The sequence below is a fragment of the Tiliqua scincoides genome, chromosome 3 (assembly GCF_035046505.1).
Source record: "Tiliqua scincoides isolate rTilSci1 chromosome 3, rTilSci1.hap2, whole genome shotgun sequence".
Lineage (NCBI taxonomy): Eukaryota > Metazoa > Chordata > Lepidosauria > Squamata > Scincidae > Tiliqua > Tiliqua scincoides.
The window spans coordinates 82,591,717-82,880,074 of NC_089823.1; the positions used below are offsets into that span (position 1 = coordinate 82,591,717).

General features: G+C 42.4%; 1 protein-coding gene, 1 long non-coding RNA gene and 3 pseudogenes across 2 annotated transcripts; 4 read left to right on the forward strand and 1 right to left on the reverse strand.

Moving 5' to 3' along the window:
• Nucleotides 1-4,567: 4,567 nt before the first annotated feature.
• On the reverse strand, nucleotides 4,568-26,576 carry LOC136645999 (uncharacterized). The gene is made up of 2 exons (XR_010794187.1): nucleotides 26,482-26,576; nucleotides 4,568-5,139 (listed from the first exon to the last, which is right to left on the reverse strand). It is a non-coding gene; the product is annotated as an uncharacterized lncRNA (long non-coding RNA).
• Nucleotides 24,747-24,863, forward strand: LOC136647192 (5S ribosomal RNA; annotated as a pseudogene).
• Nucleotides 26,577-60,846: 34,270 nt separating the features above from the next.
• Nucleotides 60,847-197,899, forward strand: ANOS1 (anosmin 1). Its single transcript, XM_066622002.1, has 14 exons — nucleotides 60,847-61,140; nucleotides 83,892-83,939; nucleotides 141,232-141,294; nucleotides 149,113-149,335; nucleotides 152,127-152,311; nucleotides 153,461-153,590; nucleotides 165,809-166,014; nucleotides 169,219-169,366; nucleotides 173,018-173,173; nucleotides 187,393-187,490; nucleotides 189,046-189,217; nucleotides 190,996-191,216; nucleotides 191,351-191,489; nucleotides 192,751-197,899. The coding sequence occupies exons 1-14, from the start codon at nucleotides 60,919-60,921 to the stop codon at nucleotides 192,807-192,809; spliced, it is 2,070 nt and encodes a 689-aa protein (XP_066478099.1). The 5' UTR covers nucleotides 60,847-60,918; the 3' UTR covers nucleotides 192,810-197,899.
• On the forward strand, nucleotides 87,746-87,863 carry LOC136646776 (5S ribosomal RNA; annotated as a pseudogene).
• LOC136646687 (5S ribosomal RNA) lies at nucleotides 154,293-154,409 on the forward strand (annotated as a pseudogene).
• Nucleotides 197,900-288,358: the final 90,459 nt, after the last annotated feature.

Consider the following 288,358-nt stretch of genomic DNA (forward strand, 5'->3'; position numbering starts at 1 on the left):
TGGGCATCAGAAGGCCTCCTGGAGGGTTCCATAAGATGCTTCTGATTTTCAGCATAAACTGGAAGGGCCTCCTGAGGCATGGGGAGGCTGCATATAGCCTTCCCGCAACTCAGAACACCACCTCCACATGACCAGAAGACCTTTCCAGTTGTGTCCAGGAGGTCCTTGAGACCCTTCCTGCAGATTTATCTGCAGAAATCAGTATCTGCAGGTGTACTGATTGAAGGTGAACAGATCCCCTGCAGATACCAAGGGCCCACTGTACAGTATATGATTTATTTCACTGACAATACACTTGATTATGGAATACATAAAGTACCATAGTCTTTAACAATGGTGATCAGAAGTAAGTAACCTCTAGTTCTTGCTACCACATGAACTGAACATTCTGGACCCAAAGCTGAAGCTCTACTCTTAAATGCATGGACAGAGATCATATCAGATATATTAGCACTAGTAAATCTGGCGCCCAGAGGGCAGAAGATCAAAACATAAGTTAAGAAGAAAAGACGCTGGTCAAAGCCCATGGGTACATGTGGGTCAGAGCTCTAGGTAGACTGGAAAGTAGGAGATATTTTTCAGGAATCATGAAGGGTACAACATAGGCAAAAAGCTCAGAAGTTCAGAGAAGGGTGACTCTAGGACAAGTCCTTAATTAACTAAGGACCATTTTATATATTAGCCTTTTAGCTGTAAGCCAGGAAGCCCAATCCTATTCTATGCTGGAATGGGCAGGCCAGCTGAGGTGGATCCCATGCAACTCGGAGTAAGGTGGTTTATTTTTCCTTACCCAGTGTCGCACAGCAACTACCACAATGGGGCTACTTGGATGTGCACCAGTAAAATCACTGATAAACTGGTGTAACCCTGGGCTAGGAGGGGGGTTAGGATCTGACCTAAGTGCCAGAGGCCAGTCCCATCCACCCTCATGGGCCCAGTTCACTGACCAGCCGTCCCCCCATCCCAAAATGCCTGTTCTATCCTCTCCCCCACCCTCCCCAATGCCCCACACTGGCCAGCCTTGACCGGTACAACCTTACCTGGTGTTGGTAGCACGGGGACTGGATTTGGCCTCTGTGGGCCACCGTGTGTCCTTGCACCAGCCCCCAAAACTTCCAAGTAGTTGCAGATGTACCTTATGACATGTTTGTGACAGTCCTGGGCTGGCGCAAGGAACTTGCACTGGCTCAAAGAGCGCTCTGGATTGTGCTCTTAGATGATTTGAGTACCCCTAAACATGCAAAGTGTGAAGGTAGACACATACTCTGTCAGAGAGCTGTGACTGAAAACAAGCTCCCTGTTGAATGTACACTTACTGGCAAATTTGGGTTTTGCATCTGTCTAATGTGTGAAATGGCACTGAAGCAAAAACAGCATGACCAGCAAACTGGTATTCCACTATTGAATGTCTTGCTGCACTAGCAAAGGAAGCCAGTGAAAGAGAGAACTCCTTTTGTATTTATTTCAATCACCTATTTAGATCTCCATTCCAGAAATTCCCCCAGCTTAGTTCCAGCATGCCTTAGAAGTCAAACGTAGCCCTGATTCTTTCAAAGGTCATTTGTTTGCTCAATGGAAGATTAAAACAAAAATAAATCCCTTCAGTAGGCAAAGGACATGCTTATGTAAGGTAATCCAACAGGCCCAGAGTCAATTGCATTCCCTTGGACAGGATCCATACTTTGAATACCAAACACTGGACATGGCCCACTGCCCAGGAGTGGAACTTGTGCCAGTTCCTAGGCAGGACATTGATAGTCATAGAGTGTTATTTTTAAGGTTAGTCCGCCACAGCATATTAAAGTTTCAAAGGATCAAAGATACGTGTTGTGTGATGGAATAATCTATTCTCCTGTTGCACTTGGGCCCCCACCACATGGGACTGTGGACTTTAAACTTGTTCTCAGTCTCTGGTAAAATAAAGATATGGTGAATCTACACCACTGTTTAAAAGGAGGGCATTGGCATATATCGGGCCTCAGATATTGGATTTTAGAAACTTCTCAACAATTAGGGTGAAGGGGTCAAAATAGATGTGACAAAGAAGATCCCAACTTAAAAACAAAAGCAAACAACTTTAAAACAGCCAGTGAAGGGGGGGGGGTGCTCTAATTTTCATCAGAGCACCAGCACTAGGGAAGATCCCTTAAATCTTTCCACTGCCCTGATTTCTCAATCCAAGCTACACTCTTTTCTTATTCCTGAAGTTTTTTTTTGGTGAAGAAAAATGCAGGTAGAAGAGCCTAAGAAGAGTCCAACTGGATTAGGACAAAGACACATCTAGTCCAATCTAGACACATCACACCCTGTTTTGACAGTGGCCCACTAGTCACCTCTGGGTTGCCCATAAGCAGGAGATGAAGGCATTCCCTCCACTCCACCCAGCATAATTCTCCTGCAACTAGTTGAAATCATCATACAGACATCTTACTTGTATCTTTTTAACAGGGGTAAAATAAGATTCAAGAGTAAAAATGAATATAATCACAACCACAGGTGTCTGCCTTAAAGCTGATTAACAAGCCAGCCCGTCTGACTACAGAATCTTCCCTGCCACATCTGTTTTGGCCCTAAACCCGAACACATGGATGTGCAATTTGCAAATGCACCACCGAGAAAATGGGATGCAAACAATACAATTGAGGTATGACTCAGCTTTGGGGCTGCTCCTTTCATTTGATACATCTATCATACCACTTCCTTTTCCTTGACAAGCTAAAATTAGCTTTCATGGACTATTCACCAGTTTAGTCTTTTGAGACTGAAGGTTGCCAATACAATACCAATACAATACATTCCACTGAATAGTGATTGCATTCTATGGCAGAACAAAGTCAGGTATAAGTATACCGTGGATGCTCTATGCAACCATGGGATTCATAATGCTATTAGAATGTTGTCAAAGCTATAACCCTCTCGCTTCCAAATTATTTAGAATGCAAACTACTAAACAGTCTGTGGAAGAGACTCCTACTGAAATAGAATTTGTCTCTGTGCTTAACATATTTTTTCAAATTAATCTGTCATTCACAGCTCAGTCCTATCCCCCACCATCCTACACCATGCAGCTGTTCCAGCAGAGCATGCACTGCATCCTATGGTGGGAGGTGACCAGACAGCCTATAAGAAGTCATTATTTTTTACTGCCTAGTGACTGCATAGTTACCAATGGGTCTCATGGACATATGCCAGTTGTTTTGCTAGTATAATTCCAAGGAGCCTCAAGGGTCTGGGCCAGGAAAGGACAGGAGGATCCACCCCTTCCCATCCTTGAACCACCCCCTGGTTCGGCCTACTCCCCACCCTGATCCTCCTCTGAACCATCCATGAACCAAGATGAGAAAGGGAGACACTGCTGAGCTGTTGGGAGAGTCCAATTATCACAAGAGCTTCCTTTCAGTAGTGATGCTTTTACAAAGATGTCACTTTGCAGAGGACCTCTCAGCTGCTGAGTGATGCCTTGGCAAAAGTGGTGCTGCTGAAAAGGTGATCCCCATGATAATTGGGGCTCGTCCTCTTAGGTCATCAGAGAAGGCCTTTTTACAAGTGTCGCCGCCTAGGGAGGTACGGGGGGCACTGGCAAGAAATAGGGCCTTCTCAGTAGTGGCACCAACATTATGAAATTCCCTTCCCCTTGACTTAAGAACTGCTCCCTCTTTTGAAACTTTTCTGCGAGGCCTGAAGACTCTTCTGTTTAGACAAGCCTTCTGAGTTCCTTTCCTTTTTAATATCTTTTAAATATATTGTTAACATCTTTTAATATCTTTTTTAACATCTGGTTACAGGCCTGATCCTTTTCTAATTTGCTGCTCTATGCTCTTTTACCTGACTACTTTTTTATCTGACTACTGTTTTTATGATATGTTTTTATCTGTTTTTAAATTATGTTTTTTAATTTGTTTTAACCTTGTTTGTAAGCCACCTTGAGTCCCTTCGGGGTGAAAGATGGGGTAAAAATAGTTAATAATAATAATAATAATAATAATAGGACTGTCTCATATCTTGAAAATATCAAGATTTGTATATTTGCTCTTCTGTCATTTGCAACTGAGTTTCTAACTGAGAAAAGATGTTTTTTTCTGGTCATCACCTACTTAATGACATCACTTCCTACTTAATGACATCACTCCCATCCCTCAGCAGGTGCCATGAATGCAGTTCAGCTTGCTGTATGAAATCATGCCATGTCATGCTAACAGGGTGCATGCTGCAGCCTATGGTAGCTGGGCAGCCTTGGAGACCTCCTCAAGGTAATGAAACATTGGCACTGAAAAGTTGGATAGGATTGGGCTGTCAGTCTATTTCCTGTACCTTCAAGCATTTTGTTTCCTGTTGCAGTGGTGGACTTCATTATTTATTTTAGTCTTAAAATAATGCACAACTTCAGCTGTTCACCCATATCTACTCCATTATAGTTGATGCAGTTTGCTGAGGGAAAAAGTTGAGTAGCAATTGTGAGGTTGCCAGAGTGTGAGATTAGAAAATAAAAATACTTCAATAATGAATGAGGAAGCTCTGGAACAATGGAAGAAAGACGGCATGGACAGATATGAGACTTTGGACCACATCAATCAGAAAAAGCTTTTCATATTGGTGTGAAACATATATACATTCATAATAATGTCATGTCCTCCACCCCTGAGCACACTGGCAATCCTGCTCCCTGTGCTCCCAGGGCCAGTTACTCAGGGTTCTGCCCCTGCCAAGTGCCATCCACACCCTGTTTGGGGGCCTTTGGAGAGCGGGGAAGGCTGTACGCTTTTAGAAGTCTCAGTTACTCCTGGTTTTTGACTGAAAACCAGAAGTAGTGATTTTCAGTCTTCCAGAGGCTTCAGAAAGCCTTTGGAGGATCAGGGGTGGTGGTATGTGGCCTCTTGGCTCTCCTAAGTTCTCCTGATGGGGGAGGGGGCAGAAGGGTGCAAGGAAGGTGGCACCGCCCCCTGAGGCATGGTGCTCTGGGACATTTGCCCCACTTCCCCCCTAGGAGTGCCACTGCCAGAGCACAAGCTCCTGGACAGAGATGGTGCTGATTTTTGCTCCAGGGCTAATCCAGTCTGAAATTCCAAAGGCAGTTGCAGCTGAGCGATCTCCAGGCTTAGGTCCATCTGGCAGAAACATCTGGAAAGTTCTAGATATGGTCTGGAAAGAAAATTGAAGACAAAGCCTAGTGAATTGGAAGTTCAGTCTAAAAGTTATTCCTAGACTATGCTAGAACTTGCCTAGAAAGAATAGAAGCCTTCCATGTTAATGATGTCAACAGAGTCAATGCCCATTGTTTCAGTGGTGCTGTTGATCGCATTGAAGGCCTCCTCGTATAGCATGAGGACAACCATAGTAGGCTGCCCTAGATTGCATTGTGCATGTCCAGAGGCTCTTCAGGGACTTTTGGAACCCAAACTGGATGGCAGGATCCTGAATGACTATTGTAACCCTCCATGGAGGTTTGCTGACTCCTAATGAGTTTATTCCAGGATCTACCAAGACTTTTTCACATGGAACCCAGCAGTTCTACTTACGCCTATTGCTGAATGAATATGAGTATTAAACTATGTGACTAACTGCCAAATTGGATGTACCCTTCAGCACTGAGGCTTTGAGTAACAAAATCCAATGGATTTTAGTTTCGAAATCACAAGAGCCAAGTTGTTCAGGAAATAAAACAGGTGTCCAATCCCTGATCTGCTTTAGAGCTCTGCAAAGAATGTGTCTGTAGAAATGAGATTATTTCTTACCACTATCCCACCAGCTAGCCAGCACAGTAAGCAACATTATTTGTACATGGCTGCAAAATGAGAATCCTGGAGCAGCTTTGTTGCTACATTTAGTTTTGCTGACTTGCTGTTAATCAGTTCCAAATCCATAAATATGACCCAAGTACAGAGAAGTCAGTTCCTTCAGGATGTATTTCAAGGACCAAAGCAGCACAGGGACTCTTTTTTTAGGTCAAAGAAAAGCACCTATTCAAAGCACAATTAACAACATGCTATTCTTATGCACAAAATGAAACCATACACCTTTTCAATTCCAGCAGTCAATATCCGGATCTTAACTGATACATTAGGAATTGGACCTAATTCTCAAAAATAACCCCCTATTGTCTGTTCTAAAATTAGGGTTATTGCCACAGAAATATGAATACATCAGGGTGTGAATTTTGATCATCATTCTGATTAATACTGCATTCAGTTCACATCCCTTTCATGCATGTCTAAGCTCTTCTGAACCCATATTTGATCTTTTTTTTACTTATTTGAAGTCAACAAAAGAGGTTTCTACACCCAGTTATTGTGAGCCAATTCGTAGCTCTAATATTACCTGAATTCCTGCTGAATTCAGTGCATGTTAAAGCTAGTCACATGGTTATTTCATAGCCTGGTGGTCATAGGAAAAAGTTTGCCCGTGCTGGTGTCCGTTCAGCCCAGCTTCAACTTTCAGCATGCCGCTGTCAACCCATATTTGAATTAATTGTGACAGCACGTTGAAAGTCAGGTCTAGTCTGTGCCAGCACATCACATAACTAGCATGGACCAATGTACAGTGGGCCTTCCTTATTCGCTGTTCAGCACTTGCAAATTCACGCAGTGTGGATCCCAAGCCCATGCTGAATGGCCTCAGGAGACCTTCCAAACGTGACAAGAAATGCCTTCCATTTGCATCCAGGAAGTCTTCTGAGGAGCAGGGAGGTTGCTTCAGGACCCCCACCCCACACCTCAGAAGACCTCCTGAAGGCTTCTGAAAGGCACTGCCAGTATCTACAGGAAGTTGCTCCCCTCCCCCCCAGCAGTTTAATTATCCAGATTTTGGTATCCATGATAACATAAATTTGCTATGTTTTCAGACTCTTTAAGATTGAAATTATTGTTAAGTAGTCCTTGCAAAGAGTTTGTTGTGGATGTAGCCAAATTCTGCTTCTATGTGGTTTTAAACTCTAGTTTTAAGATTTTAGATAAATAGGTGTTTGGCTTATGTGCTGATCAACCTAATAAACTTGAATCTAAGACTGGTATCCATGAGGGGTTCCTGAAACGGATTCCTGCAGACACCAAGGGCCCACTGTTGATACCAACATTGGTTATGATGTGTTGAGCGTGAAATGGACATATCAAGTTTGTTTATTTATAACTTTTTTATCCCACCTTTCCCCCACTGGCATGAATGCTCATGGGAGCTAATATAAAATGTACATAATAGAACAATAAAATTACCCATAAAACAACCAATCAAGGAGCAGTAGGCAATATTAAAACAATATATAAATATTAAAAAAAAGAGCAGGGTATCAATAATATGGTGCAACAAAAGCTGCAATAAGAAGAATCAAATACAAAGGACCTTAAAACAATACAAAGCACTAACAGCAGCGAAAGTGTAAAAAATATTAACAAGGATCACAGGGCCCAATCCTATCATGGGCCAGTGCTGGTGCACCCTCCATGTAGGGACTGTTGATGCTAGGCCCAGTTCCAGACAGACACCACCCAGAGCATGGTAAGAGCTCCAGGTGGCAGTGAAGGTCTTGGGTGGAGAAAAGTGTTACAGGATGGGGGAAGAGTGGGGGAGGAACCAGGGCAGGAGGGGGTGGGACCGACAGATCCTTGCTCTGCCGGATCCAATCCTCTGTGTTGGGCCATAATGCCAAACATGGAGGTTCTCAAGTCTGTGCCAGCAAAATAGCTGGTGCAGACTTGAGAAGCCCCATTGCACGGCTTGGGGCTTTCCCCAGATGGAGATGGGGATGAAAGTCCACTTCCCTCAAGGAGACCGCCGGTGTTGTTGGATGCAGCGGTAGCCATTTTGGCACCATTGCCGGGGCACTGATGAGGATAGGATTGGGTTTCCTGACAAGAATAATGGGGGGGGGGGGAGAGATAAAGGAAATGAACATGCACAGCAGATATCATCTTGCCAAAGCAAAGCACTTTCCAATCTGATGGTTTTCTGTGGGTGATTTATTCCTTAAAATCCATGGAGTTTGACAGTGCATGATAAGATTGTGCCCACAGTGAACTCATAGCCTTCACTTTTGTGCTTCCAGAGAAAAGAGAGCAAAGGAAAATGACAGGACCGAAAGCATACCGTTTGTTGTTGAGGGGAAAAAGAGAAAAGACATGTGTGACTCATATTCTCAATGGCGTCAACCATCTTTTCATACACATTGAGAGACACATTAGCACTGACTCAAAGCAGTTGTCATCTTTAAACCCTCATCCTGCTCTTTGAATGCACAGCAGTGGCATGCCTTTTGCAACGCCGGACTGGGACTTATGGTAGCAGATCTCAAGAACCGCCACTCTCAGCCCCAGATTGGATTGGGCTGCTCAAGATTTGTTGTTGCATACTTTGTGTGTGAACTGATATTAATATACATAAATTATAGGTAGTTGTGTAGATCCATTAGGAAAATAATTGCAGTGCCAAGATCTGTTCATGCGTATATTAAGACCAACCAAAATGTCTCAAAAGAATGAGCACTACTGCCTGGTAGCTTAAATGGTCCTAATAAAGATATTTCTCTGCTTTGATATTAATATAGTTATTGATGTAGCACAATAGATATTACTGGATTTTAAATTTTCATAAATCACTCTGAGTACATTTTTAGGAAAGCAGTATAGTAAGCTATGAATGAAAAGTATTGTTCTGATCTAAATCCCGATGTCGTGTATGTGGTCTATTCCCAAGCCTTATAAAATGAAATCTTACTCATCTTGCACTGATCAGCAAATAACAAATCGTTAGCTCAAGAAAGGAAAAGCAAAAGCCTGCTTGTGGAAAACATTTTCATAGTACTATTATGTTTATCTGTATGTGTTCAACACTGGTCAATTCATTACACAGAGCTGCACATACTATATTTCCATAACTGTCACCTCCAAGCTCCTCTTAAATTTCATCCAGCTGTTAGCAATATTCCTTGTTTCCTCCAGAAAACAATGACTGTTCTATAGTACATCTGTATAATGGATAAATGGTGGGAAGGAATCAAACCTTCATCTCGCAAATTATGCCCAGATTGGGCAAATTGTGTGTTGGTGAAGGCAAGGTGCGCCAATCCTATTGAAATTCTCCCATTGATGCAGTAGGGCCAGCACAACTTGTGCTGTATCCTGTGGGGGAATTTTGCAATCTGGAGGTCTCCCCAAAGTAAGGGAATATTTGTCTCTATGCCCCGGGAAAACCCCAGCTGCGGCAATGGGTCTTCCCAGACCTGTGCCCGCTAAATTGCCAGCGCAAGTCTGAGTGGATCTGGTCTGGGAAGGGGGATAAGATAGGCATGTTCCGCTGCCACTGATCCCATACCCTCCTGGGTCCAATTTATCTACCCTTGTACCGTGTCCCCTCATTTGTGGAGGATCTTTTCTCATTCTCCTCTTGGCTCACAGAATAGAAGAGGAAGATGATAGCAGCAGTGATTACAAAGATAGTGGTAGTGGTGAGAGTAGCCCTTTTCCTGATTTGCTGCCGCATTGCTGCCCCTTTCCTTCCCTGATATGGCACTTCCCTGATACAGCAGTTTCCTCCTCTTGACTCTGCTATGCTGTTCTGAAATAGCACAGTGGACCAGGATGCAACAAGGAAGCCGGGAGAGGTGGAAGTGGGACAATGTTTCTCCTGACTTTGTGGTTCCATCCCACTCTGCTGCTGTTTTTCAAACCATAAAGCAGCTGGCCAGAGGGTACAGACAAGGGTTCCAATCAGGTCGGTAATTTTCTATGGAGGTAGGTGGTGTTTGTAAGTTTCAATGTAAGTAAGTGTAAAGTCATGCACATTGGGGCAAAAAATCAAAACTTTACATATAGGCTGATGGGTTCTGAGCTGTCTGTGACAGATCAGGAGAGAGATCTTGGGGTGGTGGTGGACAGGTCGATGAAAGTGTCGACCCAATGTGCGGCGGCAGTGAAGAAGGCCAATTCTATGCTTGGGATCATTAGAAAAGATACTGAGAACAAAACAGCTAATATTATAATGCCGTTGTACAAATCGATGGTAAGGCCTCACCTGGAGTATTGCATCTAGTTCTGGTAGCCACACCTCAAAAAGGATATAGTGGAAATGGAAAAGGTGCAAAAGAGGGCAACTAAGATGATTGCTGGGCTAGGGCACCTTCCTTATGAGGAAAGGCTCATTTCTCATTTCCTCATTTCCTCATTTCAGATTTCCTCATTTCCTCGTTTGGGCCTCTTCAACCTAGAATAGAGATGCCTGAGGGGGGACATGATTGAGACATACAAAATTATGCATGGGAAGGATAAAGTGGATAGAGAGATGCTCTTTACACTCTCACATAACACCAGAACCAGGTGACATCCACTAAAATTGAGTGTTAGGAGAGTTAGGGCAGATAAAAGAAAATATTTCTTTACTCAGCGTGTGGTTGGTCTGTGGAACTCCTTGCCACAGGATGTGGTGACGGCATCTGGCCTGGATGCCTTTAAAAGGGGATTGGACAAGTTTCTGGAGGGAAAATCCATTACGGGGTACAAGCCATGATGTGTATGTGCAACTTCCTGATTTTAGAAATGGGCTATGTCAGAATGCCAGATGCAAGGGAGGGCACCAGGAGGAGGTCTCTTTTTATCTGGTGTGCTCCCTGGGGCATTTGGTGGGCTGCTGTGAGATACAGGAAGCTGGACTAGATGGGCCTATGGCCTGATCCAGTGGGGCTGTTCTTATGTTCTTATGTTGTAGGATACCACCTGAGCCTGTCTGCTGCTTGAGGCAGTCTTCCTCACCACTAGCTGGGCCCAGCCTGCCCCTTCCTGCCCCTTCCTCTACCATCATGTGGAGACCAGCATGTATTATTCCAGCCATAGGCAAAGCCATTACATGGGGGCTCTTTCAACATCAGGGCTGTTTCAAATAGCTTCTACATGATAAATATAAAATGTAGATGGACCTAAATTTGCTGACTGGAAACGAACCATCCCATATCTCTTTGAGACACAATTAAAACAGGAACATTTGCAAAGATGGCTTTTTGTGTGCTCCTGTCATACAAATTCTCTACAGATTAGGGATTTTCATTTTGTCTAGTAGTTGCCTTGCTCACCCCCCTTGATATCTAATACAGTGCATTACAGTGCCATCTAGTGCAAGAAGAGGCACTATTAAATAAAGGAGAAATGGAGACTGTAGAAACTATTTGATATTGAAGTATACAATATGATGCAATATCATCTCTTGGCTAAAGGAGCCTACCTTTAACTGACAGCTATTATCATTCACTTCTGCGACTCATCTTTGTACAACTCATTGCTGAGAAGATGCAAATACTGTATTGTATTCTGCTTTTGAAGGGAGAAGCATTTGGCAGTAGCATTTATGTAATCTTCATTGAAAACTGTCCAAGAGATACAACATTATTTATACTGCTACAGCTATGATCTTGTCAATTATCATCCAGAGTGCAAAATATGCTTGCTTGCTGACGTGATCTACAGGAGTGAAACACATTGTGAAGTTGAGTTTTAAAAAAAGAGGTTGAGAAAGGGTTTAATTGATGCAAACTTTTCTCATTCTTCAAAACCATTTCTGGTAGTTCTCATCTTAGCATCTTAAAAACACAGCACAGGAAGTATGTATCAAGAAGGACATCCCAATTTTGTTTAAAAGCATATGAGATCTGGCTATTGTAAGGCAAGATGGGTATAGAGCCTAGACGTTGGCGGCTAGCACAGGCCTTCCTGTTATCTGCTTCAGTTTTTCAACTGGTTAAATTAGGAATGAACTGGGACAAGATAGTTTGCTGCCCCCTCTCAAAGGGATTCAAGCAGATGGCTACCTTGAGAAGGGATGGATAAAGCTTGCCACTTATATTTTAACTTCCTTGCCAAAGTAAACAAAATCTGACATGATTTCTCTATAAAACTTTCTCTGTCCTATTTACTTGAGGTGTTCCATGTTCTTGGTATTCTCTTTAGAATGATGGCAGGTGAGCCTCTGTGAAATATCAGATATTCCTGACACTGGGTCTGTGTAACTATGAAAAGGGGGCAGGGTGCTTGACCCTGTTTTTTATAATCTGTGAGTGTTAACCAGGCTTTACGAGTGATGTTAGATACTTGGGGTCACCTGAGCTGCTTGAATTTCCTACTCCTGGGCATCGGGTGTACTTTATGGTTCAATGAACAACCTCAAAGGCAGGATGTTTTTGCTACTGGTCAGTTGAGGAAGAAGATGATCATCAACAAAGGAACAATGGCTATGACATCTGCATGACTCAGCAGCCCCCTCAATGCTGAATCATTGCAAAAACTTGGGGGCATTAGGAAGGTTCAAAATAAGTGAAAAATAAGCAAAATATAGGGGAATTATGTGAATTTTCACTGCAGATATTGTATACATCTAACATTCAGATATCCATATTGTGAAGAATTCAGTTGCTGCCAACTGACTGTTACATTGCATCTTTGGTTTTATTAGACAATGATTCCTAAAGGTTAGACTGCTATTTATAGGGCTTTTTGTACCAGCAGGAGACCCTATTCACATATTAAAACTGTCCCTGGGTACATCTGTGTACCTGGGTACAATCATTGTTGGTCAGTGCCACATACAGTTATATGGATTGTTGATATATATTAGACTAAACCAGGTACAGTCATTTACATGGAAACATGTAGCCAGGCACACTGTTTTTTAACAGGTACACTATACCTGGGTACACATATTCTGGCCCTCGGTAGAGCATAGCCCTCTGTTTTGGGCTTAATGTGTTAAATATATATTTTACACAGTATCAGATAGGTCAAATAAAAGCCCTAAAAATTACAACATCAGTTTCTATATGGTTTTAGTATCATATCATTCAGCACCAGATGGCGCTATTATGTCAAGCCAGTTCCTAAATTGTTTCTGGATTGTCAATGAATTCTTTCCTGGGTTCCTCTTGTGGTGTTTTTAGATACAGCAGTGCCTATAAACAGAGTTGCCTGACACATGAATGTGAAAAAATGGCTGTTCTCACATGAACACCACAGTAAGTTAGCACCTGCTTTGTAAACGACTGGTCACCTGTGATCTACACTGTTATTTCAATTCAACTTCTTTTATACGGCAGAGTTGTGCTAAGTCAAATGTAAAACGAGACCCTGACATCATGTCAGCTTGTGTTCCAGCCAGTGGCGCTAACCACAGGCTGGGAGTTCTTTTTTGGATTCAGAGGAAGAAATATACTCAGTCCAGCATCAGGATGCAAAAAGAAACTTTATTTCTTCTAAGACAAAAGCATACAGAACAAGTAAAATTTACAGTGTTTCAGGTGGGCTTGCAGAGCAACGCAGTGGCATGCTGGTGTTTAAAGCCAAATCTGGGGAGCGAGCTAAATTAATTGCTAGATTATATAAGGGTTATATAAGTATACTGAAGTATATAAGTATGAAGTAGTTACTGAAGTAACTGTTTACTCTAGCTGATTTATTGGGAAATTGGTTTCAATTTAGCAAGAAATAGAATAACTAACAGCTATGGGTGGATCCAAGGTGGGGCCATGTGTGTGTGGTCCCCCAAACTGTCGTAGCAGTGAGAAAGGGCACCCTCTGAAATGGGGAGTGAAGTTGGGCGCCAGGGGAACAGCCAAGAGAAGTCAGTGGTGAGATTGTGCCCAGCTGACGCACTGGCTAGCTTGAGGTCTAGTGACCTTATCACTCCCCAGTATGGGTAGGCCCAGGCCCCAGAGCCCTATGTGTGCGTAGTCCAGGCACGGCCAGGAGCCCAGGTCTTACCTGCCTGGAAGAGGTGGCTCCAGAAGACAGTCGAAATGGGAGCCCAGGTCTACTCAGCAGATAGATTTAGGCTCCAGAGTCCTGGCCCTGTGAAGTACAACTTCCATTTGGAGCCCAGGCTGACCATGCAGGAAGATCTAGGCCTGGCATTTCAGGTGGGAGCCCATGTCTACCTAGATTGTAGGTCTCGGTTCCAGAGTGCTGGCTCTGCAAAGCACTACTTCCACCTGGAGCCCAGGTCTACCAGCCTGGTTGAGCTGGGCTCTGGAGACTTTCTGGGCCCATGCAGTCCAAGTCATGCAGCTGGAAGGGGCAGGGCTCATAAAGATTATATTAATTGTTAAATATTATTATTGTTTGGGATTTTATTTATTTATTTATTTAATATACATTTCAATTCCAAATTTAGTTTAACTCATTATTATTTTTTCTTGTTGTAGTTAAAAGTCATTTCAGTTAAGGTAGTGCTCATGCCCCTCCCCCCAAACACAAATACTGAATCCGCCCCTGTTGACAGGAAAGTGATATATGTATGACTATTACCCAAGTTCTCATCATTAAAAGACATTTCATCAAACAGGTGCAGCAGATAATTGGCTGAGGTGGTACAGCAAGACATGATTCCATCATAATGGGAGAAGGGTTATCAATCTGGTGCAGCTATGTTAATACACATGAAGAGTAAACAAAGCCCAGAGCTTTGGAGTAGACATGCATCTTAACGCTCCATTCTCACAACACTGGGCAGGTGCAGCTGCTGAGGTCCTTGATTTGAGTTCAGCTTCTCATGCTTCTCAAGGGAACAGCTTAGTAGGAAAATAGATAGTTCCCAGGGGCTGGAAGACACACAGGAGATGGCTGACAGGCAGGGAAGTTGATTGCTGGGCCTTACAATGGGCTGTTACACCTTGTTATACTATGAAGAGATAAACTACTAGAAAATGTAGAACATTCAGGAAGACGAGATACATTCACCGAAGAAGCTCACTGGTTGACCTTGGGCCAATCACTACTTCTTAGCCTAACATACCTCACAGGGTCTTCATGAGGCTAAAACAAGATCAGGTGAACCATGTCTGTTGCCCTTATCTCCTAGGAAGGGCAGGATATTGTCTTTAAAAAATAAGGTGCATTTATTTATACAATATAGTTACTAGTGATTGCAAATGCCCTTCAGCTCAGTTCAGAATGGTTCGGTATTTATTATAAGCTTTCTCACCAAGGCTTCAGAAAAAATGCCAAGCTAGGTTAATGAGTATCGATGTGTAAATTAGACCACTAAAGGTGTTTCTCGGAATTAAAGTCAAGTCTTTGTATGAAACAGAAGTATTCTGATAGCTTTCAAGATGGTGACAGACTTTTTTCCACTGGTCTTCCCCCCCCCCCCACTAATGCTGCTTTGCAAAGATAATTGAGGGAAATGTGCTTGATTGTCATCAACAAGCAATAAAATGTGATAAATATGTTATACGGAATTGCAAATGTTAGAATTAATAAGCTGAAATGTTGATGAATAACTGTTTGCATACTTGACATATAATAATTGCTTCATTTGTCATGGCAATCTGGAAAACTGAAGTAGTGAGCACTTAGAATGAATTTTCCTATCTCTATAAATTGTAATTCATTCCACATCCAGAAAATTAAGGATGGATTTCTATTCAATCAACCACAGGCCATAACGTATAGCACCAGCCCCACTCCTACTCTGGAATGTTCAGAATAAGAGCCTAATCCAATTATTTCTGCTATTAGAACTGGAAAATGGCATGCAGATATTCACAAGATAATCAGTCACCATGATAACTACAGTTCTACTCTCTTCACCAGTCTGTACCTTCTCGTTTGGCAGTCTCATGCCCTTATCCTATCTCCCACCAACCTACATGATCCAGTGGCCCCAAAAGAGCAAGCACTACATTTGACATAAGTAAAAATATTAACTTTTTACATTTACTTTCTATAAGCTGCCTGGCCACCAATGGGTCTCCATAAACACTCTGTTTAGCTGGCATCTAAGGACCTCAGGGGCATGTCGGGCTGAGAAAAGTGGGTAGTATCCAAGTGTGCATGAGTGCCACTGAGATCCACCCCAAACTGTCTTCATCCCCTTCCTACCCTGCTCCCTGAGCCGATCCTCCCTTGCAGGGCCTAGGAGAGGGGTAAAGGGGGTAATTTGAACCCAGGCCCAGGGTCAAAAAGGGGGCCCAGGAGCCAAAGGAGGGGCCCAGAAATTTCCTGCGATCTTACATTTTCCTATCTACTCAGACTTGTTGCCCGCATGGGATGCTGGGGACACTACCAAGAGCATGCAGCTGCAGTTATGGCAAGCCATATATGATGGGCAGAGGAATACATACATGACACTCCTTAACACAGTGTCAGATCTGGTAGTAAACTGACCTGCTACAGTAGCTCTTTGGCTTGTGGATCTGCTTACCGTGGAGGAGTCTATAGGAGCTCAGGGACACAGCTGTGGGGCTACAGCTGCTGCAGAAGTATGTTTTGGTGCAATCAGGACACTTTCCATTTTAGGGTGAGCCTGAATATGATGATGCTCATTTTCTGCATGATTTTCTATATTTAAAAGATTTTAGACAGATTTACGAGTGTGTTTGCTTTTCTGTATTACTGTATCTCACTGCTGATGCCACAAGGGTGGGTAGACCTGGGCCCCAAAGACTTTTCCAGCTGTCTCAACCCTCCCCCACCCTGTTTTAACCCTCTCTGCCCCCATTCTGTCGCCTGTCACCACCCTCTCCCATTCTGTTTCATCCCTCCCCCTCTGCAAAGGGGCCCCAAAGAAACTTTGTACCCCCTGATAAAATTCCTCTCAGAGGCCCTGCTCCCTTGACCTTCCCATCACCGGCTCAGTCCAGTTCCCCAGGGCGGCTACATTCTGTATCAACAGTTCGCAGAAAATCTGCAAACTAATGAAGTGTGACTCAGCATGTTTACCAAAAATTAACTCAATAATGGAGGAACATACTATGTAGTGCAGGGGTGCTCAAACTTTCAACTTTAGGGATGCTGGACCTTTAGCAAGTGTATAGAAGCGAGAATTGCAGCAGGTGCAACTTGTCATCCGACAAGCTGCACCTGCTGAAATTCTCTGTTCTATACACTTGTTAAAGGTCCAGTATCCCTAAAGTTGAAAGTTTGAGCACCCCTGATGTAGTGGGTGTTTGGAGGAGAGAGGTGCCAGATTTTCTATTAGATAACTCAGTTTCTGGGCTTTGCATTGCTCTTTGGCCCTCCCTTTATGGGTCATGTGGTGTAAGAAGAAGAAATTATTTTCAACATTTACAGGTTTCTCTTTTATTGTGTCTCTCTCGTTCATTCCAGGTTAATTAACTTGTCCTTTTGCTGATTATATTATATAAAAGTTTTAAAAATATATTACTCTAATTTGTTATACTATCAACTCTGATGAGATGATAATCAGTTTCTTTTAACGATTCTGTCCCCATCCAGTCTTTCACATACTTTCCACTCACTGATATTAAGCTACAATTATCTCTATTCTGATCTGATTATGGCTTCTTGACATCTACAATATTATTGCTGTGTTATTTTGTGCTTTCAAGACTATGTTTTACTACATATAATAAAACCACCAGCAGCATAATGCCATATGGCTGCACCTGCACTACTGTGTATGGTTCTGGTTGTCCCATTTCAAACAGAGTATCATAGAGCTGGATGAGATGCAGAAAACCGAATGTCTTTCTTTTTTTATATCATATTAGAAGTCTGGGCCACCCAGTGAAATTCATGTATGATAGGTCGAAAGAACATTCTTTTATCATACACCTAGAGCCAAAACCTATGTGTGACTACTCAGAAGTAGGCCCGATTATAGTAAATGGAGCTTATTCCCAGGTAAGTGTGGCTAGGATTGCAGCCTTAAATATGGAAATAGTTGCCACAGAATGTGATGCCGACTGGCTTAGATGCTGCTAAATTTAACCTACTGGCTTAGATTTAACGGCATCTAAGCCAGCAGGCATCACTATATTTTCTTGTTCTTTTAACAATAGAGGGTAGCCCTATTAATTAGATTGAATTCTGTGTTCAGAAACTGTGCCTCTGAATGTCAGTTCCTGCAGGGTGTTACAGCACAAGAGGGCCATTACTTTCATGCCTTGCTGATGGACTTTCCAGAAGCATCTGGCTGTCGCAGTTGCTGGATGCTGACCCAGATGGGCTTTTGATTTCTTGTGTTCTTAACATTTATTTGTAGGCCAAGAGTTCTTAAACTTTGTTATGGAAAGGCCCTCTGCTCCACAAGAAAGAAACAAATGATAATTATAAATTAACAGCTCAGTCCTATCCGGGATCAGGGTGTTGTGCACAGCCATTTATGACAGTAGAACAGAGTTCTGCTGTTGTAAAACGGCTGCTGACAGAGCTGCTGCACTCCACTGGTGGCCATTTTGAGAGAGGTGCTGCAAGAGGAGGCAGTGCTACCCATCCATTGGTGGACCTCCCTGGATCCATCAGGGCAGGGATGACAGCAGAAAGGTTGGGGAAGGATTTCAAGGAATGGGGAAGGGAAGCTGCAGGAAGAGGGTAGATCCAGCTACAGTTAGATCACTAATTGCAATCTGATCACTAATCTCATCAATAACTGTTTTCCAACTCTAAAATTGCTGATTTAATTTTGGAAACATTCAGGTAAAATGTACCCCATGCTCCTGCCAGTATGCTACACAATCCGTTTCAAACCACCAATATTCACTATTTTTATTCTAGTCCAGCTGAAATGTCTGCGTGATTTCCTCTTTGCCGACGATGCAGCTGTCACTACCCACTCTGCCAAAGATCTCCAGCAGCTCATGGATCGTTTTAGCAAGGCCTGCCAAGATTTTGGACTGACAATCAGCCTGAAGAAAACACAGGTCATGGTTCAGGATGTGGACTCACCTCCCTGCATTACAATCTCTGAGCATGAACTGGAGGTTGTCCATGACTTTGTGTACCTTGGCTCAACGATCTCCGACACTCATTCTCTCGATACCGAGCTAAACAAGCGCATCGGTAAAGCAGCTACCATGTTTTCCAGACTCACAAAGAGAGTTTGGTCCAACAAGAAGCTGACGGAACATACCAAGATCCAGGTCTACAGAGCTTGCGTCCTGAGTACACTTCTGTACTGCAGCGAGTCATGGACTCTTCGCTCACAACAGGAGAGGAAACTGAGCGCTTTCCACATGCGCTGCCTCCGACGCATCCTCGGTATCACCTGCAGGACAAAGTTCCAAACAACACAGTCCTGGAACGTGCTGGAATCCCTAGCATGTATTCACTGCTGAAACAGAGACGCCTGCGTTGGCTTGGTCATGTCGTGAGAATGGATGATGGCCGGATCCCAAAGGATCTCCTCTATGGAGAACTCGTGCAAGGAAAGCGCCCTACAGGTAGACCACAGCTGCGATACAAGGACATCTGCAAGAGGGATCTGAAGGCCTTAGGGATGGACCTCAACAAGTGGGAAACCCTGGCCTCTGAGCGGCCCGCTTGGAGGCAGGCTGTGCAGCATGGCCTTTCCCAGTTTGAAGAGACACTTTGCCAACAGTCTGAGGCTAAGAGGCAAAGAAGGAAGGCCCATAGCCAGGGAGACAGACCAGGGACAGACTGCACTTGCTCCCGGTGTGGAAGGGATTGTCACTCCCGGATTGGCCTTTTCAGCCACACTAGACGCTGTGCCAGAACCACCTTTCAGAGCGCGATACCATAGTCTTTCGAGACTGAAGGTTGCCAATACAATATTCTAGTTGCAATATTTATCCAACAATATGACAGGAGTTATTTAGAGTAACACAAAACAAAACAGGTGGCTTTGAGATGGGATAAAGAATATGGAAAGACTGTTTGAAAAATAGTATTTCACGCATTCATGGACAAAGGTTCTAAATAAGAAGTGGGGGATTTGAACTCGATAGAGAAAACATGATCCAGCTGATTGATGTGGGCTGCTATTGCTAATTATAAAAGACTTGTTTTTGGATGAATTATGAAGCAAGCTGGAAGAGAAAGATAGCCACTGCAAGATGCCCTTGTCATATACTCGGGCTTTTACAAGCTCGGAACTCTTTGGCAATCTACTGGCAAAACTGGATATGGCACCAGGTGATGGATATGCCACCTGGCAAGGCAGTGATTTGATTTCCTTGGATTCCCTCTTGGACTTTCAGGACATTAAAAGGCAGTCTACATTCATAATTCCCATCCTGATTTTGTCACTCTTTTCCAATTTTGTTGCTCTTTTCCTATCATTTCTTAAACTGATTACTTTCACTCTTTCTTTTAAGTGGTTTTCTTGTTTTTCTTCCTATCATCCACATATCAGGTGGCAGGTGAGGAAGAACTGCCCCGTCATTGTCTGTGGAAAAGCACTGTAGCTGCCCCACCTGCTTACACCTGAGGAGGATCTCATAAGAACATAAGAAGAGCCCTGCTGGTTCAGGCCCAGGGCCCATCTAGTCCAGCTTCCTGTATCTCACAGTGGCCCACCAGATGCCTCAGGGAGCACACACAAGACAAGATACTTGCATCTTGCTGCCATCTCCCTTCATCTAGCATTCTATTTACACTCATACCCCCCAGCAAAGACACCAGAGGTGTAAGGAGAGTCTCCTCAGGTGTTAGCGGGCAGGGCAACTGCAGAGCTTTTCCATGGAATACAATGGGGTGGTTCTGCCTCACCTGCCACACCCACACCACACGTCCCTGTCACATATATCCAGTCATATCTGCCAAATTCTTCTTCTGTAAATTATTTGCTAATCTTCCCATTTGTACTTTAATCAAATAAACTGTCAGAACCACTGCCTCAGAAGACAATCTCACCAGAATGTTGTCATCTTTGACATCCAAGAACATATGCTTTTAAGCTACATGAGAAGTGAATACACTGTTTAATAGGACACTAACAGCATAGTTCTAAGCATCTCTACTCTGAAGTAAGTCCCATTCTGTTCAATGGGGTTTACTCCCACGGAAGTGTTGATAAGATTGCCGTCTCAAAAGGACAATTTTTTTTTGCAGTTCCTCTGGTGAAATGATATTCAGCAGTAAAGCATTCCAATTTTCATATCTCAGTACTAGAAATATAGAAGATAACAATTATGGAAGAATTCAGCAAGGAGCAATAAAGTTAATGAGATGCCCACTGACTTAAAAAGCAAAGATAAGCAGCTGTTAATTTAGAGTATTTGGTGAAGCAAAAAAAGCAAGGTTAAAATGTTTTCCTACAATTATTTCAGAAGAACAAATGGAACAGATGTAATTACATCTCATTTACTTGTAAATTAAGGTGATCTTGCACATGAAGATTATATAGATATATAGATTTATGGTGGTGCGTGGGTGAAGGGAAAGACAAAAGGCAAGAACAGTATTTTGGCATTTCAAAGCTTCTTACATTTACATACTTCAATTTTAAAAAGAATTGTCCAAAAGAATTCAAACTTGATGAGTACCTTGGCAGAATTGTTGTCAGTGGAATGTGCTTGATGTCAAAGAACAAAGTCATACAGAGCTATACAGAGCTAATCACCGAGGTATACAACTAGTGTTTACTGGAAGCCCTGGGAAGCTTGGGCCAAACCAACAGTGAGCATGTCAAAGCTGTGAGGATTCCCAGTGCTGGATTCCTGAGTTTAGTTGCTGATGACTCTGGGATGCTTTAGCCGGGAGCTGGCTTTTGGATTCAGCACCTGAAACTAGAGCTTGAACTACAGCAGGCAGAAAGTAGTACTATGGCCAGAAAGCCAGGTTCTTAGTGCACAGTACTAGTGAAATGGTTCTGAGTTGAAACCACTGGTGGAGGTTGTGGGTAAACTGTGGGGGAGAATTTCTGTCTCTTCTAGAAATGGAGATGGTGGTAGAAGTAGGGAATGTTTCATTCAGCATCAAGCAAGCCGCACCACTGGCTGCCCTCACTAATATTAATAGCTTGAGCCTGCACCAGGGGCAATGAACCAATCAGCAATTTTACACTTGTATAAAACTGACCAAGACCCAAACAACATTAAGAGCACAATCCTGAGTGCTCCCTGGACTGGTGCAAATCCTTTGCACCGCCCCCCCCAGTACTATCGCAAATGTGCCTTAAGCATGTCTACATGCGACTTGTGAGTCAGCTGGGCCAGCTCAAGGACCCATGCTGGCCGACAGACGCCAGATTCAACCTCCATGCCCATAGGAAGAGGTGGGTTTGTGATCTCCCTATGCCGTCACAGAGTTTGGGAAGGATGGGGGGGGGCCGAACGGGGACATCCCAGGGCAGAGAGAGGTTGGGTGGTCCAGTGAGTGAACTAGCCCAGGAGGTGGAGCAATACCAGGACCCTGTCACTTAGGCCAGGTTCTAACCCCCCTCCCAGCAAGCCCAGCCTTACAACAGGCTTACACCGATTTTGGTGGCACAGATCCAAGTAGTCCCATTGGGGCAGCTGCCGCATGATACAGAGTAAGGGGAATTAAGTCCCCTTACTCCCAGTTGCATGGCAGCCAGCCCCAGCTCTGCACTGGATATGGGTCAGGCCAGCTGGCCTGCCTGTTCCTGCATGGGTTAGGATCGGGCTGCCAATGTTAACCATAGGTTGGTGTCATTAAGGAGAGTCTTTGAGTGAAATAGATTGGTCACAACCACTTCAGCTTTGTGTAATTATTAATTTGTGTGGTTTAATTTCATCTATTGTTGTGTTTGGTTTTGGCTTCACTGTGTGTGTCTGGTTTGGTCCATAGTCTTGGTTCCTGAATAATTTAATATTATATTATTATTGAGCAACAATGTACTTGCTATGTGAGGCTTCTGGGTCTAGGTAAGAGGAGGGGCTCCTCTCTTTTCGCACACAGAACTTTGCTGGTCTCAGAGTTGTCCTCCTCCATTGACCTGGGAAGGATCCTGTAGACCTCATTGGCAGATTTTTTCTGTGGTCCCAGCACTCGTGTGGGGGAGGGTTAGACAGCATCTGTTTCCTTCTCCTCTCCACAGGACAGCCTCCTTGGGTTACTGTCCATCCCAGTGGCTATAGCGACAGAGGCCTTAGCTTTGCATCCTGTCACTACACCCTAATCACTGTCACTATCTGAAGCTTGTATACCACTGGCATATCAAGGTGGGTCAAGGGGAACAAGTGCCCCCAAGCAGCATACCTACGGTGGCTGGGTTGCCATCCATGGCCCTGTCACCCTTCCCCTCCCTTTTAAGCAACAGATGCCAGTGGCGCTTCTTTTTTTAAAGGGGTATTCAGAGTGACCATCTGCCTCTCAAATTGGCTGCCCTTTCAGGGCCCAATCCTATCCAATTTTCCAATGCTGGTGCAGTTGTGCCTGTAGGGTGTGAGCTGCATCCTGTGGTGGAAGGGCAGTCACTGAGGCCTCCTTAAGGTATGGGAACATGTGCTTCCTTACCAAGGAGCTGCATTGTGGCTACACTGGAGCTATAAAGTTGGATAGGATTGGGCCCTTATTTTGTTGTGTTTTTTTTAAGTGACAGAAGTTCCGTTTGCCATGGGCTCTGCAAATCTGCATCAGAACACCTCTGCTCTCAGACAGATTTTTGATTATGGCATGTTGTTTATTTTATTTTCTGTCTCGGTTTGATGTTTTAATGACATTTTTACTAAGTTGTCTTTAATGCCTTTGGGAGAAGGCAGCATTCACATATTTAAAGGAAAAGGCCTAATGGAGTAGAACCAGACTTTAATGTACTTCAGGTCTTCCTGCATTTATCTGAAGTTATTTTGGAAAGACATTTCAAAAAGTTATCCCCAAGTAAGAATATGCTTAACTGCTATAGTGAACAGTGAGATAAATCCAGACAATACTTTTGCCACTTACAAACCTAATCCTTCAAAGCAAGGGAGCAAAATTTGTTGGTTGCTTAATATGAGTTGAAAGAGAAAGGTTTGATCTGTCCTGTTCCAGTTCTAATCTGTAGAGACTTGTATCTAAGTCCTGAGATTTGGCGCAGAGTGAATGAGTTTCTGCTTGTGAAAAGTAAAAGTGGATTTTATTGAGTGGAAGAAAAGTTCTATAATGGAGAAATCTCTCTAGATGTGGAGGCAATCTTGGTTGCCAAAGATTGGATGTCATGTCATTCCCAAAAGCTTTTCTAGCATATCAGTTAATAGCTGTTAACTTTTCACTTCTAATGTCAACTGAATAGAATTAGGAATGCATTTTAGCTAGTAAAGATTACACTGCATGTCAAATCTAGTTCCAATCACTGTACCCTTTAATCTGCATAGCCATATGGCACCACAGTTCAAAGTCCACCAAAGCTGAGCTTCCACTTGGCATTCCCAGAAGTCCAGTGATCAAGTGTGACATCATCACCATGCATCTAGAAATGCCAAGGAGTTGCTGCGCAGCAAGCAAAGGTGTCCTCGCAGTGCATAGGCATACACACCCTTAGGGGAATATTGGTTCCAATTGCCCCTTCCGTTGGATTAAGTGCCACTGATAAGTTGTTAACCAGCTCAACTAATTGTTGTGTATTGATTCAGTCTTGTATTGAATGCTTTCGTCCCATAAAGGTTGTTCATATTGACCTCAGGTTTCACTGCCATTAGTTAAGCTTGGACCAGTTTTAGAGGCAGGGCCAGGCCAATTCTCCCAGTGGTGGAGGTAGCACTTCAAATGTCACCCCCTTTCCTAGTGGTACACAAGCTGACAACCCATGACTCCTGCTCCTGCTCTCTGGATTCCGAAAGAAGGGAGCACCTGGAGGCCTATATACTCCTATAGCAGCCATTTGAAGGTAGTCAGCAGTAGCCACAGTGGTGTTAGTGGAAGATACTGTATGGGGTTGATGCTCCACAATGTTATCTACCTTCATGTATGCATTGTACAGAAATGGTCAAACATGCAGAGAGAATATTTGGACAAATGTCTTTCCCGTGCCATTAAGGAAACACAACTGAATGCTAGGTTCAGGGCCAGGTATGCATGTGCTGTGAGCACACACAATCTTCATCACATGGGGTGGTTCAGAACTGAAGTATTATTTTTCCCTGCAACTGTTTCCCTGCACATGCCCAATCTCGTCTGATCTTGGAAGCTAAGCAGGGTGAGGCCTGTTTAGTACTTGGATGGGAGACCGCCTGGGAATACTGGGTGCTGTAGGCTTATACCATAGTCTTTCGAGACTGAAGGTTGCCAACCACCAAAATATTATTCTGACTGGCACTGAATGGAGCTTTCTAGCAAATGGAAAGATCAGAAAACTGCCCAGGTCAGTGGAACATCAAAAGGTAATATCTGAACAATTTGTCTTCAAAATGTACCCGAAAGAAATCCTCTTTTGAATAGCTGTAGACCTAGCACTGGGCAAATGGGGCAGATGCAATCAGAAGTAGTACTTCCAGTTTTCCAGAAGTACTGTTTAAGACAGCGGGCAAGCCTCAGAAAGCTTCCCCAGTTGGTGCCGGAGTCTTGTGAGGCTTCATTTTATTGGTAGCATGGGAGGGCAGTGTGGTGCGAGGGGGGTGGCCTTTCGGACCTTTGCCCAGGGGTGCCTTGAGGGCAAGTCTGTTACTGCCTTTGAAATCACATAAAGAAAGCATTCCTGGTTTTGGCAAACAATTAGGACATAGAACTTCCATGAGCAAGCACAGTGTCAGGACTTTCTGTTGTAGTTTTGCTGGTGCTTCTTGTAAGCATTCTGATGTCCCTCACCTCGTTACTTATCAAAGAGAGATCATTGCAGCATGTGTTATTGCAAGTGCCTTCCTTTCTGTGTGTCTCTTGCTATTTGCTATTAGAAGAATGGAAACACTGCCACCTGGTGTCTGTGCTGACATTGCACAATAGAGTCCAGTTTTTTGTGAAGTGCTATACATCATCATCATCATCCTTTATGTGGGCAGCAATGGAACTTTGCGTAAGGTGCTTGAATGTGTTTATATTATTCATTACAATAATGTCTTATGATTATCATACCATTACTGTATACATTACTTTATGGAATAGCTTAAACAAAAGCACTGGTCTCTTCTCTTCTTCCTGAGCTTATAATGTAAATTAAAAATCAGCGTAAGGAAAGGCAAGCAAAGTAAGCCTCACATAATCCCCTGTTTTTGAAAAAGTATGTGCACTTACAATAATTGTCCTTTACAATGAACATAAGAACATAAGAACAGCCCCACTGGATCAGGCCATAGGCCCATCTAGTCCAGCTTCCTGTTATCTCACAGCGGCCCACCAAATGCCCCAGGAAGCACACCAGATAACAAGAGACCTCATCCTGGTGCCCTCCCTTGCATCTGGCATTCTGACATAACCCATTTCATGCCTTCACTTTGCAGAAGTGCTAATGGCCATGTATGCATTTAGCATAATAACTATGTATAGAATAATTTCCGTGGCAAGTGTATCAAAATGTAATATTTATAAGACAGAAGCACTGAAACCACTTTCCCCCCTTTCTTTCATATTGCTACTAGAATTTTGGTAACAATTTGATGCCTCTTAATAGCATTCCTTTAGTTTATTTTCAGTTTAAATTCCTTTTATGTGTCTCATCCAGTAAACTGGCCTATTGGTTTTAATGGGGTTAAGCGTGCATAATTCTATACTGCAAAACTTTTAGGACTTCTCTTGGCACTATAAAATGCTGCCTGGTTTGGATTATGTAAGTTCACATTTCTGCACCAGTTATAAATATTTATAGAAGGCAAGCTATGCTTGACATTTTGCCATGACCATAACCATTAATATGTCCCTTTCTCATGGAAAAATAGATTACCTCAATCCAAAAATGATTTGTCGAATCTTAAACCTTGGATATGCCGTCTGCTCTCTGAATGATTTTCTGGTTGGAAACAGCTTCCACTTCTTGCCAGTTTGGCCTGCATTAGGAGCAACAGTCAGGAATTAGTTTTGTATGCAAATCAACCGGGAAGATCTGATAGCCAACAGCCAGAAATTCCATGGAGTGTTCTGGCTCTTGAAGGTGTCAGCTTCAGTTCAGAGAAAATTTTGCACACTTCAGAATATAAATGTTTTCCATCCCCAATCAACTTATTTCTGTCATGAGCTGTGCAAAGGGTGAGGCTCTGATTGATGTGGTCAAGCCATAGCATGGGTAGGAAGCTCTCTGACACTCCTGCATAAAAACAGGGTAAGTCTGTGAGCCTGACTATGATTCTGTATATTGGAACTATACAAGGAAGTGCATGCGTGAATAAGCATACACCTCACACACAATAGTTTGGCCTAGAGATTCACTAAATAAGAGATGACTATTGCATTTGTCAAACCTCAGCAAAAGTCAGGCTCCAGGGAATGGGATTCTAAGGCATGAAATTGCTGCCTATCACTTCAGTGGGAAATTAGTAGATGTTACATCAAAGCTAGTCATGGGTTGACTTTCACATAAGCAAGAAGGAATCATAGAAACCAGAGACAGATATGTAGACAATAATAGACATGGGTGAAGATCCAGTGTGAAGATATACAATCAAGATGACCAGAAGCAGGTACACATTCAACTCCAGACAGCAAACATGGGTCAGAGGGGGTCTGAGATAGGTATGTGGTTAAATCCAGTCAGGGTTCAAGATTCTGGGCAGTAATCCAGGGAAGGAAGCAGGAGTTTAGGCAGTGTCCTTACCCCAGTTGCTCAGAATGAGGAGCGAGCTCTGTGGCTGGAATTTCCTACTTCCTGATGGACCGGAATTAGCTTTTAGAGTCAGCCAGTGTTTCAACTTAGATAGCATCCTCAAAGTTCACTACTTAATCTAAATCTGCAGTGGAAGCAGAACACGAGCAGAGTGCAGGAGTTGGTGCCAGAACCTGGTTGACCTCACCTGGGCTCCTTATGGCACTTGATCTATGGCACACTTACCAAAACTTTGAACTGCTCTAATTTGTGGACAACTTAGGGCCCAATCCTATCCAATTTTCCAGTGCCAGTGTAGCCATGCCAATGGGGCATGCACTTTATCCTGTGGTGGATGGGGAGTCACTGGGGCCTTCTCAAGGTTTGGGAACATTTTTTCCCTTACTAAGGGACTGCCTTGTGGTTTCACCAGAGCTGGAAAGTTGGATAGGATTGGGCCCTTAATAAAGCTGGACATGGCAAGAGGCTCTGGGACAAACAAGAGCCTGATTATAAACATCATACAATCAAAAATAAGAACCACATCAAGTTACAGATAGCTGTACAGCTTAGATAATGCCATGATCACTTGTCCTAGGTCTGAACTTATTCTGATTTTGTTTTATTTAACAGTCTTAAAATAGAAAATTGTAAAGAATGACTGAGCTGGGCCACCATGGAAAATGGGAAAGAACCTGAATCGACTGACTGATGTGTGTGATGTGATGTGAGAAGTTTGTGAAGCAACATCATTTTAATGATCAAGCTCTCATGTGTGGTTATTTTGCTTATATTGTAGAAGTGCTTCAAAATGGCTTGCAATTGGGATAAAAGTGGTGTCATTATGCAAAATGTAGCAAAGTGAATTGCATTTCTTGACAGCATGGTGGTAGATAAGAAGCGCTCTTGAAGATAAAATGCACACATCAGGTGTTTGTTGTAGCATTCTTGATAAGTGAAGTTTCCTCTTGGGCTATAAATAAAGCACTCGAGAAGCTAGATATGTTACACGCATGACTATCAACTAAAGAGAGCATTTTTCGTTTATTAATAATTGTTCAACCAATTAAAATATTTGTTCATTAAATTTAGATTTGCATATGGCCAAAACCTTGACAGAGGTTGCTTTTTGTAAACAGGGACCCAACCCTAACATGTGGAACTAGCATTCCGGCAGTGGGATGCACTTTCCACCATTGTGCACAGTGATCTAGAAGTGCATGTAACCACCAGAGGTGACATAGAGGCCCCGCACATAGTGGCAAGGCACAGAAAGCCCACCAACAGAGGTGAGCTGGCATGGTGGGTGGAATGGGGGGAGGGTATAAAGGGGTTTAACAGGGCATAATGACAAACTCCATCTCTCTCCTTAGACTTGCGCCCATTAAAGAGCTGGAGCAGGTTCGAGGATACCCATTGGAGATTAGGAGGCTTACAGGGAGCTAAGGGAAAATATTTTCCTTTGCCTCTTCCAAGTCTTCCGATCTGCTCTCCCCCCCATAGCAAGCAGCGCAACTTCTTTTGATTCTACTGCTTACTATGGAAGTGAAAACCAAAGGATTGAACTGTGAGTTACTTCCAATTTAAGACACAAAAGTGGCTATGTTGTTAGAAGAAAAGACCATATCTGATATTTTCATTGCCTCTCTTTATTACATTAGCACACATGACCCCAAACAGTCTCAAAGTATATCTTTAAGGCATCAAAACTGGAAGTGGCCTTGGCAGTGGAAAGTGTTTCTGATGGCAGTTATACTGTACAAGCTGCAGTCTAGCATGCAATTAGGGCTGTATCCATCCCAGCCCTTCCTGGCACACCTCCCTTATTCTTTGAATAATTACTCTTTGAATAATGAATCTGGTGAGCTGTTTCATCTGAAACCTCCTTCATTCATTCATGGGAGGGAGATTTGGACAACCCCTCTGTTACAAGAAAAGGAATGATATGCTAGGAGAGAAAGTGGGATGTGCTCATAAGAACAGCCCCACTGGATCTGGCCTCATGCAGCTCCTTCATTACTTAGGATGTACTGGCTCAGATGAAATTGTTCAAACTAGGCCCATATCTCCACGATTACATAAGAGTCAGGCTTTGTCCCATATTGTTACACTTTAGATACAATCCTTGGCATATTTAGGCCCTATTCAGATGTTACAGAAAGAATGTGTGGTAGGGCAATGAGATCATGCCAGCATACTGCCAGCATACTGGCATACTGATTCATACAGCATCATGCCAGCATCATGCCAGCATACTCCCCCAGTTGAACTGCTGACCCATTTCCCCCCCCCCCCCACACACTTCTGCTTTGTACAGGGAGAGTGTTTATCACTTTAGATAAGTTCGTTCCACAGGGAGGGTAGGGGTTTCAAGCACCTGCTGGCATGGCTTGTTGGTGAGCTCTCACTCACTGCCAATACATGGATCACATCCATGCTGTCCAATACCTGAACAGGTCATTACTTGTTAGTCAGTTCCATTGAAATCAGTGACTTTCTTCAAAGTAGAGGCAGAGAGGAATGGGATACATAAAGCTAAGGCTTATCCTAAACACAGGAGAGCATTGCTCCCTCGCTGGGACTAAACCTCACTGAACACAATGGGACTTCTGAGTAGATGCACCTAGGATTATGCTGTGAAAAGTCTATTCACAACATGGAATGGGACAGGAATTACAAGTGATTAGATTTATGTGAAGACAGCATACATCCCAAGTCTTGCAGGAGTGGTTGGAACACACATATTCTGTTCTGAAAACCAATGCCTTGGAATGCAGCCAGTGAATGTTCAGGTCACATCCACTATACATTAAAATGCATGTCTTTCTTCAGCTTTCAGGTGGATCTTTGCAAAACCCATGTGGGACTTTCCACACTGATATAATGTTCCTTGCGTATTCCCCCATGAGTATCCCTCCTTGGAGAAAATAAAAGTCAGACAGAACTGTCTTGAAGTGAGAGATGGGAACCAGAACTACTACTTCAATGTCACCTTTAGTCATAGGCTAAAAAGGCTGCCGCTGCCAGCCTAGTTTCAGCCTCTATACATGAAATAGTGCTCATAACTCCCTCTGAGGCCTTTAAAAAGAAAACTGTTGCCAGAATTTGACATTTACATTTTTACATAAGGTCACCTTTCCCCCTGGGCTGAGAATTGTTATGGCATAGATCTTCCTGTTAAAGGAACCCAGTGCTCGAAAGGACTAGTGAGGAAATGGGATGCCTGCTTGCTTACAAACTGCTAACATAAGCCTTTGAAAGAGACTAGCTGAGTAACCATGCTGAGTGTTCTTCAATTGTTCATGGGGGGAAAATGGAAAAGAACTTGAAAATGATCTTGAACTTATAGAAAGCAACCAAATAGTGGCATAGCTAGAGGGGGTGCAAAGCACTAAGTTTTGCAGGGATCTTTACCATGGTGTGCAACAGTCCTTCCCCTTTGGAGTCATTCTGGGGTGGGGGAGGGAAGCAGCCCAACCCAGAATGGCTCCAAGGGGAGCGGCCGCTTGCACACCGCAGTGGGGCTCCCTGCAAAACTTAGTGCTTTGCACCCCCTACTGCAACCAGGACCTCTGAAAGGAATTTTATCAGGGGGTACAAAGTTTCTTTGGGTCCCTTTGCAAAGGGGGAGGGGTGAAACAGAGCGGGGGAGGGTGGTGATGGGCAAGCTGAATAGGGGCAGGGAGGGGCAAAATGGTGGGGGGGAGGGTAGAGGCAGCTAGAAATGTCTTTGGAGCCCAGGTCTACCAACCCATGTAGCATCAGTAGTGTGCCCAGCATCCCCAGTCATGGTAGTGTCCCCAGTCTGAGTAGATAGGAAAACATAACATCCCAGGAAATTTCTGGGCGCCATCCTTTGCCTCCTGGGCCCCCCTTTGAATCCTGGCCCCGGGTACAAATTATCCCCTTTACCCCCCTCTCTTAGGCCCTGACTGCAACCAAGGAAGTTATTCTTTTTTTATTCAAAGGACTTTGAATTCCCAGTTTCTTATGCCAGATTTTGATGAGATGATAATAATTGTCACGATGCTGATAAAACACTACATAACTTTTATTTTCCCCACAAACTTTGGTTTCCCAGTATAATAAAGATCGATAGCAAACCACAGTGTGTGTATTGCAAGGAAGGCTAAAAACCAATTAAATAAATTTTTGTTGATTAAACATATGCCTAAATTTACATACCTGTAAAACTAGCAATTTGGTGCACAATAAATAACTTTCAGATATTGATGGACAAGTGAGATGCTTGCAATTTAATCAAGAAAAAACACATTATTAGAAGAAATGTTCATCTTTAATTCTTTTTCTTTCATTCCAATCACAGTAACATAGCAGGTTCTAAAATATTTGCTCAAATAAACAGGGGCAGCCTCAACAATTAAAATTGTTCCTACTTATTGATCAGCTAGAGCTGTGAAGCTCAGTCTTCTGCAAATTTATTCAAGAAACTTGTCCACTGTTGTGAATAGCAAACTATGGCTCCAATTCTATATCTAGGTGTAAGTCTTATTGACTGCTATGGGAATTACTTTGAATAAACACACAGAGGATTGCTCAGTTAACTAATATACTGACTAAAGTGATTAAAGGTTACAGGCTTTCTTTGGGTGATCATTGTCTTATACTGTATAATAATTAATTCCATTCATGGCATGTTGACATGATCTTGCAGTGTGACCATGTTAATGTAGCAATGCAATTGGAACATTGGCCATGTCAAGATCTTCTCCCTGTGGACAGAGGGGACAGGATTACAAGTGTGGCAGGATGGAGGCATGACTCTTAACATGCTCTTGTTAATGCTGTTAATCATGGACAGTGTTCATACACACAATTTTCCTGAATAGGACTTCAGTCCTTAAAATTGAAATGGTTTCCCTATTCCTCTTACATGGCCTTCTTATCCAGAGGCCTCCTGAGCTTGGCTCTAAGAGGTGGGCCAAGCAGCTGTTTAGTCTGTCATGTGACTGATTTTCCAGTTGACATTGAGATGAGTAAGCTCTGCAATATGTCTCACCACAGGCAAGAAAACCAATCTGACTGTATAACTGATTAATCAAATGCTCCTTGGCATCACAGCCACTTGAGCATTGAACAGGCTGCACAGCTAGAATTCATCTTTGATGCTGTGAATCAGTCTTCATGTGAAGACATTCAGCATGAGATCAGAACCATTACATTTTCAGCAAGCGTTCAATCTAGGGTGTCAAAAAGGGGGAGATGGTTGAGCTGAGGCTGAAACAACAAAATCATCTGTGAATTCTTATTTGCCCATTCTTACTCTTTGAATTCTATCTCTGAATACTGTTGTCCAGAAAGTCTGGATTTTTTTTTAAATTATCAGGAATCAGCCTGGGAAAATATCACTTTATCCATTTTATATTCATCACTCATTGATAACATTTGCTGTCACAGCACAAGCACATGATGCTCAGTTACAATGTGCACACACAAGAAATTAAAAAAAAACACATCTACAATAAACACAGCAGCATTTATCTTCTTTGACCTCACCCCTTTTTAAATGAAAGTCATCTGATGTAACTTTTTGTGAGAAAGGGAATGTAGTTCTATATTCATTAAGGCTGCAATCCTAACCACAATTTCCTGAGAGTAAGCCCCACTGAACAAAATAGCACTTACTTCTGAGTAGACCTGGTTAGGATTGTGCCCTAAATACTTATGCATTGTTTTGTTTGTCTTTTAACAGAAAGTTCAAGAATTTAATCTCTCTTATGTTATATTGGTTTTTCTTTTTCCACATCAAAACACAGTGATGCAGCTGCAGCTTGCAAAATGCATGCAAGATAATGTTTAAAACAGGCCAACCATCCTTGCCTAATCTCCCTTTCAGTCACATGTGCCACTTCTGTCAAGAACTTTGACCTTGGTTTGACTCTGCTTCAACCTTCCTTTCCACTTGCAGTAACCCAACCCATCCATCTTCCTGCTGTCATCTTTAAAAAATTTCCAACAAAAAAATGTTGACTGCACAGCTTTCCTACACAAACTGGTGTGCTTTGTTGCCATCCAGTTTAACCATTGCAGCTCACTTCTTTCTCTGAGCTCTGAAACATGGTAAGTCTATTTGTGCAAAGCTGCAGAATTATGTGTAATGTGAGAACTTTGTCAAAAATAATGAAAGCCAAATGGATCAAAAAACGTATTTTTGGTCACACAGAATCTTCATTGCATTGCTGAAAGGGCACTTGCAGAACGTTGAATTTTGCCATATCAGCTTATGAATGTTCTGTTATCAGACCATTGGTCTAGCTTGCTTAGCTCAGCATTAATTGACTAGTAGTCACTCGCCAGGGTTTCAGACAAGAGTTTTCAAAGCCCTTTCTGGAGACTGGTTGGTTGAAATCCTTGCCTCAGGTAGCAGGCTAGGCCAGGCAACAAGTTGGTGGTTGCTGTCTTGTACCGTGTGTCTGCCCATCACCTCCCTTGGTCTGCTATCTGAAGTGATATCCACTGCTTGAGAAGAGCCCCGCTGGATCAGAACAAAGGCCATTAAGGCTAGCTCATGAGTAAGGCAGAGGCAACTTACAATAATAATAATAATAATAATAATAATAATAATAATAATAATAATGGTATTTCTATACCGACTCTCTTGGTCCTCAGATTTCTCCTCGGACTTTATTCAAGGCGGTTTACATAGGCAGGCTAATTAAATCCCTGTAGGGATTTTTACAATTTGAAAGAAGGTTCTATCTTTCAAGAAACCACAACATTCAGATGTTTCTTTCTGATCTGGTCGCAACATTCTGGCCTCCATCCTCCCATGCTCAGAGCAGATGGAATAACTCAGCTCAGCTTGTCAGCTGCTTCAAGGTCGCATGCTGCCGGTGGCCTTGAACTGGCGACCTGCGGATGTTATCTTCAGGCAAACGGAGGCGCTACCCTCTAGACCAGACCTCCTGCCCAAGCTGCACAATCCAAGCTGGTGAGCAGTAACTAGGAATAGCGGCTGCCAATTCTAGCCCAGCTGCAGTCCAGTAGACTGCAGAACCATCTCTTTCTCTTTGCCAAAACCCCTTCAGTAATTTGCAAGTTTCAGCTTGTAATCCTAACTGCAGATGTACAGAGTTATATCAGCCACATAGTTAATTTGACTAATGATCATGAGCAACCGCTGATAGAAATATCTAATTTATAGGTTTCCAGAAATTGGCTTCTAATGAGGATGAGGAATTTCACCAACAAAAAACATGAGTCATGTTATGCATCTGCTACTATGTCTTTTGGTTAAATGCCACAGGTCTTGCTGGCTCCGAGAGGTATGGAACAAACTGCATGCTCAAACACAACTTGGACTCAGCCAACAGTGTGATCACTGGGACAATCAATATATCTTAACACTTGGGGGGAATAAACAAAGAATTCTCAGGTTGCATATTAAATCATAGATGTCTTATTAAGGATAAAATTTACACAGTGGCGTAATGTAGTGAAGAATCCTGTTTAGCAACCCTGAGGCGCCTTTATTCCGATATCCTAGTTTGTTTTAAAGATGTTGTCATAGTGCTGTATATTTTGGGGTTTTCTGTGTTTTCTGTATATTTTGGGGTTTTCTCCCAGTAAAAGATGCTATAGTAACTGCTTCCAATACAGAAGTACAGTTTAGCACAACTTTAACGTCAGCACATGTACTCTTCCCCTGATCTAAAATATAGGCTATATTTCTTAGAGAATCATAGCTGTAGAGTTAGAAATTGCCGAAAGGCCATCCAGCCCAGCCTCCTGCCAAAGAACCACATCACCAAACCTTACCTCCGCCCAAAATACATACATCATCTACCCAGTCTAGGTGTGCCAGGGAGCAAATGCATTTTTGCTGATGCTTCTATGCAAAACCATCATAAAGTGAACTATTTTAATTCGTAAAAGATATTTACAGCCCTATGCTTGTCCCTGCCATAGTGTGAAGCCACGCCAAAATGGGCTGTGTTGCATGCTATGGTGGTCGTGATAGTGGGGCTGATAGATAGCCACTTCCTGTAGTGGCTAAGACACACTCTCCAGAAAAGTCACATTTGCGACAGTTGCAAATTGGGTTATGCTGATGGAGCATGCACCCTTAGAATTGGGCCATGAATCTCATAGGTTGCGAGGTATGTGCTCCTTGCTAGACCTGGGGAAACAGGCCTGGAGACACCATTTGAGAGACATCAAAGGGCTTTTTGAGGTTTCTGGGTCACTCAGGGTCAAGTTCTGTTATTCAGTTTGGAAGAACCAGAGGGGTCTGTTCTGGGTGTCTGAGGAATGTCACAACATATAAGCTAAAAATGTGTAATTACACTAAAAACAAGCTTCCTGTTTTGAACATTTTCAGCTCATTAGTAAGACAGAACTGCATATTCATATAAACATTAATGAGGAGCAGAAACATAAGGAAGGTGGGCTGGAATTTTAAAGCATAGCTTTTAAATTCATTTTTATGATAAACTTTGTTATTGTGTAGAATTGCATAGGTGACATCTGGCTAGATCAGAACATTCTGAAATTATGCAATATCATTTCAAACATTTGAGTTCCTGCTGAGGTCACAATCCTGAAATAGCTTATCTGGTGTAATACCATTAATTTTAATAGCTCTTATATAGATTCTGTTAAAGGTCAGAAAAGTTTATTTACGAAAATGTACACTTCCTGAGTTTCCTGCAAGAGGTATGAAATGAATTTGAAATGTCATGAATTATGTGTGACATTGTTTTTCATTTGGTAGCATATTGGCTTTTTTGTATTTGATTTCACTTTTTCCACACCTGAGACTTTAAGTATGATGTTAGTGGCCATGCTCTGAGAGACATATAACATGCACACATTGGGGATTTGAACATGTGAACAGGACCTTGGCAGAAAGGCTAATGACACACCTCAATGGATTGGCATTTAAGAAGAATTAGAGAGAGAGAAATATACCTGTATTGTGGTATGCCTTACACAACACAATACCATTTACTGGGCAGATAAAAAAGAAAGGGGGAATTAGAAAATATGCAGTGTGGTTCACACACCCAGAGCTAAGCCCTAAATGATAGTGGTTGCTTGGCAGAGCAAGAAAAAGGGGATATCCTGGGAAGGAGGATAGATGTGTAAATGGGTAGCAAAGAGAGGGAATAGGACATTTATGACGAGACACTGGCATTGAGGGAAATTAGGGAGAGAACCCAGCAGGGAAACAGGCTCCAGGGTTTGTGTGTCATCAGGGTAAGGATCAGGGTAATCTGGTTTAGATCTCTGGGTTTAAAGGATCAATTTCAAACACGTGGCAGTGATAAGAGATTTTGATAAGCAGAAGGAGCTAGGCAGTAGTCTTACAGCCCAACTCTATAGGCTGCGCACGATGCTGGAACTCGTGTTCTGGCAGCACACCATGCTTTACAATGTCATGAAATGCTATGTGCTGTTACGTGCTGCTGGGCTGCTGCTGCAAATGGCAAGGGGTGAGCTGTACTTGGCAGTGACCGCTGGAGTTCTGCTGGCCCCAGTAAGATACTGGGGTAGGCATGCTAGAAATGGGGAGGGGGTAGGCAGAGGGAGTTTCAGGGCGTATCAGGATGGCAGGCTGGTCTAGGGGAGTCTCAGAGCAGATGAGGGGGTAGGCAGAGACAGATTAGGGGAGGGATTGGATGCTGGTGGCACTATGGCAGGATCTTATTTCCATCCCTTTACCTGATCTATTCCCTTTTTTTCTCAGAGCTGGGGAAAGATCTGAGAGGACCCTTAGGACATTCGGGACTTACCTCAAGGAGGTTTTCTGATTGCCATCCCACTGTTGGATGCAGCGTGGGGCTTCATGGCACTGCTACATTAGCGCCAATGGGTAGGGGTAAGACTTTTGGACCCAATCCTATCCAACTTTCCAGCACTTGGTGTAGCTGCAATGCAGCCCCAAGATAAGGGAACAAATGTTCCCATACCTTAAGAAGGCCTCTGTGACTGCCTCCCCACCACAGGATGCAGTGCATGTCCCATTGGCACAGCTGCACCGGCACTGGAAAACTGGATAGGATTGGGCCCTCAGGCATTAGCCAGTTTCAGGGATGGAAGCAAGGCAAGGGAGCAAAGACTGCTTCTCCAGGGAAGGTTTCTTGGAAGGCAGCTCTGCGGGGGGGGGGGGGCTGAGCTGTGGTTTTTGTGCTCAGAGGGAAGAAGGCATGGGAGAGGGGAGAAAAAACAGAAACCTGAAAAGGAAACCAAGCAGTCTAATACTTGCTGTTCTGGGTGCCGACTGGTACATGGAGAGAGGGGAACAGAGTTTAGGGATCCTTGTTTGCTTATATTCCCGTCCCTGTTACAGTACAAACTTATGTGCATATAAGAGGCAGCTTTGCCACAACTTCCCATATTAGATGACAGCAATTGACACTTGGATGTATGAGAGATTTGTGAGATCTGAAATCACTTCAGGTTTCATGGCTGTGGTGAGACTTATTTCACCACATGTCTGCAATGAATCAAGGATCTCTATACTTACCCTGTGCCTCCCCCAATCTCTCTGTGTGAATGCCACCAAGTTGGTCATCGTGACAGTTGCCCGAATTTATCCAAAGTTACAAAACATCCTTTCATTAGCGCAGTATGTAATGCAACTCCAAGACTGCAACCCTGAATGTCAGTGGGGTTACTTAAGGGTAAAATTGGATTGTCATCCCCTAAAAATGTTTCACCTGTCATGCCGCCAACGTTAATTCTTGCTCATGTTCACATTTGCACCAGGAATTTCTCTAAGCAAATTACACCACTGTGGTATTTGTGATGCTAAGGTGGTTTCAACCTGTCTGGAGCTGTCAGAATCTGAGCCAAAGAAAGCAATGACACAGGGAACAAAGTGCTTATTGAGAAGGTGTAATTTTCATGGCGGCACTTCTTCTGAAAAACACACACATTAATTGGACACTGCAAAGCTAGACCAAATTAGACCAAGCAGCTGTGTTTTGGTTTGAAGACAGGTGTGCATATAGAACTATATTCTCCCACGCAGCCTCACCACTTGTGAACAGGCAAAACACTGAAAATAATTTATAAACGCACATCCGTTGGTGAGCGTCTCTTGTGCTGTTCTTTCCCCAGTTCTTGATTCCAAAGCAAAGTCTTTCTCGGGAAATAAATCATTGGATAGCAAAGCAAACTGGGTCCTGTCTACATAATTTGTGACGCAGTCAGGAGGTTGCTGAGGCTGGCATTATCGCAAGTCTGCAAATATTTCCTGGACCTCTGATTTTCCCTAGGCGGTTGACTGAATTAAAAAGATGTTAAGAATTGTATGATTAGGAGAGTGCAAAACTGCTTACTCCAGACAAAGCCATCTGCACTGGTGGCACAATGGTACCAACAACAAAACCAGAATGATAAATATATTGTAACAAATAGTTGTGGTGAGCTAGCACTCCATCAGACCCCAAGAGGGGCAGTTGTCAACTGGCTCTCATCTTTCATTCATCAGCATGACAAAGGCATGCAACAGGACCCTAGAGAGGCTCAGAGTAAGCTTGCTAACACCAACAAACCTGGTGGTAATGATCTCACAAGGAAACTCTAGTGGGATAGGGAAGACAATTCACTGACTGTTTCATAGCCAAGGGATGAAAGCAACTTTGGGAAGAGAACTCAGACAGGAGAATGTGGTCTGGAGGCTGAGCTGTGGCCTGAAAAAGCTAAGCAGGATCAGTTGCTTGGATGGGACACTGAGGCCGTTGGCATGTCTGTGGGGAGGAGTGGAATGTGGAGTCAGCTGGCTGAAAGACAGATAGCACCTTACCCCCGAGCTTGGTCTGAGGTCTGAAGCTTGGTTTGCAGCTGCCTGCAAGAGCTTGGAAGTGCAAGAGCCAGCAGCCAGGATGACAACTGCACTATGGAAGTTCTGTGAGATTGTCTCTTGCAATAATACTTATTTAAAATTGGATTTATGTTCCCTATGCAAACCACCTTGAGTCCATTTAGAAAAGCAGTATATCAATACAGTAATAATAAATAAACTCTGAGGAATGAAGGATGATCTGAGCCCCAAACTTCCTCGTCTTGGTGTTGGTGGTTTTGAACAGGACAACTGGGCTCCTTACAATTCTTACAGCACAATCATATGCATGTCTACTCAGAGGTCCCACTGCATTCAGTGGGGCTTACTCCTAGAAAAGTGTTAGAAGCCTTATGGCCCAACCCTATCCAACTCCCTACATGGTGATGCAGTGGCACTGGCATGGCTTCTGCTGCATTCCATGGAGGAATTTTGGCTGCTGGAGGTCTCCTTGGGGAAAGAAGCCTCTGCTTGAAGATCTCCAGGCATTTCATCATCTGATGTGCTTTATGGCCAAAAAAAAGTTGCTTTTCTTGATAAGTTATACATAAAAAGTGACAATTTACAATTATTTCCCCTGCAGAAGTGTAAGTCTAATGAAAATAAAATTGGCACCTTTAAGCACTTATTTGTTATGACTTTTATTTTATATTATGTGCACATACACATATATGTGTGTGACCATTGGGCAGGGTCCACACTGGTTGAGGGCCCAGTCCTATCCAATTTTCCAGCACTGCTGAAACCACAATTCAGCTCTGAGATAACGGAACAAACATTCCCTTACCTTGAGGAGGCCTCTGTGCCTGCCTCCCCACCACAGGAAGCCATGCATGCCCCATTGGCACAGCAGCACCGGCACTGGAAAATTGGACAGGATTGGGACCTGAGTTGATCCACTGACGCACACAGGAAGGCTCTGGCCTTCCCACTGGTTCTGGTAGCACATGCTGCTGGAGACTGCTTTACAGCTACTTTACAGCAGCCAGCACTAGCACTAGCGGAATGCATGTTCCAACAGTGTGGCAGCCCAATCTCTGTTTGGCAAGTACAGGTCCAGCCTATTTATACATTGATTTTTTTATATATGGATTTGACTCAACACAAATGGCCACTGCAAATGATAGGGAATTTGCTGATCCCTGGAGAAGGGGAAAAATGCACCCCTTTAAAATCCATTTAAAAAACTGAACAGTCCTTTAACAATAGCTTCCTTAATGAGAGGGGAGGGGGCAGCTGGCTGACAATCCATCTCTCTCCAGCAGACCCCTCCCTTCCCCCTAAGCAAGTTGATCACTTTGAAAGAAAGTTGATCACTTTGCATTGGTGAAGGGAGGGGTTGAGTGTAAGCTCTTGGAGGAGGACTGATTGATGGATTGTCTTCTTAATGACTCTTATCTTAGAGTCAAAAGGTCATCAAGGCTATTTTTAAATCACTGGAGCAAAGAAACTTTGTTTTTTAAATTGATTTGCTATAGTGCGTTTTTTGCCATCCACGTGAGTGCTTGGAACTGAACGTACACGAATAATTAGTCTCAACCTGTATTTATTTGATGGTGCAGAGTCTCAATCTATTCATCTATTAACAGAATCTGTTTAGAGTATAATAGACTGATTCTGAAAACATTAGATAGCAACTCTACCTGTGTTTTGTTTTTAACTTTTCAAATATACGGATTGCAATCTTCCAAATCCTTTTAGGTGTGTACAAGGGCTTGTAGTACACGTATGCCACCACTCCATTTTTTTCTTTTTGGCAGACTTCCTTTGTGCTCTGCCAGAGTAATTTGCATAGTGATTCACCTTTCGGAAATGATTCCTATCCCCACTAAAATGCTTATAACTTTGAGTTTGAGATTTGGAGAGAGGTGAAGGAAACAGTCTTGAGTTTGGTGTTTTCTGGAAAACATTGCTAAGAGGTTCTGGACAGCACTGAAGATATCTGGTCGGAACATGTGTTGCTTGGGGACCCATAATTCCTGTCTGCATGATATTTTTTTTCCAGTCTGCTCAACTTTTGCATTTATAAATGTTGCAGATGACAACATAAATCTTTTGCATTTTGTATTCGCAAAGAGACTGATTCTCTAGAGAAGGATACACTGGAACTTTCTCAGAAAAAGCATGAGGCAGAGGAAAAAATGTTATATCCTAGTCAAATCCTCTGTATTATTAGTATTATTTATTTACTTGTATGCTACTTAAAACGAGCAAAGTGCTTTAAAGAGATTTTAAAACAGTCAAGTCCTTGTCTGTTACAAGTTTGGGCTAACAAGTGAGACATAAGAAGAAAGAAGATGGGAAGAATAGATGCATCTTGAATACATACATAAGGCAGCCCCATAATAGAACTATATATTTCATGGCAAACTGGGATTCCCTTAACTGCAGTAAAAATGCTGTAATGAGAAAGCAAAGTTTTTTTTTAATGATATTAGGAAAGCCACCCTTTTTTGTAGATGAGCAATGTCATTTGTAGTTTAATGGAAGAACTTCCTGAATATGATGGGATGGAGCTTGATATACAAAATGGTTCTTCTAGAATTACTTTTAGAATGGAATGGTTGGAGGAAAGTGTACTCAGTTCTCAGCCATTGAAGGGTCTTGACACTAACATAATGGGCATTTGAGGAGGTTTTTGAACTTGGGTAATCTAGGGAGAATTCTCTGAAATTCATTTGTAGAATGGTGGTGCCCTGATAACTGGATCAAGCAACTTCCCCTGTTCTGGCCTTGCAGTCCAGCTTTGGAGTTTTTGACTGACATAGTATTTAAAAAGAAATGATGTGTAAGCTGTATAGAAAAGTGCTTTTTAAAATAAATTCATCAAAACCTCTCAAGAATTTATTGAGTATATATAACTCTACAGTATTCTGCACAGTTGTTCCTATGAGAGTCAACTGAATGGTCTTAACTTGGTAAGACCATTTAATAATATTTATCCTTAGAGAGTATGGCTTTGTGTATACTTGGCTGGTGTATGTCTTGGTCATTACCACGATGAAATATTTTAAATGCTGTAAATTCTCAATTTCAGCTCTTGGAATGATTATCCTGGGAAATGCTGCTCTCCTGTTCCAAGCTCCCTGCCCTCTTCTCCAATATATTCACATATAAGGTATGGATAAAGAATGAATCTTGTCAAAGTACTAAGACACAGCTTGACCTTGAGGAATTGTTATTACTATGCAAGTAAGCAAATCCACATATGTCCCCATATATTATCATAAACTTTATGGAACATGTAATGCCAAGTCCAGATCTGGAATGATGTGTGCTTGTGTGGGATGAAGTGTGCTAGAGGCATAAGCGATACCAAATGATATCCTTTCCTCTGTTAATAATCTTGCATGGGAGTATTTTTCGAGTTTGAATAATAGTGTTAAGTAAAGCTGAATTTACTTTTCAAATTACAAATCATACCTGCATAGTTATGATACACATTCATAAAGTTTATAAGACAATAAACTAACCATAACAATTAGATCCATGTTCCCATTCCCATTCATCCTCCTCCCTCAACTGAGGACCCATTAAAAACCTCCTGTGTATTTAGAATTGACATTTGCTTAGAAGGAGCAACCATGTGGGACTGTGATTTAAAACAAACCATAGTGCAGACATAGTGGGTCTTTAATACTTTATTTTTGTCCCATTTTCCCATTGGAGATTCACTGGTCTAAGCAGCAATGTGCAGCACAATCCTATCTTGTGCTGGAAGAGGCAGGCCGGGAGGCCTGAGCTGTATCCAGCATGAGATAGAGGCCCAAAGTGGCTCAGCCAGAGGCAAGGGGAAACTCTTCCCCTTACACCTGAGTAAGCCACTGCAGCCCCTATGGGTCTCCTCCAACTTGCACTACCTCCGGAGGTGGCATAAGTCTGAGCAGAGTGGAGTGGCTTGTAGCTGCTCCTTGCTGTTCAGGGAACAGGGTTAGGGTCCGGCATAACTGCTGGGTTCCAGAACCACCTCCCACTCCCTGCCCACTCCTGTGACTGCCCTCTGCCTGCCTTCCCTCCGCCCTGGAATGCCTCCTTCCCTGGCCGACACAACCCTTCCCATCAGTGCAGAGACTGGATTCGGCCTCTGTGGACTGATGTGTGTCCCTGCATGGGCCCAGTCGACTATAGAGGAGGGGCAAACGTGCTTTACGGTATATTTGTGACCCTCCTGGGCTGGAGCAAGGGACTTGCACCGGCTCAAGGCGCACTTAGGATTGTACACTTCAGCACAGAAGTGCCATTGTCTACAGAGGCAATAACTTATTTGCAAGATAACTCCATGTTCTAGCTTACTCCACCTAAGTACACAAACTGCACAAATGGAATAAAAAAGAGGTGGGGGAGAGAAATAGAGAGTAAGGGATTAACTGGATTCGCTTCCTGCATTTTACTCTGAAATTTCACTACGGCATCTTGGAACTCTAATGCAATTCTAGAGACTGGATGCACTGTAAGACAAGGTGGACCTTTAATAGGTAATAAGATGGCGTAATAATCGGTAATCAGGAGAATCTTGATAGGGGCAACTTAATAGTGCAAGATGAGAAAAGTTGCAGCAAGAGGGCATTCTCTTTAACATCTAATACAGGCTTCTAAAACTATTTGCCTTTTGCATCTGGTCCCTTAAATTCTACCAATATTTTCTGAAATGCATTGAGACTTGCTCAGTTTCTGCATAAGTTCTTGACTGAATTATTATGCAATTAATAGGAATAAGCATAAGTGAACTCAAAGCAAGTTCCAAGTCAAAGGGCTCAGGACTGAGCTTCCAATCTAATAGCTTGAGCTGCTACTAAGTTGCTTGAGATGTCTGTTATTTGACTTCCAAGGTTACATCTTGGACAACATATTGATATAAGGTTGGCATTTGTTGCAAACATTTCTTGTCAAGGTGTGACTACCTCAAGTGCATTTATGACTGAGTTTATGAAATGCAACACTCCGGTTGCAATTTCTTCAGAGTAACATCTGCTATCTGCACTGTTAATTTCTCCATATCACCAGCATGTGGCGATATTTTCTGGGGAAAAAACCACCAATGACTCTCCTAAAGTTGGTATTCTGGAAGGCTGGCTTCTACCCTGCCCACGGCACATTCTGCTGTAGTTTCCAGCACTGGGAACTAGTCTCCTACCTGGGAATAGCTATTCTATCAGTCTTTGCACTCCAGACTCTGAGTTAGTTTGCTTTGGGTCTGGGTAACTGTTGTTTTTTCAGTGGTAAGCAGAATCTTTTGCACAGATCCAAAATAATCACTGTATATGTAAGAAATATTGCTTTTGGTAGACCAAGTAAGGCTACAATAAGTCCTTGTCCTAGGCTCATACCCTTAAAACACTATTTCATTAAATATGAGTGATTGACAAGCAGGGGATTTTCTAATATTCCAAATAAACTCCAAACAAAACAGTGGCTCATGAGATAGCTGCTATTTGAGATTTTAAAAAAGGATAAATTTGGTTGGCTAATATATCACTAATTTGTGGTTATTAAAAGGTTGAGTGTATTTCTGTGAGAAGTTCAAACAATCCTTCCTCTTAGGAGTACAAAAAAATGCGAAGCCTGTGCATTTGACTTGCTTCCAAATCTGTGTTCTGTTAACTGCATACTTGACTCTCTATCACTGCAAACATGCATACGCACATGGATACCCATAAATGTGCCTTTGTGCTGAACTGGGCACTTCCCTGCCTACCTTGTTTGCAAAATGATTGAACTATGGTGCCCAGAGCTGAATATAAGCATAGTTTCTTTTTTAAACAGAGACATTCCAACATTGCAGGCAACCTGGAACTATTTTTCAGCTCAGGTCAGACATGATGCCAAACCATAGTTAAGGAGGTTTGCCTCTAGAACTAACAGAATATAAGCAAGCTGCCTTATACTGAGTCAGATCAATGATCTATCTAGCTCAGCATTGCCAAAACCGATTGGCAGCTGTTCTCTAGGGTTTCAGACTGGAATTTTTCCCTGCCCTTCCTAGAAGGTCTGACAAGGAATCTAAGTCTGTGCAGGCAAAATAGCTGGTGCAGACTTGAGAAGCCCCATTGTGGGGCTTGGGACCTTCCCCAAGGAGACCTTTGGTGGTTGTTGCAAGGTCTCACGATGCAGCAGTAGTTGCTTTGGCGCCATGGAACCCAGAGGTGGCACTGCCATTAGGATTGGGCTGTTGGATACTTTGTGTTGATTTGGATGTTTAACCTGTCCTTTTCAATGTGTGGAGCAGAAGCCATCAGTTGGCAGGGGGTGGGGGCTGTCACCGACTTGTGCAAGGGAGTGATTCATCTGAGCCACCCATGCAGTTTCAAAACAGGTTAATATAGTGAGAAAACCATGAGTTAAGAGGAAGTTTGGAAAATGTCCTTCATGTGTGCATAAGTGATGAAACAGTAGGAAAATGTGTGCCTCTCTCCATGCATTTACTGGACCAGTTGAGAATATTGACCTACTTGCCCTCTTTGAAGTGCAAATTGTTGTGAGACTTTCAAACTAATCCTATGTCTGAACTGAATCATTGTAGTGGTTCAAATGGTGGACACCACAGCCTGGAAAAGGCTGAATAGGTGACTAATTGTTCTGCCAAATCCCAAACCACTGGGCCTCGTGCCCGCTTAAGGCTAATCAGTCCCCCTTGTGAAACTCAACAGTGCAGCAAGCAAAAGTCAAAGTCCAGTTCCAGTCCACAGATGCCAAGAAAACCAGTCCAATCAATTAGAGTTGCCAAATCAGAGTCCAGAGCCAATAAGCCAAGTTACAGTCCAAGGTCAGGTTCCAGGTAGGTCAGTCAAATCCGTCAGGGTATCCAAGTCCAAAGCCAAAGTCCAGTCACAATCCACAGTCAGATTCCAAATTCAATAAGCCAAGTCAGTCTCGTCTCCTACCTCCAACCTGCACTCCTTCAAAACCCACAAACCCTTTCTGCCTCAGGGCCCTAATGCCTTCCAGCACACGCTGCTGGATGCCCAGGCCTTACCCTTAAAGGGGCCACTGCTGACACCACATCCACCTCCTCGCCAGTTCTTCCGCGATTCCAATACACCAATCTTTTTATACGTGCATTTCCATGGTAAAAGAATCATAGTTTTGCTCCTTCATATAGTTTGCTTCTTCATAGGATTTGCTTCCTCCATCTTCTTCTGTTTCCCAGGGATTAGGGATAGAGCAAGTTTCCTATGGCTCAATCCTATCCCTCACCATTCTACATGATGCAGCCGTGCTGCCATGCTGCATACGATAATGGGGGGGGGGGAGCAACCAACACAGCTCAGGAGAGATACAAATATTTTTACTTACCTCTTTGTAAGTCAAAGACACCTCCTTGCTGTCAATGGGTTTCCTTTTGCCAACACTTTTGCTGGTGTAAATCTGAATAGAGGCAGGGGGTGTGTCTGTGAGGCAGGGGAGTAAGATCTGGCACGCGCTAGTGCCACCGAAATCCACACTCTCCCATCCTCAGAAAGCCACCTGCCTGCCCAACCCCCTGCCTTGCTCTTCCCCTGATCCCCTACCACCCTCAAATTGCCCTGCTACCAAATTGCCCTGCCACCACTGGATGCCAGTGCAGCATCCAGGAGCTACTGGGGCCTGCATAGGGCCTCTGGCTGTTTGAGCTGGTGGCTCCGAAGTGCACAAGAGTTCTGTGGCTTTTGCGATACCACAGCAGCACCTATGGCAGTGGATTGTGCGATCTGCTGTTATAAGTGCCCTATACGATTGTATTGTTATTGTGTTGTATTTCTATATTGATAATAAGACTATTTCACAAATTATATGTCAACAAATACATTTTTTTCAGTGTGCATACCTTTGATGGGAAGTCCTAGAACAACCCAGCTTGCCATAAACATCTTTGCAGAAAATAAGACCTGTAAACATTTTTCCAAATGCATTTGTCACACACGTACATTACACATTATACACCAGTGAAGTGATTAAAAATGGTTAGTGAATTATACTCTATGTATGCCCAGAGGCTGTTTGCTTGTTTAGTATTACTGCTCATTTTCTGGCATAGATCCCGGTCATGGCTCGAATTAAGCCCAGCAAGCAATTTTCATTGGAATAAAGGGATGTGTGTGTACAGCTAAAGATTGACGTATAGATAGCATTCACCATTTCTTACAATTCAGTCCTAAAGACATCACACAGATATATGTTTAATTGCAATCAATAGGACTGATTTCCATGTAAATGTGTTCAAGAGCTGGGTGTTAGCTCTTCTTAGAAGGCAACATTTTATGTGGGAATCGAATTTTACTGGCATTGAACAGCCAGTCTTTTGTGTCTGGACAACTGAGCTCTTACTTAAAAGGAATTCAAAGCAAGACTGATGATCATGGTGACTCTGACCTTTCAGACACAACCAACTTCCACACAATTTAAAATGAGCTCTGTGTCTTTTAAATAGATTAGTATACGAAAAAGACAAAATTCATACATTTTGGTTTTTTTTTTTTAACAAATTAAGTTATTGGTTTTGATAGTGTAAGCACCTTGTAGTAATTATAAAAATGTCACTGGTGGAAAACTTAACTTGTAAAAATGCAATGTTGATATTGGTGGTTAGACTACACTGAATAGTGAAAAGCTGGTTGGTTGGCATGTTTTTCACCAGTTCCTTTATCTTTAATTAATTGATAAAGGAGCTATCATTGGCTGTAAATATACATTTAAGACTTGTGGAATTGGTTTACTGTTCTTCTGTAGCCTTGACTATGCCATGAAGTTAACTGCAGAAATGTTATGTGAATGTGTACAGTGATTTGGATGAGGGGAATGTCCCTTGAAAGTCATATCCTCTTGGTGAAATTTTCCCATTGTAGAGCATTTCTCCATCCTTTGGTTCCATGAGTGTGAGCAGGTCATGTCACAGATACCGGATTGTCCCAACTTACAGCTGCTGGACAGCTAATACAAAAATAACGATATTCATTAATTGAAAACATTAACCCAGAGCAAGTGTGCCCAAACCCCGGCCTGGGGCCACTTGCAGCCCTCGGGGGCTCTCAATCAGGCCCTCTGGGACCCTCCAGTCTCTAATGAGCCTCTGGCCCTCCAGAGACTTGTTGGAGCCCATGCTGGCCCAACGCAACTGCTGTCAGCAAGAGGACAACTGTTTGACTTCTCACCTGAGCTGTGGGACAAGGGCTCCCTCCACTACTTGCTGTTTCACATCTGTGATGCAGCAGTGGCAGCGAAGGAAAGACTGGCCTTGCTTTGTGCAAGGCCTTTTATAGGCCTTGAGCTACTGCAAGAACTTCATTCATTCATATAAGTTCCATCTCTAATATATTCACTTATGTAAATTTATTCAAATTTTAAATTTTAAATTAATTCTTTTTTTCCTGGCCCCTGACACAAAGAGATGATGTGGCCCTTTTACCAAAATGTTTGGACACCCCTGACCCAGAGCAAAAGTTATCACTTCAAATTTTATGGGATGATGATGATTAACAATATTGACAGTTATGTAGGCATAAGATGGGTTCACACAGTTCTTTCGGGCTTCATGTGCTATTCTTTTCTATTACCTTTTGGGCAAGCCATTGTGGCATATATGGTTGGAAGGATAGGGTGTAAAATTCACTAGAAAACATGCTCAGTAAACCTTTTCCTGACAGTCCACCAGAAGACCAGACTACCTCAGTAATGTCTAGTTCACTGGTTCTCAAACTCTCTGGGAGTTTGAGGACCAGGGTAAGTCTTTGCGGGGACAGGGTGGAAAGCAATGATACGATTCCCACGATCTTGCTACTGTGGGGGAAGAGGGGCTTTTAAAAAATTTAACTTACTGCTGCCGGGGTCCAGGGGGTGTGTGGAGAGCCCTGCTGAACCCTCTGCAAGGCTCCCTGTGGCTTGTAGGAAGTTAAAAAAGCAATCACAACCTACTTGCAGGCTGCAATCACAAAACTGGAAGTAGATTGTGATCACTTTTTTTGGTTCTACAAGCTGTGGAGAGAGGGCTCTGCAGGGCTCCCCCACACCCCTGGACCCAGGTAGCAGGTAAGTTAATTTTTTAAAAAGCCCCCTCTTCTCCCACAGCAGCGCAATCCTGGGGCCTTCCCCCTGCCTCCACCCCTTAAAGGGAAAGGGGTAATGGTTCTCTAGCTGGTGAGTCACAACCCACCAGTTTGAGAACCACTGCTCTAGTTATATGATACAGAAGGATGGAAATAAAGTTTGGATTATCTCCGGGCCTGGTTTTATCTTGGAAATTTTTGCACCAGAAGACTGAAGTCTAACAATGCAATTCTATGCAATTTTACTCTGAAGTGGGTCCTATTGAATTTAATAAGACTTATTCACAAATAACAGCGTATGAGATTGCACCATAAAATTTGTTTCTGTTCTTTCAACCTGAGTTCTTACCATTGGGATTGGTAAACAGCAGCCCTTTGAATCTTCATTTGTAAAGCTGATCTTCTCCTTCTGATCTATTGTGGACATACCGATGAACAGTGCAATCTTATGAAGTCTGCTGAGAAATAAGTCCAATTGTGTTTAATGTTGCTTACTTCCAAGTAAGTAAACACCAAGTTGCAGCCAAGTCTCAAAGTTAAAGAGCTCAATCCTGAGCTCTCTAGCACCAGTGGTACACCTAGAGAGCAGGGAGCGCAGGTGCTTGGCCAGCACTAGTTAGCACTGGGCCTCAGTGCTGGGAGGAGGACAACCCACTGGGGCACAGCAGCTGGGGGTAAGTAACACCACTGAGTGGCAGTGCAGCTTTTCAGGGCAGGAGGAGGGTGCAACCAGCCTCCTTCACTGGACTATCCCCTGTGTCAGGCTGCAAAGCCCAATACAGGGCTTCTCTCATCTGCACCAGCAAATTAGCTGGTGCAGATGTGAGTAGCCCCAAGTCCCCTTCCTCTAATGCAGGGGTGCCCAAACCCCGGCCCTGGGGCCACATGTGGCCCTCGAGGCTTCTCAATGCGGCCCTCAGGGAGCCGCCAGTCTCCAATGAACCTCTGGCCCTCCGGAGATTTGTTGGAGCCCACACTGGCCCAACGCTACTGCTCTCAGCGTGTGGGCGACTGTTTGACCTCTCACGTGAGCTGTGGGATGAGGGCTCCCTCCACTGCTTGCTGTTTCACGTCTGTGATGCAGCAGAGGCAGCAAAGGAAAGGCCAGCCTTGCTTTGTGCAAGGCCTTTTGTAGGCCTTGAGCTATTGCAAGACCTTCATTCATTCATATAAGTTCATCTTTAATACATTCATTTATGTAAACTTATGTAAATTTATTCAAATTTTAAATGTAAATCAATTCTTTTTTTTCCCCGGCCCCCGACAGTGTCAGAGAGATGATGTGGCCCTCCAGCCAAAAACTTTGGACACCCCTGCTCTAATGAGACCTTCAGCAGCCTCCCTGGTCCCGCTGGATGCAGCAGTAGCCATTTTCATGCCGCTGCACCTGGTGGTGCCGAGGCGGATAGGATTGGGCTGAAATTCTTATATAAATTCATTCATTCATTCATTGTGTTGGTAATTTCGCTTTGAACAATTCCTTACATCAGAGCATAATAGTAATGTAATCTGGTCTTTGTGAATCCAGTGTTGGAAAGTCAGGCAAAGAAGTGATAGGATTTATCATTTAATTCAGCCTGAAGTCTATTGATGAACATGATATATGAATGTCATGGCACATTATATATAGCATTTGTATTGCACTTATGCAAAGCCCTTTACAAGTATTATGCTCTTGTAATCTTCACAACTCCCTGTAAGGGAAGAATTGTTTTCCCACATTATACTGGGGCTCAGAGGGAATGCTTGCCTAAGGCCACTTTGTGAGAATTCATGACCAAGGCAAGAGATGAAGCCCTGATTCAGAGCTCAGCTCACTAGCAGCTTAAAGTAGCCACTACAAACCAGATCTCATATGTGTGAGGTGGTGGTAGATTTCTAGTACAGGTGGGACCTCGGTATCCACTGATTTGGCATTCACTGATTTGACTCTCCACTAATATTGGGGTCCACCTTTAAATGCCTTGTAACAAGGGAAAAAAGCATCAAAATTCCATTTCTTACATTTGTGCTATTAAACTGCACTGGCTGTAAACTTCTTGGGGTTAAAGATAGCTTTAAAGACCCATTTCTGAGTTTCTTGCACCTTTATTGATGCCCAGAATGCATCAGTGTAGACGCTATACTACCTTTAGCCACGAGATGGGGTGAATAGTGGAATCTAATTGAATCTAATTATTCACCCCATGTAGTGGTTGAATGCGGTATAGCATCTATACCTTGTTACAAAGCATGTAAACAGGGCTTTTCAAACTGGGGTGTCATGATGCCCCAGCCAGAGAGCCCTGGCCACTTTCCCCTTAAGGGGATCAAGTTGCTGCCTTCCCCCTGCCCCCCCCCCTTAAGGGGAAAGTGGCCAGGGCTCTCTGGCTGGGTCGTCACGACAAGGGGTCTGCAGTGACTGGGATGCGCTGAATGACTGCAGTGACTGGGATGACTGGGATGCACAGCAGCACAAGAGTGTGCAGGGCTCCCCGCAGCTTAAAAAGTAAAAGTGCAGTGATCGCGCTCCACTTCCAGTTTTGGAGCGCGATTGCTCCACTTTCACTTTTTAAGACCTGGGGAGCCCTGCAGACACTCGCACAGGGCTTCCCGCAACCTTGACAGGTTGCTGCAGGGACTGAGTGCATCCCAGTCCCTGCAGCCCCCTTAGCGATGCGATCCCCAAGATCCCTCCCCCTGCCCCCGCAAGAACTTACTGTGGTTCAAACTCTCCCTGAGAGTTTGAAAACTGCTGCATTTAAAGATGGACCCTGGTATCCACTGATTTCAGTATCCACTGAGGGTTCCGGAACAGAACCCCAGTGGATACGCAGTTTCCACCTGTATTAACTGAAGAGATGCATGAACTAAGATTTAAAATCAGTACCATTGTATCGATTCAACCCCTAGTGTATTGTAAGATCAGGAAGCCAGTACTGGGACTTGAAAACAACTGTGAATGCCAGTGATGTGTTAAATTCTGCCAGGACCCTGCCAATAACAAGCCCTGGTTACATTGCTAGGGTTGTTTGGTAGTGGCTGAAGGTCTACATCAGAACTAACACCCCATCAGACTACCCCTGAGCCTTCATGGCTGGTAGCAGTACTTGCACTTAACATGTCATCAGGAGGCAATTGGGGAGCACCTTGGGGACCCCAACACCAGGCTTTGCCCTAGGACCTCAGATACTGGTGCCAGTTGTGTTAATTGCTGCAAGATCCATTGAGTTATACTTTGGGTATGTCACAGTGGTGGAACAGTATTTCTGACATCAACCTGAAACCTAAAAATAGACATAATTGAAGGGGATTTGTGTCCCCATAAAACTTTCTGTATGTGAGCTCTCCTGAGAACTAGGCACTTTGGAGAACAGAGAACCTGAAAAAACCCAGCTGATATGCATAAAACTACAGGTGATCCTTTAGATCAAATTAAAATAAACAATAACGATTACGTTAATATGTAAGCTGTACCAATTTGTCTAAACCTATAACACTACCAATCTGAAGCACAATTGTATGGGTTTTTTTTTTTTTTTGTAAATAATTCAGAATGTTTGCTCAGAATCAGGTGCATATGAAATCCACTGGAGGTTCATTCTCAGGTAAGTAAGGAGAAAATTGTAGCCACAACAGAACATTTTCAAGTATACTTACATAGGACTGCGTGCACATTTTTTAATGTCATGATTATCTTCACATTATATGTGCTTAGCTGTAAATGTCACATCCACTGAATACTTTCAACTCCATGGCATTTCCTAAAAAAGGTATAGGGAAGATTAGATCTAATGTTGGATAAATTCCTGCAGCATTCTAGTATGTATGAGTCCCATGCTAACAAATTGCAGAAATTAGCTCAAGGAAAGTGCTAATGGGTATAAGGAAAAATGGGTATAATGGACTGTGTTTAAATAGAGAGAAGTGATACCGTTTGTTAAAAATTATTTTAACTATTTCTTTTAGTTTCCACTAGAAAACCAAAACAAAAAACCTTTACGGGCACACTATTAAGGGCACAATCCTAACCAAGTTTCCAACACAGAAATAAGGGCAATGCAGCTCTAACATAAGGGAACAAATATTCCTTTATCTTGAGGAGGCCTCCATGACTGCCACCCGACTGCGGGATGTAGCACATGTCCCATTGGCACAGCTATGTCAGTGTGGGAAAGTTGATAGGATTGGGACGGAGGTAACTAGGGTCAGCCCAAGACCTGAAGTGAGTGCCAAACACTACTCCTTTGCCTGGCATACACAAGGTGTTGCTCTTCCAGCTGAAGTATGGAGGAGAGAAGATTGGTGGGCTAGAGTGCATCTGTTACTCTAGTTCCACACTCTCCACTTCTCCACATTTCCTCTTCTGCTCTGTCACCCCCTTTCCTTTTTGAATCCAGAGAGCAGTGGTGGAGGCAAGAGGGCAGAAAGAGGTGGGTACCTCCTGCCAGTTCCATCATTTTAGAAGACTGCCTCAGGTAGCCTCATGGACAGGCTGGCCCTGTAATGTAATACCTTATGCGGTGTGATATTGAACATATTTACTTGACAGTGGACCTATTTTTCCCCTGGGGGCTGGGGATAAGAATAGGCCCTCAGTTTGGCTGTACTTGTCGTAAGAGGCGACTAAACAGCCACCGGGTAGATGGGGCTCGTCAGCCTGGGAAGGCAGCTCATCTGAGAGAAGGAAAACTCTGATCCCAAACCTCCACTGCCTTGTAGCTACATCCAGTTACGGAAAAGGCTTCAGGAGTCAACCTCGAGGCAAAATCCGGAGCCGGAGTCCCTGAGGCAGTTCATGGCTGAACACAGTCACGTTCTGGCAACTCCTGCGACGCCGCTGGAACCAACCGTATTGGCCTTTGCCTTTCCATTGGACCATTTCAGCAACGTGGAGAGGGGGGATTTGCTGCATGGGTAAAAGCCTATCCTCCATACCTAATTTACCCAGGCTTCGCACACTGGAGAGGACACTCTGTTCCAGAACCACCATTCAGAGCGTGACATCATAGTCTTCCAAGACTGAAGGATGCCAACAAGATGGACCTATTTGGATGATACTTTATGCCCCAATCCAATCCCACATAATAAGAGAGGTCATGCTGTATTCATTCATGCTGTCTGCATGTCTCAGTTCTCACTTCCTGGGTAACTAACCGACTAGATATCACTTCCTTCATCTTCTAATTAAATAGCACTAGTTCAACAGTACCCTCTCTGAGGGTACCTTGAGGGCACCAGAATGCAGGTCTCTTGTCTTGTGTGCTCCCTGGGGCATTTGGTGGGCCACTGTGAGATACAGGAAGCTGGATTAGATGGGCCTATGGCCTGATCCAGTGGGGCTGTTCTTATTTTCTTTCCTTAAGGCTAAATTCAGGCCCAATCCTATCCAACTTTCCAGCACTGGTGCAGCAGTACCAACAGGGTATGAGCTGCATAGTTTGGTGGGAATCATGGAGGACTCCTCAAGGTAAGGGGATGTTTGTTCCCTTACCTTGGGGCAACACTGTTGCTATGCTGGGGCTGGAAAATTGGATAGGATTGGGCCCTTAGATCTGTCATGAAATATGGTCCAAAGGAGGGAGGGTGTTTTATTAATCAATAGCATACTTGGGGAGAGATCATGAAATGAAGTAAAACCACAGCAGGGGAAGAAGCAGGGCATTAATAATTTGCTCTACCAAGGTTTTGATCCAATTTGTTCCCTCCAGGAGCTATTTTAGTTGTGGGGGGGGGGGGAACTTTCATTGGCTTCCAGTTTTCTCTCTACAAAAATAGTGCATATATGACTGAGATCACAACCACGGTAGGGGCAAAGTATTAAACCCCCCCTTGACACCACCATAGTTTTTTCCCCACATTTTCCAGCCTCCCACACTCTTGATTAATGCAACAGGTGTCATCCCCAACTGGGCCATGTTACATGATTCATACATCTAGTGGGCACTTAGTAGCTTAGTATGGTGTGTCTCAGTATTGGGCCCTGAAGTTTCCGGTTTGAGCTATGGAGTTCCAGATAGCTTATACGAGCTAAATATAAACAAGAAAGTAGTTCTTATGCAAAATCTTAGCAATTTTTATCAGCTCAAGATGTTTGGTATTTTAAGTAGCATTTTTTTTTACCCAAGGGCACTAGATTCAGTGATTTCGAAACTTCATATTTAAACAACACACTGAGGTTTTCTACAAACTTCACCTGCTACATTCAGCATGAAATTGGGATAAGCATATTTACTTGGAAGCAAATTTTGCTACAATCAATAGAGCTTGATAAATATAAATATGTTTGAGATTGGATTGCAAAACTATTTTCTCCACGCTGCTTCTTTTCTTCTTTTTTACAGCCTTACACAAAATAACACTTGTAGCTCAATCCTACCAAACTATGATAGTTGGGCTGCAAGAGTTGTTGCAGTTGCATCATTAGAGCAGGGTTTCCAATCTTTTTCATCTCACAGCACACTGAGAAGGCACTAAAATGGTCAAGGCACACCATCGGTTTCTTGACAATCGACCAGGCACACTGCATTGTGCCTAGTGCAACATATCCCCCAATGGCCTTCTGACCCTTGCCTAAACTCCTCTGCAGACCATTCATGGCACACCAATGTGCCACGGCACAGTGGTTGAAAACTGCTGAATTAGAAACACTAATAAGAACCAATGTAGTATTGTGGTTATACTGTCAGACTAGGAGCAGGAAGACGGAAGCTCAAATCTCCAGTGAGCTATGAAGTTTACTGGGTAGGCCTGTCACTATCTGCTGCCACACCACAGGATGCAGCACACACTCTATTGGCACAGTTGCATCAGTGCTGGAAAGTCAGATAGGATTGGGCCCTAAAAATATTATCTCTGCCAAAAACCATGCTAGAATTTTGCAATGGTTCTAGAAACTTGAAAAATTGGAAAGTTCTTTAGGATGGTGCACAGATAGGTAGTTCTTAAGAACACTGAAACTGTCTACCGAGTCCGAACACCTAGGTCAGTATTATTCACATTCACTGACAGCAGCTCTCCAGGGTTACGGGTAGAGCCTTCATCTGAAGTCTTTTGCATGCAAAGCAAGTGCTGTGATCCAAGGTCTGCACAATCTTCTTTCTTTCACTGTAATGTTGCACCCAAGTCTCATGTTGGTGCTCAGTCTGGCACTGGTCTCAAAGATAACAGATGCCCCCTGTTGCAGCTTTGTTGCAGCTCTTACGGCACATTCTCAGTGTTTCTGAGCTCGTAACAGCAGCTCAAAGGACTGAGGAATGAGATGAACAGTGTGATCCTACGCATGTTTACTGACTACTAAGCCCTACTGAGTTCAGGGGGCCTTACTACCTGGCAGCGCTGGTGCAACTGCAATGCAGCCCCTAGGTGAGGTCACAAATGTTTCTTTCCTTGTAGAGGCCTCCATAACTACCCTCCCACCACAGGATGCAACGCACACCCCATTGGCACGACTATACCAGGGGAAAGTTGGATAGGATTTGGCCCTTAGGCAGTCAGGGGTAAGTCTGAGTAAACATGCACAGGACTGTAATTTTGACTGATTTCGTAGTCACACTTATTTAACTGATGTTGACTGCAATTCCAATCTACCAACAGTCAAACATAGAAAAGTTAAATTTGGACAAAAAATGCTGTTCATATAAATAATTTTTCCTTCTAAGCTTAAGTAACTAAATTTTATATATTTATGACTAGGTGTTACGTATTTTGCATTGATGTATGTGACTCAATTTTTTGTGAGAACACTCTTTTTCTTTACACACACACTCACACACATGCACATAAACACACTTGACCACTCTTATATGCATAAAAATTATTTAAGAGTTTGAGAAAGAGTGTCATGCTTTTGTTCTAAACTATCCCTGTGTTCCTTAAGAATCCATGAATGTTTATATATATATTGAGTGCAGGTGAGTAAAATCTGCCTTAAGCTGCGATTCTAGGCAAACGTACTTGGGATTCAGCCGCACTGAAATCACTTGAACTTCCTTCCATATAAACAAATTCAGGATGAGTTGCACATGTTGAATAAAAAAGTATGTTGTAATACCTTATGTGTGTATGTGTAGGATGTTGCATGTTAGAATGAGCATAGATGTTTTGTGTCTGAGGTTCATGCAGAGAAGGGGCAGGATTTCATATATAGTTTGTATGTTCTATATATGGCTACATGGGCAGGAGGTCTGGCTCAGTTGGTAGAGCTTACGCCTTGTATGCCTAAAGATCTGAGGTTGCCAGTTTGAAACAACCGGAAGTACCCGAGAACTGACGACACACTGATATACTGATGAGCTGACCCTAAGTGGCAGAGAGCAGTTGCCATCAAGTGGAGTGTGGGAAGCGAAGGCCCAGAGAGAGGCCAGACCGGGAAGGAATCCAGCTGGAACGAGGAGTTCTATGAAAGACTACAATTGAAAGACTATTCAATTGTAAAAATCCCTATGGGGGGGGGGGTGTTAGAACAGCCTGCCTATGTAAACCGCCTTGGATTAAAAAGTCTGAGGAGAAATCTGGTGACCAAAGAAAGGCGGTATATAGATACCTGTATAAATAAATAAATAAATATTCAGCCATAAAACAGAACAGTGAAGGCTCTTTGGGGACAAATATACTGATTACATTCTCCTAACCAATGACAAAAGGCTTAGCTTCACTTCCCAATCTCCTTCCATTGCACAATCACAGTAGTCTGCAGATAAATGCTGACTCTGGGAGAGGACTGACAGTAGAGAGATGCAGCATTGGTGGAGGCATAGATCATCATTCCCATGGAGCTTCCTATTGAGCTTCATTCCTATGGAGCTCCCTATGGAGTTTGTCCTCATGATGCTTCTCAAATGCTAGAATAGAGACTATGTATATGTTACACTGGATTAAATGCTACTGGTTCATCCACCCTGAAATTGTAGATAGCCATGTTGGCCCATAAGAAAAAAATCCAAAAATCACAATATAGTCATCATGACCCTCTTAGAACTTTCAAGTTCTTGTGGGAGCTTCATATGTTTAGCCTGGAGAAGAGAAGAATGAAGAGAGGCATGATAGCCAACTTCTAGAACCTGAAGGGAAGAATATATTTTCTGTGGCTCCTGAGGACAGAAGCCATGGATTGAAACATTAGGGTAGTAGATTTAGGTTAGACCAGTGGAAGAATTTCTTAGCTCTTTCACACTGTAACAACCTGGGCTGTCCCTCATTGGAGGTCAAACAAAGGCTGAACAACTTCCTCTCAGGGACGCCGTAGCTCAGTGATTTTCAACCAGTGGGCTGCAGTGTCTGCAGACATGGGAGTTTGGAGCACAGCAGCTGATAATTGTTGGAAAACTCTGTGGAGACAGCTGAGAAAGAGGGACAGATAATTTGTCACTACAGTTGTCCTAGAAACAGTTGCAGAACCCAGAAGAGTCTCCTGGAAGTGACATCACAAGAGACAACAACCATAGAAAAGACTTAAGAGATCAGTGTGCTGAGAGAAGATTATTGAAAATAGCTGCTGAATCGGTTTGTCTGCCCTGAGCAAGGGTTGGAGTAGAAGACCTCCACGGTACCTTCCAACTCAGGGCCATAATATTCATAAGGCTGACTAGGTTGAAGCCTAGGGGTACCGTAGGGGCTAGGGTTCCATCATTTTTTTTTTTTCCTGAGGTAATGTTACCTCCACCCTAGGGCTCCCCTGGTTAAAGGCACTTTGCACTCTGCACTGTAGTAATACATGTACATATATAAGTATACCACACACACTTTAATGCAGGGGTGGGCAAACTTTCAATTTTAGCTGATCCTAGACCTTTAACTGTTGCGTAGGATAGATACTTTCTGCTGTAATAAAGTTGAAAGTTTGCCCACCCCTGCTTTAATGCCATATTGCTTACCAGTTCCTTTTTTTGTCCCTATCTCTATTCCAATATTCAGGTAAGAGTAATAAAACGCAGGGCCTGAAACACCTGAAAGTCTAGGGGCCTGACCATGTGTTAATGAGGTCCTGTTCCAACTCTTAACATTCTGCGATTCTTTGCTAGAACTCTTCTATGGCCTGGAAGTTGGAGAAAACAAGGAGAGGGGAGGAGAAAGGGCATGGTGTCTGTTATCTAGTCTGTCCAAGATGACCAGATGTCCTCTTTTTCAGGACATGTCCTCTTTTTTAGCCTGGAAAAGAACCTCAATGTCCTCCTTTTCCCTGTGAGTAGGCCTCTGTGGCAGTGCATGGCCTTCTTGTAATTAAGAAATTATATGTAGTACTATTACATTTAAAACTATACATAATATAGTGTTTAAATTAGCCATATGAAATCAATACATGAGTGTTTTTAGCTTTCATTTTATCACATCCTACATTTTTCTTGGCTGTCCTCCATTTTGGGGTGCCTTGACCTCTTTTGCGGTTATGACATCTGTTTGCCCCGAGTTTGTCCAGCAACTTCTCTCCAAGGTCTCAGGTAGAGAGATGTTTCCCAACCTCCAACATGAAGAAGCTGGAAGACCAAGAGCCCAATCCTATCCAATTTTCCAGCGCCGGAGCAGCGGTGCCAATGGGGCATGCACTGCATCCTGCGGTGGGGTGGCCGTCACAGAGGCCTCCTCAAGGTAAGGGAATGTTTGTTCTGTTACCTCGGGGCAGCGTTGTGGCTGCAATGGAGTTGGAAAGTTGGCTAGGATTGGACCCTGAGTTAAGGGTCCACCTAACATGAACATAAGAACAGCCCCACTGGATCAGGCCATAGGCCCATCTAGTCCAGCTTCCAGTATCTCACAGTGTCCCCACTAAATGCCCCAGGGAGCACACCTGATATCAAGAGACCTGCATCCTGGTGCCCTCCCTTGCATCTGATATAGCCCATTTCTAAAATCAGAAGGTTGCACATACACATCATGGCTTGTAACCCATAATGGATTTTTCCTCCAGAAACTTGTCCAAACCCATTTTAAAGGCATCCAGGCCAGATGCCATCACCACATCCGGTGGCAAGGAGTTCCACAGACCAACCACACACTGACATGTGACCAACATACCTGTGTGTGTATTGGTGAGACCTTAATAGGAGTGAGTTGTGGTTGGCTGGGTGTTCCCCTCTGAGAGACTCAAGGGGAAGGTTGGGGCTTGCCTGCCTGTGCACCTGCAGGCCTGCACAGTGTCACCTGTGCCTAGCCTTGCATAGGCTTCCAACCTCATAAGGCGGCATTCCAGAGGAGCCCTGGTGGGCAAGCAGCTCTGCCCAACACCAGCCCCCTCTGTGGCGCCCCCTACGGGCACGACCCCTCCTTTCTTTGCGGGGGTGAAGTTTCTGGGTGTCCAGGCAGGTGCTCTGCAAAAGGAGGGGCGGCTCTCTCGCGCGCCACGCGCCCGCACAGAGGTGCGCGCGCGCTCCTAGGGCTCTTGGCCGCCGCCCGCCCCGCGTGCTGCTCTCACGCACCAGGCAAAGTTCTCCAGCCCGCGCGCCTCTCGCCCTCGCTTGCTGTTGCTTCCCACCACCCTCCTTTCCCCTTCCCCGCTTGCACGACCTGCCTGCGGACAGACAGCCCGCCCAGGTCTCCCGCAGCCAATCGTGCAGCCTTCTGTCCCCCTCTCCCCACCTCCTCCTGGGAGTGAGGGGAGGGCTGTGAGCTTGGAGGCGGGGGGGGGGGGGAGAAGAGTTGAATGATTGAACTTTTTCTGGCGGAGTTTGTGCTGAAGCTGCTGCCTCCTTCGCTCGCTCGCCCGCCTGCTGCCTGCCTGCGGAGAGGTGGAGTGTCCCGAGGCGCCCGGGGCTCGCTTTCTCCTGCGCGCACAAAGCCATGGGGTGGAAGGAGCCTGGCGTGCCCTGGACGCTTCTCCTCTGGATTACGGTTTCCTGGGGCTGCTTGCCTCGCATCGCGAGGGCTGGAGAAGCGGCAGCGGCAGCAGCTCGGAGGCAGGACGACTTCTTCTCCGCGGCCAGTGTCTATGGAGCCAGATGCGCCTCCAGGTGCCTCAGCTTGCAGATTACGCGCATCTCCGCCTTCTTCAAGCATTTCCAGGTACGGGGGGGGGCGAGGGACCGCGCACCTTCCCACCTCGGGCTTAGCACCTTGCTCCAGCCACGGTTGCAATGGAGCACGAGGCTGCCTGGGCAGGAGAGTCTTTCAGGAAGTCCTTATCCCTGAATTGGCTCAAGCAAGGCTGCAGTCCCGGTGCGCGCTTACCGGAGAGTAAGAGCCCAACCCTGTGCGCGTCTACTCAGAAGCAACTCCGTTATAGTCAATGGGCTTACTTCTAGGAAAGTGTGGATAGGATTGCAGCCTTAGAGCCCCATCCTATGCATGTCTACTCGGAGGCAAGTCTCACTATAGTCAATAGGGGCTTACTCCCAGGTAAGTGTGGATAGGATTGCAGCCTAAGACTGCAATCCTATCCACACTTTTCTGGGAGTAAGCCCCATTGACTATGACTTACCTCTGAGTAGACATGCCTATGATGGGGCTCTCAGTCCCGTTGAACTTGGCCTGACTTAAGCTGCAATCCTATCCACACTTACCTGGGCGTAAGCCCCATTGTCTATAACAGGGCTTACTTCTGAGTAGACATGCATAGGATTGGGCTCTCCATCCCATTGAACTTGGCCTGACTTAAGCCGCAATCTTATCCACATCCTTACTTGGGAGTAAGTCCCATTCACTATAACAGGACTTACTTCTGAGTAGACATGCATAGGATTGGGCTGTCACTCCCTAGTAAACAACGCGTGTGATTGGGAGAGACTTAAAAGCCACCCAGACCGATCCATCCCATGCTTGTTGGGAAGGAGTCCCATTGAACTCCACTGCGCTTGGTAAACAAGCTCCAGAGCGCTCTGGAAGACAGCAGGTATTCCTGAGAATGAAGTCCCGCTGAAGTCGGTTGAACTTGATCCTGGAAGCCTGGTAGGGTGGTGGTGTCCTAAGGATCTCAAGTGTTCTCGTTTTAACCATATTGATCATGGTGTGGTGACTGATGTATGCACTTTTTAACACTTTCCACCTCTGTGCTGTGGCACACTGGTGTGCCCCAAGTAGTCCACAGGTGTGCCACAGGAATTTGGGGAAGGTCAATTATTAGTAGGGCCAATGGGGGGTGTGAGCCCCCCACTGGCAGCATGGTGTGCATTGTCAGTTGTCAAAAACTTGATGGTGTGCCTTGACAATTTGAGTGCCTTGTTAGTGTGAGATGAAAAAGGTTGCAAATCACTGTTCTAAGTAGTAGTGAGCACAGAGAACAGGGATGTGTACCCAGTTAGTTGAATACTACATATAAAGTCAGGATGGGTGAGGTAGATTTTTTTTTAAACATGCATGCTGTTTTGACTGTCTGAACCAGGAGTGATATTTACTTCAGATCAAGTCATGTGGATTTCAAGTAGATTATTTACCTCTTACATCTGCACAAGACTTTTTCCCACCTCCCTTACTTTTGTCTTTGCTTAAAAGTGATTTTCTTTATTTTTTTTTCCAGTGCATGTATGCTTAGAGTATGTTTCAACCCCACATTGGTAATAGTCAGTACAGAACTGGTGATAATTTTTCATGTATGTATGCAGCTTGGGGTATGAACCTGAGGATATATGCTCAAGGCTGCAATCCTGTTTGTGCTTAACTGGGAGTAAGCCCTATTAAGCACATTGAGACTTTGGACAAAATAAGTATGATTGTGGTGTTGCATGTGATTTTGCAGTACATTCTTGGGTATGCTTAGTCAGAAGTAAATCACTCTGAGTTCAGGATGCCTTACTCTCCCTAACAGCCCAATCCTATCCACACTTTCCTGGGAGTAAGCTCCATTGACGCTAATGGGACTTACTTCTGAGTAGACATGCATAAGATTGGGCTGTCAGTGTGTTTTGGGGTGCACTATTGGTGATCTTAGCACACTTAAGGATTTTATTGCCTCAACATAGTGGTAAATATTGTTATCCTTGAAGGATAATCCTTTCTTGGGCTTCAGACTTTTCCATACTTACCTGGGAGTAAGTCCCATTAATTATAATATGATGTACTTCTAAGTAGACATGCATAGGATTGGACTCTTAGTCATTTGTTTAACATTTATATGAATTCTATTCTACTTTAGTGACTGACAGTAACCAAAGAGAGGTAGTTATTCTGCATTGTCATAAGAAGATGTGATTTTGGGTAAACAGCTTGCTTAGACAGACTTATGACTTGTGGTTTTCTTGTGTGTGTGGCTTGTATTCTACCAGTAATCGTAAGATTACTGAGAAGACAGAGGAGTGTACTAGGGGAGGCTTCTTCCTCTTCCCTCAGCTCTGTCCCAGAGCAAGGATTCCTTGTGGTTTCCCCCCCCCCCCCGGCATTTTACTGTAAGAGAGAGACACCACCCCCAATTCCTGCCAGATTATTTTTTTGAACACCTTCTGTCTGAATGCAGCTCTAGACTCTACAGTTCTATCTTTGTAATTAGACTTGAACAGCTCAGTTTGATTGGCCAAAAAGAATTCAACACGCTGTGTGCCAGATCCTATGGAGAGTTGAAAATGCCCCATTCCATTGAGAACACTGAATTTCAGTGTCCTGGGCTGTCTAATTCAACACAAGATTGGGCTGTACATTTTGAAACAAGGTAGGGGGAGGAGACCATGACCCCCCCCCCCAAGGCAAAGAGGGAAGAACTTGGATCTCCTTTGCTGTTGTCCTATTTACTCTACATTTCTGTCTCCAGCAGATATTTTGATAGCATAGGCTGTGCTTTCTGCCACTGTCAGTGTGCTGGAATGATACTTTCTAAGTATTCATGTGCATATCGTGTTTTCTATTCAGAGGCTTTCTGTGTGTGGACAATGTAAGCAGGAAAGGATATTCTCTCAAGTGTGTTTTGGCTTTGACTCTGTAGTTGCTTATGAAGGCTGATGATCTTACCTGCATGTTTAGAGCATAGGATGTGTGTCTCCTTTCCCCCCCCCCCTTTTTTGTATAGCTTGTCAATGTGCTCATTGAAAATGTAGGAACTGATGATAACCATCTGTATTGAAGTGATAACATCCTGGGATTCTTATCCTGCTTATGTATTTTTTTTTAACAAATCCATGCTTTTCTTTCCACCCCTATTCATACATAAATTAAACATCACATTCTTCTACTAGCTGTTCACAGAAGCTGTGAGCTCTGATGCCACAGTTAGTCTGGATTAGCACAGCCTTTGTGAGTCATGCAAAACTAATGGCACTTTACCACTAGTGCATAATCTGCTATCAAAACATTTTTGTATTCACTTCTGAATAGATTCAGAAACATATTTGATGCATTTTCTGAACCCTGCCCTACAGATGCATCAATATGTTGGTGCTCTGGGGTCCTCTGTTTCTTGCCAGAGGAGAGAATTATTCAGCAATTGGCTGATTCTGGCTCTGCATGGCCAATTTTGTGATAACCAAGATGGGAAGTAAAGGCACCTGTTCAACAAGGGTTTTGTTTGTGTTCTTCCAGAGCTTATAACAAAGTGTTCAATCAGCAGCATAGGGAGCTGCTGGGGGGGGGGGGTGTGCCCTAAGGGTACAGTGCTGTGTCCAGTTACTTAAGCCTTGTTGAACTAAATGAGGCTTGTGTGTCACATGGTATCAGTGTAGTCAAGATATTGATTGCACCTGCCATTATAATATTGACTAGATGATATAGCAGAATCTGGCATGCTGCTGCAGCCTTCTACAATGAATTTGCTGGTTAAATTCAACACGAACATAGTTGTTATATCAATTTTAATCTAAAGACATTTTGTTAACACCGTGGTTTATGAGCTCTGATATAGGACAATAATCCTGCATCATCTTCTGTATTTGAATATATTTGCATAGGCTCACTTCAGTCAAATACTCTTTCAATTTACTTATAATGTACTTGTTCCACTACCCCCAGTGTAATTAGAGGATACAGAGAAGATGGTCATTCCTAGGATCAGTAGACTTGAATGAAGAAGTAGCTAGGGTGTGAATAGGTACTTGGGTTATCAACATTGTCTTTAGCTTCCTTCTGAGCTAAAGAGCTAATGGAGTTTGGCACCTTCAGAATGTGCACTTTATTACATATTGTGTATATGATTTCTTTACATTTTTTCATGGAGTAGTCCAATGTTACATTATTAAAAGGGATAGACAATAGAGTAAAATAAGACTTACAGTTACAATTCCATGTGCAGCTTAGTTGGGGCTGAGATGTTCTCTGAGATGAAGCACACATGAAGTTAAATGTGTTGGTGAACTCACTCTTATCTTTTTAATAGCAGCATGGAGTAAGGGTTGGAACCAGTCTGGATCAAGACTGATGTTTACAGAAGCGGGGTTAACTTTTCCCTTTGCATCATTTTCCTGATGAGACTTGCTCCTCTGATGCTGCTGTTTGCTTCAGGAGGGAAGCTTCTGTTGGCTCAGTGAGTGAGCATGTTGATGAAACTTACTATTGAGCAAATATGCATAAAATCTGGCTGCACCTGTTTGGTTCAAGAACCTGTTAGCAAACTCCTAAAGAATAGTATAAGTACTGTTGGTTCATGCTTCAGCTTCTTTGCATTCTTGGTTTTTCTTACTTGGTTCTTGCTTTGTAATGCAAGGTTACATTGGTGATCTAAAAAAAATTAAGGATTTGACTCTTGAATCGAGTAAATTAAGTGTGTGTTCTCCATGCCTCCATAAAAGTGTTTTTCAATCCCATTTGGAATCCCATTTGGAAGAATAAATTAGATCAGTGTTTCTCACGCGCATAGCACCGGGACCCACTTTTTAGAATGAGAATCTGTCAGGACCCACCCGAAGTTATGTCATGACTAGAAGTGACATCACCAAGCAGGAAAATTTTTAGCAATCTTAGGCTGCACTCCTACCCACACTTACCATGGAGTAAGTCCCATTTACTGTCATTGTTAAAAGAATATACATAGTAGCTTGTTACAGACCTGTACTTTTAACATTTCCCCAAATGCAGTCACATACCATGGTAGCATCAAGTCTAATATATTAAAAATAAAATATTGAAATAAATGGGGACCCACCTGAAGTGGACTCGCAACCCACCTAGTGGGTCCCAACCCACAGTTTGAGAAACACTGCATTAGATGAACTATTGATGGAAATATCCCCCCGTACTTGCATGTGCTGATCCCAGAGTACAGCAGAGCAAGACAAATGAAGGGTCCTATCCTATGGTGTCCAATGCTGGCTCTGCAGCCCCAGTGTCAATGGTGAGTGTTGCAAAGGTGCCGTAAGGCACTTTGCTGCAGGCAAGAGACACCCAGTGCCAGCAGAGAGGTCTGTCCCAGTTGGCGCTGGGTCTCCATGCCAGTGGGACGCTGGCAGAGAGCAGCCAGCAGTAAGTGTCCCTACTATTTGGTGGAGGGGCATTTTGGGGCTGAGGGAGAGCAGGGGGAAGGGGCAAAACTGTGAGGGAGAGGACGTGCTGGAGGGTGGATTGAGCCAGGGGGGCCCAGAAATTGCTGCTGCTGAATCCTATCCCTCCTCCTGAGCCATGGAGCTTGACATAGGTCTCCTTGATTGTGTGCCAGCTCAGGAGTCGGCACGGATCTGAGGAGATCCATTGGGGCTGCTGCAGTTTTACCCTGGGTAAAGGAACCTCGGTTCCCTTAACCTGAGGAGTTATCTGGCGGCTGCTCTACCCTGCGGGATACAGTGGCAGCCATTTTGCGCTGCTGTACCATGTAGCGCCAGAGCAACATAGGATTGGACTACCTACCATATAAAGAGGAAGTTTATAACTTTTTATGTCGTAGGCAATATACCTGTTGAATGCTGTTTTCCTGTCAGTCTAAATAGCATTTGGACTTCAAGAGGTCAGTCTGTTGCAGTGGTTCCCAAACTTTTTTGACTGGCAGCTCCCTTCACCTACTGGGCTATTCACTGTGACTCCCCATTAGGGCTACAATCCTATATATTTGCATAGGTTGGGTAGACTTTTTGTGAGGATTCTGCAGCTTCCCTGGCTGGCAAGATTTCACAGGTTCCTGGGGAGCTCACTGTTTGGGAACCACTAGTCTATTGCATAATAATGTCTTTCTTTAAAAATGCCTAATTCTGCAGACAAGGTGTTCTGTCAGCAGTACTGGTGAATCTGGAGGCAGGATGAAAATGCAGAGCTGTCAGTTGTTTTGAGGATAAAGTGTGGATCAAGTCAGTGGTATGTTTGTATATGCACACACACATACAGTACTTGCATTATATATTGTAATTCATCCTAAGCCTTAGTCATGGGGTGTTTAGCAACCCAGATATATTAAGCAAGGATGCCCTTGATTTTAAATTCCAGAATTGCCTTCTATGAACATATCTTTTCTTCAAGAAATATATCAAAGGCGGGAAATCATTAAACCCAATTAATTATCTTGAAAGGGGATTAGGTTTTTTTTCTTTTTACTGTTGTCAGTTGGTTGTAATTCTTTTTGTTTTACAGTTTCATTGGCTAAAGGAGGCAATTTACACCAGCCAGTTCCTAGTGAAAGGCCTTTTTATGCGTGTGCTTTCTTGGCATGATTTCTTTCTGAAGTAAAAACTGCTGACAGAATGCACATTGCCAAACAATAGTGATTACATTTTAATTAACTGGGGTGAAATAAGCTGCAAATTATTCGGTTAAGACTTAATAACTGGTTTCTTCTTTTTTGCACTGGGTTGCAAATTGTTGACTTTAACCCTGACCTATGAAAGCACAATACAATCTATTAACATTACAGGGGATTAAATACTTTCAAGAACTGATACAACAGTAATGTTCAAAAGCAAAGTGATCTTGTTAATAAATGCTGAACTTTCTGTTCTCTTTTAATTGAAGAAATAGGAGATGGCTATGGTAAACAAACTATGCCCTTTCTATTTGACACACGCAAGAGATGACGAGGTCAAACAGGTGTGTGCAGCGTAGTTCTGCCATGAAAAAGGATCTTTCTTTTCATTGTATTTTCTTTATTGCTACTTTACCATAGCCATTTCAAATAGTCTTCGCAATGTAAATGATGAACGCATTGTATTCCTTTATCTGTCTCCCATTATAAAGGAAACCAAACAGTTGAACAGCAGGAACATTTGCAGTTTTAGTAAGGAATACAAGATATGGCATGTTCTGTCTTGAGACAACTCTTGATTTGTCTGCTCCAGTCTTTGATTTAGACAGAGTATGGAGACTTTGCTTTGATGGCAGTTACTAAGCTTTTCTCAAAGGAAGTAAAGTAGGTTAAATTGTGCTTTTTACTGGACCAGCATCAGTTGGGAATAGTGTACAAGGTTTGGAGTTTTGTAAGAGTGGTTCTTTACACATTGAAACATGCACATTTTTGTTAACATACATGGGTTCAGTGAAAACAACTCTTGGGTTCTGTAATAGTCAACACACAGCTTACCTATCATATTGGTACAATTCTCTTGGGCATTCATATGTAGTGATTGGTTTGGGGAAGGTAATGAGGAAAAGAATGGAGGGGGGGGTCTGAGCATGTTATTTATTTCAAAACTTGTTTATTTCTCCTTTCTCCTCTCCAAAAGGAGGTGCCCAAGGTAGCCTACAAAAAAGATTACAGTATAGTATTAGACTATACTTTAAAAAATTATACTCCAAAAGCTAACATAGTGGTGACAGACCCCATGAAACAAAAACCAACTGAATCATAAAAAAAAAACACCTCTCAGAACACTGTATCAATTCAGAAAGCAAGGTTAAAAGGCATGGTGAAAAACAAATCCAGAAAATAGGCACCACAACAGAAAGTTTTATCTTGTTCCTGCTCACTGTTCTTTCTTGTTTCTCTCTTGTTTATGTGAAATGAATGTCTTATGATGTCAGGAAACCTTATGTCCTCTTTGTGTGACCTCAAGGATTAGGCAGTAATGTATGGGAGGACAGCCCTTCAGGTGCTTAGGTTCTAAGCCATTTAGGGCTTTTTAAGACAATCGCTAACACCTTGAATTGCACTTAGAACCTTACTGTCAGCTGATGCAGTTGGTATAACAGTAGGGCCACCTGATGGAACTGCTCAGTGGTGGTTGCAACATGTGCAGCAGTATTGTGCAGCAGTTGAAAGTTTCCAGACAGTCTTTAAGAGCAGTCCTGTTATAGATACGTATCCTTCGTGTTATAGAATGCTAGAGGAGGAACCCGAGAAGCAGTCACCCAAAATGCTAGAGGAGAGAGACTAAGAGAACACTAACAGGACTACAGCGTTCTCTTAGTCTCTCTCCCATAGCATTCCGGGTGACTGCTTCTTGGGTTCCTCCTTCAGCATTCTGTAACAGGAAGGACTGCAAAGATGAGAAACAACACTAACAGGAAGGCATGCAAACAAAGAAGTCTGCAAAAAAAGACAGATGGGTACAGTAATGACAACAATGGGGGGATTTGAGCACTGTCGATAGAGGACCCATGGATGGATATGGGTGTGTGTACCTGTTTATGCAAAAATCATTGTATACCAAAAGTAATATATTTGTATGGTGTTGCATCTTTATAGCTATGGAAAGATTTTTCCATCTCATGGCACACTGACAAGACATTAAAATGGTCAAGGCACACCACCAGGTTTTTGACAATTGACAAGGCACACCATGCTGCCAGTTTGGACTCACTTCTCCCATTGGCCCTATTAATAAATGACCTTCCCTCAAATTCCTGTGGCACACCTGTGGACCACTGTGTGCCACGGCACAATGGTTGAAAATGGCCGGTCTAAATAAAGGCAGCTTGCTGGTCTTGAAGTCTTGTTTGCTGCATCCTTCTTACCAGAAGTTACAATAATCAGGTGAATAGAATTGGGCACACAGATGTCCATGTGCCCATTACCTATGGATGTCTAGAAACTGAACATACCACCTGGGATCTGGTTATAGAAAGCAGGTTTTTCCTCCTAAATTTTTAACCCCTGATGTTGAAGGTTTAGTTTTATATATACAATAGTACAATTTAGAAAAAAGCTGTGTTTCTGCTTGCATTATGGGATTAATATCACTTCATCACTGAAGCTTCAGCTGTGATGTTGTACTAAACATGTTGTCTGGTTGCAGAATTTGTATTCTCAAGTCTTGTATGAGTGAATTAGACAAAATGAAGCACTTGCACCTGAAGGCTTACGCTGTTTGCTCTTTAGAATATGTGATTCACCTTGCTTTTGGAAGTTTTATTTGGCAGTCTGTATTATAAATGGCATTTAGGATAATGTGTTTCATTTAAATGAAAGGACTATGAAAATAATGTGCTACTTATATATGGATTACTTAGGTGATTAACTAGCACTCTGTAGCACATTTTAAAAGATATTAGGTTTAATATCTGTCTCAGAGGGGGAACCCCAATAAACTTGTTAGACTGCTTGAAAACCAGACTGATTTCCCAGATGTTGAACAGTTATAATTTCCGTGGAGTGAGTGTTGGATTAGTAAGTCTATTCAGGAATGTTATTTGTAGCCCACTCCAATCTATGATGGTTTATTCAATGGAGAGAGTTAATTTATTTCCTTGGAAGTTTTCTGAACTTGGGAGATAACCTATTTCTACCAATGATAGTGACAACATTTTATGGAAGGTGTGCTTCATTGGCAATTTATAGAAGAAATAAGATGCTGTGAAGCAGAAGAAAATGCTACATTTTCTGCACTACTGTGTCTTACAATATGTAAAGCATACTGTGGACAATTTTTTTTTAAGACTGGAGTGCCCTTGAGATACTTCAGTTCTGGAGTTGACTATGATAGACTAAAAGGAAGGTACTTATATGGGGTTCTTCAACCTCTGTTCATTTTTTCTACTTGTTCCCCAAATGTGTTCTGAGACAGGCAAAGGGCCTTAGAGGGGAAGCGATGCGGGGAAAGCTGGCAAAGTGTTTCTTGGCTGGCCTGGAAACTAGTCACTGTGACAAGGGTGATCATTAGAGTTTTATTCTCTGCTGTCTGTCAATCATTCTGACTTCCTATAATATTCCTTCTAGTAGCCACTTGAATGGTGTCCTATGTAATTTAAGCAATGAGATTGAAAAAGTTGTACTTTTATGCTACCTTCTGGACAATTGAAAAAGTGTGTGTGTGTGTGTGTGTGTGTGAGAGAGAGAGAGAGAGAGAGAGAGACTCTGGAGAGCCTCCTGTAGGCTTCAGAATACTGCTAGATGTTTATATTAATCTAGAACAGGGGTGTCCAAACATTTTGGCGGGAGGGCCACATCATCTCTCTAACACTGTGCTGGGGGTCAGGGAAAAAGTTTTAAACGTTAAAAATTAAAATTTTAATTTACATTTAAAATTTACATAAATTTACATAAATGAATATATTAGAGATGGAACATATAGGAATGAATTAAGGTCTCACGATAGTTCAAGGCCTATAAAAGACTTTGTGCAAAGGAAGGCTGCCCTTTCCTTTGCTGCTGCTTCACAGACATGAAACAGCAAGCAGCGGAGGAAGCCCTCGGCCCGCAACTCGCGCAAGAAGTCAAACAGTTGGCCCTTGCACTGAGAATAGTCACATTGGGCCAGTGCAGGCTCGAGCAAATCTCCGGAGGGCCAGAGACTCATTGTAGACTGGGGGCTCCCTGTGGGCCAGATTGGATGTCCCTGAGGGCTGCAGATGGCCCCTGGGCCAGGGTTTGGGCACCCCTGTTCTAGATCCAGGTACCTCATTTCTCCTAAGTATTCTAATTCCCTGTCAGTATTCTGATTCTGTTTATACACTTGTGTTTCAGTTTCCCTTCTACCAGCAAGTTAGCACGAAAAAGCAGACTTTGGAATATGGCAAAATGCTTGTTGGTTAGAATAGACAGCAGAATGCTATCTAATAAATTATATGCTTTGTTTGTGTTAGGCACATATGTTTCAGTACAGAGTTGGTTGTGTAGGTGGAAAGACCTCTTTGGACATAATCCAGACTGGATTTCTACGGAGAGAGCTTGGTTTTCTAAACTTGTTTGCTTAGGGTAGACTTCAGGGAATCTCCAACTGACTAATGTGAACTCCCTTAATTCTTGGCATTGAATACTAAATATGAATCCAGTCTAGTTCCTAAATTGATGCCTTGAAAAGTAGCTCGTTAAAGTTGGAAATCCCAAAGCTCCCTTGGCTCTCGTATGTTTGCTTTTTCATTAATGTGGTGACTTGTGTATAAGATTCAGTGCAAGATTAAACAAAAATGATATAAGATAAAGCTAACTTTAGAAGTTATTAGTGAAGTATTAGACTGGATGGTGGACTGTGATATCCAAATGTGTCCTTGTTGTTCTGTTGAGAAAATTAATGTTTTCTTTGGGCCAAAGCCCTTCCACAAAGCATGCTGGTCAAAACTTTGCTACATCTGCAAAATCCGTTTTTAATATGCTGAGTGAAATTGGGAATTGCACTGTATTGAATTAGAAAATGCACTTTGAATTTTCCCAGATTGGTGAGTGTTTTTCATACTCAGGTTACGGAGGGAATGATTATGGCAGTTTAGGAAAAAGGAAATCACCCCTCTCCTAGAGATATATGAAGATGAAGATATATGAAGAAAAGTGGTGTGCCCCAAGGATCTGTCCTGGGACCGGTGCTTTTCAACCTATTCATAAATGACCTGGAGACAGGGGTGAGCAGTGAGGTGGCAAAGTTTGCAGATGACACCAAACTTTTCCCAGTGGTGAAGACCAGAAGTGATTGTGAGGAGCTCCAGAAGGATCTATCCAAACTGGCAGAATGGGCAGCAAAATGGCAGATGCGTTTCAATGTAAGTAAGTGTGAAGTCCTGCACATTGGGGCAAAAAATCAAAACTTCATATATAGGCTGATGGGTTCTGAGCTGTCTGTGACAGATCAGGAGAGAGATCTTGGGGTGGTGGTGGACAGGTCAATGAAAGTGTTGACCCAATGTGCAGCGGCAGTGAAGAAGGCTAATTCTATGCTTGGGATCATAGAAAAGGTATTGAGAACAAAACGGCTAATATTATAATGCCATTGTGCAAATCGATGGTAAGGGTCACCACATCTCAAAAAGGACATAGTGGAAATGGAAAAGGTGCAAAAGAGAGTGACTAAGATGATTAATAATAATAATAGTAATAAACTTTATTTATATCCCGCCCTTCTCCCTAAAAGGGACCCAGGGCGGCGGGATTACTGGGCTGGGGCACCTTCCTCATGAGGAAAGGCTAAGGCGTTTGGGCCTCTTCAGCCTAGAAAAGAGACGCCTGAGGGGGGACATGATTGAGACATACAAAATTATGCATGGGAAGGATAAAGTGGATAGAGAGATGCTCTTTATACTCTCACATAACATCAGAACTAGGGGACATCCACTAAAACTGAGTGTTGGGAGAGTTAGGGCAGACAAAAGAAAATATTTCTTTACTCAGCGTGTGTTTGGTCTGTGGAATTCTTTGCCACAGAATGTGGTGGTGGTGTCTGGCCTGGATGCCTTTAAAAGGGGATTGGACAAGTTTCTGGAGGAAAAATCCATTACAGGTTACAAGCCATGATGTGTACGTGCAACCTCCTTATTTTAGAAATGGCTATGTCAGAATGTCAGATGCAAGGGAGGGCACCAGGATGCCTCTTGTTATCTGGTGTGCTCCCTGGGGCATTTGGTGGGCCGCTGTGAGATACAGGAAGCTGGACTAGATGGGCCTATGGCCTGATCCAGTTGGGCTGTTCTTGTGTATCATGTCTTAAGATGCATTCTTCTGAATTGGGCCATAACTCAGTCTAGCCCAGTATTGTCTATTGGCTCAGGTTTCAGAATTTGATAGGTCTTCAAGTAGCAAGGCTAGGAAGCTGGGAATGTCAGGGAATTTACCTAGAACTGTGTGCATATTAAGTATATGCTGTAATACCGACTTAGGGCTCTTCCCCTGCATGCATGTATGTGTATGCAAATGAGCAAGCAGATGTACATGACTGAAGGACCTCCCCTTATTGAGGTCATGGTGGATTTTCTAGCAGGTACTGCAGTGCAGTTAACTGTCTATTGTTAACATGTTATATATGATGCAGTTTATTATCTGGAAGAATATTTTTTGATGTACACCGGCTACTTTTCAAGGTAGACTTAACTTAGTAACAAATACAGCTGGGGTCTCCATATTCACAAATTCTGTATCTGTGGACATGACTTAACGCTGGTCCTCTGGACCTGCATTGACCCAGACTTTGCCCAACCTGAGCCCTCCAGAGGCAACCAGAGCTGTGCGCCAGTCAGCACCAGAGGGCTTTCTGAAGCCATCTACCTGCGGCTCTGTGGGCTTCAGAATGGCCAGTTCAGTGAAAAAGAAAGAAAGAGAAATCTTTGTTTTTTGCCCAGCATAAGGTATTCTTTTTTTGGTCAGAATAAGGCATTATGAGACCAGTGAATGTGTGTGGCCTCTGCAGGCTTCAGAAAGCCCTCCAGAGAGCTTAAATGTGCTGAAATAATGAATTTCAATACTTGTGGTTGTTGGTATCCACAGGGGTCCATGAACGGATCCCTGTGGATATTGAGGCCCAACCTTACTTGGGTTACCTGTGGTTAGGGAGGGGAATACGAAGGAACTGTGAAATGACTGTTGGATTCTTCAAACTCTTATTGGAGAATACTTGGATACTAAGAGGTGTAGGAAGGGGCTGGATAGAATTATGTGTTTGGAAATTTGTAGGTACTGGATCCTAACTTCATGTAATATGCACTGAAGGGAGCTTAGGTGACCTATCCTTTTTTTGATCTGTCTACTATAGGACTGTACTACAGGTGTACTACACTATACTGCAGGTGACAGTACTCAGATTCACACCCACCAGAACTAGTTCCATAGGGTAGATTATGCCCAATGTGGCATATTTTTCTTAGTGGGACATGTTACATGACATTGGGGGATGGTGGCTTAGACTTGTCCTTGTTCAGCACATAGGCAAAACTGAACTTGGAATGATTAGGAGGACAGAGGTTTGGCCTGGTCTAATAATTGCTGCTGTCTGTTCTAGATCAGCTCATCTTATTCTTCAGAATTGTGCATCATGTGGAAACATTGACGCCCTGTATTCTAATAAAATAGTTTCTAAACAAATCTGCAACTTTCATGCATTCTGCTGAAAGTAGCAAGCTGAGGCTCAGATATGCTTCTAAATGGTGTATTTTCTTTTCTAGAACAATTGCTTTAAAGCTCTCATAAAGTGAGATGTATCTTTTTGGTATTTAATTTTACCTCAAATATTTCTTTAATCTCATTTCTGGTATTGAATAAAATAGAGCTCTGTGTGGTGGGTCCTGTAAATTAGAGCGGAAATATTCTGAAAACCACATGAAGGCAGTTGTGTCTCTTGCATTTATGAGTTACCTGAATGATCAACACAATCATTTGTTTTTACAGCTTGTATTTAAGGGGTTATGGGGCAATTTTCAGAAAACACTGTCGCTGAAGGAAGAATGAAATAACAGATGGGATGGGCATTGACTGCCACAATTTTAATGAGGTAAAGATGCATATAGTTGGCATGAGCTATTTCAAAAATAAGTTTAATCAGCAAAAATAATTATTGGCAAGCTAATTCTAGGCTGTGACCAATGGACAACTTCTGTCATTATACCATTTTGTACAGCTGATGCAACGCTGGATTTAATGTGTAAGTGATCACTGATACATAGTGAAGAGTATTTGTTCATTGAGAGACGGGTTAAAAACTGCTATTTTTCTGTCAAGCAAGAGGACTCTATTTCATAGTGTCACTCCAGGCATGATAGCCAAAGCTATGTAAACAACTTTACCAGCTGGCAGACATAAAATTTGTATCTTTATTTCCTATATCGGTTCTGCCATGGGCCTACTCCTCTTGGAGAGGGTAAACCTCATTTGTGTCTGGGTTGTGCCACTTCAGAGTGAAGGCATGTGTTCACATGACTGACTGCTTCTCTGTACAAAGACATTCCCTCCCCTTAAGAAATTGGCATGTCTGAGAAAGGTCATGTTACTTTTCTCTGTGGAAGAATTTTTCTTTCTTTCTTTTTTGGAGAAACACTCTAGCATCTGAATCCCACCTGCAGTCTGAAGTGGTACACCCAGTTTAGAAGAGCATGAGGTTCTATTTCAAGGGCCAAAGTTACAGAGTTCCTTGAGAGTCAATGCTAGAATGTTCAACTGTTTTACGTTGTAAGAAGGAAAAACACTGGTTTATAACTGAATCTAGTCCTCAAGATGCATTCTGATGATGCCATATTTCCTATTTCGTTCATATACTGAAGAAGAGTTGTAAGTGCTTGAGACGTAGCAAGATCATTCATCATTTGTCTGCAGAATAAATATTTCTGCTTAGTGCCAACTATTCTTCAGTGCGCTTGGGAATTGGATAGTGTGGCTTCTCCATTTTCAGCGATCAATTTTGTCAAATACTATCAAATCATCACATGCCTGCAAAAAGCATTGATTGTTAGCTTCATGATTTTGCAATTTAAATCTTAGTCCTTGGGCACTGTAATGAAAGAAAACAGATGAGAAAAATGTTTCTCCCTGTTCAAAAGGATTTTCTTCCATACTCCGGAAAATAGATTTTCTGTCATTCTTGGTTATGAAAAGAAAGGTATTGGAGAAGACCTTGAATGAATTTTTAAACCATTGTGTATTACTTAGACTTGCTTATGTACCTCTCATATATGTGTGTGGACTCGTTACAAATACTGTTATTTCACAGTAATCATGCGAGTCAATGGGTGACTGGGCCTTTGACAAAATAATCTTAACGTTCATTAATGGCTCTTCCTGCTGTTCTGAAAAGGAATTCACCTGTAAAAGTTGCAACTGGGACCAGTGGTTTGTGAGGGTGTGGGGAGAGGAGAGAACACGTGCAGGTTAGAATTTTCAATCAATGGAGAGTACTAACTGGCACTTTCTAGTTGGAGTTGGGTGAAACTGGAGCCTCTACTTGACCAGGAAGAGGCTGCAGAGAGCTCAGAAGACTACCTGGAGCCCTCAGAACACAGCGGTTTTGCTGCACTTTAGTATGGGAAGTTGTTTTGGGCTTTTTTCCTTACTTTCTTCATCAGTGTTTCTCAAAATGTGGATTGGGACCCACTAGTGGGTCTCCATCATTTCAAATTGGGTCACAAACCAATTTCAGGTGGGTCCCCATCATTTCAGTAGACTCAATGCAACCATGGTATGTGACTGCATTTGGGGAAATATGACAGACCTGCACTTTTAACAAGCTACTATGTATATTCTTTTAACAGTAATAGTAAATGGGACTTACTCCTGGGTAAGTGGAGGTAGGATTGTAGCCTAGGATTGTTAAAAATGTTCCTGCTTGATGATGTCACTTCCGGTCATGACATCACTTCTGGTGGGTCCTGACAGATTCTCTTTCTAAAAAGTGGTCCTGCTGCTAAATGTGTTAGAACCACAGTTGTACATGTTTTGTAAAGTGGTCCCCTGGTATTCGTGGGAACCACCGATAACTGGATCTGCAGATAACAGGGGGACACTGTACATTCTCTCATCTTGATCATATCCCAAGGTTGCATGGTATAACTATCTTTCCAGAATGCCCTCTCTGTCTCACTAGTCCAATACAAAATTTGCAATGGATAGCTTGCAAATGATGTAGTTGCTGTTTGGCTACATATATAGGACCTGGGGCATTAAACTGTCCTGTGAGTCAGGGCTTCTCAAACTAGGGTGTCATGACGCCCCAGCCTGAGGGCCCTGGCCTCTTCCCCCTTAAGGGGCAGGGGGAGGCAGCGACGTGATCCCCAGGATCATGTTGCTAAGGGGGGGAGTGCAGAGACTGGCATGCACTTACCAGTCCCTGCAGCAGCCTCCCAGGGGTGTGGGGAGCCCTGCGTAACCCTCCGCAGGGCTCCCCAGCCTTCAAAAAGTGAAAGCTGCATGATCGTGCTCCATTTCCAGTTTTGCAGAGGTGGGACACCTCTCCCAAGCTCTCGCAGAGAGTTTGAGAACCACTGTTATGTGTTGGCTTTCTAGCAGGTATCAAGTATAGGAAGTACTATGTCTTAGCTGCGTGGTGCGTATGAATGTTTTGTTTAGTCAAGATGTAACCTGTGTCTGCAATGAAATCTAAATGGATATAGGTTTTGCAAAATGCTACAGTGCACACTGCAATGTTTGATTTTGACAAATCATATAGGTTATTAAATGACAGTCTTTAGAAGTTGCTCTGTTTATATATGTGCAGAATGATACTCCTAGTTAATGGAGTTATAATTTTCTTAAGTTAATTTCACACCATTTTATGAACAGGTGGCGTTGCTAGACATTTGTTTAAAACATTGTGCTTAGCTTTCAGTAGGAGTAGCAGCCCTATCTAGATACTTATTTTGGCATTGTTCTAGCTGACCAATTTAAGTCTAAAGCAGGAGTGCTTAATCTGATTTAGTGAAAAGTAACCACCAAGCTATTTGCTACCAGTCCTGCTTCAGGCCAGATTTTGGTGCAGAAGTGGCCATGGTCACTCTGATAAATGACCTTCACCAAGGATTAAATTGGGGTAATGTGTCCTGCTGAACCTTTCAGTGACTTTCAACACTACTGACCATGATATTCTCCTGGATCAGCTAGCTAAAATGGGGCTTGGGGGCACTGCTCTACGATAGTTCTACTCCTTGTCTGAAAGGTCCCAGGTGATGACGCTGGGAGACATTTGTTTGGCACCCTGGCCCTTACAGTTTGGGGTGCTGCAGGGTTCTAACCTATTCTTCATGCTTTTAACATCTACATGAAACTTTTGGGGGAGATCATCTGGGGATTTGGAGTGGGGTGTCACCAATATGCTGATTATACCCTATATTTCCTTGCCATCCCGCTCTAAGGAAGCTGTGGAATTCCTGGGACGCTGCCTGGATGCGTTTGGGGACTGGATGAAAGCCCATAGGTTGAAATTGAATCTTGAAGAGACAGAGGTCCTTCTGTGTTGGATTAGGACAAAAGGTTATTGCTCTTCTACCCAGGCTGCTTGCAAACCAAGGCACAAAAAAGAAAGTCAGGCCAAAGATTGACTGAAAAAAGGAAGTTTACTTACAATCTGATGAACTCTCACACATACACTTTACGCACATCAAGATTCTTAATATTGAAAGACCAGGAGTCCTAAATAGCTGCCCCTGGATGCATGCAGGTATGATAAACGCAATAGATAAAAACAGAGACTAAGATACACTCTTCTGTACTGCAAAAGTTAGCAAATACGAAGCTATATATACTTAAAGAGGAATCGGCAAAAGACACCTTGTGGCACAATGGCAAGGAACTAAAATGGTCAAGGCACACAATCAGTTTTTTGACAATTGACAAGGCACACGGTGCTGCTAATGGGGGGGGGCTCACATCCTCAATGGTTCTACTCATAAATGATCCAAAGTCCTGTGGCACACCTGGGGACCATTTGCGACACACCAATGTGTCGTGGCACAGTGGTTGGAAATTGCTGTCCTAGACTTGCAGGTCTCACTGAAGAACCAGGTGGCAGCAGTTGCTAGAAGTGCATTCACCCAGCTTTGGCTGGTGCGCCACCTGAGACCATACTTTATTCATTCAGACCTGACCACAGTGATGCATGCTTTAGTAACTTCAAGACTAGACTACCGTAATGTGCACTACCTGGGTCTACCCTCTAAAACAGTTAGGAAGCTGCAATTAGTGCAGGATGCTGCAGCTCGAGTGGTCACAGGGGCTAGATGTTATGACTACTGGACCATTGCTTCAGCATGGACATTGGCTACCCATTTGCTTCCAGTCCCAATTCAAGGTGCTAGTTCTAACATTTAAGGCTCTCCATAATTTGCGTCTAGACTATCTGAAAGACCCCCTCTTTCCATGCATTCCAGCCCACCTTCTTGGGTCATCTGAGGGGGCTCTTCTACAAGTGCCGCATCTGTCCCAAGTGAGAGAGGTGGCAGCTTAGGGGCACGCCTTCTATGTAGTGACGCCACAACTATGGAATTCCTTTCCAGGGGAATTGAAAGCTACTCCTTCTCTCATGGCTTTTCGGCGAGGGCTCAAAACATACCTGTTTTGTCTGGCATTTGGTTGCTGAGTAGATATTGGCCCTCTGTGCCCCTGAAGTACTACTTTGACTTGACTGCCTCTCTGGACTTATTCGTTTCCCAATGGTTCAACAATATGGGTTAGGTCTTGCTTTGTTTTTATGTTTCACTGTTTAATGTTAAAATTTATGTTTTTAATCCTTATTTGTACTTTATTATGGGCATTTGCTTTGGCATCGGAAAGGCGGGATATAAATTTCTCAGATAAATAAAATAAAAAATACTAATCTGCTGTTGCAATCATTGCTCTCTTCTGTCACTCCTTACATGAAGAAAGTTGCGCATGAAAAGTTGCAAAACCTAGTCTGTTTGAATGTTAAAGGAAACAGTAAATTCTTGACTGGCACTGAGACCGCTAAATTACTCCTATTAAGTATGTGTTATTTATGGCATCCTCCTAAACTTTTATTTCTTCTGTTCCTGTCCTTTCGTAAGCATTTGTACAGGTTTTATGTTTCAAATTACTTGTATGTGTGCCTTAATACATTTCTGAATGACTCTGTCAATCGTAAGAACATTACATTTTAAGCTGTGACTGTTTTAATAGCAGGAGATGTTAGGAAGATAACATCTGGGCATGTGTATTTTTGTATATGTTTCTAACATGGCATGTTGTGTTCTGTATAAACATATATAAATTTTTTTGGGGGGGAAGAAGCTGTCACTATAGAACACTTGCTTTATATGAAGGAGGTCTGGGGGTAAATTCCTGACATTTCAGGTAGAGCGATGAAAGATGCCCCCTACCCATCTGAAACAATGAAAAACTACTGCCAGTCAGTGTTGACAATGTACCAATGATCCACTCAGTCTATCAAAGGTCCATTATGCCAGTGGCCAGTCAGTGTAAGTCATTGCCTTGCAACAGGATGTATTTCAAAGTCGTCTGACAAACCTGATTAATATAAATCATGGTAAGCACTGGAAAAGCTTGTGTAATGTGTATTCATGTGAACTGGGGTTCCGTAGACAGTACACAGCACTTGAGCAGCTATAGCACTCTTTCCTTGATAAGATTACAGTTAAAAAAAAACAGAGTGAAAAGAGCAGAGGAAGTAAGTACATTGATGTATGTTTTTATGTGCTCTCCCTGAGCCTAGTGTTTTTTATTGCATACACTGTAGAGGTACAAAGTATAGATTATGAGACTGAATACGCCTGCATGTGTGCATCATTTTTGTTTTAGGTTGTGAGGTCATATACTGTGAGTCATTATACTATGAGCTGTTCCCAAAGTCTAAATGTTAGGAAGTATTTAAATCATGTCACCTTGATCATACTCCTTTTTCTCCAGCCCCTTACCTAAACTTTTTTGCACCCCAGCTGCTCTTAAGGCATTTGAGGCAAATCTCAAGGCATCTCAAGCCCTCTATGGCATTCTGAAATGGTTAAAGGTGCCGCACCATTCCACAGAGCACATACAATCTATTTGCCTGCAGAAAATTCTAGGAGTACTCTGCTGTGTCCCTTACCCTGCTTTGTGCCTGAAAACTGGTCTTGTATGACTAAATATGCAAACTTGGTTAAGATCTGCCAGATTTTGGATGGGCTTCTTCTTTAGCGTAGAGAAAGATGGCCTTCTAATTCAACTTCTATTGGACCGGGTTCTACCCTGCGAGGTTGTAGAATTCTGTGCCAAGACAAAATAGCACAGGCCAACACACGTTTTGCTTCCGTAAACGTTACACCAATTCCTGGGTATATTTGGAGTGCTGATTCCAAAAATGGCATCCGTTTTGCCCTATCATGTCTAGTTTTGGAGACACAGCATAGCCTCTTTAGTGAACGGTTCAAGCAGCTTCCTCATGAGGAAGCCTACACCATGGCTTTCTCATGAGGAAGCTGCTTGAACCATTCACTAATGAGGCTATACTATATCTCTAAAACTAGACGTGATAGGGCAAAATGGATGCCATTTTTGGAATCGGCACCCCAAATTCTTATCAAACCACCATGAAGTTTGGGAAAAACTTTTCTGACCTTCAATTTTGTAGGCCTGTGTAGTTGGGTTTAGATATTGTGGGGCTAGGCATACTAGAGTATGCTGTGGCACTTAGGGTTATTCAATTCCTGGAGTTTGATATCTAAAGATCCTTATCTAATAACTTCAGGAATTGTTTAGCACTTATTTGCTCCCCGCTGTTCTTTCATTTGTCTATCAACTTTCCAGTGACAGCATCTTATTTATACCACCTCTATAAACCACAGTAAAGGAAGGCCTTTATGCAAGCAAGATGCAATGCCATCCCTTCATCCCTGCTGACAGGTCAGTCTAATGGTATACCTAAACCTGAGAGACTCTGCCCCATGGAATGAAGTGTGTGGAAACGCTTGAAGACGTGGTGTTTCTTGCCCTTTACAGCAAGCCCCACACTGGAAGTTCCTTGCTTCGATGCTTGTGAATTTCAGTGTGGTTGGGTTGATGTGGGCATTCTCCATGCCTTCTTATCACTAGAGGAGAGGGAGAAACTTGAATATGAAGCCTCTTTTGTCCTTGCTGTTCTGAGTTCCAGAGAGATGGGTTTCAATTATAACCATGCTGATTGCACTGTGACTGAATAGTCTGGAATTGTTTTTATGTCTGATCTAATTATTTATTACTGTACAATTGCTAAAGTGTGGATTTGTCTTAGGCATGCATGTATTGCTAGGGATGTTGATACTGTTTTTAATGCCTATAAAGGTTCCATACAATACAAACGTTTTTGCACCATGACCCACCTTGTTGTCCATGGTGGGTTGTGATGCAATACTCCCTGTAGAATCATAATGCCTTATTTCCCCTGGAGGCAGCTTCCAGGTTGTGCTGGTTCGGCAATCCACTCCTTGGGCTACTGGCCCCAGAATGCCATGTAGAAGTGACCAGAATTTTTGTCTGCAATCCTAAAGATGATTCCGTTTGCTTCCACAAAGTATTCTGGGGCCTGTGGAGGCCATTGGAGAGGGTTGCCAGCTTGTCACAACCTGCAAGCATCCTCCAAGGTTTTCCCTATAAGGCTTTGTGGGACTACAGAGAGCATCATGTCATGGTTCAGTGCACATGTGTTGTGACCCACAGATTGGGAAATGCTGCCCTAGGGATTATTTATTCAGCAAAGATGATGCTGTTACTGTTTGCCCTGTGACAGGGTAAACTTGATGGTTGTTCCCAGCCAGAGCTGGTAATAGTGATGGAAACACTATGCAAGTATGTGAATGTATGTTTTTGTTACCTTTTGCCACTTTTCCTCTTTGCTGAACTTGAACTGCAGGCTATTTTCCTCATTTTATATTTGGGCAAAGTGCACTTACTATGCTTGATGTGCTCTTGCCAGTTTGAATCTGTCAGGTCTACTAAGTCCCTTTGTGAATGTCTAGCAAAGTGTTTCTCAAACTGTGGGTTGGGATCCACCAGATGGGTCACAAACCAATTTCAGATGTGTCCCCATTCATTTTAATATTTTATTTTTAATATACTTGATGCTACCATGGTATGTAACTGCCTTTGCGGAAGTGTTACAGATCTGTACTTTAACAGGCTACTCTGTATATGCTTTTAACAATGACGGTCAGTGGGACTTACTCTTGCGTACGTGTGGGTAGGATTGCAGCCTAGGATTGTTAAAAATTTTCTTGTCTGATGATGTCTCTTCTGGTCATGACATCACTTCTGGTGGGTCCTGACAGATTCTCATTCTATAAAGTGGGTTTTAGTGCTAAAAGTTTGAGAATCACTGGCAGCAGAAAAGTAGGTAGTTCTTGAAGATATTGCTAATGCATCTAATATTTTTCTCCCCCAGAATAATGGTTCATTGGTCTGGTGCCAGAATCACAAACAATGCTCAAAGGTAAGGTGTTTCTTCATTTTCTTTTTCTGAATCTAAAATAGTTACCAGTAATGTTACTTTGTTACTTAATTATTCTATAAGAGTTTCTAAATATGTTCTTCCAAGCATTCTGGGTGTCACCATTTTGGGGAGGGGGGGTTCTCTTCAACCCAACTCTAAAGAGAAAAAGATCTTTGTCATTCCTCTATTGCCATTGCCTACATATGTGTATATAATTTTCTGTCTCTTAATTTCTTTCATCGCTGTGTATATTTTGGATACAGTTTAAGCCTAAATTGAGCATTTTGTTGATTTCAGTGATAACTCTCTTCTATTTGAAATTGAAAGGGTTTCATAGTGTTTGATTATTTCAGTTTTATGTGAACTGAAAATGTTACTTGATTATATTTATTCTACATTCAAATTTCTCAAGTAAAGAGAAGTAAAATGGTTGATCTTTTTATATGAGTTCCCTAACGTTCCAAGGTTTATCTTGTCTACATATGTGATAATTTAATGTCCTAAAAATTTAATTTTGGGGGAAGAATTTTGCTAGACTTACTTTGCCTGTGTGCATGTGGACTCTTTGACCTCCCAAAGATTAGAGTGTAAGTGAGCTAATACCCTTTTGATTCCACTGGACAAGCGTCTTGCTAAGTTGCCTGGTGAGAAGCAACAATGACTCATCAGCTTTAAAGGGTCAAAGTGGAACTTTAGGGCTTAGTTAGTGACTGCTCTTTTCATTCTAATACAATGCTGAACACATCTATTTGCTGCTTTAGAATTTTACCTGAAAAAAAATGTTAAGCCTATGCTGTAAGGAATTTTTGAGTTCAAGATTCTTTTCTCTGCATCTCTATGATTACATAAGAACATGCATTGTAGCATACTAAGATTATAACTGATTTAAAGTAAATTTTCTAAGAAATTATAAATGAGGCCAAATCTCCAGTGCCTCTTTGATGTAGGGAAAGAGTGAAGAAGTGCATTGTTTTATGAATGACACCTTATGTTAAAAAGGTTCATGTATTACTCTTAATGTAATCTTTTCCTAGGTTATCATTAGATAGCATGTATAGCAATTCATTATATAATAGGGCTCATACCATGACAATTTTATGTATAATTGTGATATCCTTTTTTGGGGATTCAACAACATTTTGTTCCAGTATTCATTTTAGTTTGGGATTGGCTGTTATATTTCTTATGTGATGTCTAGAGGGAAAATATTTTAAGGAATACTTTATAACTTGAATAGCTCCAACTTGAACTGAATGAAACTATAGTGTTGTGAAAGAAAACATCCATAATACATCCTATGCAGTGTTCTCTAGAATAAAGACCAACCCTTTAGCCTAGCACAGGGGTCTCCTAACCCTGACCCGGGGGCCAGATGTGGCCCCTGACAAGCTTCTTTCTGGCCCCTGGCAAGCCTCTGGTCCCCTACAAACCTCTGACCCACTCAACCAAATGTGACCATAGCTGTGGTCCAGTTGCATCTGGAGGGTGTTCTGAGGGCCAGGTAGGCCATGTGCCTCCCCTCAGAATGCGTTCTAAAGGCCTAAAAACATCACTTCCTGGTTTTCCTGAAAAATCAGAAGTCATGTTTTTGGGCCGTCTGAAGGCCTTCAGCTTTCTGAGGCTTTCTAATGTATTTATAAATTTTATATATAAAATTTATTTATTTTTCCGTCCCTCGACACCATGCCAGATGTTTGATGTGGCCCTCTGGCCTAAAAGTTTAGAGACCCCTGGCCTAGCATGCCTGATCTTATGAAAAAAGACCTTGTTGAGCTTCAAAGTCTGCAACAGCTTCATAACTGCTACTCATAACCTATTCATGTCAGCATTAGCTATACAAAAACTTTGGTAAGCTTGACTACAATGAAAACAAATAGTTTAAACAAATAGATTAATTCTGCTGTTTAATACTGTAATGCTCTAAATTCAGACAACAATAGTCTTCATACTGAATTGCTACAGAACTGCTTAACATGAGATTGTTCATAGTACAAATGTTATATCATCCTTAAATCTTTTCAACAAGCTGCAGCGTTGGCATGCTCTTTCATCTGTCCCAATGTTGCCTTCCTTGCCTTCAAGGCTGAAACTGTGCTCTATAAGAGTGTGTAAGAAATTGAGTAAATTCTGAATAGTCCCAGAAAGAAACAAAACATAGGAAAATGGCCTCATTTAGAGCAGAACAGTGACTAAATATAACATCCATTCCAACTTTGTCAAACATTGTGCCAACTGCTATTTCGTTTAGTATTGATTTAACATTTACATCTTACACGTTTGACAATCATTTTGTTGTACCCTGCCCTGAAGGACAGCGCCAGTTGGTAGACAGGGGTGGGTCTGTCCAGTGCCACTGAGACCAAATAAGCAAGATACTTAAAGGTGGAAGGCTATGTAGGCTGTTTATTGTTTCAGCAAGGCATGCCTGTGGCCTCTGGGAGGCTCAGATCAAATCCAGAAGGCACTCTTCAGAGGGGTGGGACACTTTTATACATTTCTGGTTCTTTGTCCTCAGATGTAGACTTCCCATTGGCTGAAATTTCACATCATAGATGGGGCAAACTCCCAATAGGCTATAGTTAACATTAGAGACACCTATTCACCTATTGGATCCGTCAATCCAATTAAAATTGTCAGGTCTTCTTACTAACATCATTAAAAGATGACACAATGTGCTTTGCCTGGTACCATTATCTTATGTGCATGCCTTTCCCCTTCGTTAAAGTAAACATTGAACACCTGTGGGGCCAAACTAAGGTTTCCTGTCTTTTATTAAGTGTCTCTTAAACTTTTTCTAAAATCAAGTAACTTTTAGTCCCCTATGGCCTGCTTCTAATGACTACTGTGTCCCCATATGTGGGTTACAATTTGGAGCAAGACTATCTTGTCCTAGCTTTTGCCTATATATGCCTTTTTCTATTTCAGTTAGAATTCAAACAAAGAGTCTCCAAAAGCAGAAGTTTCTGTGGTACTCTTCCACTTTGTCCCTTTCATCTTTTCGCCCTTTCCTTACTTTCAAAAGGGGAAGAGCCTTGTCTCACTTTGACTTGTTCAAGGATGCTTGCTTATCTAATTAAAATGTGTGCTGTCTTCTAAAGTTCATCTCTTGCAGGTGTCTTGTGGTTAGCTAGCTAGACACTTCGTTAGTTTGCCAAGAAACATTGCCAACTAATAGGACTACCTTGACATTTTAGCAGAGCAGTTAATTCAGCAGAGCAGTTAATTTTAAGCTTTCTCCTAAGTTCATGCTTTTCCTGTCTTCTTCTCCGTTACACTGTATTGATGGTTGCTACAGGTTTGGCTATCTTTTCTTGGGAGGGGGTCTGAGACAGGTAAGCAGGCATCAATTTAGTGAATTAAGGCTACATTCCTATACACATTTTCCTGGGAAATGACTTCTGTCATTGAACTCACTACTTCTGGGGCTTTTGAGTAGACTCATGCAGGATTGCATTATTAGGCTTTTCCGACTCAGATCTTTCATTTTTGATTATCAATAAATGTGTGTAGGATGGTTTCTAACTATATGGAGGTAATAATGGCTGGCAACTGGTGGCCGTTTGAATTGCATCTTCTTCATGGATGACTAGTGAACAGGGTAATTAATAACTACAGAATAACTCTCTTCTGTTGTCTCACAGGATTTGCTTGTTTATACTATACTTACTGTTTTATTGCTATGGATATAAATTTTTTTAAAAATAGTTACAGTAGGGATATAGCAGAGCGCCTTAGGGTGTCGCCGCACACTCACAGGAACACCGTGGGATGTCCTTAGTTGCCTCTCCTACTTGTTCCTTCTGGATGCCACCACCTTAGTACCCTGCACGTGCCCGATTTTGTCTGATCTTGGAAGCTAAGTAGGGTCAGGCCTGGTTAGTACTTGGATGGGAGACCGCCTGGGAATACCAGGTGCTGTAGGCTTATACCATAATCTTTCGAGACTGAAGGTTGCCAACCAGTTCTCGAAAGATCCAAAATGGCAACACCCAAATCTCATGAGAAATTTTGTGACATTTGGGCATCAGCACCTTGGATCTCATGAGATTTCATGAGATCCAAGATGGAAGCACCCATTTTAGCTGGGAAGAAGAGGCTGTGAAGGCACTGTGAGCTAGGTAAGTTTGGGAACCACTGGGTCATAGTGTTGCAGAGTTAACTGATGGTGTGGGGTTACTACTGGGATTATTAAACTGCACAATTGTTTTATCATGTAAACAGGGCTGGCTGGCAGTCAGAGTTGTGAAAAAATGTATAATGGGAAGCCTCCATAGGAGAATGAAAGCCTCAAGTAATCTTATGCCTTGGGGGAAGGCCTAAGACTGAAAGATGTAAAGTAACTCCTTTTGCCTTCTGTCAAGTGACCAGTGAAAACAGCAAAAGCTGGTGGCTGGCACTTTCTGGGAGTGTATGTTCTGAGTGAGAACAGAGAGACTAGGATTTGATCTGTGGGTGATAGAGACTGGCATGGAAATCAAGGAAAGGAGCTAGGACCAAGGTTTCCTTTGGGGTGCAGAGCTGCGTTAACGATCTGCTTGCAGGAGTGTGTGCTGTCTAACTCCATTCAAATGCTCAACTTGTACATTTGTAAGCACAGCAAATATTACAAACGGGCTCTAAGCCTACAGTGTTGTCTGATCCCAAGAAAGCTATACCCAGGTAATGCTGTGTCCTTGGAGTTTGTCACTGCTTGGAAGTCAAATGCAAGCATGCAACCATGGGTTTGACTTCATGCAATGTGAACATATTTGGTGAACTTTTCCAATAACATCTTTAATGTGTGTGCTGGACAGATTAGGTTGAAATGGAATGCAGCAAGCAAACGAAACAGCATCAAATTTGAAATGCTCTTTACTCACCAAAGGACTGTGTTTTCTGCCTAGAGGGAGTATAATCTGCATTTGATAAAGGCACGAAGAGTGGAGATATGATGAATTTACAATGTGAGAATCAGAGAAAGTAAATTGAGGATAGGAAAGTTCAGGGAAAGCTTGAAGAAATTAATATATTATAGATTGTATCCCACCATTCAAATAAAAATTTCCAGGATGGCTTTCACAATATTGGGTGGATATCCTGACTAGCACTTCTGCTGCTGCAAGCTATGTATGCAAATGGCAGATTCCTCTACTCATGGAAAGAGTGTTCTGCTTGAACTACATGCATGAGGTCCTTGCATGAGGGCTCTTCTGTTAAAAGGATACTCCTTTTGTGAACTGAGGAAGCTTGTGTTTATTGAGGAGATCCTGACAGTGGAAGTGGTAGTCAGAATGTCACCCAATAATTATGATGACATAAATACAGAGAGCATGGTTTTTTCGTATTTGTATACCGGTGGAGCCTCGCTATTCATGAGGGTTCTGTTCCTGGAACCCACATTAGTACCAAATTTCGCATGAAACCAAGTCACACGAAATTCGGGGTTCACCAAGCTCCAAACACAACCAGAGCCTTCCTCCGGTCGTGTTTGGAGCTGTTCTGAGGCCTGTGGTGGCTGTGCATAGCCTCCGTGGGCCTTAGAAAGGCACCTGAAAGTCTCGGAGGCCACTTCTCCAGAGACAATTGGAGCTGTGCTCCACCCGCCTCTGGAAGCTCCTCTGAGGCCCGTGAAGACCTCCACAGGTCTCAGCATGTCCTTTGGAGGTCCTAGAGAGGCACTTCCAGTTTTCAGACGAAAACTGGAAGTGCCCTCCCAAGTCCTCCAGAGGCCATTGTGAAGCTTGTGGAGGCTGCACATGGCCTCCAGGGGCCTCAGAAGGGCCTCCGGCTCTGGAGCATAGCTCCATTTGCATCTGAGAGGGCTCAGATGGGTCCAAGTCTGGCTCCACGCAGGTTCTGGGGACCCAGGTTGAGCCAGATTCATGGATAGAAATTCTGCAAATAAAGACGCTTCACCTGTACTGCTTTTTGTCCAAGTACTTCAAGGTGGTATGCATTGCTCCTCCCCACCTTTTATCCTCACAACAATCCTGTGATATAGATTAGATTTTTGGTGACTCAGGGCCAGTTTCATGACTAAGCAAGAATTTGAACCTGGGCCTTTCTGATCCACGCCCAGCACTCTAACCACCACCCTATGCTGCAGTTCTAAGCATGCTTTCTTGGGAGTCATGCCAACTGTTAGTCCCAGACCCAGTTGCAAAAAACTGAATGAAAAATGGGCATTTCCCATGGAAAAGTGCATGTTTAGATTCAAAACCCATGTGGGGTTTTCTTATCTGTGAGACATCCATATATACAGTATTTTGCCATGGAATACCCAAGTGCCTCTTTCAAAACCTTTTCACCTCTTAATCCATGAGTTCTGAGTCTTCCACATGGGTTCTTGGAATTTTGAGTTCTTGGCAGAGTTAATACAGCACCCTAGACTGGCTCTTGACAGAGCCCTTCTTCACTATAGCTCAGTCTTTCTCATAGATTTTGACTGTAAAGGACAACTGTCTGTTATGCTTTGCTTGTGGTGAATAGAAGACGCAGCAGTAAAGGTGGCTTTTGCTTGATCATTTGCTCCAGTGATTCCCAAACTGTGGGTCAGGACATGCTGCATGCCCCTGTGCGAGCCAGTGGTGTGCTTCTGTGAGAGCCAGAAAGGATGAGAAGAAAGTGTCTTTGAGGCATGAGGGAAAGAGGAACTCCTCTCCAGCAAGGGAAATAGCATGGCAGATGCTTGGCTAGGCCCAGAAGTAAATGGCTGTGTGAATCTATCCCTAAAACTCTACTTCAGGCATTAATTTTTGCTCTGTTCCGGTTCTAACCTGCTTTCAGACACTACTTCTGACAAGGTCAATGCTGGGAGACTTCTCTCCTTTCAGTTATCTTGTTGAAGTTACGGATTTGAATTTGAGAGTGTAACTTTATCAGCATCTTATTGTAGATCTTATTGTCTACAGGAGACATAATGGATACCCAGTAGACTTGAGCATGCTGCAGCATTCTTAAATCTGTCCCCCCCCCACACACACACAATTCATCAGTGGCCTTTTAAGAACAGAGGAAGTGATGTACACCTCTGAAGAGAGTCTCATTGTGGTCTGGCCATTTTCATCAGGATTCTGTAGCCTGTGTGGCAGGACAGAAGTGGCCCAGCGCAAGGCAGCAAAGAGATGGTCACATCTTCTACATGAATATTAGGGTAAGCAATCTCATTGCATGTGGTTTAAACCGCATGAACCTTCCTTTAGCTCAATATTAATGGAAGATTTTGTGTGTGTGTGTGCAGGGAGGGTGTGATTCTCTAGTGAGTGTACTAGAAAAGAAAAGGCCTGTGTTTGTTTTTACCTTGAAGTCTGAATTATTAACTGCAGTTGTAAATTTTGAACTTCTGACCTCAGAAAAACTTCCATGATATCAAATGCAGCAGGCTGTGCAGCATGGTCTCTTCCAGTTTGAAGAGACACTTGACCAACAGACTGAGGCAAAGAAGGCGGGCCCATAGCCAGGGAGACAGACCAGGGACAGACTGCACTTGCTCCCAGTGTGGAAGGGATTGTCACTCCCGAATCGGCCTTTTCAGCCACACTAGACGCTGTTCAGAACCACTACTCAGAGCGCGATGCCATAGTCTTTTGAGACTGAAGCTTGCCAACTGACCTGAACAACTGAGCCTTATATATTAACTGAAAAATTTTTGTCTAGTTGTGGTGGTGGTTTTTCTTGAGCTCCTTAGTTATACCTTCATACATAATTCTGCAAATGTGGTTGACAGCAAAAGCTTGTTTTTCTTTGAACATATGTTTTTCTCTTGGCAACCACATTATCCTTCTCAAGGGAGGAGGAGTACATCACAGCGCAATGGGTGAAGGGGAGAGGTGCCTGAAGTCCTCTTTCACTTGATAGCACTAAAATCTGCTCTGATTAGTTTTGGCCTATTGCCATATGAACTACAGAAAGACAGGCAAGCTGCTCAGTAGGTCATAGCCTACTTAGAGTCATACAGGTGCTTCAATAAAATGCTTTTGGGTAGTAAGTGGATAGAGCAAGCAATTGGAGCAAGACAGAACAGATTTAGATCAGGGAGGCCACAGTGCTAAACCTAAGCAAAGCAAAAAGTAAGTGTGGCAGAGAGTTCACACACCAGAGTTTTAATGCCAAGTTTAGTGCAAGTGAAGCTTGCATGTTATTTCCAAATAATACAAGTTAGGTTCCCAGACAAATACAAGTGAAATGAAAAAGTTCAGTTAGTCATATGGTTAGTTGCATGTGTAACAGATATCTTTCAGTGATTTATATTCCTAATAGTAATGAGAAGACTAGGGAGAGGGGGCATCAGAACAAATTGAGGTACCCAAAAGTGAAAGTGCTTTGGAGCATGGGCTGGATAAAATAAATAGGATCTAGCTCTGTTGTGTGAGCTCTCTGCAACATGTAGATATTGGTATGCTACATCTCGGTTTGCAAATTGACTTGCCAGGTATAGCTTTGTGGTGTTTAACTCCAGTTGTTGACTCTTATTACCCTTATAATAAGAGTGACTCTTATTATAATAATGTGACTCTTATAACATCTGTTTGCACCATTTGAAGAGAGTATCCTGGAACATCCTGGGCCACCATTGCTTTCTCTGAAGGCCAGCCATAGCCACATCAACACACTCTCTCTCAATAAGGAAGAGGGTGGACTCACACAATCATTTTAAAAGTCAGACATTTACTATAAAGTGATGAAGTCTGTATCTTTATATGGTTAAATGGTCTCACAAAATTCTTCCACATGACTTTACAACATGAATACTGGGGGAGGGGTTGTGTTAGACAATCGCAGTTTCAGATATAAAGTATGTTATACAATCAAGACTGGAGAGAGAGTAAGAGTGCATATGTGAGATTGATTGATCCATCTTCATTAGTATGTAACAAAAGTTGTGATTGAGTGTTAATGTTTACAGCACATATAAAAGGCAGATAGAATTTTCACACCCTTCTGACATAGGGTTTATGGTTAGATTATCTAGGAATAAAAATCTGGCAGCTGAGACTCAACTCAAAAAAGAGTCATAACAGGGGCATTTTCTGCATTGCTGAGTCACCCCTTCCACCGTGAAGAAAATGGGACTGCTGCCAGGCTGTGTTTGTTTGTGAGTTCACTTTAATGACTCACTTGTTGCCCTGTCCCATCTGTGAACAGGGAAGGAAGGGTTGGGAGAGATGGCAAGAGGACGGGGACAGAAGCTGCAAGAGGGACACACGCAGCAGCTGCAAGGCTTACCAGGACAACCCGATCCTTGGCAGCTCTACTCAGAAGTAGTCCCACTGCAGCCAATCATTCAATGTGGTTTCCTCCACCCAAGTAACAGCCTTGGAGAGGAAAGCGTGATTGCTACAAACCATCTCCCTCCCCACAAACTTCTCTGCCTCCTTTCTCTCCCTCCCTGGGGTTCTGAAACCAGTTGTAAGATAAGAACCCCCTTGGACTCCTCCTGTGTCCAATGATCATCTGTTCATTTCTTCTTATCAGAGACCCGCTCCTCTCTTTCCCCTCCTATTCACTGCAAGAGGAAATCATTAACCCTTCTTGCTTCCTGGCTAGAACTCCCTGCTGCTCACCCGGTCTGAATGCTGACCCTGCAAGGTTTCTCATGCCGCGAAAACAATAAGCAGGCACAGACAGACTTGAGTCTGCACACGTGGGGATGAGTGTAGAGTCAGGGGGTCCCTGACTCGAGGGTTTTTCAGTCTTCCATGCGCACGACTCATGAGACAAGTCACCGAAAATGCGCATTTTGGGGACTCGAGTCCGAGACACTGACTTGAGTTCCCATCCCTGCTATTTACACTGTGCTGCCTAGCCCCTCTTCTACCTGTTCTAGAAATTACTGTCTAGACTGGGAGAAAAAAGTGCCACATGAATCATAACTTCAGTGTGTTTCCCTTCTTTCCCATATGAAACCCTATGCCACGGCCAAAACCTGTAGATTTTGGTGCCGTCATGCAAATATTGTCAGGCAAGGAGAGACCATTCTTGAAAGCCTCCCTCCCACTTATATTGCTAATTCCAACAATTCTAATACTGCCTTGTGTAATCTAGGAAACTAGAGCAAGGCTCTGACTGCAGGCAGATAAACTGCAGGCAGATAAACCAACTGCAGGCAGATAAAGGGTTACAATATTAAGAGTTTATTTAAAATACAAGGGAAGTGGCAATTGGACAATACAAAGAGGAAGGAATAAAACAAGCAGGCTTGGGAAATGATTTGGTGTTAGCAGTGCCCAGGTGTAACTCTTGGCAAAAATACAAGCAGAATGTTACAGTCAAATTTATAAGCAATAATTCCCTAGTTCGTACTTACTTGCTTGAAGAGTCAATCACACCTCTCTCATCCCTAGAGGTGAGTGACAATGTGGCCATAGCAGATGTGATCTCTGAGAAGGCCAAGCTGGAACACATCTGAGGATATTTGTGCTTGACCTTGGGAAACATGGTTGATGATGTTGCTGGTTTGCCTGACTGCATAGTTTGACCACCTGTCCTCTAACCTGGTCAGGTGGACTTCAATGCCCAGTCAGCTGGTGCATGCCAATCCCATCAGACAGCCTTGATGCCACATAGTCACACATGGGGGGATGGGGGGGGAGAGAAACTGGAAGCAAGGAAAGCTCATTCATCACAGGCTATATTTTTCAGTTTGGATCACTCAGCCCTCCACCCCCGAATTCTTGTTTTATATGCAGTTTGGCTTTATCCAATAAGGTGGTAATGTATATAGAAAAATAATCAGTACTTGTTTATGTACCAGCATAGTTTTTTACCAAATTTATATTAAAGGCAAAACTTGAAACTGGGTCTGTTGACTCTGTAGAATATAAGGGAATTGGTATCCTGCCTAATCAGACATTTGAATAAAAATGAGTTAATTCTAAACTTTGTACTAGTCTTTTTCTTCCTCTTTGAATTTACTCCTTTTCCATCTTTTACTCCACCTTATTTCCTCTTCTTATCACGTTCAAAGATCTGCATAGCTGTCATCTTCTCTTAATTATCCTTTGCATGAGATAACATCAGGTTGTCCCCATTCTATCTGCTTCACTAATGCTTCTGGGTGTGGATTCCTACTTACTAGTTTCTAATAAGACATCATGTGCTGTCTCATGGTCTCCAGGTTTCTGTTTATTACACAGTGGATTTCCCAAAGCACCCCTCTCCATCTGTTAGTGTGAGCCTGAAAACCACTGCTACAGCTGTGATTGTGGTGTAGTGAGCTGATTGTATACAAATTGCATGCAGTTATGCTGTTTCTGAGCTTGTCTTGATTTTTTGCCAATGCGACTAACGGGGGGGGGGATAGTTCTGTCAATACTTTAAATTATCCCTCAGAACTTGAGATTATTTTTTTAATTGTACAGTATATTTTGTGTTAGCAGGAGTTTTTCACTCATTCAAGCAACATAAAATGTAAGCTAGTTGCTTAAAGTTGTAGTTTCAGATATTTCCTCTGGTGCTATCAAATCTACGTTGGAGCTGGAGAAGTTTCTGTTGGCTTGAAAACTGAACTATTTTTTTTGTTGGAAAGCATTGTGTTGATAGTTATTATTAGATCATCAGCTTGAATTTCATGTTGATCATATAAAAGGATATATTTTCTGTGAAGGCAACAGGCTATTGCAGGTTTGTGATCCTAATGTGTGAACCAACCAACTGTGGTAAATAGACACTGAGGACATCTTCCTCATGAAATGAAGAATTTGAAATTAATACTGAATTTTTGTGTGAATATTGTTTTGCAGAAAAGTAGAAGCTATTTTGAGGAGCAGTTCAAAATACAGATGATTTTACAGCTTCAGAGTTTCGCAGTTTGAGCACAATTGGAAGCCAAATGACCAGAAGGCATAATTTAGAGCTGCCTATGTAGTGACATTTACAAGGGCTGAAAATAAGTGGGGATTCATCATTATGCACTGTGAATCTCAATCCAGCTTTTTTCCTTTTTGCTTGGTGCTGACAATGCATTGACAGTAGTCATTGATTGATTGACCCAGCAGCGAGGCCAAAAGGCCATTCAGAGTCCTCAGAATACAGAGGATTTTGTGAAAGAAAGGAAAGATAACTAAGGACACAAATGCCGAAGCCAAATAAACATTCTGTCTCAGAAAACGCGTCTGGTTTCCTTATAGATGATCTCGTGCTCCAGAATTCTCTGAGTTGTTCTTCAAGGCTTCCAGCTGTGTTCTTCCAGGGAGAATGCAGGTGGAAAGATGAGTTAATGATCTAAACAATTAGAGATTTGCTGCACCCTTCCATCTGTCAAAGTCCACTGAAATAAATGTGCAGTTTTCATTTGTGCCTGCAGCATCCAGCTCAGCCTGAAATCATGTCATGATTTGCCCTGCCCGTGGTACTGTTATTCTTATGGTAAGTGTTCCATGTTTTCATGCTGGGAAACTTTTATTGAACATATTGATGTGCATTTGAGGGGATTGTTAGCCTGAAGTTGTGGGAACATTCAACTTTTTAAAAAGGAAAAGAAAAGAGAGAGGGGGAAAAAAAAGCCAGCCAGCTTTGCTGGAAAGTAACTCAATCACAGTTGTGATGCAGCTGTGTAAAGCATACAGATACTGTATAGCATTTAAGGAAGATTTGATGTCATAACTTGGTTTTGGGCACAAACAATGCTTATGTACTATCTGTGAGAGACTGGGAAAAGGTATGCGTGAAATCAGGTTTTGCTACAACAAAAAAAGGGTGAAAGGGTGAAAAAAAGAGCAGCTGTCCCTGTGGGTTTTGTTTTAGGAACAGTCTTGAACCTTTGCTGCTTTTAGCTCCCTAGAACAGTGGTCGACAAACTTGCAACCACAATCCGGACTGGAGCTTCCTGTTCCACTACGCCATATGTATTTCCAGTAGATCTGGGCCCTCAAATGCTGTGGGCAGTCGTGTCTGTTTCCTGGTGACTCAGAAGGCTGTGCTACAGGATGTCTGGGCGGATGTGACTACCCAGAATGTTCCAGTGTCTAGATCTACTGGAAATACACAGGGCGGAATGGTAAGTTTTGCTCACAGAGCAGAGGGCTTTCCTCACACACTGGATCCGGCCTCCAGGCCGGGGTTTGCAAAACCCTGCCCTACAAGAACAGGATAAAAATGTAGTAAGTATTCTCATGATCGGGGCTGGCTTTAAGCTAATTGGACCAATTGCTCCCAATTGGGCACAGTGCCTAGCCCCTTGTGCTCGGGTAATTCTTGTATGGAATTTTATATTAAAATGTACTTAGATCATTGGTTCCCAAACTGTGGATCAGGTTTGACTTGTGGGTTGTGCCCTGATTTTTGGATGGAAAGATCGGATAACTAATTGCATCAAGCACTGAGGCTATTCAAAAATCAGATACTGTAGCTGCTAATAACCCTGCAAAGAGCTCAGCTCCTGCAGTTTGCAAGCATATGTAAATATAGGAAGATAAATGTTTGAGAGTCTTTTTTTCCTGGTTATCACTTATAACTAAATGAAATATTTATTTCCTTTTTAAAAAAGTCTGGTAAAGGTAGGTGGGTCCCGGTAGAGTGTTGTTTTAAAAAAGTGGGTCCCGGTGCTACAACGTTTGGGAACTTAGATCCATTTGGTCTTTTAACTGATATGCACTTTTTAAGCACTCATTTTGATTGCTTTCCTTTCTACCATAGAGATGTAACATCTACAATTTTATTTGTATCTCTAAGATTCTACAGACCTTGGCTGTGAACCTAGGGCTCTGCCAAAAAAATGTTCCCAATTGGGACCTCGCAGCTCCTAAGGCCAGCACTACTCTTGATAGCAGTTAATATAAATATGTTCATTAGAACTTAGTTAACCAGAAGCTAATGTTAATGAGTAAATAATGTGAAAATGTAGGTTTCCCTACATGTATATTTCAGTATTTTTTTTGTCTTAAATTTGTAACTGGCAAGTAGGGAAGGGTTAAGGAAGTGACTCATTGAATACTTTTAATCCTCCTAGGTGACTCTTGCATGACTGAAACTGGCTTTATCAGTGGATAGGAAAGTTTACTTTGCAAAAGCCCAGAGGGAATCACTGTTTATCCAGCACCTGTTTGATGCCTAAAGAACTACTTGATGCACACAAGCAGACAAAATAGTTTTGTAGAAGAAGTCAGGGTTGTTCCATTCACATCAGTATGTTCTAGATTGTTCACAGAAGTACATAAATCCATTGAAATAATTGCCCATGAAGAAGTAACTATATGTTACCCCTTCACTTGATTATTTATTTTAGAAGAAATTTTCCATTGATTGATGACTGTGGGCAGAAGAACTGCAAATGCAAAGATACTTGTGAAATGGATTTCTCATCATAATTTCCGTGAAAGTAGAAAGTAGAAATGGATTTTCACCCCTACTTTCCATGACTTTCCCCCCCTTTGTTCCTGAGAGTTGGGTGATCCTTGAGAAACAGATGGTATGAGGTGTTGGGGATGTTGAAGGAGGATAGAGAATTTCTGAATTTGGTGGTTGCATCTTTTGTGAGCAGAGCATGGCTTTTTCATCACGGACAACTAGAAGTTGCTTTGAGTTAAATAAGCAAAACATTCTGGTCCTCTGAAGCCCAACATGGGTGTGTGTGTGTGGGGGGGGGGGTTACAACAGGAAGGGTTGACTGGTGACAATCTCCCCCCTACCCAATTTGTTCCAACCCGAAGTTCTTCCATTTGCAGAACTACTACAGGATACTATCCCATTGTTTTTTCTTGAACACTTGTTAATTCATGATTTTTTGAACCATTTAAAGGGCTGAAACTTATCCAGCATGAGAGAACTTAAAGTTGCCTAAGGTGGAAAAGCAATTTTTTTTTTTCCAGTGGAAAAGAATCTCACAAATTTGGCTCTTCTTTTGCATTGAACACAACTTGGTTGAAGCAGAGATTTTAATCTGCATACAACTCCATTTCTTTGTAGTAAGTGCTATTGAAATCAATGGAGCTTACTTCAATCTTTTTAGAATAAGGGTGTAAATTACATTATAATGTGGCAGTCTACCTGAATTGAGCTAGTTGAACCTAATGCCCTTTGTGCTTGCATTTGACTGTGTATCCTTTGGCAGGGAAAAAGGAGTCATTTATCAGTAAGTAAGATTTATGTTTCATGTTTAATGACACCCTGCATTTATTTACTGATCCACATTTCTGTTGAGATTGTTATGTTTCTGCGTTGGGACATTTTGTGGAGAAAATTACTAGGTTTCTCGTGTCCTTCTCGGCTGCTGAATTATCTGTCCCTTTTGTTGATGAAATCAGCACCTGATTACTTTATTCTCAGTGTGTAACTAAATGGTTGAACTTAGCCAGTCAATGATGAAGTACCTATTGCTCACTACAGCGTTCCTTTTCACAAAGGACACAGATTACTAGCTACTGAATTGTTCTAGTGTGGAGCACCAAGTAATATGAGCTTTATAGAACTTTCATAGGGAAACGTTTGAGGTTAGGTTTTACATCTCCAACTATGTCTTATGTGCTCCTATTCAATAAAAGAAGGAGGGGGAAGTGGTGCACTGAGGCCTTTTTAAAAAGTGCACACAAAGATACTTATTAAGGTTGGCATTTTGAAGCACTAAATGCTTCTTTAACATGGCTTTATCTGCTTCAGTGAACACTGTGTTGAGAATCTAGGATATTCACACTGCAGGCTCTGAGCAAGCCCCTTCCATTCTTTTGAGTAACTTGGGCACAGAAATAATCCTTTCCTAGAACTTTTAGCAAAAACAACTGAACTATGCAGCCTAATCAGCTGTAAATCTTGGCCATCTAGAAGGTAGTTGATTAAGTGGCATCTAACAGTAGTTCAATCAGTGCCGAAGCAGAGTTGATCAAACAAGTTAAGGACAGTGCTTTTGAGACACTTGACAAATTAACAGTCAAGTCTATTTCAAAGTAACAGATTTATTGCTTAAAATGTGAAGATAGTCTCCCCTTGTCTCTAGCCACCACATTCCCTCTAACCTCTGCAAGTATCACTCACATTCTTTCCAGTAAGTGAGAGTGGGAAGATGGTATGAAACTTGGGAACAGAAATGTAAAAGTTCCAGATATTTTGAAACTGGGAAAAACCAGTTTTCTGGGAAAAATAGAAATTTTGGGAAATGTTGCATATTCCAGTCTTTTAGTTTATCACCTCTTTTTGTCCACATGAAGTATCTTTTATGTAGGGCTGTTTTAGTAGACTTGTTGCATATTTTAAAAAGTCAAGATGTTTTATACAGATATTCCAGGTGTTAGAGTTGGTGTTGCAACCTGCTACTTCACCTTTAGCTATGTAAATCTATCTTTCTGCCTGCTGGGAAAACAGAAATAAGAAGAAAAGTTGACAATAGAAACCATCAGCACTGAAGAATGATTTTATTATCTTCTGTTAGAAAACATGGCCAGGATTCAAATATCCAGTTTATTTCTCTATTTGGAATCAGCATCTAAAAGACCAGTAGCTTATGATGATGAGCATTCTTCATTTCATGGGCTTCAGAAAATGTATGGTTTCCAAGAAGTGAAAAACGCTTTTCAGTTCTCTCACTTTTTGTTTTTGTTCTTTGTCTAGGTGCATGCATGTTCAAACATAGGTTTATTTTACCTGATGCAGAAGATGGAAACATCTGAAGCAATTGACAAGCAAAAAGAATTGGTGGCTGCATTTGCACAAAGGCCTTGTCACCATATTGCAGAATATTGCTTGACAGGTTCCTGAATTAGACCAAATACATGAAGATGTTCTGAATTGTCCAGGATTTGAAATTACAAGTCCTAAGATTGTTTCTTGCTTAGTAAGGCAGCCTAATATGGAAGCATTAAAAATGCTATCATCACTTGCATTAGTTCTTTTGAACTTTGGATCTAAAGGATTGTCAGCGGTATGAATCATACACAAGATTTCAAAACACTATTTTAGAAACTATTTCACTCATTCTGAAGAGAATATACTTAATAAGTCTTATGCATCTTTCCCCAAACTTTCAGTTTTTCTATTTCAGGCCACATTTCTGGTTTTTTTTCTCCTTGGCTTTCATGTCTGTGTAGTTTTGATATTTCCACAGTATTTTTTTTTAGTTCAGTGATTCAGTTATATGGGGGAGAGGGGGAGGAACACACCTGAAAGACCAGGAAAGTAAGGGTGTCTTCAGTAAGATTCTGTAAGAATGTAGGGTTGCTTAGTTGAAACCATCTCTGATTTTGCCCTTCTGGTCTGTTGTGTTCAAGTTTAGTTTTGTGAAAAAACTCCAAGAACTGAACAGCAGAGGCAGGCTGCCCTACCTTTATTCTTTCCTTTTCTTTTTTTGCTCTATTCTCTCTCTCCATCCTTCTCCCTCCTTTCATTCATGTCTCCTCTTCTTTCCTACAACTCCTTGTTGTTAAGTCTCTTTGATCATTCTCCATAATTCTCTCTTTCTTCCCTATCAATCAGTGTTTTTTAGTCAGTCTTTGTCTTTTCTTTGCTGTTTCTTGCTTGATCCTCTCCACTCTTTCTTTCTGCATCGCTCCATGCATTTCTGGAACATTATCTTCTCCTCCTCTGCAAGCTGGGAAGACATAATCAATGGACAATTGCCTGTGTAAAATCTGTGCCATCTTCCAAGATAGTAGTTGCATATATATGGGGTGGATATGTCAAGGGCTTTGGCAGGCTATGGCAGGGCTTTGGAGGAAAGTGACTAACAGGTGAACTGCTGCCTCCACCTAACCAACTATTTGCCTTCATGAGCAATATGCTCATTCTAGCTCAGTGATTTTCAATCTTTTTCATGCCACAGTCCCAATAAAGTATAAGAATGGGAACCCACCACCAATCCAACAGCCATGAGCCACATTGATCTGCTTCCTGCTTGAGAAACAGATCATCTGCTCTGCTACCTGCCATTGTTTCTCCCCACACAGCTGGATTGCATGAAGGACTGAGCTCCCCACAGCTTGTTGGAAAAGCTGCATGGGCAGTGGCTCACGGCTTTGCTGCCCTTCCCCTCATTTCTTCTTTGCAGTGGTCTGTTTAAACTTAAAGGGAATGTGCAAGTAAGAAGTGAGGGGGAAAAGTCACTTACCCTACTCCTTCTTTGCCATTCCTTTAAGCAAACCAGCAAGTGTGGTGAACGCTGGAAGCTCTCAGCGTGACCTGCATTTCCTGTTTTATTGATATGATTTCATGAGAAGGAGTTGAGGTAAGTTGCTGCTTTTTATTCTCCGGGGGGGGGGGGGGAACGGGAACATAAGGCAACACTGTATAAAGCAGTGGCATTGGGTCAAACATCCCTGTCGGCTTCTAGCCATGTAAATGATAAATCCTGCTGTTTGTTTTCATCTTGTTCAAGTATTTAGATACAATTTTCTGTGTTTATTCCTTTGACTGAAAAATCTGTATTTTCTAGTTTGTATTATCCAAAAAAGTTAGGTTTATTACTTAAGTAATCTGCAGTGTTTCTCGATTTGTGAGTCGGGACCCACTAGGTGACTCAAGAGCCACTTTCAGATGGGTTCCCATTCGTTTCAATATTTAATATATTAGACTTGATGCTACTAATATATGTAACTGCATTGGGGAAATGTTACAGATCTGTACTTACAACAGGCTACTGTGCATATGTTTTTAGCATCGATAGTCAATGGGACTTGTTCCTGGGTAAGTGTGGGTAGGTTTGCAGCCTAGGATTGTTAAAAATTTTCCTGCTTGATGATGTCACCTCCGGTCATGACATCACTTCTGGTGGGTCCTGACAGATTCTCATTCTAAAAAGTGGATCCCAGTGCTAAATGTGTGAGAACCACTGCTATACATTGTATAGGGCAGCAGGTTTTTTCACAAGGATACTGCAGTTTCCCTGGTTGGTTTCCATGAGTCCTCCCTGGGGAGCCATGGCTCACAGTTTGGAAACCACTATACTTTTATAAAACATTTTGTGGCAGATATGTCAATAATTTAAGTATGCATTGTGTTAAGTACTTTTATTCTACTGTCCAACAATTTCTTTGGGTGAACCCTTGTTCTGGTAATGAGAGAAGAAGATGCATTTTGTTGGGTCCTTCCACACTACATGTAATTTCATAAATTCTTATGACTATCACCATTGTTTCTCCAAACCAGGGGTGTCCAAAGTTTTTGGCAGGAGGGCCACATCATATCTCTGACACTGTGTTGTGGGCTGGGGAAAAATAATTAATTTACATTTAAAATTTGAATAAATTTACATAAATGAATATATTAGAGATGGAGCTAATATGAATAAATGAAGGTCTCGTGATAGCTCAAGGCCTATAAAAGTCCTTGCACAAAGCAAGGCTGGCCCTGCTGCTGCTTCACAGACCCACAGCTCGCAGGAGAGGTCAATTAGTCTATTGCAAGAACTTCATTCATTCATATAAGTTCATCTTTAATATATTCATTTATGTAAATTTATTCAAATTTTAAATGCAAATTAATTCTTTTTTCCCTGGCCCCTGACACAGTGTCAGAGAGATGATGTGGCCCTCCTGCCAAAAACTTTGGACATCCCTGTTCTAGATGTTTAACAGTCCTAACTTGAATACTGCTTTTCACTAATTTACTCAGGGCAGCCATTCAGCTATCCTGTTATTTCCTGGATCCTCTGGATTCCTTTACAAAAAGGTTAGTGCTGGCTGCCTTCCAATCTTCTGATAAGGAGGTTGGTTTTTTAGGAAGAAATTGCATATTTTTGTTATAAGATCAACAATGTCGTATTTGAGTTCAAGTATTTAGCAATGGGACCTGAAGGGAGTTTAATTTTAAATTTGTCAGTTAACAAATCCTACCTAATCCCAGAATTCTGCTGTTTTGTAATTTTAGTAAATTGGGGCAGATTGCCAATCTGCAGTATGATTAGGTGGGTTTAATTCTGGCAGTAAGGTTAGAATAACCAAAAACTAAATCTGACAGACCTCTACTTTTATCCAGGAAGGCATTTTTTATGTTTAAGTTTTACTGAGTTGAGGCTCATTAATAAAAGAATCCAGGTACGGGCCAACATGTTTGATTACTTTATGTATCCCTTGCTTCTTGAAATTATTCATTCCCCGAATAGTTCAATGTCCTAATCTGACTAGCCAGACATTGCTGATCTGAAAAAACCAGTCACTTTCCATTTATCACTTGAAATATTGAGTGTTGGCATCCTTCAGTCTTGGAAGACTAAGGTATTGTGCTCTGAATAGTGGTTCTGGAACAGTGTCCTCTTCAGTGCGCGAAGCCTGGGTAAAGTAGATATGGAGGATAGACTGTTACCCATGCAGTAAATCCCCCCTGTCCACGTCGCTGAAATGGTCCAATGGAAAGGCAGAAGCCAATATGGTTGGTTCCAGCGGCATTGCAGGAGTTGCCAGAACGTGACTGTGTTCAGCCTTGAACTGCCTCAGGGACTCTGGCTCTGGATTTTGCCTCCTGAAGCCTTTTCCATAACTGGATGAAGCCACAAGGGAGTGGAGGTTTGGGATCAGAGTTTTCCTTCTCTCAGATGAGCTGCCTTCCTAGGCTAACGAGTCCCATCTACCTGGTGGCTGTTTAGTCGCCTCATATATATATAATTATGATCGAAATTATAATTGAAATTCTTTCAAATTATAATTGAAATATAATTCTGTAGAAATTTCAAAGTATGTAGTCTCCAATGTAGTTTAGCCTTTTCTTTGCCTTCATATGAGAAAAGCTGTGTGTTTTGGGGGTCAAAGAAGTATAGAAAATGGAGGAACTAATAATAATAATAATAATAATAATAATAATAATAATACAGGTATTTATATACCGCCTTTCTTGGTTGTCAGATTTCTCCTCAGACTTTAATTCAAGGCGGTTTACATAGGCAGGTTATACTAAATCCCAATAGGGATTTTTACAATTGAAGAAGGTTCTGTCTTTCAAGAACCACAACATTTCAGATGGATCTTTTATGATCTGGTATCACATTCTGGCCTCCATTTTCCTCCCACACAGGCTGACAGCGGCCAAAGAGCAGGTGGAATAACTCGGCTAGGCTTGTCAGCTGCTTCAAGGCCTCGCCGTTCACGGTACCGGTGGCCTCGAACTGGCGACCTTCGGATGTTATCTTCAGGCAAACGGAGGCTTTACCCTCTAGACTAGACCTCCTGCGTATCTGCCTATCTACCAGTCTCGGAATCTTTTTCTTTAAGCCATTTCTGCCCAATGTTGCATATACGTAACAGGGATTAAATGTGTACACCTCTGGGCTGGGCAGAAATGGGTTAATGGTTACCTGTGTCCTCTCTTGTCTTCCTTTGTTAGTTTTGCAAGGTCTCATCCAGGCCAAAAAAAAAAATCATTAACTGCCTCCCTCTTAGGACAGGCATCAAGGTGGCCTGCTGGGTTTTGGGTAAGGATCTCCTTCCTGGGGTCACTGTGCATTCTACAAAGGGAGCGACTGCCTCAGCTGTCTTTGATGGAGTGACCTCCCTGTCCAAAATTTGCAAGGTGAACACCTGGGCCTCTCCCAGTTCTTTACCAGACATAATAGAATTGAGCTTTTGGGAGGAGTGTGCTCCAGAGGGTGGTTCCACAATGTAGAATGCTGCGCTGGACCCACCCCTGTTATTTCATAGCTCTGGCATATCCCTTGTGGTGAAGAATGCCCCTCTTCCAGATAAAAAATGGAATTCGTTACCTGTGAATATTCTAGTCTTGGAAGAGAAAGGAAGGCATTCTGCCCACCCCATTCCAGCAAGGTGTCCTCTCAGTGAAGCCACCAATTCTAGAAAGGTGGTAGACAGGGCTACCTGAGACCACTCTTATGTTCCCTTCCTCACAGGAGGTCTGCCTCTCTAAGTACCCTCCCAATATCTGGCTCTTCTATTTCAGTTTGTGTGCTTAACTGTTTTGGCCATTCGCCAGTTATAGTTCCCCTCTTTAGCTGGCCCATCTTGGTTTCTCCAATGAAGTGTCACAATCTGGGAGGTTCTCGATTCCAGCTGTACATATCTAGACTGGGTTGGGATACCCTCCCACAATAGGAGGAGACCTCAAGCAAGTCCAGCCCTGCATCTGTGAATGGGAGGGGCATTCCCATGTGATGAAGAATACCCTCCTTCCTCTTCCAAGAATAGGATATTCACAAATAAGGAATTCCATTTTTTCATTTATTTCAAATGTCAAAAAGAGACAGCATCCAGTCAGTAAAAAAACCCCAAATAAATTGTGTATTGTGGTTTGAACTGACTGGATGCTGTCTCTTTTTGACATTCATAAATATCTATTTCCTTAAGTGTGCCATGACCCAATGGTCAAAAATCCTTTGTGTGCCTTGCTTGTTTGGGTATATATGTAGGCTCATTCCTACATGTTCCTGAGAAGGTGTGGTAACACACAATTCAAAGAATTTCATGAGTTTCTGCTTAATGAATCTCTTGACTGGTTACTCAGTTGTATGCTTCAGTTCATACATGACTCGGGTTCAAGGCAAGTGAGGTCCTAGGCATGGCTACTCAGAAGTAAGTTCCATTGTGTTCTAGGATTTACTCCTAGGAAAATATAGTCTTGCAATTATAGTTTCAATTCTGATCCACATCCACTCCAACCCAGTTATTGGTTTGTATTGTCTACTCCAGAGGAACTCCAGTTATACAAGATGATGGAAAGCCTCTTGTACATGAGAGAAATTACTTAGGCTATTAATTTGTTGTTCCTCATCAATAACTGGTATGTAAACAGAGACTTAAATAGATGTCTGCTGATATCACCAATCTGGTGCCCAAATATGTTCCAAACAACCCCTTCCTCACTTCTTCTGGAACAGAGCCCAAAATGTGCAAAGGTATAGTTTTTGGCAAGTGTCTGACTCTATCCAAGAACCTTTTATTGCAGGAATGAAGAATGACACGTTTTTCAAGAAACAAGAGTCTTGTGACACCTTAAACAAAAAATTCTTGTACCATGTTTCTTAGTTTAAAATCTGCTTCTCAGATACAAGTTTTCTGGTGAGAGGACTGAAACTCTGCCCCACAGTGTTTCTCCTGGGGGATTTGTTTCTTTTCCAACATGTACATTAAAACCAGGTCCTGGAAGCTGCTGGAACATTATGGCTAAGAGACTGAAATGAATCACTGAGTCCTAGTTATCTCTGCCATGGCGGCCACAGTTAAGTTACTCCCTCCCAGCCTCTGTATCTGCAATATGAGGTAGTAGTGACCTACCTTAAGGGTCTCTGTAAGATTTTAAACACAATAAGTGTTTCAAGTATGAAGTATTTGAAACACTCCAAAGCACTGCAGTTGGACCCCGGTATCTGCAGATCCGGCATCCATGGACTTGACTCACTGCAGATGCCAGCGGATACCAGTGTCCAAGTTTAAATGCTTTTAGAAGGTGTGAAAATAGGTTCTACCTTTTCCTGGCCAAACCATACAATTTCCAAGCCTGAGGAGCATTTTTTTAGCAATGAAAGACCCACTTCTGGGTTGTGTGGAGGTTCCTTCTTTCTCCTAGGTTTGCCCCAGAATGCACTGCGATATTTGTAACTTTCATTGTTCGCTCACTAGGTGGCAGATATGGATATGAAGTTCATTAAAAGCTCTTGGTGCAAGAAAATTTAGCTCAGGGTCAGAAGTTGCAGCTAGAAGAGATGCACAAAACACAGACTGCTGCCACTTTACTTGTTGTCTGTCAACAATGTATATTGTGTAGAAGACAGTTGTTTGTTTGACAACAATGCCCATCCATTTGTATCTACATTGGAAGAATAATAGATTCACCAAGTATATCTTGGAGTCCAGCTGGTGTCTCAGTGAGACTTGAATTCTTATTCATTCAATGATGTGTTTGGTCAGCTTTCTATCTGTATGTGGTTTAAGTTTCCTGGTGTTAGGCAAAGGGTATCTGCATGATGATAGCATTGTGTGTCTGGATATTTCAGATTTCTGCTACTCACTTCCTGGAGGAAGTTATTTAATCTCTCTCTCAGAATTGTGAATATAGTATTTTTAAAAGAGACTGTAGCGTGTGAAGTTGGCAGCTAAAATGGGAATTTAATATGGGAGAAAGAAAACAATTATAAACCTGTACAGCATTTTTTTCCCATAGACAAATATCAAATCTAAATATAAGTTCTTATTTCCTGACACATTTGGTCTTTGGCAGCAGCCAAAGCCTAAACATTGAGTTTTAATCTACTCTGCATAAATTCTGTAAGCACTAGTTATAAACTTTTGGATCTGTGGGCATATGTTGCAAGTGGGATGGGATTTGTAATCCAAATTGGCTCATGGAAAATGTGTAAGTTGTTATTTTATTGATCAGCCTTGCTCAGGTATCTGTATGATCATACATACAGTAGTTTGGAAGCAGTTGTGACTCTTAAAATAGATTTTTTATAGAATTCTATGCCTTATGTACCAGATGAATAGTTGCTTTAGAAAGAGTTCTGTCTACGCAATTATGTTTGCCGGTTGTCTAGCATAATCTCTAAGAAATTGAACTCAGAAAGTCCTTCAATCATGAACTCACATTTTGGTCCAGGAAAAGTTAACTCCACTTTTCTCTTCTAACCTCTACTCCTATCTGTAATATGGGAGTAATAATGACCTACTTTTAGGTGGCAGAAATAAGGAAGTGCTGCCTGGAGTCACTTGGGGACTGGATGAGTGTCAACAAGCTGAAATTAAATCTGGACAAAAGTCAGGTTCTGGACTGCCAATATGTCGTGAGTGGTGTTGCACTCCCTTTGCAAAAGAAGGTTTGAGGGCCTGAGGTCCTCTCCTTTGAGTACCACTCCTGATGAAAGCCAGAGTGGTGGCAACAAGGGGTAAAGCCTACTCTGTAGTGGTGCCAATATTATGGAACTTCCTCCCTGAAGCTCTTCCAGCAGGGACTAAAATGTTTCTCTTTTAGTTGGCCTTCCTGCCTTAGTTTTAGTTTTGCTTTGGATGTTACTGTTCTTGCTATTTTAGATGCATTTATTGCAGCAGCAGCAGCTCTATTTTTATATTTATGTTTTTGTAGTATTTGTTTTTATATAATGTTTTATGTCTACTTCTTGTGTTGTTTTGTTTGCCTTTTTATCTTTGTATTTTAATGACTATGACGGGGAAGGGCAGGTTATACGTCTTTTGAATAAGGAATAAAACAAGATCAGAATCCGTAGAAACAGCAGCTGCCTTGTGAGAAGGAAGAAGAGTAAGAAAAGCCAGCAAGGCATCTCAGTCTTCTGTTGCCTCTTTAAGTTTGGACTGTGCTCCTCTCCCCTTGCAGTGGCCACAGAAACACCATCTGCCCTATGAGGAGGGGAGAAAGCGAAAAAGGCATTTTTCTCCTCACCACACCACCACTTTTTCATGTTGTAGTAATTTCCCTTCGTTTTATGTAAATCACTCTAGGAGCCTTGTCATCTGAAGAAGGGGACAGAGATGTTTTAAACATAATGTGAGGTGTTTTGAACATTCTAAAGCGCTATATAAAAACAAGCTGTTGATTATATTTGCATGTTACTCTTCCCTACAAGGAAGGCATTTCTGGATTTGTTTCACTGTATTCACACAGGCCTGTGTGGTAGGTGATTTTAAAAGTAGGCTACACCCCCAGGGCCATCCAGTTTATCAGAGGTCTTGATGTGGGTTCAATGTATCTATGTAACAAAAGCTACACAACTTTAAACAAATAACATGTATGACTAAGATCAGTATTTTAAAGAAACTATTCAGTGTGGCATTTATTACAGAATGAATAGAATCAGAACCTTAGAATGAAATGGTTTATTTCCTGCTGTCTCTTAAGCAAAAGCAAAGTGCACCAGTATGTCATAAGAGAACCCATACGTCTTCATGAATAGCTGTTGTAGGTTGTGTTTTGCTACAAAGAAGTACTTTAAAAAAAATGTTTATTGCTACTTGGTGAATGATGGCAAGTTGTTGGAAAATACAGAGCTGTTGAAAATCTTCATTAGAGACTGTAAAGAAACTCATTGTGTTGCTTGGACACAAGAAGGTTTGTGTGTTTGGGACATCTGTCATGGTAAAGTCAAGATTTTAAAGGTGTAAACTTTCTCTGACCTTCTTGGCCTTATGTTTATCCTGCTGGTTTTAGTTGATCAATAGTTTCCCACTTATGGCCCAATCTTACTGAGGGCTTGTGCTGCCAGCATGTGATGTTGCAAAAGCAGCGTAAACCAAAATGATATTGCGAAAGCATGACGTCGCAAAAGCACAGTATGCTGTGACAGCATAAGATCCAGGTGCATCAGTGGGAAGGCCAGAACCTTCCTGTTGGTGCCGGCTGTTGTTGGGAGGTCCACCAGAGCAGGTAAGTCCTGTGCTGGGGTGGAGGGGACAATGGAACAAGACAATGGTGGGGGTGGGTGGATTATGTCTGGGAGAGGGGTGGGATTGGTGGGGCTAGTTGTGGTCTGCGCCATATCCAAGCCCTCTTCCCAGGCTTGATCCACCTGCACAGATCATTGTAGATTTGCACCAGTGATATCACAGGTGGGGCTTACCCTGCTGGGGCTTAACCTGGGTCAAGGGGACAAATGTCCCCCTACACCAAAGAGACCTCCAGCAGCTGATAATGCCCTGTGTTATGCAGCCCTGCACTGGTGCTGCTGCATTGCTGACCAGAGATTTAGTAGGATTGGGCTGATAAACTTATTTACATTCAATATAACTTTCTAATCAAGAAAAGCAGTGTGTCAGATATATTTAATATCTGGAATAAACCACCTTCTTCATTTACTTTAAAATACCTGAAGGAGAGAGGGAATAAGTGAGAACCTCTTGTTTTACCTCCAAATTGTAATTTTTCCCACGAATAATAAAATGAATGCTGGTGGTCAGTAAGTTAGTTAATTACTTCCACAGAACCTGAGTGCTTCACTAAAGTGAAACATCACCTATGCAAGCAATTACATGAGCTTTCTTGTTTTACTCACTTTGCACATTCTGCATCATATCCTCTTGATCTTGATAACATGACACTGTGACCTAGTTTGATTATGGTTCACATTTGCTGAGAGTGCTGCAAGAACAGTCAACAGAGCCTGGAGGGATTGTCAAGCTGTCAGGGTGTGGTTCCCCCCCCCCCGTGCCTTTTCCAGGCAACATCATGTCATTTTACCTGCCTTGACATCTTTGCCTTCATAGTAAGAAAAGACTTATATGCATTACATTAGGTTTGTATTGTTTGTGACCTAAAAATGCCACTTGCTGTAAACAAAGCAAGTGAAAAAGATACTTTACCGGTGCACCCCCACCCCCAATAAATGCGAAAAAACTGACAGCCAAGGCCAATCAGGATGTCAGCAAAAAATTCCTACCCGGCCCCAACAGTGGCCAGCTAAACTCAGACTGACGTAAAGGGGCTGGAGGGCGGGGTTGCCGCTCGCTCCCGGACTGAGGCTGGGTTGGGCAGCTGCCCGACTCCAGCCTGATTGTGCCGCCTCCAGCAGTAGGAGGGCCAAAGGGGAAACAAGCCCCAGCCTGTCTGCATCAGGCGGGGGTAACAGCTGTTAGCGCTGAAAGCGCTAATGGTCATTTACCGGCATAACCTCCCCCCCCCCAATAAATGCACCAGACTGCGACTTGGATTTAAAACAGGGCCACTTTATTGATAAGTTATGGCAGGGTGACTGGGGTAGTTTTCTAAACTCCTAGTCCTGAGTCGTGCGGGGTTATTAATAGGGGGAAACGAGCCTAGCCATCTACCTCTCCCAAGGTCAAAGGGCGAAACCGTCCGACTTGAGGCTGTCACCAGACCTGTGGCCTAGGACAACCTGTCAGCGTTGCCCAAATGGTTAAAACAGCAGGACTGGTGGCCCGCAGGTCAAGCCTTGTCAGGCGTGCCAGCCCAGTCAAAGGGGCTTGCCAGCCAACCTCTTCAAGCCGGGAAAGCATCATGTGTGCGGTTCTGGCTCACCCCTTGACTTTGCTGTTTTAGATGGACACAGGGGTGTGTCTACCTACCCTGACCCCGCACGCTTCACGCCACAAGGGAGGACAGCCTACTGCTTGTCCTTCCTAACCCCACTCAAAATGAATTGCTTCAAACCCTGCTGTAAATCAGTCAAAAAGATGTCATAGCCCTGTGGGGACAGTTGAACTCCATCGCTGCGGAAAAGGGCAGGGCTAGTCCACACTATATTGGGATGGGGGATGATGGACCTGCCCATGGCTGCAGCAACCCTCCCCAGGTAATCACTGACTTGACACCTAGCCACGTCGACGTGACGGATATTGCGTGCGCCCCTCCAAACCGTCCTGGGGAGAAGGTTAGACCATAGGATCCCAGGGAACCAGTTGCAGATGGTGAGAAAATCCTTATGGGCCTGCGGCCTCAAGGACAGGGTCGTCCTCTGACGGAGGTCATTTTCTTCCAGATGTAAAATGATTACCTGGGGTTGCATATGGGTAGAAACGTATTCGTATATCATGGGCAGGAATTGCCCCTAGCACATGCCTCTTCGGGCCAGCCATGCTACGTTAGTGTGACCAGCCAACCCCAGCTGCAACACGAAGCTGGTGGACATTGCATGCTTCCTGGTCCAAAAAAAGATAGAGTGCCCAATGACTAAAGTCTGAATGAGCTGTGGCCACCGTGGACCTGTCAAGGCAAAAGGAACAGTAAGGGACAGGAAGCGGTGCTTTAGTCAGGTAACTAACAACTCTTAAACATGACCACTTGGTCCAAACATGGCAAAAGCCCAGAGAGCCCCCAAAACTGGGGGTCTGCTTCAGCCTGCATCGCTGGGTGGGAAACTGAACGGCCCAACACCTCCCTAAGGCCACTAGGAAGCCAACTGGATTCCCCTAAACAGAGCCACAAGGTCCAAAGGCAGCTGCCTCAGAGAAACCCCCTTAGGGGGAAGGGGGAGTCCCCGCTAAAAACTGGCCCGAAGGCTACAACAAAATCGGAGGAGACTCCCAACGCTGGAGTGCTCATAGCCCATGAGATGGGTGCATGCCATGCAACTTACCTCAGATAATACTGATAGGCGCCAGAATGCCACCTGCCAATCCTCTGAATGGCAGGAACGGGCAGGCTCAATTGTGCAGCCACCGAGGCGGCACCAATGCAGAATGAGTGGAGCCCATATTCCTTGGGTTGTAACCCCATTTGCTCCAAGGCCCGCTTAAATAACTGTTTAAACTGTTGGAACGTAAGTGGAGTTAGATCCCCATGTCTAAAAAGACACCCAGGACCAGGGGGTGCCATTGCCTGGTATACCCACAAGGCATGAACAGGGCACAGTCGCAGATTAGGAGACCTGTGGAGAAGCATAATGTGGCCCCTACCTAATTGAGCATTCTTGGAGAATCTAAGCCGCAGGTGAACCGAATCGCCCAAGATCTCACAGTCATCCTACTGCATAGTTCTTTCCCCGGGGGACCCCTTTCATTTGTGCCAGAAGCTCACCTGCCCTAAATACCCCAAAGAAAAAGATGAGGGAAACTGTGCGAAATAGGCAAATCTCAAATTGAGAAGAGCACAAAAGGCCAAATTCAATATAGAGCCCATGTAGGAGGGTGACTGTGATGAGCCTGCGCTGGTCAAGCAGCGGAGGGGTGTCTTTTTTAAAACCCTCCAGCATCTTATGAACTCTAAAATCAGCAACTGGGTCCTTAGTTCCCATGGCTTTGGCACTGAAGGAAATGGCAGCTAAGTAGACGGACATGGACTGGATCGATACGTCAGGGTCCGAAGGGCCAACAGGAAACGCATAACCGCCTTGGGCGGGGAGGATGTGGAAAGGGCACGGTCTGCCTCTGTACAGAAGGAGGTGAATTCCCGTATCTTACTGCTATAACTGGCCTGGCTGGAAGGAGCTAGAGATGCCCAACTGGCCCCCTGGGCTGCAATGAACCAAGGTTCCACAACCAGCTGGGCACTGGATCTGGGTCCTGCGCTGCCTCCGGGGCCAACAGCCGAAAATGCTCCCCCTGAAAGCGAGAGAGAGCGTTGGCGATACCATTGTCGAGGCCTGGAACATGCCTGGCTGTGAATATGGCATTAATTGAAAGGCACTGTCTCACGAACACCTGGTCTAGGCGCATGACCCTAGCTAATTTAGATGTCTGTTGATTGATGATGTGCACCACAGCGAGATTATTGCACCAGAATATTATGGTGGAATCTCAAAACATGTCTGCCCATATGAAAACTGCCACAACTATCAGGAATAATTCTAAAAAAGTTAAATCTTTGGTGATACCTGCTAACACCCAGGAAGGTGGCCAGGCAGCAGAACGCCAAAGACCCCTGAAATAAAAGCCGAAACCAAAAACCTTGGTGGCATCCAAATGAATCTGCAGTTCTGCTTTCAGCAATTTCTGGCTTCTCCAAAAGGAGACACCATTGAAATTTAGCATGAAGTCGGACCACATATCTATATTGGCATGCATGGGGGCTGTAACCCGGGCTCTATGGTGTGGCTGCTTTAAGCCACTTGTGGCATTGCACAGGCGCCGGAGAAAGGCCCTGCCTGGGGCAATAACATGGCAGGCAAAGTTTAAATGACCAATTAATTCCTGGAGGTCCCGCAGCGTGATCTTGCGCGCTGCGTGAGCGGCACTTAGCAATTTGTGGAGCTTAACAAGTTCGGCGAGTGGAAGACGGCTCTGCTGCAATACAAAGTCGAGTTCTACCCCCAGAATGGTGAGGCGCGAGGCGGGACCGTCGGTTTTCTTGTGTGCTAAGGGGACACTGAGTTCCCCGCAGAGCTCGACAAAAGTAGCCAAGCCCTCTGAACATATTTTAGTTCCTGCTGGGCCTATAAACAAAGAGTCATCGAGATAGTGGGCAGAGTAAACTGGGCGAGCCCTGACGTGGACCGCCTACTCTAGGAAGGAACAAAAACTTTCAAAGGCGGCACAGGAAACCGAACAGCCCATTGGCAGCGCCCTATCAACATAGTAAGCCCCTTCAAAATAGAAGCCCAACTGGCAGAAATCGTTGGGGTGGATTGGCAGTAGGCGAAAAGCCAATTGGATGTCAGCCTTGGCCATGAGAGCGGAGAGACCGCAATCACGGACCAAAGCTACAGCCTGATTGAAAGAGGTGTATCTGACAGAGCAAAGGTCATGCAGGATCCTGTCATTTACGGACTGGCCTTTGGGGTGTGACAAGGATCCTTAACCGAAATTCAGCTGGGACTTTTTTGGGGATGAGACCCAAAGGGGAAACTTGCAAATTGGGAAGAGGTTGCTCAAAAAACAGGCCAGCCACTTGGCTGGCCTCGACTTCTTTGGCAATCTTTTTCCTCACCATACCACAAACTGAGCGAAGTTTCTTGGCCCAGGAGGGTTGGGAAGGAGGGGTTGCCGGAATCCGAACCCCACTGGAAAAAGCTTCCCAAAGGTATTTGGCCTTCGGCTGGTTGGGATATTGGTTGAGTAACCGGCCGAGGAACGGAAGCCTAATGCGAGTTGGGCCCTTTGGAAGGAGCAGTGGATGGGGCACATAAATTATAAAACCATTGAGCCAGTTCGTCCAATTTTTATTGATTTTCCTATGCTTTACTAGCTCCTGGTCCCTAAGGGGTTCTCCCAGCCTTGGGGCGGGTTCTGGCTCCACCTGTGAAAGGCTGAAGATGTCCACAAATTCTCCTCGCCAAATTCGCTGCTTCACCGATAGAGCTAAGTGGCCGCTCAAAGGTAGAGTGAGGTCCCCATATGAAATTCTGGGACCTTCACTAGGTTCACAAAACTGGGGAGGGTTTGGGGGGGCTGTGAGGCTATCGGTTGGCCCTGGGCAAGAGGAAGTGCTTGACCTGAAGTAATAGGGGCACTAAAAGGCCCACTAGCACTACCGGTAGGCTGGGCTGCTGGTCCAGTGAAACCGAAGGGTCCCGGTGGCCAGGGGTAGCCCAGGCCGCTATATGGCAATGGTGCGTGTGGAGGCCACCATAATCCTCTGAATGGATAACTCATGGCTAGTGAATTGGGGTATTTGGGGATTATGCCCTCTTGACCCCAAACCAGCATAATTGAGTTGTGATCAGGCCCTTCTATCTCACCTGCACACCCCTTGTCCGCTGTGACCTTGTCCTGTGAAGGTTTAAAGAGATCAGCTGCCACTTGGAACCCAGAGGTTCTGACAACTCTCATCTGATAATCTCTTGGCGGCAGGGACGTTGCCTCTTTTATTGGAAAACAGAAATGTGTTAAGCTGGGTACCACGACCCGGGCAGTTAAATTTGCGTTGCAATGTCACTTCATTTTACCTGCATTGACATCTCTGCCTTCATAGTAAGAAAAGACTTAAATGCGTTAAATTAGGTTTGTATTGTTTGTGACCTAAAAATGCCGCTTGCTGTAAATAAAGCAAGTGAAAAAGATACTTTATCAAATCCTCAATCTTGGAATAAACTATGAAGACTAGAGAACTCTTGTTCTTTGTGATGGACAGTTTAGCCATTCTCTTATCACTGAAACAAGGAAAACAAACTCAAATGAATTTTCTGTTTGTTAACTGCTGCTTGCTTATTGAAAGATTCTCATATTGCTAGACAATGGTATTCTTTTTAGCTTGTCTAATTTTGTCCTTATAGGGGTGTTTAAATTTGGATGTCCATCATCTCACCACATCATTTTTAAAAAGATTAATTTCTCATGGATTGAAAGTGAACTGCTATTTCCCCTTGGTTATGGAAGATAAAGCTCATGGTTTATAAACTGAGTAAATGGTTGCAAGCTCTGCTGTTTAGCATGCACTTTAAAAATGTAGTTTTTGTAACAAACTGAGGAGAGGTACCAGCAGTTCCGCATACTCTGATTCACTATGACTTGGGTCTGATGATAAATAACAAAATAAAGCAAAAAAATATATAAAAAGTTTGGAAGTCACAACTTTCCTTTGAGATAAAAGTACATGTAGTAGAACACATCTTCTTTTATCACTGATACGTTATAGCTCTCTTTGTCCTGACATGATTAACAGCCATCCTAGCAAACTGATTAGTGTTTTTCCCCCCCTCCCTTTCTTTTTGAAAGGAAAATGACTGAATGAATTGTGTAATCATACATCTCTGAAGCATCCACTTGACAGGTACATAGAAAAAAGGACGAGCCAGCTTTTACAGCTGATGTGAATGTTACAATGTAAAATGAGTAGGCTAAAGACCCATCTAGTCTAGCATTCTGTTTCCCACATAAAGTCATAAGATGTGCTGGATCAGGTCAGGGACCCATCTAGTCCAGCTTCCTGTATCTCACAGGGGAGATACATGTGTCTCTGGGAGCACACAAGACAGCAAAATATCTGTATCCTAGTGCCACTCTCCTGTATCTGGCATTCAGAGATGGGCTACCTCTATAACCCAGGAGATGCATGCAGTCATCATGACTTGTAACCTGTGATGGAATTTTCCTCCTTAAATTTTTCCAGTCTCCTGTTAAAGAGATCTGAGCCAGGTGCTATCACAATGTCCTGCGGCAAGCAGTTTCACAGACTAATTATGCACTAGGTAAAATTTCCTTTTTGACTGTTTTAATGTTGTCTGTTTTGACTGTTGAGGAGAATACATATCCTGAAGAAGGAATCCTCACTGAGGGGTTGTTTCCTTCTTCTGCAGAATGACTGTCTTGAAAACTTCCTTCCATGGCAGCTCAGGAGCTGTCATCCTGAGCGTTAGAGAATGCTTTTATGTTCCTGAAGTCTTGGTGAGATCCGTCTCTGCTTCTCCAAGGATACCAGGAGAAGCTAGGGCTTCAAGGGAGCGAACCCATTCCCTGAAAGCCTGGACCCCAAGAATGCACCTTCATCTTATGCCCATGAGGCCTTTAGTCATACATGGTTCTGTCTCCACTTTTGGCAGATGTTCATTTAGAATATCTACCAAAGGAAGAATTCAGAATGGTAACTGTGTTATGTTATTCATGCATATCTTCTTAGAAGATTGAATATTCATGGTATTTTAAGAAAACGGATATGTAGTCTCTTATATGTGAGTTAAAGATTTATTGTTGTGGCCTATAAGACTTCTGATGTGTCTTTATTAAAGTGGTATGTGAAAAGTAACACAATAAAAGTTGCTAGGAAAAAACATATAGCTATTTGTAAAGTAATGAGCATTCCCAAGGCTTTTCTTTTTAATTTATTCATTGCAGAGTTAATGATCTTCTAGCTGATCAGTTAAATACTAAGGATCACTCTTTTGGGTTGTTTTATGTTTCATCCAATTGAAAGGAGATAAGCTTCTGAACCCATCCCTCCCAGCAGTTTCAAAGCTCAGTGAAGGTTTTTTAAATGAATAGCTCATATATAGGGTGGAACAAATGCACCATTGGTAGCCAACAGAGATAATAACACTGACCTCTGATCATTCACAAGAATACTCTGTCGTGTAGGTCGACTTCCCACAGTTTTTTAAAACCAAACCTAGATAGACTATTGAATGAGAATAGGGCTGAGATTGTAAGAATTTATATGCACAAATGCAGGCATGAGCTGCAAGATTTGTTCACTTTAGAACAGTTTAAACTACCTGACCCCCTCTTTTTTTTCTTTCTTCTAAAAACAGGAAAATTCTCTGATGTAGAAGTTGGTAGTAAAAATCCATCCATAGTTTGTTGGAATTCTGCATTTGTTCCTACAACAAATCTCCCATTTTTCATAAAACAAATAGGAGGGAGATTTTAAGGTTAACTTCCTGTAACTTTCAAAATGTGAATGTTTTGACCAAAGAAATTGTAAATTAAAAAACAGGTCAAAAATTTTCAAATAAAAATGATATATTTGCATACATGTGCAGGTTATTTTAATTGTGAAGTGTCTGCTGAAACTTTCCTTGGATTGTAAGAGGTGTGAGATAAAATATAATAACCTGCAGCCCCCTTCTTTAGTCATTTGAGTACAAAATGACACCCTATAAAACCTAAAGCCCACTCCTATGCAGGCCTGCTCAGAAGTTCATGCATGGTGGGCAAAAGTCATAGAATTTGCAGAAAAAGATAAACGTATGACTTAAAGAGAAATCAACAAAAACCTTTATGAACAACTGGAAACCAATCACTGATTTTTTTTTTGAGAGAGAGAAATGATTTAAATGAGTTTTGGATTTGAAGATTAGTCATAAGGGGGGACTGTTGGTGATATAACTTTTGAAGGGGGTGGAAATTCAGATCATTAATATTAATGCAGTAAGTAATTAGAATTTTTGGCTTCGCTCTTGCTACACTGTTAGAGATACTCCATGTAGTTTTTGTTCTCTTTTTCTTTTTTGTTTGTTTTTAATGTATTTGTATTATTAATGTTTGTTGTTTTTATTTTTAATACTATTATAAATAAAATAAATATACTGGAAAAAGAAGTATGTGCATGGGGGCCTACTCAGAAGTGTGCAATGGAGCTTACTTCCAGAAAAGTGGGTTCAGGATTGCTGTCTTACACCTGTGTTTCCAGATGACTACCCAAGATTTTACCCTTCCTTTATGTATGCCCTAACAAGATATGAAGAGAGACTTCATTAACCTCAAAATTCCTATGGGATTTATGGTCAGGGATTAGACTACAGTGGTTAATAGCCCATTCCAGATCGGCGCATGCTGGCTCACTGCTGGTGCGCACTGTCGCAAACATTTGGTAACCCATGTTTGATCCAGCACTGGAGATAACCCAGTGCGAGCCTGCGCTGGGCAGGCACTGGTTGGAGCCTGGCAGTCCACTACCAGGCAGTCTACTCTGTGTAAAGTGTTGGGTGCTGAAGACATAAGATGAGGCATGGGGGTGTTCCAGGGTGGGGGGGAGGGCAGGTTAAGGTGTGGCGGGGGAGAGAGCGAGGCGGAAAGGGGCGCAGGCCCTGCTGTCATATCCTGACCCTTCTCCTAGCACAGGAGTCCTGATACAGGTCTCCTTGAATCTGTGCCAGCTCAAGAGTGGGCACAGGTCAAAGGAGACCCATCAGGGCTGCCTGGGATTTGCATGGGGTAAAGGAGTGTAAGCAGGCCCAGCACTGCTTCCTAGCCCCTTTGGATTCAGCAGTAGCCATTTTGGCACCACTGCAGTCCTGGACACTGGGAAGCATAGGATTGGACCCTTAGTTGTTCAGCCAGAGCACTCTGGTATCCAGCTCATAAGGAAGCAGCAGAAAAACTGCATTGGTGATTCATGAATAGGAGCTGAACTTTTAACAACAGAAGAATTTGACATTTTGACCATATGTGATAACACTGTGGTTCCCAGACCAGGCCATGCTTTGTGTATTAAAACATTTGCCACCTGTTGTATTCCTTTTGAGATTTCTCTGCATCAGAGGCATTCTGCATACCATTTTTTGTTACCAGTCCTGAAGACTTGACTGTGCTAGTCATATTTCAAGTAGCTCTTGTCCTTCATGCTGTCTTTCCTACATTTCATCAGCATATTCTTTCGCTTTCTTGTTAACTTGGACACTTCAAACAGCTGGCTTTATCCCATCTTCAAACAGATCAGCTAGAGTTACCTGTTTGACCCATTCAGCTTTCATAGTGTCACTAGGGGCAGGGATGGGTCTTTACCCTTTAAGAAGGAATTTGATTAAAACCAAGTACTTAGTTACATTTTAGGTTGTGATTTAAGTATTTATTCTCCAAGTCCAGGAAAAGTGAGAAAGCTATTTTATGTCTCCTCTCATATTTATCTAAGAGTTCCTTTGTTTTGCTCCTGGCTAATGGAGAAGGACTTCACAGGACTGCCAATGGTACTTTTTCATGTGGTTAAAATATGGAGGAAAGTTTAAATGCCATCTGTGTTAAAATAGAAAGGTGCACATAGCGCATTGTCATTTTTGTGCTGCTGATGGTGTATGTCCTCAGGGCCATTATTGTCCTTAGTGTAAAGAAAAGTCTGAGGTCATGATAGCATGGAGTGTGTTACCAGTTTCTCCTTCTGGTAAAAAAAAGTCTGATTTTTGCCTCTCTGCTTATTATTTTTTTGCCTGTTTTGTACCTCCTTGTTACCTTGCAGGCTCCTGGATCCAAAGAAGCTGCTCAGTCATTCAAATTTAGTTGCAGTGGCAGCCAATTATTTTTGTTTATCATACTTCATCCAATTGCCTGATAAAACAAAAACTTTATCTTTAGCTAGAATATTGGACCACGTAGTCCGCTTGGGAGCAGAAGCTCAAGTGACCCTAAGTATCCAATTCACAAGGTTAAACCTGATTAACGTTATAGGTTACTAAAGCGGGATTGTGTATCACCTTTCAGTGGAGTACCTCGGGGAGGGGGCAAAGGCAGGTGCCTGACCGGGGGATGGCATTGCGCCACCATCTACGCCCCCATAGCCACCCCTGCACCACCCTAGGGCCTTTTGCTCAGAGGCGTTCTGAGGGCTGGGGAAGCAGCGCATTGATTTTGACCCTTCGAAGGCCTTGTGAAGGCCTCGGAGGGCAAAAAAAATCCACTTCTGGTTTCATGGAGGAAACATGTTTTTAGGCCCTTAGAATTACTTCTGAAGGCCAGGGAGGCTTCCCCGGCCCTTAGGATGCCTTCTAAGGGCATTAAAGCATCACTTCCAATTTCCTCCATGAAACCGGAAGTGGGTTTTTTTGGTCCTCTGAGGCCTTCACAAGGCCTTTGGAGGGTCAAGGAATCAGCCTGCCACCCTCCTGAGCCTCTGAAAGCAAGGCAAGAAATGGCAGCCTTCTGAAAGGGGGGCAGCAACTCTGCACAGGGAGTGGCAGCGGCCTGCAGTCTTGACTCCGGGTGCTACCAGGGCCAGGATTGCCACTGTCCCCCTTCACCCATTTGTCTCGTCTCTCATCTAGGCCAGGGGTGTTAAATATGAGTCCCGTGGGCCCAGTATGGCCCCCTGGAAGCAGTTTATCCAGCCCCTGTTATAATTGGGCTCTCCATTGTGTTAATTGGGCTGTCTCGTATCTTGAAAAGATGAACGAGATTTGTACATTTTCTCTTCTGTCATTGGCAACTAATGAGTTTCTATGTGAGAATTACTAAGTGCTTATTCCTGGCCATCATCTGCTTAATCATTCACTTTCTGCTTGATAATGTCACTTCCGGTCCTTAGCAGGCACCATGAATACTAGGCAGTATGATAAGGAACACCAGTTGATGAGCCAGGGGAGACTCTATGGAATAGGTGCATTTTTTTCTCTCTGAGATCATTGACAGAGCTTGTGACTACTGTGTCAATTCCAGATAGTTTATATAGAATCAGTGGATCCTAAAAACTACAGTGACCCTTCTTAAAATTGCTTTTTTCATTTGCTCTTGTACTTCTTACAACTGATGTCATCTATTCTCAACAATTGTAGATTCTTCTTTATGTCAACTAAGCAGGAAACACTTGCTTATTTCTGTTGTTTTTGTGCTTCTTGAACAGCACTAGGTAAAGCCAATTACACTACATTTCCAGTTTTCATCCTTGGTTGTCTACACAAGATTTATAGTTTGGGAATTGGTACATTTTTCCTTCTGCTTTGGGAACTTGTTCTTTCAGCACATTTTATTCACCCATAAAACAACAGGGTCTGCCTAGGAGGAGATAATTCTAATTTCTGTATAAAACCATCAGTCATGCTGAAAAGAGAGCATGTAAACTTGGTCCTTCACTTGGATAAAAATACCTTTCTGTTCTGTGTTCTGAGTCACTCTTTAAAGTTTTTTTCTGTATAGCAATTTTTTTTTTTTTGGACTTCAAGTAAACCTCTTTCATTTGTAGGTGCAATTTTAAGTTATGTTGAAACATAAATGTAAAGAAGTGGTAATTTATTTGCTCTAGAGCAGCTGGAATAGTCATTGATCTGTTAGAGACTGACTCCAAGGATTCATAAAACGCACTCCTTAAGGGCAGATTCTTTAAAGATTTTCTCTGTTCTTGTAGCAAATCTTCCACTGAAGTCAATGGGAACTTTTATTCAGTGTGAAAAGGGAATTATGATTTTACAAATATTTACTGTTGTGCAGAGATTTTCTAGGAAACTGAAAATCCAAGTGGGGTGAAATTATTTATGTGAAATTAGAATTGGATTTGAAGGCTATAAGACATTCAGCAGATCAGTGGTGTACCTGAGGGTCCCGGCTCCTGGGGTAACCCCCAGTTTTCTGCCCCCCACACCCCTTGTCCCCCACCCTTTTTCCACCCCCCACATGACCAGGAAGTAATTGCGGTGGTGTTATGGTCACCGCAATGACCTGTGCGGCTACCTCCCTCATTCCCCCTTTGGAAAAAAGGGGGAACGAAGGAGGCAGACAAGGCCCCAACAGAGCCTTCTGCGCCGCTTGCAAGTAGTGCGGAGTTCTTCATTGGAGCGGTTTGGGGCTGCTGGAAGCCCGCCTGTCTGGGGTGGCTTGAGGAGGCACTCTTGGAGTGTCGGCGCCTGGGGCATTTGCCCTGTTTGCCCCCCTCCAGTGCAGCAGATCTTAGTCCAGAGCTGATGATGTGTTTCATGTTTTCACCATTTGTTTCCCCCCAACTTGGCTAAGAAGAACTGAATTCTCAAAATCAGGACACTGTAATAATTTGCGGAGTATGGCATTTAGTCAGCAAGCTTTTGTATACAGGGATTGAACAGTAGGCAAAGACGCATTATAAGGGGTCTGTACAATTTCTTCGAATGTTTTGTGTTTGTACTCCAAGTTGTGCTCATAAATGGAAGTTTGAGAGACCGAGAACTGAACAAATGATACTTTGAGCTAAAGTTGAAATTAGTATGATTGCTGAAAAAGAAGAACCTAATTCAAAGTCAGCCTCAGGAAGGCTAAAAGAAATTTCAGGAAATATTCCTAAAAGACTAAAGAATGATTTGTTCTAGCATCTGTTTTCCCTCCAGTAGCAGACAACCTGAAAAATGATTTGTCCATTGGGAGGAAATGTGCAGGCTTCAGAGGGATACTTCTACCTCAGTTTTCTCCCCCTTTCTGTAGAAGAGTTACTTTTTTCATTTCCACTTGATCCTTGTAACATCGCATTCCAATTTGGAATGTTACAGGGGGAAATTTGGCATCCACTGATTTGACTCACCAGTGATTCAAGAGTCGACCTTTAGATTCCTTGTAACAAGGGACAAAAGCACCAAAATCCAATTTCCTATCTTTGCACTGGTAAACCGCACTGGTTGCAAGTTTCTCGGGGTTAAAGATAGCTTTTAAAGACTTGCTTCCTGTCTCCTCCATTGTCACCACAGAATGCATTGGTATAAACCAGTGGTTCCCAATGTTTCTTCTTCCCAATGTTGCATATCCTTTGGCATCCCATTTCCATAAATTGTACCCCTCATATTAGCAAAACGTTTGTATTTAATACAGTTGCTGTTGTTTCAGATTTGAGTTTTCAACTGCAGATCCATATCTGATAATACACGAATTGATGTCCAGAAACTAGCAGTTGGTGGGGTTTCACAGCCAGCTAGCTGCCTTCCTTGCCATCCCTGCAAGGCTTTCTAATACAGACCTGCCTTTTCCGCCATTATTCAATTATTTTTTGAGTACCCCTAAAGGTCCTGGTAAGTACACCTGATAGTACGTATTTGTACACCAGGTTGGGAACCACTGGTATAGACGCTATACCACATTCAACCACTAGATGGGGCATCCAGCGCACCCCAGTCAGCTGCTGCTGCATCCAGTGTGTCCCAGGCAGCCACCGCTGCCTCCTCGGGAGAAGGGGACTTTTATCCCCTTCCCTCGGGTAATGCGAGTAGCCCCACAATGGGTACTACTTGATTCTGTGATAACCCAAAGGTCAACTCAAAGGTGGGTGGCCTGAAATGGAGACTCAGGATCTGGTGGAGCAAAGCTCCACCGGTCCCACCTCCCTCCTGCCCCGCTCCCTCCCCCGGCATGTCTCCTCCCTACCCTCTCCCTGCTCCTGCCCACCTTCCTCCAAGCCCCCATCTACGTCTCTGCTGCCTGGCAGTGGACCTCCGTGCTCCACCAGTGCTAGACCAGCGCCAGCCTGTGCTGGGCTAGCAACGGCACTCCACAAGTGCTAGAGCTTGCAAATGTGCCTTATGGTATGTTTGTGACAGTGTGCACAGGCAGTAAGCCATTGCACACTCTTTAGGATTGGGCCCAAAGTCTTCATAATGGTTGGGTTGGTTATGGTGTGTGACAGAGGGAGAAAAACTTGAAGTTAATATTTCAAAAGTGGCATATAGGATATCTCACCAGATTTACCGGTAGCGGTTTACTTTTGACCTATACTATTATCATTTTATTGCCCAATTGTTTGAAAAAAGATTTGCATATCTTTTAAAACCTTATTTCACTTTTTTCATTCAAAGTAACCTTTGTTCAGATTTTACCTTTGAGCCAAGTGAGTGAGGGAGTGAGGGAGTGAGTGAGTGAGACTATGTATATAAACTGTAATTTTCAACTTTAATAATAATAATCAGGATCCTATGCTCTAGGCTGCTATAGAATATCTGTGCAGACATTTGCTAAACTTTCCCCAGAAATATTCTGGGACTTTCCCCCAAACCTTTACAGTCATTCCAGGGTACCCAGAAGGCTCAACTGGAGAGCAAAATGTGCCGTTAGGGACTTCCAGACCAGTCAAAAGATTGAAACTGAGTTCACATGTAATCTGTGGCATGCCAATTATGAGAGAAAACTAGAAAACGTGACAGTTTAATTGGGAGGTATGAAGATTACCTCGTAGCACAGGTTAGCAGACCAGCTAATGATTTTATTCCTCAAACCAGGCAAGGGTGCTTGCAAAGTTTTTTTTTTTTTAATGTTTAAAAAACTTTGCAAATCACCAAAAATCGGCTTGCAACCCACTGGTGGGTCCCAACCCACAGTTTGGGAAACACTGAACTTCAGTGTTCACAAATATAACGCATTTTGTTGTTCAGTCTTTAATTGGATTTGGTCATAGTGCTGGGGAGAGAACTGCATTCACCTTCTAACTTTGTTTCCTTGTTGCAATGCCATTGTTCATTTATTTACCCTTTTTTCTGAACAATGAAAAATCTGTAGGCGCAACAGAATGAATGTGACACCATTGGGCAGGAGGTCTGGTCTAGAGGGTAGAGCCTCCATTTGCCTGAAGATAACATCCACAGGTCGCCAGTTCGAGGCCACCGGCACTGTGCGACCTTGAAGCAGCTGACAAGCTGAGCCGAGTTATTCCATCTGCTCTGAGCGTGGGAGGATGGAGGCCAGAATGTGAAACCAGATCAGAAAGAAACATCTGAATGTTGTGGTTCTTGAAAGATAGAACCTTCTTTCAATTGTAAAAATGCCTATGGGGATTTAATCAGCCTGCCTATGTAAACCGCCTTGAATAAAGTCTGAGGAGAAATCTGACGACCAAGAAAGGCGGTATATAAATACCTGTATTATTATTATTATATTGTTCAATTAGTGGGCTTCTTTTGCACTATTTTAGTAAACTGACTTGGGAGTTACAGTACTTCTGTGGGAAAGGCTGCTCAGTAAACATTCTAGGTCTTTGGCTCTGGTTAACCAGTGCTATTAGCTCTGATCCTTTGCAAGGATAGTAAAACAATACCTTTATTAGGAGCAACCAGTAATCACAAAGTATCGTGCAAAGTTTCAAGTTCACCAGAACTCTTCATCAGGTTGGATGTGAATTTAAAAAAAAAAGAGTGGAAGAAGAAGTTTCTGAAAAAAATTCAAGCCTCCGACTGCAGGTTCTCTGATCTAATGTAGTAGTTTCTTCTTTTAAAACGTTAGCTCTGTAATGTGTCCAGTTTTGCATAACTGATTGTATACTTAGGGACATGGAAAAGTGCTTCATATTGCACAGATTTTCAAAGCATGACTGAAATGTATAAATTCATAGCATGCCATAATATGATATGCGTCTGTTTGATTGTATAGCAGACAGCAGTAGTTTCTGTACAGTCTTAATAAAGACATAGTTATGACATATGAAAAGTCAGCTAGTTAACAAGTGAATCTGATGCTCTCCTGGTATCAGTCCGAACAAAAACAGCTTACATCTGGACAGGGTCACACTTATCTGGCATGCATCCAGCTTCCCCCCCTCCACACTCACTCACCCCTGTATCTTTTTGTTAGGCAGTAGTACCTACCTGAACCACCTTGCTCAGTAGTACCTACCTGAACCACCTTGCTCAGTTGGGGCATGGGGCACCATTTTGTGGTGGCTTTAGTCCTCTCTGGAGGGTCAGTTTCAGAAGAAGGTGCTGGGAGATATACTTTTCACCGCATGGCCAGTGGGGAGGAGGAAGCCTCATTGAATGACTGGCTGAAGTGGGACTACTTCCGAATAGAGTTGCCAAGAATCAGGTTGTTCTGGTAAACCTCTCAGCTGCTGCCTGTGACCCTTCTCCCTCTTGCGGCTTCTGTCCCTGCTTTTTCGCCGCTCCTCCCACCCCTCACATCCTGTTTACAGATGGGATGGGACAGCAGGGAAGTGTTCAAAGAGAACTCCAACACACGCACACCCACCCTTGAGAGCAGCCCCATTGTTTTCCACAGCTGGTTTTTTTAAAGGGAGCAGGGCAACTCTAGGCCTTTTGAGTAGTGAAAGGGTGTTTTGGCACTTGGAAAGTACCCCTGATACTTGTTTTCGAGTTGAGTAGCAGGGGGCATTGACTCGACTAAACTCGAGTCAAGCCATGCTGGTTTTTCTCATCCCTAGTGATTTGAGACTTGTTTTATTTTTTGTTTTATTATTGCATTTAAATGCTGAAGTCACCTTGAATGCATCTTCAGATGCAGAAAGGAGTAATATAAATGTTTGGATGAATGAATGTTTGGATGAATGAATGAATGTGTAATAAGGAAAAAAAAAACCACTTCCGGTTTTGCGACAAAAACAGGAAGTGATTTTTTCCCCTTTGTACAGCATTGTGGAGGCTTGTGAAGGGCAGCAGAGCGGGTTGCAGGCTTCCTTCCCCAGCTGCAGTGTGATTGTCCTGATCATGTTGCTGCCTTTGCCTTCCCTCCGCCTCTTAAGGGCAGCAGCAACAGAACTGCCCTGGCTGGGACATCATGTTGCCCCAGTTTGGAACCCCTGCTTTATGTAGTTCTAAGAATTGCCAAAATATGCGTGTGAATTGCTGTGAAAGTTGATATCACTGGAAAGATGCTACCAAGTGTTAGCTAGTGCTTTCTTATGTCTGTCTGTGTGTATCCGCAGACTTCCAATGGTATTTGTCTTCCCATTTTTTTCTTTGCTGAGGGGTATATTGTATTAGTGAAGCATAGAAATGCACATAGTCTCAGTTCATGTGAAAATTCTAAAACATGGGGAGGCAGGTGGGAGTTAGAGCTTTGTACCAATTTATATGTACATAATGGGAACCATGACTGAACCAGCCTGTTCTATTTTAGTGCATGAAAGTCCAGAAACTTTGTATAATTGGAAAGAGAAGGAAGCTGTTTAAATTGGTGGTTGCCTATCTGCACAACCAGAGTTGCACAACCTATCTGCACAAATTGAAGAGGTGTTTAATTGACTCATAAACCATCTTGGAGTATGACATAAGGCAGCCTAAAAATGTCTTAGAAGTACCACCATAAAGGAAGACTTGGCAGAGAGAAAAACAAAGGCAGAGCATAGGAGTGGCAAAAAGCAAAAACCAGTTTTAGGCATCAAAAACTTCATGTCCACATAAATGCAGGTTACTGCACTTTGGCTTCCGTTGCATATTCAGATTGTGATGTTTAAAAAGTAGATTAACAGATTATATTGAGGGTTGTGCGCATGAAAAAAAAGAACTATCATAAATATATGTGTATATATATACTATACTTTATTTCCTGAACTCTTGCTATCATAAGTCATCATCAGACATCTACTAGGGTAAAAGTGATACCCATCTAATTAATATGCGTGAATTCACTGTCTGAAATTTCTTCACTTCATGCAGATTGTACAGCTATTTTAATTGTTTTTCATTAGGCAAAAGAACATGAAAACTAATACTTTGTGTCTTCAACAGGTCTTGGACTTCTTAAGTGCAAAACATGTTTCACATGCTCAGTCTATTGACCAGAGGCCCTTTTTGAATTACAAATTATTTGCAGCTTGAAAGCCTGTTGTTAGTGAAATACAGGCTGAGAATGCTAATTTGATTCTGTTTCAACAATTAACAGCTGTAGATAGAGCAGCCTATTTTTCCTTGACTAACTTGTTTTAAAGTTTTATATGTATATAACAATTATGTGTTATAGACTGAGACAACCTTGAACCTTTTTAATTGACAAAAATTGCAACAGTTATCCCGAGTAATTCAAACAATGCTTAACTAATCAACGGGCTTATGTATTAAATGAATCTAGAAAATAATTTCCTTATGCAAAGAGAGCTAAAAAGGCTTACTTCCTTTATCCTTATGCAAATAAGTGCGTTGCTGTTACCCTGACCATCCTGAAACTGCTTTGAGCAAATTGATAAAATCTATTTTAGCAATTTCTATCAAAGACATAGCTGAGCCAAAAAAGTTATAAAGCTTATAGATTCTACAGCGCACACTTCAGCCTGTACATTTTGGGATGAATTCCATCTTGTTCCTATAATGTGGTGACTTGGGCTTCTTGGATCACTTGGTTCTAGGAAGCACAGTGCTACTATTGCAAATTGCTTCTTGCTTTTGTGCTCTTAATCCTTACTGTTCCATTAATAATTGGCTTAATTATTAAATATTTGCTAATATGCATGGCTATCATTTACAAGCATTCCAGACATTTTTCTAGTATAAAATAAGGAGGAAGCAAGAACTCTCAATTCTAGTTCTTAAGTGGAGAGAAGGGAGCGGGGAGAGAGAATATTATCTCTCTCACATTCCTTTTTTATTATTACCATGATGTTGAAATATTTGTCAGAGGAGCAGTTAAAAAAAATCAGTAGAACAATACAAAATGCTTTATATCCTTGGTTAGATTAGAATTTGATTTCAAGAGTATAAATAAAGCTCTTAAATGTGTTTTTTTTAAGTAACAAGATGTTTCTTATAGTATGTTGCATTTGAAATGGCAATTAGAAACATTGCATGGCTCTCTTTAACATTTAGATTTAATTCTGTACACCTCTTTATTCAATTAGAAGGCCTCATCTATGAGAAGTGGAACCTTTTCATGATCTTGTAGACAGAGTGCAAGCATGTTTTATTATTTATTAGGAAATACTGTCAATACCTTAATTTTAAAAAAAGTCTACAGAAGCAAGACCACTGTGACATTCCCTAATGCTTGGTATTTTGACAGACAGCTGGTTTCTGGGTTGATGGGTAGGGTCTTTCCTAATCCAACTCTGAAGATGCCAGAGATTGAACTTGATCTTTTATATGCAAAACAGGTGCTACAGCTGTAGCGCCCAGCTGGGAACACAGTGTCTAAAAGTTGTGAGCCTGGGTGCAAGTAGCATGACCTTTGCCTGCCTTGGGCACTTGACTGCAGAACGCTTTGCTTACGAACAGGAAAGGAGGTGGCAGAAAAAGCCACAACTGGGCAGTCTGTGTCTGGCAACTCTAATTGAAGACCCCGAAGCAGTGGTGAGAGAGGAGATGATTTTCGTATGTCAGCTTGCACTAATAAGCCATTTGTGGGTCCTGAGGTTTCTAGTGTATGTCTGTATGATTTGAACAAGGTTTGTTTTTATGCTTTGCTCATCTTAATTATCATGCTAATATCCTACTCAAAGTTAGCTATGCCCAAGTCTATGGAAATTCATGGACACAATGTGCCCAACTCTGTGTAAAGTTGATTCTGAATGTCTCAGATTTTTATCTCTATAAGTCATGGCTGTGCAAACCCAAGCCCAGGGGCTGGATCCAGTATTCAGGAAGATCCTTGTGCCCGATAAGTGAACCTGTTTGTTCCACCAGGGTAGATCTGGGCACCAGGACAGTTCCTTTCCTGGGTAGATCTGGGCTCTGGGATGCCCCGGGCAGTTGCGTCTGCCCAGACGACCTGTTGTGTGGTCTTCTGGGATGCTGGGCAACAGATGTGACTGCCCAGAGTGTCCCAGAGCCCAGATCAACCCAGGAGAGAAGCCACACAGAGGCAGAATAAAAAGATGCGGTCTGGACAGGGACCACATTTTCTGAACGCAGCGGTCACAACTTTGGGCGCCACTGCTCGAAGTGATGGATAATACCCATCTTTGTTTTGTTTTGTTTAAATTGAGGAAGTTGGCACCATTTTCTGAGATCATTTGATACAATATTCATTAAGCAGCTGGGCAATTATTTTTTAGAAAGTCATCTAAAATAAGAACGCAGCTGTGGATCCAAATCTTTACACAAGGAGAGAAAAAGGCTTTTGGTGGCTTCTGTGGTATAAAGGAAATGAAGATGGGCTTTAATTTATGTAGAACACCTATCATGTCTGTTGGGCTATGCTATTCCCCTATGTGAAATGACAGCATATCCTAGATTCTAGAATATAACCTATGGTCTCTTGTACTTGCATGTTGGAAGCTGAGGCTGATAGTGTTCACAATGTGGTCTTAGTGACAAATCTGTCTATTAGCTGCCTTCACATTGAGGAACTCTTGATAATCTTCTGAAGAATGTGAATTGCATAGAATTAGAGGTTCTCAGACTTCTTGAGAATGAAACTCCCGAGGTAGGGGGGAATGGAGCAATGTGTTCCCCAGGTTTGCGCCACTGGGGGGGAGGGGGGCTATCTTTTACATATGCAAGGCAGCAATAGGCTCCTGGGGGTGCAGGGAGCCCTGTGGAAGCCTCTATGGGGCTCCCCAAGCCTTGGAAAATATAAAAATAATGATCACAACCTGTATGATTTCACGATTGCAAAACAGAAGTGAGTTGTGATCGTTCTTTTTCATTTTCCGAGGCTTGGGGAGCCCTACAGAGGTTTCCGCAGGGCTCCCCACAGCTCCGGGAGCCTGCTGCTGCCTTGTATAAGACAGCCCCTGGCCCCCCGATAATTGCACCATCCTGGGGATTGCATCACACTGTTTCCCTCTCCTTGCCCCTTAAAGTGCTAAGGGCAGAGGACTTCAGGCTGGGGCGTTGTGACGCCCCAGTTTGAGAACCTCTGGCCTGGAATACCATTTCTGTATGCCTGTATTGGACCAATTGAGAAAACCATTTTAATATTGATGAACAGTAGAATATTTAATCTGTTGTTTTCTTGAAGATAATGTTTTGCATATGTTTTTTAATGCAACTGGTGATAAGTTGGGATGTATTTCTTGGGAGCAGAAAGGAGCTATAATGAGGATTTCTTCCATGCCACCTTGGTCTTTCATGGAAGAAATTGAAATAGCAGAAGGTCTCCCCCCAGTGTTACAGTTTTCACAACTCTCTTATAGTGTTAGCCTGCAGTTTTCAAACTCTCTGGGAGTTTGAAAAGCGCAATAAGTTCTTACAAGGGAGGGGAGGGAGGCAGCAGGGGTGGGGGGAAGACAGCGACACGATCCCTAGGATCACGCCGCTCAGAGGGGCTGCAGGGACTGGGATGCACGCACCAGTTCCTGCAGCATCGTCCTGGGGGTGTGGGGAGCCCTGAGCGAGCGCCGCCCCAGTCTGAATACCACTGGCGTAAGCAAATTCAATTTGAAGATAGGTGTAGCAATGCAATTCAGATGATTTTTTGGGTGATTATTCAGTGCCAATTTTGTTCTGATTATGATGTTAACAGTGTTTTGTCAATAGTAACAAGCTTAGTTCAGAATGTAATTAAAATTTAAATTGCTCGCCCCTTTTTACAGTGGACCTCTGTAGGATCTTTGAGGGAGAAACCAATTTGATCTTCATTCTACTTCATTAGTATTATGAAAGTGAAATGAGTCTGGTATCTTCCATGAGGAGGAAGCTCACAAAGCTTGCACCTTTCTTCTCTCTCCTGTATTTTTTTCCTTTTCTTTCCCACCATCATGGCTGCCTGGAGAAGCACAGATGCTTGCTGCCAGAATAGGGTATTTACCCTGACCGTCAAATAGGCCTGACAAAGAAAAGCCTTTCAAGGTCCCACAGTGAAACAACCACTGCATCTTATTATAGCGTGAAATTAGAAGTGAAAAGCCTCACGGCTCTCACTATTTAGTGATGCGGAATACGTCGTTTTGGATGCCTGTGGTTGTGCTAGAAGAGAAGTGGGAAGAGAAATTTAGTAGCAGTTGGACAAAGACGGCCTCCTCCTTTGCTCATTTCTGATTGCTTGGTGATCTGTAAAACCATAGGACTGAAGTGAAAACCAGGTGAAAGCATTTTGTTGAATCTGCCTCATTAGGATGTGTGCATGCAAGTCTGCAAAATGATATATTAAGGGAATCATATGTTTTCTGTAGTACTGATTCATTAATTGAACTAATAAATTAGTTATGATTTAACTAACTGTGGGTGCAATCTTAACCCCTTATGTCAGTGCTTTTCAGCACTGACATGAGGGCAATGAAACTCCGAGGTAAGGGAACAAACATTCCCTTACTTTGAGGAGGCCTCCGTGAGTGACACCCAACTGCAGGATGCAGCACATGTCCCATTGGTACTGCTATGCCAATGCTGGAAGCACTGACATAAGGGGTTAGGATTGCACCCTTTATTCGTTCGTTCAATACTAAGGTCATATCACCTTAATTTTTCAAAAGGACGACTAATGGATACTTTTTAGTGGTGTTTTTCAAGGAAGTGGTATGTAATTATCTATAGTCATCTTGTAGCAGCTTGGCATGGAAGACCTGACAAGTTACAACTGCCCTGTTTCTTTTCTTTCATTATCTTGTTGATTTAAAATGACACCAAAATATTAGCGTTGGTTTCTGTTTTCAAGCCAGCTACAACTATAGAAATCTCATTTTATAATTATGCTTTTTGTACAACGCTGAGGATGTTTCCTAGGATCTTCATCAAATCAGTATGTAATTGTGACTATAAAGGGAAAAGAAATTGAAAAAAAATATTACTTATGTTTTTTTTATGCTTTTGTGTTAAAAGTGAAAAGCAAACTTTAAATATATCCAAATTCTAAAAGTGGAGAATTAAACTTAAGGTGCTTAGAGTTAGAGTTGGCATCCTTCATTCTTGGAAGACTATGGTGTCACGCTCTGAATGGTGGTTCTGGAACAGAGTGTCCTCTCCAGTGCGCGAAGCCTGGGTAAAGTAGGTATGGAGGATAGGCTGTTACCCCTCTCCACATTGCTGAAATGGTCCAATGGAAATCCCCCCTCCATGAGCCCCCGGCCATGAGCCATTAAGGATTATAAGATCTTGCTTTATGCAGCATTGGGCCAAAAATAAGCAAATCCCCCCTCTCCACATTGGTGAAATGGTCCAATGGAAAGGCAGAAGCCAGTACGGTTGGTTCCAGCGGTGTCGCAGGAGTTGCCAGAACGTGACTGTGTTCAGCCATGAACTGCCTCAGGGACTCCGGCTCTGGATTTTGCCTCGAGGTTGACTCCTGAAGCCTTTTCCATAACTGGATGTAGCCACAAGGCAGTGGAGGTTTGGGATCAGAGTTTTCCTTCTCTCAGATGAGCTGCCTTCCCAGGCTGACGAGCCCCATCTACCCGGTGGCTGCTTAGTCGCCTCTTACGACAAGTACAGCCAAACTGAGGGCCTATTCTTATCCCCAGCCCCCAGGGGAAATTAAGCAATTTTAATTTAAAAAGGTGCTTAATTGCTCAAATTATTTTGCATTTATGTGTGTGTTAAACACTTTTTTGCGCAGCAAAGATTTGTTTCTGTCCAGATGAAATCTTTTGATTGTATCATTTTGTTTAAATTTTTTGAAGAAATTAGGTCTGTTGAATAAACTGCCCAAATTCAATGATTGGATATGGCACAAAGAGGTAAAGGGTTATGTCTTGCATCCTGTGCTGTTTATCTGAATGAGGGTCCCCATAGCGCCCCCTTCTGGCCAGAACCTGCAGTGGTGTGCACCAGCCTCTCCTGGCTTGCTACATTACTGACCAAGAAAGAATATCTGTCAAACCCTCAGAGTTTCTAAACTGTGACAACATGAGTGAAAGAAGAATAACAACCTCAGGATGAATGAGAGAATGAGTGACCAACCAAAATTCTAGCACCTGTTAGGAGTTGTGCACTCCTTCTTCCAAACAAGGGCTGCATCATAACAGCTGTGGTTAGCATTAAATAAAGCGTGGTCCCAAATGCAATGGTCCAAGAATGTATAGAGAGAATTGATTGTCAGTTCTTCAACACAGGATGCCTAAAAAGTGCTGGATGATTTCTAGAATTCTCACAATTTAGCACAGACATTCTGTCTTCAATCAGCTTGGCCACAGTTTACCAAGCTGATTAATTGACCATAATTAATTGACCATGGAGTGAAAGAGTCGTGTTCTTCCCTAGTCTCATATGACTATGGGGCATGCTGGGCCGTAAGGTCTTTCTAGGAAGAAGCCAAAGAAGAAGATGGTTTGAGAGGACATCATATTCCTTGAACCACCTCACTTGTTGCTGTTTACCAAAAGCTCTCAGTCTCCCAATCTGAGGCATGACTATCTGATTGAAGAACTGTCATGTTGGAATGGTGAGCAGTGGCAGCTTAGAGTATGCCAAACCTATCAGGACTGTGTGACCCAAACAATTGCTCCTGTTCCCCTCATCTCAGGAATGGACTTTGTGAGTGACTTTAGGGCACTTTCCCCTGGGAGGACTCACTAACTTTGTATGATAGATACTTTATTTACAATCATCCGACCAGCTAATCACAAACAACAAAACAAAATACACAAAATTAAAACCAACTACCCTTTACACATATATAAAATCATAATATCATAGATTTATACTCTCAATTTTCTTTCTTACCAACTGTGCAGCATGACAGAATCAGGCCACCCTGAGTGATATATCAGAATTTGCTCCTCCACCTGCATCCCTGTTACAGTGCTGAAAATAGGGGAAATAAATTTAGATCGCAAATCGTCATAATTTTTGACATTGCAGAATGATGTGGGCAGTTGTCTCCACCACATTATAATGGCAGGGGCACAGTCTCTCTGAATAGGGATGCCTTGCATAACGTCCCAAAAGGACTGCTGATAAGAATAAATTACACCTGGCTTTAGTAAAGGCAATCCTGAATTTTGGAATAACGATATTATAAAAATATCTGGCAGGAGAAAGTACAAGAGCTTGATCCCCAAGAAAAACATACACAGAAAGTCTGGCTCTCGCAGATCTCATTTCAAGGTCCACCAACCTCTGACACAAAATTTCTTTTGCGTCTCCCGGCCTCATCATCATTAAAGACTCTGGGGAGAGATTGCAAAGATTAAAATAGTCCAGGCACCTCTTTTCCCAGGTGATCCAAAAAGATCAAATGAGTAAAGCTATCCTGTCTCTAGAGAATCTTCAAAAAATAATGCAAGGCATTTAGCCACATCGACATCTCTATACTTGGGGTACCGGATTCCAGCCTAACCACAGTATTCGGCACACATTGGGGAACATACATCAGTTGACGCAAAAATTTGGTCTGGATCACCTCTAGAGACCTGATATTTAAGTATGGGGCGATCTCAGAACCATAAAGCAATTGAGCCCTGGTTTTAACATTATGCAACCTTAAAGCCGCAGGGAGAAATTTGGCACCTTTGGATGAATAAAAACGATAAATGGCACTAGATGTTTTCTGTGCTGATTGACAGACATAGTTTTTATGGGCCAAACGGCCACCTTGATAGTGAAAAATCACCCCCAGCTATTTTATTAATTTAACCTGCTCAATGGGTTTCCCGTTTAGGAGCCATCGATAAGCCTTATAACGTCTAGCAAAAACCAACACCTTTGTTTTATCAGAATTAATGATCAATTCCTCCTGTGAGCTGACCAGGGCTAAATGGCGAACAGCCCTCCTCACGCCGACCTGTGTTCTCGATAATATAAGTACATCGTCGGCATATGCCAGAACAGGGACATGACGATCAGCAAGCTTTGGGAATGTAAGGCCAGATCATCAAAAGAAGTAATCAGTGAATTTATATAAAAATTAAATAAAAGGGGGGGGCAAGAACACAGCCCTGTCTGACCCCTTTATTAACCAAAATTGGTTTCGTTAAATGACCACTAGATGACCACCTAATCCTTATGCCAGAGTTGCTATATAAGCTAACCATAAGCAACAATAATCGACGATCAATAGATGAAGCTGCAAACTTATCCCATAGCCTTGATCTAGGGATTAGGTCAAAAGCAGCCTTAAAATCAACAAAGGCTGCAAAAAGTCTAGAGCCCCTAGTGGCCAGATGTTTCTCGACAAGAAATTGCCGCACCAAAGTCTGATCAAGGTGTGATCTTCCAGGGCAAAAGGCTGCCTGAATATCGGCTATAATGTCTTGAGATTCCATCCAGGCTAATAGCTTATCTCTCAGATCTAAAGCATAGAGTTTGCTAATAACATTAAGCAGGCTAATGGGCCTGTAATTTGAGGGAATTTCATGACCCCCTTTTTTATAAATGGGCACTGTAATCGCCCAACCCCAATCCGAAGGCATATTAGCAGTTTCATCAATATACAAAAATAAAGCAGCCAAAGTTGGAGCCCACCAGTCCTGGTGTTCTTTAAGCAAATCACTCCTAATAAAATCTTCCCCTGGAGCTTTTCCACTTTTTACTCTCCTAATAAGAGAGACAACCTTCTCACTGGTTACAGGTTCCCAGGATGGAAGATCTTCAGCTAATAATTTCAATCTTAACTCTGGACAAGGGGGTTCCTCCGATGCATAAATTCCCTGAAAGTGTTCCACCCATTCTGATGCTGTAATATGATTTGAGGCTCCTGATGGAAACACTTTCAGTAGTGGATTAATTGTATGCCAGAAAAGAGATGTATTTTTCTGAATGGCTGCACTAATTAAATCTTCCCAATTTTTCTTTATGAAGATTTCCTTCTTAAGTTTGATGGTTTCCTTAAATTGTTTTTTAAAGTTTTTTAGGTGCACATAATGAGCCTCCAATTGAGATTATCTCGCCATAATCAGAGCGGCAGTAACCTGCTTCTTCAGGATCCTACATTCAAAATCGTACCAGTCATAAGATCTACGTCTCAGACTGATATTGTTGTGCGTATAACTACTTAAAAAAGGTTTTGAGGCAGCAACAACATTATTATAATGCGATAAAGGATCACCCTCCTTAGCTATAATTGCATCCCTGAAGCCCATTACCTGCTCACAACTCAAAAGCCCCTGAATTTTGTCACTGACATGACTAGTCCATTTCACACAACTTGTCACAGGACCTAAATGGTCAGTAGGGTGATGGATCTCTTTAGACTTGAGTTGCCCAGCTGTTGAAAATTTGAGCGATAAAGGGAGATGATCACTCTCTGATCTACTAAGTACCCTAAAATCCAACAAATCCGGGAGCAACGACCTAGAAATAGCCACATAGTCTAGAAGTGAGGGATTAGCCCCCTTTCAAAAGGAACACACAGCCGGGTGATCCTCCGGCCATGAGCCATTAAGGATGATAAGATCTTGCTTTATGCAGCATTGGGCCAAAAATAAGCCCTGACGATTAGACCTACAGTCAGTAGATACCCGTTTGCGCAATGGAGGAGGGTCAGAAAAAAATGGGGGGAAAGCTCCAAATTTTGTAAAGAGTTCTAAATCATTTCTGCCCATTTTTGCATTAAAATCCCCCAAAATGACCACCTGAGCAGAAGGGTATGCCTCTTGAATCTCCCCGAGATGCTTCTGAAAATTGATCCATATTTGCCTTAAAGTGGCTAGATCCACAAGTGGCGGAAAGTACACATTTACCAAAATTAAGGGAATTGGCTGTAAATTAAGTTTTACCACCAGAGTATAGCAGTCAAAAGCGGGCAAGGATTCCACTGCAATAGACAAATTTGTAGAGATCAACGAAAGTAATCCCCCCTTAAGTCTACCCCTTCCCGAACCAGGGACCGTTGGGGTTAAGAAAGCTCTAAAGCCATCTACTTGGGGGGAAGAGGAGAGCCAGACTTCCTGAAAACATAAAACATCCCATTTCTTGCCAAATCCAAAAAATCAGACTGCCCTAATTTCCCCACCCACCCTGCCACATTCCATGAAACAAGATGAAGTACATTAGCTGCTGTCAAATACCCACTGAAGGAGCATGACTATTAGCAAAAGAGGAGATGGTAAAACTTATATCAGCTGCCACGCAGGGATTCAGTACAGGGGACTCAGCCCCCATATTTCTGTATGGGACCCCATTGGAGACTCTTTGAATCCCAACTGGGCTTGAGCCCAACTTCACAGCAGGATACAAGTTTGTAGTTTTTGGAGAAGAATGAGTACACTGCTCTGGGCAATCCAAAATTGTCTGGTCATTACCAGACGAAGATTCAACAGCCTCCATAATAGTCAAATCACTAGAAAGATGACTTTGCTGTGAAACATCAGTTTCTATTATTCCAGGGGTTTGACATCCACTTTGTGCAGACAAGAGCGCCAAGCCATGGGCAACAGAAGCAGACTTTACTTCTTCCAGAGTATTCTCTCCAACCTGAGAAGGGAACAACAGAGAGGTTGAAGAAAGAGAAGGTGTCACTGACTGTTCTTTAAAGTCCATTAGACACTGTAGATCTGGATGAACAATCTTAGAAGCAGGTATCTGTTTCACAGCTACATCCATTTCCATTGAGTCTTCTGGAAAAGCATCCTGCTTCTGGAGTAAAGTAGAAACTGATGTGTCTTGTATGTTTTCAAAGTCTTGCACCAGCTCCTTCAAGGCTGAAATCAAACGCTTCTGTTCTAGCAGAGCTAGCTCTGAAAATGACTCTTTCAACTGAAGTTCAAATGTGGGGTCTAAAAACTGTGAGTCCAAATGCTCAGAGAAACCTCTGCCCTAACTGTGTCAGGATGTCTAACTCCCCAGATTGAGTAAAAGCAATAATGGGAGGTTCATAATAGACTTTCTTGGGTTGTATTCCAAAACGATATAAAAGAAAAGATAACTTAAAAAGCATTTGAGGTATTACATCCTGTCGAAAAGACAGCAGGTTATTTTGCAAGTTGGGAGAAGAACTTAATCTAGTCACATTCAGCAAGTCCATCTCATGCAAATCGCAGCGTAAAAGACTGCTCAGGGAAGATTTTGCTCTGAATTTTGTGTGCCACCTGCCATAATTTAACTGGCTTTGAAAAATGGAGAGGGAGATCTTGCAAGGTTGCAATCTTCTTCCCATCCTCACTTCAGACGTTGAGGAAACAGCAGGAATGTCACCCACACAGGGAAGTCTGTCCTTCACTGTGTTTTCAGCTGACTACACGAAGCCTCTAACTGGCAGGCCATAGACTGCTGGCCTCTAAAGATAGTATGCAGAGTTTGTGAGAAAAGAGCACATTGTTTACCTAAGGCTTTCAGTTCCTTGAGACCTATCAATTCCAAATTGTCTGTGCTAGTAGCTACATTGCACGCTGAACTGGGTTTCACCACCCCCTTAAGTACACAGGGGGATAATGGCGTCTCACTCCTTTCTCCAGGATGACTTGATGTTTGACTCCCTTCTTCTACCTCCTCGACCCCCTCTGAAGTTAATTCCACAGTCTTACTCACTTTTACATGATTAAGTGGGCATTCAGATAACAGCAGCTGTTTAGAAACCTTGAGGCTGTGTTTCTTTTTCAGGGTGGTTTCCCCGGAGGCAGCTGGGCTGGTTCTCTGTCGTTTACTTCATTTCCTCATGCCTACAGATAGACGCTGATTTCTTGTCCCCACCAAGGACATTTGCAAACCAAAACACTTGGCTTGCAATACTACATTCAGAGGTGCCGCAGAATAGAATATGTTATAATAAGGCACACATAAACAGGAGAAAGGAAGTTTTTTAAACGGAGCTCAAGTGAACATGTCCTCCCTCTCTGAGACCGAGGTTTCTCCCTCTTTGTATGAAAAATTAGCTTGCAATACTGAGATATGTCACTATGATGAAGTTTTGTGGAAGACAGTAAATATCATTGCTGTGTGCTTTACCAGATTTATAAGATACAAGCATACTGTATTATTATACAAGCATACTGTATTATTACTTTATCTGCTTACACTTCATAGTCCTTTGCAAAAGGGAATTCCTTTACTGTTTTTATATTCTGCAGACCAGTCAAGTAAAATTAAGTGATAATTGAAACCCTGCTTAAGCAAGCATGTAAATGGAACATGACATAAGAAACAGATGCTGCTACTACAGAGTAGGACATATTGGAGAAGTTAATCTAATAATTGTTTAGAATAGCTTTAGCGCAAGGCAGGCATAATATAAAGTATTGTGAGTATGCTGACAGTTATTTTTTAATACAAAAATAGTGCTGACAAAACAACCACAGTGCTGTGAGTTCCTTTTTTATTATCTGTCATTAACTTTTATTCTGCACCTATGGCACAATCCTTGTGTACCAGAGAAACTGTGTTTAACATTTTTGTTTTTAATGATTGTAGGATAGACAAAGTTCCAGTGTTCTGTTAGTTGAACAGTCTGAGAATGCGCTATTTTTTTCTTGACACTGTGTTTTTGTGTTTCAGTGTTTGGAGCCCTGCAAAGAATCGTGGGACTTGAAGAAAAATCACTGCCAAAGTTTCTGTGAGGTATGCTAACCTTGAAAAACTCTTCTTAGAACTATTTCATTATAGGGTTAAGAAGCTGGCTTATTTGAGTCAGGCCATTAATCAATCTAGCTGAGGGTTGTCAATAGTGACTCTCCATGCTTTTATACAGGATTTTTTCTTTCATACCTGGAAATTGAACCTGGGACCTTCTGCATGCAGAGTAGACGCTGTTCCAATGAGTTATGGCCCCTTCCATTTGGACTTCTAATTCAAAACATACGATTTATGTTTTATTCTACTGTGTTATCAATTATAAGAAGTGTAACTGATTGATAAACAAGCATGTAGTGATTTTAAAACTATGCAACAAAAGATATTTCAAAGTTTACAATCTAATTATGTGTTCTGTTCAGGCTGCTGCCCTTCACAAATAATTATGTATGTCAACTAGAATTTTTTATTCTGTTGCTGTGATAATTGCACTCCTTCCCTATTTATTTACTTATTTTTGAATCTTGACAGAGTACAAATATTGGTCAAGTTTGATCCAAAGGTCAAGCTTGGTATAACTTGGTTGGAAACGCACTGGTGCAAAGGTGGCTCTGCAGTTTCTTCTATCTTCTCTCAGCAGCAGAGTTGCTGCTTAAACTTTTAACAGTTTAACAGTTATTTTGTGTTATTGTAAGTACAGGTTTGACCTTGGCGTCCGTTGGAGTTCTGTTCTTGGAACCCTCGCAGATGCTGAAAACTGCAGATAAAGAGATCCACAGTCCAGTCTGTTTCTGAGTTGTGGGGAGGTAATCCTCCTGCCTTGGAATGCCTTCCAGAACCTTTTTGCAGGCATTTTGGTTTCCCCATAACTCAGAGGACCTGCAGCGCTGGTCGCGTCTGAGAGGTCCTCAGTGGGCCCTCCAGTCATGAGTTTGGAACCTGCTATGGGTTAAATCCGCAGGTTCCGCAAAGAGGTCTCACTGTACAAATACAGATGTTTGCCACTTAACAACCATTCACTTAACGACGGACCGCATATATAACAGTGGTCAAAGCACAATAAAGATGCTCTTAATGAGGCAATCGCGTCTCCCATAGCCTGCAGCAGAGTGTCTGTTTACACATCAAAAAGGCTCTTAATGCAAAGAAGAGGCAATCCATCTCCTGTAGTCTGTGCAGCAAGCTAGTGTCTGGCAGGGAATGACAGTTTACACAACGAATAGATTGGATTGACTGTTCACTTAATGACCTAATCACATAACAATGGGAATAAGAAAACGTATCCCTGTCATTAAGTGGTGCACACCTGTATAAATTATCTAACAAATGTCCTTGAGAGATGAACTCAGTATATGTCTTTGATATGAACTGTCATTGATTTTGGTCCATATTAGGGCTGTAAACTATGCTGATCCATTTGGCTATATGAAATGGCCATTTAAGATTCATTATGATAGATCAGAGGTGTCCAAACTTTTTGGCAGGAGGGCTACATCATCTCTCTGACACTGTGTTGGGGGCCAGGAAGAAAAAAGAATTAATTTACATTTCAAAATTGAATAAATTTATATAAATCTACATGAATATATTAGAGATAATAATAATAATAACTAGCTATTTATATACTGCCTTTCTGCTCATCGGATTCCTCCTCTGACTTTATTCAAGGCGGTTTACATAGGCAGGTGTTTCTAAATTCCTCGAAGGAATTTTTACAATCATAGAAGTTTCTCTCAAGAATACTATTGGCAACCTTCAGTCTCGGAAGACTATGGTATCGCGCTCTGGATGGTGGTTCTGGCACAGCGTCTAGTGTGGCTGAAAAGGCCAATTCGGGAGTGACAATCCCTTCCACACTGGGAGCAAGTGCAGCCTGTCCCTGGTCTGTCTCCCTGGCTATGGGCCTTCCTTCTTTGCCTCAGACTGTTGGCCAAGTATCTCTTCAAACTGGGAAAGGCCATGCTGCACAGCCTGTCTCCAAGCGGGCCGCTCAGAGGCCAGGGTTTCCCACCTGTTGAGGTCCACTCCTAAGGCCTTCAGATCCCTCTTGCAAATGTCCTTGTATCGCAGCTATGGTCTACCTGTAGGGCGCTTTCCTTGCACGAGTTCTACATAGAGGAGATCTTTTGGGATCCGGCCATCATCCATTCTCACAACATGACCGAGCCAACGCAGACGTCTCATTTTCAGCAGTGCATACATGCTAGGGATTCCAGCTCGTTCCAGGACTGTGTTGTTTGGAACTTTGTCCTGCCAGGTGATTCCGAGGATGCGTCGGAGGCAGCGCATGTGGAATGCGTTCAGTCTCTCAAGAATCACACAACATTTCAGATGGATCTTCCTGGTCTGGTCTCACTTCTGGCCTCCAGTTGCCTCCCACACAGGCTGACAAGCAGCTCCTTCATCTCTCACATGGAGGGCAGCCAAGATGCTTCTTCGCTCACACCAAAGAGCAGGTGGAGTAACTCAGCTAAGCTTGTCAGCTGTTTCAAGGTCTCACCGTTCAGGGAGCTGCCAGTGGCCTCGAACTGGCGACCTTCCGATGTTATGTTCAGGGTAACAGAGGCTCTACCTGCTAGACCAGACCTCCTGCCCCGCAGGAGATGGAACTTATATGAATGAATGAAGGTCTTGCAATATCTCAAGGCCAATAAATGGCCTTGCACAAAGCAAGGCTGGTCTTTCCTTCGCTGCCACTGCTGCATCACAGACATGAAACAGCAAGCAGTGGAGGGAGCCCTCAGCTTTCAGCTCATGTGAGAGGTCAAACAGTCGACCTCACACTGCAAGCAATTGTGTTGGCTGCAGCTAGTCTCTGGAGGGCCAGATGCTAATTGGAGACTGGAGGCTCCTCACAGGCCAGATTGGGGATCCCCGAGGGCTGCAAATGGCCCTCGGGCCAGGGTGTGGACACCCCTGTGATAGATAGTAGGCGAGCACAATACTTGTTCATTGGATACAAGCTGGAATGTCAAAGCTCATTGCTTGTGTACTGCTTAAACGGACTGCATGTTGATTACAATGTTATGATTTACTACAAAGGTATTGTTCCAGCTTCTGTTGTAGCAAATGTTCCCATTTACCACAGTTCAGTTGTGGCTAAATACTACACAAGATAGTGTGCATTTATCTCCCGTGAACCACTTCGCATTCTTAGGTTAAATACGGCATAAACTAGGAATGGCTTATAGTCCAATCCTAACCTGTGCTGGAATAGGCAAACCAGGTAGCCTGCACTGTATCCACCACAGTTTAGGAGGTGGTTGGGGGCAACTGGGGACGAAGGAATATTTTAATGTCCCAGCCACGCATGGGGCTACTTGGATCTGCACTAGTGAAATCGCTAGCGCAAATCTGAGCAGTCCATGTAAGGCTGGTTGGGTTGGGAGAGTGTTGGATTTTGAACCTGCACTGCTGCAGCCAGTCCCCTTCTGGACCTGATATGCCTCACAGACTGCTCTCCCTCTGCCCCCAAATGCTGCCCCCTGCCCCATTATGCCCTCTCTCCACCCTCTCCCACTTCCTGCACCATCGTGTCCAAACCAGCACAAACATACCCCATCTGGGGCTGCATCTGGAACCAGCTTAACCAGTTTTTGAATAGCCATGAACTTGCTTTATGACATGTTTGCGACACTTCTGGACTGGTACAGGGTCCTTCGCCAACCAAACTGAAACCTTGGATTGCACTCTTAGGCATTCTTGCTGCATTTTCTAATTTTGAAGCTGTAAGGAATGACTTAAATGGTACTGGACTCTCTTTTACACATTTATGATCCATCTTGTTCATTGCATTACATAAATGCATCAATCAAAAATGGTGAAAGGTGCTCTTAAAACTCTTAAACTAATGTATAAAATTGGGCCCAAAAGATTAACTAAAATTTCAGTCAAACCTTCAGCTTTAAGTTTATAATCTCTTCACTAAGATAGAGGAGGTCTGGTCTAGAGGGTAGAGCCTCCGTCTGCCTGAAGATAACATCCACAAGGTCGCCAGTTCGAGGCCACCGGCACCATGCGACCTTGGAGCAGCTGACAAGCTGAAGCCAAGCAATTCCATCTGCTCTGAGCGTGGGAGGATGGAGGCCAGAATGTGAAGCCAGATCGGAATGAAACACCTTGAATGTAGTCGTTCTTGAAAGAAAGAACCTTCTTTGAAATTGTAAAAATCCCTATTTAATAAGGGATTTAATAAAAACCTGCCTATGTAAACCGCCTTGAATAAAGTCTTGAATAAAGACCAAGAAAGGCGGTATATAAATACCTGTTGTTGTTGTTGTTGTTGTTGTTGTTATTAAGATTTAAGGTTAATCTTTTTGTGATAAGAGCAGGGAAATTTTGTTAGATTCAATGTAGTTGACAACCAAATTGTCCCCAGTTGATGAATACATTTTAATAGGGAACGTATTCACAACAACTAAGACTTGAAGGGCCTGCAACATTGGTTTTGTATACAACCTCCTATGTAGATTGAAAGACAGGCCTTATGGTACGTATTCACTGGGAAAGAGGAGTTAACAGCTGCAAAAGCTTTTGCAGAGTTCTGCTTGTAGTATCTTAACTGTTTATCACATTTTGGCTTGTGGTCAGGAGTTTGTAGCTAAGGTGCAAAATAAGAACAGGCATCTGTCAAACTTCACAGGAGATTAAAGAGGTGCCTGCCTCTCAGCTTGAATAAAAGTAACTAAGCTACATAATTGTTTGTTGGTGGGGAATGGAGGTGGCAATCCTTAAGACCAGAGACTTGGTTCAGAGGCTAGCCGGATAGTAAGATTCAAGGGCTGAATCTGGACCTTGGATCTCCAGTTGTCTGTCCCTTGTAGGTGATCTTACTGTACATGGCATCTTTGCAGAATGCAACTCTTGTTACTCTCTCCACATATGCTGCATTTTTGAGTATCTTGAAGTATGTATGGAGTTTGGAACCAGAGGGTAGAAATAAGGTGTTAGTGATGATGAAAGAATATCATAGCATTATACAAATACTTTTGTCTATAGTTCTCTTGAATTTGTTGCATTTGGATCTTCTTTAAATCTAATGGAAATTATTTTATTTTTTTAATACATGTACTCCTGGAGGGAGGGGAAAGTGGCTTGAAAGATTGGACATATTTGGACATTTCAGTGTACAAAAGATAGGAGAGATTGATGCTCTGTAGTAGTGCCTCCAATGGTGTGGAGGATATTTTCCCTGAAATTCAAATGCTGTGCAGGACAGCACTGTAGGATGCACATAACTCAGCAAATGGGCCCTGACTCATCCAGAATGCTACTCAAATTGACTAGAATGGCTATCAAATCACTTTGTGACCAAGCATTATAAGGAGCCAGTACTAAAAGAATGTCTGTATCTGTTATCGGAGGTACTGTGATTTTATATGGATTCTGTAACAACACTTGCTGTTTACTAATCTGTCTCTGAAGAAACAAAAATGGCTCAAGTCATTTCTTTTGGAATTCTACCAGAAGGAGGATAATGAGTTTTACAAGGAAGCTAATGTTTGTAAGCTATAAACATGAAATAAAGACATTATATTTTGATGACATTACTGAGTAAAGGGGTTGACTAAGAAGAGAGTATAAACACTTTCAAGTTGTAGTTAGGATCTACTAGCATCCTTGTTTAATTAGCGGTTTTGAGTCTGAAGATAAATGTAAAGTTTAAAAGGCTGCAAATAAAAAAGCTGTACATTTAACAGATTGCTGAAAAAAAGCCATGAACTAAGGTGAAGAAGAGAAGCTTCAAAGGCATCTTATGCCTCAAGGCAATATAAAATATTTTTTTTTAATTAACTAGCTGAAAATTTGTGAGATTTTATTTGGGCACGTACCCAGTCCTGTACACCTGCCCATCGATCACCCCTCACATAAATCACAAATATCTGTTGCATGTTGTTCCAATTAACCTCTGCTCTTGTCAGCTACAATCAGAAACTGCTAGTTTCTCTTTATTCAGTGTTATATTTGGAAAGATTTTAGCTGTGGTCATGATTCCATGAATGAAAACAAATTAAGCAAGCTTAGGGTCTTTGGTTGCTGCATTTACTTACACTTATCACACACAGGGTCAAAAAACTCTACCTGTTAAGGTAGTTTTATGACATCGTACCTCAAAGCTATTATACTGAATGATCTAGTTAAAAGTCCGTAGCAGTCTCTGATTCAGAAGTGATGCTGATGTATACATTTGGTGATGGGCACCTCCTGAATCATAGTGTGTTTTGTTTCGGCTGCAGTCCTAACCACACTTTCCTGAGAGTAAGCCCCATTGAACTAAATAGGACTTACTTCTGAGTAGACCTGTTAGGATTGTGCCCTTTGTCTCTCAAATTAGAAAAGACCTCACCTTCCCCTGACCTGCAATGGTTTGAAATAGCAATAGCAGAACATTCTCAAATTAGGCCTACTCAGATAAGTAGGACTTAATAGGTGTTGTACAGTTTGAGCCTCATTATTTGTGTGGGTTCCATTCCAAGTGCTCATGTGGATGGCAAAAAACACACTATAGCAAATCAATTTAAAAATTAAAGTTTCTTTGTTCTGGTGATTTAAAAACAGTCTTGCTGACCTTTGTGATGCAAGATAAGAGTCATTAAGAAGACATTCCATCCATCAGTCCTCCTCCAAGCGCTTACAAAGGCTTCACTCAGCCCCTCCCTTCACCAATGCAAAGATATCACTTTTCTTTCACGTGCTCGGGGGGGGGAAGGGAGGGGTCTGCTGGAGAGAGAAGGATTGGTGGATTGTCAACCAGCTGCCCTCTTTCTCATTAAAGAGGCTATTGTTAAAGGACTGTTCAGTTTTTTAAACTGATTTTAAGGGGATGCACTTTTCCCCTTCTCCAGGGATCAGCACATTTCTTCTCTTTTGCAGTGGCCATTCATGTTGAGTCAAATCCGTGTATAAATAGGCTGTACTTGTTTTGAATTGTTTATTTCACTACAGAGTACAAAATGAAGAATCATAAACTTATTTTATAGAACTTATGTGTAAGAATTGCTTTATGGAGGGAGAGAGACAGAGAAAGGGTGAAGTGATAGAAGAGAATTTTTCACCCCTCCCAAATTCAAGCAGTCTCTTCACTAAGAGCCTAACTACACAATATACATAACTGCATGTAAGAAAAGCCTAGTAACTGCTCTTCCTAGGGCAAAACGGCTTTGGGTGGGGATTTGACAGACTGTTGCAGGAGGTAGATATAAAAGATGCGTAAGTCGCTCCACACTGTATGCCGTTCTCTGCGAAGGTAACTACATTTTTAACCCCAGAGGGATTCTGCTGGTGGAAAGTGGCTAGGAGATAATCTGGAACAGAGGAGATGAGGACAGGAAACAGTAATTATTTCTTCCTTTTCCTGCTATTTCTGTGCTCGGATCATCCTCTTGAAGCTGCTTTTCCATTGGGTTTTTGTTATATGAATTTTCATGTAACGTGTAGACCTGTCCTAAATGCACCACAAATGTGTGTGTATTTATTAATTTATAATCAAAATACAAGAGAAAAATTCTTAAATGGAAACATCTAGTACCTCCCTGTTAAGGTGATGCGTTCTCATTTGCCCTTGAATCTATCACGTTAGTTAATCTATTGTTTAGCATCTTTCTAGCAAACTTATGTGGAGAAATATGGAGAAGACCTGGTAGAGATGTTTGAATTAGTTCCACAGGAGAGGACAGTCCCCCTCCAGAGATATCACAATTTTGTGACTTACCATTTATGTTTAGAAGCTTTGCAGCTATATGCATCTTAATGGATAGTTTTGCTATAGATAAAACATTAATCCCCTTTCCAGCATTATCTTTGAAATATTTCAGCTTTTTCTTATTGAAGTATTGTGGTTTTTCTCTCATTTCTTTTTCATTTTAGCCCCTTTTCCCAAAGAAGAACTACGAATGCCTAACTAGCTGTGAATTCCTCAAGTATATCCTGTCGGTGAAGCAAGGAGACTGCCCAGCACCAGAGAAGGCTAGCGGCTTTGCAGCTGCCTGTGTTGAAAGCTGCGAGGCTGACAGTGAATGCTCTGGTGTGAAAAAATGCTGCTCCAATGGTTGTGGACATACATGCCAAGTACCAAAAAATCTGTACAAAGGTAGAGATTGTTCGGCGTTTTTAGAGCATCCAAAGCTTTAATTTTCAATCAAGAGATTATGTTGTCTTGGAGACTAGCAAAGGGGTAGGTGAAACAAAAGAAATGGAACAGAACTGAATACTTCTCTCTGTTTAAGAGGAATTGGGGGCAGATTCATGGGATTATGCCCCAGTTGAGCCCAAATCATGTTAGGAGTGAATTGTGATTAATGCTAACCATAGTTAATATTGGTCCACATAAAATGACAATTGACAGCAAGAGGAGAGAGGACTGAGAAGAGAGACAGCTTTTCACTCTTGCTTGTTTAATCATGGTTAAGGAATGAACTGACGTGTGTCTGTACCTTAGTGAATGAAATTAGTTTGTTCTCTTTTGGCTTCATTGTGGTTAGGATTACAACCAAAGCGTGCACTTAGGTCTGTGTGCCAAATCAAGAAAACTTACCTTATATCACCTCAATAAAACACTAAAAAAGATTTAATTTTTTCTAGAAGGCCAAGCACTGTGGAGTTCAGAGGATTAATTAGTGCTACAGTGATGGATGCCAAACTTTTTATCTAATAAAAAGCACATTTCTAAATAGATGAAAGTGCACATCTGGACATGGCATTGATGATCCTGGTTGTATTAGAATATTTGAAAATGCAGTTGTACTGTGCTCTACTTGTTAGTACTCATGAGATCCATCTGCACACAATTAGTAGCCAGCAGAGGGGCTGAGTTGGTTCCAGTCAAGTGAATCCAACTGACTCTGATGAAAAGCAGATGGAAGATTTTTTAGCGTGCAAATTGAAGTATTAGTATACATAATAATTAAACAAGGATTTTAAAATGTAGAAATTGGGGCTAGGATAACTATACTAGGCACAGTACATGAAATCTGGTGGCTGTTATTGATAGCCAGAATTAAACTTACGAGCCAACGTGGTTGGATATTAGATTTTATTGCTAGTGATTTTATTGATATACATGTTTTTATTTACTGTAACATACTGTATAATTGGAGCGCTTTGGGGGGGAAATTTGGGAAATATTATTTTAAGGTATCTAGAAAAGATAAATTAGCTAGAAAAGTGTAGAAACTAGAAGAAGGAATCTCAGATTTTCCAAATTTTTAAATCATGCTGGAATTCCAATGAATCAGACTCACAGTAATCCAACATTTGTGGAGCTGTATGGAAAAAAAGGGGGAATCATTTATATGTATGCAAGGGGAGTGAACAGATTTGACCTCTCTTGGAGGATAAACTGAATGTTTGAATACATTTTATTTTGTGTATATCTGTCCTTTCATATTTAGAAAAGAATTGTGGCTTTAAGCAGCACACTTACGTGGTGGACCACTTAAGCACCACACAATATCAAACAGTAAAAGTCACAGTGAAAATAGCAAATATAGCATATAATGATTGAGGGTCCAGTCCAATCCAATTTTCCAGTGCCAATTTTCCAATATTACCCCAGCCGTGCCAATGGGGTGTGCACTGCATCCTGTGGTGGGGAGGCAGTCACCACAGAGGGCTCCTCAAGGTATGGGAATGGGCTGCACTGCAGCTGCACTGATGCTGGAAAGTTGGATAGGACTGGACCCTAAAACAGCAATGCAGTCACTGGTAATACCATGCATTAAAAGCCTGGCTAAACAGAGGTGTGTTAACTGCTATAAGTGTCGGGTAGGTCATGTGGCAGATGTCTCAGAAAGAGAATTCTAAAAGCCTGCCACTGGAGAAAGCCCTGTCCGTGGTACCCACCAACTGAATTTATATCAGTGGTGGGCATGGAGCAGGGCTCACGCGTTGATGGACAGAGCTTTTCCTGAAAACAATTTGGGCACAGATGTGAGCGAGTTTCAAAAAACAATAGCTCCTTATTGGAGTTTATGTCTTCTATTTTTGTAACATGTACTAAGCTTATCTGTGTCCTAATGTCACAACATGGTGCCAGTGGCAGTAATGAGTGAAATGGAGCAGGACATCACACATTGTCATGCTGTGAGGATGCAAGTGTGTTCTATATTATAAAGAAAGAGGCAATTAACTTAAAGTAGATCTTCTGTTTTCAGAGTTATCCTAGTCTGGTGTTCCATCACACTTAATTACTTTGAAAATAAATCTGAACCTTTCGTTAAAATCACAGATTCTTGAACAATCGTTCAGCTCTCTCTATATCCCTTTTCAGTCTTTTTACCATTCATGACAGGTGTAACACAAAGCAACTTTCCCCGCCCCCTCTCCCCACAAACTCATCTGTATACAGAATCATGAGGATAGGTCTCATGGTGAAACCTGAGTATACATAGAATTGCATGCCTTACCCAGCAACCACTTCCACAAGTGTAACAGCCACTTCCACATGTACAACTAGGCTTTTAGCATCTGTCCATAGAAATGGTTGCTTGCTACTGGGAACATGCTGGTTCTACATGCATCCTTTTCATACTGAATTTTCTTCATGTTGTTCTGCATGTGGTAGAGATCAGATGGAGGAAATAAGTGCCTGGTTTCATTGTATGATCTGGCTGTCAATCCGGTTTAGCCAAAGTAGTGAAATGTGGACAGCTTATGTGACAGTTGAGTGTAGCTTGTATTTATGGTCATAGATGATTATACACTTCCCTGTATGAGCCTTTTCTCTGAATCACAATCAGTATATTTAACTCAAAAACACTGTTAAGCATATTGTATGAGCATACATTTCTTTGAACATTATTAAATTCAGTGACATGAAATGTACAGTATATTTGATTCACAGCTGTCTTGTATGGAAAAATATGCATGTTCACTTGTTTCAGGTGTCCCCTTGAAACCCAGAAAGGAGTTAAAGTTCACTGAACTTCATTCTGGCCAGCTGGAAGTTAAGTGGTCTTCAAAATTCAATATCTCAATTGAACCTGTGCTCTATGTGGTACAAAGGAGATGGAACTATGGGATTCATCCTAGCGAGGATGATGCTACAAGTTGGCAAACTGTGGCACAGGTGAGTCCTATTTTCAGATTTTTCAGGCTTTTCTTTCTTAGTACCACTGATATCAATTCAAGTCTTCTGTGTAATATGTGCATGTTGCATATTCTGCCTGAACTCAATAACTCTGTGCAATAGAGCACAATAACCTTGTGTGATAGACTCTAGAAGTTCAGCTGTGTTAGTCTGTCCAATATCTGTTCTGCAAATGGTGAACTGAAGATAGCATATAAAAAAATTTAAGAAAACATGCAAAACATCTACATTAAACTATAATCTTGGCACAGTTCTAGTACGCAAACTGCAAAATTTCATGCACCAGAAGGCCTGATTAGCTCTATCTTTTTTATTTTTAGCATTTTGGTGAATCATTAAGACTTTGTTATATTGCTGTGCTTTGAGGTGGATTTGATTTTCCTCTTCTCTGGTTTTTGCTCTGTCTCTAGCTTTATCCTAGTTTATAGGTTAGTGATTGAGGGCCCGATCCTATCCAATTTTCCAGTGCCGGTGCAACCATGCCAATAGGGCGTGCACTGTATCCTGTGGTGGGGAGAGAGTCAGAGAGGCCTCCTCAAGGTATGGGAATATTTGTTCCCTTATCTTGGGGCTGCATTGCAGTTGCACCCGTGCTGGAAAATTGGATAGTATTGGACCCTGATTCATTAGGCATTTTTATTGATTTCTTTGTTATGTTTTATTGATTGGTTGTTAGCCAACTCTCTGAGTTTACCACTGGGTTGACCACACTGGGCTGAAAGATGAAATATAAGGATTTAAATAAAGATCTAAGCAGCAGTTGCATCCTTTTGGGTGTCCTTAGTCAATAAGCCTTGCTTTGTTAACCAAACATGCAATATTGAAGGATTAAAGTATCAGGCCATATGTATAGCTACATGATAATAAGTAATTACTGGTTTCAGAAATTGAGACCTACAAAACTGATGTGAATTTGTGAAATAGTTCACACAGATTCAGCCTGCACCTAAGTTTCACCAGCTTGCAAAGATGTGAAAAAGAAAAAAGAAAATGTGAAAAAGAAAAAAGAAACACAAATGTTTCTTTTTCATGTATTCCTGCTTTCTAGACGTACAAAACAAGGTGAGAGACATGCAATAATAGGACTAAACCCAGAAGTCAGTCTGTTACAAACACTTTCTTTTATAGACCACAGATGAGAGAATACAACTGTCTGATATCAGGGCCAGCAGATGGTACCAGTTTCGAGTGGCTGCCATTAATGTGCATGGAACAAGAGGTTTCACAGCTCCTAGCAAGCACTTCCGCTCTTCCAAAGGTTTGTGTTTAATTTCCTGTGCCTCATACACACTTTCAGTGGGATCACGCTCAGAATTAAATCCAGTCTTAATGCTTGGCATCATTATCCATAATGGAAATGGGGACTGAAAAATTGACTTTGTTATAATCCACTGTTAATGGGAACTTATTTTCACCATAAGAAATAATGGGGTAAACCTGGTTCATGGCAGGGGAATGCAAGCAGGGAGTTGTTAAAGTTAACTGCCTTGCTAGAAAGTTTCAGAGTGGTAGGGGAGGAAAGGCAATTAATTCACCCATGCCCACTTCCTTCCATGTAGTCTGCTTCCCTGGACTGACCAGTTTCCCTTATCTTCAAGGAGAATAGGTTGGATCCCTTGGCTCCTCATAATTGGCGGCAGCCAGGATTTCAAAGCCGTGGCTGCAACTCACTGGGCTCATTGCATATGTTCCTCCTCCCCTTGGGGTTAAATCCAGCATCTCCTTGCCTTGACCATGGAGATGCTGCTATTTTTAATGCAGAGCCACTCAGATTGTCCCTGAGCAGCTTCTGCAGTTCCTGCTTATCTCATTGGAGGTGTTGGAGACAGCCTGGTTTTTCCAGGGTGATCCAGATTGGAGTGCAACAGAACAATTCTGAAAATGTGCAGAAACTCTGGGCTCTTATCTGATGATCCTTGAAAGTGTGGAGAATTTTTATGTATTTTGTCTCAATAGGTTGTACTTTAACTGTTACCCTGCACATGCCTGATCTCATCTGAACTTGGAAGCTAAGCAGGGTCAGTCCTGGTTAGTACTTGGATGGGAGACCGCTTGGGAATACCAGGTGCTATAGGCATATACCATAGTCTTTCGAGACTGAAGGTTGCCAACCATACAAATTGTACTTGTTGGGAATTGATTAACAGACACATGGATACTGAGGACCTCCTGTAATTCTGTGGCTGCATATTTTCAGCAGCTGATTGAATGCTACTAGTCATTCAGACTTCTGCATAAATTGTTTCCTGTTTCTTAAAATGACAAGGTTTCTTAGCTCTCTTTTTGTTTGTTTATGTACTGTAAATTAACAGTAATCCCCAAATTAATTAAGGGGATTAACAAAATCTACATTTCTGCTTCATTGCATCATGTTATATGTTCTAACTACACTTCAAGGAGTGAGAATATGTTTCACCCATAGTTATTGATACAGGGAAATTCAAGACATTGCAGTGGTTAGCTTGAAAAACAATTTCTCTTAATACAAAAAAGGGAAAAAAAGTTTAATCAGCCATTTAGCTGTAAAGAAGATCTCAAGGTCAAGATCTGCCTCCATTGGTTCAGGTCGTAGTATATTTCCTTAGTTGCTTAGACCCATGTCTCTTATAAATGTGTGCAACTAGTTTGTGGGTATAGGACATTGACAACAAAACTATATATTTATTGAATAGCATAATTTTTTAGATATATAAAATATAAATTATGCTATTTATGGTGATGACTACAAAAGATTTTATACAGAGGCAATAAGCTTCTTATGAAAAAGTCAATGTGTTCCAACTTCTTCTTGCAGTTAACTCTTCTATTTTATGTAACAGTGCTGTTGGTTCACAAAAGGGGTGGTAACAGATGCTTTCTTAATCCAGCATGTTTCTACATGGGTCTTTGGGAGCTGAGCTGCATGCAATCATTTAATATGTAGCCTTGTTTATTAACATTAATAAAATTCCACAAGGGATAAAGTTATTCTTGGATAAAGCTGCGACCACACTCATAGTTATAGAATCTGATAAATGACCTTCTTACAGTTTGTTACAATAAACTGTATTTTTTTAAAATTTAATGGTTTCAGTTTTTTCCTTAACAAATTGTTAAGGACATAGTTTGTTCTTAAATTATGGCAGCAAATTCCTCATTTTTACTCCTCATAAAAAAGGCAAATTTTGCCTTATTGTTCTATGAAATAATGATGATCCTAGCAGGATTGGAAAGTCTTGATGTATGTTCTTACAGGCCAATGAATGTCCCACAAAGGCTTTTAATTTTGCTAATATGCTTATTCAAAAACATTGGTGCCAAAACTATTTAGAGAAAGAGACATTTTGTCTAGCTGCTGGTATTCTCTCTGTTTATATATTTCCTGTTCTGCAATTGCAATATGATTTTTTAAAAAAATAAAAGGCATGATTCCCTTGCCCTGCAGTAGACATCTGCATGTAGTGAATGTCATATATTAACAGTTGCCAATTATATTGGATCCTGTGTCTTATCTGTAAACACTAGGAAGCGGTAACAGGTTTTTCATTCTTCTGGTGAGAACAGGACCTGCTGATACAGAACAGGACACAATATAAATGTATGGAATCCATTCTTGCTGCTTCACCCAAGACAAAATGAGGAAAAGGATATAGTAGGAGCAAAAACCCTTGTGTCATTGGTGGATGAGATGTAATTTCATGCCTTTTAAGAGGACAGTAATTCTCACACTTTAAAAATCTTGCTTATAAACTCTCCCAGGCAATTGGGTGCAGTTAGGTTAAAATGGGCAGGATCTTTCAAAACACAGGTCTTGTTAATGTTCAGGAATATTTTCTTTTTGAAGTGAGGTGCAACAGGTTATAATATGATGTAGAAAGTTTTTTTTAAAATGCAGTTTTTTTCTGGCTGTTTGCTTCATCGAGGTAAATTTAATCTTCAGTACATTGTGTGTTTAGCTTTCTAAGTATTCTTGAAATATGGTATATTTTCATGGGTGAGGATGAACTGGACAATTAAATATAAATGTTATCTCAAGATTTAGGTAGCTTTGTGTATAATATGGTTAAATGGTTCAGAAAATCCAGGCAAGGATTTTCAAGAAATACTTAGCATGCAATAAACGTTTTGCTAAATTTTTGTATTTATGGCCTTGGGTGCTATCCAGAGAAAGCTAAGCATGCTTAAGTCCCATTGTAGTAACTGAGGCTTAAACTCTTAACTGTGTGCCTAAGCCCCATGGAATAGAACTTAATGGGATTTATGCATGCTTAAATTTTTGGATTACTCCCAGTTGCCCTGATCCAAAGAATCGTAGAAACAGCTGAAAGAAGTTTCATGCTGCTGTGCTTGAGGGCATACAGCACCTACTGCATGGGTTTCTCCAAACTGCAATGCAGGAATCCATATGGAATAATACATTTGGTTATATTGCTGACTCTGTATGTCCCACACAGCTGGCTTCTGAGTACATTTCTAAATGCAATCTTATATGACCTTTGCAGCGGATTAGGATGTTCTGAGTCTGTACATGAGTCCTGGATTCACATGACTGTGTCTGTATCCTTGGGCGGCATCTGTCTCTCCATTCAATTACACAACGTAAGGAGAGAAGAAGACAGAATGTCCTTGATGTAAATCCTACTTCATGGTTTCCTACATCTAGTGAATTACTCTTAGAGCCCAATCCTATCTAACTTTCCAGTGCCAATTTAGCCCTGTGTTAAGGAAAAAAATGTTCCCTTACCCCAAGGAGGCCTCTGTGTCTGCCCCTCACCCACTGCAGGATGCAGAGCACATCTCAATGGCACTGGTGCATCAGTGCTGTAAAGTTATTTAGGATTGGGTCCCTAAACACTCCTTTGCACTAGGCTTCCAGTTACTGAAAAGTAACTGCAGGAGTACCACTTCTGTACAAAAATGGGGTAATTCATCACGTGTACAGAGAAGAGAAAGTTAAGTATACTTAAGTGCCAACTCTTTTTTGACATCACAATTTATGTATATGGATTTGGGTATGGTTGAAGATCTGGTGGAGATGTCTGAATCGTTGTTTAATCAGAAATGGTAGTCCTGAGTTTTGACACGCACATTTTGAAGCTTGGCAAGTTGACCTTTCTGATAAGACAAGGACATGCTTATAGTCCTTGACAGTTTGGACAGTTTGGAGCTAACTGGCTGATTAGTTGTAATGTTGGAATTAACCTTCCTTTTCCTTTACCATTTCCTTTACCATTCTCCACAAGTCTACAGTCCCATTATGCTGGTACTGAAATAAAATTATATATATATATTCCTGCAAAAAATTCTGTAACACCCACCTTTAGTATAAATTTATTTTCTTAGGATTAAGGGAGTTTATATTAGCCACAATACAAATATCAAGAGTAAGTTAAGCAGACAGCATTGTTTTCACAGGGCATAAGTGCCCATGCTATATATGATATGCATACACAGAGTGTTAGTAAAGCCTGAGCAGATACCCAGTTGTAGCAATAAAAATCTCTCTGTTGGTCTCTTAGGACCAATAAATTGTTTATATTGTTGCACAGCTGGTTTATGTGCCAATTCCAGGGGACAAAGTGTATCCCTTTGCATGTGCTGTGAAACCGTTTAGTAGTTGGAAACCTGTCTGTAGTGTAGGTTCAACAGTTCTTTAAAGAGAGAGAGGAACAACACTTTTTAAGAGTAACGAGTGATCCTATTTTAAATGAGAAGTACGAAACACCCTCATCTAATATATTTTGTAATGGATTTTGAATTATGAAACTGAGATTGCAGATTCTTACATACTTTCCCCTTGGTGTTAGTTCATTTCTTTTCCCCCTCCTCTCACGATTTACATATCATAATCCAGATGTAATGCATATTGGTGGTAACGCCAGCCTAGTCTAGGATGCAGAGATGTCTTTGCTTTTTATTTTCTTTCACTGTAGACCTTCCTTCTCATGGATTTCAAGATCCTAAAGCTGCAAAGACCCCAAAGAACTTGCTAATCTCTCTGGCCTGTCTTTTATCAGTTATGTCAAGGGCTTAATTTGAGCCAAGGTAGCTTGCCAGAGATCTGCCCAGCTTCTGTTGTCCTGTTGTCAGAAACCCCCACCCCAACTGAAATAAAACCTGCTTAATTAAATGGAGTGTCCAGGCACGTCTATGACCAGGTGACCTCTAGCATAATTCATATGTGTGACATTGCAAGCTAACTTTAATGATAATGATGTGTAAACTACAGTGCCCCTGTCTGCTGTTTGATGGGTGAGAAAGGAGAGAGTTAGTCTTCTCTAACATAAGTTCCAACTCCAAGTTGATGAACTTGCATAAGAAAGTGAACAGAAATCCAACCTGAAACAGCGAGACATAAATTGTACGAACATAGTCTATTGCAGGGATGTCAAACTTGTTTCATACAGAGGGCCAAAGTTAGCATTCAGGGCGCCTGCTGGGGCCAGAAGTGACATCATTAAACAGAAAGTGACATCATTAAGCAGCTGATGGCCAGAAATCAACACTTTTTTTCTCACTTAGGAACTCATTAGCTGCAAATGACAGAAGAGAAAATATGCAAATCTTGATCATATTTCAAGATATGGAAAAGTCCAATTTTCATGTGGGCGGCCTTTTCAGCAGTAACATCTCAGCACTGCTCAGCAGCTGAGAGCCTGAGGGCCAGATAAAAAGCTTCTGGGGGCCTTATGTTTGACACCCCTGGTCTATTGGGTATTGGTTGACTAAATGCAGTATTTGCAGTGTTTTATGAGATGACATCAACCTTGACCTAAAGAGGCTATCCTTTTTGGAAGTGATATTTGAGATAGCTGTCACATTGTTTGGTCCATAACTTGTTCACAACAAGGATACTGTTGTGAGCCAAAGCAGTGTGTTTGTTTTTTATCTTAGCAACATAATAGATCACCAAGAACTGAACGAAAACATAAACATCCATCTGTGACTATCTGAATAGCTTAGTTTCTACCTCTTTCCAGTAGGTTGGGTAAAAATCTACACAACTACCCTCAAATACGAATTGTGCATGTTTTCACATTACAATGCTTCTGTATTGTCCTATCCCACAATTTGTGGAAACACATGCGAATGTGTTGTGAGATACAGCAAGTGTGTTCTGAGATAAGTCTGAGAAACAGGAAGCTGGACTAGATGGGCCTATGGCCTGATCCAGCGGTGCTGTTCTTATGACGGTTTAGGACTTTTGTCAGCTCAATGTAGTTGATTTTTCTGGTAGATTTCTGCCCAGAATAATGTCTTTCTGTTCCTCCATTAATTTCACATGGGAATGTTCAGGAATTACTTTCTTGTCCTCCATTCTGACCTCTAAAATATCAAAAAGACGAGATGAGCCTAAGCATTTCTTTTGCACTTGAAGATATACCCCTTCCACAACAGGGCCTTTAGCTAAGAGAGACAGAATCCAGCTCCTTCCCCTGTGATTCCTAATGGCCTATTTCTTTCCATGCTGGAATTCAAGAATGTGCCTCCTCTGGAGTCAGGACTGTTTTGAATTCTGACTGTTGCAGTCTCCTGCACACCCCACCTCACAACTTAACCCCACTTAGGCAGCAATCCTAACCAACTTTTCAGCACTGACATAAGGACAATGCAACTCGGAGATAAGGTAACAAACATTTCCTTACCTTGAGGAGGCCTCTGTGACTGCCCCCCAACTGCAGGATGCAGCACAAGCCCCACTGGCAACGCTATGCCAGTGCTGAAAAGTTGGTTAGGATTGCGCCCTTAGTGAGATAGCAGTGCATAGTTCTTAGGGCAAATGTGCCCTAAGGTAGGTGCCACCACCCCTTTTAACAACCTCCAACTAAGGGGAAGCTGGAGGCCTATGGACAAACCCCTTAGCCCTTGTAAACTCCAAGCCCCCAAATTCGAGGGACTTAAGGCTCTGGTTTGCTTTGGTAGTATAACTGAGTGGTCTTGGCCAGACTTAGATGGATCAATTCCTTCTCACAGACATGTGCCTGTAAATATGTAATGATTCCTTTAAGGAATAGAAATATGGTTACACATTATTGAAAGGCACTTAGTTATTTAAGAGAATAAACACAATAAACATACAGTGATCGAACCATAAAGCTAAGCTCCAATATTAATTATTCCTAATGTTCACCTGAACTTTCTTACTCCTGTGCATAGGTGAAGGGTAGTTCTTTCACCTCGCATACCAGCAGTGATACAAATAGTCATCCATGATGGAACTGAATGACAGAATGAACTCACAAACTGTCTTCACATCCTAGCAACAGGCTTTTATAACCTGAAGGTAATTTTTGGCTAATTAAAGGCTTGGGTCAGCCAAAGCTTCTGGACAGTGACCTCATCTGCTGATGCAATGCTGGGCAATCATGCTACCAACTCCCAGTTGGACTATCACAGCTTCACCTTGTTAGACCAATTGGAGATCTTGGTACTAGTGTGTTGGTCACTTATCACACATCTGAGCTTGGCTGTTGCCGAGAGGACTGATAAGATGCTGCGCACTGTCTCGTAATAATTTTTCCGCAACACCTTCAAAGTTGTTCCTGGCCTACAAAATGGAGTCAGGCCTGGCCAGTGACTTTAACATATATGTCACACTGACTTTGCTCCCAAACATAAGGCAAATTTTAAAGCAATTTTTTAGTTTTCTAGTCCACTTGACTAGAAGGTTCCTTCTGGTAATGTAGATAATCTACCTGGCCCGGGGGCCACTTGCGGCCCTCAGGGGCTCCCAATCTGGCCCTCGGGGAGTCCCCAGTCTTCAATGAGCCTCTGGCTCTACGGAGACTTGCTGGAGCCCGTGCTGGCCCAACGCAACTGCTCTCAGTGTGAGGATGACTGTTCAACCTCTCATCTGAGCTGTGGGATGAGGGCTCCCTCCACTACTTGCTGTTTCATGTCTGTGGTGCAGCAGTGGCAGCAAAGGAAATTTATAGGCCTTGAGCTACTGCAAGACCTTCATTCATTTATTCATATAAGTTCCATCTCTAATAAATTCATTTATGTAAATTTATTCAAATTTTATATTAAATTTATTGAGTCCCTTCAGGGAGAAAGGCGGGGTAAAAATAAAGTTATTATTATTTATTATTATTAATTAATTCCTTTTTTTCCTGGCCCCCAACACAGTGTCAGAGAGATGATGTGGCCCTCCTGCCAAAATGTTTGGACACCCCTGATCTAAGGCAACTGGGAGCTATGGGGTGTGGTAGGATGCTCCAAAAGGAGGAAGTTTCTGACCAAATGAAATAAATGAGGGGACAAGGTTAACCAGCTACCTAGTTTTAAGCGATCCTCCTTGCAGATGGACATACCATGACTGGAACTGGATAGTGTCATACAGTTGAGCTCACTCCCAGGGTTTTGGGGTGCTCATAGTTGTTGGTTCTGAACCCTAGAGCCCTCAAAGATCCCTGTTCAGTAGTACTGCCACCACCCTGTAAGAGCCAGTGCCTCAGTCCAGGGACACCGAGACCCTCTAGGCTTAACTATATCCCTTGTAGCAACTGAGCACTTTCTTTACTTAAAGTCTCAGTCCTCAAGTTTCTAGTCCACAATGAGGATTTTTGGTAGCTTGCTGAACGGCTAGGCAGGATTCTGAACCTTTGTCCCCAACAGACAATGAACCAACATGGTGAAAAGATTTTTACTTTATTAAGTACATAGGGTTACAAAAAGTTACAAAAGGCAGCAAATGCTAGAGGCATAAAAACTTCTAGGAAACATATCAGCATAAAATAATAAAGCTAACTGGCTATCTCTATTATTTCCTAACGCTCACCTGGGTCAGCTTCTTTTGTAGATCCTCAGTTACCTATGAGGCCACATGGTCCTGGCGGGGCAGGATGTGCACCCACGCCAAAAGACAAAGACCAAAGACAAAGACAAAAGGCAAAAGACACCCCTTTAGGCTTTGTTCTTATACTTCTCATGCCAAGAGGATGGTGTGACTCTACTCATTTCAAACTGCCCAATCAGAACTCTTGGGGACAGAATCTTCTCGAAGTGGGGCTGGATGCTAGTCCTCCTAGTTCTCCCCCTCCCCACTGGAGACTCATGGCGCCTCTCTGTCTGCTGAGGTGCTACACCATCACCTTCCATGGAGTCGTAAATTCCTTTCAGCTAGGATTGCAAGCCCCTTCTGTGTTACTGGGTTACTTTGGTTCAGGCTTTGCAATGCTACTAGGCCTGAACTGCACATATTCATGACAGATAGACTGAGTAAACCAAGCAATTCTGAGCAATAGATTACCTTCCTCAGCCAACCATACCCATGTGGTAGAGCAGCCATTTTCAACCACTGTGCCTTGGCACACTAGTATGCTGCGAGTGGTCCACAAGTGTGACATAAGAATTTGAGGGAAGATCATTTATTAGTAGGGCCAATGGGGATGTGAGCCCCCCGCTGGCAGCATGATGTGCCTTCTCAATTGTCAAAAACCTGATCATAACGCCTTGACAATTTTGTTGCCTTGGCAATGTGGCACAAGTTGGAAAAGGTTGAAAATCACTGTGGTAGAGGGATGAAGGTGGAGAAAGACTGTTGAACAGAGGTAGAAGGGCCAATTGAGTTGTGTGTCGTCGTCCCCGCATCCTTCTAAAACAGTAAAACAAAGTTTTGTGTTGCTCAGCAGTTTAAATAAAATTCTCACTTTTGGAACTCAAATAGAAGTTTGCGTAGGATGTGGTCAAAACAGGAGCAAGTACACAATTGAAATTCCCCCTTCACTTTGTGAAATAATGAATAATTTCACATCTGGGAGGATGGAGGCCAGAATGTTAAACCAGATCGGAGTGTAACAGCTTGAATGTGGTGGTTCTTGAAAGAGAGAACCTTCTTTCAATTTGTAAAAATCCCTGCGTGGATTTAATAAGCCTGCCTGTGTAAACTGCCTTGAATAAAGTCTTGAATAAAGACCAAGAAAGGCGGTATATAAATACTGTATATTATTATTATTATTATTATTATTATTATTATTATTATTATTATCTGCTATTCAAACAGGAAGTCCTGTCTTCCTCAATAATAACTGTGTCAGCTTGTATACCATAAATGAGAGAATATTTCAGTATAGCCATTTATCTGGGGGTTTATGATCTTAATGTGCTTGGAAAGTTCACTGAACATCTTGCTCACCAGTATAAAAACATTTAGGTGTATTAAATGAGCAAATGGCGTCAGTTTTTCTAATGTCCAATTTACCTAGCATAGTTCTGAACTGAAATGAGAGTCCAGTTAGAGTAAAAATATTCTTTTTCAGTTCAGCTTTTTGAATAATTTTTTTGTAATTTTTTAGAAGCATGTTTTAATGATTGCTGATGGTTTTGTCAATAAATAAATGTGCTTAAATTTAATGTGACACAATCCTTTTCTTCTCTCTTTCCCAAGAAGCTATACTTTTAATACAGCTTACATAATATTATGTGACTATTAGGCAATAAAAGTGTATGCTCTCACACTCTCTCTCTTGCTGTGTAAATTTGTAAAATGAAAAAATATCCCTTGGGCAGTGCAATCCTTCCGCTGCCCTGAGTTGACACAAGTCCCTTGTGTTGACTCCTGAGTGTTGCAAACGTGCCATTAAGCATGTTCGCAGCTACTCAGGAGCAGGCTGGGGCAGTGCATGGATGTGCGCTAGTCCAACGGGGCTGGATTGGCACTGGGACAGAGTAAGTTTTTGCTGGTCCAGCCAGGCCGGCACAGGGGAGGGTAGAGGGAGGGAAGAAGGGAGGCAGGGAGGGAGCGTTTCAGGGCAGGAGGAGGACTGGGCTCTGGAGGGGGTGTGGCAGGCCGCGGTTGTGCAGGCTGGATCCTAACCCCTGTCCCTGGCGTGAGCAGTGTTACTTAGGCCACTGAGATTTGCACCCAAAAATCATGGGCGCAGATCTGATAGCCCCATAGGCATTGTAGCTCAGGGTAAGGGTAAGCAGGGTAAGCCGGCTGGCCTGCCTGTTCCAGTGCACATTAAGATTGTGCCCTTAGAGTTTAAACCATCTTCATAAAACTATAATTTCCAGGATTCCCCACCATTAAACTGGTTCAAAAAGTTGCAAGTCTGTTGCTAAGGTTTTACTGTGTCTTAACTCCAACAGATCTTAATGTTGCAAGACATTTGTCTCTTTCGTTTTTCTCACTGACATTTAAAAATACGAGGGCATGTTTGGGCCAAATGTAATTTCGTGGTATTTATGTTTCATTTTACCAAATGAGGTAAATTAGCAGTTTAAAATCCAAACTGTGATATGTCTCTAGGAGTTGTCAAGCAGTTTCTTTTTTTGATAGATTGTGACAAATTTTGATAACAGCTTGGCATTGTATTATCAAGACAACAGCAACACATCTTACAGTAAGTTTCATTTTGAAATTTAGAGTTCAGCAAGGAACTAGACTGCACATATTGAATAACGTGGCTAAAATATAAAAACTTGAGTAGGATAGGGATATGTAAAAGCACTGCAGTATTGCGTTAAAGCTCTTTAATGCATGTTATGGAATTGCCCAATTTTGAGCTTGTATGTAAACATTCTAAGTTGACTCCTTTTAAATTCTGCTAATGTCTGAAAACTACAATATGGACAGCAGTTGTTAACTCATGACTTTCTCATCACTAATACATTTATTTTAAAGGTCTCTTCAGATATTCAACTAAGGCAGTGGTTCTCAAATGTTTTAGCATCGGGACCCACTTTTTAAAATGACATTCTATTGGGACTCACCTAGCTTTATGGGACTTTTAAAAAAGGTGATCGAGAAAGAAATATTTTTATTTATTTACAAGAAATCTCTCAATTCATTTCGCATAATGAGGCAGCTCTAATCAATAATCTCAAGGCTTGAGGGGCTTAGTTATGTGACCCAGCCTTCATACGCCCCCACTACCTGTCATTGACAGACTTGGGGAAAAAATACACCAGAAAAAAGACGCACAAACATTTATCTCCCTATATTTATAGGAGCTTAGCTCTTTTCAGGACAGTTAGCAGCTATCTGATTTTTTAATAGCCCTGGGACGTGAGACAATTATCTGATTTTTCCATCACCCGTGGTTTCATTGGAGGCTCTGCAGGACCCACCAGAAATAGGGTCATGACCCATCAAGTGGGTCCCAACTTACAGTTTGTGAAACTCTGAACTAGGGATCTTTTCAAGTGTCTCACTGTCTTGACATAAAGGTAAAAGTTGTGTATTGAGCAAATGGGTAAAATATGACTAATTGCTGGTTAAAGTATTTTTATAAAACATCTTCCAAAATCTCTTTTGGACTCTGCTGTTATGGTAGCATACATCTTATTATTGATTTTATTCTTGAATATTGATTATGAAGAAGTTGATAGTTTTAATTTAATGTACTATCTTGTGCTAAACATTGTGATATAAAAAGAATGCTATATTAACATTGTGTGTGTGGGGCATACATATGATATTTACAATATCTGCTGAAATAGATAAAAAGGATACCATCTTAATTTTTCTTATCTTGCTTTTTTTGTCATTAGACCCATCAGCTCCACCTGCCCCATCTAATCTTCGAATTGCCAACTCTACCGTGAACAGTGATGGAAGTGTAAGTGTAAGGATTGTTTGGGATCTTCCAGAGGAACCAGATATCCCAGTCCATCACTACAAGGTCTTCTGGAGCTGGACAGTCAGTGGCAAGTCTCTTGTCCCAGCTAAAAAGAAAAGAAAGAAGACCACAGATGGGGTAATACAGTTGTTTTAAAAATGGAGTGTGTGTTGCGTTTTAAAGATATCACCATAGATTCCCTGTAGCTATTACCCTAATACAAAGCTTCTTGTGCTCTAAATAGAAAATAATTTTCAAAGAGAAAAATCATATCATTCAGAACTCAGACATAGCTAATAGCTTATTTAATTGTATTTAGAGGAAATAATAATGAGTGATCTAATTTTGTACAGTAGTATTACAGTGTGTTTCTAGTGGTTATATGTCACACATGGGCCCAATATGATACTAACATCTTCCTACCTAATCCTAATTGTGAATTTAGGCATTTAACTGCATATTTCAGTACAGATGCGAGACAAGGTATTATGGGTTAAAATGGGCAACAGTTCATTAATGATAGTTCCCATTGCAAATTGATATTATTTAATGAATTCCTCCCCCCCTTAAAGTGGAGGTTCCTACATGCAGGAGTCAACTTCCACTGTTGTCTCTTGCAACACATTTGGTGTGCTCTCACCCTGACTCAAAGCTATGTATTGCCTAATGAAAATTTAAGTTTTTCAGTGTCTACCCCCCTCACAACAGAAGAAGGGGTCAAGGGAACTCTGAACTGCATTGTCACATCCAAGGTGCAAAGCAAAGCCCCAGCCTGAGGACCTCTGCCTTTGCCCCTTTAAAGGACGGGGGGGGGGGGGAATGCAGCAGCGTGATCCCCAGGATTGTGCTGCTGACAGGGTCACCACTTACAGGGCACAGTTACAACCTCCTGGGGTTGCAGAGAGCCCTGCGGAAGCCTCCACAAGGCTCCCCCACCAGCGGGGAATGTAAAAATAAGGACTGCGACCCACTTCCAATAGTTATTTTTACATTCTCTGCGGCTTGGGGAGCCCCTGTAGAGGCTCCCGCAGGGCTTTCCACACCCCCAGGTGGCTGTTGCTGTGCCCTGTAAGTTGGTTATTTGATTTTCTCTGTAAATTGCTTTGTGAACCTTTTTGCTGAAGAGCGGTACAGGTGGAGCCTGTTTATCCGAGGAGTTTTCATCCATGAATCTGGCTCAATCTGGGTCCCCTGGACTCATGACCTGGAGAATGACCTGAAGAGGCAAAAAAAACGGCACTTCCGGCTTCCCTTGGGAAACCGGAAGTGATGTTTTCTTGCCATATTAGGCATTCTGAGGACCAGGGAAGCCTCTCCAGAGGCTTCCTTGTGCCTCACAATGCCTTATATGGTGAAAAAATGTTACTCCTGGTTTCCTGAGTGAAATTGGAAATGATGTTTTTTCACCTCTCTAGGCCACTCTGAAGCTCACAGAGGCAGCAGGCGGAAACATACTGACTCTGCAAACTTCAGAAAGCCCTCCATAGGGGACTGGAGCACAGCAATTTTTGGTATCAGCGAGGGATCCAAGAACGAATCCCTTGCAGATACTGAGGCCCCACCTGTATATACAGGTTGAGTCTCATTATTCACAAGGGTTCCATTCCCAGAACTCACCTGGATGACAAAAATTGCACTAAAGCAAATCAATTTAAAAAAACTAAGTCCCTTTGCTCCAGTGATTAAAAAACAGCCTTGCCAACCTTTGTGATGTTAAGACAAAGTCATTAGGCAGACAATCCATCAATCAGTCTCTCTCCAGGCGAGCCAGGGATCCCTCCCTTCGCCCAGAGCAAAGTGATCTTTCTTTCACTGGTTGGGAGAAGGGAGGGGTTGCTTTGCCTTGGAGAGAGAATCAGCTGCATTAACAAGGCTATTTTTAAATGACTGTTTTGCTTTAATTTAAAGGACCCTTCTCATCAAGCTGAGTTACAAAAATCTGTGGAATCTGTGAATAATTAGGTTATACCTGCAATCCCTTGCATGACTCTCTCTACAATAGTAAAAAAAGCAGTTTTTAAAACTGATTTTAAAGGGTTGCATTTTCTCCCTTCTCCAGGGATCAGCACATTCCTTCTCATTTGCAATGACCTTTCGTGTTGAGTCAAATCCATGTATAAAAAATCTGAGTATAACAAGGTTGCACCTGTAAATAATAATTTAAAAAATTCATTTTATACAGTGTGGCTAAAAGCAAAGAAATGCAAAATATAGCGTGTGTTCTAATCCTTGCATAACTCAGGTGAACGCAAGATTCAGTTAGACTAGATGTGTTTTCCCTAAGCCCAGTTCATAGTAACAAATCTTCAGTCTGCGTAGTTGTAAAGACCATGGCTTGAACAGTTGGCCATCATGCTGAGAGCAGTTGTGTCGGGCCAGCGTGGGCTCCAGCAAGTCTCCGGAGAGCCAGAGGCTTATTGGAGACTGGGGGCCCCCTGCGGGTCGGATTGGAAGTCCTTGAGGGCCGCAAGTGGCCCCAGAGCCGGGGTTTGGGCCTATAACAATGCTTTTCATGTAAAAATAAGTGGCAGTGTATTAGTAGATAGAATAGGTAAAATGAGATTTCTTTTAAAAACCAACTTAGGCTTCTGTATTGAAAAACAACAAGCCAAAATACTGAAAAAAGATTGCTGCTAACAGCTAATTTTGTGTATTAATTATTTATTAACAATGCAAACATTTCTAGTTGCTTGTAACTTATTCTCCATCTGTACTCTCCAACTTCACTCTCACATAATACCAGAACCAGGGGACATCCACTAAAATTGAGTGTTGGGTGGGTTAGGACAGACAAAAGAAAATATTTCTTTACTCAGCGTGTGGTCAGTCTGTGGAACTCCTTGCCACAGGATGTGGTGCTAGCCTAGACACCAAAAGGGGATTGGACAAGTTTCTGGAGGAAAAATCCATTATGGGGTACAAGCCATGATGTGTATGCGCAACCTCCTGATTTTAGAAATGGGTTATGTCAGAATGCCAGATGCAGGGGAGGGCACCAGGATGAGGTCTCTTGTTATCTGGTGTGCTCCCTGGGGCATTTGGTGGGCCGCTGTGAGATACAGGAAGCTGGACTAGATGGGCCTATGGCCTGATCCAGTGGGGCTGTTCTTATGTTCTTATGTTATGTTCTTATGTTCTTATGTACCTTAGGATGTTATTCAGGGGCACACCTTCTTGATAAAAGTTCTGTGCAACTCAGAAACTTCCCCAACATAGGTTCAATAAAAGATCTTTTACTTTTCATCTTCTTTGTATGTTTTGTAGAACAAGCAACCACAAATGTGAAAGTGATTTAGTAAATCTATCACTGATCTCTCTCATATATTTTCTACTCAATTATAGTCCCAGAATTATGTAGTCCTTGAAAGTCTCCAGTCCAACAGTAACTACATGGTGGAGCTGCAAGCAGTTACATACTGGGGTCAAGTGCGATTGAAAAGTGCCAAGGTGTCTCTCTATTTCAGTTCTACTCAGACGGCTGTTAACAACAGTAAGTGATGCTCTCAAAAATCTTAAAATGTCATGGCATTTGTTCAATGGAATTTCTTGATATACAAATGTCATAGGTTAGACCTTTTCTATGTTCCTGAGGATTAGTTTTATTGTATCTGTTTTCTTGTTTAGCAGTTTGCTTATATCAGTGCACTACCATTTTTCAACAATGGTACAACCCAGGTTTATTGTGTTGCTTTATTAAGAAGTATGTATGTGCATATATATTTATATTCTAGTACTGCATGGAAAATGAATTCCTTAGAAATTACACTTTGGTACTTACATTTTAAACATGGTAGTATTTGAAAGGTATTGAGGAACAGATTGTGGTTGTTGCTACTTCAGATGTCCTTTAAATATTAACCATGTGATACCTGCACATCAGCCAAGATAATGTTAATTGACTTGCCACCCTATACAGTGTATAGGATTGCAGCTCTAGTGGGGAGCCGTGGCCAGTGACCCAGTAGGTCAAGGGAGCCACCAGTCAAAAAAGTTTGGAACCACTGGTATAATGGCTTGGCAGTTGAACTTAGACCTGGAAGATCTAGGTTCAAATCCCTGCTCAACCATGAAGCTTCCTGACTGTCCTTGGGCCAGTCACTATCTCTTAGCCTCTCCTAACTCACAGGGTTGCTGTGAGGACAAAAGGAGGGAAGGACACCAGTATACCACCCTGAGCTCCTTGGAGGAAGGGTGGTATAAAAATATGAAAAAATAATACATTACAGAAATAAGATATACTTATATGCATAATGTGTGAGGCCATTAAAATCTTTTCACAGCATATGCATGTCCTGGGGAAAAAATAGTGTTACCACAAGTCACAAGTTACCTCATTGTAAACTTACCATACTTTGTGTATGCTCTATATCATTGTATATTCTGCTTGACAGAGATCTGTGCAGTGCAAGAATTCATGCTACCAAATGGATTTAGATTCAGATAAAATATATTTATATATAAAAATAAAAGGATTACAATCCGACATTATCAGGACACCTTTCTTCCGTACACTGTTAGATGCCCTCAGCTAGTTCATTTATTAGCACTTACGGGGAAGAGTAGTTGTCATGAGTTCCCTTTTTGTTACTAAGCCATTTCCAGTCTCTGCTGCAGATTGTCTTCAACAACAGACAACATCTTTGCCAATCTTGGTTCAGTTACCCTAATCTCACGTGGGTGTTGTGGTTTCATCAGTTTACATTCACTTCAAGGGCACTGCTCCACCCCATCACTACCACAGCTAGTTTAAATTCACTCTTACACCTGTTTGGGGACATACTCCAATATTTTCTCAAGTCTCACCCTTTTTCACGTTCAGAAAACAGCATCAATTAAATTTCTGTGAAGTTCTGTATCTGCTGCATCTTTGATTGTTTTCTTAACTTTTGTGGTATTATATTTTGAATATAGAATCAGGGTAACAGATAACACACTCTATTGATGACTCCACATGGCTTACTGAGGTGTAGTTTTTGCAGTCATGATATTGTGACAGGTGCTCCCTGATGGTCAACTCTTGGATGACACCAGGTGGTTGGGGGTGAGGGCAGGGGCAGAAGATGTTAAAAGAAGGGCAAATGATCAGCTCATGGGAAACTTGACATGCAGGTTTTCCTAGATTAGAAATTACCTGTTTTTGGTCTTGAACAGAATCTTTGATCTATTAATTAAACATTGTGGCATTTAATAACTCGCTAAAGACCTTGGCTTTTTCCTGTGGTGTGCAGAACAGATCAGTAATTTTCTTTCCATCAGTACAGCTAACTTTAAAAACACAGCTTTAGGGCTCTCTAATCTTACCTCTGTTTCTTCAGAAAATAGCAGGGCTTATAGTTCTGTGAAGCTCGCTGTCTGTTTCATCTTGGATTTCTTTACTTCACTTTCTGCTTCTGTTTCGTTAATTTATATTTTTGGGTTAGCTGGCTTAGATAAGACTTATCATTTTTCTGATTAGTGCTTTGGTTGGCTCTGAATGCAGTGCCCTGTACCAGACTTGGCTAAATACAGCAAATACATTTATTTGAATGCTGTGTTATCTGAAGCCTATGAATTCATTATGGCTGACTTCATGTTGATTCACTTTGGCTATAAATATATCATGACTTTCCATGAGTATCTTTCACACACTGTGTCTGTGTGTGTCTGTGTTGAAAAAGAAACAGAAGGAAAGCAAGCATGGACAAACTTGAATAAATATTTCATTTTTTTTTCTTTTCAGTTGATGATTTCTGTGGAACTGCGCAATGCAAAGAGTCTTGTACTAAAACTGTAGCACTGTGTGATTTGTCAATATACAATTCATTGACATGCATATTTATTTTTATGTTAAAAATATAAAAATTAGGGTAGTGAGAAAATGTGCTTTTTCTTTTATTACTCCTTTCCTTTTACTTATTAAAAAGAATTGTTTTTGGTTTGTTAAACCACCAATCATTCTGTAACAAATGACAGCTGTTTGCAATACTATACCAGAGTAACTTGCTTTTTATCTTTTAATCATTTAAAATTGAGAAGGAGTGGTCAAATGCTGGTTGTCTTTGGCAGCAGCCATTCTTAACCACAATGCTTCAGATCGGTCATTCTGGAATGTTACATAAAACATGTATACTTCCAGTGGATACCACCATGTTTTGTGGTAGCAGTTATCCCCCTCATACCCTAAAACTCAACTCAATCTCTACCTTCTGGAGATGACCTATGTAAAAAATAAAAAAATAAAATAAAACTGGTCATCTCCAGAGGGCACCACTAAAAGAAGCTCTATCACTCCTTTTCAACTTTAAATTTTGTAGTAAAGAAAGATAAGACTGCCACTATTGCCATGCCACAAAATTTATTTATTTATTTATTTACACAGGTATTTATATACTGCCTTTCTTTGGTCGTCAGATTTCTCCTCTGACTTTAATCCAAAGCGGTTTACATAGGCAGGCTGTTCTAAACCCGGGTAGGGATTTTTACAATTGAATAGTTCTAGTCTTTCATAGAACTCCTCGTTCCAGCTGGATTCCTTCCCAACCTGGCCTCTCTCTGGCCCTTCGCCTCCCACACTCCACTTGTCTATTACAAAAGTCAAGGCATTCATAAAAATCAGAAAATGTGCCATTTGATTTATTTGGAATTTTATCCGTTTGTTTTGGAATGAAAGAAAAGGACCTAATTGGGCCCAGCTAAGACCTGTTTTTTCTTCATTTCCCAGATAAATGCGCACCCTGTTTATTTCAGAATAAATATATTCAGAATATATTATGAAAATTGTTTTATAATGTGGTTAATGCATAGTTCAGTATACTGTTCTTAAGTGTGGTTCATCTCTAATCCTGACCTGTTCAAGTCAGCTGAACATTGTCATTGGTTTGAAATTGAAGCCTTAATTTCTGAATGTAAAGGCTAATTGATATGTTGATGGAGTCTTTGGGCATAGCTACACTGCAAATGTATACTGAATTGGTTTAACAATAATTCACTACTGGTTTTATTATCCTTCAGCTAATTGTGGGGGCTATAATTCCAATGAAAAGGGTTAGGGTACATGTGTATTTTTATAGAGATTGTGCGTACTGATCCAATTAAGAGTAATTAAGATAGTGCCCTTAATCTATGAAAACAAGAAACATCCCAGCTGTATTTTGTCTTGCAGAAGATCAGGAATCTGTGGTGGGGAAATCAATGAGAGGATTAACTGATGATCTTCCATCCTTCCAAGGAAGAAGACCCACACGTCTTCTTGAAGTCGGAGTACCTTTTTATCAAGATGATCAGCTTCAGGTGAAAGTCTACTGGAAGAAGACAGAAGGTTTGTGGGAAAATTATCTCATCTACTATATGAGCATATGTGAACACATGCAATGCCTTATACTGAGTGAGGCTTTTGATTCATTCCCATTCAGTATTGTTTAATGTGGCTTGCAGTGGTTTTCCATGGATTCAGAGATAGGTCTTTCCCACCCTTACCTGCCAATTGATCCTGTGACCTTCTGCGTGCAAAGCATATGTTCTTCCACTGAACCATGGTCCCTTCTTTATAAGGTATATACCAAAAATGCAGGTGAATGTTGCTTAGCAACGTTCTGATCAGTGACGGATTGCATAAGCTACGGTCTGTTGATCCCTGTTTCCCTCCCCAAGCTTCCGGTGCTGAGGGGAGCTATGTTCCCTTTGCCTCTAGAGGCTTTTCTGAGTCCCGAAGAGGCCACATGCATCCAAAGGCCAAAAATTTTTGAAAAAGCCAAAAAAATTGCTTCTTCTGGTTTCCCTCTGGAAACCAGAAGAAGCAATTTTTTTGGCTTTTTCAAAATTTTTTTGCCTTTTAAGACATTGTGAGCCCCAGGGAAGCCCCTTATAAGGCAAAAAATGTCACTTGTGGTTTTCCTCTGAAAACTGGAAGCAGTGATTTTTTAAAAGCCCTTTTGGCCATTCTGTTCCTGTTCCCCTCGCCTCCAGAGGCTTTGCACAGGTGATGTCATTTAATGACGAGGATGCAATAACACACTACTGTAAAACTTTAAGAAGCTCTAAGTAGAATAGGTCCATGGCAGCATTGGTGATCTGAATGGAGATCTGAGGGTGATCTTAAGAGTAAGTAGCGAAAAAGGCAGCCCAAGGAGAAAATATTGAAAGACTGTCGACCCATAGCTGACTTGATTGCAAAGACAAAAATTTAGAAACAAGCTTAGCTTCAACGTAACTATGCTAGTAGAAAAGCTGGACTTCTCTCTTTTTCTCACAGAAGGTCTGTTTCCAATCTAGCAGAAGGCTGTTGAATGTGAAAATTGATCTATTGCACAAGTTATTTTCAGTATCTTTTAGAAGCCCATTAGTGCTTAAATGCTGTAGTCAGCGTCTTCCTCATTTGTTTTTTTTCTGTAATATTGCACATTGTGGCACTGCACTGCAAGAAGTGTTTTGTGAGTACTTGTGTAAGAATTCATGAAATTAACACATTTTCCCCTTTCTTTTATGGTTTTCTTGGTCCAAGTCATGATAAATGGCTGCCTTGGAAAAATTTAGTTGTAGAACTTAGAGGATTGGTGACCCTTGACTTAATCCTGACTTAATCCTGAGTAGTGCCCAATATCTGATGAAAGATGTGTTATCTAACTGCTCATGAACGGTGTTGCAGTTCAGATTTCTGGGCAACTTTCCACTTCTATGCTAACCTATTAATTCATTTCAAAAGAGGAAACTTATTTTTTAAAAACGAAGGATTTAATTAAAAAGAAGTGGGGGGGGGGGATTCAGGAATGTCTAATCTTTTCAAGATGCTTGGAAATAATTCAAAAACCATAATAGAAGCTCAGAGAGAATGCATGCCAAAGATGAGGAAACACACTAACAAGTCCAGAAGGATGCCAGTATGGCAGAGTCAAGGAGGCTGTAAAAGGCAAAGAGAATTTTTTTTATTGAAGTAAGAATCTTAACTAAATAAGAAAAAGAGAGAGAGAGCATTGTCACCCAAGTTCATAGTTTCTTGATTCAGAATATGAGCTTCAGCAACTTGTAACACTTGCTTCCAATATGAGGTCAATGCACCTAAGTACTCCTCTGCTCATATCACTCTCTTTCTTCTGGCCAATGTAAAGAGGAACAAAGGCCTTATCCTAACCCTGGCAGCAGCAGCTTACTCTTTCCCCTGCTAAATGACTCTGTGACAGAGATGAGTCTTTCTTTTCTCTCTCTGGTGCTTCTCCCTGTTTTGTTGTTTTCAGGGGGTACCTAAGGAAAGCTTTTTGTGAGAATTGCAGTCCGAAGCTTAAATACTCTCGGGATCATTTTCCTACTGTTCTCATTTTTACTTGCAATTGCCAGTCCCAATACAAATTGATCCTTGGGAGTTTGCCCACTTTGAGTGCAAATTCTAACAAAACAAATCTGTTGATAATAAAGCAAGCAGAAAAGAATTTGAAAATGTGGTGTTTCAAAATAAATTAAAATAGACAAAGTTCTGCTTCTAACCAGGGGATCTGTTGTACCACTAGCTCAGGGGTGCCCAAACCCCGGCCCTGGGGCCACTTGCGGCCCTCAAGGCCTCTCAATGCGGCCCTCAAGGAGCCCCCAGCCTCCAATGAGCCTCTGGCCCTCCAGAGATTTGTTGTAGCCCGCACTGGCCCGATGCAACTGCTCTCAGCGTGAGGGCGACTGTTTGACCTCTCGTGTGAGCTGTGGGATGAGGGCTTCCTCCACTGCTTGCTGTTTCACGTCTGTGGTGCAGTAGCAGCAGCAAAGGAAAGGCTGGCCTTGCTTTGTGCAAGGCCCTTTATCAGCCTTGAGCTATTGCAAGACCTTCATTCATTCATATACGTTCATCTTTACTATATTCATTTATGTAAACTTATGTAAATTTATTCAAATTTTAAATGTAAATTAATTCTTTTTTTCCCTGGCCCCCGACACAGTGTCAGAGAGACGATGTGGCCCTCTTGCCAAAAACTTTGGACACCCCTGCACTAGCTAATAAAAATGTTGGTCAAAAGGGAATTTTCTGAAAAGCCGGATGCATACTTTGTATCCTGGGCAATGATGTACTTATAGCCACTCCTGAGCCACTTCCTTCAGGAAAGCTTGTGAACAACTTTTATTTTAAAATATTTATGCTGCACATTTCTTAACAAAGGTGACCCAAGGCTGTTAAAGATCAAAACTTAGTTGCAGTTGACAGCTAAGTCAAATAGAAGTGAGTAGAGACTGGGTTAATTGACAAATTAAAAATTAACAAGTCTAGATAGCATAAACCTGAGATCCTTAGAGAGCTCAAATGTGAAATTATTGATCTTCTAACAAAAACATGCAACTTGTCACTAAAATCAGCCCTCTTACTATAAGGTTGGAAGGTAGCCAAGAAAATTCAGAGCACGAAACTTTAAGAAGGATTTCGGAGAGATCTAGGAAAATGTGTACTGTGATGACTAAATGAAGCTTCTGCATTGAGGCAGCATACTGGAACCAGAATGGAACCAGGCTGCTGGTGCATAACATTAAAAAGGTGGCAGAGCAGCTTTTAAACTGATCCCTGGGGGAAGGCTGACAGGAGCTGAGTGGCATCCAGTTCAGGACTCCTCATCCCTATGGGACGAGGATGGGGAGGTTAGAGAAAAACAAAGTAAAGACAGTGTAGGAGAAGAAATTGGGAATGGTAGCGTGATGGGATGTGATAGACGGTTTGGCACAATGAGAGGAGGCAGGGATAAAGGAACTAATAACCAGCCCGTCCTGGGGCTTTCCATGTACAAATGCTTTTATGCAAATGCCCAAAGTCTCCGAGCAAAGATGGGAGAACTGGAATGTCTGGTGACTGGGGAAAACATTGACATAGTGGGCATAACGGAAACCTGGTGGAATGCGGAAAATCAGTGGGATACCGCAATCCTGGGCTATAAACTCTACAGGAGGGACAGGGGGAGGCGTGTTGGAGGTGGGGTGGCTGTTTATGTTAAGTAAGGGATAGAATCTAGCAAAGTAGAGATTGAAGGTGGGTCCAACTCCACCATAGAATCTCAGTGGGTTAAATTACCAGACCTGAGGAGCGATGTAATACTGGGGGCTTACTATCGTCCTCCAGACCAGAAACCGGAAGGGGACCTTGAAATGAGGAAACAGATCAGGGAGGTGACAAGGAGGGACAGGGTTGTAATCATGGGGGACTTCAATTATCCTCACATCGACTGGGTCAATTTGTGTTCTGGTCACGAAAAGGAGACCGGATTCCTTGTCATGCTAAATGACTGTGCCTTAGAGCAGCTAGTCATGGAGCCCACCAGAGGACAGGTGACTCTGGATTTAATATTGTGCGGTACTCAAGACCTGGTTAGAGATGTCAATGTTACTGAGCTATTGGGGAATAGTAATCATGCTGCGATCCGTTTCGACATGCATGTCAGGGCAAGAATACAAGTCAAATCTTTCACAAAAACCCTGGACTTCTGACGAGCGGACTTCCCTCAAATGAGGAGGCTAGTTAGAAGGAGGTTGAAAGGGAAGGTAAAAAGAGTCCAGTCTCTACAGAGATCATGGAGGTTGCTCAAATCAACAGTAATAGAGGCCCAGCGGAAGTGTATACCGCAAAGCAAGAAGGGCTCGACTAAGTCCAGGAGGGTCCCCGCCTGGCTAACAAGCCAAGTTAGAGAGGCTGTGAAGGGCAAGGAAGCTTCCTTCCATAAATGGAAGTCTTGCCCTAATGAGGAGAATAAAAAGGAAAATAAACTGTGGCAAAAGAAATGTAAGAAGATGATACGGGAGGCCAAGAGAGACTATGAGGAACGCATGGCCAGCAACATTAAGGGGAATAATAAAAGCTTCTTCAAATATGTTAGGAAACCCGTCAGAGAAGCAGTTGGCCCTCTGGATGGTGAGGGAGGGGAAGGGGAGATAAAAGGAGACTTGGAGATGGCAGAGAAATTAAATGAGTTCTTTGCATCTGTCTTCATGACAGAAGACCTCGGGCAAATACCACTGCGCGAACGGCCCCTCCTGACCAAAGAATTAAGTCAGATAGAGATTAAAAGAGAAGATGTTTCAGACCTCATTGATAAATTAAAGATCAATAAGTCGCCGGGCCCTGATGGCATCCACCCAAGAGTTATTAAGGAATTGAAGAATGAAGTTGCTGATCTCTTGACTAAAATGTGCAACTTGTCCCTCAAAACGGCCACGGTGCCAGAAGATTGGAGGATAGCAAATGTCACACCGATTTTTTAAAAGGGAAGGAGGGGGGGACCCGGGAAACTATAGGCCGGTCAGCCTAACATCTATACCAGGTAAGATGGTGGAATGCCTCATCAAAGATAGAATCTCAAAACACATAGACGAACAAGCCTTGCTGAGGGAGAATCAGCATGGCTTCTGTAAGGGAAAGTCTTGCCTCACAAACCTTTTAGAATTCATTGAAAAGGTCAATAGGCATGTGGATACGGGAGAACCCATGGACATTATATATCTGGACTTTCAGAAGGTGTTCAACATGGTCCTCACCAAAGGCTACTGAAAAAATTCCACAGTCAGGGAATTAGGGGGCAGGTTCTCTCCTGGAGTGAGACCTGGTTGAAGACCAGGAAACAGAGAGTGGGTGTCAATGGGCAATTTTCACAATGGAGAGAGGTGAAAAGCGGTGTGCCCCAAGGGTCTGTCCTGGGACTGGTGCTCTTCAACCTCTTCATAAATGACCTGGAGACAGGGGTAAGCAGTGAGGTGGCTAAGTTTGCAGATGACACCAAACTTTTCCGAGTGGTGAAGACCAGAAGTGATTGTGAGGAGCTCCAGAAGGATCTCTCCAGACTGGCAGAATGGGCAACAAAATGGCAGATGCGCTTCAATGTCAGTAAGTGTAAAGTCCTGCACATTGGGGCAGAAAATCAAAACTTTACATATAGGCTGATGGGTTCTGAGCTGTCTGTGACAGATCAGGAGAGAGATCTTGGGGTGGTGGTGGACAGGTCGATGAAAGTGTCGACCCAATGTGTAGCGGCAGTGAAGAAGGCCAATTCTATGCTTGGGATCATTAGAAAAGGTATTGAGAACAAAACAGCTAATATTATAATGCCGCTGTACAAATCGATGGTAAGGCCACACCTGGAGTATTGAGTCCAGTTCTGGTCGCCACCTCTCAAAAAGGACATAGTGGAAATGGAAAAGGTGCAAAAGTGAGCGACTAAGATGATTACTGGGCTGGGGCACCTTCCTTATGAGGAAAGGCTAAGGCGTTTGGGTCTGTTCAACCTAGAAAAGAGATGCCTGAAGGGGGACATGATTGAGGCATACAAAATTATGCATGGGAAGGATGCATAGAGTTAGTTAGAATTAGCGAAATGCTATAGATAATTATGTATGTTGTATGAATATAGCTTTTTTCTCAGTAAAAAAGAATTAACTTCTGCCTAGATTTTCTGGCCATTTTCGCTGCATGAAATTAGAAATTACGTGCTATTTATGTAATACAGCGGAACCTACTCAAACAAATCACTTTTAACTCCTTAGCGCTCAGACCTTACAACTTGAGAGTAAGGCTCTGTTGCCAGGAACAGATAACACACTCAGGGCCCAGTCCTATACAATTTTCCACTTTTGGTGCAGTTGTGCCAGTGGGCTGTGTGCTGCATCCTGTGGTGGAGGGGCAGTCACTGGAGCCTTCTCAAGGTATGGGAACATTTGTTTCCTTACTACAGGGCTGCATTGTGGCTACACCGCAGCTGGAAAGTTGGATAGGATTGGGCCCTCAACCTTCATAGCCTGAGAAGATTACAACTATAACTGCAATCCTATGCACACTTTCCTGGGAGTAAGCCCAATTTAACAAAATGGGACTTACTTCTGAGTAGACCTGCATAGGAATGTGCTGTTCATTTGATAATTACGGTCGTGTGTATTACTAAAATTGCTAAAATTGTTGCTCATTTCACCCTTCTCTTCCTCAGCATTTGATGAATAAAGAATTCATGAGGTTTTAGATGAGAAGGCTTTTAAAACCTCAGACCCTCAAAATGTTTTTAAATGTCCATGTGTTGTTGTTACAGCAATTGTGCTTATTTTGCTATTTAAAGTAAGAACAACAGGATTTCTCACAGAGGCCCACCTGACTCCACCGGGCTGGAATACAAGAGAACTGAGAAGTTTGGTGTGCACTGAAGCCACAAGCAATTGGAAAAGTCTTAAGAAATGTGTGGCTGTTTGGCTTTCGCTCAGCAACCACCAGCCTGGCTTGAAAGTAAATGGCTGTGTTGGGCATGAAACAATCTCTTCCAAGATAAGTGTGTTTCTCCACAGGAATGAATATTAAATTATTCCTGTAGAGGAATGCATGTATAAAATACTATTTCAGAATGAAAATAACTAGTGGAATTACCCCAAAAAGCCTGTGAACAGAAAGCTGGCAGGAGTCTGGTGTTCAGCTCAACTTTCCTGAGAAATCTATGCAGATGTTTAAGTTTTAATCTATACTTCTTCCATTCCTGTGTATTCCTATGGAAAACATTACAAAAGCATTTTGTTGCTTGAAACATTTGTACTGGAAATGGCCCATAGCAAGGAAATGCAGGAGACCTGAGATAATCCTGTCTAAGCAAAAAGTGATGGTTGGCTTCTATCATCTTGAATTTTAAGAAATTCCCATGAGTCCGGTAACTTTGCATGAGAGAACTGGATGTAAAAATGCATCATTTTAGACTCTTGTGTCCTAAAGTTAACTCTTTAAAGTTGATAATCTTTCTTACAGCTAAATTCATTATAGTATATGGACTATTTGTTCAGGTATTGCTTTTTTCCCATCAACCTGGGCTGCTTACTACTAATGGTTTGCCCACTTTCCATATGTGTATATATATTTGAACAGGATCTTGAAGTTACATGTATATGCCTTGGAAGGTGGCAGTAGCTCAGCACCAAACTACACATTCTGTAAGGAGGCAGACTTAAAACATGAAGTGAAGAGGAAGGAAATGTCCCCTTTTTGTTATAAAAGTAGCTGTCACTCTGGCTTCAGATTGCACTTTTCACTTTATTACTATTGTGGCATATATTTAGAGGATGCATATAGGACAATATTGGTCCTAGGCCCATATTGTATTGAGCCAATTCTAATTTTATTTTTAGCTAAAACAAAATATCCTGTCTAATCAGTAAATCAAGAGCTGGTTGGTCCAGCACTGAAGACCACTACAGAAATGCTTCTGAGCTGTAGAGCAAGTGCTTAGTTGCTTGCTTTTGTGCATGATTTATACTTTAATGCTAAAACACAGTTGAATAAGGAGTACTTACCTGCAGCGATGGGAAAAACCTCCCTGTGTAGCTGCATGTAATCATCAGACCAGAACTTGATCTAATCTAGTGTTTTCTATCCTAACAGCAATTCTTCAATATCTCTGGCCCTGCTATCTGAAGTCTTTTAACTGCAGATGCTAAGCATTCAACCTGCTAACTTCTATATGTAGAACATTTGAGCTGCTCACTCATAACCAGGCACAAGATAGTGGTTAAGGCCTGACAAGGCCTGAGTACCTGAAGGATCTTGTCCCTACACAAGTCTTCCCCTATCCTGAGATCTGGGGATGCACACTTATGCTTCCCTGCTATCTCAGAAGTGCAAGACTATCTCTTCAGTGCTGGCCTCCTCCCTGTGGAGGTCCCTGCCAGAGAGAGTTTGCTGTGCTCCCTTCTTCCTGCTTGTTTGGAGGAGGCTAAAGGTGTATTTATTTCCCTTATTATTGTGTATCACTCTAGTTTTCTATTATATCTCTCTCTTTGTAGATGTTGGTTGTTTTTTGATTGCATGCTGTATTGTTTTGAATATATTCCACTGTAATATTGTGCAGTTGAATTTAATGCCTTGGCTGACAAGAGATATAAAAGGTTACATTAGTATGAAAATTGCTGCCAGACAGTGGTCTTGTGCAAGAAATTAAAGCTATCCTTGCCAATTATTAAGCAAGCTATTTGTCTGATACAGCAAAGCACATGGTCTGTAGACCTTTTAAATAGTTTTTCTCTACTCATAAACATGCACAGCTCGTACTGAGAAATTAAGTGATTATTTGTCATCACTGTTGCTGCCATCCAAAAACATCAACTATCAAGCAACACAAAAACAGCTCCACCAAGAATCATATTCAATGTGATAGTTCTGAAGCTGGCTGTAATTTTGTATTGATTTGTTCAAATTGTTTTCAATGAATATTTTGCTGGTTCCCTTAAGGTAAGTCAGTGTAAAAAAGTAAAATATAAAGGCTTGTATCATAAGATCTATTTCTTCCTGAGGATGTACTTGACATAATGGAGGTACCAGTATATTTTCCAAGGAAAAAAGAGTATATAAGCCAATTTTTTTCTTAGAATTGTGCAGGTTTTTTTAAATCATTGTATACTGTTGCGATATTAACTAATCCCAGGGCTCAGTTTTATAAGCCACTGCAGTGAGACAGTTTGAAAATTAGCCGATCCCTTATGCTGATGTTTCTCAAGCCAATGCACTGGTGCAGCAGCTACAAGTGATACATTAGTAAGAAGAATGGGTTTAAAATCAGTGACTTGGGTCTGACTCCATTTTGCAAACTTGCAGCCATTTTGCAGCAGCTGTGGGAACAGAGCTTGTTAGTGAACTGGGAAAGAAACTCCTTATCTTGAATCTCACTTTGGCCTGATAATGTGCTGCATCCTCAAAATCTTGCGAATGAGGAATTGGCTGCAGTTGTGATTCTCCAGTTTGGAGGGGTCAGAGTGAGTGACCAACAATAGTCTCAGGTGATGAGATCATTTTTCAGAAACTTTGGCTGGTCCAAATCTCTGGTTGGCTAAGAGCTAAGTGTGTAAGGTATAGAAAACCGTATAGGTGGGGAGGGGTGAGCTGCTTGTTGCCATTCCATCATGGACATCTGTTTGTATTAGCTGTGGTACAACAAGTAGAAGAGCTACCGTTTGCTTATGTTCAGAAGTTGGAAAGATTCAGGTGAGCGTTAGGAACAAGTAAGCTCAGGAGTGTAACTTTATTGCAGGGCTTCTCAAACTAGGGAGTCATGATGCCCCAGCCTGAGGGCCCTGGCCTCTGCCCTATTAAGGGGCAGGGGCAGGTGGGAGACAGTGACGCAGTCCCCAGGATCGCATCACTAAGGGAGCTGCAGGGACTGGCATTTGCTTACCAGTCCCTGCAGCAGCCTTCTGGGGTGCGCGGGAAGCCCTGCACGACCCTCCGCAGTGCTCCTCGAAGCTCAGAAAGTGAATGCAGAGCAATCACGCTCCACTTCTGGTTTTGTGGAGGCGAAGCGCAATCGCTCTGCCTTCACTTTCTGGAGGCTGGGAAGCCCTGTGGAGGGTCATGGAGGTCTCCCCGCACCCCTGGGAGGCTGCTGCAGGGACTGTTAAGTGCATGCCAGTCTCTGTGCCCCCCTTAGCAATGTGATCTTGGGGACTGCGTTGCTCCTTTCCCTTGCCCCCTCTCCCACGCAATTAAATTACTGCGGTCCTCAGTCCCTGAGAGTTTGAGAACCACAGCTTTATTTTAGCAGTGTGTGCAGACTGATGTCTGTGTGAGTACAAAGGAACTAGATTCATCTAAATCTGGCCTAGGACACATAGTATGCTGCTGGAACAAACCAGAGCCTTGAGGTTCTAGTCCCCAGTGTTTGGGGAGCTTAGAACTTGCAAGAGCTGGGGAATTAGCCCATTGGATTTCATCTTCCCCTTGGCTGAAGGACTGGCTGTTTAGAAGGGATGGTGGCACCTACCAGAGCACAGTCTGCCCTGAGTACTCGAATTCCGACCTGTTTGGTGTGTTTGGCCAGTCAGGTGAATGTGCGTTTATCTTTTACTTTGGAACTAAAGAGCGACTGAAATGATCACTGGGCTGGGGAATCTCCCTTATGAGGAAAGGCTACAGTATTTGGGGCTCTTTAGTCTAGAAAAAAGGCACCTGAGGGGGGACATGATTGAGACTTACAAAATTATGTAAGGGAGAAATGCTCTTTCTCCCGCAACATCAGAACCAGGGGACTGGTTCAATCCACTAAAATTGAGGGTTGGGAGAGTTAGGACAGACAAAAGAAAATATTTCTTTACTCAGCACATAGTTACTGTGGAATTCCTTGCAACAGAATGTAGTGATGGCATCTGGTCTAGTTGCCTTTAAAAGGGGATTGGACAAATTTCTGGAGGAAAAGTCCATCACGGGACATAAGCCATGATGCGTATGTGCAACCTCCTGATTTTAGAAGTGGGTTACCTCACAATGCTAGATGCAAGAGAGGGCACCAGGATGTGGGTCTCTTGTTGCCTTGTGAGGCATTTGGTGGGCCACTGTGAGATACAGGAAGCTGGACTAAATGGGCCTTTGGCCTGATCCAGTGGGGCTGTTTTTATGTTCTTGTTAACTATGCCTTGCTCTCTCCTGGAGTGTTGACCCTTGAGATAGAAGGATACACAGGAACAAATTGGGAACATGAATGTCTGACCCACTGGGGGTGTTTGGCTAGTGAACCAGGAGTGTGTCAGATTGGTCAGAGAGCCCTTGGACCACAACAGTCATTATCCATGACTTCTGAGATTTCCTTAGACAACATAGTTGTATGTTAATGTCTCTTATGCCTGTCTCTTGGGCCTTTTTGCATTGTAAATGTCACATAGTGTCTTTAATAAATCTGATATGACATAGAAACTCTTGCTTTATCATACTTCTCTGGAATCTGCTGGCTCCTATAATTGACGATCGCAGACTTCACTGCTTTGTTGGCACTGCTCCCATATATCCCAGTGAAGTTTTTACCGATAAGATCCTAAGAATCAACTCATTTGAAGTGTTTCCTGGCTGTTTGTCTTCAGGAAGAGGGGTGAAATAAGGCAAAAGCAGCTGTCTGCAAAAGATATGATAGGAATAATTAGAGGTGGGAGAAAACTTTTATTTTTCGTGTATTTTGGTGTTTTTCAAAGTTGGAAGTGAAGAAAGCAGCATTATGTGTATTTATTCAAAATTTATATTATAATTATAAATTATAATCACTTTAAAAGTATACTAGATAGGTGATAATAGGGGGTATGGTGTCAGCAGATGCAGCCACAGTCATTACCTATGCATCCTCATTAAATAAATAAAACCAAATAAAAAAGCTTTATTTTTTGCAAATTTTGGGGTTTGTTTACAAAAATTAGAAGTGCAGAAGGCTGTATGTGTTTTTATATTATCACATTTTTCCCACCATTAGTAATAATAAAAACCCTTTATGAGATTATTTATGTTCCCTACAGTGGGGGGGGGGGAGAGGAGAGGAAGATACATAGGAAAATATAACTTTGGAATGCTTTGGAAATTATAATTGTACTATTTATATGATTTTATAATTAGCAGAACTTTTGTAATGGAAATCCAGGTTATGGAGAACTTGCACTGATGTTTGAGGAAATTTTTAAACAAGTAAAACTAACATGGATTAGAAAAGTAGTTCTATATAAACACACACTCCTTTTAATCTTTTGTGATGGTTTTCTCTGTCTCTCTCTTGCTTCTTTTCTCTTTCCTCCTTTGTTAGGCAGCCCTATACTACAGATTCTGACTTTAGTATATGGTTACATGATGGGATGCAGCCATGTGGAGGAAATAACATCTGACCCGAAGTGTCTACAGTGAGAGCTGCTACTTCCTGACAGCAATTAACCCGAGTGTCACAGCTTAAACAAATATTCATTAAGTGCTTTCTGTCCTAGTTACTTAATTAGTTTTAGTTGATGATTAAATATTTAGACTGCAGTTCATATGTTACAAAGAACGAAGCGGAAAAATTCTGGACTGCTCATCTTTGGACTGCAGGTGTGGAAGTCATAAGTTCAGAATGCTTAACTGTGCAGAAAAGAAAAAAGAAACCTTTACATTGCATATTGTAACTGAGACCATGATTTATCACTGATAGAGCTCTCCCTGATTTGCTGGTTTGCTATATGCAGGATGTTTGCGGTTTTTCAAAAGAGACTCCCCACCTGCAGTTTGAAGTGGATCCGTTGAGCGTTCTGCTACCTCAGTTTATCCTTGCATAATGTGTAGATTAGACTGAATTAATTATTGTAGATTTGATTAAGCTTTACTCTGCCATTTTGTTGTTTTATTCATATTTATTAACAGTATTTATATACTGCTTTTCAACTAAAAGTTCACAAAGCGGTTTACAGAGAAAAATCAAATAACTAAATGGCTCCCTGTCCCCAAAAGGGCTCACAATCTAAAAAGATGCAAATGAATACCAGCAGACAGCCACTAGAACAGACGCTGCTGGGGTGAGGTGGGCCAGTTACTCTCCCCCTGCTAAAAAAAGGAGCACTCACTTGAAAAGTGCCTCTTACCCAATTAGCAGGGGTAAGTTTTTTTTAATAATGACTGTGGCAAATATTTCTGTATTAAACTTTGCATGTGAATGCTTAATGCTAGGAGTCATAGGTCTTAAGTGATGACAGTCATTGCTAATTCTGAAATACGTAGTGTCAGGAGAAAGTTATAATAAGGTTTCATGAGAAGGGGCAGGAAGTGTCAAGAGTGTCATGAGCAAAGTTAACAGAAATGTCCTTGTAATTCATTTGAGACACAACACAGAAGGTTCATAGATTGTTGACATAATATTGCCTTAAAATGATTTGGGTTTTGACTGTCCACATATAGATAGATGAGGTCTAGATACCTTAAAGCAGCAGTTTTCAAACTCTCAGGGAGACTTTGAGCCACTCTAAGTTCTTGCAGGGGCAGGGAGGAGGTGGCAGGGGGAAGGTAGTGAAATCCCCAGGATTGCATGGCTCAGGGGGCTGCAGGGGCTTGAGTCCATTTACCCTAGCCTTCTGCAGCCTCCTGGGGGTGCAGGGAACCCTGCGCGACCTTCTGCAGGGCTCCCCGCAGCTTCAAAAGTGAAAGTGAAGCGATTGTGCTCCACTTCCGCTTTAGCGAAGGCAGGGCGCGATCATTCCACTTTCGCTTTCAAAGCTGCGGGGAGCCCTGCAAAAGGTTGCGCAGGGCTCCCCTTACCCCTGGGAAGCTGCAGGAGGCTCAGGTAAGTGGACCCAAGAGCCTGCAGCCCCTCTGAGCAGCATGATCCTGGGGATTGTGCCGCTGCCTCCTCCCTGCCTCCAGGCTGCCCCCACCCCGTTGCGACGCCCCAGTTTGAAAAGCCCTGCCTTAAAGTGTAAAATTAAAAGAGACTTCAAGCTGTCCCAAATGCTGTCTTTCTGAGTGGTGTCTTAGAGTGCTTTGAATGTTTAAAGTTGACACAGACTCATTATTTCTAACATGTTTTGCAGCAGGACATATTCTGGCCTTCTTAAAAGGATACTTAACATTTCTGCTAATTCTGTTCTTACATGGTCATTACATGAGCAACTGCTTGGTACAGAATGTTTTCTCTTTTTCACTCATGTGATTGTGAAATATAAATGATGAGTATTATGTTTTCCTGTTTACAAAATTTTAAATGTAGCAAAAGCATTAGAGATGAGGGGTGGTCTTTTTAAGTAAGACCAAAAATGTTGCAGATGCCCTTGGCATTTAACTTATTGTTTTTCTTCATTTAGATGTCAGCAGCAGAAGTAGATACCATGTCCAGTGGTTCCCAGAATCCTGTGCACACAATGATACAAGAAGGCCTGAAAAATCCAGTGGAATAACCTATGTAAGTGGAATATTTGTCTTCTAGTTGATACAATATTTGAATGGAAATTAGGCCATGATCCTGAAATACATACAGAGGGATGGGAGTTGGTTCTTAAATTCCATTTGTAAGCTTCTGTTGTATTGTATTTTTCTTCATTTGTTTTCTGAGGAGCCACAGCAATGTCAGCCATTCCTGTCCTGGTTCTCAGCCCATGCATCCCTCCTTATCAGATCCTTTTACAGGCTCCTTGTTCTTTCACTTTGAAGCTCTCCTTGTCTAAGCCATATCTTTGTCCCTTGTTTCCTGCTATGCCTCTGCCTGTCACTTCTGTTCCTCCTGCTAATCTCAGCTAGCTGAAGGTCTCATGTTCACTGACATTTCTTTGTCCATTCTGCCTTGCTATCCTTATGTGTGGTATTTCTGCCCTGAACTTCTATCTGATGCTGTCTCCCTTCCTCTGAAGGCTTCCTAAAGCTCCATTTGTTCCATATGTCTTACTCTCCAAATCCTCATACCCAACTATAACTGCATTTTAAGCACATGTAGTTTTCCTCCATTGTTTTACTCTTTTGCTAATTTGGAAGATAATTGCCTGATTGACCTGCCAAAGTTTAGTAAGATCATAGAATCATAGAGTTGGAAGGTACCTGATAGGTCATCTAGTCCAACCCCCTGCCTTAGGCAGGACGATACATGTTCACTTACCCATCCCACCATGTAATATCAGAATGCCTATCACCTAATGATATAAATACTACTTTAATGGACAATTCAGATATTCCGCCCTGCCATATGATTTTGTGGTAGCTGGATGTTGCACTAGGAAGGGAATGCAGTTTGATGGGCCCTTACATGATTCACCAGACTATTTAGACAATGTTATCCAGCCCAGTCATCGAATCATAGTATCAGAGTTTGAAGAGACCTACAAAGTCATCTAGTCCAACCCTCTGCCTATAGTAGGAAAGCTTCCTAGAGCATCTCTAGCAGGTGCCTGTGGGGCCTTTGCTTGAAGATCTGCAGTGAGGGAGAATCCACCAGCTTCCCTGGCAATCTGCTCCACTGCTGAACTGCGTTTATGGTCATGTCAAATCAGAATCTCTTTTCCTGCAGCTTGTACCATTCCATTGTTCATCTTGGATTGTAAGTTCCTGATAGGCAGATCTACCTGTTTCGCCTATGTAACTTTATAAGGTGCCGTGTATACTGATGGTACCATACACCTAAATAGTTTTATCCTAGTTTTATCCAATGTATTCCACTGACTGAAAGCTGATGGTTACAGAGAGGAGGGACTGGGTAGATTTTAAAGCTTCAGCCATGTTTGGGGAGGCAAGGGGAAATGTGATGTATGATTATGACTGACAGCTGTCAATAGAAATGGAAGAGATGACTAATCAAGTGATAAGGAAGAAGATTTAATTATTAGAACTAATATGTTTTATATGTGAAACCATTTTGGCATAGATTAGTTGGAATGGGGAGCAGCATTTAACATGAAGCCAACTGTGCCCAAGGAAAAAATAATGAACAAGTTTATACATATAATGTTTCCAAAACCATCTTTTTGTAGGAAAACTATATAATTCTTCAGGACCTGTCATTTTCATGCAAATACAAGGTTACAGTACAACCAGCAAGATCCAAAGGCCGATTCAAGGCTGAAAGTATTCTTTTTAATACTCCACCTTGTTCTGATCTTAAAGGAAAGAAACATAAGCACATTAGTTGTCCTACTGAAGAAGGTAAGTAGAGATCTGTAAAACTGAGTTGCCGTTTCTAACAGTTGTGGTAGTTCTGAAAATTTCTGAACAATTACTGGAGTCTTACAGTCAATTCTCATTATCCACTGCTGTAAGGTTCTTGGAAACATTAGTGGATAGCGAATTTGCAGATAATGAACTATTGATCCTATGAGATCAGTGGGGTTAGGTGCAAGGGGTACCCTGGGAGAAGTGATACCTTCCCTGATATCAGAAGAATCCATCAGAGACCCTCAGGAAGCCAGCTGAGTGCAGCAGGAAGTGCAGAAAGATTTCTAAATGCTGCAGAGGCCTTCCAGATGCTGCAGGGACCTTCAGAATGGTGCCCCTGACCAGTGCAGACCCCTTTAAAATGGCCGGTGGACGCGCCCGCCAGTGATTTTAAAGGGATCTGTGCTGGTCACAGGTGCCATTCTGAAGGTCCCTGCAGCCTTCAGAAGTTGTCTGCATAGTGGATAACAAGACAGAGATGTGGATAATGAGAGGTAGGTAGCACTTCTTCCCCTTGCAGGTAAGTGAATTTGCAAATAGCAAATTCACATATAAAGAGAACTGTCTGTATGTGCTTTTTTTAGCTGGGGAATCCAATTCAAATATCTGTACAGGATGTTCTTCATATTTATCAGGAGGATTTTATACAAGAATGTTTTCCCACACTACAGCTTCACAAATATTAATACAGTCAACTTAAATACAAAAGGACTAACCTTTACAAGTTTAAATTCCTCGAGGACTGATACTGTGCAGCCTTTGTGTTCAATATTGAAAATGTGTCCTCTGTGACTCTCATTTTGATGTTTCATTTGATAAGACAAATTTTTATAACTATAGTCATCAAAATGTGTCTTGTGTCATTATTTAAATAACACAGATACATGTATCTGTTGCACACCAAAATGCATGTGTTACATATGGTTTCATAGACTTTTTTCTTGACAAAAGCTCTTTCAAAGCTTTCTGACATGTAGAAATTCAACTTTTTCCAATGCTGTTTCTCCATGCTTGAGAAAAGCTGTGACTGTTTATCTTCTGGTGGTAATGAACAGAGTCCCTATCAGGAAAAAACTTCAACCCTTATAACTCAATAACTTACCACAGGGTTTCCCAAACTGTAGGTTGTGACCCACCGGTGGGTTGTGACTTGATTTTTGGTGGGTTTTGGGTTCGCTGTGACCAGAAGCTGTTTCTGGGTCACACTGACCCACATCATTGGCCATATCACACACCAGAATGCCCAGTGGAAGCTGCCAGTAAGGCTTTCTGGGGCATGGCATGGCACAACTTGTCTAATGATGTGGGTCGTGAGCTGGTGTGACCCAGAAGCGGCTTCTGGTTTGTGCCCCGTATTGCCTCTCAGCTTCCTGGTTGTGGCGAGCCTGGACCTACCCTGGATGCTGAAGTGGGCTGTAAAAGTAAGAAGTTTGGGAACCACTGTATTACTTGAATAGAAAGTTCAAAAAGTTTTCACACCAGTCAAGGAACAAGCTCTGAAATACTGGACACAGCCACTGATTTCACTAGTCATATTCATAATGTTTCTTCTGAACAGGAAGTAGACCTTTAAATATGACCAGAAAACTGAGTATAATGTATACATTGCTAAGTTTGATGTTTAATGAATAGGCAAAAAAGAAAAAAAAAAGCTAGGAAAAGGAACAGAATATTAAGGGTCAATATACATTCTATGGGTATGTATATTGTAAAATTGGTCATAAATGCTTGGCAATGCTAATACTTTGCTTGTTGTTGTTGTTTTGCAGCTCCAGTTGTCCCAAAGGTGTTAGCAAAGCCAGAGAATCTCTCTGCCTCTTTTGTTGTTCAGGACATCAACATTACTGGTCACTTCTCCTGGAAAATATCAAAGGCAAATCTTCTCCAACCCATGACAGGATTCCAAGTCACTTGGGCAGAGGTCACCACAGAGAGCAGACAAAACAGCTTGCCCAACAGCATTATTTCTCAGTCACAAATCCTGCCAGTAGTAAGTCTGTTTCCGTGGTGCTGGGCAGGAGGGAAAAGCCATGCATACAATTTTGTATGTACGTTGACAATACAAGTCTTGGGTCTGTTTAATGCCCTTTTGCTCTTGGAATAATAGTTGCCATTTCCTTTAAGGATCACTATGTACTCACAGTGCCCAACCTGCGGCCATCAACTCTTTACCGTTTAGAAGTTCAAGTGCTGACTACAGGTGGAGAGGGACCAGCCACAATAAAATCATTCCGGACCCCTGATTTACTGACATCTCCACACAGTGAGTGATAACATTGATGTTCTACAGCAAAGGGTTTTAAGTGATGCATATGTGTATATACAAAAACACCCAAGCCAGCAGCGAAACTTTAAGAGATTTCAGAAAAGTAGATTTTAATAAAAATGTCTCTGTAGGCAACATGTTTCTATGAATGTCTTCTTCTGTGGCATAAAGAAACCTTTCCATCAATGTGGATTCCCATGAATTGGAACTCTCTTAGCAAGGCTGCTTCAGAACACTACATTTTCAGACAGAGAAAGTCTTCAAAAGATAAAATATTACACATATAAAAGAATGAAATACAGGGCGTCCTGTGTTACCTGTGGGGGTTCCATTCCAGGATCCCCCCACGGATAAGGAAACCTGTGGATGATGGAATCCACAGGTCTCAGGGGGTCCTGTAATCCTCTGTGAGTAGCCGCTCCGGCCCTCAGAACACCTTCTAAGGCCTTCGGGAAGCCTTAGAAGGACACTTTCATTTTTCTGGGAAAACTGGAAATAATGCTTAAAGCTCTTAGAAGGCCTTTGGAGAGTCGGGGAAACCCTCCCTGGCACTCCAAAGGCCTTTTGAAGCCTTTAAATGTCACTTCTGGTTTTCACCAAAAATTGGAAGTGACTTTCTAAGGGATCCCTAAGTCTTCCGAACACCCCCTGGAGGCAGCTGGAGCACAGCTCTGGAATATCCATGTAGGGCTGTCCCCAAGGATTTGGGAACTGAGGATAGGTGAATCCACTGGTTCTGGATGCGAGGATACAATGGACCCACTGTATCTCAGTCAGTGTCCAGTACTACTGGTTCAGCTTGTTTCTCAGCTTTGTAAAAGATGCACCATCCAGTTGAAATAGGATGTTACAGTTGAAGAGAAACTGTTTTTGGAGGCTACACATGTTCCTTATTGAAATGCATACTTGAAGATGTTGCTAATAACATCATTTAAACTTGGTATAGAAGAAAATAGAAATATCTGTTCTGTATTGCACATGGAAAATGTACAGTATGCAACAGGCAGGTGTACCATTTCTGAAAGAGAATAGGAAGCCCTACTGAATTACAGTCAGTAATTCTAAATTATGAATGCCTCTGGGTTATGTATTACAATTTTTAAAAATCATTGATTTAAAAAAAAAAAACAATTCCGATTGATGCGTTTTTCTTCTGTTAATATTCTTCTATTCTATTAATTTTCTTCTATTAATATTAATATAGTGTATATATATATATTTTTTTTAAACATGGTTATTTTAATTTGTTCATTTTTAGGGCCTCATCTAAAGCAACACCATCCACATCACTATAAGCCACCACCTGAAAAATACTAAATTATATTGGATTATTTTACTGGAAAAGAATATAAACTGAAGATCAGAGAAATGCACATGTACTAGAGCTCAGAAGGATCTCAGCTTGTGGTGATGTTCATCATGTATGAATTGTGCAGATACAGCTACTTCAAATGGACTGAAGAAAGCATTTTTGTACTAATTCCAGGAGGAAGGATGAACTGTATTCACATAATAGAAGCATTCAACTTCCATAAAATTTAAGAGTATCTCAGCTTTGTGATTTTACTAGCATCATAGCATACCTTGTATGACACTCGGTCTTTATAACTATCTTTGGGTGGATTTTCTTGTACTATTCAAAATGTTAAACATAAGTATTAAAACAATATGTCCAATTAAGCTATTATCAGTTTGCTTAACATAACAAAGCTAGCTCAATGTAAGTTGCCATAACAAACAAAACCTATTACTAATGGCTTGAATTCCATATTTTGATTGGTTTTATGAAGACCACATTAATGCATATGAGGAGATTGAAGGAATACCATATTATTTTGATCAACATGGAGTATGTTTATTACAGTGACTGCCCAAAATTAAAGATGTTATATTCCCAGAATATGGGGTAGGGAAAAGTTGGTCAATCATGTTTTGCTTCCTTTGTCTAAGCAAAGGAAACTTTGTGTGTGTGTGGAACCTGGTTTATACCTTCAGAAGCTGGTTCAAGTAAACCCCTCCTAAATTCAGACTTCTTTTTTTCTAAATTGCAGGCTGTTGGAAAACCTACAGCATTTCCCTGCTATTTCTTAGTCTCCCTTTTGCCTACCATCTAGCCTGACAATAGACTTTATAGGATTCCAAAGCTTGCTATTTGAAATCTGGTAATTTTAGGTTGGTCCTAATAAAGTCATTACCCTACTGTGGACTGTGGATTTTCCATAGTTGGTGAATATTAGCTTTCACATTTTAATGCTGGCAATACCAGATAACATTGTCAGGGAGGCCTTATATTGGCAGAAGTGACTTAAGAAAATAAATGATGAATGCTGTGAATGCCCACTTTCAGAAATCCACATATGAATCCTGCTTAGATTATAGAGACAGGTGACAAAAATTCAGTACTTGTTGAATAGGTATACTATATTGTATTTGGATTTTACTTGGAAACTGAATATCAGTATGTACTAGTATTTTCAGGGGCTGTTCACAACAGGAGATACAAATTCCTGAAATCAAAGTTCTAATTGTTGAAATAAGTTGCAGTTCACAAATGTAAGCGAGACTATTTTGACTTTGGAAATAATGGACTTGTTCCAAAGTCCCAGAGGTCTGTTAAATCTAACCTTTACAGAGTTCACCCAGCAATGCCTAAAGGAGTTCTGCAAAGTAGTTACGGATTAGAAAGTGTGGGGATGTGACTTGCTTTCTGAGGAACTCTGCATTCCTAGAGCACCATGCTCGAGGGCAAAATGGAGAATGGCAGCTCCAGAACCAACCCTGGAACATGCTGCCCAACCCCACTCCCAGCCATTACTTACCTTAGAGAGCTCCATGCTACTATTCTTCTCTCCACTGGGCTACCCAGCAAAGCATCCCCCCACCCCGGCAGCAAAGCCAGTGGAACTCCCTAAAATGAAGGTTTAATAACTAATGGGGAGTGGGTATTCGGGTTTAACTGACTTTATTAATGGACCCATTTGCCTGTTATATTGAGGGTTCACTGTAGATCTTTTTCTTTTCTTTTTTTAAGTAGCTGTCTTATGAATTCTACTAGCAAGATTCCTCATTCTTAACAACTAACCAGTTAATCAATAGAAGACAGGTTACTTATATCCAGCAACCTGCATTTTATACCCAGGTCTGGCATAGCTTTCTAATTCATTTATGTGGAGGGAACAGCTTTGTGCATGCAAAAGGATGTTTGCACAACTGTCACTGTAATATAAGGATGATCATCATCTTAAGGCGATTACTCGGTTCCATTATAGCACCGGTAACCAGTTTGTGCCTGCTGCCCTTCAGATCTTCAGAGCCAAGATCGTGGCCCAACTATTATATGGCGTCCCCATATGGGTTACGGTAGCCAACAGTACCCTGGACCGAGTTGCGGCCGTTTTTTTTAGGAGGATTCTTGGAGTCCTAAACTCCATCCAGTTAGCAACACTGACTCTTGAGTTGGGAGTCCACCTCCCTTCAACCATAGCATGGACTATAACGCTTAAATTCTGGCTTCGACTCCATCTGTCCCTTCCATATGACTCCCTTCTTAATGACCTGTTAAGAGACCCTTATTGTCTAGTTGGTTTGTAAAAATTGATTCCAAATTGAACTCCCTAGATCTTCCTTTGGAATCTTTAGTGGGCCTTGATGTTGTGCCTATAAGCTAATTCAAACCAGGCTCTGGGAAGCTGAATTTACCTCTCTTTCCGCTGATCTTAATCGAGTATGTTCCCCTCTTTCCTTTGGTCTCTGTCCTTTATCAGGTCAGCCCTCTAAATATTTTGATACCCTAATAAACCCCTCCCTTAGAAGGGCTTTTATGCTTGCGCGTTTTAATATTTTCCCCTCTTCGTATCATCTTGGCAGATTTTCCCACATTCCTCGGAACTGCAGATTATGCTCCTTCTGTCACCTCGAACCGGACACACTTGAGCATATTCTGATCTATTGTCCAGCGCATTGTTCACTTCGAAAGCTGTATTTTATGGCATCCTACTGGCCCATTTATTGATCCCTTTTTTGTTTTGTTAAGTGACAATCAGGCAAACATTACAATACAGTTTTCTATCCCAAATTATTAAAATATCCCCTTCCTAAAAAAAAAAAAAGGAAGGGAAAAAAGGAGAGGAGGGGGGGAAAGGGGAAAGAAAGGAAGTTGAACAACTTTCTCTTCTTCCCTCTTCTCTTGAAACATTTCTCATCTCCCCTCCCCATCGTGTTTATCCTTTTGTGACTGTTGTAATTTGTTTATCTGCTTATATGCCAATAAAGGTATGATTGATTGATTGATTGATTGATTGATTGATATAAGGATGATTATAGATTCCCACACATAGGGAATAGCTTCATCTTAAAATGGGAGTGCACATGAGAATCAAGCTAGTAATTGCGTCCTGAAACATTCAAATATTTATGTCATTTATTATGAACTGAGCAACAGCTCTGAGTAATTCCAGGGTTAAAATAAATACATTTAATTTACTAAACTATACAGTTAAATTTTATTAACCCCAATAATTTCCATATGCTTCAATACACTTCTGAGTCGTGTTAAAATTTACAGTTGTTTTTTCCTTTTCTGTTTTGCTTTATAAACATGGATAGTGGAAAGTTTCTAGACTCCCCGCATATTCATATGTGCACACTGTAGGTAAAAGTAATAGAAAGCCTTGGAAGATTAGCTGTTAAGTCCTAGAAGAAATATTTTGTCTCTCCTTAGCATAATATTAAAGAACTCTACCACTTTTGTCATACTTACGTGTCTTTTTTTTTTAAAAGAGCTGCTCTTTTTTTTTTTTAAAGAGAACTCCTCCATTGATATCAAACAGTTTATATTAAAGAAGGAAAATAAGGATGTACTTGTTTCTTAAAAGCACAATTATACTAATATGAACATATTTGTTCTGGAGCAGAAAAGCAACAGTAGAATTATCCTTATTCAATAGTCAACTGAATAGTAAACAGTTATTCAGTAGAGAGAAATGTTTTTGGTGGACAGGAGTGATGTGGTCCTTAAGAGGGTTGTTTCTGACTTTATTATAGCATCAAGTAAAGATTTTCATAGATGACAAGTTCTTCACTTTTCAAGCACAACCAATATAGTTTTTATGTCACCTAACATCCCTTTGAACAGTGGAGACAGTCAGATAAACAATTCACATATTCAATTATAGTATAAGACGTTGAAATAGTGAGATGGGTAATATGTATGCATTCACTTTTAAGTTGATTGGTATTTTCTTTCTTAATGACTTTAAAGAAAATAGAACCATCCCTCAGATGCAGAAGAAGACCAAATCTCTCTAGTTCAAGTTTCAATAAACTACTTCATACTGGCATTTTTGCCATTTGATGACTTGTAGCACCATTGGGGGGAGAGAGAGCGCACTACAACTTTTACATAGCTGCCAATGCAAAGCTTTTCCATCAAGTATGTTTGCACTGCAAAGTAACAAAGTAGGTTCAGCTGCAAGTAACTGAAGCTTGAGAAATCAAGTGATTATGCTGGCATGTGTGAACTTGCCTCAGCCTGGGAAGCAGAACATTTCTTGATTTATTTAATTTTTTTTCACATTGGGTACTACCCAATGTATACATGGATGTATACATTGCATTGAAATCACTGAAAAGCTTGTCAGGACTTGTATTTCTCTGTATAGGAATGAGATTGAAAAACAAAAATTCCAGCTACCTTTAATCTAGGTCTAAGAATATACGAGTCCAAATGCTTCATTTCAATGTGTTACTCCTTTTTTTTAAGGTTCCTCCTTCACCAACTTATCTACAAAGGCAGTTGTGATACTAACTTATTTATTTTTTCTCTTATATATGGCTTGTCTTTTTTTGTGTGTGTTAAATCTTTGATCAGAACCTAAATGTCATACACACCTGTACATTTTAACTCCAGAATATGATCCTTATAATTTGTTGCATGTTACAAAAAAGATTCAAAACTTTATTTAAATAATATCTGCAGATGTTGATTGATCTCTATGGTTTTGCATGCCAAAACTCATAATTCAGTTATAGGCATGAATTGTATTACTGTATTACATCTATTGAATATATTAGTAAGGTACAAATTACAAAGTAATTAACAGAGGTTCTATATGTAAAAATATTTTTTTTCTTTTTATGTAATTATATTGTAGTGTGAAGATAACAGAACTACTTATCAGTTAACTAAATCGGCTGTAGAAATCATGTTCTTATAGCAGTCATTTAAAAGTCAGTATTTATTAATACATGTTATACAGAGGAGGGTTGATTTGTGTGTGTGCGTCTTGTTCCTTAGAGAGAATTATGGTTCTTGTAAAAACATTTTGTAAAAAAAATTATTGTAAATAGTCTGCTGCTCTGTTTCTCATTATTTTCATGTTTAGATTTTGTACATATGTTTAATAAACTGCCCTTCTGTATAGAAATTTAGTCTCATGTAATTTGCGACTAGAATTGGAGAATCATTAATTGTACGTAGCTTCCAGTTACCTCAATCTTCCACCAAGAGTGGCCTTATCCAAACACATTGAGCTGGGGCCATGCGTATCAAGCTCTGCAGCCCAATCCTATGGTCCAGAGTGCCTGGCAGTACAGCAGCACCGAAATGGTTGCCTTTGTATCCAGTGGGGCTGGGCAGCCATAAGAGCCTCCATGGTTGTTCTTATCCCATGTCGAGCGCCACAGTTGGAATCAGATCTTCTTGGATCTGTACCCACTGTTTAAAGCCTATGCAAGAGAGGGCTTGATGGTTCCCAGGAGAGGGACAGGATCAGCGGTGGGTCCCCACTGCTGTTTGTTTTATTGTGGCTGTGGCGCAAAAAAGTTTGAAGACCATTGTATTACACCATAAATTATCTTTTTCTAAAAATTCATCTAGCAGTTACATTTAGAGTAGGGTTTTTCAGACTTTTGTTTTTGCAAGTACCACTTACCTAAGTATCATTACTGCAACCTGACATGTGCACAAGAGTGAGCATTATGCCCTACAGTTGGGGCTTCATTCCGCTCCCATCTCCCTGAATTAAGCCTCTTTCAAAGAGTCAAGGAGGTGTATAGCCACACCTTGCCCATGGGTCCACCGTCCCAGCTGACTCCATTTCCAGTGGGGTTTGGTCAGGTGCGACAGTGCTTCTTAATCACAATGACAGTGGTGTCGTACTATCTGCCGTATTATGAAGTACTAGTAGTACCACTAGTTGAAAATTAATCTAGAGCCATGTCAGAGATGGGGAGAACTGACAAAACAGATATGTACCAGCTTCTACTCCTTTTCTATCCCTTTTACAATGGATGTAAGCCATTGATGAGACTTGTGTTTGCCTGATTAAGGCTGTTGCCCTATAAACACTTGCCTAGGAGTGAGTCTCATTACAATGTTTAACTTCTGAGTGGACTTGCCTAGGATTGTGCTGTGAAGCAATTATAAAGCAGCTGCTTAAAGCTCAGCACACAGCACTTGTTATGTTGTGTAGATACAGTTGTTTAATCTTTTACTTATATCATGCAGTTTCAAGCTAAGTTTTAAATAGGTAAAGAATTGTGCCACAGCAAATATACAGTATTTGCTTTACTCTTTGGAATTTTTTTAGGGGACCTGTTTCTGTACTTGATTTTTACCTTCGGTACTTTATGGCACTTTGAGGTTCATCAGAAAAATGTAATTTAACCACAGTGTCACCCATCTTAGCAGATCAGAAGGATGGGCAAATGGAAGTTTGACAATACTGCATTAATCCTACAAAGTATCCAACCAAGTGAACCCGTGATATTGAACCATGAACCAAGTGGCCATGAAATTCAGAAACTTCAGTGTTTTTGTGCTCAGATCTAACTAATAAGAGATCACATGACCATTTTCTGTGTTTCTTAGCATTATCAGTACCATTTTCTAGCTGCTGTTCTCTCCTTCCCCTATGGCTAAGTATGTAACCCCTAACTAAATAAAAAGTTTACCTGTGGACACCATTTTTTCATCAAAAATGACACAACACCATACCATGCTTGAAGAGCTAGATACAAAACAATTTACAGGTGCAATATTTTTATTACCTGGAAAAAAGCCCATCTCCCAAGAAAAGCCTAAAGCCAAAACACTGGCTTTTGTCCAATGACAATACAGCGGAAGGAAAATCAAAGGAACTGTGGATTGTAAGCACACAAGTTTTCGAGCTCTAGTACAGGTATGTATAATTTCACATGATATAACAGCAGTAAATCTTGCTATCAGTTGGGTTGTCCCAATTGTGTTATAGCTACTACGTAACTTTATTGGGATCTTCTGTTCCTTCCTCTGGAGATGAGTTTGTTACTGATTAGGATACGTTTTCCAGTGAAAACCTCTGTTACTAGTAGTGAGACCATGAGCAGGAGCCCCTCATGGGAAATGCTGGAGGAGAAAGCTTTGACACACCGTTTGGAAAGGACAAGGTGAATATCCCAACAGGGAAACCTAAAAATCAGACTTGCTATGAAGGTGAGATTTACTCGTAGGGTTGAGGAGAAGGCAATGAACTTGTTGAGCTGTAAAGAGGACAAAGGATAGAATTTATTGAAATATTTGTACAAGTCCCTATGAGAGGATGTAATTCAGGTTGGGTGGATGTCTATTTACTACTTAATGTGTTCTAGTAGAAAAGAGTATTTTCATCAGAGTCAAGTAGCTCAGGTTCCTGCCTCTCTGAAATAAGCCTCATTGGTGCACAAGCACTCAGTTCATTCAGAGGGAAAGTCAGGATAGAAATCATTTAAATAATCAAACACTTTATCCTGGTTGAAATAGCATAGCTTATTTGAACAGATTAATCAACAATCAGTAAAGAGTGCACTGAAAGGACATTCGATGGAATTGAAGATATATTAAAAGCAGCAGTTAATGAAATTGACTGCTTAAAACAACTCGCTAAATCTCATATGCAACAATGAAATGGCAAAGGTCAGGACCAACCTATGAGGATAACAATCAAAACTGAGTTCAAACATGATGCATCAAAATTAACCCATTTTTGCCCACAGGTGTATACATTTGGTCCCTGTTGCATATATGCAACGTTGGGTAGAGACGGCTTAAATTTAGCACATGGTCACTTGTTTTTAAGCATTAAACTGGGATGAAATAAATGCTGGACATTTTTGGCTAAATATTGTAGAAAAGTATTCAGAAGGAACAGACTAAATAATGAGAGGAATTCATCTATGTTTGTATGTAGATTGGTGGTTCTTGACGCTGTTCAATGGCTTGAATTGAATGGCTTGATTGAACATGGCTCGACGATGAAGAATGACCTTTTCTTATCTGTTTCCACAGAGGAATGTCGAGCAAATTCTTGTATACACTCTGGCTTCATACGTAGCAACCGTAAAGTTCAATAGCCCTGGCTAGCTTCCAGAGTAAACTGAGCATCCGCCTTAGAATATGCCCCATGTTCTTCAGGGGCTCCCTGTCAGAAGTGTAGAGTCCTTGGTAGACAAAATTGTACTTCAAACCTTGATGGGTTACTTCCAATCTGACATCTACACTTTAGATCTGGCTACTTAATTGCATACTTCAGCCCTGAAATAAATCATTCTAAACATTTGGATTCTCAGTCTAAGATTTTACACAAATACAGTTTGATTATGAACACCTGCTTGATGAATGTCCTTTCTCAGTCATAGGCCAATTCCTAGTTTTCCAACCTTGGATATGATTAGATATTTTCTCAGTAGCAAATTCCTGCTGGATTATTCCTGTGAATGTTTTAAAACTTTCATCTATTTCATCTTTGGAAATTCCTGACTGTGTTTAATACATAGAACAATAATTTATAAGCTATATGGTAGAATTATGTTTACCATTTATCTCAGACTGTGTTGTCACTTTCCCAAATATGTTGGTTCAGACTTGCTTTTACATATACTGTACTTTCTTAATCTATGAGCTCTCTGAAAATTAGATATTGACTACTTGCAATCTTTTTTTCCCTCTTTTTTTCAGGTTCACTTAGGAAAACCTATCTGGCATGGCACCTAAATGGACGCTCACAAATAATTTAAGAGATGATGATCATTTGACATTTATGTTTTTACTGGAAACTTATAGGTACCATATTACTGCTCACTTAAGATAGTATTTTATTGCAGTGGCTAGAATGTCTTGCTATCTCCTTATTTTAAAAGGGTTCATTTGCAAACTATGGTGTCATAGGAAAGCCATGAAAGCTGCGTTGAAATGGTAGGTATCATTGTCACCTATAACTTGGCAAACAGTGCAAGGCCTACACATTATTCTTGGGTTACATGATCAAGATTATGGAAGAAACCATTTTTCTGTTCATTGGCTAAACAGATGTGAATGAATAACAGAGGCTGTCCAATGGATTCTCCGAGCAACTTAAGCTTCCCAGTGTCTGGATAATATCAAACAACACAATGCTGACAATACTTTAAATCTTTGCTGGATGTTTGTCCCTTAGGAACTATAAATGTGTATTCCATCATTTCATACCCTTTTTAGGAATGTCTCTCCTGAATAATTTGCATGTTGTTTTCCTACACAGCTTTAGCAGTGAGAAAAAGAGACCTTTGTTTCAGAGTTTTCTGATAATAATTATCCTAAAATCACTTTGGGAGTTGGGCAGTCAAGTGTGCTATGCATGCAAAAGACCAAATGCTACTCAAAAAAGGAAGCTAATGTGAGATTCCATTTGGTTTTCTTTGCAGAGGGATGCTTGCTTGCTTCTGAAATCCAAGCTCAGGCTTCAGCTAAAATAGCACATTTCACTTCTTGAAACAAATAGAGCATTTTTTTTTCCACTCATGGTTTCTCAGAGCTTTTATTAGATTATTTCAATCAGTATATATCGTCTTTATAGATTATAATTGTCAGACGTCTTAGAGGGGATTTATTTTCATACATTAACTTATCTCAATGACTGTAAAATTATTCCTCACCCACAAATGGACCGTATTTGTTGTAATCTTACTTTTCTTTCTTTATAAAGAGCTACTTACGAAATAAAATCTCTACAACAGAAGTGAATGTTTGGTTATGGGATAATTAAACAGCTATTTTGGGATTAAATGGCCAATAAAAACCTCATGTGAAAAATGTGTTAGCATACCATGGATAATCTAGTTTGTGTTGTAGACAAATCGAATCACACAGAAGTCAAAACAACTGCCTTTGCCGAAAGATTAAGGATTCTTTTGCTTCCACCATGATCTTCAACGGTAACCAGTTTAAAAGGGGCTTGTTCTCTCAAAAAGCAGAGGGTGCCGCAATACTCTTGCTCTTCATTCACTTGAAATATATATATTTCATGTTAAACTGATTGTTAAAGTATTGTCCCAGAGTCACAATACTCTGGATTCATTTATTTAAATGTGGCTTTTAATTGGGGCCAGACAAAGACTGAAGCCAGCTGAAACACTTGCTTGAAGCAGGCAGAGAGTGATGAATTGACAAGGAATTGGGAATTGGGCTGTCTGAGGCAGCACCTGAGCTTTGACCAGCTACAACAAATGCTTTTGACTTGCCTGCAACAATTTGAATGTTATACTGTGCCTGCAAAGGGTGGCTTCTCTCTGCCAAGATTTATGCAAAACAAACAAAAATTTCGTACAAAAAAATGTATACTGAGCCAGAGAAATGGGAAGCATGAGCAGGATTGTCAAGGGACTGTTGCATTCTGCATTACTCAGACCCCACTTGGAATACTATGTCCAGCTCTGAGTACCAAAATTTAAGACAAACTGCAGCAGGTCCAGAGAAGGGCACCTAAGATGGGAGGGGGTAGAGGCCATGTCCAGTGAGGAAAGGTTGCAAAAGTTGTGTTGGCAAAGAGATGGTTAAAAGGTGATATAATAACTATGTCAAATATCTCTCATGTGGAAGATGGAGTGGATTTGTTCTCAGTTGCTCCAGGGGTCAAAATGGCTTTATGTTATCAGAAGGGAGATTTCAAACAAATGTTAGGAAGAACCTCCTGATGGTATGAACTGTTTGGCAGTTGCTTTAGAAGTGATGAGACTCTTCCATTTGAGGTTTTTCATAAGAATGGGAACTTGGGTCAGCTTTCTCCGGTGTAATTAGAGCCTCCTTGGGTGTAAGCAGGCAGGATAGCTGTGGTGTTTTTCCATGGACAACGATGGGGCAATTCTGCCTCACCTGCTGCCCCCGCACCACATGTCCCTGCTCTGAAGGGGAGGTGGGGCCGCTTGCACAACTGTGGTGAGGCTCTGTGCAACACATAGTGCTTTGCAAGCCAAGGTGAAGCTCCCTGTAAAACTTGCTTTGCACCCGCTCTAGCTACACTACTGGTGGGATCTGTTGTTACTTGAGAGGAGGAAGTCTCATTGAATGACCCATGCAAATGGAACTACTTCTGAGTAGAGCTGCAAAGGATTGGGTCATTTTGGTAAGCCTCACAAGTGCCGCATGTGACCCTCCTCCCTCTTGGTGCTTCTGTCCCTGCTCTCATGTAATCTCTCCCACCCATTCCCACCTTGTTCACAGATGGAATGGGACAGCAGGGAAGTGTTTAAAGAGAACCACACACACACACACACACACACACACACACACACACACACACACACAAGAACAGCCCTACTGGATCAGGCCATAGGCCCATTTAGTCCAGCTTCCTGTATCTTACAGTAGCCCACCAAATGCCCCAGGGAGCACACCAGACAACAAGAGACACCCTAGTAGCAGCCCATATTTTTCCACGGCTGGGTTTTTTTTAAAGGGAATGACTCGAGACTAGTCCTTTAGAGTCATGAAACCGCTCTGGGCGATTCGGAAAGTTCACCCATTAAGGACTTGTTTTTGAGTTGAGTTGTGGAGGGCAGAGACTCATGAGTTGACTTGAGTCCAGTTGTGCTGGACACACCCATCCCTGGTTTTTAAACAAAGGCTGGATAGTGGTCTATAAGTGATGTTGTAGTTGTGAACAACCTGCATATCCAGGGTGTTGGACTCAATGATCCTGTCACTGCTCAAGAGTTGGACCTTCCAAATCATTTTTTATATGACTGCTAGGGCACTATTGGGCAACAGCATTGTGCTTTGTGAGGGGATGATATTGTTGCCAAAGGTTCTGTGGGAGCAGCTGCCTTGCTGTCATTGCTCTGCTGAGTCTAGTTTCTACTGCATGTACTGGGCTGTTGACTTAGTTGCTGAGACTGCATGGGATCAACTTGCACTTCCTGCTTTCTTCCCAGAAAGCTACTCGGAGAGACAGGAAGGTTTCAATTTTAGAATGCCAAAAATGTTTGTAGAAGTGCAGCCTTGGCAGAAAAAAAAAATGAAGAGGACTTTTGAGTAGTCCTCAACAGAGTGAGAGAGATATTGAACAAATAACTCGCCCATATTTTTCTTCCTATAACTTTTCAACAGGCAGTTCAATGGTGCTCATATGCTGGATAGCCACTGTGCCAACACTATGTCACTGAAAAATCACCACAATATCACAGAATACGAATTCTACTCCATTGTCACAGCTGCAAAATAAAAAGAAAAGATGAGAGAGATTAGCAATAGTGACCACCATGACACACTAGAACTCTTGGCAACGCCATTGCCCTAATCAGTCACATGATGTTCAGCAAGCAATATCCTAAATTACTCAAGTATATAAGGCATAATTTAATGAGGTGTGGGGATGTCTTTAACAACATGTGGCAGTAGTGAGAATGCCCTACTCTCCTGATACAACAGATATCCCTCAAGCCACTCACAACTCACACACCGTCTCATCTAGTAAAACATCTAGCTCAGCAGGTAAGAGGGCAGCAGTTGATGCTTGTTCTAGGCCTCCTGCTTCCAAACAGGTAATCAAAATCCCCTGACAATCCAAACACAGCCTACAAAGCTAGACCAGGAAGAAAGGAGTCATATCCAGCAGCTCAAATCAATATCCCAGTGGTTCCAAAACCTGCAACAGTTCTCCTCTAAGAAAATGATTAGGATCCCATGGCAATATCAAAGATGCTACACAGATAATATATTGAGTATGCTGCACACATCACTCATCTGTAAATAAAACCTATGTTGAAATGTCCTGATGGAAGCAATAATGAGATTGGTATTAGAATGAGAAGATGTTCTCATTTCTCAGAGCAACACTTTTACCACAAACCCATAAGAATGGTCAGGAATACAGTTTTTTTTGAGACCTTGGTAGTTCCCCAGGAGGACAATCCAAAACATTTTTCCTTCCTGACATCCAGATCCATGAATGGGACCCAGAGCCCTCAGCTCTATAGAGTAGCTTTGAAGGGAATCCTAAATGAGCCATGGCTCAAGGAGAAGCATATGCTTACTCAACAGAGGCCCCATGTTAAGGCACTTTGAAACAGTAGAGGAAAAATAGCTGTGAGCTCATCCAGAAAACTATTTGACTAAGACTGAGTCTTATACAGATGTTCGCCAAGTGATGGTATAGTCTGAGCCTTACTTTTGCCAGTGTGTAGCTGTTGTATGGGGCTGTGGTTTATATGGGATCACAGGGCAGAGGTAGAGGATAAAGCCCAAACTACACTGTTGCATGACAATGATATAGGGCACAATCCTACCAACTTTCCAGCACTGATATAGCTGTTCCAATGGGGCATGTGCTGCATCCTGCAGTTGGGGGGGGGGGCAGTCATGAAGTCCTCCTCAAGGTAAGTCAGTGTTTGTTCCCTTACCTTGGAGTTGCATTGCCCGTACCTCAGTGCTGGAAAGTTGGTTAGGATTGCGTCCATAGTTAAGAACAAGTCTCATTCAAGTCACAAGATTTCATTTTGCCTAGACACTTCAGCTCTATCTCCCTATGTTCATGAGACTGATTGCCAGTACCAGGGGTGTAGTTGAGGTGGTTGTAAGTATACCTTGTTCAACATCTAGAGTGCTGGTATCATCTGGTGTGAAGCCTCATAGAACATGATGGTACCTATTTGTAAGTAAGCGTGCACTGTATTGTATTGAAAGTAAGGAAATGGCGGAATGGTGGTAATGGAACTATGTATTTTTAAAAAGCATTATTTAGTCTGTGATCTTACATCTGGACTTGTTTCTATTGAATTTTGTAGCAGCAAGATGCCATCACTGGTTCAGACATTCATGAGGGACCAATCCTATCCTACTTTCCAGCACACATGCACTGCAATGCAGCCCATTGAGGAGGCCTTAATGATTGCCTTCCACCACTGCTGGATGCAGCACCTGCCCCATTGGCATGGCTGCATAGGCCCTGGAAAGTTGGGTAGGATTGGGTCCTCAATGTCTGACATGCACACTCAAATATTTACCATTTTAAACTTTTGGCTCATATCCAAAGAAAATTATAGTCATTCCTAAGTCCCATTGAAATTAACAGGGCTTAAGTTAGTCACATCTAACTTACCCCATTCATTTTAAAGGCTCATCATCATGACTACATTTCCTTTAAAAATCAACTGATATGAATAAAGAAATAGAAAAGGAATGGGTAAGCTGGCTCCCCCTCCTTCAGTCTGGCAGCTGGGATGAGATGGAGGGTTTGTTTTTGTTGTTATTTGGTCAACTTGAATACTAATAACCAAGAATGACCTTCTAAATGACCAAATTAAGTGTTGGTTTTAGCTTCTATATTGTGGGTGGTAGACCCATGTAAGTTTCAAATCACTCACCTATATACTAATTCAGTGGCTCCCAAATGTTTTCAACTGGTGGCTCCTTGACCTACTGGGCCATTGGTCACAACTCTCTATTAGGGCTACAATCATATACATTGTATAAGGTGGTGGGTTTTTCATGAGGATTCCATAGCTCTCCTGATTGGTTTCCTTGGCTCCCCAGGAGCCACAGCTCATAGTTTGGAAACCAAACTGCACTAATTCAATTGATTTCAATAGCACCACTCTGAAGTAAGATGTTTGAGCCTTGTAGTTTAATTGCTTTTAGGAAAATCTTACAACTTGATTCTACACAGCTTTACTTTCAAGGAAGTCCTCTTGCATGTGATGGCGCTGAAAACAATCTGATTTGTTTTTATCTTGCCTAAGCCAGATGGAATAGGAGAAAGATTAATCAGCTATTTCAGTGATAAGTCAATATCAATTAAGAATGCATTTGGACCTTGAAATGACTGTGTGCTTAGAAGAACCCCTACTGGAGATGGAGATCAGTAATGGTTCATAATCAACAAGATAAGGCTACAGAGACTCCCTTGGTCCATAAGAAAAATGTTCCCTTATTAATAAAACTATCTGCATCCAACTTAAAATGTTGCCACTTTTAAATGTAATAGCACAGTAGGATGATTAATCCATGGGATTTCTTGCTATTGGTCTTAATGTGTAGAACAAACATACAAATAATTTAGTAAAAACACAGATACTGTGAAGCGAAACTATACCTGAGATATGAGCCTATAAATCAGCCTCTAGTCCTACTGGCTGAAAAGTGTAGGGAGTCAAATACAGCTCCTGACCGTTTCTCCAGTAGTGGGAAACCTCAGTTTGTTCCACCTGTATCATTTAAATTTTGCTTTAGGAGATTCAACAATTAAAAAGGCTGGCATTTCAGGTTTCAATGGATGAGAGCAAAGAGGCTTTTAATGGGGAGGAGGAACAGATTCCAGCAAGGTTCAAAGGCCTGAGTATGCTTGGGGAAATTTAAGATTAAATTGCAAAAGAGCAGTATAATTTAAGAGCATACGTTGTGATTACTTTAATTTTATATATCTCATAATAGCCAGAAATAGACGTGCTTCTGGGGATACATGTGGTCTGGAACATTAGTGAGTGTGTGTGAGAGAGAGTGAGAGCCCTTCTCTAAATCGCCCCCAGGTGGATTATTCTTTCCCCCCCCCCCAAGTACTTGCTGTATCATAGAACATAACAGATGTTCTCTCCCTCTCAGAATTCCCTTTTTAAAAAAAATGTTGATTTTACATCTCCTCCAATACCTCATCTAAAAGTGCTGTTGTTAAAAGTGTGTGATGAGCAAATAAACATCTGATACACACCTTGAAGGGTAACCATGATGCAAAAGGTGATCTCCCAGATTTGCACAGGAAGTTGATGCTGACTGGAAAAGGTGCCATTATACCTTTCTGTGGTGGGCCAAGGATCACAACAAGGGTGAAAGGCCCGTTCTTAGATAGATTCAAGCCTACGTTACAGAGAAGCAGTGCATTTTAAGAGAGTTTGCCTGTTGCCTTTGATTCAGACCACATACAACCATTCCTGTTGCAGTCTTTTTCAGCAGTCTGAAGCATTGAAACCCTCTCTCTTCCTCCCAACTAATCCTCCTCTCATCCTCCTGTTTCGCCCCTTTTTCGAACCCCCAAACTTATGTGCCTTAACTCCTTATGTGCCTTCTCCCCCCCCCACTTTCCATCTTTGCTTCGCCCCTTCTCCTTCTTTCTCCTTTCTCCTCATTTCTCCATTTTCTAACCACTTTTCCTAGTGCTCCATTGCTGTGTGAATATTAGCTGTGGATCCCCATAGGAAGTTTGAGGAAGTTAGTTCTGTTAGAACTGGTATGAACCTCCTTTTGGTTTGTGAACACTTTGGAAAATTATATGTCATTATAATACATTTCTTTGGGAACTACTTCTTTGACAACCTTCTCCCTTGCCTCCATTTTCCTTGAATTACTGAATGATAGGGTAACACCACTGGTACTGGGTCCCTGGCTATGATTGTTTTCTCTCCCATGTTACATGTGTCTTAAAAAGCATTACCAATAATATTTAGTTTTAACAGCAACCTAGGGCCAAATCCTATCCAATTTTCCATTGCCAGTGCAGCTGTGCCAGTGGGTCATGCACTGTATCCTGTGGTGGGGAGGCAATCACAGAGGCCTCCTCAAGGTATGGGAACATTAGTTCCCTTACCCTGGGGCTTCATTGTGGCTGCACTGGAGCTGGAAAGTTGGATAGGATTAGGCCCCTAGGCTGCTTCGTTTTGATCAGTTTGGAAACTCACAGGGCTATCCAGAAACAATGTCGTGGTTTCTACCTGCTTGTTGACTTCCTAGTTATGCAGAAGTATACTGTATAAGTTTGTAAATTAAAAGCACAAGTTTCTTCTGTTTTACTCTTCAGCGGCCCTGTGAGTTTCCAGAACCCATAAAATGTTGACAGTCTCTCTCTCTCTCTCTCTCTCTCTCTCTCATTTTTTTGTGAGGTGTTAAAAAAAAAAACACCTGATCAAGATAGGCATGAAATTGAAAACAGCGTTGCAAATGACAAAAAGATGATAAATGTATTGTAGCGTATGGCATCTTTGGTAACCATAGTAGTTTTGAAAGGGATTTTCAATAGGAAACTGTGTTGAGGTAAAGGATTAAACAACCTACCACTGTACCACAGTCCTGATTCATATTAGGCCCTCACAGTGGCTGCTATTTTACACCTCTACCTCAATTTAGGTTCATTTTGATATTTTAGTAATTGATGAATCTGAGGCTAGTGCTCGGTAAACAAAACTGTCTTGCCCATCCATGATGATCCAGCAGACCTTGTCTCGTAATTGTACCTATTTTGTTACCTATGATGTGTGGTGATTACTGTAATGATACTTTAATGATACTATCACTCTCATGACTTTTTGGTTTATTCAGTTTGCTGCTCTTCATGCAATGTGGCCTTTTCAGCCACACTAGACGCTGTTCCAGAACCACCTTTCAGAGCGCGATACCATAGTCTTTCGAGACTGAAGGTTGCCAACTATGCAATAAAAAACTTCCATAAAACCATACACACAAAAAGAAAAAGAAAGGTAGGAACTACAACTGTCCAACAACAGTTTCTTGAGTTTCTTTCTTGAGATGACAGAATTCTTTGCTTCCAACATACTTGGGCTTCCTGGGAACTCAATTGGCAAAATAAAATACAGGGAGAATAAGAAGTTCAGAATTATCATCATCAACCAATTTCATAACTACATACTTCCACAAATAATGGTTTCACAATTTTACAGGAAGATGTTTGCTTTTTAGCTAAACAACCTGAACAGCGTGGAAAGGTAATTCTCCATCTTTAGAAACTGAACTGAAAGAGTTTTGACTGAACTTTTATAAAATGTTATCTTTGGAAAATCACCTGTCATCACAATGCATTTCATTGCGAACTATTTCTAAAATTGATTTAAATTACATTGTTGTAATCAATCTTCTACCATTAGGAAAAGTGGATGTCTAAGCATAAGTCACTAATACCACCCCAGTGAAAGTTAAGACTGGCAACTTGTACACAGATGAACAAATACCGTACTTCTATGGTACTGTGTTTTCTAGAGTGAAACCTTCTTGTTGTTTGCATAAAGTACTCCCTTTCTGCACCAACCTCCCTTTCATAACAGTTCCCATCACCAATGCTCTTCCTTTGAGAGACCAGACCAGGGAGGTATAGCGCCATGCCATGCATCTTATTATCTGAATTGTAGTCTCCCTGGCAGGAGCTTATATGCTAAGATTGGTGTGCTGTGATTGGTTGCCAAGAGTAGTCTATAGTCTATGCTCTGTTGTAGAAATGTGGGTGTTGAGATTTCTGGTGTTTCCCCCTATTCCCTCGAGATTTACTCCTTCCTACACTACGTTGTTGTAGTAGTGTTCCCCCCCCCCCCCCCGATGTCAGTGTCTGGTCCATCATCTGAAGGAAGGCTTAAGATATGTATGTCAATTCCTCTTTGTCCTTCCCATGTCATGCCCCCATATCCTCATTTTGGTCTCTCCTCTGACAGTGTCACATCAGCTTGTTAGCTATGTCAGCATGGCATGTCCATGGCACATCTGTTGGAGGGTAACTTGTGCACCAATAGGGCCATCGTTGTGTGTACATACACTGATGTATCTTGATAGTATTGGGGTGTAAGGTACTTTGTTCCACATTTTTCTGTGATCGCTTGTGTGTGTTGTATTTACTGGAAGAGAATTCCAGTGTTCACATCATCTTTGCAGCTGATGTCACATGAGATTTTAAACACACAGCTTTTCCTCAAAGTGATGTATTTTCAATTTCCAGTACATTACACTTCAAAGAAATACTTTCCTTTAGCAGAATGTGAAAGTATGTCAAAGGTGCATAAATTTAAGTCCAATTAATTAGCACATTCATTTCAAGGGCAGAATAGAAAGTTTTTCCTACCTAGTCATCCTGTTGTCAACCTGAAAGGGCAGCTTTGGCAGTATGACCTAGCAAAGACCCTCTTTTCATACTTAAGCTGTGATTTCTTGTGTATCACATGCAATGTAATCTTGTTCCTTTTGACATTTTTCACACCCACTAATCCTGTTCACCTTCTGACATGCAAGCTTTTCTAATATATTTGCATGAAGAGACTATGAGGGCCTCCCACTACAATTCCATACGGTTGCCATTCTAGCTGCAACACTTCCAGTAGGTCAGAGTGGAGAGCATGGCTAAGGAAGTGTTTATCTTTCAGATACACATTTGTCAATTAGTGTAGTCTTTAATATAGAAACATCCTCAGATGGTATTAGTGCAAAACAGACTCTATATAAAAATAATAATTACTGCAACATCCAGAGTAATGCTTCCATGAATGCAAGATCCTTCCAAGAATGAGAGGAGTATTCTAATAATACAAAAGATCTGTTCACTGAGGGTGCTTTCATTCACCCTATGACTTTAACTGTAAACTTCTGGGAAACTAAACTGTGGAATGGGCAGTCCAACCCTAATATGCTCTGAATCCGGTAGGCCAGTTGGCCTGCACTGCAACCAGAGCAGGGCTGGGTTGGGTTGCAGCGCAACTCAGACAAAGGAGAATTCATTGCCATTACCCCATGTCACGTGGCAGGGGATACCTAAAGAGGTGGCGCAGATCTGAGCGGCCTGGTGTAAAGCTGGGTCACACGGGAAAGGGGTTGGGATCCCGCCTTAGTTCTGCCCTCCCCTGCCCTCCCAATGCCCCATGCCATCCTTGCGCTAGCTCTCAAGGAGGTGCAAATGTGCCTTACTTGTGCCATCCAAGGGCAACCCAGGATTGCACCCTTAGATATAAATTACTTGGTTAATATAGAATGGTGAATGTAAGTGACCATTTAACATTTTTTTACTGAAAGAAAATGGGCATGCCTTCTTCACTCTAGTCTTTTCGCGTCGTGAAACTGCTCTGGGCGACTCCAGTTAAGCAATACTGGACTTGCCCATCCCTGGCTAACAGCATATCTTAAAGTCAGCAATCAGATCGTCTAGTGACTGGTTAGATACTCTGCTCCTGAAGTTTGATTGCATGCCCCAAATCTTCAGGCGGTAGCTTGATTAATTCTGAATCCAATTGGGAACCTGTTGAATTCCCAAAGACTACATTCTACTGGTAGCAACCCCACATCTTCTTTTTAAGAGGAGGTTTACAGAGCATTCCCAGATGCCAATGGTCTGGGGAAGGTGATGTTCATGGGAAAGATTCAATGATCTATGATACCTTTTATGGCATTGTTTTAAAGTAATATACTTTACATACTATTGGATGGACTCTATCTTCATTCCCATAATCACCTCACAGTCATGCAATGGATTCTGGAGGAAAAGTTCATTACAGGTTACATGTGCAACCTCCTCATTTTAGAAGTAGGCAACTTCAGAATGCAAGAGGCAAGGGAGGACGCCAGAATGCAGGTCTCTTGTTGTCTTGTGTGCTCCCTGAGTCATCTGGTGGGCCACTGCAAGACATAGGAAACTGAACTAGATGGGCTTTTGGCCTGATCTAGCAGGGCTCTTCTTATATTCTGAGCTGAGATGGTACATTTCTCAAGCCACATGAATGTTATTTTTTCCCCTTGTTTTTGCTTTGCATTGGGTTAGATATGTAACTAGTGGTGACTTTGAATATACAAGAGGTTTTTGAATAATTAAAGTGGCTAACATTCCTTATGTATAATAACTCTGGAAAATGCATGCCAAGCAATCTGATCCTCACAAAGCATTTCTGCCTAGAAGGCTATCTTGCATCAAGGATGCTTGACCTTTGAAGGTTTTATTCATCCTCATAGGTCCCTGATTGTGGACTGCACTTTCTGAGTAGAACCACTGAGAAACTGTTTGAACACTATACAATATGTGGATTAGCTTCCCAAATCCATGCCTGAGGCCACACAAAATGACACATGCTAAAGAAAACAATAATGGAGGAGAACATTTACAGAGAGGCACACTTAAAAATTCAACCATATGGGTCAGTGACATTACTGGTCTGTTTTGAGTTTGGTGGATAAGATGTTGGCCCTTGTTACGTAGAGGGTTTGCCTGTACTTCTTACATGTCAAAAATTTCACCTAATTTCAAATTGCAGCAATTTCTGCAGCATTTGTGTAGTAGTTGAGCAACTCTGCCAGTCAGGTGCATGTGTGAAAACTACAAGTACACACATCAGTTCGTGCATTCAGCTTGTCGTGCAAAATGGGCTTGACTTTTTCCGTGATGGCCAGATTCTCAAAGCAGGAAGATTTGTTTCAAGAAGGAATTTGTTCAACAATTGTTACAAACAATTCATGCAGATAACTTTAAAAACATATAGTTGCAAAGCACCACCCCTCACCCTGCAAAGAACTGTAATTCTATAATTTCATGTTATTTTTGCAAGCGTGATATTTTTTGTCACTCAGGTCTTAAAAACCCTCAGCTTCTATAGTATCATGATTTGTGCACTATTTCAACAACCCTGCAAGTCACATATGAAAGTACTAGTCCAGACAAGAATGCACATGCATCCACTGTTTTCTTGGAGAAGTCAGGACTTGCTTTGTACTTTCAATTAAGAGATCAGAAATGCTATATTGTGAGTAGGACAGAACATTATCCAGCTTGTAGAGCTCAAGAAACTTGCCTTTTAACGCACATAACTCTGTGTCACAACCAGAATCTGAGGCTGCAATTCTATAACACTGAGAATAAGCCCTATTGAATAAGCCCTAAGAATTTTGTTGTTGGCATCCTTCAGTCTCGGAAGACTATGGTGTCGCGCTCTGAATAGTGGTTCTGGAACAGAGTGTCCTCTCCAGTGCGCGAAACCTGGGTAAAGTAGGTATGGAGGATAGGCTGTTACCCATGCAGCAAATCCCCCCTCTCCACGTCGCTGAAATGGTCCAATGGAAAGGCAGAAGCCAATACTGTTGGTTCCAGCGGCGTCGCAGGAGTTGCCAGAGTGTGACTGTGTTCAGCCATGAACTGCCTCAGGGACTCCGGCTCCGGATTTTGCCTCGAGGTTGACTCCTGAAGCCTTTTCCATAACTGGATGTAGCCACAAGGCAGTGGAGCTTCAGGATCAGAGTTTTCCTTCTCTCAGATGAGCTGCCTTCCCAGTCTGATGAGTCCCATCTACCCGGTGGCTGTTTCATCACCTCTTATGACAAGTACAGCCAAACTGAGGGCCTATTCTTATCCCCAGCCCCCAGGGGTAAGAATAAGCCCTATTGAACACAGTGGGACTTAAGTAAAAAAATATATGCAGTGGTTCTCAAATTGGTGGGTCACGACCTACCAACTGGAGAATCACTGCCCCTTTCCCTTTAAAGGGTGGGGACGGGGGAAAGCAGCGGTGCAATCCCCAGGTTTGCACAGCTGTGTGGAAAGAGGGGGCTTTTTAAACATGACTTTCTAGCTGCCGGGGTCCGGGAGGTGTGGAGGGCCCTCTGCAGGGCTCCCCATGGCTTACAGAAAGTTTTTCAAAAAGCAATTGCGACCCACTTCCGAGTTGTGATCACAAAACCAGAAGTGGGTCATGATAGCTTTTTAAACTTTCTGTAAGTTGTGGGGAGCCCTGCAGAAGGCTTCATGGGGATTCCTGCACCCCAGACCATGGCAGCAGGTAAGGCTTGTTTAAAAAGCCCCCTCTTCCCCCCCTTGCAGCCGCGCGATCCAGGGGATCGCATCACTTTCCACCCTACCCCTACAAAGACTTACTCTGGTTCTTGAACTCCCAGGGAGTTTTGAGAACCAGTGATGTATAGAATTGTGCTTCTAATGAGCCAGCCAGCACTTGTTTGGAAGATTAGGCCCTACGTGAGCATAATTCCAGGAAGCATTAGGACCTGAGCCAGGGTTTTATTTTTTATTTGTTTTGGCAAATACTATTTTTCCAAGTTCCACCTTTTCAGTTACCACTTTTCTGAGTGCTACTGCCACTGGAGGCAGCTGCTGTCTGCAAAATGGGGTGCTGTGGTCCTCTTGTGGAAGGACAGGCTGCTGTATAGCCAGTGGTGTCACTAGGGTTCGAGTCACCTGGTGCAGGATGCCAGTGAGTCACCCCCCATGCAGTGGGCGGGGCAACACCACAGGTGGTTTTTTTGGCTGTACCTCTTGAGAGAACATGTTGTGCGTGAAATTACACATTGACAGATATATAACATATGGTATTAGTCTTCCAAATTGTGATTTTAGTGATTTTGGTCACTAGTGGTGTCGCACACACACACACGCACACACACCCCCTCCCCGGGTGTCAACTTACTAACACCTTATTGCAGCAGTTCTCAAACTTTAAGCACTGGGATCCACTTTTTAGAATGACAATCTGTCCAAGACCCACCAGAAGTGATGTCATGGTGGAAGTGACATCATCAGGCAAATTAAGTATAAATAATTAAAGTAAAACAAATAATTAAATAAGCAGAAGCCAGCTGTGGTCCACCAAGTGAATTTCCTATGTAGCCTGCCTGCAATAACACCAGTCCCCCAAAATCATAAGGTTTTCAACCCTACCCAGTGCCCTGTTCAATTTAAGAACTTCTGTTTAAAACCAGATCAATGTCAGGATCCACCTGGCTTTGCAAGTCTCAGAAAAGTTCACCTTATCAGCTGAAGCCTGTTTTGATCCTTTTTAGTGGGGGAGGGGGGAGGCTGCCTTCTGGAGCACTTTTTTAGCTCCAGGTGCATAGGATCAGGACTATTCTGGTAGCCTTGCACTCTCCTTCACCTGATCTTCCACACCAGCCAAGGCACGTTTTCTTACTCATGAGTAAATGCGACCGTGAGTCTTAGTTTTGCTTTCCATAGGGCTCAATACATTCGTCTGCTTGGAGGGAGGGACTTCCTTCTCAGGTGTTTTTGGGGGCTGCATTCATTGGATCAAGACCATTATTGTGTTGTTGGATTCCTCTCAGCCTGCTCTTTCCAACGGACTAAGGCAGGTTCGCCTACTCACGAGGAAACGCGCGATACGGCTCACTTTCACTTTCCATAGGGCTCCATGAATATTTAGTTCTCCGGTTTTTTGGCCATAACTTTTGATAGAAAGGAGATATTTCACTCTGGTTTTTTTTCCCTTGCATTCCGCTGGAAATTCCGCATCCAATGGTATATAACATGATGGCATTACTCCTAATCACTGCGATTTAGCATGTCCCCCCAGTGCGCGTCACCCCCCTGTGTGCGTCACCCAGTGTGGCCCGCACACTTCGCACCCCCCTAGCGATGCCACTGTGTACAGCCATGCCACTAGTGCAATGCTCCCCCAGCCACCTCAACTTTTAGGGGGAGGTCAGGACAAGTGCAGCAATATCATGTGGTTCCTGTGGCATTGGGGTCATATTACTTGTCATACTGTGAAATATCACCAGTAGTACATGTGTGACTGGTTGAAAAGCATTGACCTGGGTCTTAGACAAAGCCAAGTCTGGAGAAGTGCAGAAATGAGCCAAGGAAGGATAGTGTAGGAGTAAGACAAGAAGTAAATATATGTAGATCAGATTTGAGGACTAAATTGTCATGCTCCAAATTGGAGGTCATTAGGCCTAAAAGGTTTCTTGATCTTTTAGTATTTCCACTAATGAAAGTGCTTCTCTTAAAGTCAAGAGGGATTAGATGCAAAACAAGCCAACACTGAATAAATCCATGTTTAAATCTTCCCGGATGTAGGACTGCTGAGATGAGCCATAATGTATCAAGCTGGTACGTATATTTCATTTGGTAGGCACTAGAGCTGGTCCTCTGTCATTTTGAAATCAGTGAGAAAAAAACTTTAAAACTTCTTGGGGGGGGGGGGCGAACTGGACTTTTTACCAGCAATTTGCTTGAGTGTATACAGCGGTTTGAAGAAAAGAGTTGCAATTTGACATACATATTTGCTACTATGAAATCAATGCTGTTTTGCACATAGCCAAATAATAGAGACATTGACACATTGTGAAATGATTTACAGTTTTTGGCAGCAAAATGGTAAAACACAGTCTAGACACGTTCGTTTAAAAAATGTTCACAAAACGTGTGCTTTTTTATTGCATTAAGGAATATTTACTTGGCAAATTCAACGAAGGTGATAATAAAGAATCTACCTTGATAGGTGTAATGATTGAATTCCCTTTCCCCTCATATGCTTCCCTTAAGGAATGAGGGTGAAGCTCTATAAGAGCTTCGCTCCCCCCCTTTGCCCAGCACTCCAGGCAAGCCAGGCTAACGTGGGAAAATGGGGGCACCTCATTGGCTACTGCACAAGTGGGGGCTGCGGACTGAAGGCTGCGTGTCTTCTTGACCCCTAGGGGTTGGGGTGATGACTGAGGGGGTTTGGAGTCAGGATGTGATGCCTGCGTAGCCCAAGGTAGGTAGACGGCTAGTGCCGTTTTCCCCAAATTAGTAGCCTGCATGTGGGGAGGGGGTGTTTGTTTATGACCTGCTGCAGATTTTCTGATTGTATTAATAAAGTGACTGTTTATCTCAAGCCTTTGTCTGGCTGTTTTTTGCAGAGTGGCTCCATCTCTTTACTCCCAGTATTTTTTCCATGGCCATTGTACAAGACACAGCACTGGAGGTAGAGCAGAAGACGTAATTTTCCCATCCTCTTCCAACTTGGTCTCTGAGGACACAAGAAGAAAATGTGTAGCCGAGCAGCAGTGGGTCAGGGGAGGTGGTGGGCAGGCACAGGGTTCATGGCTAATTTGCTGCCACCTCCCACCCACTGCCTGAAGCAAGGGGTTCAACTGTCCTCATGTCTAGGTTGGCCCTGACTGCATGGATTGCATATGAATAATCTGCAACATATAGTAGCTTGATTCAAGGGGTTACTTTATCACCTCCAATGAGGATGCTGGTATAGGCAGTACCTCAATGTTGTGGGCTACCCACACGATATCAAACATTCACACATTATCAGTGTGGTTTGAAAAAAGAAAAAAAAACAAACCATGGAAGAACAGTTTAATAGCAGTAACTGTGCAATTAAGATAACATATGAATTAGGCCTTGGTATTTAACTGGAATTTCCATAAATGCACTGAAGCCTTATGGCAGGGTACAAAATATTAAAACATAATTTTATTGCAGGACACACATACATATGTATGTGTGTGTTTGTGTGCATGTGTATGTATGCATCCCAAATTTCTCTATCACAATGTCGCTGTTATTTTATTTATTTATGCTTTCTCCTGCTTTCATCTCGATTAGGATTAGTTTTGAGATTGTCCTTTATGCTCCCGTGCCCAGATGGTACATTGAAACAACATCAGTCAAGTTCATTTTGAGAAGATTAATCAGATCTAATGGATCGAGATTTTAAAACTAATACTGTTTTAATATTTAATTTCACTGTTAGATTTGTAGGCATAATGCCCATCCCTGAACATGTAGGTCATGTCATGTGCTGGGTGTTCCAGAAGACTAAAACCAATGTTAATAGAGTTTCCATAGTCAGACCTGCATTTGGTTGTCATTTTCTTTTTTTCTACAACACACGTACATAATAATAAATAATAATAGTTAATAGAGTATTTATATACTGCCTTTCTCATTGACTCTCACACAGAGTGAGAGTCTTATAGACCCAAGGCAGTCCACACAGGCAACTCATTTTGAGAAATTTTATGCTGAATTTGTAGAGGAGAGGTTTTTGCATGTTAATTGTGTGCTATGAGCTGGTGGGGGGTAGGAATGGGCCCTAAATCATGGAATCTGCTGCAAAAAATGTAGCTGGATGACTGGTAATGTCTATCAATGGCTATTAGTCATGATGGTATAAGGAAACTGTTCAGGGAAGGTAGCTGAAGAATGTAGACTGAGGGGAGTAGTGTCTAATGCAGCGATTTTCAAACTTTTTCAGCTCATGGCACACTGATAAGGTGCTAAAATGGTCAAGGCATGCCATCAGTTTTTGGACAATTGAGAAAGTACACTGTGGTATTGGAAGGGGGGCTCCCGCCCCTCAATGGCCCTGCTAATAAATGACCCTCCCCCCAACTCCTATGGCAGACCTGCAAACCATTTGTGGCACACCAATGTGCCGTGGTACACTGGTTGAAAATCGCTGGTCTAGTGGTTAGTACTCATATACCCCTTCCCCTCTCTCAGCAGCAAAATCTAGAGGGAAACTGGTAGTTCTCTCAGCTGCCACCTGTCACCACAGGGAATGCCAAGCTAAGGTAGATGTCTGTTTGTTGATGTCCTGGTTTGTAGATTTTCTGGAAGCATCAGACTGAGCTCTATAAAAGGTGCTGGACAAAATGAACCTCTTCTGTTTCAGAACTTGAAATGCATAGCTGGGAGTTCAGGCAACATGCAAAACACGCCATCAACCTATCAATGCAACTGTATTTTCACACTGCATTTCCGAACTTTGTATAAATTTAAGCTCTCAATAATGTACTCCATTTTCATTTAAACTTAACTTAAATTATTACTTATTTCCCACTGGGGGATTTAGGATTGCTCTCTTGGCAATTATATGTATGTGGGTTAATACTTAAAGTAGATGAGAACTTAATAAGCCAAGAAACCTGAAATATTTAGATAGGAATTAAATTGATTAGCTGTCCAAAGATAATTAACTGTTGATAGATGTACTAGGATTATTTTACAGCATGCAAAGTCTCTAGAACTTCACAATTCCCTGGCAGATGGATGTTTGACTGAACTATCAAGTCATAGTTATATCTAATTAATGTAAAGCTGTAAAGGAAAAAGAAAAGCATTCTCTCTTGAAATGTGTGTTGGCACAAGGTGGCATGGTAGACAGAGAGGGAAGGGCATGCTTAATTGTTTCCTCCCTGCCAATTGTTTCCTCCCTGAAACTTCCTTCTCAGCTGCTTTTAGCCCTATGAGGTTCTAGAGATGGGGTTGTAAGACAAACATGAGTCTATAAAGCTGGTGAAGGTTAAAGCATGGGGAGGGGGGGTTATGGAAAAAGTGACCACAAGGCTTAAGCACTTCTTTCCCTTCTGTCTTTTTTCTCATCCACATTGCCCTCACCCAAGAGGACTTTGTAAGGGGCATGTGGCAAGTTGCTAATGGCAAACGACTTTGTTACACATGACTCTCATATCTGGTCAGGTTCTTATGCTTCTGTTATTTGGGAGAACTTCTACTGACATGGGAATAAAATTCCCAGAACCCTGTGGATACTGAAGCCCTTAGATAATGAAATTCATGGGTTCCAACCCACAGGGACTTCAAACGTAAACCAGAACTTCATTCTAGTTGCATTTAGAGCATCTCCTGTGGTGTCTGGGAGTTCAAGTTTGGCTTCCACCACAGGTTCAGAATCCACATTTAGTGAAAACCACAGGTTTGGTTTGGGAGTCTGGACCTGTATGAAACAGGAGTTTACCAAAGGAAACCCTTTTACATTGACTTTATAACCAGGTTTGTTTAACCTGAGATCTACCAAGCTACAAGCTGCAAACCTTTATGCAGTTATCTGGGAGTAAGACCCACTTAATTCTGAGTAAATGCTTTCCATGCCAATAAACTGTGTGGTAAGTCATTTTTACTGCCTGTTGAGGTCTAAAAGACCTCCTTTTTCCTACCTTCCCAGAACTACAATAGTGGCAATGTCAAGTACTTGGCAAACTATTCAACATGGTGCATCACAAATTCTACAACCCTAGCCTATGTCACTATACCACGACAGAGAGTGTTTTAGAGTGCCAAATTTTGTTTTTTCAAAGATTTAGATTGCCCAAAGTCTTTCCTTGTTTCCCCTTTTATTCCTTGCTATTAGTATAATTGATAAAATATTGATAAATATGATATTATTTGATATGTTTTACATCATAAGTAGCAGGATGGTGATTTACATCTTGCTTGTCTCTTTATAAACTGCACTGATAAAAATACAAGATAAAACTAGAAGGTACTAACTTAAATGGCACTATCAAAATACCAACACCAAAAAGACTTTGACATTTAAATTCAGTGTAAAATCTGAGCTCATTGTTAAACATTAAACCGTTGTTAAGATGAAAAGGTCTTCAAATGCATGCCTAAAAGAGACAAGAGAAAGAGCCAAGTGGTTTTCCACAGTGAGAGCATTCCAAAATGTTGGTGCCACCATTGAAAAGGTCCTGTCTCTTGCCCATCTAACTTCATGACAGGGCAAGAGCAGGTCCATGACACTGATTTGTGCATTCAGGCAAGTTTGTATGGGAGAAGGTGGTTCTTTGAGTGATCATTTTGAACTTTAAAGGATTAGCACTTAGTCCTATGCCCACTTACCTGAGAGTAAGCCCCACTGAATACAATGGGATTTACTTCTGAGTAAACATGTATAGGTTTGTGATATTAGTTAAGCCTGAAAACAGATAGCCAACACTACTTTTTAAAATTCTTTTAAAAATGCTAATTGATTCTGAAGAATAGGTTTTATATAAATGTGAACTTTAATATAATTAAAGAATAATGAAGGTTAAAATTACATGGTGACATACCAGACTAAAAATATATTTTTGCATTGATTAAAATTATTACACATCTCCACTTCAGATAAGCAAATCACAGAGTATAAGAACATAAGAACAGCCCCACTGAATCAGGCCATAGGCCCATCTAGTCCAGCTTCCTGTATCTCACAGTGGCCCACCAAATGCCCCAGGGAGCACACCTGATAACAAGAGACCTGCATCCTGGTGCCCTCCCTTGCATCTGACATAGTCCATTTCTAAAATCAGGAGACTGCACATACACATCATGGCTTGTAACCCATAATGGATTTTTCCTCCAGAAACTTATCCAATCCCCTTTTAAAGGCATCCAGGCCAGATGCCGTCACCACATCCTGCGGCAAGGAGTTCCACAGACCAACCACATGCTGAATAAAGAAATATTTTGTCTGTCCTAACCCTCCCAACACTCAATTTTAGTGGATGTCCCCTGGTTCTGGTGTTATGTGAGAATGTAAAGAGCATCTCTCTGTCCATCCCCTGCATAAATTTGTATGTCTCAAAGTCTTAAGAGTATGCTATAGTCTTATCTCAAATACCAACAATTCAGTGCAGGCCTCATCCTATCTGATGATTAAAGACTGCTTATATATTTGGAACCCTCTTGGCAGCTTCTACAATGTTAATCAGTATATTAAATTAGATCTGAATTGCACTAGTCAAAAGTGTACTTTTGGTATGGTTTGGTCCTTGCAGCCTCGCCCCCCAACAAACACATGAGACAAATGTTTTAGAGAAATATTGGGCAACATTCATATACTGTAAAATCCAATAATGAGAGGTGTTTGTTTCCAGTAAGATAGGATTACAGTGAAGTCTTACTAAACACAATGGGCTTCCTTCTGAGTACAGTAAATAACACTCTTTTCAAACACCTTAACCAATAATCCTGTATCTGAATCAATCAGCAGATGGTTCTGCCTCAAACTCTTTTCATGCATGCTTCTCTCCCAGACAAGACCAAACAATTACCTCTCCCCTTCTCAGGTGTTCCCACCCTGATTCCAAGCTGCCGGCCATCACTTGAACTTATCAGCACTAACTCTGAGGAAGTGAGGAAGCAGAACTGCTCAGCTAGCGTCCCTGAGCCAGGCAGCATCTAGGGATTGGTACTGGTCGTCCCCGTCCCCCCAACCCAAGGAGCACACCAAAATCCCTACTATTCCGTCCCATACTTACCACACAAGGGGGCAATCCTGGAGTTTAGTTTCCCACCCTAATCCACCCCACCATGCCCCAAAATGTCCAGCAGAGCCTGGACAAATCCTGGAGTAAAATATCCACCCCAATCACAGACAAACTGCACTCAATTGCTTCAATATTGAGTGGACTGAGTGGTCTATGTCAGGATAGACAATCCCTGCTTCATCCCCACCTGCCCCATTTCATGATTAGCTTTCCTTCGGGCTCTGTCAGCCTTAGCATAATTGCTAACGCATCAGGAGCCGATGAGGATGGGTGTAGTAGTGGCATTATGAGCCCAATCCTGTCCTTGCAGTGCAATGGCAGATCGCACATTCATTGGCAAAAGACAATGCTTGGCATGGTATATTTTCCACAAATGCAATTTTTCCCTCCTATACCCCCTCCTCAAATCATATGCACACTCCAGCCAGCACATAACATTACATCTTGCCCTCCTGCCAGTCCTTGCATTGCCCCAGATCACTCATTCCACCTTCAGCCTCCTCCTGTCCTCAAGAATATCTTGCTCCCTCCAGCCCCTGTATCACGCCAGCTTTCTCCTGTTCCAAGGTCACCCCTCATCACATATCCCTAGTTGTCCCTCACTTGAGGATGATCAAACCAGTTGGGAGTTTATTCAGCAGAACACTCTCCCCAGGTTTTAACTGTTCATTTGGGAGAGAATGACTTGTGTCAGAAGACAAGATTGTCCTTGTGACAGCAGGTGGTTAAGGCCCTTGCTCACCTCCATTAGTGGATCCCCAAAGTTGTGATACTCTGACTGAACCTGCTGCAGTGTAGGGCAGGAGTGTCAAGCTCCTTTCATACAGCAGGCTGAACAGCATTCATGATGCCTGCTGAGGGTTGGAAGTCAGCAACTGATGTCATTAAGCAGCAAATGATGTCATTAAGCAGGTCATGACCAAAAATAAGCATTTTTTTTCCTACTTGGGAACTCATTAGCTGCAATGACAGAAGATAAAATATGGGAATCTTGATTGTATTTTTAAGATATGGGAGAGTTCAGTTATCACAAGGGCTGGCCTTTTAGCAGTGACACCTCAGCACAGCTCTGCAGCTGAAAGCAGCTGATGGTGGTGCTGGAAAAGCCTGAGGGCCAGAAAAGAGCTTTCATGGGCTGCATTCGGTTCATGGGCCTTATATTTGACCCCACTGGTGTAGGGTTTGGCAGGGGACAATCTTCCATAACAAGGTGACAATGCCTTAAAACTTCAACAGTTTTTTGGATTGAGATTCAGGGCTCAATCAAATCCAATTTTCCAGTGCCAGTGCAGCTGTGCCAATGGGACATGCACTGCATCCTGTCGTGGGGAGGCAGTCACAGAGGCCTCCTCAAGGTAAGGGAAACATTTGTTCCCTTACCTCAGGGCTTCATTGCAGCTGCACTGGTGCTGGAAAGTTGGAAAGGATTGGGTCCACAGCAATGTACTGACTTCAGCAAAGCAATTCTGTGCTGCTGGATTTCCCTGTGAAGGTGTCTGTATGGATTTTTTAAAGTGACTTTCTATTGTTTTATTGTGGTTGAGTTTACTACAATTGTTAGCCACTGCAGTGGTCTGGTTTCTGGAACAGACGGGCAGGATATCAATTTTGGTGTCAAATCTGCTCTGCGATTCTTAGCCAAAATATTTTCCAGCATCATCTGCTTGTACTTTTGGTTTCCTGCAGACTGTGAAAGCAGGGAAGTAATTGAGATTCTTTGGGTGATGTGTCCTTCCCCTGTTGCTGTAATCTTTCAATGTCTGGCGGCTACAAATCTGATTCCGGGTACATTATTGATGAGGCATCTGCTAATATTTCATTTGCAAGATGTGTTATTTGTGGCACTGGAGTGAAAACCTGCCTCCCATTTCTCAGCCCTGTCAGGAGCTGGAGAAGTTTCTGTGGCATTTGTTATTATTATTCATAAACCAACACATAATTTTATCATAAACATCACAAAAGAATACGTGCACAAGGTAACTAAGTCTTGGCTCTTCCAGGATGGGAAAAGAAAACAATTTATCACTGGATGCAGTTGCAAACAAGGCCTATGATCTAGTGCAGTGGTACTCAAACTGGTGGGTCGCGACCCTTTAAGGGGTGGGGGCAGGGGGTAGTGAACCAGTCCTCAGGATCGTGCCCCTGCAGGGGAAGGGGGGCTATTTTTAAACTAAGCATATGTGCTCTCAGGGTCCAGGGGATGTGGGGAGCCCCGCGGAGGCACCTGCAGGTCTCCCTATGGCTTATAAATAGTGAAAGTTGCAAGTGTGATGAAACCGGAAAATCCACTTGCAAACTCGTGCTTGCAATAGGTGCAGTCTGTTTATCCATGGATTTTTCATCTACGGATCTGGCTCAACATAGGTCCCCTGGACCCACATTAAGCCAGACTCTGCTTCACCTGAGCCCTCTGAAGGAAACTGGAACTGAGCTCTGGCCCCCTCTGGAGGGCTTTCTGAAGCCTGCAGACGCAGTGCGTGTCCACCCACTGCGGGCTTCAGAATGGCTTAGAAAGGGGGAAAAACAAAACAAAACACACCACTTCCGGTTTCCAAGGGAAGCCAGAAGTGGCTTTTGTTTTGCCTCTCTGGGTCATTCTGAAGCTTGCAGGGGTAGCAGGCAGATGAGCGCTGCCTCTGTGGGCTTCAGAAAGCCCTCCAGAAGGAACCAGAGCACAACTCCGGTCCCCTTGGGAAGGAGAAAGAGGAGGGAAATCACAGACTTGATTATACGTGATTTTAGGTATTAGCGAGGGGTCCGAGAACAGATCCCTCGTGGATACCAAGGCCCCATCTGTATAACATATAGTTTGTCATATGTCCAGATGTCCATATGTCCATATGTCCAGATCTCCAGCAGCTCATGGATCGTTTTAGCAAGGCCTGCCAAGATTTTGGACTGACAATCAGCCTGAAGAAAACACAGGTCATGGTTCAGGATGTGGACTCACCTCCCTGCATTACAATCTCTGAGCATGAACTGGAGGTTGTCCATGACTTTGTGTACCTTGGCTCAACGATCTCCGACACTCATTCTCTCGATACCGAGCTAAACAAGCGCATCGGTAAAGCAGCTACCACGTTTTCCAGACTCACAAAGAGAGTCTGGTCCAACAAGAAGCTGACGGAACATACCAAGATCCAGGTCTACAGAGCTTGCGTCCTGAGTACACTTCTGTACTGCAGCGAGTCATGGACTCTTCGCTCACAACAGGAGAGGAAACTGAGCGCTTTCCACATGCGCTGCCTCCGACGCATCCTTGGCATCACCTGGCAGGACAAAGTTCCAAACAACACAGTCCTGGAACGTGCTGGAATCCCTAGCATGTATTCACTGCTGAAACAGAGACGCCTGCGTTGGCTTGGTCATGTCGTGAGAATGGATGATGGCCGGATCCCAAAGGATCTCCTCTATGGAGAACTCGTGCAAGGAAAGCGCCCTACAGGTAGACCACAGCTGCGATACAAGGACATCTGCAAGAGGGATCTGAAGGCCTTAGGGATGGACCTCAACAAGTGGGAAACCCTGGCCTCTGAGCGGCCCGCTTGGAGGCAGGCTGTGCAGCATGGCCTTTCCCAGTTTGAAGAGACACTTTGCCAACAGTCTGAGGCTAAGAGGCAAAGAAGGAAGGCCCATAGCCAGGGAGACAGACCAGGGACAGACTGCACTTGCTCCCGGTGTGGAAGGGATTGTCACTCCCGGATTGGCCTTTTCAGCCACACTAGACGCTGTGCCAGAACCACCTTTCAGAGCGCGATACCATAGTCTTTCGAGACTGAAGGTTGCCAATACAATGTCCAGATGTCACAAACAGTTTTCTGGTGGCGGTTTTGGAGCAGTCTGACCAAAGTGCTACTGAAATCACATCTGGAAGCAAGAGACCGCACTCTGAGGAGTGTCTGGTCACATGTTAAACCCTGTATCATTTCTGTCCTTAGCATTTCTCAGATGTGACTAATACAGATTGAGCTGCAGGATCTAAAGAAGATTTAACCTAGAGTTAATCCCAGCTTACTTCTGAATACATCGCTTGGGCCACTGTTAGAATTATCTGGAAGCTGGAATTCAGAGTTCTGAGCATTGGGAAGAAAGCAAAATTTTTGGGAAGAAGTAAGTTATAAACCAGAAAATTGTTCCAGAAAATATATCAGTCTACTTTCTTCTTGCTCCCTCTCACTTTCCCTTCCTTTCCAGGGATTTAAACTGAACTGCAGTTAGCATAGTGACCCTGAAGGGTGGTTCTCCTGAAGAGAAGATAAACCACATTATTTAAGCATACAGTACTGTATTGAGCCAAGATCCACCTTTCACAGTTGGAAAAGCAGCAAACAGAGTCTGATGACTTCATTCTAAGACTCGTGCTAATTGCCAGATTGGCTGGCATTGGTGTGTACCTAAGACAGGTTCCAGCACTTTGATGCTATAAAAAAAAGAAAACACAGGAGATGTAACCAGGTGCTTGTTACCTGATCACTCTTCAACAGTGAGAGGACTGAATTGTTGATCTCACGCTATCATGAGCTTGCATTGGTTGTCTGATCTCTTTCCATTGATGCGCAGTCCTGTCAGTTTTACATGTCCCTTCTGTGTTTTTATAGTCCTCTTTTATGTTGCGCATATTGATTTTCGATAATGCAGTAGCCAGATTGCAGCTTGTATAGTGTGAAATATACATGGGTTGGGTGGGGATCGAGTGAGTTGGATGCCTTAACCTCCCAAAAAGAACTCCTGGCCTCTAAAGCGAAAGTGATTAATTGGGTGTACATTGGCCATGGCAATTTACATTTGCCAGCTTGATATTACTGGCATCCACTTTGGAATAGGCTGAAAGCCTTTTTACAGTGAAAAGCCACTTTGAGTATGAGTTGCATTTCTGTTGAGTAACCAAGTCTGCCACACACAGAGGAGGTTTGTCACATATTTTTTCCACACTAGGTTTTTCTAGAAAGTGATTGTGTAATGTCTGTTTGCTGGCCCCCATGATTTTTTTTCCCCTGTGTATGTTCATGAATATTGTTGTTACGCAGGAACTAGTGACCCAATCCAGAGCCACTAGTATGCAGAATTAAAATCTCTTTTTAGCATCAACTTTCCTTATTGACTTATTCCTCTTGCCATTCTGTATGAAATTCATTGGCTCTGTCCCAAGAGGAACAGGTTATCTTTGGCCCATCGATGCAACTTTTACTCATTAAGTGGAAGAATTCTAGTTACTAGCCTGGGAAATTCAGATTAAAATCTAGTTTAAAAACATTCAAAAATCTACTGCAGTAGGGCCAAATTTCATAGTCCTTCTTCTTCTTCTTCTTTTAAGCTAAATTGTGTTCAGGTTTCATGGAAGTAACCAAGACATGGAAACTGGATTTGAAAATGGTTTTTACCTCTCTGTTTTTAAACTAGATAACATGTATATTTTCCTTGCTCCTTTATACCATGCACCCCAAGTACGTATGCATTTTAGCCGGATTTAGAAATAACTCCTTTTATTTTAGACTTTATATGCCAAGCAATTCTGATATTCTAATCTCCTATCATCATCATCCCCTCTAATATCAAACTTAGGTGACTGACTGTGCCTATCAGTTTGGAAATGAAATAGGGTCACCACAAAACAAGGAAGGGGTTCCTACAAACAGGGAAGTGTGAGTGGTAAGGAACTTTGCCAGATTATCCTCTGCCCTACTATGCAAGCCTTCTTCTATGGCATTTTAGTGATATAACGTGGGTAAAGTACCATGTCAAACATGTGCCTATGCACTTCAGGAAACCATGAATCAGGCTATTGGACTGTATTCAATGTATCTTAGAATGTATCTTAGAATGTAACATCAATGATGACTACATCACATTCGTTCAACAGCATGACTGTCACCTGAAGTGCAAGTCACTTGTATGGTTTTTGAGAATCCCATCCCTGAAATTTTGCTGAAATAAAAATTGACATGCTAACATAGGAGGTATTTAAAAGCACACCAATAAGAAACATGGGAGTGACATGTGAACAGCTGAAAGTAATTCATTGTCAAATGCAAGTAAAAACACAAAGAAACTTCCATTATAGAATTAAGTTAGTTCGGACACCGAATCACACACTCCCCAAATACTTGGCTAACAAGCATTCATAACAGGGATTTTGTGAAAGTGTGTGGTTTGGAAAGGAAATGAACATTCCTGACTTATTTTATCCATACTTACCACTTAATCCAGCTATCCCTGAGATAGCGGGAAAGAATTTTTTAGTGCTAGAGATAATCAAAGATGAATAAAATGCATGACTGAATTTAAAATCAGGCATTGCTTTGAAAAGTATTACAAATTTGAGGTCTGTTGTTTTGTGGTTTACCAAAAACCTTAGGTAAGTCTTGCTCTGCTGTCCAAGCAAACAAAATATCAAAAATCTGTATAATCTCCTCGTTATTAAAAAGTGCTGAAATATTATTCAGCTTTGAGGAACTGATGTCCATGATGGGGACTTGACTCATTATTATTATTTATTTATTAAATTTTTTTTCTTAGGCTACTTCCTGGCAAAGTCCTTGGTACCAGTGTCATACACTTCACCTTAAAATAGGCACACTGTTTAGTGTTCCAATGAAAAAAGTTGATTTGCTGAATGAAAGTTTTCCTGTAGACGTTGGCAGGTTTGTTATTCTGTGGAGGTACTTTCCAAACCAATATCCTTTGTAGGTGGAAGGTGGGAGGCAAAATCAAAACCACAGTCTTTCAAGATGGAAGGAAAACCGCATCCTTAATGTGATGGAGATGAATGGCAACCTAATGATCAGTAGAGACACTTTGATCTTGTTCCATATAAGAATAGTAGCACATACCACTTCCTGTACTAATAATATGGTCTCTGTGTTGCTAGAGCCAATGGAAGGGAAAATTATTATGGAGCCAAAATGTCTAAGAAACCAGACTTAAAGGAGACAACTGCAATTTAAAGTAGTTCTAGTAAAATATACATTCTGCTAGTAGTCCAGAATTACTTACTAATTCTGATTTTATCTCAAAAACTAAGACAATGCAAATGAGTCCTTTCCAATCAATCAAAATATCACAGTTTCATTAACTTGCTAGGGTCAAAAGTGTGTGTAAGCACTTTAACTTTGCACTGAAAACAAATCCACTCATGCTTTGTGGACATTTTAAAAGCACAATCCTATGCTTATTGGAAGTAACTTATCTACTCCCATTGTCTTCAGAAGGGCTTACTCTCAGGAAAGTGTGCATAGGATTGCAGCCTGAGATACATCTCATACCTACAACCTGGGCTCCATGCACCCACTCTTGATCTTTTCAGATCTTTTCTCTGCAAGTGAAGTTGAAGATAGCACAGGGTAGTGGGCATTTTGTTTCCACTGACCACTTGCTTTCCTCATATGCTTTCATTTGAAGAATGGCACACAAGGTGCATAAATGCTGAATGTAGAAACAGAGACAAGATTGGGAGTAGCCAGCCATAATTAGAACAAGTTTCAGCCTACTTTCTTCCCTGTCCATTAGACCATGCTAGACCATTCTGTAACACTGGCACTCAAATAGTACCCAGCAGCTACTGGGCACTAGGTACTTATGAAACACAGGAAAGCTAAGAAGGAAGAAAAATAAACAGCTGGCTAGAGGGTAATGTGAGTATCAATTTCCTGGGACAAAACCATCCACTAAGCACCCTATAGCATTACATTGCCACTGGTACTAAGGGTGATGACTTCCCTGTTGCCACTTCTTGCAGAAGACGTGGATGGCACATACTTCTGGTTCCATTGGAAACTGGTTTGTAAATTGTCCACACTATGGGTTCTGCCATCTTGGATCACATATTTCTACACAACCAAAATGATATATAGGAAATCCAAGTAACTGATCAGAAAAAGATTGGTTTTTTTTAATAATTTGAGACCTATTTACCAAAGAATTCTATCCCAGCAAAAATGTCTATTTCAAGGGAAAAAAATTTAACATTGGGAATAGTTTGCTTCACCCTTATGTATATATCTAATATATATATCTAATTGTATATATCTTTGATTATATATCTAATTGTTTTGTAGGCATTTTAAAACAGATTTTTTGAAATCTTGATTTTTGTTTTATTCTGGTGGCAATTTTGAAGCAGCCTGACCAAAGAGCTACTGAAATCACAGACCTCCAGACTGGCAGGAGGTCTGGTCTAGAGGGTAGAGTCTCTGTTAGCCCGAAGATAAGATCAGATGGTCGCCGGTTTGAGGACACCAGCAGCTCCCTGAATGGCTGAGAATGGCGAGACCTTGAAGCAGCTGACAAGCCCAGCTGAGTGATTCCACCTGCTCTTGGTGTGAGCAAGAAGCCTCTTGGCTGCCTCCATGTGAGAGATGGAGCTGCTTGTCAGCCTGCGTGGGAGAACTGGAGGCCAGAAGTGAGACCAAACCAGGAAGATCCGTTCTGAAATGGTCGGTTCTTGAAAGAGAGAACCTCTATGTTTGTAAAAATCCCCTTGAGGGATTTAGAAATGCCTGCCTATGTAAACCACCTTGATTAAAGTCAGAGGAGTAATCTGATGACCAGAAAGGCGGTATATAAAATACCTAGTTGTTATTATTATCATCTGGAAGCAAGAGACCACACTCTGATGAGTGTCTGGTCACATGTTAAATCCTGCATCATTTCTGTCCTTGTGTTTCTCAGATGTGGCTAGTACAGATTGAGCTGCAGGGTCTAAAGAACATTTAACCTAGAGTTAACCCCAACTTGCTTCTGAATATATAGCTTGGGCTGTATGACCCTGTGGACCACTAATTATCTGGAAGCTGGAATTCAGAGTTCTGAGCATTGGAAGAAAGCAAAACTTTTGGGAAGAAATAAGTTATGAACCAGGAAGCTGTCCCAAGCAATATTTCAGTCCACACGGAGCCCAATCCAAAGTAGAAGATTCAGCCTGCTGGAAGAAGTAGGATTATACTGGGTGGTGTAGGGGCATAGGGAGAGTGGCAAGGAAGTGGAGAGGGGCATTTTGGGGTGGGGAAGGATGAAACAGGGGGTGGATTAGGCCTGGTAAGGGACAGGATCGGCAGAGGCCTACTCTGGCATATCCCAACCCCCTTGCTGGACCAGCTGGCATTATACCAGGCCACTTGGATGTCCACCAGCAAAATACTAGCCCCAAGCAGCCCCACTGGGAAGGCTGGGGCATTACTCAAGGTAAGGGGAAAACTATACCCTTACCCCAAAGAGACCTCCAGCCTGCTCCAAACCTGTGTTGGATGCAGTAGAGGCAATGTGGCCCTGCTGCACCAGTGCACCTTAGGATTGGGTGGTCAATATTTTAAAGTCACCACATGGAAAACAGAGGTGCACATAGGCTCAGATTTCCAGAAAGGGTAAGTCACAGTCTCATCCTTTGCTGTTCTTTCACTGACACTAATGGTATTCATGTGTTTAAATTTCTCTGAGTATATAAACGTTATAAGAAATAAGTAAGATGTCAGTAGCATAGCTGAAGACTATGAGAGTATCCTCATTTCCATCCTTCTGACTTTTTTTTTAAGGAAGAAAATACAGAGCAGTCAAGTTTTGACATGTGACTAATTATTTCATGGTGCTTGTTGGTGACAAGTGAAGTATTTTAAGGGGTTCTCTTCAAGTTTATTCAAAACAGCTTTTCAGCAAGTACATCAAGGTCTGGCAAGCATGTGTCATACAACACTTCATGAAGAAGATTATTAAAACAGTTGCCCTAATTTAATTAAAATGTACTGACAAGTATGGGTTCATATCAATGCAGCACTTTGAAAAGCACAGTAAATGTTTTCTGAAAAGAGATGCCACATCTAACATAAAAACTTGTTCATATGTTCAGTGCCAGAGAACATGTGCTTTAATAGAAATCACATGCCCCGTTCTTTTTCGCTCATCAAGATGTCATATTCAAGTGTATAATACGTAAACCATTAAGAAGTTCACCCATTTGGAATGAATTAGAAGAAACACAACAGAATCTCCTCCTCCATCTGTGTTATACGTTGAGTTATAAGGTCCACTGAAGGGGAACAATGGCAGGAGAGAAGTCTGCCTTCTAACCAGGTTAGAGGCTTCTCAGAGGCAGCTGGTGGACCACTGTGGGAAGCAGGATGCAGCAGTAGATGGGCCTTTGGCCTGATCCAGCAGGACTTTTCCTATTTTCTTATACAGTTCCACTGATTACTGTTTCATTTCATCCTATTTCAGCCCTCCTCTTTGCTTTGCGGGTTGCATGCTTGTGATAGTGTGGTTGGAATCTCTCAAAATGTGAGGGATGTTGTTTCATACATTTGTTTCCCACACAGTATAGTGTCCAGATGTTTCATGAAAGCCATGAGAGTGATGGCTTGTGTAGATACTGCCAAAATCCCTCCTTTTTGTGGGTTCTACACACTTCACCACCCATGAGTGAGTGCAATTTCTCCACCCTGTGCACGTCATAAAACGATGACCATTGCCCAAGAAACATTTTCCAACAAAAGAGTAAAGACTGAAGCAATGCATTACATTATTATATTGAATTTCTACATAGCTTGTTCTTAAACAGTATAATAACCCTTTAATCAGACTTTTGTTCATATAATGGGGGTAATGAATGTTCCTTCTCTTTCAGTGAAGGTTCTGTACCTTAGGGGATGCTTGTTTGCACCAGTGTTGCACATGACCATTTACATCAAATTTCAGGACCTCACATTGTTGAAGATAACTTTCTCTCTGGGATTTAGTTTGAGAAAGTTCATACCACCTTAAAAAGGAACTAATTTTCATGCAGTGTTCCAACACTCATTACCAGAAACAGTTTCCTCGGAACCTGCTGCTTGAAATGGCAAGCAGCTGTTCTTTCCCATAAGCAATTTCATTTATTTATTTCATCCATTTAGACTCTGCTCTCACAAACATTCTCAGGGTGACAGGCTGCCCAAGCCTATGCATGTCTACTCAGAAGTAAGTCCCATTAGAGTCAATGGGGCTTACTCCCAGGAAAGTGTGGATAGGATTGGGCTGTTAGGGCCCAATCCTATCCCTTCCCAGCTGGAGCACTGATGGAGCACATGCTGCAGGGAAAGGCAGACTAGGAGAGGAAAGTAAAAATCTTTGTTACTTACATCCTAGTAGGCTACCTGACCGCCAATGGGTCTTTTTGAACCTACACCAGCTATTTAGCTGGCATAAATCCGAGGAGACTCAAGGGGTAATTTTTTAAGTAAAGGGAAGGGGGATGGAAGCATCTCCATTCATTTGCCCACCCACCTATCCTCCTTGGGAGGGTTGCATGTGGAGGAGTGGGCAACAGATTCAGGTGGCATGGAGGTATTTGCAGCCCCTACCTTGATAATTGACATCATCAATATTACCCAAAGAATGACCAAGCCTTTCTTTGACCTAAGAAGAAAGAAATCTACATGCCATGCTACCTGCACTATATGTACTCTCGGTCAAAAGCTGCATTAATTACAATACTTACAGCCTGTTATTGTAAGGACACAACCATCTGAAAACAGAATGTTGAAACAAGGGCAAATTAATAGAGTGTCTTTACTAGGGGTTTCTATTTTTCTACAGGTGTCAAGATTTTTTTTTTTGAAAAGTTACATGTATTTCTGTGATGTTCATTCCAAAGTGCACTCAGCAAGTTGTGTTTGTTCCAGCCCAATCAATCATTTCATGTGACTTGCACTCTAGAGAACCTGTAAAATCAAGTTATCTCTGGTAGCCTGCAGCAAGGTTCTGCTGTTGTCTCTCAGATGGGCATGTTTTAGACAGTTGTTGTCTAACTGGGAGGACAACCACAAAAGCTGAGTGAATTGTTCGTTCTGCTTAAAAATGTATGGTACTGTGTAGGTTGGCCTTGGCAGGGAACATTCTGGGCTCAGGGAATAAATAGTCAGGGTCCGCTCCCTGAGAGATTACTGGAAATGATGAAAAATTCTGTGTACACTTATTAAAAACCTCAAGAAATGTATGACTAAGAACATTCCTTTGTGAGGAGCTGGGAAAAGCAGCAACAGGCCACCCTGAAACACCAATCCTTTTGCAACCTGTTGAGAGCAAGCATCTACAACACTGGTTCCCAACCTGTGGTCTGTGAGACCCTAAGGAACGGTTCACGAAGTCTCAGGAAAAAAATTGCCTTTGATCGCTTCCAGTATCTTGCTAAGTGAGCACTCACCCATGGTCCGCCAGAGAGGGCAGAGAATGGACCACCTGTAGCCAGTACTGATGTATCAGTAGCAGCTGTGGGCAGTCATTCTTTGCCTTCTCTGGTAGTCTGTGGGGGAGCACTTGCTCCCCAACAAACCACCAAAGAGGTAGGAGAACGAGCTGCCCACAGTTGCAGCCGGTAACAAAAGCACAACTTGCAAGTATAAATAATAAATCTCTAATAAATCTACTTTAATTATTACAAATTTAATTGTATTTTTGCGTGTGCAGGGGATGGAGGTGGGGGGTTCCATGTGGTCCAAAATGGTTCCAATTTTTGTTTCAGTGGTCTGCAGGCTCTTAAAGGTTGGGAGTCACTGATCAACAGAGAAATTGGCCATTTTTCTTCCTCATTAATATAAGCAAAGTTCTGATAGTGAGTTCATTTAATCAGGAAATGCTTCATAGCAATGATAAACACAGAATGCTGGCCAACCTTCTGAGTCATCTGTGCAAGATCAGCTCTGAAACTTGAAGCAGATTCAGTTCTGACCGTTCTGACAGATTCAGATTCCGTTTGACATACAAAGCTGCCTTTTATATACCATGTCCCAGTACACACTGCGCAACACTGTTTTTCAACCCCACATATAGATGCCAGGAATATTCTGTGTGCAAGGCATGTGCTCTACACAGCACAATTCTATGCATATCTGCTCAGAAGTAAGTCCCATTGTGTTCAAAGGTTCTTACTCTCAGGAAAGTGTGTATAGGATTGTAGCCTGAGCTATGGCCCCTTCCCCAAGGTGGAGCATGAGAAAGCTCTGAAATCCTTGGACAAAAGCCATTACTAATCAATACAGGTGTGCCCCCTTATCTGCGGGGGTTCAGTTCCAGAACCCCCCACGGATACCCAAAACTGTGGATATGGGTGAACACCTGCTGCTTAGTCTGGATCCTCTGGAGGTAAGGGAAGCCTGGCTCCCCTCACCACCAGAGGGGCTTCTGAGCTCAGCAGAGGCTATTAATAAGCAGAGGCTATTAATTTTAACAAGGCATTAAAAATGGCACTTCCAGTTTCTCTGCGGAACTAGAGCTCCCTTCGCCCCTGGAGGGGGCATGGGTGGATTGGATGTGCAGGGAGGCCCACGGACCTGATCAGCAGGTAACTCAATCCACTGATACAGGATCCACAGATATGGTGGCTCCCTGTATAGGAATACCAGTAACTGTTAGTACATATATGCTTTACATGTGTAGAGAATGGAAACAAATGGTGAGGGAAAATCATGAATAATTATTTTGTCTCATAGTCTATTTCTATCTAGATTATCATGTTTCCCTCAAAATGCCATAATCAAAGACAGTTAATTGGCAAAATATGATTCTTCTTAAAGCAGGAGACGATGGCTCTACACTGAATTATTTGGTTTAAGCAATCAATATTTCTATTTAAAGCAGGTGTTTGTCTAAGGCAAATGTGTTTTCAACAGTGTGAGAAATAAATATCTTAGCAGAAGAAAGGTCATTAAACGTTGCCGTACAAAAGATCTCAGCAGTGCCTTCACTTTCTGATTACCGTTTCCAATAAATCCTGACTCTTTTGAACACAGTTAATTATTTTCATTTGTGGATTTGGCAAGCAAGATTCTATCTTACTGCTTCATTCCAATGATTTGGCTTCACGTTCTGAAATAATTCAAAATGGCCAAAGGGCTTCAAATGCATTAGATTAGTTTCTGAGATAAAGAAAACAACATAAACTATGCCATGTTGGAAACAAGAGAGGAGAATTGGAAAAGGAGAACTGTATATGTAGAATTAAAAACAAAAGAGTTATTGATTTGCAAGAAGAGTAGATTCAAATGTTATCACTGCTAGATACAAGCTGATCCAAAATGTTCTGCGTGGTGGCAACTCCATGGAATAGCTGTAGGATTGGGATATAGATCAGTCTGATCTATATCTGTGTGGAAAGTCTCCACCAAGAAATATTTAGTACTGATACAGAGGCTCATCATGCAACATTTGATAAGTAGCGTACACACAATGTTATGCTATTCTCTTGATCTAATCCAACAAGGCTTTTTCTTCATATTGCTGCAGGTGGTTCCTTTTGTGGATTCTCCTTCTAATCTGCAATTAGAATTACACTGACAGTGGAATCCAAACCTTGCACTGTGCTGGTGAAGTGGTTGCTGTGCTGCTGGTGCAAACCATTGTAAAAGCATCGTAAAGAGTTTTTACACTGACTCAAGAGGAAAAGGCACTGACAGGAGGCCTGTGCCGGCCGGCCGGCCAGCCAACAACCTGTTCTGGAGCCCTGGCCGCCAGTATAAGGAGGTAAGATGCCGAGTGGTACAGACACATGAGGAGGGTGGCAGGGAGGAGGGAAGTGGGAGTTTCTGGGCGGGGGGGACAGAATGGGGTGGATTGGTCCTGAGATGGGGCAGGATAATAATAATAATACAGGTATTTATATACCGCCTTTCTTGGTCGTCAGATTTCTCCTCAGACTTTAATTCAAGGCGGTTTACATAGGCAGGCTGTTTAAATCCCCATAGGGATTTTTACAATTAAAGAAAGGTTCTATCTTTCAAGAACCACACAACATTTCAGATGGAACTTTTGCGGTCTGTTACCACTTTCTGGCCTCCTCCCACACAGGCTGACAAGCAGCTCCTTCCGAAGAGCAGGTGGAATAACTCAGCTCAGCTTGTCAGCTGCTTCAAGGTCTCGCCGTTCATGGTGCCGGTGGCCTCGAACTGGCAACCTTCAGATGTTATCTTCAGGCAGTTGGAGGCTCAACCCTCTAGACCAGACCTCCTGCCCACTGTCCAGACAGTGTCCGCTGTATCCTAACCCTCTCCCATTATTACACCAGACTCCCTGGATTTGCACCAGCTAAATAGATGGCTAAGGAACGGAAACTGCAGCAGTAACTAAACATTAAAGCCCCCTTACCTCTGTTGGATTTTGGTAGCTTCGTATCTCCCCCTCCCTGCTATGCTGTTTGTTACAGGAGAAATCAGTTCTTCTCAAAAGCACATATTTGCATGTGCACCATCTATAGAGTCTGACCTTAAAATGACCAATAGACTGGAGCAAGAAATATCTCCTAAAGCGGAAAAGTGAAAACATTTGGAGATGGAGTTTTCAGCTAAAGTGGTAGAACCTGAAGGGGTTTATAAAATTAGGTGGCATCGACACAGTGAGTGGCCAGAATATTTTGCCTCTGTTCATAAACTAGAACTCCAATTCACCAAATTAAATGGACAGGCAATAAATTTAGGACAGCTGAAAGCAAGTAATTTTCAACTACATTGAGCGTAATCCTAACCCCTTATGTCAGTGCTTTCTAGCACTGCCATAAGGGCAATGCAGCTCTGAGGTAAGCGAACAAACATTCCCTTACTTTGAGGAGGCCTCCATGAGTGCAGGATGCAGCACATGTCCCATTGGCACTGCTATGCCAGTGCTGGAAAGTACTGACATGAGGGGTTAGGATTGCGCCCTTTGTTGAATTGTTCCTTTGTTTTGCTAGCGGTGATATGTCTTTGTAGATGCTGATTTTCATTAGCACCAGTATGTATTTAGAGCAAATGTTGCCTGCTTAAATCTAGCTAAAGTTTGCTGAAATGAGAGAACAGCTTTGAATGTGATAAACTGAAAAAAACATGCCTTGAAGATTTGAAATAAGGAAATATTTATGGCTATTTCATTTCCCCCGAAGACTGAAAAGCTTTGCTGTCAAATTTTCTTCTCCATAGTCTTGGAAATTTTACAAAGCTGAAATAAATCTCTGAATGTTCTTTTAAAGTTCTGTTGACCCACACCAAGGCATTAGACAAATTAGACATTCCACTCAATGTTATTATTTTAAAATCATGTGTTTGACAAATCCACCCCGGAGCTACAGAAATGTTAGAACTGCAAACTATTCACTTTTCTATCCATAGGATGACATCTTAGCAAGTTACAAAGTAAAATAGGTTTTAGAACATTTTCTACTTGCAGTCTGGTACTGCAGTCTGGTATTCTTGCAGACCTGAGGTGGAAGACATCAGTGCGCTAACCAAACTCATGCCCAAAGCAAAGCTATAACGTGGTATTAAATATCCTTGCTTTAATTCTGTTCTCTGAAGCTTTAAATCAGCAGTGTTCAAACTTTGCAGTCTCCAGAGCCATTCTGCATTCCTAAAAGGAGTCACAGGGCAATGGCGTAGCTAAGGGGGGTACAATTTCCTGGGTACCACAACTTGAGGGGGTGCCAACCCGCACCCCCAATGGTGGACCTGAGGTGAAAAAGTGGCCTTCTGAGGGGCAGGGAGACTGAGCCCAGCCTCCTTGGGCCACAAAGGCCTCCTAGAGGCCATAGAAGGGCACGTCTGGTTTTTGCAGGCCTTCTAAGGCCCAGGGAGGCTGCACTGGGGGAGGGGAGGTGTTAAAAATTTTTGTGTCCCTGAGTGCTAGATGTGTTGGCCTACTCCACTGCCTGAGGGAGCCTCTTCAGTGCCTTTGCAGAATCTTGGGGTGCTGGGGCATGAGCAGAGGTTTGCAGTGCTAAGCCCAATGCTGGGTGTTTGTGAAGAGCCGGAACAGGAGGAAAATGAGGATGGAGAACCATGAAAAGCAGAGGCAGGAGGACGGATGAGCAAATTGGGCAGGAGGCAGATGGTGGCCACTTATGGTGTGCTGATAGAACCCTTGAAGGGGTCTCAGGGAGCCCCAAGGCTCCTAAGAGCACACTTTGAGAAACATTGCTTTAAATCTTGCATCCTTTTTTCAAGAACACATGGTCTCTGTAAAAGGTAATATTTTGAAATAAGTTTGTTACAGTGAGTTACAACATACTACATTACTAAACATACTTACTAGTTAGTAAGCCCCACTGATCACAGTGAGACTTACTTCTAAGTAAACATGCTTAGGATTGCCCTGTTAATATGAATAGTTTGAATACGTGGGCTTTGAGGAAACATGAGTTAGAAGATAATTTCTCATGTGTCTTGCAGCTGGAAGCTTGCTGTAAAGGACTACCAAAGGATACTTCCAACCAAAAGATACCCTCCCCAGAGAGTTGGAAGAGAACTAAACAAATAAATATAAACTCATTTCATATCATCTAAATTTAATGTTCAATAAGCTGTTGATCTTATTAAACCCAAACAATGGCCTTGTCTCTTCATGATGTAGTCTGGGTGCAATGGAAACATACATATTTTTCATAATGACAAACATGAGCTCCAGATGCATCGAGAGCTCATATCTCTATGATTTTAGAATCAAAACCTCCTGATTTTAGAAATGGGCTATGCCAGAATGCCAGATGCAAGGGAGGGCACCAGGATGAGGTCTCTTGTTATCTGGTGTGCTCCCTGGGGCATTTGGTGGGCCACTGTGAGATACAGGAAGCTGGACTAGATGGGCCTATGGCCTGATCCAGTGGGGCTGTTCTTATGTTCTCTAACAGCAGGGGAAGCGTCTGAGTTACCAACTTCCCATGTTAAACATGAATTACAAAGGTGGAAGCACAAAAATTTCATGCTTCCTCTGTTGCAACTTGTTTGTAATGTAAAAATCAAAGGTAATACATTTGGATAAATGAGTGTGTATGATTAATATCATCGTGTTAATAAAAAATAAAGACAGTATTACCAACCACTTCCTCGAGCTGATGAGAATGTAACAGAACTAGCTCATCTAAATTCTGTAGTATAGCCTCAATCCAAACACGTGTAGTTCCAAACAACCCCTGGAAGTCCTTAGATGTGTGTTTCTTGAATATCAATCATCACCCCACACCAAACCACAAGCATGTTTCGAGATGAATTATCTGATATGGCACTGTGGCACTATCTCCTGTTCAAAGAAAAAACATCTAAATTGCTTCATCTGCAAGATGGAGATAGGATGGTGGAAGGTGTAGGCAATTGCTTTGAAGATTAGCAATGTTCTTGCACATACCCACGGATTCCTTGCTGTTCCTGTTATGCACCCTTCCTGTCATGGTGAATTCAGACAATCTGGAGCCATATCCTTCAAAGCTTACCACATGACATCTGCAACAGTATGTGATGGCAATGAGATATGGTTAGAACAAGCATGATTAAACCTCTGTCTTCCTGGATTTTTTTTTAATCTAGTGGCACAAGCTAAGCTTCTACCACCTGATCCCCAGTCATCTGTATATTATGTACAGTTCTTAAAATGTTGAGGGAGGGAATGGAATGGTTTTCTTTCAAATCGGGCCAAAGTTTCAAACTGAAAAGAAATGGGACGGCATCTCAGCCCACTTTGAACGCCATGTGCAAATAAACAAAATGTTGCATCAGGTTGGAGAGAACCATTAAGCTGACACAGGATCATGGAACAGATGTTAGATACTGATCCCTAAGATATTAAAATGGATTCTCTGTGTCTGTACCTGATTTACAGCCCAATCCTAATCAAGGATAGCACCGGTGCAGCAACCACTGTGCCAGCACTAAGTGTTGCAAACATGCTGTAAAGCACGTTTGCAATGACTCGGGAGCAGGCAGCACACAGTGGGAAGGCCTGCACCATCTTGCTGGCATTAAATCGGAAGTTCTGGTTTCCCAAATGATGCAGGGATGGGGAAAGTGTGGAACAGAATTAGGAGGGGGTATTTCTGGGCAGAGAGAGAGCAGAATGGGGAGCAGATCAGTCCCAGGAGGGGGCTGGATTGGCAGAAGAGGCCTCCACCATACCCTAACCCACTTCCTGGGCCTAGAAGCTGGGCCTAGACACTGGGATTTGGAAACTTGCACCAGGAATTTTACTGGCACAGATCCAACTATTCCCATTAGCAGACTGGGGTTCGACATGGGGTAAGGGAACAAATGTTCTGTTACCCCAAGGAGACCTCCAGCCTGCTCAACTTCAGCACTGGATATAGCATGTGCCATGTGACCCCGCAGCACCAATGCTGCATAAGATTGGGCTACCCATTAAATAGCCAATCTAAATGAGATGGCTTCAAATTTATAATCATGTTGTTCATCAGAAATAAGTGGTATTTTCTCCAAAGTTGATTCCATCAAACCTTTTCCCAAACAAATATTTTCCATGAAGTGGTATTGCCAGTGACTTAACCAATGATGTTTTAATCAAGCAGGGATGGTGCATATTAAATATTGTTCTAATTAAGCGTATCTTTAGCTCTTTCCCAATTTTTCTGATTAAAAGGCAAGAACGAATTTCATTTTGAAGCAACGTATGATTTTCTGATCATGACTCATACAAACATGTTAATTGCTCTTAGATTTATTTAATAGTTTTCTTAGTTTTATAGAAAAAAATCATACATATACACAAAGAGTAATATTCACAGAACAAGTACCGGTAATTGTTTTTCTGTGCCTAGTAACATAACAATAAAGAAGCTAATTCAGCTTGGCATGCAGTTTGCAAAGATTTTCCTGAGTTTCAGACGAAGAGACTCCTTTACAAATAGAGTAGAAAATAATATGCTGAAATTTAGTTCATTAACACTGAAGGAAGAATTTTCTTTGGGGGACTCATTGGTTTAAGTTTAGCAAATTTGCCATCCATCCTCACTGCAGGGGTGGGTAAGTCAGGTGTGGCTTGACTAGAGTCGAGTCTTGAGTCACCATCCCCTGCGACTTGACTCGAAAACTAGTCATAACGGGCACACTAAGCTTTGCTGAGTTGAATGGGACTTATTTTTGGTTAAGAGAGTATAAGATTTCACCCTTAGAGAAGTAAGAGCGCAATCCTAAACGGTGCGTGCTGGCTCATCGCCAGCACACACTGTCGCAAACGTGCCATACAGCCCATTTGTGAATGCTCAGCACCGGCCCAGCACTGGACTAATGCCAGTGGAAAGTCGGTGTTTCCGTGCTTGGTGGTCACCTGAACTGCTGGGTGGTGGAAAGATAGCTGGGGAGGCAGGGAGGAGGCATTCCAGGATGGGGGGGTGGGGAGGACAGGGAAATGGCTGGGAGGAGGCACATCTGGGAGAGGGAGTGGAGCAGGAGGAAGACAGGACTGGTGGAGCTGAGCTCCACCAGATCCTGAGCTCTGTGACAGGCCCTATAGCACAACATAGACCTCTCCAATTCTGAGGCAGCTCCAGAGCTGCTGTAGAATCGAGTAGCCCCATTGCAGGGCTATTTCCTTTAGTCAGGGGAAGGGGACAAACGGCCCCTTCTCCCAAGGAGATGGTGGTACTAGTCACATGGATGGTAAATTGGAAAATGCTGATTGATGAGCACTGGCTATAGAGTGCCTACTCTAGGAATATTCCTGGCTCCAAGTTTGCCTAGAGGTTTTGATCAGAGTTCAAGATGGAACATGGAAGGGAAGGTATGTTGGATCCACTGGATACTTACAGTATAACTTACTAATGACAATACTTACTGTATGAATGTCCCAGTTCCATCTCCTGAAATCAGTGTAGGGAGGAGGCTGTTCAGATTGTACTAAGGTTTGGATTCCTGTGCAAAATTCAACTCCTTAGATGCGACTTCACACTGTGATGCCTAAAAGAATGATAGTCTAAAGAAATGCATTGCAGAGCACCAAAAGTAGCCACCAAAACAAAATGGATTTTGGTAGCAGTCCTACTTCTAATACCTTATGCTAATGTCAACATAAATTTTTGTGGCAAAGAAATGGGATGCAATAAATAATCTCTGCTTTATATTCACTTTATGCATAATCCTGTTATTTTAGCACCTTTAACACTGGGTGGCTCAGTTTTGGAAGTACGTCTAAGGTTGGCATTTTGGGTCCTGACTACTTCCAACCTGTAATTTTATAAGAAAAAAATAAATGAGAAAGCCTTCCATTTTGTGAATAGAATAATATTTTTCCTTTTCATTAATCTTCAGTTTTGAAACTGTCAGCAAATTAGGTAATGCATCTTTCTCTTTCAACACAAAAAGCTTTATATATAAATGAAATATATACACACGTACAGTTAAAGGAGGTTATCTGTCACAGAAGTTTCTATAATGCAGAACAGATGTGTTTAAAACACTTTTTGATCCAATAAATTCCTGTAAAATATTTTAATGTATATATCTTTAATACTATCTATTGATGTGCAATTTGTACTAAATTTTATATATTGAACACTTATTACTAAGTGATTAGAAATAAGTTTTTTTTTGGGGGGGGGGGGAGGAATAGTTCCTATTTATACATTCCTAATATACAAATGATAAATTTCCTGTTACTGTACAAGAAAAAAATAAAGAAATCTTTTAAGTAAGTGGGAGCCCAATCCTGGGCTTGGCTCACTGCCGGTGCACACTGCTGCAAGTGTGCTGTAAGGCACTTTTGCAGGTCATACTGCTGCACGAGCACCAATGGTAGCCCAGCAATGGCCAGCGCCTGGCTACTGCTGGGCAGGGACCCAACCTCTGCTGCTCGGGGGTCACACGGACCACTGAGCAACAGAGAGGTAAGCCGGGCATGGGGGGAGGCGGAAAGGAGGGGGAAGGTGGGCAGAGAGCAGGCGGAGGGTGGGGAGGAATCATGAGGGTGGGGAGGTGAAGGTGGGGGGAGGGTGGAGGGAGGAGTGCCGGGGGAGGGAGTGGGGAGGGAGGTGGGACCAAAACTCCACTGGATCCAATGCCTCTGTGTAGGGCTCGCTGCCTTACACAGAGGCTCTTGATTCACCGCCCACCTGTGAGTTGGTGGTGAATTGAATAACCTAATTGCAGGGCTACTGCACTTAATCGGGGGAAGGGGACGAACGTCCCCTTCTCCCAATGTGCCACCGGTGGCTGCCTTGGGTTTGCAGGATGTTGCGGCAGCCATTTTCAGCGCCACTGCAGCTGCTCGCCCCGGGCAGCTCACAATTGGGCTGCAAGTGAGTTAACAGCCCATTCCTAAAGATGGTGCTGCTGCTGGGTGCAGCGGCACCAAATTGGCTACCGCTGCATCCTACAGCACTGTGGCAGCTGCTGGAGGTCTCCTTGGAGAAAGGGGACATCCACCCCCTTCCCCCAGGGAAAGCCCCAAGCATTGTAATGGTGCTTCTCAAGTTTGCACCTGCTGTTTTGCTGGCTCAAAGTTGAAAGACTCCCTGTTGGGCCAGAAGGCCCAACACAGAGTTCAGGATCTGGCAGAACAGAGCTCCGCCAATCCTGTCTCTCGTCCCACCTCATCATAAGTCAGATGCCACCACTGAAAAGGCTTCTGTGTAACCCACGAGACAAATTGCAGGGCCAACTGCAGCAAATCTTCATATCCAGGCAGGATCACATGGAGCGTTTTGCACTATAGGTTTGTGTGTTGCAGTTCATCTGTGCGGGGACGGATTGTATCACATGTGATTAAGAACAATTAACTTATGAATCCTTGTCATAAATCAGAAGTTTGATCTTGTGCTACTGCTCTAATGTGAATTGATTTTTCAAAGCTTTAAAAGCAACGTCTGCTTATTGAGGCCTTCAACAGGAGCCAGGAATGCATTTAAATTCAACTCAGGCCAAAGGCGATTTTTTGTTTTGTTTTGTTTTAAATGGTTATCTAAGAAAAAAAATAAGTGTTTGGCAATGAACTCAATGCGTATCACTCCTGAGTGGCAGGTCACAGAGCAGCATGAGAAAAGAGGCGGGAGCATAGTTGTGATTTAGCAGTTATTCAATACCTACTGTTTTGCCTCAGGACTAAAAATGTATGAAGCATAAAATGCTCCACTGATGCCAGAAAGAGGTTAGCTTACACAAAGCTCACCATGATGGGTGTGAGCATTTCAAAAGTTAGAAGAGATAAAAGTATACCGACTTGCAAGCACAATGTTGCCAAACATGAAAGAGTCAATCCACTGGGATCCTATCTACCTCAGGTTTGTGTTACCTAACTTATCTCTGCCATGAAATATTAAGTCAAAAGACATTGCATTGGAAGCTCTCTCTGCCAAAGCGGTCAAACCCAAAAGAAAACACTCGAAGCGAGTCGATATATTTATTTATTTTACAAAAGGACTTTCTGTGAAGAAAAAGGTTGGGGGGAAATGGATGCTGTGGTAGATGAAATAGGAGAAGGTGCAAAAAGCTTTAGGGCACAATCCTAACCAGGACTACTTAGAAGTAAGTCCTATTTTGTTCAATGGGGCTTACTCTCAGGAAAGTGTGGTTAGGATTGCAGCCTTAGGGCCCAATCCTATCCAATTTTCCAGTGCTGGTGCTGTGCCAATGGGGTGAACACTGCATCCTGTGTTGGAGACGCAGTCACAAAGGCCTCCTCAAGGTATGGGAACATTTGTTCCCTTACCTCGGGGCTGCATTCCAGCTGCACTGGTGCTGGAAAGTTGGATAAGATTGGGCCATTTGTCACCACACCCAAGCCCTCCTCCCAACTGTAACTAAGTAAGTGGAAATGGAACAGCTGCATCAGGTTGACTTGTTTATCCTTGCCACCCAGACATGTAATCAAACAGTGGCATCATGTGATGTCAATTGTCATTTCCAGGTCCTCCCTGGAGGTGGGGGTGGTTGCTATGGTGGCTATGGACACCCCATTCCTTATTCTCTGGAGGTTGGGTGTCTCCAGAGAAGAAAGAATGGGGTACATGAAGCCACCAGTGCACTTGGTGCACTTCTCCATAACTAGGGTGGAGCTTGGGGTCAGTCATGCACCCCTGCTTGGCATAGAGCTTAGGGCAGGTGCCCCTCAGTTTCTGCCATAGTTACAGCTCTGCTGCCACCACCCCTTCCCCTTTCCTATGGTATCCATTGTGCAAAAAGATTGTAAGCCCTTCAGGACAGGCACCTACTTGTCTTTTCATTCTTTGTAAAGGTATGCTGTGTTGGAATCGTAGAAGATATGGCGAGAAGTTAGGATGTGGTGTCTGCAGTGGCCCTTTGCTCTGGTGAACTTGGGAAACATGGGGTTAAGACCTGGGCTTTCAGCAGAGGGTGTGCTGCACAGCTGCAGCCACTAGGGGCAGTCAGGCTATTACAGGATATAAGGAGCACGTGATACAAGAAGAGGTTGTGGGTTGTAGTTGGAGAGAGAGTGGAGGAGGGAAAGGAGACTTGCTGGCTAAACAGACTGGCTTTTCCTCTAACTGGCTTGTTGACTCACAACTCTGCTTATTGAGCTGACTCTCTGGTGAACTGACTTATTGGCTAACTCATGGGCTGTGCTAATGTCTTACTGGACTTTTGGACTGATTAACTAGCAATCTGACTCATGGACTGGTGGTCAAGCAATGAACTGGCATGGTGACTGACTAATCACACAGACTGCTGAGGGTTGGGGAGCTGAAATGGTGTTCCTGTACCTGAAAGGACTGCTGCCTTAGGAACTGGAAGGAGGGACCCTGCAGCCCCACAGGCAAGCTACCCCTTTTTCCTGGTGCTAGGATACAGTAGTAGTTTTTTCAGACTGCTAGAGCTAGCTGTGGTTAAGCTGGAGGAACTAATTAGTTTAAAGTGGGCATAAGTTCTTTAGGCAAAGTGTAGAACAGGAATTTGGCAAAACATATGCAAAGCTTTATTCTATGAAAAGTGACACACATCCTTCCCCCCCCCCTCAGGTGTCATTACATTTGTAAAGTTCATGTGGTAGAATTGAGCTGGGTCTGTAACTGGAAGGAGATGAAATAGCTGTCACTGAAGTAGCTGGCCAAGTTCAAGCTGGTTCACACCTGATGGCGGCTCCTTAATGTGGAGTCAAGTACCCAAGAGGCAGTTCACTTGGAAGTCCTGTTTTTAGGAACCAGTGATCCGATGTGGGTCTGTACATGTGGCCTCACAGCAACTAAAGTGCCCTCTGATAGCTCAAACCAGTGGTTCTCACACATTTAGTACTGGGACCCACTTTTTATCTGTGAGAATCTGTCAGGACCCCCTGCAAGTGATGTCATGACCAGAAGTGATATCATCAAGCAGGAAAATTTTTAACAATCCTAGGCTGCAATCCTTCCCACACTTACCCAGGAGTAAGTCCCATTTACTATCATTGTTAAAATAATATACATAGTACCTTGTTAAAAATACAGGTCTGTAACACTTACCCAAATGCAGTCACATACCATGGTAGCATCAAGTCTAATATATTAAAAATAAAATATTGAAATGAATGGGGACCATCTGAAATTGGCTCATGGCCCACCTAGTGGGTCCCGACCCACAGTTTGAGAAACACTGGCTCAGACCATGTACAACCCTGTGTTGAGGTGATACAAATAGCACCTATATAACTGACTTCTGGTCATGAGCTTTACAGCAGTCCCATGAGCTCCCATGGTGCCCCCTGACTTACCAGCTGTACCCACTGCAATCATATGCACACTCTTCTGGAAATAAGACCCATTGAACACAATGAGATTTACTTCTGAATAGAGACACATAGGATTGCTCAGTAAACCTGTCAGCATCTTCCACTCAGGAAATGCAATGGATTGGATGTCTTCTAACTGTAGTCACCTGGACTCCATTTCAATATGATATTATTTGTTTACTTGTATTCATGTTTGTGCCTAATAAAGGTTTATAAAATGAAAAAAAATATGATGATATCTGGATTCTCCAGCCATTCCAGCCACATCACCCCAAACTTTGGGAAAGTTAATTCTGCAGTTTCAGACACTTCAGGTATATTGCCACTTCTTGAGTACTGGCCACTTTAGTTAACCTTTAACTAAAAGGATTTTTTTTTTTACCTTGTACATGGCTCTGAGGCTGCACCTTGGCTGGTGATCGTGGGTGGGTGATCAGTAGGGCTTTCTGAGTCTTGACATTCAACCTTAATGCATGCTGATGACATAGTTGCTGCTAGAAATATTCTGTGTGAGATTGCTTCTAAGCACTGCTGTGCACTCTAAGCTAGAATGGCTGAATAGTGATTGCTTGTTATCACTGAAGGATCTCTCACAGGACTTAAATGTCTATTATGGTCTTCCTGCTGTTCGATGCATAGGCTGCTGGTAGAGGTCATCTGAAGATTTGCACTTCTTGTCCCTTTCCTAATGGTACAAGGAAAAAATGTCTGTGTACAAACAGGCAACGCACATGACATTGTATATACATGTAGTGGAAAAACCCAGGTATTGGGTTCTGGGCTCTGTTGTGTATGCTAGTTCTTTCTTTTTGTTGTATATTAGCCTAAGAAATGAGAGCCACTGAAATGGTCCATGGGTTATTTGAGCTGGAAGGCAGTAAGAGAAATCACAGAGCATACGTGTCTTATACATGTCTTATAAAATAGACTCTCTTATGGTTCTAACACAGTGATTTTCAGTCATTGTGCCGTAGCACATTGGTGTGCCGCAGGAGTTTTGGGCCAAACATCACGTGTTTGGGCCATTGGGAGATGTGAGCTTCCCCCCTCCCAAGTGCAGTGTGCCTTGTCAATTGTCAAAAAACTGATTGTGTGCCTTGACCATTTTAGCACCTTGTCAGTGTGCCCTGAAATGAGACAGGCTGAAAACTAATGCTCTAATGTAACAATATGAACCCACTTAAACTCCACAATTCAAGCAGCCCACATAAAAACAGGAAAGCTGTATGAGAACAAGGGGTTTATTGAATTTCTCAAGATCTTTCTATTATGCTTCTCCTGTAGCATATGGATGAGAAATAATAGATAAAATGTTGCTTTTGGAACACATTCTCATAGTTACAATCTTTGTTTCCTGTAATAAGAAACTGTAAAAGGAGAGACTTAATCAAAAGGCAATCTTCTGCAAAGAACATAAACAGGAGTCTTTCCTCGTGAAGCTTTTATTTAACACTTCCTGAAATAACCAATCAGATCATTCTTTTTCTTTCCTTTTTTTTAAACTTCTGTATACTTTGGATGTAAGAATTCAGGAAAATGGGTCTCTCTGTAATTCTAATATCAAACAAACTCTGGTGTTTTGCCCTTTTTGGCAAAAGGAAAAAGCAGGTCTCACCTGAACAATATACTGTTACAAAAAAGGGGGACATCGTAAACTGTTGATTTGAAAGGACTCTAGTACCCTTTTAATATTTCCCTTTTTATAATTCTTTACATTACCAAAGCAATAACTTGTCAAGCCGATGAGCTATAGAGATGAACAAAATCTTCTTATATGGGCCTTATATTCATTGAGATTAACCTCACAGTATGGCAATCACCTGAAATAAATGACAGATTGACAGGAATATGAAATGGTTCTTTAATGAACTCTTGAAACTCAGTACAACGGAGACCTTCAGGCTACTGACATATAAATCCCTTTTATACTGTCTGAGCAATTACAGTGGATTTGTGACTGATAACTGACTGCTATGGATTAAGTTCTCAGCCAGTAATGTGGTCAGACTTCAAATTTGCCCTTGTTGAATCCATTCCACATCACATTACTCCCCCCCCTTTTTTCCTTGAGTGGGGAGTTAAGGACAGAATTTCTGAAAGAATGAGAAGTGCTTAGTACATAGCATTAATGCTTCAGATTGCAGTATTATATATGACCTTACAGATTTCACAGTAATGTTCTAAGACCTGTTTGTGACAATACATTCCCTTATTTGTGTTTTGACAATACATTGTTGCCAGCACTGTTCGCCTCTTTCTCTTGCACATGCAAACACACAATCTTGGGTCCAAGATTGCCTGATCAAATCAAGAACAAATTGGAGGGATTTATACTCGGTAAGCAGAGAGGCCAGGACACAGTGAATGGCTGTTTTTTGACCATCAACTCGATAACAGAGTGAACAACCTCAAAATGCCTCAAACTGGACTAACAGTAGCCATGAGTCAGAGTTGCCACAGAATATAGGTTTAATTGAAAAGAACAAATTTTTGGGACAAGGAACTATTTAATTATTTGATTTTGTCTCTAGACCAGCAGTTCCCAAAGTCCTACTCGGGCATTGGGACTGCTCTAAGTTGTTGCAGGGGTGGGGCGGGAGCAGGGGCATTGTCCTGTCTGTACTGCAACTCTTGAGGTGCTGCGGGGACCCAAGGACATCCCCATGTACCTGGGGGTGTCTTCCGCTTCCCGGGGGTCCTGGAGGCTTGCAGCTGTCTCCATGAACTTCCTTGCGGCTGCAATGAGCTCTGATCTGCTATTGGAGCTCACTTCCAGTTTGCCATTGCAACTGCACAGAGGGTCATGGAGGCAGCAGCAAGCCTCCAGGACCTCCTGGGAAGCTGTAGGACATCCATTCCTGTAGGGCGTAGGACACAGGGCTGTTGGGGCGCCATTCCTGGGCCACTCCCCTTAAGGGAGAATGGCCCAGGTTTGGCTCCCAATAGTGGGCCATGACACATGACTTGGGGAACCACTGCACTTTGAACTTTTTTTTAATTGAAAAGCAGTATGAAAATCTTCTTAATAATACTAATATTAATATAGAAAAACAGGAGAAAAGGCAAAGCACCTGTAAAACCAGTTGCTTAGAGGTTAAGTGTTTGTGGGTGAATAATTGAAAGTCATTCCATTTGGACAGGCTAGGGTTAAGAGGAGCTGCCAATTGGGCTGAGTTTCTTTCATGAGAAATCACTCAATGGAGGGAAGCAAAAAATTGACTTTGGTTTGTGGAACTTGTGGAACTGCTTGCCACAGGATGTGGTGACGGCATCTGGCCTAGATGCCTTTAAAAGGGGATTGGGCAAGTTTCTGGAGGAAAAATCCATTATGGGTTACAAGCCATGATGTGTATGTGCAACCTCCTGATTTTAGAAATGGGCTATGTCAGATGCAAGGGAGGACACCAGGATGCAGGTCTCTTGTTATCTGGTGTGCTCCCTGGGGCATTTGGTGGGCCGCTGTGAGATACAGGAAGCTGGACTAGATGGGCCTATGGCCTGATCCACTGGGGCTGTTCTTATGTTCTTATTGAGACGTTTAAAGCAGACACTGGAGAATGGAGGCTTAGGAGGAAGGGGGAGTGCAGGAAGAAGGAAGGGAAATTACTTATCCTTAGTTTGCTGGGTAGACCTGGTTATCATAGCCTTCTACAGCATAAGGCTGGGCTGTATAGCTTTGGGTCCCAAGGGAGAAAAAAGGGAAAACACATAGAAAAAGGTGCCCCCTAGTGGGCAATGAAGGCAGCTGCTCTGGAGATAAGGGCTACTACTACTGTTGCAAGTGAGGAAAAAAATCTTCCTGTAATGGACAGAGTGGAGATTTCTGTTGGAGAGAGACTACCAAGACAGGCAGCCTGGATGCTTTCAGTTTTGAAGAAATGCCAATGTTTTGCGTCAGTTACATGTGTGATTATAAGTCTGAATAAATCCAAAGACACTTCTAGATGAATAATAACTGCAATATCTCCTGGGTGTGCAGTTTGGAGTTTCCTGGGCTTGATTGAGTTAAGGCAGAGGTTTTCAGACTAGGGCGTCGCAATGCCCCAGCCTGAAGGCCCTGGCCTCTGCCCTTTTAAGGGGCGGGGACAGCAAGGAGGCAGCGACGCGATCCCCAGGATCGCATTGCTCAGGGGGCTGCAGGGACTGGGATGCACTCACCGGTCCCTGCAGCTGCTGTCCTGGGGTGCGGGGAGTCCTGCGCTACATCTGCAGGGCTCCCCAGGTCAGCAGAAGTGAAAGTGGAGCATTCGCGCTCCACTTTGGGTTTTGTGGAGGTGGAGTGTGATTGCTCCACTTTCACTTCTGCTGACCCGGGGAGCCCTGCAGATGTTGTGCAGTGCTCCCCACACCCCAGGACGGCTGCTGCAGGGACCGGTGAGTGCACCCCAGTCCCTGCAGCCCCCTGAGTGATGCGTTCCTGGGGATCACGTCTCTGCTTTTCCCCTGCCCCACTACTTCCCCCCACCCCTGCAAGGACTTACAGTGGGTTTCAAACTCCCAGAGAGTTTGAAAACCGCAGAGTTAAAGCATGACTTTCCAGGAGCGCACAAAGATTAACTGCGTCCCCATCAAGGAGGTTTCTGAGGGGGCAATAGGTATGGCAGAGTGTGAGCAGTACTCATGTTTGTGTCTGTGGTAGGAGAGACATTCTGGAGAGGAGGTTTGAAAAGATTGTCCAGCTGTTCTGACCACTGAGTAATTAAGCTTAATTTATTCTTTAGAAAGATGTGTGCTTGCAAATGAGATTCTGCAAAGGACTGCTGGACCGCTTTTTGGGTTAGGCCTTTGGGGCAGTCTTTGCATGATCTCTGCTCCTTCCTGCAGGGCAGATTCCTGAAGGGGATGCTGGGGAATTCTGCTCAGCACTGATCATTGGCTTGGTCCCCCCCCCCCCCCCAATTTTCATTATTTACATGAAGTGTCTAGGGGGAGGGTCATCAGGATGCTTGGGGCTGGGTAAATGACACCTACTTTTATGTCTTCTTTCTATCTTCATACAAGAAGGCTGTGGAAGTCCTGCACTGGTGTTTTGTTTCATGAATGGTCTGAATGAGAGTGAACTTGTATTGGCAACCTTCAGTCTTGAAAGACTATGGTATCGCGCTCTGAAAGGTGGTTCTGACACAGCGTCTAGTGTGGCTGAAAAGGCCAATCCGGGAGTGACAATCCCTTCCACACCGGGAGCAAGTGCAGTCTGTCGCTGGTCTGTCTCCCTGGCTATGGGCCTTCCTTCTTTGCCTCTTTGCCTCAGACTGTTGGCAAAGTGTCTCTTCAAACTGGGAAAGGCCATGCTGCACAGCCTGCCTCCAAGCGGGCCGCTCAGAGGCCAGGGTTTCCCACTTGTTGAGGTCCATCCCTAAGGCCTTCAGATCCCTCTTGCAGATGTCCTTGTATCGCAGCTGTGGTCTACCTGTAGGGCGCTTTCCTTGCACGAGTTCTCCATAGAGGAGATTCTTTGGGATCCGGCTATCATCCATTCTCACGACATGACCAAGCCAACGCAGGCGTCTCTGTTTCAGCACTGAATACATGCTAGGGATTCCAGCACGTTCCAGGACTGTGTTGTTTGGAACTTTGTCCTGCCAGGTGATGCCGAGGATGCGTCGGAGGCAGCGCATGTGGAAAGCGCTCAGTTTCCTCTCCTGTTGTGAGCGAAGAGTCCATGACTCGCTGCAGTACAGAAGTGTACTCAGGACGCAAGCTCTGTAGACCTGGATCTTGGTATGTTCCGTCAGCTTCTTGTTGGACCAGACTCTCTTTGTGAGTCTGGAAAACGTGGTAGCTGCTTTACCGATGCGCTTGTTTAGCTCGGTATCGAGAGAAAGAGTGTCGGAGATCGTTGAGCCAAGGTACACAAAGTCATGGACAACCTCCAGTTCATGCTCAGAGATTGTAATGCAGGGAGGTGAATCCACATCCTGAACCATGACCTGTGTTTTCTTCAGGCTGATTGTCAGTCCAAAATCTTGGCAGGCTTTGCTAAAATGATCCATGAGCTGCTGGAGATCTTTGGCAGAGTGGGTAGTGACAGCTGCATCGTCGGCAAAGAGGAAGTCACGCAGACATTTCAGCTGGACTTTGGACTTTGCTCTCAACCTGGACAGGTTGAAGAGCTTTCCGTCTGATCTGGTCCGGAGATAGATGCCTTCTGTTGCAGTTCCAAAGGCCTGCTTCAGCAGGACAGCGAAGAAAATCCCAAACAAGGTTGGTGCAAGAACACAGCCCTGCTTCACTCCGCTTCGGATGTCAAAAGGGTCTGATGTGGAGCCATCGAAAACAACAGTGCCCTTCATGTCCTTGTGGAAAGATCTGATGATGCTGAGGAGCCTGGGTGGACATCCAATCTTGGGGAGAATCTTGAAGAGGCCGTCTCTGCTGACCAGGTCGAAAGCCTTCGTGAGATCTATGAAGGCTATAAAGAGTGGCTGTCGTTGTTCCCTGCATTTCTCCTGCAGTTGTCTAAGGGAGAATACCATATCAGTGGTGGACCTGTTGGCTCGGAATCCACACTGCGATTCTGGATAGACGCTCTCTGCAAGTACCTGGAGCCTCTTTAGTACAACTCGGGCAAACAGCTTTCCTACAACGCTAAGGAGAGAGATGCCGCGGTAGTTGTTGCAGTCACCCCTGTCACCTTTGTTCTTGTACAGCGTGATGATGTTTGCATCCCTCATGTCTTGAGGTACTCCACCTTCTCTCCAGCAGAGACAGAGGATTTCATGCAGCTCAGTGACGATGATCTCTTTGCAGCATTTTAGGACTTCAGCAGGGATGCTGTCTTTTCCAGGTGCCTTGCCAAAGGCAAGGGAGTCCAGGGCCACATGAAGTTCTTCTAGGGTTGGTTCACTGTCAAGCTCTTCCAGCACAGGCAGGCACTCAATGTTGTTCAGTGCTTCTTCGGTGACTACATTTTCTCTGGAATATAGCTCAGAGTAGTGCTGCACCCAGCGTTCCATCTGCTGCGCCCGATCCTGGATGACCTCGCCTGTGGCAGACTTCAGAGGGGCAATTTTCCTCTGTGTTGGACCTAGGGCCAGCTTGATACCATCATACATCCCCTTGATGTTGCCCGTGTCAGCTGCTATCTGTATCTCGGAACAGAGCTGGAGCCAGTAGTCGTTAGCACATCTCCTGGCAGTCTGTTGGACTTTGCTGCGAGCAGTTCGGAGGACCTGCAGGTTGCGCTCACTGGGACAGGCCTTGTATGCTGCTTGAGCTCTCCTCTTTTCCTCAATGACTGGTGTCAACTCCTCAGAGTGGGCTTCAAACCAGTCTGCTGCCTTGTTGGTCTTCTTGCCGAATATGGACAAGGCAGTGTTGTAAACGGTATTCTTGAAATGCTCCCATCTGTTGGATGCGTTTGCGTCGGCCGGGCCTGGAAGAGATTCCTCAAGCGCTTGTGCAAATTCTTCCACTTTCCTCTGATCCCGGGTCTTGCTGGTATCAATGCGAGGTCTTCCTTCCTTTTTCGTGTGATACAGTCGCTTTGTTTGCAGTTTCACTCTGCTGCACACCAGGGAGTGGTCAGTGTCGCAGGCAGCACCATGATAACTGCGTGTGATCTTGATGCTGGGAAGGCTGGAGCGTCTGGTGAGGATCAGGTCGAGCTGGTGCCAGTGCTTTGATCTTGGATGTCTCCAAGAAACTCTATGTTGGGGCTTTGTGTTGAAGAACGTGTTGCTGACACAGAGACCGTGATGACAGCAAAACTCTAGCAGGCGTTGGCCATTTTCGTTCATCCTCCCAGTGCCAAACTGACCTAAGCAAGTGGGCCATGAACTGTTATCAGCACCAACTCTAGCATTGAAATCGCCGAGGATGAACAATGGCTCTTTTACAGGGATTTTCTTGACAGTGGTGGCCAGGTCATCATAGAATTTGTCTTTGGCTTCTGCTGGAGACGACAGAGTCGGTGCATAAGCACTGATGAGAGTGACAGGTCCTGCTGATGACTGGAGCTGCAGGGACAAAATTCTTTCACTTCCCACAGTAGGTGGGATGATGGATTTCAGCAGGGTATTTCTGACCGCAAAGCCAGCGCCATGTTCCCTGGTTTCGTTTGGTGGTTTTCCCTGCCAGAAAAATGAGAAATTTCTCTCCTTGACAGATCCGGAATCTGGCAGCCTAGTCTCTTGAAGGGCGACGATGTCCATTTGCAGTCTGCTCAGCTCCATGTCGATGACAGCTGTTTTGCGTGCGTCGTCTATTTCTTGCAGGTCATCAGAGAAGCCAGGTGTCATTGTCCTAACGTTCCAGGTGCCCAGCTTTAGGGCAGTAGTTTTCTGTTTTCTGTTGCATGGTGCAGAGTTGTCGATCCGCTTGTCGGTTTTCACCCTAAACCCCACGCACCCCATGAGGTTAACGGACCGTGGCGAGGCAACACCTTACTGGCTGGGGACTGCCCAGCTTAAGGCGGGCGGTAGCTGCCCAATGAGATGCAATGATCTCTCCCACCGTCGGAAGCAGCCCCTGGCGTCATGCTCTACGCCAATCGAGCAAAGACTTATAACCGGTAAACTGCTGCTTCCCGTGTTGTGCCGACGCCGTATGGCGAAGTTGGAGTGTCCTCTCCAGTGCGCGAAGCCTGGGTAAAGAAGGTATGGAGGATAGGCTGTTACCCATGCAGCAAATCCCCCCTCTCCACGTCGCTGGAATGGTCCAATGGAAAGGCAGAAGCCAATACGGTGAAGTGAACAAACTCAAATTAAAGAGAGAGGTACTCTTAGAAAGGAGACTGACCTGGCATATGGATTGTCAGCTTACTCTTAATGGGGTAAGGCTCCCTTTGAAGCAGAAAATCTGCATTCAGCCTTTATCTTGTGTTGACAGCTGCTAGGAGTACCATTAAGCAGTTTTTGAATAGTTTGCCAACTGCATCCTTTCCTGGGTCAGACAGACCTGGCTGCAATTACCCATGCACTGTTAACATCTAGACTGGACTACATGGCCCTGCCTCTGAAGATTCTTCAGTAACTTCAATTAATGTACAATGCAGTCAGTAGGCTTCTTACAAGAGCATAGGTGACAATTCTACACCCCTGTGAATTCATCTTCACTGGTTTCCTGAATGTTTCTGAGCTCAACTCAAAGTGCTGGTGATGACCTATAAAGCTCTAAATGGGTTAGGACTCAGAAGCTTAAAAGAATGTCTCCTCCCATATGAGTCTACGCATCCTGTAAGACCATCACAGATGATCCGGCAGAGTAGAAATATTTTAAATAAATAAGGGTGCAATCCTAACCCACTTTCTAGCACTGACATAAGGGCAATGCAGCTTATGGGTAAGGGAACAAAAATTGCCATACCTTGAATAGGCTATAAGACCGTAAGAACATAAGAACAGCCCCACTGGATCAGGCCATAGGCCCATCTAGTCCAGCTTCCTGTATCTCACAGCGGCCCACCAAATGCCCCAGGGAGCACACCAGATAACAAGAGACCTCATTCTGGTGCCCTCCCTTGCGTCTGGCATTCTGACATAGCCCATTTCTAAAATCAGGAGGTTGCACATACACATCATGGCTTATAACCCGTAATGCATTTTTCCTCCAGAAACTTGTCCAATCTCCTTTTAAAAGTGTCTAGGCCAGACGCCATCACCACATCCTGTGGCAAGGAGTTCCACAGACCAACCATACGCTGAGTAAAGAAATATTTTCTTTTGTCTGTTCTAACTCTCCCAATTGTCTGTTCTAACTCAATTTTAGTGGATGTCCCCTGGTTCTGGTGTTATGTGAGAGTGTAAAGAGCATCTCTCTATCCACTCTCTCCATCCCTGGCATAATTTTGTATGTCTCAATCATGTCCCCCCTCAGGCGCCTATTTTCTAGGCTGAAAAGGCCCAAATGCCGTAGCCTTTCCTCATAAGGAAGGTGCCCCAGCCCAGTAATCATTTTAGTCTCTCTCATTTGCACCTTTTTCATTTCCACTATGTCTTTTTTGAGATGTGGCGACCAGAACTGGACACAATACTCCAGGTGTGGCCTTATCATCGATTTGTACAACGGCATTATAATATTAGCTGTTTTGTTCTCAATAACTTTTCTAATGATCCCAAGCATAGAATTGGCCTTCTTTACTGCTGCCGCACATTGAGTCGACACTTTCATCGACCTGTCCACCACCACCCTAAGATCTCTCTCCTGATCTGTCACAGACAGCTCAGAACCCATCAGCCTATATCTAAAGTTTTGATTTTTTGCTCCAATGTGCATGACCTTACACTTACTTACATTGAAGCGCATCTGCCATTTTGCTGCCCATTCTGCCAGTCTGGAGAGATCCTTCTGGAGTTCCTCACAATCACTTCTGGTCTTCACCACTTGGAAAAGTTTGGTGTTGTCTGCAAACTTTGCCACCTCACTGCTCACCCCTGTTTCCAGGTCATTTATGAACAGGTTGGAAAGCACCGGTCCCAGGACAGATCCTTGGGGCACACCGCTTTTCACCTCTCTCCATTGTGAAAATTGCCCATTGACACCCACTCTCTGCTTCCTGGCCTCCAACCAGTTCTCAATCCACGAGAGGACCTGTCCTCTAATTCCCTGACTGTGGAGTTTTTTCAGTAGCCTTTGGTGAGGGACCGTGTCGAACGCCTTCTGAAAGTCCAGATATATAATGTCCACGGGTTCTCCAGCATCCACATGCCTGTTGACCTTTTCAAAGAATTCTATAAGGTTTGTGAGGCAAGACTTACTCTTACAGAACCCATGCTGATTCTCCCTCAGCAAGGCCTCTTCATCTATCTGTTTGTCGATGTGTTGGTCGATCTTAAATGTATCTAGCTAGAACTGCAGCTGGTTCCAGCTGCTGACATTGCAAAATGCATTGAAGAATCCTTGTGCTTGGAGGCACTCTGTCCTCCGTTATATCTGGTCTCTTTGTGGGTATGGTTTTGTTACATTTTCAGCCATACATTTGATATATCCCTAAAACACACTGCTTTCATGAACCTGTTCAAATAGATTGCCTTCTGTGGTCATCATAGTACTATACAGTGGGCTATGGGGGATCTAGCATTTTTAATCTTCTCTTAATAACACATCTTTTCTTTTAACCTGTATCTGACTTAATTCTTCAGTCAGGAGGGCCATACCACAGTCATATGCTGTGACTGCCCCCACAACCGCAGGATACAGCACATGCCCCACTTGTACATCTTTGCCTGTGCTGGGAAGTTGGTTAGGATTGCACCCTAAATAAAATAATGATCATTCCTAAACTTCAGGAATAATCTAATTGCCTTCTCTATAGCAGCACTCCTTTCTTCTTTTCTAATTGCAAATTCAAGAAGTCATCAACTGAATATGCAACAGAAATATAATCTGAAAATTATAAATTCATCCATGTTATCTCCTTCACCTCCAACTTTTAAATCAATAGATATAAGATTGCTTGATTCATTTTCCTTTCAGAATAAAAATTAACTTCTCAAAATGGGTAATAGATGCAATTCATCCATCTGCACCAGCCTTCAATGCCAATCCATTTTTAAAATGCCTTTTAAAAATAGAAGATATTTTCTGACTGATTCAGTCCAGTTCTGTTTCCCTTGCCAATACACATTCTAAAATGGATCCAGTGTTATCTGTCACTTTTCCTTCCTGTTCCTTTCCACAGTATGGTGAGAAGCAGGGAGAAAGTGATTGGTTTGAAACTCCACAGCCAGAAACATAATGTTAACTATCGGGTTTGGTTGATTTAAGCAGCCCAAATGAAGTTACTAAGAGTATAAGCTGATCCTCTTTTGTATGTGCAGTATGGTTTCAAGTGCTCAATGTAGCTTAGTACCAGTATTCAAATTTGTAATGGTTCATATTATCATTTAATGAGGCTAAGGGCCCAATCCTATCCAACTTTCCAGTGTTGATGCAACGGTGCCAGTGGGGTATAGGCTGCATCCTGTGGTAGGGGAGAAGGAAAGTCATGGAGGCCTCCTCAAGGTAAGGGAACAAACATTCCCTTACCGTGAGGAGGCCTCCATGACTTTCCTTCTCAGGACTTCACTGCAGCTGCATTAGGCTGGAAAGTTGGATAGGATTGGGCCCTAACCCACGTTGACATAATTCTCTGGGAAACTATGCACTAGAGGTTCTTGATGGGACACAAGAGAAAATGCAAGTTGGCAGAATATTCAAAGTACTGTACATAAGAACATAGGAAGAACCCCGCTGCATCATGCCCAGGGCCCATCTAGTTCAGCTTCCTGTATCTCAGCAGCCCACCAGATGTCTCTGGGAGTTTATTTTGGATTCAATATGGGTACAAGTGGATAGGATTAGGTGGGCAAAATGTTTCTTAAGTGGTAGTGGACTTTCTTGACTCATAAATGGAGTGCATCAGAGTGGATGCTCAACTTTCTTTCTCCTTTGTCTTACACCCCCCCCCCCATCAGTCTGGTATCAGAGCTGGTAGAAAACAGCTTGGATCATTGGAATGGAAAGAGGATGTAGGCTTTGTGCTGCTCACCCATGCCCTTTTCTCTTGGAACCAGAGATCTTGTGTAGCTTCTAGTTGGACTCTGAGAAGGAAGCACTGCCTCAAAGACATAAATACAGTTATTTCTGGCATTTTAGCCAACACATTCACCATGGACCCTGCTTTTTAGTTGTAATAGTCAGTGGTGTCACTAGGATTCGCGTCACCCGGTGCGGGAGGCCTGCACGTCGCCCCATGCAGTGGGCGCAGGTGATGGGTGTGGTGATGTACCATCGCCCCGCCCCCACTGGTTTTTTGGCTGTACATTTTGTTAGAACACAGATATTTCAGTGTGGTTTGTTCCATTGCATTCTGCATGAAATTATGCATTGATTGATATATAACATGATGGGATTTTTCCTCTAACCTCTGATTTTAGTGATTTTTGAAAACTTGTAGAGTCACACACACACCCCGTGTCAACTTACTAACACCACATTGTAGCAGTTCCCAAACCTTTAGCACTGGGACCCACTTTTTAGAATGACAGTCTGTCCAGGACCCATTGGAGGTGATGTCATGGCCAGAAGGGACATCATCAAGCAAATTAAATAAATAATTATAAATAATTAAATTAAAATAAAAGAAGTAATTAAATAAGGGGGAGCCAGTTCTGTTCCACCAAGTGAATTTTCTCTGTAACCTGCCTGCAATAGCCCCCCCCCAAAAGAATCAGTTAGATCTTCAGCCCTCCCCAGTGCCCAGTTTAAATTTCTACTATTTCAGGCATATTTATTTATCACATTTTTATACCGCCCTTCGTCTAAAGAGCTCAGGACAGTGTACACAGCTGCTTCCCTCCTTTTTTCCTCACAACAACCCTGTGAGGTAGGTGAGGCTGAGAGGAAGTGACTGGCCCAAAGACCCACCTGCCTTTGCAAGTGCAAATTAGAAAACTTTCCCCTTACCAGTTGAAGCCTCTTTTTTTTATCCTTTTTAGTGGGGAGGGAGGCTGCCTTCTGGCGCATTTGTTGCACTCCAGCTCCATCGGATCGGGACCATTCTGGTGTCCTCACATTCCCCTTTGCCTGGCCTGACTACCAGCCAAGGCACACCTACCTACTCATGAGTAAACGTGACCGTGATGCTAGTTCGCTTTCCATAGGGCTCAACAGACTCGCAGCTGGGAGGGAGAGATCTCCTTGGGTGTTTTGGGGGGCTGCATTCATTGGATCAGGACCATTCTGACGTCCTTGGTCCTCTTAGCCTGCCCTTTCCGACAGACTAAGGCAAGTTCACCTATTTGAGAGTAAATTGCGGCCATGTGGCTCCGTTTTGGGCTCAATAGACTCACAGCTGGGAGGGAGGGACCTCTTACTCAGGTGTTTTTCTGGGGGCTGCATTCATTGGAGCAGGACCATTCTGGTGTCCTTGGATTCTTCTCAGCCTGCCCTTTCCCATGGACTATGGCAAGTATGCCTACTCACGAGTAAACACACAATACGGCTCACTTTCACTTTCCATAGGGCTCCATGCATTTTTTCTTTCCAGTTCTTTGGCTGTAACTTTTGAAGGAAAGGAGCTATTTAGCTCTGGTATTTTGCATTGCATTCTGCTGGACATTCCGCATCCAACGGTGTATGGCATGATGGGGTAGCTCCTAAAGCCGCGATTTTAGCGTGTCATCCCCCAGGGTGCATCACCCCCCCAGCACGTCACCCTCTGCGGCCCGCACCCCTCTAGCGACACCACTGGTAATAGTATAGGCAGAAAAAAAGAACCTTTTCCATTTCAGACTTGGCCTTACAATAACTATCCTGCTCAGAGGCTTTATAATAAGCCCTACTTTATTAGTGCAGGTTAGGCCATTGATATCCCAAGCCTCAGGGATTTATTTTACTAAGCAAATCTCTGGCATTATAAATCCTTATTTGAAGTGTTTAATGAAAAGCCTTCTTCAGACTGAAAGTTGTGATAATGCAGATAGTTTATTGATTTGCTGAAATGTCAAGGCTGTAGTAAATACATTTGGTCCTTAGATGAAGGGGGAAATGTTTGTAAATTAATTAGACCTTATGCAGCTTGTGGGAATTGGTGGTTTTACTTTCTTTATTCTGCCATGGTCATTAACCAAGAATATCATCACTGTTATTTTGTTTAGCTGTGATATTGTCATGTTTGTCTTGGAGAATGAAAACAAACAAGAACAAAAAATAGACACGAACAGTTACATGACTCATTTTTTTTCTCTGTGGAAGCAGTTCTTAAATCCTTTAGACAAATAGTGGACAAATATAAAATATAAGAACCATGCCACCTGGATATGAACTACAGTTACACTTAGGCAAGACTGTTGACACTTTCTCCAAGGTCCTGTGATTATGTAAATGGCTCATGTCATGTTAGCCCAAGGGCCCAATCCTGTCCTGGCCTTATGCTGGAGGATCTCATGATATGCTACTGGCATGGCAAGTGCCCCACCATTTGGCACAAAGCTCAAGAGGCTGCACATGAATGACACTGGCCAGCAGAACCTCCTTCATTGCCAGTAAGTTGGTAACAGGTGCAGATTGGGGGCAGACTCAGGAAGGGAGTCACCAGGCCGGAGGTGGAAGGGGAGAAAGAGGGGCAATGGATCTTGGTGGCAGCTGCACACACAGGATCCTATCCCCCCCTTTTTGGCCTGCTAAAGTGCTGCCATAGGTCAGAGGACACCATAGGTCTGACCTGGAGAACAGATCATGTTACGGTGCGGGTATAGTTTCCGCAGCAAGCAGCTGTCCGGCTGCACTCTCCACCTATCTCTCAAGGTCAAAGCGTAGGCACTCCCGGGAACAAAGACGACACACGGCAGAAGTCCTCCACCAAACGTCTCTTTACTACGTACAATATATACAGCAACAGTCCAGATAGCACACAATTCACGGATCACACTGACGTAACCTTTGGCACAAACTCCACTCTGCATCTCCCACAACCCAGCTTGCACAACAATATACTTGCCACAGCCAATCAGAGTGAACTAGAAAGTGCTTCGTCACTCTGATGGCACATGGGGTGACATACCTGGTGACAGTCACCTGGAATGCATCACCAGATGTTGCATCATCTCTTCCCATGATGCTGTGCGCCGTCAGGCCAAGGCTTCAGGGCCTGGTACTATCCAGCCTGCAAATTACCTGCAGGCCCGGGGATGATCCCTTAACAGATCACCTATGGAGAGACATAAGTAAATAAATTTTTTTATTCACTTCACTTCACCTAGGCTGTCTGGTCCCTTCTGGCCTGCAGCATGCACTCAGTCAGTGGCCCTGCATACTCTGAACTGGCAGGGGATTGGTCTATACATGAATGATAATCCAGACTGCATCTCTGGGGGGGGGGGGGGAAGCCAACATATGTTTGGAACCAGCCCCAAGGCCAGTATGGAATCTCTTCATATTAGATTATTAAGGCTTTGGTATACCATATAGATCAGCCTTTCTCAATGTTTGTGGCCAGCTGTACTACATACTTTGCACGGCCCAACTATTGGAACTACCACCAGAAGAAACCGGTGATGTCGTTGCCAATTACTTCCAGATTGGAAGGCCAGACGCGATGCAACAAACACTGGTAAGAGGCTCAGAGCAGGCAGGAGAGCTTTTTTTGAGCTTGTGAAAAGTGCATGCTGGAGCTTTTGCCCACCGAGTCAAGCCTCCTGAAACTCCTTGTTGTGTTGCATTGCTGGCCTTGCTGCCAGGTGGTGGGGTCTTGAGGTCCCATGCATATCACCAGACACCACCTCAAGTACCATCAGTGGTACAAGTACCTCTGGTGGAGAGACACTGATATACATTGTTGTCAGTCAGAATTTGAAGGGGAGTTTACAACCTATCTGTATGTTTACAAAAGCTGACAAAAGCCATCTTCTCTTTTTCAGGCCTTCAGCTTTGTGTTGTCTACCAAATTCAAAGAGAAAGATGCTCCGTACCTGAATGTTACACTGGTAATTACTACAGCTGAAGATAATACAGTGGACAGAACAGAAAAGTTTTAATTCTAATGTAGTTTGAGAATTAAGGGTTAGTATGGCTCTTCTGCTATTTTAATAGAAAATACTAACCTCAAACATTTGAACGCACCTTCAATGAAATCAGATCTTGAATTTTTAAAGAATATCAGTTTGCAATTCTTGGTTCAATTTCCTGTGCACCTTCAATGTATCGTACGGATTCTCAGTTCTCAGAGGAATAATATGGGGTTTTCTCCCCCAAATATTATTCCATTTTGCTCAGTCACCAATGAGAAAAATCCAAAGAATACTTTATTTCAACCACCAGAGAATCACCATGGTTTCAATTATGTTAGTCAGTCTTCCAGATGTATGGTTTACAGGGTATGCCACACTGATTTTCATTCTAGTTATCTGCTTTATTCCTAAAATGAACATTTTATGTAGTGGCAAATTCAAATATTCTGAAGGAGGCATTAGTGCTGCATGGATTAAACACAAATATGTAAGATTCTCATACATAATTATAAGGCGGCATATTGCCGAGACGTAGCTGAGCACTTCAGCTTTTTCACACAAGATCAGACAAAGTTGTTAAATCACAGTTTATTTTACCGTGAACCTAAATCATCCCTTGGGCTGTTCTGGCTACAGTAAGTTTATTTTCACCCTTGAAGTTTAAACCCCCCTGCTTCTATGACATATTTAAGGAAACTGCATATACTATACTGCTGATGGGAGGATACTGAATGTGGCAGAGCAGCTCTGTAGTAAGTGAGCAGTGGTCAATCATATGTTTGTGTAAACAGCAGAGATGGGTTGTGCTGGTCAGATATGTCACTAGAAATGACAATCCAATCCTAACTAGCCCACTCCCTACCAGAGCATATGCTGTAAGTAAGTGTATGTAAGTAAGTGTACGTAAGTAAGTGTAAAGTCATGCACATTGGGGCAAAAAATCAAAACTTCACATATACGTAGGCTAATGGGTTCTGAGCTGTCTGTGACAGATCAGATCTTGGGCTGGTGATGGACAGGTCGATGAAAGTGTCGACCCAATGTGTGGCGTCAGTGAAGAAGGCCAATTCTATGCTTGGGATCATTAGAAAAGGTATTGAGAACAAAACGGCTAATATTATAATGCCGTTGTACAAATCTATGGTAAGGCTACACCTGGAGTATTATGTCCAGTTCTGGTTGCCACATCTCAAAAAAGACATAGTGGAAATGGAAAAGGTGCAAAAGAGAGCGACTAAGATGATTACTGGGCTGGGGCACCTTCTGTATGAGGACAGGCCATGGCATTTGGGCCTCTTCAGCCTAGAAAAGAGACATCTGAAGGGGGACATGATTGAGACATACAAAATTATGCATGGGAAGAATAAAGTGGATAGAGAGATGCTCTTTACACTCTCACATAACACCAGAACCAGGGGACATCCACTAAAATTGAGTGTTGGGAGGGTTAGGATAGACAAAAGAAAGTATTTCTTTATTCAGTGTGTGGTCGGTCTGTGGAACTCCTTGCCTGACAAGAGATTTATGCAGAAGCTTCTAAAACCTTCTCACCACTTCACTTGCATTTACCTTTAATATATGGGACCACACAGAGATATTTGCTTCTAATTGATAATCCTCAGGAACTGGAGGCTTACTCAATGGCTAGATGTAGCGTATTCATGTCAAATATCTTTAAAGCCAGATTAGAAGGATGGGGAAATGGGGCTAAATGCTGCGCATGCAATGGGAAAGATCCTGAAACCTTGACCCATATGCTTGTGTACTGTCCAGTACCATGATCTGCGTCAAACATATTTAGCCCCATATTTAGTTCACTTATCTATAAAATCAGACACAGATATTGTTTGCGATTTACTAGCAGCCAAGGGTGAGGATCTTGTGCAGTCAAAGGCAATATATCTACAACTAGTCATTCAAAGGAGGAGAGCAATGTCTGGAGCCCAGAGGATAATTTTGCAATATGTGGACTAGCCTCTTGTGTAACATAGTAAAGGTAAAGGTGAGCTGATGTGACCTTTAGAGCTCCTCATAAAGAGCTGCCTTTTTCTCTCTGTGCTATGACTTTATATGAAATTACTTATTTTTATGCCAATAAAGGTAAAGTAAGAAGCTGCAAACTATGCAACATTGAGCTCCTTGCAGGAAAGCCAGGATAAAAAAAGCTTGGGCACTGCAACTGAAAAGGGCCTATTCTGTGATCTTCCTAAATGAGCTTCTAAGAATGGGGATGGGGAGGAGACGAGCACAACTCCCATAGATGATCAAAGAGGGTTTGGAATTTCATATGGGCACAGATTTTGAAACAGAAGCTTAGCAAAACCTTCAAGTTTTCCTTAGTATATTTGTCAGGCAGGCAAGCTGAGCTCTCTGATTTGTCAGCCAGTAGTTCATTCTCATCCAAGACATATCAGTCAAATCAAGAATGAAATGGCCACTAAATATTTACAGTATGAATGATGGCCTTAAAGTAACGAAAGTCCCTTTGACTGTAGTTGAACTATTATTGATGGGCTTGGTAGTGCTACAAGCTTAATAAGTGCTTCATAGGCTGCATGCTCTGTAATTAATTATGTCAGATTGAATGGGCAAAAGGTTGGTTCCTCATTGGTTCAGAAGCAGAAGCAATGAGAGAAACTCAATATAAAATGTCAACCAGAAGTCAGAAGCACTTCAGTAAAATAAAGGAACTAATCAACAACAGACAGAGAAGATTAATCTATTTGTGCAGTTTTTCAGTAATTAGGAGAAACTTCTTTCTATTTGCATATCTGTAATCTGTTGTTACAGATAAATCTGTAAGTTTATGTATAGGTGTTTCCTATTTTGCTTGTTACGTGTGTCTTCAAATCACTGTGACCGGATGTGACATTTCTGTTCACTTATCTCCTGCACTATTTGTGGGTTCCTAAAAGAATATTCAATTTTTAGTTAGGTTGTGCCATTTGCCTTCATGTTTTCTGTTTACAGAAATTAACTATGTGTGGTATTCTTCTCTCCCCCCCCCCCCCAATTATAGTAATCACTGTAAATCCTTCTGATTTCATTGTGGTCTATAACATTTCATTGTGGCCTTCAACCTTTTTCATGTCATAACACCAATCAATAAAATAAAGTATGAGACTAGGGACCAACTGCCGATCCTGTTCCCCCTCCTGGGACCTGATCCGCCTGCTCTTGCCCCTGTCTCCCGAGTAGGTTTGGGGCCGAAAGAGGGAAAAGGCAGGCTTTGAAAGGTTGCCACAACCCCACAAAAGAGGCTTCATAACCCTATGGGGTCCTGATCCACAGGCTGAAGAACACTGGTCTATAATAAACTTGCCTGAATTTATACTGAAGCTTTTGGTGAGGAATAAACCAAATTCCTCACCAAATGCTTCAGTGTAAATTCACCAATAAGGACCCTGTTTATATAATATAGTGTGTGTGTGTGTGTACACTCCGGATATATTATATAATAAACAGGGTCCTTATTGGTGAATTTACACTGAAGCATTTGATGAGGAATTTTGTCAACAGTGTCTTGGTGTTCCAAGTCCGTTATATATTCACCATTGTTTTCTCATTAGACACCATTGGCCACATCGGCATTGTTGCGTCTTATACATATTTATACTTATGTATGGTAGTGAAACAGACTGTTCTGCTGTTCTTTATGGATACTTGTAAAATAATTCCTCGGTTTGGCGCATCTTACATTTAAAGCACTAGCAAGTTGACCTTTCAACATCAGGATACAAGGCAGCTCCTTGAAACAGTTTTAGCTTTCACCACAGAAACTGGCAGCTCTTAAACTGCTTGCTTGGCTAAAGTAAAAGTTCCCCATCAAACAGGATGGCACATTCTCATTTTCAAAGCAAACTTTAAATGAGATTTTAAACAACTTGAGGTAGCAAGATTCTGCGGTAATCCTGCTCACCTCTGGAAGTGATGCACATGGGGCATGCACAGGGGGCTGCAGACCCAACCCACAGATAACTGAATCCACTGATATAGGGTCCGTGGGCATGGGGGGGGGGGCTGTATTTAAAAAAATGTACAGTTTCCAATGTGTGGAAAATTCAGGATGACCGCTACAATTCTTTCCTGGGAATACATTCTACTGAACTCTGTGGAAGTAACTTCTGTGGAGACATGTTTAAGAATCTGCTGAGTTCATATCTTGTTTGGACCAAGTGTAAGGTATACCTTGTTGGGAGAGTAAATAAGTGCCTTCCCCTTTAACCATGACCTGTTAGGGACTTCACTTCAGCATTTTCAAGAGGCTGTGTTGTCACAAAGTATTAGCAAGAACAGATGCAGAATGTGTGTGAGATTAATTTCTGATTTTCATCTTTTGCATCAATTCTCTAAGGGATGTGAATATTAGTCATCTCAGAGGAGGATATGCATGCTTGCATTTTATACCGATGTGAACACACAACTTCAGGGCTTTATTGTTGTGAATGTAAAAACTCTGCTTTCCTGGCTTTTTCTATATATGAATAGCCAGCTAAGTTCACACTATTTGTCATTCTAATTTTAAGTTATTAGCTTTATTTTTTAACACATCGGTGCCTATTTTTTTCTGAACCTACTACATTTTTAATAAAAATGATGATCAACATAGGAAGCTAACTTAGGGCTTGGTCCTATTGGGCTCTAGCATGGGCACAGGATGTCATAAATTTACTATACGGCACGTTTGCAGCACCCATGGGGTAAGTAGTGCTGGCAGAGAGGCCTTCACCGCTCCTCCAGTGCCACGGACAAAGCCCCAGCCACTGGCAGTGAGAAGGTAAGCACCAGGCAGCCCAGGTGCACCAGGTGGAGAAGGCAGGCCATGGGGGTGGTATTCCAGGGCTTGGGAAGGGTGTGGGGAGAGCAGAACAGGGGGACTGATCCAGAAGAGGGGTGGGACCAGTGGAGGCCTACTCCAGATTATATCCTCCGTGTTGGGCTTGGTAGCCTGACACAGGGTTCTCAAGGCTGCGCCAGTGATTTAATCAGTACAAACTCCAGTAGCCCCATTGTGGGGCCTGGGGCATTACTTGGGGTAAGGGGACAAATGTCCCCTTGCCCCAAGGAAATCTCTGGTGGCTTCTCTGGCCCTGTAAGATACAGCAGTGGCCATTTTAGCACTGCTGTAGCCTGCAGCTTCAGGAAACAGGATTGGGCTGCCCAACCGAGTCCATCTAGGTCAGTCTTGTCAGTATGAACTTGCATCCTGAAAATTACAGGATGGAATTTGACATTAAAAGAGATATGTGGCTGTCAGTGAAAACAGCAGCCTCTGTCTCCTCCGCACTCTCTCCTTCCCATAGTAAGTATGTAGTAAAAATAGAATGTGTGACATAATACAGTGCATAGTTCCACGTAAATTGTAGAAAAGGTATTAAAATACTACTGGTCCTATTTTGGATATGTTCTCTCTCCCCCCCCCCCCAGCATGCAATGGCTTTCTTGGCAAAGCATAATACTATATAGGAAACAGCCCTGAGATTCGAGTACATTAGAAGCTTTGAACTTGAAGTGTGGTGGAAATGATCCATATGAACAAAAAGGGATGAATAGTTTCTTGGCCCTAACCACTTTTCATTTGCTTACAAGAGAAATAATTCTAGCTTTCATGTTCACAGCTGTTCATTTTTAGGGGCTACAATCTTTTTCTGATGGAGCTTCTCATTTACATTCGCTTGGATGAACTCATGTGCTCTTATTTATGAGTTTGCAAATTTGTAATATGTTATCTATTCCTATAATGCTGACCTCTAGATTTGGGACCAAAATGGAACCACCCATTAACAGAGAGCAATGTGAATGTAGATAAATCCTTAAAGATATGTAGAGTTTCAAAAGCTTCATAAAAATGTCTTTTATATATATATATATATATATATATAAGACGACAATCTATCTCCGGACCAGATCAGACGGAAAGCTCTTCAACCTCTCCAGACTGAGAGCAAAATACAAAGTCCAGCTGAAATGTCTGCGTGACTTCCTCTTTGCCGACGATGCAGCTGTCACTACCCACTCTGCCAAAGATCTCCAGCAGCTCATGGATCGTTTTAGCAAGGCCTGCCAAGATTTTGGACTGACAATCAGCCTGAAGAAAACACAGGTCATGGTTCAGGATGTGGACTCACCTCCCTGCATTACAATCTCTGAGCATGAACTGGAGGTTGTCCATGACTTTGTGTACCTTGGCTCAACGATCTCCGACACTCTTTCTCTCGATACCGAGCTAAACAAGCGCATCGGTAAAGCAGCTACCATGTTTTCCAGACTCACAAAGAGAGTCTGGTCCAACAAGAAGCTGACGGAACATACCAAGATCCAGGTCTACAGAGCTTGCGTTCTGAGTACACTTCTGTACTGCAGCGAGTCATGGACTCTTCGCTCACAACAGGAGAGGAAACTGAGCGCTTTCCACATGCACTGCCTCCGACGCATCCTCGGCATCACCTGGCAGGACAAAGTTCCAAACAACACAGTCCTGGAACGTGCTGGAATCCCTAGCGTGTATTCACTGCTGAAACAGAGACGCCTGCGTTGGCTTGGTCATGTCGTGAGAATGAATGATGGCCGGATCCCAAAGGATCTCCTCTATGGAGAACTCGTGCAAGGAAAGCGCCCTACAGGTAGACCACAGCTGCGATACAAGGACATCTGCAAGAGGGATCTGAAGGCCTTAGGGATGGACCTCAACAAGTGGGAAACCCTGGCCTCTGAGCGGCCCGCTTGGAGGCAGGCTGTGCAACATGGCCTTTCCCAGTTTGAAGAGACACTTTGCCAACAGTCTGAGGCTAAGAGGCAAAGAAGGAAGGCCCATAGCCAGGGAGACAGACCAGGGACAGACTGCACTTGCTCCTGGTCTGGAAGGGATTGTCACTCCCGGATTGGCCTTTTCAGCCACACTAGACGCTGTGCCAGAACCACCTTTCAGAGCGCGATACCATAGTCTTTCGAGACTGAAGGTTGCCCAATACAAAGACGACAATCTCTCCCAGTCATTCTGCCTGGAGCAGTGGTTCCCACTCCTTTAGCACCGGGACTCACTTTTTAGAATGAGAATCTGTCAGGACGCACCAGAAGTGATGTCATGACCAAAGTGACATCATCAAGCAGGAACTTTTTTAACAATCCTAGGCTGCAATTCTACCCGCACTTACCCAGGAGTAAGTCCTATTTACTATCATTGTTAAAAGCATCTTCAAAGTAACCTGTTAAAAGTACAGATCTGTAACATTTCTCCAAATGCAGTCACATATCTTGATAACATTCAGTCTAGTGTATTAAAAATAAAATATTGAAATGGATGGGGACCCACCTGACATTGGCTCGCGACCCACCTCTTAGGTCCCGACCCACAGTTTGAAAAACACTGACCTGGAGAATACAAGGATTAACCACAGAGAATGGATTCCTAGAGAGGCTAACCACAGTTTATTATTTATTTATTTATACAGGTATTTATATACCGCCTTTCTTTGGTCGTCAGATTTCTCCTCAGACTTTTATTACAGTGATTTTCCTGCCAAGAATCTGGTGGGAGCAGGCAGTAAATGAACATTTATTTTCACAGTGAGTAGCAAGGTCTATTTGAAATTCAGGAGGGGGAGGTTATTGTGGCCAATACTTTATTTTTGTTTGATGCAAGATGTGCAAGAGACAATATTTAAACATGTGTACTTGGAGTGCCTACATGGATCGCAAACCAGTAATGTGTCTATTAGATGGACTGTTTGTATGAGGCCACAGATCTAGTCAAGAAATCCACACTTTTTAAACAAAAAGTCCAGGAAAGGTACACTGCTTGTCTTTAGCCATGCAATAACTGCTTCGCGCCCCCTCCCCCCGGAGTTCTTAATCAAGCCTGAAAGGCAATGTTCCATATTGGGACACAGCTTAGTTATGGCTTAAATGCTAATGTAGTTTTCACACCTCCAAAATAGAGACCAAGCTGTGCGTCCAACTCTAAATCCCACTGGAACAGCTTGTTAATGGGTTAGGACCCTAGCCACTTCCTCAGATTCCAGAGTTGGGAAAAACACCTTTTGAAGGAAGAAGGTCAGGTTTCAATCCCCAGATGTCCTCATCAACCTCATGATAGTGGTTAATTTAGATGACAATCCATCAGCCATTCACCTTGTCACTACACTCTCAACTGGGTGGATGAGGCAAAGACAGAACTCTTCATGGACCTTTCCCTTAAATAGGAACCTTATGATTGAGTAACCCCATCTAGGAATCCCCATAGGATTCTATCTTTGTATCACATATTATTCCAGTGTGATTGGTATCAGAATTTTTGTTCGCACCATTTAGATCCTGTCCTTTCTAATTTTTTGGGTTGGACAGAGGAGGATAAAATTTGTTTTCTGTTGAGGGGAGTAAATAAGGAGTTAACCAAAAAGGTTGCTAAATATATTAATTTAATTATCCAGAGGCCAGGCAGTAGGACTCTTAGCGTTTAAAAAGATTGTTGGCTATCAGTGCAAACTTACCAGTGCAAGTTTGTTATATTCTTTCCTTTCACATACTTAACAGAAGAGATTATCCTTCCTTCCTGTTAGATGATAAAGATGTTCACATTTACATTTAAACCTGGAAAAATAATTGCAGCAGAAAGAAGCTGCGTATTTACAGACACAATGAAGAAACACCACATCCACAGTTTCTCCCTCAAATCCTGGTTATTCAGGAGACAGTGGTAACAATGACAGAAGAACTAAAGACTGAAATTCTTGTTCCCTGAGCAGCATGTTTATATTCATTATAGTTACGGTGGATTGGATCATGACTGTTATGTATCATGACTGTAATGCCCCCACATTCATGGGACGAACCATGGAGATGGTGGAAATCATGCTGATCAACAGTAAAATGAGGACTACCCCTGAGGCAGGGGGACAAATGGCCTTTTGCCTCAAGGAGACGTTAAAACTATCATTGAGTTGCTGAATGGCAGGTTGTTTTTCAAGGACAAACCATAAACGTGGCTCTCTCAATCAGCCTTCTAGAATGTAAAAGAAATTACGGAGGATTGGTTTTTAGAGAAATAAATACATAGTGAACCTGTTATCTTCTTATCACAACCACAATGGCTCCCTTGAGGTTTCATTTCTCTGGCACAGGTATAGCACAAGAATCACAGGAGTTCAGTATTGCTGCTGGATGCTCTGGTAGTGGTTTCTGTCCTGGAGCGTCTTTGCCCAATTCAGGTCGGTGTGCTAACCGATAGCTGAATCACAATCTCCTCCTCCACTTGGCCTAACTAGGGTTGTGCTAGTGGTGGTTGCTTTATGGCTGTTGCAAAACAGCCTCCACCAATGTGCACTGCAGACCCACTGGTAAGGAGCTGCCTCCAGTTCACCAACAATCTATGGATACTTACTGAAGCAGATAAGCCTGTGCATAGGGTTGGAGGCAGGCAGGGTAGGGTTGTATGGGGCATGGGGAGGACAGCACGACAGAAGGATGGGTGGAACAAGGCAGTGATAGAATGGGGTGGAGGGCAGATCAGGTCCAGGAGGGAGGTGGGATCAGTGGCAGTGGCGCACACCTAATCCAAAGCCCCTTCCTGGGACTGATCTGCCTTCACAGAGCAACATAGACTTGTGCCAGCGATTGAGCTGGTGAAGATCCAAGTTGCCCCATAGAGATTTCTGGGGTTTATTCCAGGGCAGAGGGACAAATGTCATTCCAAGGAGGCCTCCAGCAATGAAAATTCCCCATAGATTGCAATGGAAGCCACACTGGTGCCTCTGCATTGCCTCCAAGGGATTTGGATAGGATTGGGCTGTGAGTCTCTTTTTGGGGTCATTCAGGCCTATTTGGGGTCAGTCAGGCCACACTCTTATTAATCAAGACTGGATTATTGTAATGTATTTTACATGGGGCTGCCCCAAAGACATGGAGTAGTCTGCCCCAAAGTCTACTCTCGCTGAAGTAGAACTTCAGCTACTGCATAATGTCACTGCACAAGTAGTGACTGACACAAGGTGATTTGATGGAGTCATTCTGCCTTTGTCAGCTACACACAGGCCACTAGTCCATTTCTGGGTGCTGGTTGTCACTTTTAAAGCTCTAAACAGCTTAGTACAAAGGGACCTTAAGGATCACCTTCCCCTTTTGAAATGGCTTTTCCCCTTCAATCGCTATTGGGGCCTCCTGTAAGTTCTGCAGTTGATAGAAACTTAGGTGCTGGTTACTAGAGAAAAGGCCTTCTCTGTAGTGGCATCTTATATGTGAAACGCCCTTCACATCTAATTGGTTCCCTGTCTGCCTATGTTTCAATGACAGCTGAAGACATTTAACTTGGTTAATTTTAGGAGATTAGCTTAATTTCTCTCTTACCATGCTTGAGCTATTATGTTCTCTGCTGCTGTATGTTTGGTTTTGTTGTTCTGTCTGGTGAAATTCTCTTGTTTCCCAACTACATTTTGTACCTAGCAAATTGTGATTCCTTCATCCAGCTATCATGGACAATTGCCATTGCTGAATGGTCCTGGGTGGCATAAGTGTCATGGAATGAATGAATGGAACAATTGTCCTCTTGACATCTATTCATCCTATGGACTGTTCCATTACTCTTCTGCTGCATTAGACAGTGCCAGAGTTCTCCTCTGGTCCTTAAATTTTGAAAAGTAGTAGAGCAGAGGTGTCAAACATAAGGCCCAGGGGCCAGATGCGGCCCACAGAAGCTTTTTATCTGGCCCTTAGGCTCTCAGCTGCTGAGCAGTGCTGAGGTGTTACTGCTGAAAGGGCAGCCCACATGAAAATTGGGCTCTCCCATATCTTGAAAGATGATCAAGACTTGTGTATTGTCTGTTCTGTCATTTGCAACTAATGAGTTCCTAAGTGAGAAATAGTGGTGCATATTTTTGGTTATGACCAGTTTAATGACATCACCTTGCCTAATGACATCACTTCTAGCCCTCAGAAGGTATCATGAATACTATTCGGACCTCTTTATGAAACAGGTTTGACACCCCAGCAGTACAGCTTCCTTGTTCCCCTCTTTCCCTATGTGACATTTTAAGTCCATTTTAACTATTTTGTGGTTTTACAATATGGTTTTACAATACATTTTTTCTTTTTTCTTTTTTTTCTTCATCGTAAAGTGGGGTAGAAATCACTGCATGGTCACCTCCAGTGTTCATGGTAGAAAAGATATAGCCCCCCTTGCTAATTGGTCAAGAATGCCTACATGGGTGTTCTAGTAATCAAGGTCTAGATGTTGGTTCCATTGATATGAATCATAGTGTAAGACTTTGAAATATTAGACCATTATATTCTCCAGTTTCGGGAAGTTTGTTCACTTCAGGAAATCACAAGCCAATTTTGTGTCTCACAGAAATTTCCAAGAAACTGTCTTCAGTTATGAAAATAAGAAGAAAGTTTCCAGAAATATAGTTGCAGTGCATGATCAAACTGTTCTTTTGTGACTTGAAATAGTAAGATGATTATGCATCTGTTAAATATCATGAAGACTTTAAAAGATTGAGAGTATGATTATTTCCAAGACAATTTTTTATGAACCTTTGCTCTGATCATCATTCAGAGGTGGGCGTCTTGTGAATCACATAAGCTTTTATCATTGTAACCACATTTTTTTCCTGCCTAAACCTGCAAGAATTGAAAATGCCAATATTTCCTGCCTGTGTTTTCACTTAGTCACCAGACACTAGCACAAGAGGCTTACTCGGGTTTTCACAGAACCTTTAATTCTTGGTTGATAACATGGTTCATAATGTAATAGTTGAACATTTACTCTGGGTAAAGAAATATTTTGTTTTGTCTGTTCTAACTCTCTCATTCTCCTATTTGATCCTCTAGTACAGAGGTTCTCACACATTTAGCACTGGGACCCGCTTTTTAGAATGAGACCCACTGGAAGTGATGTCATAACTGGCAGTCATGGGCAGGAGGTCTTGTCTAGAGGGTAGAGCCTCAGTTAGCCCGAAGATAACATCAGAAGGTTGCCAGTTCGAGGACACCGGCAGCTCCCTGAACGGCTGAGAACGGCGAGACCTTGAAGCAGCTGACAAAGCCAAGCTGAGTGATTCCACCTGCTCTTGGTGTGAGCAAGAAGCATCTTGGCTGTCCTCCATGTGAAAGATGGAGCTTCTTGTCAGCCTGTGTGGGAGAACTGGAGGCCAGAAGTGAGACCAAACCAGGAAGATCCATTCTGAAATGTGGTTGGTTCTTGAAAGAGAGAACCTCTATGTTTGTAAAAATCCCCTTGAGGGATTTAGAAATGCCTGCCTATGTAAACCACCTTGAATAAAGTCAGAGGAGTAATCCGATGACCAGAAAGGCAGTATATAAATACCTAGTTATTATTATTATTATCAAGCAGGAAAACTCCTAGGCTACAATCCTATCCACACTTACCTGGGAGTAAGCCCCATGGACTGTCATTGTTAAAAGCATATAAATAGTAGCCTGTTAAAAGTACAGGTCTGTAACATTTCCCCAAATGCAGTCACATGCCATGGTAGCACCAAGTCTAATGTATTAAAAATAAAATATTGAAATGAATGGGGACCCAACTGAAATTGGCTTGCGACCCACCTAGTGGCTCCAAACCCACAGTTTGAGAGAAACTGCTCTAGTAAATCCTGGCCCAAGCTGTGACAAACAAACTGCTGACATAAAATGAATTACAATTTACAAAAAAAAAAAAAAAAAGTTTAACAATGTACACTCACATCACATTCAACTAACTCTTTTCAGATGTTTGCATACATGTTCTTAACTATGTACATGCATGGAGCTAAAGAAAAAGAATGCGAAATAGATAAACCAACTGGATTGTATATTCATAACTCAATTGCGTAGCACCCAGGAACAGTCACTATTCAGCCCCCAATTCCTTTTAGCCAAAGAATAAAAGGTGATGTTCAAGAGGGGACCTTGGAAGCCCAGTTGACATGGTTAGGAAAGAAGGCGAAGGAAGTATGGGAAAACTCAACCTGTACAAAAAAATTGGCAGCCAGGAAGAATGATCTCCCAGGTGGCCAATCAAATAGTGGCGCGATATTCAAATCTTATGCCAAAATCCAATTAGTTTTCATTCCTTCCCCCAGGAGGCTCAAATCTTGCAATATTCCCCCCTCCATAGGCTGATGCAATGGCAGCAGAGAGGATAAAAAGGGTTCATTTTAACGGCTAATCCTCCTTAGGTTCAATCATTTTCTTCTACTTTTATTGCTAGCTCTTTGCTATTGTCCTTTCCAATAAGAATTTTCATACCACCAGCTCACATGTTGCTTTTGAAAACAGACCTCAACCACACAGGAAGGGCAACATTTGAATTGTATGCTCTCATACAATAAACAGTTTCATTTTCCTTGCGCCTTTGGAGGCTGCCTTCAAACTGGAACGAGGTTTATTAGCTTGGCTATACGTTTGCTGAAAGATGCCATAAAACATTACAAAACTGTGCATCTTTATATAATGAACTTCTGGCTCTCAAACGATGTGCACACACCTCACAAAAAGGATTGAATTCTCCAGTGATGTCTCTTGGGGAAAACCAGGCTTAAACTAATTAATGATTCTTTACCAAAATGAAAAAAGTTGAGTATATTAATTGGCATGCTATACAAAAATGTTTTAAAGCAGCCTGGCTTCTAAAGTGTACCCCTTTCAGTATACATATGAAAGGAAAACAAACTCCCAAATACATATGCATATGTTTATAAGACTACCGTGTTTTCTGACCGCCTTTATGGAAGGTCTTCATAGTAACAAACAGTGCTTTTGTTACACCTAAGCCCTTTCAAAGTCTGATTCTGCCTGGCCCAATGATCCAATATTAATAAGAGTACAGGGGGGGCCCATATCTGCAGATCCCGTATCCATGGATTCAGTTATCCTCAGATCAGGTCCAGGGGGCAAAAGAAATGTAAGAAGGTGATACAGGAGGCCAAGCGAGACTATGAGGAACGCATGGCCAGCAACATTAAGGGGAATAATAAAAGCTTCTTCAAATATGTTAGAAGCAGGAAACCCGCCAGAGAAGCGGTTGGCCCTCTGGATGGTGAGGGAGGGGAGATAAAAGGAGACTTAGAGATGGCAGAGAAATTAAATGAGTTCTTTGCATCTGTCTTCACGGCAGAAGACCTTGGGCAGATACTGCTGCCCAAACGGCCCCTCCAGACTGAGGAGTTAAGTCAGATAGAGGTTAAAAGAGAAGATGTTTCAGACCTCATTGATAAATTAAAGATCAATAAGTCACCGGGCCTTGATGGCATCCACCCAAGAGTTATTAAGGAATTGAAGAATGAAGTTGCAGATCTCTTGACTAAGATATGCAACTTGTCCCTCAAAACGGCCACGGTGCCAGAAGATTGGAGGATAGCAAATGTCACACCTATCTTTAAAAAGGGAAAGAGAGGGGACCCAGGAAACTATAGGCCGGTCAGCCTAACATCTATACCGAGTAAGATGGTGGAATGCCTCATCAAAGATAGGATCTCAAAACACATAGATGAACAGGCCTTGCTGAGGGAGAATCAGCATGGCTTCTGTAAGGGTAAGTCTTGCCTCACGAACCTTATAGAATTCTTTGAAAAGGTCAACAGGCATATAGATGCGGGAGAACCTGTGGACATTATATATCTGGACTTTCAGAAGGCGTTTGACATGGTCCCTCGCCAAAGGCTACTGAAAAAACTCCACAGTCAGGGAATTAGAGGACAGGTCCTCTCGTGGATTGAGAACTGGTTGGAGGCCAGGAAGCAGAGAGTGGGTGTCAATGGGCAATTTTCACAATGGAGAGAAGTGAAAAGCGGTGTGCCCCAAGGATCTGTCCTGGAACCGGTGCTTTTCAACCTCTTCATAAATGACCTGGAGACGGGTGAGCAGTGAGGTTGCAAAGTTTGCGGATGACACCAAACTTTTCCGAGTGGTGAAGACCAGAAGTGATTGTGAGGAGCTCCAGAAGGATCTCTCCAGACTGGAAGAATGGACAGCAAAATGGCAGATGCGCTTCAATGTCAGTAAGTGTAAGGTCATGCACATTGGGGCAAAAAATCAAAACTTTAGATATAGGCTGATGGGTTCTGAGCTGTCTGTGACAGATCAGGAGAGAGATCTTGGGGTGGTGGTGGACAGGTCGATGAAAGTGTCGACCCAATGTACGGCGGCAGTAAAGAAGGTTGGGATCATTAGGAAAGGTATTGAGAACAAAACAGCTAATATTATAATGCCATTGTACAAATCTATGGTAAGGCCACACCTGGAGTATTGTGTCCAGTTCTGGTCGTCGCATCTCAAAAAAGACATAGTGGAAATGGAAAAGGTGCAAAAGAGAGCGACTAAGATGATTACGGGGCACCTTCCTTATGAGGAAAGGCTATGGCATTTGGGCCTCTTCAGCCTAGAAAAGAGACGCCTGAGGGGGGACATGATTGAGACTTACAAAATTATGCAGGTGATGGACAGAGTGGATAGGGAGATGCTCTTTACACTCTCACATAACATCAGAACCAGGGGACATCCACTAAAATTGAGTGTTGGGAGAGTTAGAACAGACAAGAGAAAATATTTCTTTACTCAGCGTGTGGTTGGTCTGTGGAACTCCTTGCCACAGGATGTGGTGACGGCATCTGGCCTGGATGCCTTTAAAAGGGGATTGGACAAGTTTCTGGAGGAAAAATCCATTACGGGGTACAAGCCATGATGTGTATGTGCAACCTCCTGATTTTAGAAATGGGCTATGTCAGAAGGCCAGATGCAAGGGAGGGCACCAGGATGAGGTTGTTATCTGGTGTGCTCCCTGGGGCATTTGGTGGGCTGCTGTGAGATACAGGAAGCTGGACTAGATGGGCCTATGGCCTGATCCAGTGGGGCTGTTCTTATGTTCTTATGGGGCCCCATGTCCATCCTCTCCAGAGAGCAGAGCTCTCCTCACCTCTGGAGGGGCCTCCACTGAGTTAAGAAGCCCCTTCAGAGGCAAGGGGAGCAAAGCTCCCATCACCTCTGGAAGGGGGGGTTGTACCCTCAGACCACGGGGATGAACATTCGCCTGTATTCGTGGTTTCAGCTATCCTTGGGGGGGGGGGAGTGTCCGGAACTGCATCCCTGTGGATAAGGGGACATACCTGAATTCAGTGTAATGCAGGGCTGTCAATTATCTCCTCTCTCAGTTTTTTGGGTGAGATCTCTCCTTGGGAACTTTTGAGGATAGAGGAAGTTGATTTTTACCTGGTCAGGGGAGTTACTTACTCGTTTTTTAAAATGAAAAATGCAAACATCTCTGCAGACATTTGTGTCAGGTCTCTTAGTCGGGATCATCTTCCCAGAGGCTGATTACCATTTACTTTCCCAGAATGCATCAAGGAAAACATCATTTCCCACTGTAGTCCTGGAAAGAAAATGATTGCCAGTAGCCACTAAGAAGAGAAGCTGCTTTTGAAATACTGTTGCTGTAACTGTCTAAATGATGATTGCACTGTCCAGTTTTAGTAGACAGAAATGAAGCTGCCCCACTGCCAGTAAGCCACTCATATCCCCATCCCTTATTAATCATCCCCCTTCCCCAAGTGATGGATGTCTTGCTGCACTTGCACTCAGGAGAATTTCTTTGACAAAAATGTGGGGGACTTTCAGCTCAGCACTAAATGTGCCTTCTGTGTTCCCACTGAGAATAACAGAAGGCTGAGGAAGTGTAAGCTGCTTTTTTCTACACTGCTATTTGAAGTTAGCAGTGATTGACACATGGACAAGTTTTCACCTCTGAGTTAAAGGAGATCCCCATGCTGTTTTTCAGTCTCCTCTTTTAATCTTGGGGTGACGTGAAAACTGGAAGGTATTATGTTTTTTACTGAGGAAGGGTTTCATTATCATAAGCAAGTGGTTCTGCGGACCCAGCTACCTCCCAGAGACTCTAATGATTAAACAGGAATAGCTATCAAGTTTTGGATATCGTTCTGATAGTTTATGAAATGAGACAACAGCTGGATTCTCATTGTCTTAATTATATTGTAATTGTTTGCAAATCATATTCTGAGATTTATATGGTTGCTTATTGTGCTTTCATGCCTCATTACTGTATGGAGCTAGTTTAGCACATATTCTTTAATTTGTACATCACTATATGTTTTTCATGAATTTATGTCACTTTGGTTTGGTTAGGTCAGTTAGACTCCCTCCAGCATTGCATTCTTCAATTAAGCAAGAATGTTTCTTGGTTAAACATGAAACACAAATGCCTCAATCACTTCCAATGGAATATGAAGGTAATGGACGTGTGTCCCTGATCCGTGGATAGGTGAAACCACAGATACCAGATCTGTGGCTCCCTGGTGAGGTCTGTACCCATGTTTGCTGCCTTTTTTGATCTATAAGACATTGTCCTGTTGAATCAATGAATAATAATCTGGAAGGGCATCTATATGAAGTGATTCATAGACTGACGTGTGCTGAAAGACAAGTTATTTGTTTCCGTTTTATTATGTGAACTAAATTCATGTAGAAGTATGGTTCCCAGATAGCAATTTAAACTATATTCATGCCTATCCTGAAAGCTAAAATAATAATGGTATCATACACGCACAACAAAAATGTCAAATGGTAAATGCTGTGTTGTTAAAATATACAAGTTCGGTTTTTGTAACTAGTTGATGCAGAGACAGGGCAAACAGTCACATTGCCATTTTCAAAACTCTTTTGGGTAAAAATCTCTGTGAGGATTTTAGAAAACTCTTTAGGAAACCTCCCAAGAAATGTAAGCAAGGTCCTTATTAGTTCCATGTGTAACCATGAAAGAATCATTAATAAAACTGCAATCAGTTGATTTTATATGAGACCACGAATTAAATGTGAGGTTTCTAGTTACTGTTTTGGAAGACTCTTTATATAATCTGACCTTGATTGCTTAATAAGCCACTAATTTTTAGCAAACGAAAGGAAATAAGAAGTATCTGAGAAAAAAAATAGAGTTACAGTATTTGGGGATGAGAATCTGATTATAGCGGTGTAGGTCTTAAATTAGTCTTTAGCAAACAGTACATCAAACCAAGGACAAACCCAGAATTCTTGTAAATTGCTGTGGAACTTCAACCATACAAAGCAGATTAATGATTTCAGACAACTCAAGTATATTTTTGCATTGAAAAGCAATGGCATTATGAGAGCTGAAGATATATTTCTTTTTAACTCTCTCTCTCTCTCTCTCTCTCTCTCTCTCTCTCTCTCTCTCTCTCTCTCCTTAAATACACTTATGAAAGGTAGACAGTAATTAGCATGGCCAGGACTGTCTTAGGATACATGATGAATTAAAATTAGACAACATCATTTGGTGCTTCTCCTAAATCCACTTGACAGGTTAGTCACATGAATAGGCTGGTTTTCTGAAAGCAAAGATATTGGTATGTACCTGTGCCCCATTCCACAGAGCGATGAGAAGTTCCAAGAACTTAGCACAGCCTAAGTTTGGGCTTGCACTGAAGTTCTCATTGTATCTTGGTAACAGTAGCTTTATTTACCAATATACAGGTTTGAGGATTGGATGGAGTTAGGTGCACCTGCAAGCAACGTCAGCAGCATGTATCTTCTAAGCATGTCTGCAGCTGCTAGCTGCCAGCTCTTTCTCCTGGCTTCCATTCAACTTTCAGATCTCATCTCAGTCTTGGTCTCTTCCAGAATCTCTCGTTCACATTGCTCCTTTATCTTTCACATCTTGTTCACATTGCTCCTTTATCTTTCTCACTGATTGAGAGGGGGAGGAGTGGAGGAATCGCCTTAGTTCCTTCTCTCATGTAGATGCACTTGAGAATCTTCAGGGTCCCAATGGAAGCTCCCATTCAGAACTATCTAGCACTTCTTAAGAATGATGAAAATGTCTCCTGGTTTATGTGGTTCAGGGGTGCTCACACTTTTTTTGGCTCGAGAGCTACTTTGAAACCCAGCAAGGCCCGGAGATCTACCAGGGGGGAAGGAAGCGTCTGACAGACACCCCCTTTAATGTATGGAGCCCCTGCTGGAGTCTAGTCAGTTTCGTCAGTTTTGTTGCTGCATGCCTGAAGAGCAGCTAAAGTGTCAGTTTCAGTGTCAGTTTAGTGTCAGCTAAATATGTCAGTTTCGTCTAGTTACTAGACGAAACTGACATATTAACAGTTTGGAGAGACAGGGCTCTGCGATCTACTAATTTTGCCTCACGATCTACCAGTAGATCGCGATCCACCTATTGAGCACCCCTGATGTGGTTAATGTAAGCACTGACTGGCCAGCATTTCTGACTGCTAATGAGTCATGTTTAGGAAGGGATATAGTACTGCAGGCGTCAGTACAGTATTCAAGCCTAAAATATCTCAGAATTGATATGTCAGAAAGAGAAAATCCTGCATGGAGAAGTGTTTGGAGGTGTTATTTATTTTACTCGGAAGTAAGCCCATTTTATTCAGTAAGACTTGGACTGTAATCTTATTTTACTCACCAGAAACAGACACCACTAGTGGTAAGCGTTCACATTTGGGAAAATCCTTTCAGCCTAGCCTTTCATCTAGATCAGTGTTTATCAAAATGTGGGTCGGGATCCACTAGGTGGGCCGCGAGGCAATTTCAGGTGGGTCCCAATCCATTTCAATATTTTATTTTTAGTATATTAGATTTTATGCCACCCATGGTATGTGACTGCATTTGGGGAAATGTTACAGACCTGTACTTTTAACAAACTACGATGTATATTCTTTTAACAGTGATAGTCAATGGGACTTACACCTGGGTAAGTGTGGGTAGGATTGCAGCCTAAGATTGCTAAAACTTTTCCTGCTTGATAATGTCACTTCCAGTCATGATATCATTTCTATGGGCCTGCTGCACCATCAGAACTCATGTTTCAGTGGAGCAGCATGCTTATTGTGATCACAAAACACTACCTGCCATTCTGTGTAGCTGGGTCTCTGCTGCAAGTGGCCATGTGTCAACAGCCTGCAAAGAAGCCCCAACTTCTTTGGAAGGTCAGCACTGGTAAGTTGGAGGGTGGAGGGGTTAGCAGAATGGGACTAGGAGAAAGGAACAGAGCAGAGATTGGGGAGTGGGGGTGAAGGTGTGACTGCCTCCCCCCCACATCTGCTGGACTGCTGGAAATATCCATAGATTCTGCCTTAAGATGCTAGACTTTACAGAGGCTGTCCTACAGTTTATATCTTTTTAAGAGAGGGAATGAAAACAGGTTTTTTAAATAAATAAATTCTAAAGTGAAAAAATATTGAGCTTGAAAACAATATTCCTCTTTTTTCCCAACAAAATACTTTGCATTAGTCAAATACCAAATAAGATGTTTGGTTTGGATGCACAAGATGAGAAGCCTATGCAGGGTGTGCCACTGCAAAGGAAGAGACTATAGGATGGATGTTCCAGTGGGTACCATTAACTCAGTTGGCAGAAAAGCACGATTCAGATGGAGACAGAGACTGTCAAGCAAAACGGTGATTCAGTTACAAACCTAAACATTCCAAAGTGATCCTCATACTGTTTCCAGCTGACATCATGCCAGTCATATACTTTGCTGTAGAAGCAAGCTACAAGCTTTTCCAGTCCTGCTTTTCCTTTGACAGCGCCAATGTCCCAGGTAGATAGTTCCCAGAAATGGCAAAGATTTTTGACTGCCCCCAAATTAAAATGTACAGACATTCAAATTTGCCAAGATAGTCCAATAACATTCATTAGTCTACCCGGAAAGAAAGAAGAGTCTGAGAAACAAACCCTAAAAAGTTTTTAGAAGTATGCTCAATTCTTGTTCTTAAAAGCTTAGCTTAATTAGAAAAATCTGTGTTATCCCTGAGTAACGTTTGAGACATTTAGTAGAATGCCTGCATGTAAAGAAGCTGCCAATTTGTCATACTACCCCAGATTTCCTGATCAGTTGTCTCAGTTTTTTGGCATCTGTTCTTTAATATGCACCATTCATTATGTGAATCCATTTTCAACATGCTTTTTCTCCTAGCAAGTGGAACATTTATATATTTGTCCCCCATCCCTGCCCCCATTTGTTTTCTACTGCACATTCTCAGGGCATTCCATTAATCGCAGTGTTTCTCAAACATGTGGGTCAGGACCCACTAGGTGGGTCGTGAGCCAATTTCAGGTGGATCCCATTCATTTCATTGTGCCTTTTATTGGACTTGATGCTACCATATATGTGACTGCATTTGGGGAAATGTTACAGATCTATACTTTGAACATGTTATTTTGTATATGCTTTTAACAATGATAGTCAATGGGGCTTACTCCTGGGTAAGTGTGGATAGGGATGTTTCCTTTGGAATGTTTGGGAAATTCTTTTTTAATAGATCAGCAATTGCTTGGGAGAGTTAGGCGGGTTCTTTAGTTTAAATAAATTGTTAAACTTACACTTATTGTCATCATCATCATTGGCATCCTTCAGTCTCGGAAAACTATGGTATCGCGCTCTGAAAAGTGGTTCTGGAACAGCGTCTAGTGTAGCTGAAAAAGCCAATTCAGGAGTGACAATCCCTTCCACACTGGGAGCAAATGTAGTCTGTCGCTGGTGTGTCTCCCTGGCGATGGGCCTTCCTTCTTTGCCTCTTTGCCTCAGTCTGTTGGGCAAGTGACTCTTCAAACTGGGAAAGGCCATGCTGCACAGGCTGCCTCCAAGCGGACCGCTCAGAGGCCAGGGTTTCCCACCTGTTGAGGTCAATTCCAAAGGCCTTCAGATCTCTCTTGCAGAAATCCTTGTATCGCAGCTGTGGTCTACCTGTAGGGCGCTTTCCCTGCACGAGTTCTCCATAGAGGACATCATAAGAACATAAGAACAGCCCCACTGGATCAGGCCATAGGCCCATCTAGTCCAGCTTCCTGTATCTCACAGCGGCCCACCAAATGCCCCAGGGAGCACACCAGATAACAAGAGACCTCATTCAGGTGCCCTCCCTTGGATCTGGCATTCTGACATAGCCCATTTCTAAAATCATGAGGTTGTACATGCACATCATGGCTTGTAACCTGTAATGGATCTCTCTTCCAGAAACCTGTCCAATCCCCTTTTAAAGGCGCCGGCCATCTCACGACATGACCAAGCCAATGCAGGTGTTTCTGTTTCAGCAGTGCATGCATGCTAGGGATTCCAACTCGTTCCAGGACTGTGTTGTTTGGAACTTTGTCTTTTTACTACTTAATTCAGTATTTCTCAAACTGTGGGTCGGGACCCACTAGGTGGGTCGTGAGACAATTTCAGGTGGGTTCCCATTCATTTCAATATTTTATTTTTAATATATTAGACTTGATGCTACCATGATATGTGACTGCATTTGGGGAAATGTTATAGACCTGTACTTTTAACAAACTACTATGTATATTCTTTTGATAGTAAAGGAAACTTACTCCTGGGTAAGTGTGGGTAGGATTGCAACCTAGGATAGTTATAAATTTCCCTGCTTGATGTCACTTCTGGTCATGACATCACTTCCGGTGGGTCCCAACAGATTCTCATTCTGTCCCAGTGGGTCCTGGTGCTAAATATGTGAGAACCACTGACTTAATTGAATGACTTAATTTTGTTATATGAGGGTGTTAACAATTTTCCTGCTAAGTGATGCCACTTCCAGCCATGACATCACTTCCAGGTTAATGACATCACTTCCTGTGGGTCCTAACAGATTGTCATTGTAAAAACCAGATCCCAGTGCTAAAAAGTTGGAGAACCACTGCAATAATGTACTTACTAGAAATCCTTCCTGGAAGCACTGTTTCCTGTAATTCGAAAAATGCGATATAAATGCGAGTTTAGCATCTGTGCGAGGAGAAGGGCAAGGCAAGTGGACCTCTAAGTTTTGGAGAAGGAGAGGGAAGACTCCCTGAGTTGTGAAGAGGAGAGGAGGAAGAGAAGGAGAAGGTAAGTGTACTCTTTCTAACTCTTTGTCTTCTAACCTTAAATCAACCTTAGATCAACATTGAAATTTAGCTTTACCTTTAGTTTAGCTTTACCTAAGCACCTAAGTTAGCACCTAATCTAATCTGAGGGAGGGATTCTAAGGTCCAGCAAGTTGGGGCACAGGAGCTAGGTGAGGGCAATAAAAATAAATACGTAAGTGCGCACAGAGGTCTACTCTGAGCAGGAGCAGAATCCTGCTTGTGAGTAAGAGCCCAAGGTACAGGCACTTGGAAAAATAAATAAAACAGAGGAGGATAAAGTAGAAAGCAAGTTTTTCTACTTGGTTTAAATTAACCCTATACTTAACCCA

Coding starts and splice junctions, on each gene's coding strand:
- ANOS1 (XM_066622002.1), top strand. CDS start 60,919: ATGGGGTGGAAGGAGCCTGGCGTGCCCTGGACGCTTCTCCTCTGGATT. Junction 173,174..187,392: donor CTACTGGAAGAAGACAGAAG/GTTTGTGGGAAA, acceptor TTCTTCATTTAG/ATGTCAGCAGCAGAAGTAGA. Junction 191,217..191,350: donor AGTCACAAATCCTGCCAGTA/GTAAGTCTGTTT, acceptor ATTTCCTTTAAG/GATCACTATGTACTCACAGT.